At 41.7% G+C, this 288,358-nt stretch overlaps 1 protein-coding gene across 3 annotated transcripts; it reads left to right on the forward strand.

Moving 5' to 3' along the window:
- The first annotated feature begins 8,704 nt into the window (after positions 1-8,704).
- Positions 8,705-219,272, forward strand: PDZRN3 (PDZ domain containing ring finger 3). 3 transcript variants are annotated; one of them, XM_065407827.1, is made up of 10 exons: positions 8,705-9,421; positions 20,334-20,420; positions 21,627-21,734; positions 197,034-197,287; positions 200,941-201,028; positions 209,857-209,955; positions 212,973-213,035; positions 214,343-214,444; positions 216,378-216,494; positions 217,725-219,272. In XM_065407827.1, exons 1-10 carry the CDS (start codon positions 8,705-8,707, stop codon positions 219,270-219,272), a joined length of 3,183 nt encoding a protein of 1,060 aa, XP_065263899.1. The 3 variants fall into 3 exon arrangements, with proteins under 3 accessions (XP_065263899.1, XP_065263900.1, XP_065263901.1); XM_065407828.1 differs by lacking the exon at positions 20,334-20,420; XM_065407829.1 differs by lacking the exons at positions 8,705-9,421; positions 20,334-20,420; positions 21,627-21,734 and adding an exon at positions 173,910-173,978.
- The last annotated feature ends 69,086 nt before the right edge of the window (positions 219,273-288,358 follow it).

Genomic DNA, 288,358 nt, shown 5'->3' on the forward strand with positions numbered 1-288,358 from the left:
ATACTAAATGGTGACGTTTTTGACCTTCTGGAGATGGCTAAATCAACTCGATACAAATACAGATGTCCTCAAAAACATCTTCCAGATTAATTACCTTTGTTCTTCCAGGGAGTTGCTTTACCTCTTAGAACGCATCAACCTCTTCCCCTGGAACTTCCATTTACTTCTCTTTTCATTATGTTGCCCACAGTGTTAACTAAGATATAGGCCTTTATGTCTGTCTCATCTCCACCCCCTCCCTAACAATATTTTCTGTACAAAAAGGTTTTTAATAGAAAAAAATAGTCTTTTCTCAAACAATATTTTTGTGGGAAATTTGATGTTATTGGAATTTTGTTTTTTCATAAAAACATTCATTACATTTTTATCAAACTTTTCCTTAAATTTGAATGCAAACATTACTAACCAAAACTTGTTTCTCAAAAAGTAGGTGTTCAATAAATAAAACAACCATTTCGATAACCTTTTAATGAAAATTTCACACACAAAAATTATCACAACAGTTGCAAAATATTTTTGAAAAAAATTTATTTGTTTCAAACCCTTTGAAATGGAAATTTTTTTGACATTTCAATTTTTTGCAAAATTAGTTTTTTAAATTTTGAACCAGCTCTAGTAATTTTCTTGCTGTGAGCCTTATGTGATGTCATCTCTACAAATAAACCTGACAAGCATTACAGAGACTGTAGAAATTGAATGATCCTTGTTTGCTTTAGTTTTCAGAAAAGAACTTTGAAATACTAGCTACACTTTCAATCTGCTCACTGTCGACAAACATTACTTAGTTTCCAGGACATCCTTAAATATAAATCACAGGGGGAAAAAACCCTTGGAAGCTGCTAAAACTGGGACATTTGGAAAAGAGAAACAAGACTAGAATTGAAACAGTCATGAGAGCGGTGAAGACTGTTTCCAGTTAGAAAGGGATAGTTGTGAATATCAACATTTAACAATCTAATTAAAATGGACCTTGTAGAGCATTTTGTGCAAAAAAGAACACAGTCAAGTTCTGTGGAGTTCACAACAAAGGTATGGTTTTAAAAAAAATGTTTCTAATGTTTTCCATTCCAGCCCAGTGAGAAAGCTAAGTAAAACAGCCATCATGCGGAGGCCTTGAGGGCCTCTTTACCTATTCACCCATGCCTTGAAAGACTTTTAGCGTCCCCAAAGGACCCGGCTCATTCAAAAAGGAAGACTCTTTCTACCTCTAAACTCAATGAACCTTATCCTTCTTTTAACCCCTCACACTTGAAAAATACCTCATGTCTCTCAACAACAAAACTAGGTTTGTTTAATATCTAGGATTTGCAGCTTTTTTTTTAACTGAGTTATTGGTAATCAGAATATACACATAATAGTCTGATTCCTTCCTCACTTACACCAGTGTGAACTGGGTAACTGTTATTACACTGCAGAGAAACCCAATGGATCTGGAAAGATTAAGCTTTTCAGTATATCATTAATTAATCCATAGATTGAATAGGTTAATGGGACTAAATTCTGTATTACTGTAAACTGCAGTAATTTAGCAAATTCTGCATTCTGTATTGACAGCTGTATATTCAGTTATAAACATAATGCCTATAATTACCAATGTTTGGCTTTAATAAGAGAAGCTCCAGCTTTAAATCTCTTCTCTAAATATGGGCTACTTTCAAGTAACCACATTTACTGCTGGAATAGGCAGGGACAACCTCACTAAAATAAAGAGAGTTGAGCCTTTTGTAGCAGTGCTAAATTTGGACCAAGAGACAACAAAAACCACATAACACAGTTGATTTTTTTTCAGGTAAGTTGCATTAGTACTCATTTGGAAAGCAGCAGATTCACAACCCCAGAGAGTGAGGTGCTGTTTGCGCCCACAAAATGCAGACTGACAGAGTAAACTTCCCTACACCACCACTCTGGTTGAGTGTATGACTGGAAGGATCAGTTTGGAGGTTGGAAAGTAGTCCAGTCCTCTTGCCTACTTGTTGGCCTCTCTACTGAAGCTGCCAGTAGAAGGTTGTTTTTGCAACGTTGACACTTTAGGAACTTGATTGAGAACGCATTAGATTCTGATCAGGTTAACCTTAAGTTGCTACCAACTTAGAACAGACTTGTATCAGAGTGGAAGTTTCCATGCCCACTCATGTCCCCGTAGTCATTCAGTCCGCTGGATGAGATATCATTGATGGCAACAGACACCAAGATCTTTAACAGACAAAATTTAGTTTTCAGGATGCGAAACACAGCCATACACACTTTTCAGATTTAATGATGTGGGAAGTTTCCTACAGATCTCTTGAGTTTATGACCAACATAAAATCTGTGATCTTCCAAGCAGCACTCTTTCTCTAAATTGTCATTGTGAAGTTATAGTACAACTCAGGCGAGAGATATAATTGCCACACTGCATGCAAACACACTTATTTCTTTCATATGAAATCTTTTAGCATTGAAAGAAAATCACTTTTCTGAACTCTAGTTCACCTACCAAATAGAACTGAATTAATCTCTGAATAAATGTTCCAAGGAAGTGGTTCTCAGCCTTTTCCATATCAAGGCCCTGTTTCATACTGTCTTCTCCCACCCCATCCCCATCTCCATCTAGCCGGACCACTTTCCCATTTAGCAATATGGAACAGCAGGGTCAACATGATCCCCTGACATCTGTTCACAACCTCTCTGAAAGTTGGTAACTCCAGGATGAGAACCCACATTTTAAGGCAATCACAAACAAACAATTGATAGAAACTACAGAGAGGCCATGAGCTAAAAGGCTAAACTTCTTCTCTTCAACGAGTTCTTTTTTCAAAATTCCTTGAACCATCACAGGCAAAATATTATTCTTACCTATTTCTATCTCTGGGTTCATGTGACCAAGAATTCAAAAATAAATCTGATGTTATAACAGTGGTGTCTTCCCTTATTTTTCTGTACAAAGGGGTACATTTTCAGAGACTCCTTCCAATGCTTGCACAAAATTTGAATGTGCATTTGAGTGAGTGAACTAGGCAATTGCAGAACTAACTATCCAATTTGTACATGCCAATGCCTGACTTTGCATGTTGGTGCACATGTACATTATGCACAAACAGGAAAGTTTGTCCCCAAATGTCTATTAATAAACCAAATGTTGTTGATACCAAATAGCCAAAAGTGAACATTTCACTTTATTCAGTATCACTTTCTTAGTGTGAAAAAGGGCTTACTCTTGTTCCTATTAAAGGCAATAGGAATTCTTTCATTCACTTCAGTGGGGAAAGGATTGGGCCCAAGGACTTCAGAAATAACCTCCACAAACACACACTTCTGAGCTTTGTGGATCTCTTTGTGTTTGCCCAAAGAGAGCATTGTGTGATCCTTGGACATGATTTCTATTCAGACATAACAGCATTATAATAGTAATTCATTCAGATCCCTATTCTCCAAGGTGTAGAATGGCCTCCCCTAGCACTGAATTCACTGTACAGGGAGGGCTAGCAACCTCTCACAGAATAGAGACCTTAATGAGGGTTTATGTTTTATGTTCCATTCATAACCACAGAGTTAATTATAGTCTGGGTTTAAACATTATCATTAGTTATAGCACGTAAGATGTGTGAAAGAGAATTAGGCATAGATAATGTTAACTTGTTTCTCTTTTAATTGGTTAATAGAGCAAAAGGCAAAGAAATGACATGGCACAGTATGTGGGGTTTGCATGATAATTCAATATATACCTTATGTTTTTGTACAGGTCAGAACATTCACAAACAAAATTCTTGTGGCTTGTGGCTTATTAGTCAGAGCAAAGGATTGGGTGCAAGGTGCTTCTTGAGAGACAGCCTCAGCTGAACTTCAGAATCATTGTGTGATTTTGGGCAAGCAAGTCGACTGCTTTGTGCCTCAGTCAGCTTAACTGGGCAATTGACAGCATGTGTAAAAACAAGCAGCTCCCTGAAAACCAGTTCCTGCATTTGAGCAAGTGGCTAGAGCACTGGGCTGGGACTCTGGAGACCCGGCTTTGATTCTTGGCTCTCAGCCACAGACATCCTGGGTGACCTTAGACAAATCATTTATTCCACCTTGTGCCTCAGTTTCTCATGTGCAAATGGGACTAATATTTCCCTACCTCACTGGGGAGTTTTGAGAATAAAATCCAGTAATAATTGTAGGCGCTCAGAGTGGCAATGAGAGTAAGAGTTATATAAGTATCAAGAATTGAACTCTTGAGTAAATACACTGCAATAACTAAAGCAGCCCTGCAAATATAAAGTGTTTGTTCCAAAGCTTTTCATATTTAACTCTGTCCACATTAAAAATAATATAGAAACATGTTATTCAAAACCAAAAGCATTTTGGGCTACAAATATATATATATATGGATTATGGACCATAAAGGAAAGATGTTAATGTTTCTGTTGGGTGGCGTATTTCTCCTCATTTGCACAATCCTTCAAAAAGCACTGCACTTATTCAGATTAGTGATATTACTTCCTTTTGTTATAACACATCATCAATAACATGGTTCGTCTGCCTTTTAGACTGTTTTTCTTTCTTATTCTATTTTACTCTGTTGCAGTATATATAATTCTCTCCTAAACATCTCTCTCCACTCCACCACCAACCCCAAATGCATATGTGTAGGGTGAAGTCCTGACCTCACTGAAGTAAAGCTTTTCATTACTTAAATTATTTTGCAAATATATTATTATGTTAATAATTTGTGTTGTGGTAGTGCCCTGATGGGAGCCCCATTGTGGTTATTCTATAACAACCCTCTGACACTCTATTTGTTCCTCTGTCACTGTAACTATGTTGCATGTCTCTTACTAATGCATGTTTAGATTCTGTTGCTAATAAAAATGAAAGCCTGAGACAAAAGTTTTTATTTTTTGGAGGACGATAAGCACACACATCATATAAGAAAATATGGATTGCTAGATGGATCAGAGGCGCGCGTAATAGGATATGGAAACTTTCAAAGTGGCAAATTTGTATCCCAGTTTGGCAGTCACCAAACTTCTGGCTGAGTTCCTCAAAGCAGTCTAGGGGATTTAGACACACATCTTAAAAGTTAAGCATGTGCTTCAGTACTTGGCTGGATCAGGGCCATAGTGAGTTGCAAATTTCAGTAAGAATCCATCTGATGAAATACAGAGATAAACCCAAGAAAAAGGTTTGGGGAAAATCATGCTCTATTGAACAGATTCTATTACCTTTCAGTGTTTAGTTGGAGCCAAATAAATCAGAACATCATGATAATACAGAGCCAAATCTGCTATAGAGAAAAAGTTGATGCTACATCTGCATAACCAGATTCACTATAAAAAGGAAACTTCCTTTCAGAAATCTCAGAAGTGAACAGAAAATCATGCTTTCGATAATAACGGAACAAACCAACGTAGGCTGAATGAGTTCAGTTCAGTCCCATTCAGTTCTCTCTGAAGTTGATAAGCTTTCTGGCCTCACAGAAACACAGGAAGATTGAATAAACACAGCCTGTTGCAGAACACCAGTAAGCACCAACCCAGCTTGACACAAACCCTCTCGTGTTGGAAGTATGCCTGGGCTTTTCCCCAGTAACACTAAAAGGTGCCCTCACGCTTATGACAGGACATCAATGTTAAATGAAAGCGCCCTAAAGGTTCAAGAAGTGGTCCCACCCCAGTACCGTACCTCTAATGATGAAAGACCCAGCTAAATGAAAAGGACCCTCCCTAGTTGTGGCAGCATAATTCCAGCCTTGCTGGCAATTACAGTAGAAACCAAACCTCCTTTCAGTTTCAAACCTCAGCCTTTGAAAAACAACATTAAAGACTCACGTTGAGGATTATTTTTCGTCACAGAAAACTAAATTGAAGTGTCTGTCTCAAGTGGCAAAAGTTCCATTCACAGTTTTCTGCTGTGTGTAACGACTGCAAGGAGACAGACTGAACTGTCGTCATCTCAAACTAATTTATAAAGGAAAGAGGTGACACGTGGTGGGTGGCCTGCAAAAGCTTTCTTCAGACTTCATTCAATTCATAAATAAAAGCCTATGCACACATAAAAGTAGTATTAAAGTGGATCCCATAATTCCCCATCAGCATCTGCCTGGTGTGACTCCAAATGAAAACATTACACAAGCTCTTGACAACATTTTCCATCCAGATATTTGTACAGTTTCTAATAACTTTTAAAAACCCTTGTCCTAATTTCACTCCCACTGAAGTCAATGGAAGTTTTGCAATTGGTTTCAATAGGAGCAGGGGAAGGTACTGTGGTATTAGGATTTTTAAACCAATTAATCTAATCTGTAATAGATATATTTAAGGGAGATAATGTATCTAGTGTAATATTGTCCAAAAGGGACTAGGGACTATAAAAAACATAAAAAAGAGACAGTATCGGCCTCAAAGAACTTAAATGGTAAAATATTTGAGTTAGACCTTGTCTACACAAGGAAATTGACCAGATAGTTATTGAGGAATAAACTTTGTGAGGGAAGTAATTATTCCAGAATATATTTTGGAAGAGAGTATCCATGAAGGAATAACTATTGCAGACTAGCTTATTCCATAATAGCTATGCTGGTCAATATCCCTGTGTAGACCAGGCCTACACTATTTAGGACCCAATCCAGGATCCACTGAAGTCAATGAAAAGGCTCCCATTGACTGCAGTGGGCTTTGGATCAGGCCCTGATATGGCATGCATTATCAGAACAGGTAATATTACATAGGGAAAAATCCTGAAGGTGCCATTCAGATAAAACTCCCATTGCTGAAGTCAATGGGATACCTGCCCACTGAGTCCTGTGTCCCATGCTAACTGACAGTGTTGGAGAACACTCTCCAGTATTTGAAATGATAACATAAGGATCTGACTACTAAGCTGCAACTTTTTAAAGGTCAGTTCCAGACAAATAATCATCACAGACATTCAGAAAATCATTCTACCATGATATAATAGTTGGATACTAAAGGTCATCTTGAAGCCTTCAGTCCTAGCTGTGCTCCCACTTTACCGTAAAATAGGGCATACTAAAAGAGCAATCAAAATGGAATGGGTAGATGGCAATTCTGGGAGAATTCTACTTTACCATCTGAGCTAGGCAATGCTAATTTATAGCTCTTCCAGTTCTTCAGTGTCAACATGTAATATGGTACCCAATATTCTGCACAGTACTCCAGGTGTGGTCTCACTAGCACTTTATAGCTCTATATGAAATGCTTTTAGATTATCTCTGGATGGAAACAGACTTCAAAAGTACTAAACTTTCCTGAGTCTATACACACATAACTCCCATTGACATTAATAGGACATTAATAGACCACACAAACATGGAAAATATGCTCCTTTTTATGAAGATATGAACTGTACTGTTGGATTGTGCTGTTTGTACTCATCTCTTGGAGAGTGTTAACATCCTAACATCAAAATTAGTTTTTCTAACATGACTGCTCCAGCTTCCCCTCTCAACCCCAAGTCCTGCAAGTATCTTTCACAGTCTCTTCCCCAACGCCCCCCATATCAGTTTGCCTCCTCTAGCCCCCACGCCAGCATCTGTCCTCCAACAAGTCCTGCCTTGATATATTCTACACACCTCAATCTTTTTATCCCACCCTCCAATTCCTGCACTCCCAGTTCCCCCACTCAGGTACCTGCCCTGTGCCCTCCCTAAGCTGTGTCTCCCCCCACCTCCGGTTATGTCTCCCCCACAAACAGCCCTTGCCTAAGTGCCCTGCTGGTGCCTGTCCCTCACACCCAGCTCCCCGCTCCAAGATCTCCCCAGAACTTGGCTACTACACACCCCTCTCTGTGACTTTTCCTGCCCACACAAGCCTGCCTCCAACTCACCTTTCCAATCCCTTCAATTTCCCTCTTGTAACTGTCCCATTCAGTTCCCTTCCCCTTTTCTCTTAGTACCTTGTATCCGCCTCAACCCTCCCCCCAATCCTCCTTGTCACTCCTCCTCAAAGTCCACCCCAGGGCCTCGCTTCTCTCCCCGATACCCCTTCCTCTACCTAGCAGGGCCCCCATCACACTTGTTCCCCTCGCCTTCCCTCCCCAAAGTCCCCTCGCGACCTGGAGTCAGTCCCCCCAGATTGCCAAGTCCCCCTATCACCTGCCCCATCCCCAAGCACCCCACCCTGAGTTCTCCACAGTACCACTCCTCAAGAAGCCCCCCTTGGACCTGCCCCCCCATGTCTCCTGAACACAGAGCAGTTTTCCAGTTCCAGAAAACACAGGGGGGAAACACTGGCACTGTCCTCTGGCCCCCATTCTGCGGCTGCCTCCCTCCCCTCTCCAGGCAGCTGGAAACTGGTGTGTGTGTGTGTGCGGGGGGGTGGGCAACAAAGATACTGTTGTCCCCTCTTCCCTTGCTAAAAGTTGGGGCCACAGGGTCTTTCCCCCCTCCCCCCACGATCGCACCCGCTGCCAGCCCTGAACAAGAGGCGGGGGGGGGCAGAACTGTGCGCCGCGAAGCGGTGCGCATTAACTCGAGTCAATGCGGTAGAGAGGATTCCTCCCAAGCCCTTTGCAAGGAAGTCTCCGGCAATTAGTTGAGCCAGTCGACAGCCTGCAGCCAGCCAGTCTGGGCTGCTCCCGATGCGCCGCACGGAAATCAAAGCGCGGTGGCAATCCTTCCCGATGATCTCTGCAGTCCCTTTTCTGGGGGGAGGGCGGCTGGTGAGCGTGTGAACCCCCCCCCCCCCAGCCCCACATTTCGGGTGGCTTTGGCTGAGCCTGGAGAATGGGGTTCGAGCTGGATCGCTTCAGCGGGGAGGTGGATCCCGACTTCAAGTGCAACCTGTGCAACAAAGTTCTGGAGGACCCGCTGACCACCCCGTGCGGCCATGTGTTCTGCGCGGGCTGCGTGCTGCCCTGGGTGGTGCAGCAGGGCAGCTGCCCGGTGCAGTGCCAGCGCATCTCCACCAAGGAGCTCAACCACGTCCTGCCGCTCAAGAGCCTCATCCTCAAGCTGGACATCAAGTGCGAGCACCACGCCCGGGGCTGCGGGCAGGTGGTGAAGCTGCAGCACCTGGGCGCCCACGCCGAGCGGTGCGACTACTCGCCGGCCCGCTGCCGCCACCCGGGCTGCAGCGAGGTGCTGAACCGCCGCGACGTGGACGCTCACATGCGGGAGAGCTGCGAGGCCAGGCCGGTGGGCATCTGCGAGCAGGGCTGCGGCTTGGTGCTGACCCACCGGGAGCAACGCGCCGGCGGCCACTGCTGCTTGGCAGCCCTGCAGGGCCACAACAGCTGCCTGCAGGCGAAGGTCGGCGGGCTGGAGAAGGAGCTGAAGAAGGAGGCGCTGCGGGCCGGCAAGCGGGAGAAGTCGCTGCTGGCCCAGCTCTCGGCCGTGCAGCTGGAGCTGCAGATGACAGCGCTGCGCTACCAGAAGAAGTTCACCGAGTACAGCGCCCGCCTGGACTCGCTCAGCCGCAGCCTGGCCGCGCCGCCCTGCAAGGTAAAGGGGCGGCGGTGGGGGGGCAGCCGCCCTCGCTGGCTGCCCTCACGGCTCGGCCCAGGAGTCAGCGCCCTCAGGTGCTCCTCTCTCTCTGCCCCCTGTCCCCTTCCCTGCTTCCGTCTTTCCTTCCAACCCTCTTTCCTTCAGTCACCCCAGCGCCTACTTTCACCCCCACGGGGGGCTGATTTGGACTGGAGTCCCCCCACCTGGGCAGCTTGTTTTATCCTTCATCCTGGGGTTGAGCCACAGCTTTGGGGCAGATACACTAGTGGGGAAAAGTCCCTTTGAAAAAAAGCATCCAAGTGCCAGACTTTGGGGCTCCTGGAAGGGGGGGGGGGCGTGTGAGTGTGGCACCCTGTTGAAGGCAGTTTTCTTCTCTTTCCCCATGAGGAAGGTCTGGTAAGTAATCAGGATTTCTTTTTTTCTTTGAGACATATTTCCTCCCCCCTTCCTCACCCACAGCCTTGCCTGTCAGCTGCAGCCTCAGCCAGCTGGCAGGTCTGGGTGAAGGGCAAATATTTACAGCTTAGCTGCTGGCCACCAACTGAAGAAACAGGACCGGCCTTAGAAAAGAAAGAGGGAGTTATCAAAATCCAGGGGGAAATATATATATAGTTCCTGTGTTTATCTCTGTGATTTTTAAAAAATGCTTCAAGCTCTTGTCATGGATTATGTTAAAGTGACACTTATTTCTGGGCTGTTCCCCACACCACATAGTTTGCACGCCGTTTCTTTTTAAGCCCATTTATTGTTTCCTACCATCTCTGTGTTTTCTTATGGTAGGGTTTTGTAAGATAATGCTTTTCACTGAAAACTGGGGAATGACGGAGTTACGGGTGCTCAGAACTCATGGTGCTATTTGATGTGTTTTGGGGAACTGATGTGTAGGGTGCTAGAGAGAGTCAGAAATGTTATGCTTGTCATTAAGAAGTAATTGCTTTGATAAGTGAGCGTAACAACAACAAAAAAAGTCATTTGAAATATGATGATGAGCTCTGATCTTTAACTGCCACAGTCTGTTTCTATGTATGTATTTCTAATGGGACAGCCCAGTAGTATCTGAAGATACTACAGGGATGGTCGTCTATCCAGGTCACAATCCCTTTTCTCACTTCCCTTCCCAAAGAACCCTGTAAACACCACAAATGGGATTTTCAGGACTCACAATATCGAATCACCAGAAGTCAACTTACTGGGCGTAACACTAAACAGAATCATTTGCAAAAGACTTCTGGTGACCCAGCGCTTTCCAGATCCAGCATTCCATAACCTTAAATCATTCAGAGTGGGTTTTCCGTAATATGGCTTTCCACAGTATGATGTCACTAGGATTAGCCCTTACACAACACAGACACACCTCAAATAAACTGCACAATCGGTAGCCATGAGCTTTCCATGATGTGAAACCAAATAATGTGGACTTTCTACTGTATGTCCAAGTATGGGCCATCTACTTTGAGCTTTCTTTTTTCCAAACCATCTATAATAGGGATTTCAAAAGTTGGATTTACCTAATTTAAATTTATCTTGACTTTGAACTACCTGCTGCTTATAAAATCAAGATGACCAGAAGCAGATTCTTCAGGAAGCAGAGTTATACAGCACAGGGTTTCAGTGACCCCAAACTATTAATCAGAACAAGTCTTCCACATGAGGGGAGCACCAAGAAACCAATTAACTTCACGATGAAAGCACTGAGAACACATCTTGGGCTTTTCACAACTTACCACATCCACAGATGCAGCAGCAAACTTATCAAGCTCTGTTCAGAGAGCTGCACTGACATCTTTGATGCTGCTGATGTTCAAACAGCAATGTAAACAAAACAAAACTTCTTTTTATAATCTTCTACCCCATTAGAAATTAATGGGAAGAAAAAAAGATCAGTGTTTGTCAGATAAAAACAACATCATCTCAATAGGGGATATACTTTTTAAAGTCTGTAGATGGTATCTGAAGACAATACAGGCTAATAACGAAATGAAACTAATAAAAGAAATCACAGACCCTACAGTCAGTGGATCCAAGTCAGATCAAAACTGCCTCTTTTTAAAAGCATTCTTTGGATTTACTCAACCATAACCCCTAACTCATAGATCTCTTCTCCCCCCCCCCCATTTCTTTCATTCTGCACCCGGCCCTGCTCCCTCCACTCATCTGGTCCCCCCTCTTGCTCTGTAGTTGATGTGAAATCCTTCTCTACAGCTCCCACCATCTGGAAATGCCTATTTGTATCTCTCTACCTCATCAGCTTCATCTTAAATCTGATCCAAAACCCACACCTTTGCTCCCTTATCTGAACTTCTCTCACTCTGCTAATAACTTTGCTGCTGCATTATTTAGTTCTGTAAAGTGCTGTGGGATGCAATTTTATGAAAGGTACTTGTGACGGGGCCTTTTGGGGTGTCACCTGATGTGCTGGGGTGCCACTGAGTCAGCCTATTCTGCCAGCCTGGGTCCCCTTTACCTGGCCTTGCTGGGCTAGGCTCACAAGCCTCTTCCAGTCAAGCGCACAGGCAGGGCCACACCCAGCTGCACAGAGAGGCAGAGATCCGCTCTGGAAAGATTCAGCCCCAACACTCTGGTGCCCACTCCCTTTAAGGGGTACAAACCCAAAGGTTTTATGAAATTCGCCCCCTCCCTCAATGTGGAGGGAGATATGCACAACTTCTTGCTCCCCCCCCCCAGTTAGACATTACATAAACTAGATTATGTTATAAACAAGAAATAAGTTTATTAACTACCAAATGTGGATTTTAAATGAATATAAGAGATAACAGACAGAACAAAGCAGATTACTAAGCAAATGAAACCAAACACGCAAGCTAAGCTCAATATACTTAAGAAACACGTTACAAAATGTAATTTCTTACCCCTAAATGTTATTTTAGGCAGGTTGCAAAGTTCCTGTGGTTCAGAGTTCCAGTTATATTTCTTTTCAGACCAGACCGCTGTCTCAGTCTGGACTCCCCGCCCCCCCCCCCCCCCGCCTTCCCTTCAGGTGGCTTTAGCAGTCTTTCTTCTTGGGCAGACAGTCCATGGAGAGGAGGAGTCCAGTTTGCCTTCTTCCCCACCCTTAAATAGGCTTTACATAAGGCGGGAATCCTTTGTTTCCCAAACTTGACACCCCTTCCCTTCCAGTGGAAAGTTACAAGAAGTCCCAGGTAATGTTTAGTATCAGGTGACAAGACCTGATAGTTTCACAGCGTCCGTGAGTCAGTGGCAGTATGGAGTGTCCGCAGGAAGGCCAAGCCTTTTCACAGTCCATTGTTTTTGCTGATGGGTCATCAGCCCTGTCTGGCTTCTCCATTGTTGTACCTGAAGTGTTAGTAGTGGGCGTCACCCAAAGTAGCATAGTTGAAATACAGATACATAGTCAATATTCCTAATTTCAGATACAGAAATGATACAGGCATACAAATTGGATTGTCATATTCAGTAAATTATAACCTTTCCAATGATCTCTTACAAGACCCATCTTGCATAAAGTACATCTGTTGTGTCATATTCATATCATAAGCATATTTTCATAAAGAATATGGAGTGAAACGTCACAGTTCTGTTACAAATCGATAATAATGTCCACAGTGTATAATTTCCAGCAATACTTTTATCAAATCTCTGGATGCAACTGACTAACATGACTGGGTTCATTTTCAGCCCTGCTACAAAAAGGCTGTTGTGCAGTTTTCTGAAGCAGTGCGTAATGTGCAGAAAGCCAAAAGGTGTTGTGTCACCACAAACTTGTGGTCTAGCGGTCAGTCAATTACATGTCTTTCATTGCATTTTGGGCAGCTTTCCAATGTTAATAGTTTCAGTCTGCCCAGTGTCAAAACATGTACAATCAGGAAACATGCATCTTTGTGCACTAGAGATTTTTGAAAAAGACCATGTTGACAAGGTGATCACTTACTGCAAAAGATGTTTGCACCAATTTGGGATGTGGCTTGCTTCCAGATTATTTAGTCCTGGATTATTTATTCAGACAATGATGCCAGCATAATATGTGCAGCACAGGATGGAGGCTATAAACACTTCGTAAGGCACATATATTTGACTCAGACACTTTCTGGTCCCAGAACACCTGGTCTAGGAGTAGTAAAATATAGAATAATTGACTTCTCCATTTGATTCCAGGTTCAGAAATAGCTGTACCCAGTCAAAATGTGCATTGTCATTACCAATATTATTATTATTTATACCTCAAATATTTGCTATAAGCTGTAGTTGCTTGGTCAAGGTTGAAGCCCTCATTGTTCAAATAGAATGGTCATTAATGAACTGTGTTAATGTGTTTGTGCACATTATATTTGTTCCATCTATTTACTTTACAATGGCCTGAGTTTTCTGTGCAGGTTAGTTTAAAAATAAACGTTCTGGCTTTCCAGACTGAATTATTGCTCATTGGTAGTGATGTGGAACCACTCTAGATAGAAGAGAGGTCTCCTCACCATTCTCCCCAAAGTATGAATCAATGGGGAAATTAAATGGTGGTTTGAGGATGTCCACAAGGCCTTCTATACCAGTTGACCATCATGATGGGATTGCACTAAGGGATCAAAAACAGGCCAACTGTGTGCTGTGGAAGGGGTTTGAATAGAATGTCATATGGTGGGGGAGGGGAGAGTGCGCTGGGAACAGAGCCACTGAAGCTGCAATTATGTAGATCTAGTGGCTCAAAAACCTGCATAGGAGGAAATATGGCTGTGGACCGTCCATCCACTGAGGAAAGGGGAATTCCATTCCCTTTCCTACATATAATCCCAGCAGAGATCTCTGCACAAAGCCCAGTTAATCAGGTGTTTTAATCTATTTTATTCAGGTTCTTATACCATCTGTGATAAATGAAGGGGGTGGAGGGGAAGCTCCCTTTTATAGACACCCAGTCAGCCAGTTAGCTATAAAGTCCCTCTTGGTGGCTGTTCTCTGCTTGCTTTACCTGTAAGGGGTTAAAAAGTCCCCCAGGTAAAGGAAAGGGAGTAGACCCCTGACCAAAAGAGCCAATGGGAAGGCTAGAACTTTTTTAAATGGGGAAAAAATCTTCCTGTTTGTCTCTGTTGTGGTTCTCCAGGAAAGAGGGGAACAGGGAGCAGTTATGCTTTAAGAAGCTTTAAGCCAGGTATAATCCTAGATCATACCTAGGACTACTTATTTGGAACCCCCAAATGTGTAAGTAGATCACGAATGTTCAGAAAGACGCAATTAGGTTTATTTCTGTTTATTTCTTATGGCTAGTGGACTCCTCTGTGCTAATCCCAGATGCTTCTGTTTGCTTGTAACCTTTAAGCTGAACCCCCAAGAAAGCTATTTGGGGTGCTTAATTTTTGGAATTGCTCTTTTAAAATCTAGCAGAAGCCTAAGTTCCAGATACATTTTCTTTCTTTTTGTTTTTAATAAAATTTACCTTTTTTAAGAACAGGGTTGGAGTTTTGGTGTCCTAAGAGGTTTGTGCATATATTAGCTAGTGGCAACAGCTAATTTCTTTTGTTTTCCTTCTCAGCTCTTCCCTGGAGGGGGGGTGAAAGGGCTTGAGGGTGCCCCACAGGAAGGAATTCCCAAGTGCTCCTTCCTGGGTTCAAAAGGGTTTTTTTGCATTTGGGTGGTGGCAGCGTTTACCAGGCCAAGGTCAGAGAGCAGCTGTAACCCTGGGAGTTTAATACAAGCCTGGAGTGGCCAGCATTAATTTTTAGAATCCTTGTGGGCCCCCACCTTCTGCACTCGAAGTGCCAGAGTGGGGAATCAGCCTTGACACCATCTGATCTACATAGTGTTTGAGCACCTTCCAGATGTGCATTAAGTTACATGACTTGCATGTGTTCTCCCTCCCCCATCTCCTTTTTCATCCTTGAGGAGAAAGTGTGAGGATGGTTTTTTAAAATATGTATTTATTTATTTATTTCATGTCTGCTGTGCTGTGTGTTTTTATTATTGAAAACAAGGTCTAAGACGTGTGCCTTGCATTTGGAGAGGCAAGCATTGAGGTTTGAGGTGGCGAGAGGTGAGGGCTTTTGTGTGTGTGTTTGAAGGGGAGGTGGTGATGTGTTTCACCCAAAATGAATATTTCGTTTGATAAAGAAAGTCAGTCTGAATACATCAAAGTCTGAATACATCTAAAAGAAAAACCTCAGGCTATTTAAACTGTGTTTGATCCTCACTGAAACATACCATTATTCAAACCTATTGATAAATTTGGTCACATTCTGCCCTTGCATGTAGGCACATGGTTTATGCTGAAGTCATTGGGCAGAAAGGAGCAAGGATGAATTAACAAGGTATTTTTGGAGCTGGGTCCTGGGCCACAGAAGCCCCTCCGAACCGGAGGCTGTGCTGCAGTCTGACCTCCTTCAGAGCCCTGTGAAAAAGCCACACACTAACAGAAACACTGAGGATTACATTTTTAAAATGTACAAGTAGCCAATATCCAGAAAGGTGAGAACAGAGATCTCTTGTTTTAACTCCTATGCACTTTTATTTTACTGTATTCAAACCTGCATTGATGCTTCAGTGAGAGGGAGTCCGCGGGTAGGTAAAATGGATATGTGACAGATCCTCAGCATAGATCCAGTCAAATCAATGAAGTTGTCAGTTTGCACTAGTTGAGGACCTGGTCCATAATACTGGGGTCTTTACGAAGGCAGTATCCTCCAGAATTTTAATTTAATAAAAGGCAACCAAACTGCTGAAAACTACAGTTGAACCTCAGAGTTACGAACACCAGAGTTACAAACTGACCAGTCAACCACACGCCTCCTTTGAAACCAGAAGTACGCAATCAGGCAGCAGCAGAGACACACACACAAAAAAGCAAGTACAGTACTGTGTTAAATGTAAACTACTAAAAAATAAAGGGAAAGCAGCATTTTTCTTCTATATAGTAAAGTTTCAAAGCTGTATTAAATCAATGTTCAGTTGTAAACTTTTGAAAGAACCGTAACGTTTTGTTCAGAGTTGCAAACATTTCAGAGTTACGAACAACCTCCATTCCCGAGATGTTCGTAACTCTGAGGTTCTACTGTAAAAGCAGATTGTTTTTCTTAGAATATGTTCCTGACTCTACAATTCGGCATAGTTCGGTTAGCCTGTATTCCTCTTATCAGGAGGCATAGGCGCCAACTTTCCCCGACACCAGTGGGTGCTCGCGCGCCCCTGGCCCCACCCCAACTTTACCCTTTCCCTACCCCCATTCCAACCCCTTCCCCAAAGTCCCTGCCCCAACTCTGCCCCCTCCCTATCCCATTGGACCCCTTCCCCAAATCCCCCCCCCCCAGCCCCGCTTCTTCCACAAGCGTGTTCCCTCTCCCTCCCAGCCACGCAAAACAGCTGTTTTGTGGCGCATGTGCTGGGAGATGGGGGGAAAATCGGGCACGCGGCGCGCTCAGGGGAGGAGGTAGTGGAAGCGGAGGTGAGCTGGGCGGGGAGCTGCCGGTGGGTGCTGAGCACCCACCAATTTTTCCCTGTGGGAAGCCCCAGAGCACCCACGGAGTTGGCGCCTATGTCAGGAGGAGTAGAGTTTCTCTGGTTGGTAAGGAATGTCTTCTTAGCTACAGCATCACTAGAGAAATGAGGAAGCTTCTAGAGTATAGAATAAAATGCAGGAGATAGTTTATTAGCTCCAAAATATTCAGGTGGGAGATACAGTAATTTCCAGAATTATGTTTAAGAGCTTTACTCAGGGCTTGTCTACACCATGCATCTTTTAGTGACAAGGCTGGGTCGACACAGCCTTGTCGCTAAACGTCAGCGTATGTAAACGCTTTGTCGGTACTTTGTCGGCACTTTAGCGAGCGGCTTTAGCTTTGTCAGCAGGAGAGCGCTCCTGTCAACAAAGCCGCATTCACACTGCCGCTTGCATCGGCAAAACTTTTGTCTTTCGCGGGGGGCGGAGAGGGGGGCTTTTTAAGTACCCGTGAAAGACAAAAGTTTTGTCGACAACTTCGCAGTGTAGACAAGCCCTCAGGTGTGGGAATACAGTATGCCAGGAACCATCAGGTTTGCTGCAGAACCTGATGATATGGGCAGGGCTGGGATGCTGGCCATTACATCTCCAGTCATTTCACTGTATAATGATTGGTTCACTGGAACATAAGACGTTGCAGGGAAGAAGAGAAAGTCACCAAGCCCTACAAGAATCATTCTTTTTGTGGCTTCATTAATGTACATAAAAACATTTTTAACCCCCCCCCCCCCCCCCAAGCACTGAGATATGAATCTTCAAAAGTAACAAAATATAAAAGCAACACATTGCAAGGTCCCTTGTGCCTTGATATTTTAGCACATATGGTGGAATAATCACTTTGCATTGCCATATGCAATTCTTTACTGTAATACTACTCTGCTGCAGTAAAAATGGTGGACAAAATGTGCAAAGCCATTAGAGCTGGTCCAGAGTTCAACAACTCCTTACATCCAAAGTTATACACACAAGAAGACAGAAATATTTGGAACAATATTTTAAGAATGAAACCAGAGAATGTGCCATGGCAGGCGTGCTTTTGGGCAGCTGGAGGAAAACACCAACGGGGTACGCTGCAAGAGTCCCTCTGTCAAACACGACTGAGAAAGGGAAAATTTATGGGACACAGCAAGGAGGACATGCAAAGAGCAGCCTTGAGTGACAACAGGGATGGCAGACCTTGTAAGTGACATCCGATGGGGCAGGAAGGATTCAGATTCGAGTTGGTTGGAGTTATTTAAAAATTACCAAGGATATTTTTCATGAAGAAGTTTGAATTTTTTTTTTTTTAACCATTTTTAGCTTGCTCCAAAATCCTCCTGCATGCTTAGCTCAAACTGTAGAAATGGGGGGATTGGGGGGAAAACAACGGGGAACACCTTTCTCCTTGGTATTAAAAGTATAATGTCCACCCCAAAATCAGGAGTTGTAATGGAAGTACTTAACTCAGTTTTAATTGCAGCAACCATTCTGAGAGCAGTATGGTCATTGTTTCTTGATTGACTTAGTCAATTTCCCTCCATAGAGTAGTATAAAAGAAAGGAGGGGGAAACTGCTTTTGTGACAATGGCATACCTGTCTTTCAGATGTTGAACTTACCAGACCTTAAAAGTGGTCTCACAGGACTGGAAAGTTTTCTCCTTGAAATATTATCTGATGTCTGGGTTTGAAGATTTCTAGGAAAACACCTAGTATTTCATTCCTCCCTGCAAGCCTGATTCTGATTAATGCTGAATATGTGCAAATCCACTTGAAATCAATGGGAGCTGTGAATGCTCAATACCTTCTGGGATCAGGTCTCAATCTACTTATGTGATCTTCAGGAAAGAAAATGACCACATACAACTGAGGAATATTATAGGCCAAATTCTCAGCTGGTGTATGTTGATGCAGCTCCACTAAAGGGGTGCTATTGGGCAGCTGGGGGGAAAGGGGGTACGCTGCAAGAGTCCCTCTGTCACACTACTGAGTTAGTGGTGCTCTGTCAATTTACAGCAGCAGAAAATTTGGCCCCATCGCTTTTTTTCCTGCAAGAGTGATTCAGTGATATTGGATTGCTTTGACATTTATAACATTTGATTGACCACTTCAAATTGATATGTGAAAAGAAAAATGCACTAACTAAAAACATCTGCATTGAGTTGCTAAGTAACTGTTGTAATTTATGTCATTAATTGGTTAGGAAAACCAGAGTTGTAATATAGCTTCCTCAAATTCTTGTGTGTTCATAACTTTTTCACCTTTTAGTTAAAACAAAGCAAGAAATCTGCAGGTAGCAATGTTCGAGTTCTGATAAGACCTTATCTATATTTAGACACGCACCATATCACTCTGAATATCTGCACAGTCTCATCTCTGAAACCCTTAAGATATACAAGTGGGGGTTCCTCCCCCCCAGCCGTAATGTGCTATTATTAACTGCTGCTTGACTGAGACCGAAATTAGTGGATTTTGAAGATTCAAATTCGTCATTAACAGTATAGGCATTTAATTTTGCCTTCCACGTATTGTAATTTGACACAACTAAGAGCTATCACAATGCTTCAACTTATCCGTGGAAAGGATGTTATCATATAAGCCAATGACGTTCCTATGTTTGGGAGCAACCTTGGGACACAGGACAGAACAACAGATCATGTTTATATGGAGTATCTCCTTCACCTCTTCTCTATTGCACATTATACATAAAATATATCTATTATTCCTACCAGTCTAATTAGAGACATGCTACTTTAGGGTTTTCTATTTTGGGAGTTGGGGGAATTCTCAGTTAAGGAGGTTTTCTATTATTATCACTGTCAAGCCTTTATAGATAGGATCCGAATTAATTAGAATCTCAGTGGAATTGGTCTCTGTAATACTCACTTTGAACAACAGTTAGGAGTCTGGTGCTTTTTCTCAGTTCTACCTGCTAAATTCACAGAAGAATTGCTGTTTCATAACACTTCATGTCTGCTGCTGCTTCGGATCACTCATAGTTTAGGACAACATAATGTAATCAGCAAGACAAAGAGTGGCAACATAAAAATGCCGTCCCAAGAATCAATCACAAAAGAATCAGAGACAGCAGACTATAGGTGACCCTGAAGCTTTTTAGATAGCTATAATTACTACATAGCATATGGACATTTTTTTTTTTTATTCCATTAGGCTATGGACCTGAGCCACGTGACACAGCAAAGGGTTCTCATTGCTCTAGCTTGCAAAATAAATGATGTATACCTCTTAAATTCTTCATTTTCAAAAGAGCTCAGCACTCAGCAATTCCTATTGAGAACAATGGAATAGATGGAATGTGGGAACAATGGGAGTGCTGGGCCTTGGGCACTCTTGAAAATCTGGCCATAAACAGCTTCCCCTGGAATTCATCAGCAAACTAAATATTTAGATGGAAGCATGACTCATCTTAGCATCTGCCTATATGCACATGTTTTGAATGCTTTTACCTGTTCTTTCTAGGGTGAAGAGACTAAAGCACTGACTCTTGTCCTTCATCGTGACTCTGGCTCTCTTGGATTTAATATTATTGGTGGCCGGCCATGTGTGGTATGTTAAAATGTGTTTGCCTTTTCTTGCTAGGGAGAGCATGCAGATCAATGTTTGGAGAAAGAAATGCTGCTGATTACATATTTGGCTCCGTAGGAGATGGTTTCATGCCTTATATTCAAACCGACATGGAGTGTCTGCTTTTCCCCCCATATCACTGTTTTTCATCCATGATCGCAGGTAGTTACACTTAAGTGATGTGGATGTGCTGTCACATCTGGATTGCGTAGACAATGCTGAAGCACATAAGGCCCATTCCTGCAGACCACGCTCCTGTCAATACGTAGTCCTATGAGTTCAGTGCTGACAGGATTGGGTCCTTTAACAACTTGTTTCAAACTGCATTTGCTGTTGGGGCTTCAGAAATTTACCGTCCTTTCCATCAGACACTAAACAGCCCACTGTACTGTGGAAAGGATATAATTTAAACAACCCACAGTCTGCTCAGTTCTGAACTCCTTGATTTCAGTGGAAGATTTGCCTGTGCAAGTGTCCAGGACTGAACTTCTTACAGGAACACTTATTACTATTTTTCCCCCTTGATGTTGACTAGCTGGATCCAACATCATGTGACCTGAATTAGGTCAGGTGGTGGATTTTAATTTGTCCTGTTAGTTCAGAAAGGAAACAGCTTAGCTTTGATAGAACAGCTTCTTTGCCTCTCAATAATGTGACAGAAATTTGGGCTTGTTCTTGGCAGTTTAACATTGAGGTTTCCCCTCAAACCCTCCCCCTCCTCCCATAATTATCACATTTTAACTACACTTCTTCATCATCACCACTCTATGCTGTTAGCACTTATGGGAACTGATTGTGCAAGCCCACGGGGACATAAAGAATAGCTTGTTAGTTTTATTTCATTTGCCATTGCTGTTTCTGCATTTGTTCTCTTGCATTATATACTTATTACACAAATGAATGATGGAGGGGATCAGCACCTCTCAGGAACTGGCTTTAGGTAACTATCAGTGTAAAGTGAGATAACAAATACAAGCCTGTTTGTGGTTGCATTTTTAAATGGAAGTTGTAGGTACTCAGCACTTAAGGATCTAGCCCATAGTAACTACCGTAATTACTTTAGGTTGGCGCTGAGCGTTTTGGGGCTCATGTGCAGCATCATTGACAAGATTCAGCCTTAGACAAATTAGAGCTGGTATAAGAACTGGTATAAGGTACAATGTTATATTTTTCTTTTCATTCCTAAAGGACAATCAAGATGGCTCATCTAGTGAAGGAATTTTTATATCGAAAATAATTGACAGTGGGCCTGCTGCCAAAGAAGGAGGGCTGCAGATTCACGACAGGATTATTGAGGTATGTGAACACGATGTCCGGTCTCTTTTAATAGGCCAAGTTCCATCTCATGTCTTCTGTAAGGCATAATGTGGGGTATGGGAGAGGTATAGCATGGTAAATATTGTCTGGTAAAGAGATGTCTGTTAAAATATGTTTGACCAGAGTCAATGCTGACCTTCCTGGCTTTACGTAGAGCTCTTATCTAAATATAGAAACCAGATTATGGATGGTATGTACATGTCCTGGCTTTTTGAGGAGTTAGCATCTATTTGGTATGCTGCAGTTATTTCTTTTTAAAGCTATTGGAGACTTGTAAGTTATTTAGTTAAAACCATATGTGAAATATCTGTTGTATAAACCGTAACTTTATTTAGCTTGGTTTCTAAGACATTTCATAGGGGTAGCAAAATGTTTTGAACAGATAGAGGACAAAAGTTCCTGTTCCAGAATTTTGGTACAGACGGTTATAAGCTTGCCTAAGTAATTTCTCTAATGTTATTCTGGACTCCTAATATTATTCAGACTGCAAGTCTGAATTTCTTCTTATTTTCCTAGTCTTGACCTCACTAAAATATCCTTCCTGTTAAAGAGTTGGTAGCTTGAAATGTTTTTCATAAGTTTCAGTGAGTGATTTTTTTGGAGAGGGGAGGAGGGTAACAGGGTTAGATTTCAGAAACAGAAAGCAATTTTTTGGGAGTCAGATTTGAGCATTTTACAGTTAAAAATGTGTCCTTACAGTCTTCTTATTTTCGTAAGAGGAGGAAAGTTTGAGAATCTATTGTTCAAAAAGATAAGTAAAGCTTTAGTTTCCAAGGATATCATGGAACAGTCAGTTTCTCTAAGTAATGGAATTCCATTGCTGTTATGTTTTGCAAATGAGCAATAAACAGCTGTTAAGGATTTTCTGTTGGCAAAGGACAATGTGTATTTGCTATTTTCTACACTGTTATGGTAAACTGCATTCACAATTTAGGGAGTATAAAATATTAATATACTACGTATGGAGGAGAAGAATAGAATCACAGTAGCACGGTCATTAAAAGATAAGAACTTAGTTGTGGAGTGGTTTAGAAGTGCTATCCCTGATTTAAGTTATGCTTATGATGTAATGTAACCACAAAGCGTCTGCAAAACTCTAAGAAGGACTCCATGTAAATCTTCTCTGTATAGAATCTCTCCCGTAAAACAAAATATACCTGTAAAGCTTTAGTCAAGTTAGGATTTTTTAATAATGTGACATTTTTAATAACCCTATCTGTAGGTTCGTCTGTCGTAAATACAGTAGAACACCAGAGTTACAAAAAGTGACCGGTCAACCACACATCTCATTTGGAACCAGAATTATGCAATTAGGTGGGGTGGGGGGGAGAAGCAAAGACTGTACAGTACAGTACTGTGTTAAACATAAACTACTAAAAAAAAAAAGGGAAAGTTTAAAAAAAAAAAAAGATTTGGCAAGGTAAGGAAACTGTTTCTCTGCTTGTTTCATTTAAATTAAGATGGTTAAAAGCAGCATTTTTCTTCTGCATAGTAAAGTTTCAAACCTGTATTTAGTCAGTGTTCAGTTGTAAACTTTTGAAAGAAAAACCATAACATTTTGTTCAGAGTTCCGAACAACCTCCACTCCCGAGGTGTTCGTAACTCTGAGGTTCTACTGTATACAGTTACACACAAACTATGTTAAAGGAGTGTTAAGGTTTCACAATCAAGTACTCAGGAGTCAAGAAATGCCAACATTAATGTGGCTTATGCAACCTTAATTCAGCCTCTTTGTGCATATGAATTTTGATATATTATTTAATTACATGATCACATAGATTTTTTTTTTCCCCATAGAACCCTTGCCTCATTCATTGCACAGTGTTATCTCCTGGAGGGCAGAGGAAATGGCTACTGTGTACCTTTTGATAGAGTGGTTGTTACAGCATCTGCTTTTCCTTGCAAGAGACTAGTTCTGCTCCTCTTTGTCATTGCCTCTTCCCACCCACTTCTGATGGTATGTCTACACTGCACACACACAAAAATGCATTCCTAACTCAGGTTAACTAATCTGGATTAAAATAAAAGTGGAGATACAGCAATTCAGTTCAACCCCAGGCTGCCCTATAGGCTTGGAACTTGAGCTGCTAGTTAGCAGCTCAAGTTCTTCAATGTCTTCACTGCTGTTTTAACTTGGGTTAGCTAAACCAAGCTAAGAACACTTTTGTTTTGTTTTGTTTACAGTATAGATATACTCTGAGGCCAGGCCTATACTAAAAAGTTAGGTCAACCCAGCTAGATTGCTCAGCAGTGTGAAAAATCCACGTCCTTTAGCACATAGTGAAGCCAACCTAACCCCTGGTGTAGGCCGCACTGGGTCACCAAAAGAATTCTTCCTTTGATCTATCTACCACCTCTCAGGGATGAGGATTAATTACAGAGCAGGGAGAACCCCTCCTGTTAGGGTATGTCCAGACTACCTGCCGTATTGACGGGTAGCGATCGATTCATCGGGGATCGATTTATCACGTCTCGTTAAGACGCGATATATCGATCCCTGAACGCGCTCCCCGTTGACTCCGGAACTCCACCGGAGCGAGTGGCGGTAGCGGAGTCGACGGGGGAGTTGCGGCCATCGATCCCGCGCCGTGAGGACGGGAAGTAAGTCGGAATAAGATATGTCGACTTCAGCTACGGTATTCCCGTAGCTGAAGTTGCATATCTTACATTGACACCCCCCCCAGTGTAGACCAGGCCTTAGTGTAGTGAGTGTCTATGCAGTAGTGATTTAAATGTAGACATAGCTTGAGTGTTTAGTGTCTGGCCGTGCTAGCATAGGCTAGAATAAGAGCTCAGATACCGTAGTGAAGGACCTGAAGAGGACAGAAAAGTAGAATAGACTTATGGGGTAAGATTCTGTGCTGTCTCTCTAAGAGGTGCAGCACTGAACTCACAGCCTATGGGGTGGATCTAAGCTACTTTTGTGCCCGCCTGATCCTGGGCTGCTCTCTGGTACCTGGTGTAAGTTAGACAGGTCTGGGGCCCTAAGTTACAGCAGCCTGTCTTGGGGCTGCAATGCTGCCTGGAATCCCCTGCCCTCAACACACCCCTCCTCCCCGAGCTCCACTTGCCTCCAGCCCTGCCCCGTCCCTACACTAAGGCTTGTGATGGGTTGATTGGGAAGCATCCTGAAAGCTATTTGTCTCTAGCTTTCTGAGTTTTTTATGCTGTGCCTCGGGAGTGGCTAACAACCTCTTCTGAGACTACACGTTATTATTGTTGTTGTTACTTATATGGCACTAATAACGTACCAGATGCACCCAAAGAGGTTCTGGTTTTGATCCCCAGAGGAAACATTCTGAGCAGCGCATGTGCTACCCGAGCCCCCTGGCTCCAGGCACCTAGATAGCAATGCAATATAGAATTTAAATATGTGCAACCCGCTGAAAGTGGGGCCAGGGAGTCCCCTTTGTCCTTTCTCTATTCACTTGCTATCTGTCTCCCTCAGTAGCTCATTTCCAGTCTTCCCCCGACTTATTCCAGCTTTTAGGTGGAGTAAGTTACTCGTGTGGACAGTCTAGGGCCACATTCTGATACTCTTATTTGCCTTGAGTAGTACTCTATTCCACAAATAGCATTGCTGACTTCAGTAGGACTACTCCAGGAGTAAGGTACTACTCAAGGTGAGTAAGGATATCTGAATCTGGCCCTTGGTGTCTATGTTGTTTTGCAGGATCCATACAGGCAGTTTGTTGCTGCCCTTACTTGGCCACACAAGGAATAAGGCCCCCCGGGCTTCCCTGCTCAGATTGCGACTCCAGCTGGCGTGGGAAGAGCTACTTTCCTCATACTTGCTGCTATGAATAATTGGGCAGGGAAGGAGCCCTGGTCACCCCACACCCACAGTTGTGTGCTGTAACAGCTGCTTAGATGCATAAGGGGAGTAAGCTGCTCCACAGAAAGGGATGAAGCAACTAATTTCCAACCTAGAGCAAGGGAAGAGCAGGAGACTCTCTCTGAGACTTTTTGGTCTGCTTCAGGGGCACTGCATCTATGTGTCACCCCTTCCATAGGGCGGACTGTAAAAGCACCACTCAGCCCTACGTGAGTAGTGTGGCATTGGGCTCACATGTCCATTTGTTCTATGGTTGTGTTCACATTTTTCAGTTATATCCCCAGAATAGAGGCAGCCTGGCAATTCGTGGTATTTACCACCTACCAAGATTTCATCAGGCACCCATCTGGGTACAGCTTATCAGCTGAATTACTAATTCATGTGCCCTTAAGTGTCTGCACACCTCTAGTCAAAATTGAGCACACGGTTTCCAAAGCATTGACATTGCTTTGTGTTCATACAGCAAAATGGCCCCTGTGCTTTATCATCTTTGCTTCCTGTGAGTGTTCAACCTAAACAAATGTTTGACGCTTCAAAGCTAAGATACATGCTTTCTGTGCAAACTATGGTTCGTGCACCGTGATAGCCCTAATACAGAAGGGGAGAGGGGATACTTATTATCAAAGCATCTGAACCATGTTTATCACCTTCGTATTCACACAATCTAAACACCCTGAGATGGATATTTAAATCATGTTGCAATGCTGAAGTTGTTTAATTTTTAACAACTGTGTATAGCCAGTGAAAACATGGACCTAGCAAAGAAGTAGTCAGTGGCGTAGCCATAAGGTAATTGTTTGAAGTTATCTTCCATTCATGATGCTAAATATTTATTTTGTTTGTTTGAGGCTCAATTTCACCAGCTTTACTCACATTAAATAGTACCTTATCCTGCAGTTATTCTTATAGTTTTCATAGTGCCTGCTTGTGGCGTAAGGTCCTACTCAAAGTAGAGTGGCAAAAAACTATCCCTTCTGCATCATTCTTGGCTGTGCATAGAATGCTGCGATAATGCAGAACATTTATTAAATAAACTTGGTCAATCTGCTAAAATAAAAGGGGGGATAAGAGAATAGATAAGGGAGAGCTAATGAAAACAGGATAACAAATTTGAATTGACCCAAATACAAAGCCCTTGCAGGCAGCTACAGACTAGCATTGGTGGTTGTCTTTAGGGAGGTAGATTTGTAGAAGGATTCTGCAAACGGATAGGGCACAGCAGTAGGATCTAGATAGAACCTAAGGCTAGAGAGCAGACACATCTCATCTGATGACATTTGCTTTGGGAGAACACAGGGGAGAGATGGTAACCCAAGTATCTAGAGCAGGGTTCTCAAACTGGGGGTCGGGACCCCTGAGGGGGTCACAAGGTTATTACATGGGGGGTTGCGAGCTGTCAACCTCCACCCCAAACCCTGCTTTGCCTCCAGCATTTATAATGGTGTTAAATATATAAAAAAGTGTTTTTAATTTATAAGGGGGGGGGGTCGCACTCAGAGGCTTGCTTTGTGAAAGGGGTCACCAGTAAAAAAAACTTTGAGAGCCACTGTTCTAGAGCCTAGAATATTATATATTTGTTCATTTAAAATGGAGGGCTTTATATACATTGCTGGCATGACCTTGAACTGAATCCTTTAAAAAGAACTCTCATTTCAGTGCGATAAACTATCCAAAAGCATAAACTGGGAAGCACAGCAACTCCAGAATTAATTACAGTTCTGATCATAGCGAATTTACAGTTTATATCAAAAGTGAATTGTGCGGCTTCCTTTTGGAACTTTTCCTTTCTGCATGTCTTCTGGTAAATGAATTCTGAAGAGCCTGTTAATAAAGGAGTGCCATTTTTCATTTTCAGAACTGTCAAAAAGCTTCAAATTGCTGAGCAGGGATTATGTGGTTTTTAAGATGTGCAGACAAATATAGTGGTCTTTATTTATAACTGATAGTAAATTATTGTTATGTTGATATTTGCTTTCAAATGCTGTTCCATGACAGTTTCATACCAAGATAAGCTTTTGAAAAACATCTCAGATCATTTTAAGCTTGGTTTCCTTATGTAGGTTGGGTTTGGATTTCCTCTCTCACCAGTTTTAAAAAGTTAAATGCAAAACAAGTAAATCATTTTTAAAAAAAAGTGAATAGCCCCTTCTCCTTATTTGTCAGTAACCTTAGAAAATTATTTCTTAACTGCTTGTATATCACAGACATGAGCAATAGCCCAGTAATAATAAGGAAACAGCATGCCATGAAGTATACATCCCTACTGCTAACCAAGGACCTATCCTCTAGATGAATGCTGCATGTTTCAGGAGTTTAACACTACACATAATAGACACGTAAGGAAAATACAGGTCCCATCCCCTTGCAAAATCCCATTCAGTGTTTTGTTTTACAGTATCTGTTCAAAAATAATAATTGGTAATTACATAGCACTTTACATCTTCAAATTGTATTGCAAACATTAACTAGTTAATAATTCTCACATTGTCCCTGTAGGGTAAATATTATCCCCGTTTTACAGATGGGAGAACTTGAGGCGGAGAGGGAAATGACTTCTGGAAGAAGTCAGTGTCATGGAGGATAGCTCCATCAGTGGCTATTTGCCAAGATGGTCAGGGATGCAACCCCATGCTCTAGGTGTCCCTAGCCTCTGATTGCCAGAAGCTGGGAGTGGACGACAGGGGATGTATCACTCGATGTTTGTCTGTTCTGTTCATTCCTTCTTAAGCACCTGGCATTGACCTCTGTCGGAAGACAGGATACTGGGCTAGATGGACCCTGACCCAGTATGGCCGTTCTTACGTATGTTTTTGAAGTTTGAGTTCTTGGATCCCTGTCCTGTGTTCAATTTACCCATAACTGCCTCTATCTAGAAATCTGCTTCTAAAGTAAATTTGAATGGCTGGCCTAAATCTGCATCCAGGTCTTCCACAATTACTTGCAAAGTTAGGAAGTAACACTATAATGGCAGGACTGCTGTGCTTTCTGTTTGCTCGCACCATACATTTCTGTGGTTTATAAATACAAGGCAAACTGCAATTAGAGCAATTATACTTTAATCTACTTAATACAATAAACCACTAGCGCGCCATTAAACATGTTCTGTAGTAAGATCCAGAAGAGACTGGGTTACGTACGCATTCACAAACACATGCACATAAGAGGCCTGGTTCCTTCCCCGTTTAAGTCAATGGGAGTTTTGCCCTTATTTCAATAGAAGCAGTTTTGGATCCTGTGTAAGAAAGAGATGAAAGTAGGCACTGTAGGGACACCTAGACGTTCTCTATAATCAGATAGTAGGCTTTTGTTGTGGGAGCAAAATGGCAGCTAATTACATCTCTGAATAAGGGTCTGTGCACGTTCCATAGATGAGCATGTGATCTTTCCTCAACTAGGTAGAGGCCAAATTTACTTAAATTTTTTCAACACATCTGCTTTGAAGGATTATAGATTAAATATGACATTCTTTGCTGACTGTAGCTAGTGAGTCAGTTTATTTAGCTTCTGTGCTAGCGTAGGAAGTAGGAGACTTATTAAATTCCCTGCAAATAAATATTTCTCATCAGCATACTTTTAAACCTATTGGGGCCGATCCTTAGCTGGTGTCAATTGTCAGAACCCCACTGGCTTCGCTAGCGCTATGAGAACGTATCCCAGCTGAGGAGATGCCCCATGTAGCATGCTGTCTGTTGGAGCGCTTATTGTTTCAGCAGCCAGGGATGTGCCTTAGTGCAGAAATGATTTGATTGATTCGTACCCCAAAGGACACTCATTTACTATGAATTATGGACGGATTTTGTATGATGTCTTGAGTGGTTTTCATCACCAGTCTTCACATAAGCATATTCACACATTTTAGCGACTCGTCCTGTGTTTTTGTAGATCTGTTTGATCATTTGCTCTTTGGTGAGGCTAGTTGCAGAGTTTGCCCTGCAGGGGTCTGCTCCAATAGCAGTGCCATTTCTCATCTTACATAGAGTACGTCATAAACAGAGTAAACTGATTTTGGCAGCTGTGTTAACTATGTAGCCTGTGGAAGTGCTCCAAAGCCAAATTAACACAGCGGAAGCTGAATCAGACACCCCCGGATGGATCACTCACCAGAAGGAAAGGTCACAAGTGCATGATATTCAGTTCTTTATTAGTAAAATGTGTATGCTGAAGAACATCTACGGCTGGGGTTGGGAGGCAGGGGCTCTTTTAATTTTATAATGAGCTCAGAGGGGTTTCACCTGGTTGTCTAGTCTAGGGTGTGATTTGCTAGTCCAGATATTTGGTTTAGTTGCAGGTTTCCTTGCTAACGTGTGAGATAAGATAGCAGTTTGGGGGCTGACAGTTTCCTCTTTCCTCCCCTTTATCTGGAGTGGTAGGATTCCTTGCTGACTGCTGGTGTTTCTCTGTGAATGGTCCCTGATCCAAGTGCGTGTGTTTGTCCTGGAAGATGACAGCTGGCTAGGAGCAGGGGCCTAAAGCACTTTGGAGCCTCTGTGGCGCTGATCCCACATTTCCTGCCCAAGAACAGCAGCACAGATCCCTTCCCATTGAGAGCTGCAGCAGGGGGGTCCCCTGCACTTACCCCAGCGGCAAGTGTGCATCTGTTGGGGAGAGCAGGCTGGTCCTGTTGCACTCCTCTCCCTTTCTGGGGCAGTGTTGACAAGGGTCCCCGAAGCAGTGGGTCTTGGAGCTGGGGCAGTCCACGCCCCTCAGAGCTATTGTGTCAGTCTGCGTCTCTGTCTCCGTTACACTTTGTTCATGGTTTTAAGATTCCCTGTGCAATTGTGAGGGATTATATTTTAAATGAGAGCTGAGATTCTGAGGTACTCATATCACTCCAAGAGCCAGGGCTCTATGCACAATCCTATTGTACCTATGTCTTACTGCAGCTTTGGCTGGGGGTTGATCAATTGGAATGTCAGTCTTCACCTCAGACTGGTGAACTCCGATGAAAGATATGTCATTAAAGCCTTTTGCCCTGCCACCTTTTTACAAGGTGCAGTATGTGCTTCCCTATGCAAGCTCCGTTCTGCTAGAAGAGCAGGCAGGAAGTGGATATGAGCCCTCTCGCACACCATCTTCTCCATATGGAGCCAAGTCCACACTATAGACTAGCACAGGACAGTCAGTGATGGAATTGTGCAACCCTCCTGCAGAGAGAGAGAGAGAATAACTTCTTGCACCCTCTCCTCCCCTTGCAGAACTGTGTAGGACTAACTAATCAACCAACCGCTAACTAATCTGACCCTTGTACTCTAGGCTGAAGGGGCTGAAAAAATTGCCATTAGAGCAACCCTAGCAAAATGCAAAATGCAATGTTCAAATGCTACCAGCAATGACTAAGAGTTAGCGTCTGTCACCCATACTCCAGGAGTCACATTTTTGTCACCAGTCATGGAGTAAGGTGCTACTTAACATGAGCAAGGGTATCCGAATCCAGCCCTGTTGCTTTGCAAATAATTAGCAGTGAATAAAATAATTAATTAGGGGAATTTAGCCTTCCATTTGCAAATTGCCCATGAGAATTTTCTTGGGAGGTCTCTTTAATTAATTTGAAATTATTCACCCATTACTTTTATAAATACACCTTGCTCCGTAAATTATTCATGAGCAGTTCATTGCAAGTATTCACTAGTTGAAATTTAAAATTCTAGCTGCTGTTGTTTAGTTTTGATTAAGTCACGTTGTATTGTTTCTGTTCCATGAATGGAGGAGCACTGCTCTTAAAACTAGATTCCCTGTGTGGAGATGTGTGCTTACAAGTCTGTTTTTTAGGAATGTTTTCAGACTTTCACTTAAAATTGGCTGTTTCTGTGAATGTTCCTGCCAGGACACTCAAGCACACTAAGCCTATTTGTAGGGAGTGAACACCAAAGGGCTGTTAACACAGCGGAAGCAAATTCAACTTTTTATTTTTGTGCATATTCGCAGGAAAGGTTTAGAGACGTTTGCCCCGGTCTATTAATGATGTCTCAGAAAGGAGCAGCATGTTCATGTCTGTGCTAAAGGCAGGATGGGGCAACTTGGCAACTGATGAAAGAGAACAGTAACAAATTTAAGGAAAAAACTCTGTAGGTCCAAATGAAAACATGAGGCCTTGGTTCTCACTCTGTTTTTCCCCCCTCCATAAATTTATTCTCTAGCTTGAACTTAGTGCTGTAGTCTAAGTTGGGGCAGGGAGGTGGGGAGTCGAAGAGAGAAGCCAAATTGAGTGCTGGTCAACATTAAAAACAAAATAGAGATGTAATATAATATAATATATCTTATATTAAGTATTGTACTACAGTTCTTGCCTCAAACAGGAAAAAAACAACTTGGCAAGAGGAAAATAAAAAAGTACTGCAAAGAAAGAAAATAATGCCCTTCTGTCAGGCTCGCAGTATTATTAAATTCCTCTCTCCAGATATGCGACTGGAGTTCCCCAGCTGAAGTATATTTCGTGCTGTAACTTCTGAAGCAGTACCCTCAATGATTCCCCTTTCATACACCAGCAACATTCCATTCTCTGCCCATTTTAATAAAAATCTACAGCATGTTGACACTTTGCACATTGTGGGCATTTTGGATCCATAGAAGCTTAGAAATATCTCCCTCATGGGTATCTTTAAATTAAAAAGAGGTAATGAAGTCATCCAAAAAGAGCTTCAAACCCAGGAATAAACCAGAGACATGCTGGGACTGTAAGTGGACAACCCTTTTAAGTTAGTGGGAACATGTTTTTTTTTTTTTTAATAATTTGGTTTCCTTAATAATATGCAGTGTTAAAAAGGGCCAGATCTTCTACTGGTGTAAATTGGCGTACAGTTCTAAGGATCCTAAGTTTCTCCTCCTCTGCATAGTGCTGTTAGGTAGCATAGGAGTTAATTACATAACAGCATCTGTGTTTTTGTTTGTGGTGCTATGTAACAGAAAACAAATAAAACTTGAGAGAAAAAGGAAGTGACTAGGAAGAATATATTCTCTAAGGTTGATTCTCCACTGCATCGAACCTTGTCTAGCCATCTACAACCATAAAGTGAGTGCAAAATGCTCTCAGCATGATGTGGCAGCATTTTGCACCTATATGAGACTCACTTCGCTCAGTGGTAAAAGACTATAGAAGGCAATGGAAAATCTGACCCTCTCGGGACGTCTTGCCTCTGGTGTAGCTATTAATCTCTGTAGCAGAAGGAACAACTCTTTTTATACCATTTGGGAAGAAAACAGGAAGTGCTCAGGCTTTGATAATGTCAGTTGTATGCATTTATTATTATTATTATTTCAAAGGAAAAACTGATAAATAGCTATTTCCTATTTCATTCTTCAGGACAAAATAGAAATATGTCAGACTCCACTAGACTGATCCTTTTTCTTTTAATGTGACATATTGAATACATAACAATGAGATGATTTAATCTCCTTTTCACATATGGTGCAGTTCCTTGAGCTTTAAATCATTCTCTGTTCAGTTTTCCGCAGTTGAAGCCAAACCGTTATGATTATCTGTTGGATTATTTTTTTTTCTTAGATTTGAAGTACTCTGAGAGGCTTTGTAGAGAAAACATGCACTGTCCTATCAACTATTTTCACACAGTTTGTGCATTTTTCAATAATTGGGCAATCAGGCACAATCATCCTTAATTTAGTACATGTGCAATGAATTACCATGTCAATTGTATCAAAAGATATGAATAAAATAAGTGCAAATTAACTACAAAAGCGATTGTATGTTCAGATCATTGCTATTCAAAATGCGCTTGAATAGAGCTTGCATGGCTTCTTTTACTTTGGATTAAATGGAATGTGGAGATTTTCTAGAAAATGATAATATACTGGATGTATCCGTGGAACCCTGTCTTTAGATAACATTTCAAAGGGTCCTTGGTCCTGATCCTGTAGTTGAATCTTGGTGGGCCCCCCAGAGAACCTCATTGACTTCAGTGGGCTTTTGCATCAGTACAGCGGTATACCCATGCACATCTGATTGCAGTGCTGGGCTCATGCTTGGGTGTTTTTTACAACATCATATTTCATCTGTATCATGTACACTATGTAGTCACTGAAATAAGATATTGGGGTCTATTCTTGTAACAAAAATAATGCAAAGTTGCTTCTGATTAACATTTGAATCAAATAAAATTCTTTTACTCCACAACACACATATTTCAATATGTAGTTGAGTAGGTGTTTTAAGAATTGCTAATTGTTAGCATATGTTAAGAAATCGTTTGTGTTCTAGACAAAAGGGAAAAGATGGAAATAAAGATGCTTGATTAGCAACTGATCAAATTTGCTATGTTAAACTGAATAGCAGTAAAGTTATTAAATTCATGTTCTCTTTTCTTCCTGAAGTTTTCTTCCTGAGTTAATTAACTCTTTGCACCACAAAACATTAAAGCTGTTCGTAATTAACAGCAGTTCTTTGACTTAAATACTCAAGAGGTGACAGCTTACCAGGTTTATGTAATTACATGTAATATTGTCTGCTTCTGTACTTTATGTATGATGTTTTGATATTTTTAATAATAGAATATATTTTTATTATTTCAGGTTTCACTACTGAGAGCAGCCACAGGGCTTGTAAAGTTGTTAGACCCTCATAAATATAAATGGTACTGGGCCGACAACATTAGCAGTTCAGTTTTTTTGCTTCAGCACTGGGGCTTTTAAACTGAATGTAGTACTTAACGTGTTGCTTTCAAATCATCTGTATGTATTTTAGTATCCAACGTAAATATAATTGTGTTATATTAGCTTTCTAAAGATTGTGTGGCTTTTAATAATGGTTATAAAACAATTCTCTCTGTGAAGAGAAAAGAATAAAAGTCCACCTGTTATAGTGAAAGATGGTCTTTCCAAGACTGGCATAATTCATTTTGCCTACCCTGCAAAAGATATCAGAGAGATATGTGTGCTGCAGAGGAAAGAAATGCAGGATACCATAGGGTGAAATTCACACCCCATTTTCGCTACTCCAGACTATAGGTGGAAGTAGTGTGTCCAATCCTGCCATTTGCGCAGCGTGACAATACCATTAGATCTATATATTATTATTATTTGTAGGCGCTCTAGTTACGAACTGTGTTCGGTGGTGTGTAAACACCCATGGCTGGCCCATGTCAGCTGACTTGGGCTGTAAAATTGTGGTCTAGACATTCGGGCTTGAGCTGGAGCACGACCTCTGTGACCCCACTCTATCAACTAAGCCCTGTTTGGGCTCATCAGTTCAGGAAGCTTTAGTTTATTTCTTAAAAGGCCTTGCTTACAGAGCAGACCTTTGTCCGGCTCTCTGCCATACTAATAAAAATTACCAGTAACTTTAGTAGCTGCCACATCACATGACGACTTGGAGTTGTATCACATTTTCCCCCCCAAAGAACACCATCTGATCTCTACCTCTTACAAGATTATGTGAAATATATTTCAATAACTGATTTTTTTAAAAAGGTTTTTCTTTAATGCTCCTCTCTTTTCATGCTGAAATCTGAGATACAGTGAAAGTATAAGATACTTCGTTATCTGTGTCATGGGTGCCTGCCAAAAAGCGAATACAGTGGACTGTTTTTTGCTACCTAAGCTCTGTTTACTTCATACCCACAGCCTAGTTGCTCCTATCCATGGACGCAGTCTAATTTCAGCCTGATGTCATTCAAAAAGTACTTTCAGAAATGAAGTTTCGTTGCCAGAATTATGACTTCTTGGGGCTGATGCTCTGTGTCTGAGAGTATCACCTTCTGGTGATGACAGGTTGAGGAATGACAAGCAACAGATAAAAGTGCATAAACAGAGACTCATATCAGCATAAATACAGTAAAGGTTGAACAGTAACCATGGACCCAATCTAGCTCCCACTTACGTAATTGGGAAAAAAAGACCCAGGGACTTTCATTGGAATAGGACTAGTCTCTATATTTTGTAATAGCATGGTTATGGAAACCGTGCCTAGAGCCAGATCCACACAGACATTTGTCAAGACAAAGACAGCATTAAAAAGTGTAAATTGTTCTTCCATTATGGCATGCTGAGTTGCACCACTTCTCTATTTCCCCCACTAATCAAGAGAAAAAATAACTTTTTATTCTAAATATTGATCTCATTGGCAGTCTCCCATTTAATATCAGAGACAATATGATATTAATCTTTGTGGAAACCAGGATTTGTCTGACATAAAGATAAATTGTGAACTGATTTACAGACTGTGCATCCAGACTGCCTTGAATTTGGCTGCATATGTTTTAAACCAGAACCCAGTTGTAAGTCAATAGCAGTCTTTCCACTGACTTCACTGGGAGTTGCATCGGGATGCATTTGTGAGCAGCTCTGTAATATTCTTAGTTTTGCCTTCCTGCAGGCATGATTCCAACACAGTTTTTTATGGTGGTGTGTGTTTGTTTTTAACAAATAGGTTGTCTGGTGCACATTACAGCATATATGCAAAAGTTCTGTGGCAAAACTGGAGATTGTTGATGGAAGTTTAAAACCAGTTTGCTGAAATCTGAGAAGAACTCTCTTGTGCAGTGGTTTTATGATGCAGATTTCTTGCAAAAAGACCCCAACCTTTGTTTAGTCAGGAGAGTCTATTGTCTGCCCTTGCGCATTTTGTTGTCTCTCACTTTCCTTCTTACCATGCATTCAAATTTAAGTCTAACATTAATCTATTGTGTGTCTTCAGTAAATCTCATAAAGGAATGGAATACAGATGTGTACCCATGACACTTACCTTCTGTCCTTGACTATATTTTATCAAAATCATCCTATAACACTGTCAGATAGATATTACAACAGTCGTATATTTATAATTTTTTTTAAAAACTTTTGTTTTCCTCCTTTTATTGGTTAGAATGTTTTTAAATTTCCCTATAATGCCATTTGAAATTACAGCTTTAACTGTCAACTAATTCCAGTTGTGTACAAAACAAAAGTAGTAATCACTTTGTAGCAAATAAAGCAACACTAAAACTAGTTGGCAAACTCCCCCAGGTAGGCTGTTCCCACACACAACTCACAGAAGGCCAGACTTTGCTATCTGTACCACATTGATTTAAATGGAAATAAACATGGAGGACAGTACTATTCAGTGTGAGGCATTGGAATCTGGCCCAGAGTTTCCTATTGTTTATTCCCTCAGTGTCTTGGGAAGGGAATTCACAGATCTTTGAAGATCCAGAAGAGCTATGGAAGCGCTCATTTCCACATTGACTAATGATCCCCAGCCTGGCAGCTCAGCTCCTACAGGGCTTTCTAGTTAACTTGATTGCTGCTGTTACCCAAAATAGTCTCCCTGCACAGAGGATCAGCATATAGAAACTACAGTGACTGGGGCTATCACCAATAGATTAGACTAGACTAGATTAACCTCCTGGGCATATCAATTTTTATGATTTTCACAATTGTTTTCTCTTATTATTTTTTTGAAATAGTAATTTTCACTTTCCTGGTACTGTTTTATATACCCAAAGCAACAGTAAAGAAGTGTGTGTGTGGGGGGGGGGGGAGATGCTCTTGGAAAGAACATGGTGAAGTCAGTGGAACTACTCAAGTACTTAGACTTGAGTATATACCTAAAGGTATGTTTACAGTGCCAAAAAAGGGTGGCAGTGAACCTCAGAGCCAAGTCAGTTGAGGGTCTTGAGCTATGGGGCTACAGTGGAGCCTGGGCTCTGAAACCCGGAGAGGGTGATAGGTCTTAGAGCTCTGTCTGAATGTCTATGGTGTTGTTTTTAGCCCTGAGCCTCATTGATCTGGGCTCTGAGACTTGCTGCCTTGGGTCTTTTTTTTTTGCAATTTAGACATACCGTAAGCCTGGGTCTGTGGGACCTGGGCTTGTGAACTTGTGAACCGCTGCTTGAGCACCCCCATTGCATTGTAAACTGTGGTTTACAGCTGATGGACCCAGATCTCATAGCCATACTAACACGTCCATGCTGTACTTCACAGACCTTTGGACTTGGGTCTGTGACTTGACTTACATCCCCCTGAAAACTGACAGGGCTTTGACCAGAGTCACAGCAGGACTTACGCTCTGACCCACCTCCTTAGCAGGATCCTAGCACTTGAGTCCTGAGTGCTTGCTGACCTGAGTCAGACCGATTTGTGTGTGGACAGAAGTGGGGCTGGGGCTCAAACCGGAGTCAGAACTTGGGCTTAGAGTGCAGTGTAGACATAGCCTAAGCGTTTTTAAGCTCAGGGCCTTATTTAGAAGCCTAATTAAGAATTTTGGAGCATAATTTTATGGCACCTATTTTTGTTAACCTTGCCCAAATTTTAGGCACCTATTTTTGTTAACCTTGCCCAAAGAAACCTTTATTTGAATCTGGTCTCTTTCAGTAATTGCAAACTTAGGTCTAACTTGGAACAAAAGTAGGTGGAAAATGTTCCGACAGAGGTATGGTTTCCATATTGCCAATATCCCACTAACAATTCTTGCTTTATTTTTAAGTAATTTTACACAGCTGACTCTTGTCTTGTATTTTAAGGAGTCAGCACATGCGCTTGCCTTTGTAAAAATTTTACACAATCCTTATTCTTTCCCCTTCATTTTGGCCTCCATCCTTCCTTTAAAAGCTTTGAAGGCAAAGCCTGCTCTGCATCAGGGGAATTGTTGGCTGTTTCTATTACGGATTCTTTTCTAGCAACTAAATTGTTTGTTGTTTTTTCAGTTTTTACCAGTTCTTACCCCTAGTGAACAATTAAAATAGGTTTCCCTTTTTGTCAGCTGCTTTAAGATCCCCAAAAGTGAGTTTTCTTGCCTGCTTTGTGGATTGTACAACTGATGAAGGTCATTTCGTTTTCAAACTTTAGAACTAGAAATTAGTAATAAACATAGGAATGGATAGTGGTGTCAAAAACTGCGATAGGTAAAATATTAGCCTCTTGCAGAGTCCTGTAAATCTCCAAGTTTTATAGACTATTAAAGTTACTTTCACTGAGCTGACATTGTGAATTCCTGTTACAGTATTCTCAGTTTGCCTTCCTGCTTGCTCGCTCCCTTGGTTCTTTGTTAGTTCCCTGAACACTTTAGATTAACCAGAAGTATCTTGGTAACTTATCTGTGGCTGGGGATGGGCAGCAGCTTGAAACTGCAGGGAGGGGAAAGCGTATTTCTCTAGAGCTGAAATGAAATTCCATGGATAAGCTAAGGTGCTGGAGAAACCCTGTATCCCTCCATATTTGGAGAAATAAATTGAGTTCTCAGTCACAGTTAGTCTCTGGTGCCTTGGATTGTGTATCTTCTTTTGAGTGTTGGTGTCATAATATGAACATAGATATAAAAAACCAAAACCCCATAGCCATTATCCAGACCAAAGAAACGCACTTATCCTAGATTGTCACACTTACTTACACTGAGCAGTGTCTTACTCTGCATTTCAGTGGGAGTACTTGCAGAGTAAGGTTCTATTCACAGCATGAGTACGGGCAGCAGAATCTGGCCCTTGCTCTTCATTTCTGTCTGGCTGTGAATATTACATTTCCTTCCTTTAAAAAATCCATGAAAAAACCTCTAAGCCTAAAAGCTGGCTCCCCTCCCCACCCCATCCTTAGAAGAAGTTTCCATACAGTTTTCAGGAAGTAATGCCTTTATCACAGTTGCTTAATTAAAGTGAGCTGTCAATGAAGCGATAAACCACGGTAGAATTTACTTAGGCTATCACTGTAGCAGAATGCAAATCAACGCTATAAATGGAGGTCTTGGGAAAGGTCTTGACTGCTTTTTGCCACCAGACCAATAATCACTCAAGGTCATTCCTATTCACAAGAAACTAGATGAGATACATCAGCTTCTAAGTGAGAAAAACTGTGGACCTAAACACATGTTTATACTGTTAAACAAATGCTAACAGAATAAAGGGTCTTGTTTATATTCACCCCTGCTGTTTTAGCCAACAGAGTGTTAATTGTAAATCACATTTTAAATCTGCAGATTCCTCACTCAAAGTAAATCAGAAAACACACTTTTTGTTTTGTTTTGTTAAACAAGTAGCACGCAGTGAGAAAATAAAGGATACTTCTTTTAAATTGGTAATATTCTGGGGCCAGATCCTGACCTGGTGTAAATTAGCATATGTCCCCTGATTTCAGTGGAACTATGCTGTTATGTACATGGGTGAAATCTTGGCCCCACTGAAGTAAATGGCAAATCTCCCATTGACTTCAGTAGGGTGGGTGTTTCACCCCAGGTAAGGATCCGACCCAGCATCTCTTAGCTTCTGTTTAGTAAGGAGCAGATTCTGTCCCCGTTACTCACTCTGAACTAGGCTGTGAAACCTGTTTTCACGAAGACTATAGCCTTACACTATAAGTAGTTCTATTGACATCCTCCTAGAGTAAGGTGCTACTCAATGTAAGTAAAAATATCACAATCTGGCCCATTGGGACAACTCTAGAAGTAAGCCTGATCACTTGTTCTTAATTTAAACATACGATTAGCCTCCTTGAAGCCAAGTGGACTGCTCATAGGCTTAAAATTATGTGCATAAGTGTTTGAAGAATTGGGGCCTGTTAGCATGTGTGGCAGAATCTAGTACTTAATGTGCATATTAAAACAAGCCACATAATTGCATGTATTTTCAAATGTAAGACAGTTCCTTCATTAATTTTAAAGTACCTGTTAAAATGTAAAACCTTAGCTATCATAAGCAAATCCAAGTTAAAATATTTTATTTGTTATAACTAAGGATTGAGGATTATAAAGAAAACCGTGTCAGATTTTACTTTAGTCCATTATTTCACTACATGTATCTGAGACTTCCCATAACGAAGCCATACAACCACATTTATGTTTTTAGCTACCTGAGTTTTAATTATTTTAAGCTTGAGATCTGTAACCTAAAAATTACTGTTTCAGAGTTTTTTCCCTGACATATGCCTCTGGTTTGTGCATGAGCCTTTCCACAAAATAAAGTACAGTGCAGCATAGCTATTTGATGTACTGTTGTTATAGCTATTATTAGACTTATCTATAGGATATTAAGAGCTATTGCCTATTAAAAACATGACAAAGCATATTCTTTTCTTCTTTTATTTCTTCATAATAATCATAATAATCCCACAATTAGGATTCTGTCATTAAAATTATAAATTCTATGATTCTGTCTTTATTCCATATTGAAAAATGTTGCCCATAAGATTTTCTGTTCTTAATTATTTATTAGATTTATGGCCATATAACTACACAGAACTTGGAATAATAATTGATAATTGGCATACATTTACCTTTAGTGCTCTCCTTTTTGTGACTGATATAAGAAGATAAAACTTAGCATTATTATTATGTTGTTTTGATTTCTTCCTACCCGTTATCTTTCTCCAAGTGTAAATTTTGTTTTGGTTACCTGATTAATGTAACTAAGTTTGTCTCTTAATTCCACGAGAGTTAATGGTTCAGATCCATAGTTAAACATTTCCTTTTGGTTGGGTGAACCAAGTAGGCAACATCTAGATCAAGGTCAATTGTAAAGTAAAAAATTGGTGGATAGCTTTGATTTTTAATTTGTCTCTTGGCAAGTATTTTATCTATCATTTCATAGGCCTTACACTGCAATATATTATTGTGTAAAAAGAATGTCAAATTTCAGCCATTAAAAGCACTGAAGTGTATCTATAAAACCACAAATGGGCTTGATTTTTGTTTTGTTTTGTAATTTACTGTGCTAGACAGAAAGGATGTCCTACCCCTGCCAGTGAAAAGAAAACTGTTGCTGGCATTATAAGGGAAAGCATAAAACTAATGGTTGATGGTTTAATGTTACAGACCACCTAGGAAGGCTGAGACTTTGGGTCAAGTTTAAATTCTAAAGGACTTAGAATCTATGTAAAAGATTAATAAACAAATAAATAAAACCTGACAGAAATTTACTAGAAAATAATCTGGTTGAGTTTTGTTAGCATTCTGGTACTCTTCATGACTTTATATTTAACAATCAAAATGTTAAACCAAAACATCGAGTGAAGCAATAAAATTCATTCTATACCCTATCAGCTGTCACCGTAAAGCTAATCATGGAATTCTGTAAATAATGTCTATGTAAAGCTTTTATGTATAGAATTAATATACTGTATTTATTTTATATGTATAATACACTACATTAATTCTGTAAATAAAAGCTTTGTATATTAGTGTATAGTGCTTTACACAATAGATCAGACCTTAAATTCCTCTTACTGTACAGTTAAACGGGGAAAAAATCATATTGTAACATATATGGGAAAAAAGAAAGAAAAAAAAATTATATCCCAAGCTGAGCCTCCTCTAATAAGGAAGGTAGAAGAGCAGAACACTCCAGACGTCCTCTAAGCCTCTAAGGCTAGGTCCACACTACCCGCCTGATTCGGCGGGTAGGGATCGATCTTCTGGGATCAATTTATTGCGTCTCATCTGGACGCGATAAATCGATCCCAGAAGCGCTCCCCCGTCGACTGCGGAACTCCTGCTCGCCAAGAGGAGGAAGCGCTGTCGACGGGGGAGCTTGCCTGTGCCGCGTGGACCCGCAGTAAGTAAACTTAGTTCGATCTAGGAAACGTCGACTTCAGCTACGCTATTCTCGTAGCTGAAGTTGCGTTTCCTAGATCGATCTCCCGCCCCAGTGTGGACCAAGCCTAAGGGACTTCACCATGCAGACCTAATTTACCTGGAAAGTGCTTAGAGACTACAGTGATGGCTAGAAAACTAATAGGAGGTTAGCTAGCTAGATTAGACAGATATATCACCCTCTAAACTTTTGGGGCCAAATTTTAAGCACGTCTCCCTAATTGTCCCTAGAAAACTTGCAAATGCATCCTCCTTCCAATTCTGGCTCTGAATTCAGTCTGGTTATTTGTGCATATAGTTTTCAGAGGAGATGAAGAAGGCAGAAAAGGTCAGAATAAAGTGATACAAAGTGATAACAATTGTGATTTTAAAGTAAAGCCCAACTAAGAGAGCTACTAAAACACAAGTGTTTCAAACAACACATTTGTGCTAAGTAACAACATTTTCACAGTTAATATTGTTGGCTACAAATTAGCTAAAGAAACTTGATGTGCTGTTTAAAGGGATCCCATGAATTTTAAAGTTACTGTTGTCTCAAAAGTGTTTACCTATGTTGTTATAGCGAACATTTAAAATAGCTATAATTGAAAGGGATTGGAGAAAAACACCACAACTCCTTTTCAGTCAGCTTGCTTTGTGCATATAACAGTTTCTTTGCTTCCCTATCTGGTCAGCAGTTCAGTTAGCTTCCTGTGTTGTTTGTGTGGGTCTTTAACACAGTGACTCAGGGAAGAAAAAGACATTGAAAATAGGAAAATGTGATTGCAAAAATGTGATTGTCATTGGGACACAAAAGCACAGTTGTGTTACCAGAAACTAGTTTCAAATTTTGTTTTAAATGGTTAGAGTCAGTTAATAATACACCTCTACCTTGATATAACGCTGTCCTCGGGAGCCAAAACATCTTACCGTGTTATAGGTGAAACTGCGTTATATTGAACTTGCTTTGATCCACCGGAGTGCACAGTCCCGCCCCCCCGGAGCACTGCTTTACTCCGAATTCGTGTTATATCGGGTCGCGTTATATCAGGGTAGAGGTGTATGTCTTACAGGGTACGTCTACACTTACTTCCTGGTTCGGCGGCAGGCAATCGATCTTCTGGGATCGATTTATCGCGTCTTGTCTAGACGCGATAAATCGATCCCGGATCGATCCCGGAAGTGCTCGCCGTCGACGCCGGTACTCCAGCTCGGCGAGAGGAGTACGCGGCATTGACGGGGGAGCCTGCCTGCCGCGTCTGGACCCGCGGTAAGTTCGGACTAAGGTACTTCGAATTCAGCTATGTTATTAACGTAGCTGAATTTGCATACCTTAGTCCGAAGTGGGGGGTTAGTGTGGACCAGGCCTAAATTGACCGCATTTTAATTTCTGTAAGTTCACTCTGCCTCTTTTACCTCTCCTTTACACTGCTGTATGTTTTAGGCATTCAGATACCCTGGTAATGGGCACAAGATAAGAATCTAAATTGAATAGATAAGAATATTTGATCCCCCAAAACAATGTATATACAGCATTTATCTTACCCTAGGTCACTCTAGGAGTCTAACTGCACATCAGTGCACTGGGCCAACTGAATATATCTATATTTATTTAAAAGACAGTATCAATTTTGCACAAAGTGGTGATGAAGAAAACTAATTTGTGTGCAATAATCCTTCTGTAATTATAGTTAGAAGGAAGGACTTTGTTTATTGCAGCTATGGTGTCTTACTTCAGAATATTTGTGGACAGATCCATTGTAACACCTTAAAACAAAACTGTAGAAGACATAACCTTATGTGAATAAAACAAGTCAATAAATGTGCAAGATTCACAGGATGGAAAACAGCGGTGTTCCCTTGGCACTTGACAAACAGATGTCTTTATGGTTGCTATGTTTTCCGCTGACATGCTTAGCTCTTACTCTGTAAATGCTATTGAGTTCAGTGAAGCAAAAGTGATGTGCTGATGGATTTTAACAGGTGTCATAGGAAGCCTTTTCACTTCTAAATTCTTCAACCAAAGCATTTCCTGCTCATGTTAAGATTCTGTTACTACCAGGAATGAACGTGTTTCTATTTCTTATAATTAAGACAGAATTTCACATTAGCTGAGTTTATGAATATTTAAGAGTATAGCACTAGTGAAAAGCTTTCATATCTCCAGGTGGGGAGTGTTATTGTTTGGAATGCCCCTTTTAGGGACCTCTTTACTGGAGCCTTGGGATGTGGAAAGATATAACAGTCTATTTTGATTCCTTACAACAGGTGGTAGGAGTCAAACTGCAGTTCATAAAAGTTGTAATCTTTCCAAGATTTCCATTTCAGCTGCACAAAATATGTCTAATTTAGGTAGGTGAGAGTTACCATAAGTCGAACTCATGATGGCTTTTAACAATAACCAGTTGTGAGTAAATCTCTTATTTCTATCATTCATGCATCATAATATATTTTTTGCGTTCCCTCAGTCTAATTGGATATGAAATAGTGACATACACTATAAGCTTTTATTCAAGCATATAGGTCTGATTCAACTCCCACTGAAGCAATGGAAATACTCCAGTGACTTCAATATGGGGTGGATCAAGCCATAGAGGGGAAGAGCTGGCTACTAAATTAGCTCTGTTGTCAGTGTGTGGATTGTTATATACGTTTGTATTGCACAGAAATCTGTACCAAATGCTTCCATGGCCTTGTGCAGTCTGCTAGAATTATCTAGGGCCAAATGTTGCTCCTACTGACTTCAATGGGGCAAGGATCTGGCCCTTCGGAAAGTAACAAGATACATACCAGACTGGAGACAGAAATTAAGGTACCTTCCTGTCACCCCTCATCAAAAGAGACTCACACACATTTTCAGTCTAGCCTCTTGTTTTAATAAAATCCTAGTTTTCATTGACCGTAATGGATAGACATCAAGAATGCTGAAGTATGAAAGTTTCATAACTGCTACTTAGACTGTTTTCCCTGTAAATTCTGAATTTTGAGGGCCTGATTTTGCAACCCTTACTCACAGTAAGTAATTCCATTGAAGTCAGTCTACTCGGCATGAATAAGGGTGGAAGAAAAAGGCTCTAAGAGTCTGATTCTCTTATTTTTGATTTGCACTTCATTTGGGTATTTGGGGGACATAGTTTAAAAAAAACATGTTTTACCTCCAGGGCTAACCCTTGCCCTCGTTTACACCATTGCAACCCCATTGTCCTCATTAGGGGAGTTGTATGGGGGGGAAGGGAAGGCAGAATTTGGTTTATACTCAAGTCAATGGGAGCCTTTTCATGAGCTTCAGTGGGCACTGGATCAGCTCCCATATCTTGGAATTAAATGTGTTTGACAACCCTCAAACATACATGTTCCCTTGTTCTCTGTGAAGGAGAGAAAACGGTGTTTTGGTCAGGCATAAGGTAGGGCTTGGTGGCCACAAGTAGGGGAAAAGCATCATCAGTTAAATCAGCCTACATGTTTTTGGAGATGTACACATTTAGGGGGTATATAATTCTTTCAGGACTTAATCCCTCTCTTTGGTTACCAAATGAGGCAGAAGCCTGTGCCTGCCACTGGGCAGTCTTTTCTTGTAGCTTTCCCCCTTCTTGATACTCTCTTGTGGAAGGGAATCATAGGCTGGACAGTGATTGTGTAAAGTTCTCTCTTTTCAGTCAAAGGCAAGTGAGGTGGTAGCTGGTTGTATTACTAAAATCGAAAAAGCAGAGAGAAGGACAGTGACAAATACAATGAGACACGTTGGGGGAGGGATAGCTCAGTGGTTTGAGCATTGGCCTGCTAAACCCAGGGTTGTGAGCTCAATCCTTGAGGGGGCCACTTAGGGATCTGGGACAAAATCAGTACTTGGTCCTGCTAGTGAAGGCAGGGGGCTGGACTTGATGATCTATCAGGGTCCCTTCCCATTCTATGAGATAAGTATATCTCCATATATTACTTTATTACAACCAGCCACACGCAGGCCTACATAGCTAATCTAGTCAAAGATTTATTTGAGGATTCAGTTTGAAGGAAGTGAAAGAAATACTTTAATTTGATCTATTTATAATAATTGCATCCTTAAAATAATACTGTTGTTTCAGGCTCCTAAAAACAAAATAAAATGATTATTTCAGAATTTATTGGTGGAATCTTCTCAGCGTCTACAAATTTTCCCCTCTGAATTCACCATGGCAAAATATTGATGTCAAAGTTTTGTACAGTATGCTTAAAGAGAGAGTCAATGTTAGCAATATCAAGAGCCAGCCAATGTTTAATGTATATTAGTATTGGTATAAATCAATAGGAGATCAGCACACTGGCATGGACAGAAGCGAATGAGGCAATGTGCATATAGCACAGACTCTAGACATTATTGTACATAAGTGTCGAATATCTGACAGTTCTACAATTGGCTTGTTATTTCTGACAACTGTTGCATTAGGATAAAGAGCATTTGCTCTTTCCATTTCTGGTCTTCTCACATCCTCAGAACTACTCATGCTTAGAGGATGTGCAAACAAACGGTAGCTTTACGTTGTTCCATTTATGATGGGTAGCAGATACATGTGTCTGTCTCTTCCATGAGGCAAAACACAGAGAGACTGTTTTTGTGTTATATTATGGCATCAGAATAGTTATTTATGTATGTTTTCTTTTCAAGTGTCACAATATATCCTGAGTACTTGTTCGAATGATTTATCAGGAAGACACAGAGACTGTGCATGGAGGTGTAGGTTCACATTGGCTTTTGTGGGTTTATTTCACTATTCATAGCCAGACAAAGATATTTTTTCTATTTCCACCAGAGAGCAAAGGCAGTTTCTACCTCACTTTTTCCTGGTCCTTACATAATTTCTATAGGATGGGTTGGAAGTTATTTATTATTATTTATGTTCTGGTAGTGCCTGTAGGCCCCAACTGAGATCAGGACCCTAGAGTGCTAGGTGTTGAACAACACAGAGTAAACTGCAGTCCTTGTCCCCCGAATCTTACAAGCTAAGTTGTTGAGACAAAGGGTGGGAGAAAGGGGGAAACTGAGGCACGGAGAGGTTAAGTGACTTGCCCAAGGTCACAAGTGAACATTGTGGCTGAACCAGGAATAGAACCCAGATCTCTCAAGTTCAGTCCAGTGCCCTAACCGCAAAAGCAGCCCTCCCTGGAGGCTGAATAACCACACACAAATATAGACCCCAGTTCAAACCTGCACTCTCATTTACACTGATGAAAATCCTAAGTAACTCTACTGAAGTCTATGTCTAGACTGGTATTTAAAGGTGGTTTGCTAGATCATGTTAACTAACACATTCTACAACTTGAATGTAGACAAGGCAGTGCATACTTTAACATGTGCTAAACTACTCAAGTTAAAGCCTCCGGGGAGCCTAGGTTTTAACTTGATTGGTTTAGCATCTATTAAAGTATACACAGCCTTGTCTACACTAGACTTTTAGCTCATGTTAGTTAGAATGTGTTAACAAACACATTCAAACAACATACCTTTAACTATTAGCCTAAACAAAACCACTGGCTTTACCTCAGCATAAAAGCAGAGTAAGGTGAGAAGAATCAAACTCTGTGTAGTAAGGAAAATAATTTTTACTTCTTCACAAGTTCATAGCTCAGACAATTATGTTCTTCAGAATGAAAAAAACCATGCATTTTGTATTAGGAGCAACTGTACAAATGGTTCTATATATATTCACGGTTACATTTAAAAACTGGAATGTTAAGTAATGCATTAAAAAGTACCCGAACAATTTTCTGACAATGTGAAAATTGTGTTAATTTTTAATGCTCAGGTAACTCAAAAACAGCTAATGGGATTTTACTCATGCTTTAATAATATAAAAAGAATTGTTTACCTCTAGGCTAAGAACAAACATGAGAAATTTCAGCCAAAAGAATAATTTTTTCAGAAACATTTTAAGGGCCTGAAAACAAAGACTTAAACTGAAATTGCTTCCTCAAGCATGACCATAGCACCTCTAGTCAGATGCTATAAAAATAATCTATCCTTGTGTTTCCATACTGAAACAAACAGCAGCTTCAACAATGGGCTTTACAATCATTATTCAAACATATTGATCTGTGAATTTTAGCTTACACACAAATGTTTTGTTTGAACATTGGTAATAAATTAGCAACTAATAAATACCTCTTAAAAAGTAAACCAAAATTGAGTCCATTTAGAAGTACAGAGCCTTATTCTTTAGTCCTTCGTACCTAAAACTTGCAATGGGAGATTTGGGTGTGCAAGGAATGTAGGTTGGGTGGCCTGTCAAGAGAAATTTGAGGCACAGGGACATCATGTTCAATAGGGTCCCACCACTCCCATTTCACCCCAGTTATAGACATTTCGGAGGGTCCCCCTGAGCTCAGGGCCCAGGTACAATTGTCCTACCTTTTCCCGCCTCTCATCAGCCCTGGGTGGACCATTTCTTCATTTCCTTCCCTTCAGCACACAATATTTCAATAACCTACCACCACCGTTTATTGCCATTTTTAATGATTTTATAGCTGCAGCTACATACTTTTCTGAAGTACGGCAAGGGCCCGTAATGCATTTAGGAGTTCTCATCCTAAATAGTGGGGAAGCACTATGTAGGTCTGGCAGCGTTTGCTTTGATTGAAAAGGTATGCTGACAGTTCAGAGTAAGCTTCATAACAAATGGCATCAGTTTCTAAAAAATGTACTTCCAGGAGAACCACCCCGAGAACCTGTTTACTTAAGGATTTCAACATTTTGTTATGTCTGACATTTGTGTTGAAACCAGAGTTTTTCCAGTGTGAAAGGAAATAACAGAAATGTCTTTTAGACAAATATGTTTAGGGATTTATCATAAAAGCGTAGTCATTATTCACGAAGGACTCGTTACTCATATAAGCTGCAGCAGCGACACATTATTGCTTGCTTTATCTGAAGGTAGCACAGTTATTGTGGCTGTGTGATTATTTACATTGGAGTGGGTGGCTTGCAGTAACATGAGGGATGATCGCTAAGCACAGATGAGTCTGAGATGCAAAGTTCAGAATTGGCCTTCAAACCTTTAGGCACTCTGCTCTGGGTTTCTGGTGATAAATGCAAGTTGGCAGCTTAGAGATTCTAGACTAGGTTTTCCTGAAAGTCTGTGGGTTAGATTCAAGCTTTTACTTTCAGCTCATGTCAGTACAGTACACATCACAATGTGAGTGACCTGAATACGTTAAACAAGACGAGATCATTTCTGATAAATTTCCCCATGGGGAAACTTTTCATTGACTTGCACCTTTTGTGGTCATTTACATCAGTGCAAAGTGGGAGTAAAATGGTACCCTCTTGATCTGGTCATGTTTTATACCCACTGTGTACTGGTGTAAGTGACTACACATGGTACAGGGCAACGGAGAATGAGGCCCAGATACCTAGGTACTTTTGCGTGGAGGAAAGATGCTCTTGGATTTCCCATTTGCTCCCTTACATATTCTCTCTACAGCACCCTACTTGCTTGCTCACAAAATACACATCATTCACGTCAATGCAATGTTTAAAGGTGGGGGAACATCATAAAAATGGAGTTGTCTTGTGTTACTTCTGGGAAAGTAAATGGAAACATTGGGTTTATAACAACCCAAATGTGTGCACATACTTGTGTAGAATTCAGCTCCAATTAAGGCTGGGACTTCAGTAAGATTGAGGATTTGCGTGAGGTCTGAGGGCTCACATCGGTATTTTGATTGGTGAGACTGAGGGAATGGTTGAAGTGGATTGGCTTAGATGGGAAGGAAACAAACCAGTGTTTTATGCAGAAGGGCTGGATGGGGAAAGTTCCAGAGAATGAGGGCAGGATTAGGCCAGTGCTCTAGCAACTGTGGAGAGGAGGCAATTTGAATAGGGAGAGGGAATTTAAAACAACAATTCCAATTGCAGAACACGGTTGTATATGCTGCCTCACATGTAGTTGGATCCACAATGCTATAATAATGACATGAGAACCAACCAACCAACACTTATTTCACATCAAGCCATTTTTTCCATTTAGCAAGAAATTGCACCAACATTGTTTTCTGAAATGCAAAAGACACAAATTTGTGGAAGACACAGTGCTGTGATTCTAGCAGGCACTGATCTAAACAGGTAGCGAACAAAACTTTGGATGTCCTAGATTTGGAATGGATAGATCTGGTTGTGTGACGCTGGGGGCTTCTTCTGGTTTTGGGGTTCTTTTTATATTTCTTTTTCGTTTTCTGGCCCACAAATGGTCATAGAGCAAACCAGTGATTTGATTTTGTGACCATAAAAAACTCAGGGGCCTAACCCAGTAGCCCCAGACTACCTACTAATAATAGCACCTGTTACAACCAGGCATCCCATTTGAAGAGATTAGTATAAATAGCACAAGCTCAAGTTATATGGACTTTTTACCATTCCTTGATGACAGCTAGAACAGCTGAATAAAATAAGGGAAGATAGCCACAGCCATCATTTTACGTGATTTTAACTACTTTAGAAATTACACATAAGCCATCTGAACACATCTAACCATTTTTACACATAACTTCTATAGGGTAGCTTGTCTATCTCATACAAAAAGGTACTGAGAGAATACACAGGTAAACTGAAGAAAGATGTGTATACAGGGGTGCTGGAACAATTTGTATAGTGGGAGTGCTGAGAGCCATTGACTCAAACTGAAACCCCTTTATATGATGAAAACCACTTCAAGCCAGGCAGTGTGGCAGCACCCCTAGTTCCAGCACTTGTGTGTATATATTTAATGAACAAAGACCACTGGCACGTTCCCATTTTGGCAGTTCCTATGTTCCTATCTATCTGTGTAATTAAGGATCCCAGCTTTGCAGTATATGAGTGCTTCACAGTCAATGCATTTATCCTTATAACACCCTTGAAAGCTAGGGAACAACTATCACCGCCATTTTACAGATGGGAACTGAGACGTGGGCGGTGGGAGGGGGATTAAGTGTCTGGCCCAACGTCACACAGGAAGTCTGAGTAGAGCTGAGAATTGAACTCCGTTCATCTGGCTCCCAGTTCAGTGTTTTTATCACAAGAGCAAACTTCTCCCAGGTTTTGGGATCTCAGAGGTGTCTCTTTCTTGTGACTGTTTTGAAGTTTTCTCTTTTAAATGTTATGCTTCTTGAGCTTCCCTGATAATTTTTAACCAATTTTTTTTACCATCCCCCCCAACCTTTATTACTGTCTTTAGGAAGGCAGGCTCAAATAGATAACACCAGATTTCAGATGAAACACTGGCCTTCCCCCTCCTTCCCCCCCTCGCTTCCTCCAGTGCTCTCGGGGCCATATGCACCCTTTCCTGTTTGCCACACAGGGAAGCAAAAGGTGCCTAAAGGTACACAGAAGGGAAAGAGACATTGTTCAAAGGGGGAAAGATAGCTACTTGGTACCATGGTCCCCATTTGTGTAGACAACTCTTTGCCAGAAATTGGGAGTGGATGACAGGGGAGGGATCACTCGATGGTTGCCTGTTTTATTCATTCCCTCTGAAGCACCTCGGAAGACAGGACACTGGGCTGGATGGACCATTGGTCTGACCCTGTATGGCTGTTCTTATGTTAGTTGAACACTAGCCCTACTGCAGCCACAAAAATGGGAGTTCCATGGGGCTACAGCAAGGAGCTGCCGTACAATGCACGTGTTCCTCTTTTGAGGCAGTGCAACTGGCAACATAGAGTGCATGAGTAGCAATAATTCCTTCACTCCCAGGCCTGTGAAGGAGGTGGGCAGCTAGCCAATAACAGGGCAGGCTGCTTGTGCCATGGAGGGGATTGGTGGGGAAGGGAAAGATCTGTGGCTGGTATACAATTGTTCCTGTGCACTGTTAGTCTCAACAAGAACTGTTTGCACACACTCAAAACTGTTCACTGTGCCACTGGTCCCTCAGCGCAGTGGAGCAGAGACTTAGCAAGGGCTGTGCCTGTCTGGAAGTCTTTGGCTGCTTGTGTATGGAAAAAGGAAGACAGGGGCACTACTCGCAAGCTGTGAAATACATACTGTTGCTTAAAGGGTCTCTATTATCCCAGATAGCTATAATGGAGTGATGAATAAAGGGTATGTATGAATATTGTGGTTATACACAAGAAGGAGAGAGATCTGTATACTTTATGTAGCAACCTATGCATGCCAGGTTACATTAACAAGCAGAAAGTGTTTGTTTTGTGCATATTTTATTTCTGATTTAGGGTGTTAGGTGATTATCATAATACTTACGTAATTAGATTGTAATATCACCTGATAGTAATTAGGACTTTGATAAAGATCAGTATACCAGGATGTCAAAACTGGCTTCATGCATGGAACTACCATTGTTAAACAACATTTAGTTTCAGCTATGAATAGAAGAATATGAATGCAGAATTAATAGTGTGACTCTGTAAATTGTGGTTTTTATATTAAATATGGCTGTTAGTGGTTTCAATATAGCCTTGAAAAACAGTTGTAACTCAAAAATATTCTCAATATTGCAGAATTGCTAGTCTCCAGTGTTCAAAAAGCACAAGTCAGGCCACAAAATATAATGAGATTGCTTTAAAAGTTATAAGATTTAAAAAAAACAATACATTTGTCTTCTAGTTTTTGAGCCTTTAGGATTCACATTTAAAAGTGTTTTTTTTTTTCTCCCCAAGCATGAAGGCAAGAAACTTACATTTTTGAATGAAAGCTGAGATTCCCACTTAATAACAAGCTGAAACTTTAAGAAAGACACCAAATGTCATGAGCATCACGATAAAGTCACAAGAGTGGGAAACACTGATATTGACAGCAGGGCTCTTGCTGTCTCTTGCAGCGAACAGATTCCCCATAGACAAAATGCTCTTTGTCTCCAAGAGGAGGCCAAAGCACTAGATGCAGATTAAATCTTCCTGGTGCAGCCTTGCTGATCAACAATCTGCTGCTCTAAGCAGAGACAAACTGCTGTGGTGTAGGGGAAGTGCCCAAAACAGCTGGGCAGATGTTCAGCAATTTGGGGCCTTTCAACAGGAATATAGTACTCGTTGAAAGAAACAGTAAAATGTAAGATTGCACAAAGACAGTATAACGTACAATGGTAGATCCTAGTAAACCGTGAGCGACAACTGTTTGCTTGTTGGATTTAATCTGTTGATAAGAGGACAGATAGTCTTGTGGCTGTGGCACTTGGTAGCTCTGCCTTCAATCCCCAGCTCCGCCACAGACTTTCTGCGTCGCTTTGAGCAAGTCACTAGGGGTAATGCCCACCCTGCATTTGAAAACCCGCGGCAGTGGGTCTCGGAGCCTGGGTCGACAGACTCAGGCTCGTGGGGCGCATATTATGGTGTTAAAAACAGCTGTGTAGGTGCTGGAGCTCGGACTGCGAAATCCACTCCTCCCCCAGTCTTCAGAGCCTGAACATCTACAACAGCTGTTCTTAGTGCTGTAGCACGAGCCCTGGGAGCCTGAGTCTGGGCTCTGAGAGTCGTTGCCGCGGGTTTTAAAACATTCCGTAGACATCCCTTAATCTCTCAGTGTCACAGATCTCTGTCTAAAAATAGAGGTACCGTATATACTCGTTCATAAGCCGAATATTTATGGTAAAAAAGTGACGCATCAAAGAGCGGGGGTCGGCTTATACACCAAAATGTGATGATTTTAAACTCTATGGAATCATTGAATTGAATATCTAATACATTGTCGTTTTGTTTACCTGGAGCGTCTGCAGGCATGGAGCCCCCCCAGCTCCCTGTGGCTGCGGTTCGCCGTTCCCAGCCAATGGGAGCTGCGGGAAGTGGCGCGCTACTTCCCGCAGCTCCCATTGGCTGGCAATGGCAAACCGCGGACACTGGGAGCTGAGGGGCTCCGTGCCTGTGAACGCTCCAGGTAAACAAAACATCCTGACCTGCCAGTGGCTTACCCTAATGGGCCAGGAGTCAAAGTTTGCCAACCCTTGAAATATAGGGTTGGCTTATGAAAGGGTCATACAGTTTTTGCTATTTTTACCGAACCATCTTGGGGGGTCGGTTTATAAACGAATGGGCTAATGAACGAGTATATACGGTAATCAAACTTACCTCCTCCCACCCCCCCTTTGACTCTCTTGTCTACTTATATCTAAGCTCTTTGGGGCAGATAAAATTTCTTAATATGTGAACAAACACAGTTGACATTTTTACTCACAATGCCTAGCACAGTTGGGCCCTGATCTTGGTTGAGGCCTCTCAGTTCCTAACTCCCACGATGACCCACAGACTGGTTTTGATCCACCAGTGCATTTCTCTTAAACTCAAGAGGGCAGTATTTGGCTTTCGGGACCCACATAATATTCCCCATGCAGCTATAAAATGTTTGGAGATTTAGGAGATAAAAAACAAAACAAAAAAGTTGCATTCCTGAATTTTTTTCAATACAATCCATTTTTATTGCTACTAATAGATATAATGAAAAGCTGCTGTAACAACAATTCTGGGCACACACTCTTGTTAGAAAGTAGAATGTGCCATCTGTAAGGTTTAAATGGCTTTGCAAAAGTGTTGTAATCCATTAGTGACAAGAAAAGGTATTTGTCTATCGGTTGTGGTTAACTGCATTCCTTGTATTAGAAACAATTTAGTCTCTTGCGTGAACCCAGTGCAGGAAATTGTTTAGAGTGAGTCTGGCTGCAGAGTTGGAAAAAGAGTAGTCCGAGCTCCCTTCCCCCAGCAGCAATGCGATGTATAACTGAACAGTGACAGCTAACAACTTAACCTTTAAAGAGTCTTGCATAGAACAGCACTCCATGCTTTTTACTCAAATGAGTTCAGTTGTTTCAACCAATGACTCCTGCTGAGTACATTTAAATGTTCGCAAATGCAGGGTTTGGCACCCTTGCTTTGTGGGCTCTTATAAAATAGCCTCGTTTCTGATTTTCTTTTTCTTAAAATAATGTTCAATGGCTTGGATGTCATCTTTGCTCTTTTGACACACAAATCCTAAATCTCTGGGCAAACAGTTAGAGGAATGAATCCAGATTAGATCCATATGAAGGGGGATTGTAATATCCCTGTGGAAATAAACTCCTGAATATGGACCAGATTCACATTTGAATGCTGAACCAATTGTGTTGCATTCCTCTGGGCTTGGGAGCTGTATTTGGCAAAATATTATCAAAATGCTTTGTTAGCCCAGGACATTTGGCTAAAATGCTTTTATGTGCAACATTAGTATGTTTTGTAGTTGAGCTTTATAAAGAAATTGAGAAAGACAGGTAGCCTATCCAGTGGTTTACAGGCACCTAACCATGTGATCAACACATACTAGAGCATGATGAGTATTACATACATGGAATTATCAAAACTGGAGATGGAAAAGACACATTCTCTGGTCACATCCGTCTCCCTGCCACGGCATCATTGGCACAATAATAATACTGGCACTACCTGATGTCTACTTTCTTACCCATTAATATTTAACAACAAATAGAATATAGAACTAGAAAATAGATGATGGATGTATAATATACAATATTTGTACAATGCAAGATTCTGTTCCAAATAATTTTATGCAGTTTCTAACATCATTAAAGACTTAACTATGTATCAGTAGCTATATTTTACATGGACAATTCCAAATGTTCTTAATAGTTTTATTTTTGGGGAATGGGACAGATTTTGCATTATGATTTGGTCCCTTTGAGCCACTCAAGTATTGCAAAGGGGATGGATATGGCCAGCAAATGGCCAGTGGAGAATTCTCTTGGAAGGGACTTTGAGAGGTCATCTAGTCCAGTCCCCTGTACTCATGGCAGGACTAAGTATTATCTGACCATACCTGACATGTTAAGGATGGGAGCATGGGTGTGTGACAGAGCTATGTTGATCTTTCACCGGTGTAGAGTTGAAGTGTCCCTAGGCCAGAGACATATATTAGAGCAACCTTTAGGCTGCTCTAAGTTATGTTGGGGGCAGGACAAGTGTAGACTGACTCTTGAATGCCCATCTCGAATTCCACAGCACTGAGGGAGTTTAGATGCAAAGGAGAATCTAACTCTTTTTCATCATGGTAATGAAATTTTCTTCTACATGTGTTATTCTATAGAATAGATATAAGTTAGCTTTAGTTCCCACTTCATGAGTGGAGGTACTACCTTCCCAGGACTATCATGAGAAGAGGACCCTTTGTCCATGGGAGGGGGCTTATCTACCGCTCAGATGCTGTCTCCCTCCTATCCTGGGATCCCACACACAGCCTTCCCAAGAGGGTTGGGATTTGCATACACTTAGAGAGTGGCACTGCAATGCCAGCAAGCCAAAGAGGTATCCAGGAGACGCTTGAGCCACGGCAGAAGCTATAGTGATGTGATGGGGCAATGCCCAATGTCATACCTAGAGGCTAAGAATCACACAAATGCATTGGGTGCAGTCCCACTGCCTGAAATGAACCCTGGTTAGTGTTAGGCATGCAGTCTTCAAGAGATTGCCTGTTTGTTCAAAGTCTTTGCCTTGTCCAGCAAAAACACTCAAGGCCCATATCTGGCAAACAAATCGGAAGGTGAATAGTGCAGAAAATCCAAGCCCAGTTGTCCTACCTCGTACACAGCATATCTGGCAGAAAAGCTGCAAGTTACAAGGAATACAAATTATACCCCCCCCAAAAAGAGAACACGTAACCAGCCCAGGGGAGCAAATAGAGGGAGAGAAAGGGGAGCAAAATGCAGTGCATAGGGTTTGCTCGCTTTTCATGAGCTCCCTCTGCAAATGTAGGCATTATATTCCAAAAAGAAGGTGTGGTCAGGGCCCCCACATCTTCCTAAATATAGTGAAGCGTCTGGGTTCTACCGCATTATAAATAGCAAATAATAATAATCCTCTTTTGTGGGAAATACTTGGAGGCAACGTAATACCAGAAACATGAATGTTCTATTGATATTAAACAGCTGATATGCATCTGTGAATATGCATGGTGAAATCTGCATGCATTGGATAGCTGCTGTATTTTTCTTAAAATATCTACTCTAGGAATTATTTTTGGGAAGTTCTGTTGCCTGTGTTATACATAGGGCCCTACCAAATTCATGGCCATGAAAAACATGTCACGGACCGTGAAATCTGGTCTTCTGTGTGCTCTTACCCTATTCTACACAGATTTCACAGGGGAGACCAGCATTTCTCAAATTGGGGGTCCTGACCCAAAAGGGAGTTGCAGGGAGGTCGCAAGGTTATTTCATGGTATTGCCACCCTTTCTTCTGCTCTGCCTTCAGAGCTGGGTGGCCGGAGAGTGGTGGCTGCTGACTGAGGGCCCCACTCTTCAGGCAGCAGCGCAGAAGTAAGGGTGGCAATACCGTACCATGCCATCCTTACTGCTGCGCTGCAGCTGGCGGTGGCTATGCCTTCAGATCTGGGATCCCGGCCAGCAGCCGCCGCTTTCCAGTTGGCCAGCCCTGAAGGCAGCACCGCCGCCAGCAGCAGTGCAGAAGTAAGGGTAGCAGTACCGCACCTCCCCACACACAATAACCTTGTGACACCCAGGGTTCCCAACTGTCTAATCACACAAACCCAAACATCCTTACCCTGCCCCTCCCCCCTCCTTCTCCGAGGCCCCGCCCCACTCACTCCATCCCCCCTCCCTCCGTCATTCGCTCTCCCCCACCCTCACTCACTTTCACGGGGCTGGGACAGGGGGTTGCGTTGCGGGATGGGGTGTGGGCTCTGGGCTGGGGCCGAGGGGTTCGCAGTGTGGGAGGGGGCTCCGGGCTGAGCCTGGGACAGGGGGTTGGGGTACAGGAGAGGGTGCAAGCTCTAGGAGGGAGTTTGGGTGCAGGAGGGGGCTCGGGGTTGGGGTGCAGGAGAGGGTGAGGAGTGCAGACTCTGGGAGTTTGGGTGCAGGAAGGGGCTCCGGGCTGGGGTAGGGGGTTAGGGTGCAAGAGGGGGTGTGGGGTGCAGGCTCCGGCCAGGCGGCACTTATCTTGGGTGGCTCTGGCCCCACGCTGCTGCCAGCCAGCACGTCCCTGCGAGATGGGGTCAGGGGGCTCCACACACTACCACGCACTGCCCCTGCCTGCAAGCACCACCCCCGCAGCTCCCATTGGCCGCAGTTCCCAGCCAATGAGAACTGCGGGGGGGGGTGCTTGCAGGCAGGGGCAGTGTGCAGAGACCCCCTGTATCTCCCAAGGGGCCGCAGGGACGAGACAATTGCTTCTGGGAGCGGCGCAGGGCCAGGGCAGGCAGGGAGCCTGCCTTAGCCCCTCTGTGCTGCCAGACTTTAAGCTGGCTAAAATCTCCCGGTTTGGCTTCAGTAGCCTCTGGGAGATAGAGCCCGATTCCAGGAGACTCCCAGTGAAACTGGGAGGGTTGGCAACCCTAGTGACACCCCCACAATTCCTTTTTGGGTCAGGACTCCTACACTTACAACACCGTGACATTTTAGATTTAAATAGATGAAATCATGAAATGTATGATTTTTAAAATCCTATGACCGTGAAATTAAGCAAAATGGACCGTGAATTTGGTAGGACCCTAGTTATACAGCAGATCAGATGATCACAGTGGTCCCTTCTGGCCTTGGAATCTATGAATCTATGTGATGTTCAGGTGTATGTAACTGCGTGGGCGGATTTTGACAGCACAGTCTCGTTCCGTTGGGGGTCAGAACTCTGTTATGGTTTTTATCCATGTTTGTATGCCTGTGTTGCTCAGTGGTTTTGATTGAATTTAACCACATGCTGTATTGACTCTACAGTAGCAAGAAAAACACCACTCCAGAGCTCACAGGCCTGTGTGGAAGTTGCAGGGATAATACTGCATGTGCAGCACCATTGTTTGTTTGTTTTTATGTATTGTCTTAGATTTATTGCATACGTCAATCATTGCTAACCACTTACACCTTTTTTTCCCCTTCGTAATTCACATGTCTCAAATCAAGTGCTGTCCAACAGACAGCTGAAAGTATCTCCCCCTCAAAGGGCCTCCCCAGCCCTAAGGCAAAACAAACACCTGATAAGCCCTGCAAGCCCTAAAGACATCTACAGTTATCAGATGAAAAAGATCCTTCAGGGAGCCTGGTGCCTGTACAGTCAAATCCACATCAGCTGAGCCTGTCTTCTGTATGCCTCTGATTTTTCCCAGGTGGTATAGGTATCCAGTCGCCTGGGTTGCATTCCCATTATCCAAAGATTTTCCCACAGCCAGACTGCTTATCTATCTGCTTCATCCAACACCATCAGCTGCTTCTACAGTTCTTCCATACTTTGTACAGTGGAGATGTGAGAGCTGGGTGCTGTGGTTAGAGACCTGCACAGATACAAATTTGATATCCGCATCTGATCCACGATCCGCAAGTATGGACTGCGGATATCTGCATCCGAGTGGATGTGGATATATGCAACTATAAAGCGGATATCCACAGATTTGCAGGGCTCTATTTACAGGCAGTCTGGTGCATCTGGGCCTCCAGAAGCCATAACTGAAGCTGCTTTTGCACCACTTGAATAAACATTGCCTCTTCCTTGTCTAGAACATCAATCATTGCTGAAATGATACTCAGTGTTTGCTGAGAATCTTGCAAATTTGTAAGGATTTGATGGGAGTACAGCTTATACTTTCCTGTTTTGGATCATATTTTCCCCTCACACTTTATAATTCCAGAAAGGATGAATGAGTAGATATATTTATTTAGCAGGTGAGTGCCGAGGAATCTACCAGAAGTTACAAGTAGGAAGCCAGTTCTGTTTTAGGCCATACATTAAATTGCATGAAATAGTAGCTATGGGAGGGGTAGACTTCAGGCTCCAAATTGCAAACGCAGTAAGATGCAGAAAATAGTTTCTGGGTTTTATACAATGTATTCGACTATCAAGATGTGATTACAAGCAGGGCCACCAGGAGGGAGGGGGCAAGTGGGGCAATTTGCCCCAGGCCCCGGGCCCCGCAGGGGCCCCCACGAGAATATAGTATTGTATAGTATTGCAACTTTTTTTTATGGAAGGGGCCCCTGAAATTGCTTTGCCCCAGGCCCCCGGAATCCGCTGGGCAGCCCTGATTACAAGGAGTGTATTCTTACTGGAAGTCTACTTATTTGCAGCTGACCGCTGCTTTTGATTCATGAAGCTTTTTCCCCTTTTTTATATACAATAGAGTTTTAGCACACAGTTAACTAACTCCCACCAGAAGTACTGAAAACATGGTTTCCATATATAGCAATATGGATTAAGCGGATTTAGAAATACGGTATGTTGACAGTACTATTTAAAAGCATATGGGAAATTTGCTTCTTTCTTCTTCATAACAAAAATGAGTAATAACCATGAAATGCAGTGTTTCAGAACACCACCCCTTCCTTTTTTTAGACCATTGCAATCTTTTCCAGGTGCAAAATAAAATGCAGCCTGTTTTATTGTCCTTGAAAGGCACTGAGGCATCTATGGCACCCTTTACATGCAAAGTTAGCGTAAAGCTTTAAAATTCAGTTTTAAATTATGAGCCTCTGTAAGTGCAGCGGTTCATACCATCCATTGAGGTTACCATTTGAATTGTGTAGGGCTGATTCTGCACTGTGTTGGAACAGTTTTATACCAGTTTAACTCCATTAGCTTCAAGAGAGCTACACCAACGTAAAACCAGTGCAAGATGGAGAAGAATTGGGTGCATTTGTTTTTAGCACATGCCTTGCTGGACCCTGCCTGGATTCTATCTGTGACTAATAGAGAGTAGGATCTTTTTGGTTATTCTGAAGAATTATGGAAACAGAAATGTTAGTAGGCTGAGTGTTATGTTGTTGTTAAAACATCATTAAAAATGTATTTCAGATTAAAAACATCACTAAATCTCCACTTTGTACTGAAGTTGTGAAGAGGGATTTTACCAAAAAGGAAAAGAAATTGTGTGTATCAAACAAGATACTCCACTGTATCAATACCTTTGTATTCTATAATAGAATCATATAAGAAATGAGACATAATTAGAGAAGTGGGATTTCCCAGGCATTTGTCAGAATAATATTTTGAAGAAAAAGAGTGGCAAAAAGAAGCCATGCATGGGGATGTGAAAAGAGATGCTGTTATGCTTATTGAACCTTATAGAATTTTTCAAGACTAAATTAATCCTTTTGCTCAGATTATTCTCCTAGGACCTAGTCCTGCAAACTGTCACTCAAGCACAACAGTAGTTGCTCAGCTGAGTAGTCACACGGATGACTACTTGCATGAGTAGGTTGTTTTGCATGTAGAACCTTAAAGGTGAGTACAAGGATACTGAATTTGATTCGGAAGGAGAAAGGAAGCCAGTGAAGGGGTTTGAGGATGGGAGTTGGAGTGGCAAGGTGGGGATGTTGCATAGGCAGGGGAGGAAAAGACAGGTTTAAAATGAAATGTGCAGGGGTCACTAGGGAGGCCTCACATTTTATGTTTGTTTGTTTTTCTTATACATATTTATAAAACCCGTATAGTTCTGTATGTCTTTAGCAAATGTTTCAAAGTTCATGAGGACCCCTAAATTACTAACAAATGTGCATGCCTGCTGAAGGAGAACCAGATTTCAATTTCAAGCTTCCAGTGGATATTACTGTAAACCGCAAGTAAGAGAAGATTTTTAAAATCACGATGGGTCCCCATAGAAAGTTTGTCCAATTTGAAAGATTCTGTTGGTGCTAAGGGAATATCCTCCTTTAAAGAGAGGGTTTGTCTCTGGTAGGGTGACCAGATGTCCTGATTTTATAGGGACAGTCCCGATATTTGGGGCTTTTTCTTCTATAGGAGCCTATTACCCCCCTCCCCCGTCCCAATTTTTCACACTTGCTCTCTGGTCACCCTAGTCTCTGGAGACAGTAGACTCTTTCCAACCGATGGAACTTGTTAAGAGCTCCCACTGTAATATGACACGTACCTTATGTACACAGAACAAGGTAAGCAAATCTTTGCTGGCAGGAACACACAGCCAGATTTGGGTGCATGAAGCAAAGTTTTGCCAACGGAATTAAATTTAGATATAAAAGGGCTATTAGGTGTCCCACTCCCATTGCAGATCAGTCAGTTAGGGTGCCCAACGCCCAGCTGTGTCTTTGAAAATCTCCCCCGGCAAGAATAAATAGGCTTGACAACCTTCCCGGATTGTCCGGGAGTCTCCCGGAATCAGAATCGATCTCCCGGTGGCTACTGAAACCAATCTGGGAGATTTAAATAGGACACTAAAAGTCCGGTCGGCAGTGCAGCAGGGCTAAGGCAGGCTCCCTACCTGCCCTGGCTCCGTGTGGCTCCTGGAAGTGACATGTTCCTGGCACCTTCCTCTGGCTCCTAGGTGCAGGGGTGGCCAGGGGGTCTCTGCACGCTGCCCCCGCCCCGAGCGCTGACTCCGCAGCTCCCATTGGCTGGGAACCATGGTCAATGGAAGCTGTGGGGGCGGTGCCTGCAGGCAGGGGCAGCGCGGAGAACTGCCTGGATGCCCCAGAGCCTAGGAGCTGGACATGCCGGCTGCTTCCGGGAGCCTCCCGAGCTAAGTACTGCTTGGTCGGAGCCCGTACTCTGAACCTCCTCCCGCACCCCAGCCCTCTGCCCCAGCCCTGATCCCCCTCCCACACCGCAACTCCCTCCCAGAGCCCGCACCCTGAACCCCCTCCTACACACCAACCCCCTACCCTAGCCCTAAGCCCCCTTCCGCACCCAAACTCCCTCCCAGAGCCCGCACCCTGAACCCCCTCCTACACACCAACCCCCTACCCTAGCCCTAAGCCCCCTTCCGCACCCAAACTCACTCCCAGAGCCCACACCCTGCACTTACTTTATTGTAACATCCCTTATAATGTGAACACCAGCCACAGCTTAGTTCTGCCTGCATTTTCCTTCAGTACTCACCGTAATGTCAGTAATTTTGCATCTCTTTTAGATATAGCATCATTGTTTGTCATTTCCCTACTGCTCCAGGAGTCTCTACTGGGGGCTTTTATGAGGCACCATGTTATTTCCAAAATGAAGGAATGCAAATGGTGGTTTTATCTGAAGTTGAAGTGAGTGTTACTTCCTAAATAGGTTAACATGGGATGTTCTAAAGAGTGAACCTTCGCCCTCTGCTAATAAAAAAGTTCTCCTCTCTAATGGGCTAAAGGAAAGTGTTCGTGGAAGGTTATTTATTCCAGATCATTTATGAATATGTTGAATAGGACTGGTTCCAGAACAGACCCATGGGGGACCCCACTATTTAGCTCTCTCCATTCTGAAAACTGACTATTTATATCTACCCTTTGTTTCCTATCTTTTAACCAGTTACCAATCCATGAGAGCACCTTCCTTCTTAACCCTTGGCAGCTTACTTTGCGTAAGAGCCTTTGGTGAGGGACCTTATCAAAGGCTTTCTGAAAATTTAAGTAGTGAAATATATGAATAGTAGTACACCTCTACCCCGATATAACGATGTCCTCGGAAGCCAAAAAAATCTTACTGCGTTATAGGTGAAACCACGTTATATCGAACTTGCTTTGATCCGTCGGAGTGCGTAGCCCCGCCCCCCGGAGCGCTGCTTTACCGCGTTATATCCGAATTCATATTATATCGGGCCACGTTATATCGGGGTAGAGGTGTATTTAGTATTTACTACAATTACCTTAAACTGGAAAATAAATGAATCCCCTCATACTTGCAGATCCTCAACTGGTGTAATGGAACTATGACAGTTTACACCAGCAGAGGTTCAGCCCCCAGATCTCGAAAGACTCTGTTTATCCATTTGTTGATTATAGTGGGCAAATAACACCATGTGCTAGAATAGTGCCATGACTTCTTTTGTTAATGACACAAAACATTGGCAGTATGTTATAATTACATTTTGCACCTATTAACATCTCACGTATTATTGAAGCAAAAAACAATACATTTAAACTATAGTTATTTAAGTACTGTATAACAGTTTCTCTGATTTGTCACTGCTGTACTTATTATTGCAACAAAACAATTTATGCAATGAGAGGAATACGTTTGATAGTAACCTTTATATTTTATTCTCTTATGAATGTTACATGTATGACACACTTGGGTCCCAATCCTGCAGCTGCTCCATGTATGGAACTTCTATCGGTAGCTAAGTGGGCTTGGCTAGCTTCAAAGTTTTTAAGTACTTCTTACTGGAGATACAAAGAAGTGATTCAGTATTACAAATGCATCTAAAGAGCATGAACAACATACTGCTCTTAGCCACACTTGATGTATATCCAAAGTAATTTGACTTCAATGCAGTAACTTAGAAAATAGACCAGAATTTGACCCATATGCCTGCATCTTAGTCCAGGCAACAAGCAAAGAAGGTGACCAGGTAAAACTAAACTCATGGAGCTGGTCATCGAATAACAATATCCCATATTGTGTACCTGATATTTAAGCTGAACTCCCATTGATTTTAATGGAAAATACTGATTGGGAATTGGTAGTACAACATAACCAAGTGTGATGAAATTCCAGGGTTGAGGTCATGCTTTAGTACCTAAGACCATGATGATAAAAAAATAATTTGTCAATTTTTATAACTAAGCTTTTGTTTGTAAGGCAAGATCTAAAAATAATTAGTAAGTATTTTGGGGAGGTACAAAATATGCATGGTAGTAGCCCTTGTAAAAAAAAAAAAACCCAAGGAATTTCCTGTTAATAAAGTTACATACTATAAATTATGATCATTCGCATTAGTGTCAAAAAACTGGAAACAGACACTGAATCATTAATGCAATGAAGAAAAGAACATGTCAGCAAACAAAATTAATATAGACAGGTATGTGCCAACATTTCCCAGACCCTGTGTCACTAACAAGCCTTGAATGAAGCTAATTTACATTCTTGAATGCAAAGCCATTTGGTTTTTCACTGTTTACTAACGACCAGTTAGAGACAGGCATGCATATCTCATGAAAAGAGCCGTTGTACAAAGAGTACTCCATGGAAATATCACATATACAGTGATAAACATTTCAAAGTTTATGCCCCATGCTCCGCCTCACAGAATGACGCGATGTTAGGCAGGTTGGGCTCTGTGTAATAATAGATTATAACGGTTCCTGTCAAAGCTCTGGAATCCCTGATCCAAATACTTGCTTCATAGTCCCCGCTATTTACCACTAAATACAGTACATGAATGTATGCGTTGCACATAGTTTTTCAGAACAATGATTTTATGATTTAGTGTTTGCCCAAACATAGACGCATAGAACTGCAAACTCAAAACATCTTACCCTTAGGATAGTTGAAAAGAAAAAGAATCTCATCACATTTCTGAGAGAAGTCTTTCCTTTTCTGGGATCTTACTGCACACAAGTTTGTTGTGGAGACATCAGGGTCTCCAGGGCTAAGAGCACTGAAGTTGTTGTAATCCAACTGTGCTGAAATATTTAAGAGAATTTGTTGCTGTAGGAGAGTTCCATTTGCCTGTAGATGTTTCAAGAAATAAAAGATTATGGGCCTTATTCAACTGCCATTAAAGTAAATGGAGGACTGTGATTGTCTTCAATGAAAATTGGATTGGACCATAGGTGCTGAAACTAGGGGTGCTGCCGCGCCCTCTGGTTTGAAGTGGTTTCCCTCATATACAGAGTTTACAGTTTGGTTCAATGGCTCTCGGTACCCCCACTGTACAAATTGTTCCAGCACTCCTGGATTGGACTCTCGATCACTGTGCCTGTATCTAATATCAACTGCCTTCTTAGCAAAAGGAGCTGTTAATTGTTGTAATAGTTATTTATACACAGGTATATGAACTGCATATAATAATATGTTATTTAGCTATGCAAAGCATAAATCACATGTCCAGAAGTAGAAATCCAGCTGTTTGCAATGAGAGTTGTATTTGAGTCTTACCTTTTATTGACTCCCTTACAGCTGTATTTTATATCCAGTACTTTCATTAGGGAAAAAACAACTGACTAAACACTCAAACAGCAATACTCCATGTTTCTGTACATAATCGGGACGAACAAAAAAAATATTTTCTTCTCAAACAGACAGGTAATTTTTTGCCTTTCTTTTTTCAATTAAGTAACGCTGAGCAGCATGGTAACAAGCATGTCATAAGTATGCACTATGTCATCTGTATCTAACAGCTTTCATAACAAGACCCTTTATTTTGTTTCATCGCATGGTTCCAGTTCTTGCATCTGCATTCTTAGAAGGTTCCTCTGTGGCTTATCTACACAACAAGAACAGTCTCTTGATCATTAGCTGTTTTATTTATAACAATAACAGGCCCTTGCATATCAGTAAAATAAATCTTTATTGCAGATGCACATATTGTGTATCCGTCACTGATTTTGAAGTATTGACTTGCCTCTCTCACAGGATGCAACTATGAGAATTATCTAAAGCAGGGGTCAGCAACCTATGGCACGCGTGCCAAAGGCGGCACGCGAGATGATTTTGAGTGGCATTCAAACTGCCCGGGTCCCGGCCACTGGTCCCAGGGGCTCTGCTGCCATCCTGGGGTCCCGGATGCCAGCCCCCTACCACCCTGGGTCCCGTATGCCAGCCCCGCTCAGCCCGCTGCCGGCCCCGGTCCTGGCCACTGTTCCCAGGGGCTCTGCTGCTGGCCTGGGGTCTTACTGCCAGCCTCCTGCCACCCGGGGTCCTGTCCGCCGGCCCCGCTCAGCCCACTGCCGGCCCTGGGTCCGGGCCACCGGTCCCAACCTGAAGCAAATACTCACCAGCAACCACACACCACACAACAAAAACTCTAACCAAGGAACCTATCCTTGCAACAAAGCCCGTTGCCAACTCTGTCCACATATCTATTTAAGGGACACCATCATAGGACCTAATCACATCAGCCACACCATCAGAGGTTCGTTCACCTGCACATCTACCGGTGTGATATATGCCATCATGTGCCAGCAATGCCCCACTGCCATGTACATTAGCCAAACCGGACAGTCTCTACGCAAAAGACGTCAAGAATTATAACATTCAAAAACCAGTCAGAGAACACTTCAGCCTCCCTGGTCACTCAATTTCAGACCTAAAAGTCGCAATACTCCAACAAAAAAACTTCAAAAACAGACTCCAACGAGAAACTGCAGAACTGGAATTAATTTGCAAACTGGACACCTTTAAATTAGACTTGAATAAAGACTGGGAGTGGATGGGTCATTACACAAAGTAAAACTATTTCCCCATGCTAATTTTTTCCCCTACTGTTACTCACACCTTCTTGTCAACTGTTGGAAATGGGCCATCCTGATTATCACTACAAAAGTTTTTTTTCTCCTGCTGATAATAGCCCACCTTAATTGATTAGTCACATTATAGTTGGTATGGCAACACCCATTTTTTCATGTTCTCTCTGTGTGTATATATATATATATCTTCTGACTGTATTTTCCACTGCATGCATCCGATGAAGTGGGTTTTAACCCACGAAAGCTTATGCCCAAATAAATTTGTTAGTCTCGAAGGTGCCACAAGTACTCCTCATTCTTTTTGCTGATACAGACTAACACGGCTACCACTCTGAAACCTGTCACTTCTAAAAGGTTGCAGACCCCTGATCTAAAGAGTGTGTGCTTTATGGGCAAATGTGTTTTATGGGCTCCCTTCATGTGGAAAACCTGCTTGGGAGTTAGGGCCCAGATTTTTAAATCCCATCAACCTTCCATGGAATTTACACTGCTAAATGCCTACATCCCTTTTGCAGAATGACATTTAGGCTCCTAAATCAGTTGGCGTTCTGACGCTGAGGGCCGCAGTGCCTAAATATCTTTAAAAATCTGGGCCTAGGTAACTCCAGTGATTGAATTTCCTCTTAATTGTTAATTCATGGCAAGGTGTGGGGTCAAGGGCTCTCCCTACTTCAGCAGAAATAGCATCCCAAAGCCTAGCTATGCAGTTTTCTGGTATTATTGGAGCATCTTAGAATAACAAGAACAATATTTGGTTAAGCAGCTCTCCTGGAACTTTGAGCATTTAAAACAAACAAACCCAACCATGCTTAGATGCTTTTTATTAGCGCTCAGTTAGTGACTTGTGCCAACAGAAAACAATCTTGGGAGCAGTGGTCTGGCTCTTCTGTTATATATATTTATAGCAGAACAATGACTTTTAAAACTGAGGTTTGCGGAATAGATAGAGTAGGTCTCACTTATAAGATCAGTACTTTAGTGAACATGATATTCTCAGTAAATGCTCTTGGCAGCACTGAAGTTTTTCATTGACACTTGGTAGTCCACACACTTATACCCCTGCCTAACATTAAGCATGTGAGTAGTCCCGTTGAGTTTATTAAACAGGGCCCCAGTGAAGTCACTGTGGATTTTGACATTGACTTACATGCCAGATGTGTACACAGAGCAGTGACTTGTGCAGGACACAGACCTTCATTTCTGCATCTACAGTGTCCCCCGGTAAATGTGTTGAGGTTCAGTGACCCTCTGTTTTCCCCCCTCATGCATTCAAAAGTAGAGCTGGGTACAATTTATAACCAAAACATTTTATTTGGCGACAATGTAGGTTCAGTGACACCAAAACATTTTGTGAGTTTCTGTCAGTTGTGCTGAGTTGTTTGCTCTCTGACGTGCCTACGGTTACAGACAAGTTAGGAAGAGAACTCAGTTCCTTTCTTATACTACAACCCCAACGCTTAGTCCCTTGCTCATACCACTAAACCACACATATTCTGGCACCGGAAGGTTATCTAGATGTGCTTTTTCAGCCTTAAAAGAGTAATCTCTTGGGTTTTGTACATTTTATTTGATAGGAATTTATTTGCCCTTTGACAGATTAGGAAGAGAGAAGGTTTGAACAAAATACTGTTTTACTTGGTTAACAATTATCTGAATTCCTGCCACAATTGTTTAATATTCTTCTTCTCAGAACCCAGCTGCTACTCCCACTAGATTCTCCACTGATCTCATGGGGCTAGATTCTCATCTGGTGTAATTCGACATAGCTCCATTGACTTCAGTGGAGCAGTGTCGATTTACACCAAGTGAGGATCTGGCCCATAACACGGTGTTGATGATATCATAATGTATTTTCATTAGTAATGATTGATACTTCTAATAGGTAAAATACATCAACGGGAGAGTGGACAGAAGATGAACGTTTTGTGTTATGACTTTGAAGCAGGAATTCCTAAATTGGAAAGGAGAAATTATGAGGAAGAAAGCCCTTAAAAATCAATATTAAAATAACTTTGATACCTTTTTAATATTAGGAAAAGGGTAGGGGAAAATCTGTTGAGCAAAACACAGATGATTCAAAATTTTAGTATGATGTATTTGAAAACTTTCCCAAACATAAGTTGTATATTATATAATCCCTTTATACCATTGTAGGGTTATGACTAAAGTGACATTCATAAGTGACAATGTTCAGACATTTTACATTATTTGAACATTTCTATCATATCTAAGGTTTGACAGTCATACCTTGAAGCTTAGTGAGACAAGATAGATGAGGTAATATATTTTATTGGACCAACTTCTTCAAGTCCTAAAAACTGCTCTGTGTAGCTCAAAAGCTGTCTCAACAAGAGAACTTGGTCCAGTAAAAGATATTACCTCACCCACCTTGTCTTTATAATATCCTGGGACTGACATGGCTACAACAACACTGCTACCATACCTTGAAGTTTGTCAGACAAAGTCCTGCTTTCAGTATTTACTTCTGCTAATGGGAATCCAGGGTAAATTATGACCACATGCTGACGGAAATCAGATGAGAAATATTCAGTGAAATATTTCCAGATTTCACAACCTAAGGCTGATGATCAGGTTCCAAGAAAAGATAATGCAAATTTCATCAACTCAAACCAGCTGCTTTTCTTAAAAACAACATACTGTTTTCCTTCAGAAATGGGACAGAAAGCTTAACATGGTGAAGAATAACTGTCTGAGTTGTTATTTTTGAAACAGCTGTCATTTATCTGCAGTGAACTTACGTTATTTTAAAAATTCATTGGGGCTAAAGCCTTAAATTACAATCTTTTGAAATGACATTTTAAAAGCTCCATTAAATAGTGCTGTATGCTGTTACTAAATATTACATTTGTATTCATGCATGCTCTAACAAAAGCCAGCACTTCTTCAACATCTCAGTCAGCCTACTCTCATTACCTAGAGCATAATGGACAAAGCTGTGAAAGGCCCCAGTCATTAAACATTAACTGGCATGCTTCGTCAATGTCCTCTTATGATTTCTAGCGCACAGAATGAGCAAGTCGTAAAAAAGTCACTTCTTTGTGTGGAATTCACTACTGCTGTTTTTCCTCTTCTTTCAGAATTTTTCATGTGAATTTATTGCACTTGAGTCAGGTATCAGTTTGACAGCCCTAGGGAGTAAAGTCCCCTAACTATCCACAGAATTGGCAGTGGCACTGCTCTATGTCCTTAAGTCATATTCTGTAGCGCCCACCTCCTCGTCCTGATGGGTAAGAGAGGATTTCAGTCTCTCTCTCTCTTATCCAGTCAATATTTAGCCTCTTTGCTGAGCCAGTCAACGCAGTGCCAGTTGTGGTGCTGTGTTTTTGTGATGTGAAACTCAGTTCTTGGTTGAAACCCACAATTCATGTCACAAAGGCTCAAGAGCCACGATGGTAATAATTTTGGGTCACTTGCTGATTTGGGTTGGATTTGAGGTAGGGTTACCATACGTCCGGATTTCCCCGGACATGTCCGGATTTTTGGTACTCAAATCCCCGTCCGGGGGGAATTGCCAAAAAGCCGGACATGTCCGGGGAAATAGGGAGGCAGCATAAGCCAGGGTCCGCCTGGCCCCAGCACGACCCGCCGGGTCCGCAGTGCAGCCCAGCCGCCCGGCTACATTGTAGCGAGCTCGGGCGGGGGAAGCGGGGGCGCAGCCGCAGAAGGCGGCGAAGGGGCCGCTGCTGCCCCCGGAGGCCGGGCGGACCGCGCGCCCCAGCCGAGCGCGCAGGACCATGGGGAGGCCGGGCCCAGCCAACGGCTCGGGCTTCCCTCACGGGCGGGGACCCCCCGGCCACTGGGGGACCATCACCCCGTGCGGCAGGAAGGAGGCTGTGGCGCGGGGCAGGGAGTGCGGCGTGTGCCGGGGCTGCAGGGACCCGTGCTGCCCCGGTCGCCGCTGAGCATCCGAAGCCCCCGCCAGGCAGAGGCTGGCAGGGGAGCTGGGCAGGCGGGGGGTGCAGAGGCTGCAGGGCGAGGAGGAGCAGGGCAGCCAGGGGCATAGAGGCTGCAGGGGCAGGGGGGCACAGGGGCAGGGCAGATGGGGGCGCAGAGGCTGCAGGGGCGGGAGGGGTGCAGGGTGAGTGGGGAGCAGGGGGCACAGGGGCTGCAGGGCGAAGAGGAGCAGGGCGGGCAGGGCAGGCGGTGGGGTGTAGAGGCTGCAGGGCGAGGAGGAGCAGGGCAGGCAGGGGCATAGAGGCTGCAGGGGCAGGGGGTGCGGGGGAAGGGCAGGTGGGGGGCGCAGAGGCTGCAGGGGCGGGGAGGGGATGCAGGGCCAGTGAGGAGCAGGGGGCACAGAGGCTGCAAGGGGGGGGGTGCAGGGGCTGCAGGGCGAGTGGGGAGCAGGGAAGCACTTAGCAACCCCCAACCAAGATCAGAGCGGGAGGGAGGAGGGGGAATGTGGGGTGCTCAGAGGAGGGGGCAGAGTTGGGGAAGGGACTTTGGGGAAAGGGTTGGAATGGGGGTGGGGAAGGGGTGGAGTTGGGCGGGGCCGGGGGTGGGGAAGGGGCGGAGTTGGGGCGGGGCTGGGGGCAGGACCGGGCCCCGTGGAGTGTCCTCTTTTTTAAATGTTTGAATATGGTAACCCTATTTGAGGCAGTAAACTGGAGAGGACTCTCCTCTGAACTAGCACCAGAAGTATCCTTATGATCAGTATTATTATTCACTGGCATTGTGGTAGTGCCCAGAGTCCTCAAACGAGGTTGGGGCCCCTTTGTGCTAGGCACTGTACAAATGCATAGTGCTTACATTCTAAATAGACAAGACAGGCAAAGAATGAGAGGAAGGGAGTATTATTATACTTTTTTTTAGCAGATGAGGAACTGATCACAGAGATTAACATGTTTGTGAAAGAGTCAGTCAGTAAGCCCAGATCCCTGAGTCCCTGTCCAGTGCATTAAGCATAAGACCAGTTTCTCCCTCTGTCTCTGTTTTTCCTCATATCTTGTGCTTTCCCAGAAAATATCAGGGCTATGGCAAACTGGTTGGTAGGTCAGTATGAAACATCATGGATTCGGTTTGCAAAGGGCTCATAAGAACTGGTTTTAAGTCATAGGTAAATTTGTATCTTCCAGGTTTCACTTCAGGTTTGAATAAATAATGTGAAGTGAAACCATCCAAGATTTTATGTCAAAAGAATGTGAAATGATCAATTCCACATGGTTTTAATGTGAAACAATGTATTGGACCAAGCCTGCTTAAAACTAGGCCACACTCACTCATAACTGGGCTAAGTTTGGAGATCGTAACAAAGCTCTAAACAAGGAAAGTTTTGTATGGCCTCAACTTTCACTATTGTTTCCTAACTCATAGATCCTCAACAGCATAAGGGAATTGACAAGGGCTAAGTGCAGAATCCAGTTGTTGGTTTTGAACTGGTGAGCAAGAAAATACCCATGTTGGCTTTCAGATCCCAACTTGAATTTGCAGGGCGTCAGTTAAAAAGGAAACAACGCTTTTTTGTCCAGAGTAAATTTGACACAGTGTCATTGTTTGAAGATACTAAGGAACTTACAGTTTCATTGAATCTTCATCATATTAATGATTTCTAGACAGTATAAATCATCAAGCAAATAAAACCAAGTTTTTTTATTGGGGTTATGCAACAATTATAAGAGGGTTGTAAGGGCAGGAGGAATTGACATCACCAAGGGGACTTTATAGCTGAAATGTGGCTCCTTTCTCACGCCATTGGCAGATTTCATACTACACCCTCTTCCTGCCGCGCCACCACACAAAAGAGTCAGTGGATGATGAGGAGCACTTTTGGAGTTTGTTGTAGCAAAAGAAATCCCCCAAACTTCTATTGCTGTCCTGCCTCTTACCACTAGGAGCTTTTGCACTGAATTGTTTATGAGAAAGAAAGTCCTTCTATGAAGAGAAAACATTAAAGACTCTTGTATGAAGTTCCTCAGGACCTCCTGCTGCTTAGACCCTGAATATTAAATTCCAGACTGAGTTGGCCACCCAGAAAGGCTCTGCTGAGGGGGTAAGCTAGAGAGAGAAACCGGATAGAAAATGTGTGGGATTTGGAGGGCTTGTATGATATGGGAGAGGGGGGACTATCCCAAGAGAATTAAGGACGGGTGTGGGGAAGGAAACACTAGTGCATGAATATGACTTACTATAGCTTCATTTACAATATTGGCCCTGAGCCATAGTAAACAAATGCAGTCTGCAAAGAAAAGACACCTGATGACTTGGTATACTGAGAGGCCTGTCATTGTTTGTGCTGTAAGACGCTATTTTGTAGATCTGTAAAAATACTTCCTGGATTAGAATTTTGCATACAATGTTCCATCATGAAACAAGTGTGTTTGTTTGTTTCTGTGTTTAGTATACATTAAAAAAGTAAAAATCAAACCACATTTCCTGGTTTTCTAACATTGTCAGTATCTCCTTGTGTTTCAGTTGAATATAACATTCTTGGTTATGTAGTGGTGTGTAGCTTTTCCAGGCATGCTGTTTTTCAGTGGTGGGAAAAGTATCATCAGAAGAGAAGTGATTTAACCTATACAATTGAGTAATAAATTTTATACGTGCATTGGGAGACAGTTGAATGAAAGGCTGTAGATGTAGGAGCATAAACAAACTCGGTAAATGCAACCTAGATGGAGCTACTATAAGGTGGGTGCATAACTGGTTGGAAAACCATTCCCAGAGAGTGTTATCAGTGGTTCACACTCATGCTGGAAGGGCATAACGAGTGAGGTCCTGCAGGGATCAGTTCTGGGTCCAGTTCTGTTCAATATCTTCATCAGTGATTTAGATAATGGCATAGAGAATACACTTATAAAGTTTGCAGATGATACCAAGCTGGGAGGGGTTGCAAGTGCTTTGGAGGATAGGATTAAAATTCAAAATGATCTGGACAAACTAGAGAAATGGTCTGAAGTAAATAGGATGAAATTCAATAAAGACAAATGCAACGTACTCCACTTAGGAAGGAACAATCAGTTGCACAAATACAAAATGGGAAATGACTGCCTAGGAAGGAGTACTGCGGAAAGGGATCTGGGGGTTATAGTGGACTAGAAGTTAAATATGAGTCAACAGTGTAACACTGTTGCAAAAAAAGCGAACATCATTCTGGGGTGTATTAGCAGGAACACTGTAAGCAAGACACAAGAAGTAATTCTTCCGCTCTACTCCGCACTGATTGGGCCTCAGCTGGAATATTGTGTCCAGTTCTGGGTGCCACATTTCAGGAAGCATGTGGACAAATTGGAGAAAGTCCAGAGAAGAGCAACAAAAATGATTAAAGGTCTAGAAAACATGACCTATGAGAGAAGATTGAAAAAATTGGATTTGTTTAGTCTGGAAAAGAGAAAACTGCGAGGGGACATAACAACAGTTTTCAAGTACGTAAAAGGTTGTTACAAGGAGGAGGGAGAAAAATTGTTCTCCTTAACCTCTGAGGATAGGACAAGAAGCAATGGGCTTAAATTGCAGCAAGGGAGGTTAAGGTTGGACATTAGGAAAAACTTCCTAACTGTTAGGGTGGTTAAGCACTGGAATAAATTGCCTAGGGAGGTTGTGGAACCTCCATCATTGGAGATTTTTAAGAGCTGGTTAGACAAACACCTGTCAGGAATGGTCTACATAATACTTGTCCTGCAATGAGTGCAGGGGACTGGACTAGATGACCTCTCAAGGTCCCTTCCAGGCCTATGATTCTATGATTACTATTATTTTTATACTGATAAACTTTTTTAGGCCATTAACACAGAAAGCTGATTTTCAGTCTCCTTTTCTGCCTGTGCAAATACCTGTATGTATTTTTCAAGCACTGATACCTGCATATACATTTTTTACAGAGTTGCATGGGACTGAATGACACAGTTTCTGTTTGTTTATGGTGGTTGTGTGGCTCAGTTATGTATGAATTTTTGAAAATATAGGTGATGTTGTTCAGACGGGTACTTTTGTCCAGTTAAAACATCAAAAGGATTTCCTCCAGTTAAAAAATATATTACATATGTAATAAATAACACTACTCTTACACATTATTTGGAACACACAGTAATGTAGGAGCAAAATGTTAGCTACATAAACAATGGAGAGGTCAACTGGATTAGGAGCCACATTGAATAATAGTAAATAGAGACAGTTTGCTACCTGTGTTATCATTTGCCCTCCATTTGAGGTAAGGACATAAGGCTTTAGAAGTGTCAGCATTGGCAATAAAACCATAATTCTCCATGGAAACATGGCACATTTTTTTCTGTAGCTGTATTTTCATGGTGCCAGATTTAAGAAACATCCAAAGAGTATTCATAAGAAATATCTCATATGTTGGTAGACGCTACAACTTAAACCCTTGTTGCAGACTGCATAGTGTCCCTTCTACACTTTTATTATTGGTTAAAGAAACCTAATTCATTTAACTTCAGTTTCCATAGCTCAATAAACAGTAGTGGAAAGTATACCGAAGATACAATAGGTCATATTTTGTTCTAATTTAGACCTATGTAAATATCATTGGAATTACTCTGGATTTATACCAGTGTAACTGAGCAGAATCTAGCCTGTTTATATATAGATTAATACAAAAACCTTTTCTCACATTCATGTCCTGTCTCAGACTCATGTCCCAATGGTTTGAAATTGAGGAAAAACTTCTTTAAAAAACAAAACTTACATTTTGGATTGCACATTTCTGTTGGAATATTCCTTTGCACACTTGACCATTAGTCATATTAAGTTATTTAATTCTAAATAATTGACAATAACTCCTTTGACAGAGTTCAGTAACTTTCGTTTTTTGGGTTGTTTTTTTTAAGGACTATAACCAGGTCTGTGTGAAAAGGATTGTACACACGTGAAATGCACTGTGTGAAAAGGATTGTACACCACGAGCCACTGTAGTTTATTGTATTTCAGAGGGAATCAAACTGTAGGGTCTGTTCAGCTGAGAGGATTTTATTTATACTCTATACATAATTTTAATAATATTTTGCATATGTAAGACACCTGTAATCAGAGCATCTCAAGGCATTTACAAAGATGGGTGAGTACCATTATCCTTATTTTTACCGATGGAGAAATTGAGGCACGGGGAGACTATTGTGAGTTGCAAAGAAAGACAGCAAAACCCAGCTCCTTTGCTCAAACCACTAGATTTTACTGCCTCCATGTGGTCTTAAAGGGATTAGTAGTTAATGTTGTAAATTTCACAAAATTCATTCAAATTACACTGGCTACTTCTGCTGTGTTTTGGAATATGTAATAACACAAAACAATTTAATCACATAGAAACCACAATAAAGATTTTTTTCCTTTTCAAAAGAATAAGGTGTGTTAGGTAAGTGCACTTGGCAATACTGTCAATAATCCTAGTATCCACAAAGAGCACATGTGTAAGTCAGTGGTAAGAGCCACATAATCATTCCCCTTGCTCAAATGGAGAAGATGGATAACTCTAGAACTGGCAATGTTAGTACTAGCAGCTTCAAAGAGACAGGATGAGGTCATGGCTCCATGCTCATTTCTGCATCAGTTGGTGGAGTGAAACCCCAAGGAAGCACTGTAGCCAAATCATCACACAGTCTTCTACAGCAACCCCTAGTAGCAAGAATAGCCCCTTGGGACCTTAGGCAGCTGCGCAGAATTCAGGGCTGCCCAGAGGGGGGGGGGAGCAAGTGGGGCAATTTGCCCCAGGCCCCGCAGGGGCCCCCACAAGAATATAATATTCTCTAGTATTGCAACTTTTTTTTTATGGAAGGGGCCGCCGAAATTGCTTTGCCCCAGGCCCCGAGTCCTCTGGGCAGCCCTGGCAGAATTTAGAGAAAACCTGAAGTTGCTCCAGGTTCTGCCAGGGCTGAACAAGTCCCAGAATCAGAAAAATCAAAGGTGGCATAAAGCCATCTTGCCCCCTCACCCTCCAGGACCAGTCCCGAGAGTAGCTTAGTTAGACCCAAGAATCAGAGCCATTGGATATAGTCTTACATGAAGGACTGGGTGTATTTCTCCTGCTAACACAATTATAGATCTCTGAATTGGGTTCAAGAAGTAAGCCCCCTTTCAATGAGTTGGAATGTAAGATTTCCCATTTAAGTTTCGTGCATGTTGCTATTCCTCCCTAATGAAGAGACCCACTAGAACACAATTAACTTATGGGCACAGAGCCATAACATACAAAGATACAATCAGGAAAGGAAAGTGATGCTTGACCTAGTGCAATAAAAAGATGACTTTGATGGGAAAGTAAAGCACTCCATTACAATGGAAAATTCTTGTGGTGCAGCAGTAACATGGGCTTGTGTGTAAGTATGGCTTCACCATTGCTACATGGAGTACACTTTCCAAAACATCACTTGCGTGATCTGTTCTCTATTCCTAGTTTGTCCTCCCTTGTCCTTCTACCCACCTCTCCCCAATTGTTTTCTTCTCCTTGTCATGTCTCATGGCTCTTTGGGCTTTTGGGATAAACACACAGGGCCATAGTCTGCTCTGAGGTACACCAGTGTAGATCTGGAGTTAATTCAATGAAGTCACTATACCTTTAAGGTCTCGTGCGTTCTTATTTACCCACCTTCCAAGACCCAGCACAGCTCTATTTCTGAGTCCTGCCTGTCTCTCTGGTGCTCCCCAGTGTGTGGCAGTCTTTCTGAACGTGATCTGGCTTTCTTAAGGTATTAACAACCTTTCCAGTTTTGAGGTCATCAGGAGACTGGCAGTTCCCACTGAGGGGAAGCCAAAGACTGAAATAGCAGGGTAGCTGTAGCTCATTGGGAAAGCTGTGGAAGGTCGCAGCACTTGCTCAGTCCATCCATGGATGAAGATAATGATTTTGTCCCTCATTTTTTTGTGAACTCAAACACGTAAGGTCCAATGTGGCCACTCATGCTTTTGTGGAGGTATCCTGTTCCCCAGGAGTGCTCCCCATTGATTTCAGCGAGTGTAGGTGGCAAAATCAGGTCCATAAAACTGAGTAGGTTTGGATAAATAATATGAGGAGTTTTGCTTTTTTAAGTTTCTTGTGGACCTGTTGAATCTTTTCTCTGAAGGCTACATTGGGATTTTACCTGGAAGCCTGGGTAGGGGACAGCACATCACTGCATCTTCCCTGGGGCAGCTCTGGCCAAGGAAGGCATCGGAATTTCTTTCCTGGTTTCCCCCTGGCTCCAAGGTGGAAGAAACGTACTGCTGCCCCATACCAGTAACAGATTGCTTCCCCCATCCTGCTTACTCAGCTGCTCTCCACCCATTCCCCTCACCTAGGATCATAGAATATCAGGGTTGGAAGGGACCTCAGGAGGTCATCTAGTCCAACCCCCTGCTCAAATCAGGACCAATCCCCAGACAGATTTTTACCCCAGTTCCCTAAATGGCCTCTTCAAGGATTGAGTTCACAACCCTGGGTTTAGGAGGCCAATGCTCAAACCACCTGCATGAGGATAGCCCTGTATACCTTCCTGTGCACAGACTGGTGATACAAAGAGGTCTCACGGGAGCATAAAATTGTGCTGGATCCTCCTTTATTTCCCTGCACAGCTGTGTAGGACAAGTCTCAAGCTGCTGTTACTAAGTAACTGCTGCTAAAGCTATACCATATGGCTGTAGATACCTGCTTTTTCCATAAAAGACTAATATTGAAAAAAAGTAAATATATAAAAACTTTAATGTTTCTCTCTCTCTCTCTCATATATATTTTAGGCATATTGTTTTTAAGATTTTGAAAAGACAGTGCCAAACACAGTGGCCAAGTGTTGATTCCTGGCAAAAGTAACCAGTTTCAGTAGAAGATTCAGCCTTCCTGAGTTATGAATGTACCTTTGCTCATGAGAGTAGTTTAGAGATCTCACTATCTTCCCACTTCCCCCATTTGCAAAAGCTATTCAACGCTTAGGGTCAGATTCTGCTTACCTTACTCAAGTCAATAACCCCATTGCCTTCATTGGGACTATTTGTACAAGTAAGGGCTGCAGAACTGGGCCCTTGTCCATAATGAATAAAAACAATATAACTGTGCTACAGAACATACTGTTCTAGCCCCACTCTCTCTCCCCCTTTTTCCCCTCCCCCTGCCGGAGGCAGCAATGTCTCTTGACGTGCTCGATGGCTGTAATAAGATCTCCCTACTACTCACTGCTCTGGACTTTTGTTTTTCTTGGCACAGCACTCACTCAGACACTTTAATACAGAAAGCAAGTTTGAGTACTTTTGGCTTATTTTTGTGCCTTGTCTCCCTCTTTCCCCTTCTCGAAACAGTTTATGAATTAAATGGTGATATTATCTCTCAGATACATTTACAGTATTGAAATAGGAATTCTGAAGGCCTCTTCTGAGTGTACAAAAGCGGCAAATGTTTGTGCTAAGCATAGTGGGAAAAGACCATTCGCAATTCTAACATTAGAAAACCATGGTGCAGATTCCATTTTTGGTAGCAGTATGAATCCCTGTAGATCACTTAGTGCATATTTTAATGACATTTAAAAATATCCAGATACAATTGATATTGGAGAGGTGCGGAAGTATTTTAAAATAGGTTGGTTTGAAAATGCTGGTTTTGTATTTGATTTCCAGTGAAAGATTCATTCACTGTTTACTTATGAATGTGCTGAAAACAGTTTTTGGGAAATCAGTTAAAACAGTGTTACGCAAATGGAGGTCACATAATTCATACTGGAATCAAATGCTAAGAAAATGTGGTGACAGAAAATTATTGTAAGCACAAAGCAAGTGAAATTTTTCATGCTTGTTTCTCTGTGTGGGGTGAATATTTCTGGAAAGTTCGAAGGAAGTCCATTCCATCATTGTGCTCTGCAAACACGGTTGTTTTCTACCCACTAAAATTCTAATTGTAGACACTTTTTAGCACTCAGAGCTCAGATAACAAACACTGTTCAGCTTTTGAACATTCAAACCTGATAGATGTGTGAAAGGCACGCGTTGCCAACTTTGGAGAAATAAAGAAGTTATAAATGCACATGTAGATTGTACAGAGAATATGCCACACATTATCATCCTTATTGAGAAAAGGTAATTTTCCCTAAGTGGCTCAGGGACTTAAGTCCCATTTTCAAAAGTGACTTAGGCACTTGGAAGCCAAAGTTTCATTGACTTTCAATGAGACAGACTCTTAAATCACTTCAGGAGCTTTTGAAAATGTTACCCTATGTCTATCCTGAAGATGGCAAGCTCAAATATCTCTGGAAATCCACATAAATCAGTGGTAGCCCCTGAAGACTCCAGATGCCCTTTTCCCCAAGCCCTAACAAGCCACCCATCTCCTACACTTTCCAAATCACTGCAGGGTCTTTCAGAAGCACATGGGAGAAGGCCAGAATGACTGCTAGATTTTGCTGGATCACCACCCCTTAAACTCCTGTTCCCTGAACCAGGCAGAACAGCACCCACCCTCCTTCCTCTGGGAGCTGGCAAAATACCAGGTTTGGTCAGGAACCTGCTGTGGGCATCACGCTAGCCGCTCCTTTCTAGGGGGGCTGGGAAGGAATTTTTCCTTCACCACCATATTGGCCAAGGTGGAGTGTGGGTGAGGGTTTGCCTTCCCCATGGTGGGTTCAGGGAGGACTTTGTTATGGCGAGTAGGGAAGGGAGTTAGGTATGATGTCGCAACTCAGTATGTAAGTGTGGGGTGGATGTCCAGTGCTGGTACTCTGTAGGGAAGGGGTACAGTGACCAGATAAATAGCTTGGTAAAGGACTTTAAAAGGAGGTGTTTGTTAGAGGAACAGAATGGCAGAGGGAGGGTTCGGGGCTCCTATGACTGGTTCAGTAGGGAGGCACCCCTCCTTTCTTATAGCCCACCTTAACCCTTGTTCGAGGGTGGGGGATGATAAGGTCCCTGGGGGACCTGGATGGGGAAAGGAGGGGCTGGCAGAAGCCCCTGGGTAGCTATTGAAATGATCCTGGCGTTACCTGCACTGTACACTTTATCTGATGGGTAGTCTCGGATATCTAATAATAAAGTTGCTGATTAAACCATATCAAGTGTCTCCTGTCCTTCTTCCGGGATAGCTGGACAACAGCCGCACCTCACCTTTCATGTGTTCTGGGAATGCCCTGACCATGCCAGAGCACGCAGGGCCGAACCCTCACACTGCAACTTGCCATAGCCTCATTGACTTCAATTGGACTGTGCTGACTTATGCCAGCTAAGGATCTGGCTCATGAAATATAAAATTCGCAGCACCTGCGACTTTGCAGAAAATCTGTCAACCCCGGGGGGACATGATGCCTTCTTAAACGGAGTCCAAATGCACACAAGTCTACAGCTCTTCAGCATAGCACCACTGATTTCAGTGATTACATGTATTTACACCAGCTGAGACTATATAATATGTGCTTTAAAATATGTGACCTAACGTCTGCATGATGAAGTTAACACACCGACACTTTTTTTGGCCTGTTTATGATAAAAAGGAAATTAAATGCAAAATGTATTGCAGCACATTAATGCAACATTCTGATTGAGGTCTGAAATGCACAGTTCAGGAAATTCAAATTTGTGCTTCCTATGGGAACCATAACTTAGTCACATTATGTATATATATATTGAATCATGTGTATACAATCATGCAGAATACTATATATATATATTTAAGGGGTCAAATTACTGTTGCTATGGGAACCATCACTTTAAGCATATAAATGTCTTTTAGAAAACATAGAGGAAATTCTTAAGAGGTTAACAGCATGTCAGAGGGAAAAAACATTTTTTTAAAGTTCTCACATCTGTGTAATCATCAAATGTTTCATACCCATTGCTGTTATTGCCAGGCCTGCCAGTTCTTTACCAGGCTCTTGAATTTTATCTTACCTATCTCCCTGAGGCAAATTAAAGTCATCTGAGAAATCAAAAGGATTTCAACAAGACGCTACTAAATTTCATAGCAGAAAAAAAGTTGATGTAGTGCTGCAGTTTCATAGGTGCATTCAGATAAATCTTGCACCCCTGGGACTTTTTAAACTGGTGTCTGCTTTAAAGAGGACTCAAGGAAATGCGAATCAGATGCTGTTATCCACAAGAAACAAAAAACAAATGAAAAGAGTACGATATAGTACAGTGTAACCGTATAACTAGTTTGCATCCTCCATGCTAAAATGTCACACTGCTCCCATGTACTCAATCCTTTGGTATCTGTTGTGTTCCAAATAAACTCATCTGTCATGATTCAGAAGCGTAGCGCTGTTTCTCAGCATGATGCCTGATTTCAAAAGGTAATGGGATGCCACTGAGCAGTAATAGCATAACTACAAAAGATCAGACAACCACAATGTAGATGAAGTGTGCCCAGTGCGTGCTTGTACAGTACAAGGGAATTTAAAGCCTGTTTCCCATTCTCAGTCAATTAAGAGCTGTCTTTGTGGTCACTGTGAAACAGCTGTAGAGACTCCAGAAAGTCTATGCTGGAAAACTGAAGTGAGAAACTTAAGTAAAAAAGTATATTCTCCAAAGGTATCATAATAGATTTCCACTCTTGCATGCGTGTGTGTCTGTCTGTCTATTTCTGGGTCAGAACACCCAGCGCTTAAAGTTCTTACCCATTAAACTGTCCCATGATGGAGCACCTAATCTATTATATGGTAAACATGAGAAAGCAATTTTTCAGTAATAGTGTGCTGTGACGCTTTTGTATTTTTATGTCTGATTTTGCAAGCATGTTGTTTTTAAGTGAAGTGAAACTTGGGGTACACAAGATAAATCAGACTCCTGAAAGGGGTACAGTAATCTGGAAAGGTTGAGAACCACTGATCTAGCCAATACTGGTAGGGACCAAATGTAGTTGCCATCTGATAGTTAATCAGTGGCCGCCGTGAAATTAGTTACTATAGATATGTTAGACGTGTTCCCAAAAGACAGGTGTCTATGACACACGCACACGCATGCAAAAACCCCAGTCAAAACAGTGGGCAGTGATTGGCCTCTTTGTTGGAAATCTCAGCAGAGGCAAAGGATTGACTGGGTGTAGAGACTGAATTAACCCTAGAGTATTCCCTCTATGTAGGACTGAGACATGGTGGTGAGCAAAGTAAGGGACATTTGTACTGCAGCATCTGTATTGGTTCTGTAGATTGAAATTCTCTATCACTGAGGCGTTGAACCTGATCCCTTTCATCAGAACATGACCATGCATGAAGGGGGAGAAATGAATGAAAAATGAACAGCTGCTGCTGGATCCCAGTAAGGTTGATGCAGACAGGAACTGTCGAAATGTTTACAAATGTCGCAAGTTGGTTAAGGAATTCCTGTCTTTTAAAAACAAATTCTAAATGCCCATAATTTGGGGGCAGTGGGAGAACTTTGCAAAAAGCCCTCTGGGCCATTTGCACCATTTGGAGTGTCGATACAGGTAGACACATTTGTTTTTTATTAGTAAGAAAATAATTTTAATGTTTTGTGCCTCTGCTTAATTTAATAAAACTGTTTCATATCAATGGTATGCTTGCTTAGTGGATGGTAGTTATTAAGTTAATCAGAGTATGCCAGGCTCTGTCAGAATGGCTTACTGGGGAACGATGTGGCATAACTATTTGTGTTTATTGAACAGAAGGAACTTAAGGCAAAAGTCAAAGTAACATCAAATGTGTTTCTTCTGTAAAATTAGTCATCAGTTGCTGGAAACCACTTTTTAACTGTTTAGTAAACATGCAACTCCATGTATTGACTCTTGAGTTACGCTTATTCTAGAAGCTTCCAAATATGTACTAGAAGGAATAGGTTAAACTGAATCTGTGAGACAAAAAACCACATTGGAGTTCACATCCCACTATTTGTGCTGTGACCATGTTTTGTTATTTTGCATGGAAATGTGCTGCTGCTCTAAAATTCTCAACAGCCCGTCTCACTGAAAGAGTCAGGGATGCCTACAGGATCCTTTGTAGTCAATAAAGAGGGAATCCACTTCAGTCCTCGAAAGATAGAATTGCTGGTGGCCAAATACCATTGTACCACTTCTTTTATGGATCTGACCACTGAAGCCGAGTGTAGCTAAGAAGACACAGCTGTGAAATAGCACTTTACCTGCCTTGGCTACTATAACAGAGACATGGGAAGATTCAAGCAAAAGGAAAAGAGGGCACATGGGGATACACCGTACTGCACAGAAAACTGGAGAACGGTCATACACTGTCCTCCTGCAAATTTAGAGAACAATTGTGGGGAAGATACTCACTCAAGCCACATAAGATGAGAAGAGATGAGTGGAGTTTTTGAGAAGTAAGAAACATAGAATCATAAGACTGGAAGGGACCTCGAGAGGTCATCTAGTCCAGTTCCCTGCACTCATGGCAGGACTAAGTATTATCTAGAGCATCCCTGACAGGTGTTTGTCTAACCTCTTAAAAATCTCCAATGATGGAGGAGGGTTTAAGAGAAGGGAAAGGGGAGACATAAGTCTGATCTCTTGGGCTTTATTTATAAAAGTTTGTAACAAGACACAAAGAGCATTAGCATTTTGAATCCATGACAAAATATATGTCATCTTCAGTAATATTACATGTTTACATTTCTTGCCTTCAAACAACTGCCCAACCTCACCAAGTTCATCATCAGAAGCAAGCTCCTCACAGACCAGGACACACCAACTCAAAATGGCACCAGACCCTGTCAGAACAACAGATCCCAAACCTGCAGACATATCTCCATTGCTATGATGATCAAAAAAACCCACAACACATCTTTCAAAATCCATGTGTCCTAAACATGCCTATCACAACATGTGGTGTATCTCATCCGGTGCACTAAATGCCCTGAGAACAATTATGTGGGTGAAACCAGACAATCATGTGCTGTCAAATGAGCTCACACAGAAAAATGATAAAAGGTTAAAACACCATATCACCCGTGGGTAAAAACTTTTCACAAAACAATCACTCCATATCTGACTGCTCAAACCGCATCCTCAATGGAAACCCGCACAACACGCACAAAGGACGAGACTGGGGTCTTAAATTCATAGCATTGCTAGCCGCTAAAAATCATGGTCTTCATAAAGACAATGGATATATGGCTTAATACAACAATCTGTAATCCACTCTCCCTCCTTTGTTGTCCTATGACTGCCGAGGTGTGAACTGGCCACTTCACCTTGACTAATATCTTGCAATATATGTTAGCTCCTTGTGCAGAACAATCTGTTTCATCTTGTATTTATCTGTGACACTTTGAGTAACTTTCCCAGACCTGAAGAATAGCTCTATGTAGCTCAAGAGCTTGTCTCTCTCTCTCTCTCTCTCCAGCAGAAGTTGGTCCAATAAAAGACATTACCTCACCCACCTTGTTACACCTTTAGCAGGCAGAATTGTTTTTAATTTAGTTTTTAAATTATATATAAATGGATGGCTCAGATTAACTGTTTTAAACACCTGATCTCCAGGCAGGTCTCACAAGAACTCACATTACGACTTTGAATTTTTTATGATAGGATCTTTGGTATCTACCTTCTGGCCTCCTCCTTAATGTTATCTCTGGAAAGTCTTTTATCATGATGGCCTAATCTCCAGCTCAGGAGGGCTGTCTATATGTAGCTTCACGTATCACTTAGAGAGAGTCATTGGAGAGCCACTTGAGGCTATCCCTTCTCTCAAGGCCGTCAAAGAGACAATAGTGGAAGCTAACATGGCACATCATGGGAAAGAGGAGCACTTCAGGGACATACAGAGACAGATTTAGAAGGGTATTTAGATAGGTGCCTAATGGGACTTTCAAAAGCACCTACGTGAATTAGATGCACGGCCGTCCCTTGGGTAAAATAAAATAGAGCGAATCGGGGTGACCACCCCGGGCCCTGCGCTTTGGGGGCCCTGCGCTTCAATAAAATCAGAATGATCCCAATATTTAGCCTTTTGTCCCGCATCCCAACCAATGTACGACCGGGACACCGTTTGTCCCGATATTCAAGTGAGGAGGCAGGCGGGGAGGTGAGGCGGGAGGCAGGTGGGCGAGCAGTGTGAGGAGGCAAGCAGGAGGCGAGTGAGGAGGCAGGGGGGGAGGGATAGCTCAGTGGTTTGAGCATTGGCCTGCTAAACCCAGGGTTGTGAGTTCAATCCTTGAGGGGGCCACTTAGGGATCTGGGGCAAAATCAGTACTTGGTCCTGCTAGTGAAGGCAGGGGGCTGGACTCGATGACCTTTCAAGGTCCCTTCCAGTTCTAGGAGATGGGATATCTCCATTAATTATTATTATAGGTGGGCGGGCAGATGGACAGCGAGGAGGAGAGCAGCGGTCGGGCAGATGGGGGGTGCGTGCCAGATGGACGGCGGGGAGGCGGGCAGGCGGGTGAAAAGGCAAGCGGCGGGCAAACGGGGGGTGAGGAGGCGAGCGGCGGGCGGGTGGGCGGGCGTGCTGGGTGGACGGCGAGGAGACTAGCAGAGAGACTGATTTGTCCCAGGCACCACACCCCTCTAGGGACGGCCCTGGTTAGATGCCTGATTCCCATTGACTTTCATCCTATCTCTGTCTTTAAGTGCCTAAATGCCTTTGTAAATCTGGCACATACAGATTTGTTAGAGCCAGCAAGCATAAATTTATGAAGGGGGAAGGTGTGGAATTAGTAGGAGATACCACTAAGGGTATGAGAAAATCACTCATCTTTGCTTTGCAAACATCCCAAATTTGACTTGCTGAAAAATGTTTTTGCACCTGTGACAGCTCCTTCTCTCCACTGAGATTGAATGTAACCTCAGAGGCTTCTGGGAGTTGTATTCAACTTCCTTCCTTCCTAACAGATTGGCCTCCTCCCGAAATAAGGCATATCTGGAAAAATAGGGAAGAATTCAACAGGTGACCCAAAAAAGCCCATTAAGGAAAGTTTTCTGCTGCTGTCTGTCTTTTCAGATTCAAACCTACAAGGCTTATCAGTCCCAGTATGTCAAATGGTTTCAGTCAAGTACAAACATAAACATCTGTTCTGTTATTAGAACAGGAAAAATCCACCTGTTATATTCTGCAGTGGTTCTGAGTGCATATGTCTAGCATTGTGAACAAGCATCAACTTCAGAGAGCGATAAGCTACTCTTGGGCTGTTTTGTTTCTTTAGTGAGCAGCAAGCAGTTAATGCTCCATGTGGCATGCCAGAACTTACCCACACAACTTTCATAGATGTTAGTGGCAGCCACACAGCTAAATACCAGTAACCACTTACATGCAGGATTACATTTTCACACCATTTTTCGGAGATATATGTAATAACCAGGGAAATGTAAACAACTCAGTATGGGGAGAACTCAAAGTATTATCCTCTAAAGTACTGCTCCCGGTGGGGCTTTAAATGAAGGCTAGGGAACACACACGAAGCAGTTCCATAGAATTGTTGCTCATACATATTTTCATTGATACTATTTATGTCTTCTACTAAAAACATCTGCTCATAAAGCCAGACTGTGTCAATGTAACTGGCAGCGTAGTACTGTGGGCTGCTTGATTCTAATTATTTAAAAGGACAAAACTAATTACCTAAAGAATAGCCTACAGGAGCTAGACTTTATGAAGTATGGCAAAAAGTTAAATACTTTAAAATGGCAGCCTTAAACGCCAGTCAGAGTAGGTAAACTTAAAAAAATGCACTTGGGTTAATATGCACTGCTTTGGCTTAGGCCACTGTGCATTAATTCCTGCCAAAAGTATTTAGAAAAACATAAACTTAATTAAGACAGAAGGATTGATGTGGGTATTGGCCTTATTTTTATAAATCCTTCATTATTGCTTCATTTGACTTTGCCAGTGAATCTTTTTTCTTTGATGTTAAGCTTATAGGATTAAAATCAACTTGTTAAAATTGAAACCTGCGGTTACAGGGAAGATTCATTAAGATCAGAGTTTTATCAAAGTTGCTGCTTTTCTAAAAAAGTAGCACTTTAGAGAGCTTATTACTCTGATAAGCTTTCATTTCTTCTTTTTGCTTTACCTGTTCCCAGTGAGCTGCACTGGATAGCGATTGTAATTCTACAGGGCTGCATAATATTTTTCTCAGACCTGAAGTGATGCATTTTTAAATAAATTATCAATCATGCTGTATGCCATTTTTCTTCCAATAAATTTGATACCAGAGATTTTACATTCTGTGAATCACCTGGATCCCCAACACTTCCCAAAACTCTCAAACTCTGAGGACTTAGAATTATAGAACCATAGAACTGGAAGGGACCTTGAGAGGTCATCTAGTCCAGTCCCCTGCACTCAAGGCAGGACTAAATGTTATCTAGACCATCCCTGACAGGTGTTTGTTCAACCTGCTCTTAAAAATCCCCAATGATGGAGATTCCACAATCTCCCTACGCAAGTTATTCCAGTGCTTAACTACTCTGACAGTTAGGAAGTTTTTCCTAAAGTCCAACCTAAACCGCCCTTGCTATATTTTAAGCCCATTGCTTCTTGTCCTATCCTCAGAGGTTAAGAAGAACAATTTTTCTCCCTCCTTCTTGTAACAACCCTTTATGTACTTGAAAACTGTTATATCCCCTCTGTCTTCTCTTCTCCAGACTAAACAAACCCAATTTTTTCAATCTTCCCTCATAGATCATGTTTTCTAGACTTTTAATCATTTTTGTTGCTCTTCTCTGGACTCTCTCCAATTTGTCCACATCTTTCCTGAAATGTGCCGCCCAGAACTGGACACAATACTCCATTTGATGCTTAATCAGCATGGAGTAGAGCGGAAGATTTACTTCTTGTGTCTTGCTTACAATACTCCTGCTAATACATCCCAGAATGATGTTTGCTTTTTTTGCAACAGTGTTACACTGTTGACTCATATTTAGCTTCTGGTCCACTATGACCCCCAGATCCCTTTCCGCAGTACTCCTTCCTAGGCAGTCATTTCCCGTTTTGTATGTGTGCAACTGATTGTTCCTTCCTAGGTGGAGTTCTTTGCATTTGTTCTCATTGAATTTTATTCTGTTTACTTCAGACCATTTCTCCAGTTTGTCCAGATCATTTTTAATTTTAATCCTATCCTCCAAAACACTTGTAACCCCTCCCAGATTGGTATCATCTGCAAACGTTATAAGTGTACTCTCTATGCCGTTATCTAAAATCATTGATGAAGATATTGAACAGAATCAGACCCAGAACCGATCTGTGCAGGACCCTACTCGTTATGCCCTTCCAGCATGAGTGTGAACCACTGATAACTACTCTCTGGGAATGATTTTCAATGGCAACTTGCTGGAAGCCCCAGGAGTGTACCAAATGGAAATGAATATAACTTTTAAAATAAATACACACAATCATACCAGATCCTTGCATTTGAATCTTCCTTGATATCTAAATAGAAATTGCTTGTTTGAGTTAATCAGGAAAAAATGGCTGTTGACCAGTTTTCTCCTTGTTATGTAATTATGTGGAGGTTTCAGCTGTGTGTACATTTAGCAGCTGGGCTTGCACTTTGTGCAGTAACTACAGTATGTATGTTATCCAGAGTCTAATCACATCATTTGGAATCTTATCTGTGGTTTTGTAATGTGTGTTAAGTTGCAAAGTATGTCATTTGCCTACATGTTACAGAACCTCACATTTGAAGTGTTGGCACTAGTCTTGAGGTTAGTCACATTAATAACAAACTCTATAACAACATGTACTGCTACACAGAATTTCATAGTAAAACTAAACATAGTAGTGGCTTCGTTATTTAGCAGTGGTCTTATGTATCAATTTTATTATCACAGGTGTTATATTGTAAAAATTGCCTATATTATGAACTACAAAACTGCACTATAAACCTGAATAAAGAGGCCAGGCAACCATACAGAACTGCTGCATTCTAGAATCAACGTACTAGCTTAGTCTTATGCCAACACCACTCCGTTGTACAGTATAATATATAAGTGGAGCAAATCATGAAAAGGCATAAAGGGGTTAGCATTACAGAGCGAGTTTAAACCTTATACCTTTACCTTAATAGCAAACAGCCTCAAAATATACATGTATCCAAGTACTGTTCAGTGAACTGAAACATACTGGCCAGAGCTGAAGAAATTGCTGTAACCATTTAACACCGTGTAAATAAAATGCTGAAGAATAATGGACACTGCACTGACTTGTATAATAAGTTTAGCACCATGTCACTGGTGTGTTGGAAAAAACCAAAATGGGTCGGGCCTGTCGGCTGGTGTGAATCAGCATATGATTATTTATTTACACCAATTGAACGTCTGGCCCGTTGGCTTAGTCTCAGCCCTTATTTTGTTTTCTCTTTTTTATTTTGTAGTGGCTTAAATTAGAATAGATCAATGTTCATATTCCTTACACTTAATTCTTGATCCGTTTATCTAGGCGTATTGGCCCGGTAGCTGATTTTCAGTCCACTACATGATTATAATACTAGCTTTTCTTCTAATGCATGATTGTGCATTTACAGTACTTATTTGTAGCCTGTACATAAAAGGAAGACAATGGGTCAAAATTCACACAGCTCGTACATTTCTGGACTGATCAAAGCATTGGGAAAATTTCCCATAGGAAACAACCCTGAACTGGCAAAGGGGTGGACTTGATCTCCATCCCAAATGATTCTGTTAAAAGAACTAATTATAGTTTTAAAGTTGAAATTAGCACTGTTTCTCACATGTCTTGTATTAGTGTGCTTCTGCCCTCCTGCCTAAAAGTCTTCATTACTAGCTATTTACATAATAAGCATATTACAGATGATTGAGTGCACTAACAAAGCACAAGCTGAAAAAAATACTAACATAATTTGTTTAGAATCCAAAAAATGTATTATTTTTATGGCATATAAGTTATATTTACTTTGATCTGTAGATTGCTAAAGGAAAAGGCTGCTAAAAATAAAAAATGAGTTATTTATTTCATCCTCAAATATCTATTATGAACAGGACAGACTTTCTCCATAAGGCAGGGGGGGAAATTGTTAAAGTAAGAAAAGTTTATCCTCTTTTAGGATTTTAAAAAATAATGGCAGGCACATTGGCAAGAGGTCGGCTTATAGCTCTGGAACATTTACAAATAAATGTGAATAAGCACATTGTAAAATTCACAAACTTACATCAAACCAACAGAAAAGAAGTTTTCAGGGCATAGATTCCAAATAAATTTCAAATGCCATCAACCCACTGAGCCAAGCATTCACTCCAATTCAGAGAAGTGCAACAACATTCAAAATTTGTATTATAATGTCTTAGAAAGGTCAATAGGAAAAACTTCAGTGCTTATCTGCAGAATTGAAATCAAAACATGTTACATGCCAGGAAAGTGGAGACTGCAGCAGCCGAGGACAAAGATTTCTGCTGCTTAGAACATTGGTTTGTGCTTAGTTTTGAACTACTTCAGCTAATCAGTAAACTAAAAGCAGAAACTACCATTAGAAAAGCACAGTGGACAGTTCTATAAGGAAAAAATTCACAGCAAGCATCACCTCAAGATATATTTTCTCCTCACACTCCTTGACAGAACCTTATGGAAGATCTTCAGAGTAAGAGAGAATTTGCAGGAACTAATGGACCACGGACAAGAAAATATAGGTGGATGTTTAGAGTTTGTTAAAACAGATAATCGCATGGAGGCAGCTTCTAACCACCCATCCTTCCCCATCACAGTCCCTGAGTTGTGTTGTGTACTTTGTACATAGACACATTGATTCTAATGAAAATACTCACCAAGATAGATATTATTCTGTCTTGTCTTTTAGAATGGAAGAATTGGGCCGATCGGAAGGGCAGAGAATGAAATTCAAGGAATGGAAAGTGCTGGGCCAAGACAATATGTTTATTCTGTGGTTACTTTTACCTTTGAGCTTGATTACATTAAACATTTGGACTGACCAGAGGATTGAAATAGGAGAATAATACATGTTTATTCTAGGTATTTTATGAAGGAATGACACCGATGACATACTTAGCTTTATAGAAAATGTGATTCCCCAAGTTACTTATGGTAAATATAGAAAAATGTCCAATTTATGTGGAAAAGCAGCTATACAATCTCAAGAAGACAATATAGTACAGAAAATCTTATAGCACATTTTAGAAGATTAGAGGTGTTAAATCCAGCATCCTGGCCAAATTCCTCTTTTAGTCATTCTGCTGACCTAGATTCCCTTTGGGGTTTCAACAGGATATGGTATAACTTTTACCTCCTGTCCTTAACTTTTGTGGAGTGGTATTGTATACTGTTAAAACAGTTACTTCACTTCAACATAGAGGTGGCTGTTCTTCAGATGGATCTATGTAGTTTTTAAACTGCTTTGGGATCTGTCTGGATGAAAGATACCATGTAAAGACCAGTTCATTAAGATCATAAATGTCAGATAGTTATCATGGCAGCATCTAACTTAGCAGATAAAGAAAGCATACTAAACGCAGGGAAAAAAAGGTTTCCAGGACAATACAAAGATTAGCAAGTCCACTTTAATGTATCTTAACACAGTTATGAAGAACAGAAAAAAGGAAATGACTAATTAAGGGACAGCACCCGGAGTAGCTTCAGTGTATTTTGCCAGACTCCAAGACCCTGATTGAAGGCTGAAACAATCAGACACTTCTGATACTTTTAGAAAAAAGTGAAAACATAAAAATGGTGAGGGAGAAACAGTAAATGAAGAGAACAATGAAGAGAACTGATATTACCAGTCTTTCTTCATTTGTCAAATATTCATGTACCATCACAGAGACTCCTTATATGTGAACTATGCAAAAATGAGCCCTAAAATTTAAAAGACTGAAGAACTGAAGGACTTTAAAAATATATACTATTTAGATCTCCCTCTCAACCCAGTCCCTCAGGAAAAATGAGTGAGGAAAGGATATTGTAGAGAGTATGAGCACAACAGAAATTATGGGTCAGAAAGAACTGTAGAGGAAGAATGGTGCAGAAGGGAAAAGGTCAGAAGAAGAATGGTGAAGAGGAGAGAATGACAAAGAAAAAGTAGGTGACAGACAGGGAGAGGAAAGGAGAGGCAGGGCTTGTGGCCCATGTGGACCCATTTCACAGAATTTGCAGCAAGCTGCAACTTCATAGTTGAGAAATTAAGCAAAGGTGCCCAGAAACAGTGGACACCACAGCACTCTGGCCCCACCTGACAGCCAGTCACAGGGAGGAGTTAAGTGCCCTGATGGAGGAAGCGCCTCTGTGTAGTGAACTGAGGAGTCTTTATTAAAGAGACTAATGTAACAGAAATGTCAGGATTCTGTTGCTCAGGAGCTGATTACTAGTAAGGCAGCAAAGAAACTAGAAGCAAGTTCCTTTTTGCTAAATATTAGTAAATACAGAAAATAAATACTTTTTTACAGTCAGTCCTATGAACTCACACAACACACTTTTACTTCTTTCTGAAATCCAGAGTGAAAACTAGCTTTTGCAAAGCTTCCTGACCTCATCCACGCTGGGAAGTAAAACACACATAGTGCCCATGTGATTCCAGTCACTTGACCAATCACAAACAACCCAGCATGAAAAAACGACAAATGAAATTCTGGAAAGCACGATTAAACTTGTGTGTCAAGTATCATTAATTGGGGATAATTTCATGTAGAGCTCCCTTAAAATTGGTAAAACTAGCATCTTTTTGCCTTATTCACTGTACTCAAATCCAAAACTTGCCACATTAGCCTAAGATTTAGTTCATCTATTAAATAGCGAATAATAAAAACTGTATCATTTGTATAATCTCTACTATTTTTATTAATGCTCTGTTTATCTTTCAGTGGATTTATCTCACCAGTAGTGCCACTGTTTGGTGGCATAGGTTTGGCATTAATTTAAATGATCAAGTATGAACCTTTCTAGAACATTCTCTAACGTAAAGACTCTTGTTTTTTAAAAACAGGTTTAATTTATAACCGTTTCTCTGACAGTCATCTTACAAATATTTTGTTAATTTTGTGATGTTTTTATAGTCTCTAATACATGTAAACATGAATAATGTTGCTGAGGTCGGAATTACAAATATCACACTTAACATACAATTTAGCAAAGTTTGAAGTAGCAGGCTTTGTTTCATGTTCAATATTAACTTCTTTCCAGAAAAGCAATAATAAAATGTGTTGGCTATTACTTTATAATCTGTTTAGGCATGCCAGCTTTCATTCAGGAACATAAAAGCTTGGCTAAAGAGAAAAAAGGTCTGAAAATCAGAAGGAAAATTTCCCATTTGCTTTGCAGTATTACTCCAACTATAACCCAGATGTAATCTATATTGATGTAACGCTTTATATAATTCTTGTTAAATAATCACTCGAAACTTGTCTGAAAACAATAAAAGTATAATGTCCATATTGTTCATGTATTTGTTTCTATTCATCCCATTCTTGTGTGCAGTTACAGGCTTTAAGCTATGTAGCTGGTTTATTGTAAACTTCAAAAAGAATGCCAGGTAGTTTTAATCTTCACAATGTATTGCATGAAAGGAGTAGTTGCAATGTTTGAAGGATTAACTAGCAGGCGCTTTAAACTGGCAACTCATGTAAGCTAGTGTCCTCAGTCAACTTCCAGCCAACCATGAATTAAAGCAGCCAAATTGGCAGCTGGCATTAAGGAGCACTCCTACATTGCATGGGTCTTTGGTTTTTAGTGGAAGGCCCTTGACATCAGAAAGGGTTGAACTTTGACCTTGACCCTTGCAACCTTGAATATTAGCAAGAGTAATTTGTTAAGGGTTATTGTGTGTGCAGCCCTGAGTCTGTTGAGCATTTAGCAACTTCTAAAGCAAACTGCAAGGAGCAGTTTGTAAACTGTGCTGTAAAAGGAACCTTACATATACATTCATATATATTATGCACAAAATAATATGTTCAAAGATTACTAATGTTGCAGACCCAAGCAGCAGAAAGTTAGGATATGTGCATATGCATTATGATACAGTTATTAATTAAACAAACACATACTTTTTTTTCTACAGGATGGACTGTGCTCACTGAATGAGCAGCTATTTTATATGCAATTTTTCATTGTTCAATGTGTGGCCCCAGGCCTTATTTACTGCACACCATTTAAACTCTACTCTGAATGCAGAATTATTCATTTCCTCTGGGGCTTTTCTATGGTACTCATCACTGTAGCATCTGAGTTTTTCACAAACAATTAATTTATTTTCACAACACCCCTTTACGTTAGGGGGTATTATTATTCCCATCTTACAGATGGGGGACTGAAGCACAGAAAGATTAATGTAAAAAATATCCTCCAATTTTGGATACCCATGTCTGAAATACCTTGGGCCTGATTTTTCAGAGTACTTAGCAATATGTTGCTTTTTTTATGTTCAAAGTTTGTATGACTTCAGTTGCAGTTGTGAGTGGTCAGTATTTCTGAAAATTGTACCAAAGATCTCAAGTTGGGCACCCATAAAATGTGGAATATGTAGTTAGCGGCCACCTGTTAGAAGTTTGGTTTAAGTGACTTGTCTAGCATCACGCAGGAACTCTGTGGCAGGGGCAGAGATTGAACCCAGTTCTCCAGGGCAGCATTCAGCTACCTTAACCATGAGACCATTCCTTTCTCATCCCTTTCCAGCCAGTCTTATATCCACCTCAGCTCCCTGGGGTCCTTGTTCAAGTCTCCTTGCCAGCCAGTCAAAGGCTCTCACCTCTCTGGCTCCTCATCCTGTCTGTCTCTCCAACACTTCCCAATCCCTCCCCAGCCCAGTCTCCTTGCTCAGCCAGTCCCAGTTCTCTCTTTCTCACGTACACACACAGCATCCAGTGCCAATCTTCCCCCCCTAGGCTCCATGTCCCAATCCACTCCTCCCCACCCCCAACTCCTCTATATTTCAGTGGAGCTACGGCTTGGGTGCCACCAGGGGAGCATTGAGAGCACAGGAGAGACAAGTCTCCCTGCTCTCAGTTCCTCTGCCCTGTATCTCTCCCTGCCATTGCTCCAGGGAAAGTCATGTTCAGCCCTGGGATGGAATGTGCTCAGTGCAGACACAGTCTCCAGAGATTTTAGCTGCCAAATTCCAATGAGTCTCTATTGAGTCAATATGGGGTGAGATTTTTTTTAACTAGGCAAAATTTGGGCATTTGAGCAAAAGGCACATCCTTGACACCAGGGCGAAACCCTCTACTAAATTGCTGAAAAGCTAGGTGCTATAACTTCTCAGTGAAATAGCAGTGAGACATTTTTTTTAACAAGGGATAAATAAAACAACATTTTCCCCCTAAACTTCTTGTCAGAAACAGCTGAACCATTTTTTGCAAAAACTTAAAAATAAAATATTCTAGCCTAAGGCAGTCACCCAGCATGGAAAAAGTCAGCCCATCGGTTAAAGTTCAGTAAAGTTGTAAGCAACTGAAAACATGGTCTTATAAGGGAAAGTGTCAGGCAACTTTAACCTCAGGCAGTGCTTATAATATACAAAATATATAAAACATACTTTAAGATTTGTACCCATTGAACTGGTTTTATCCTCTTCCTGGATTATTTACATATTTACATATTCAATTTCACCGCTGGATACTGGAGGTTTTAGGATCAACAACAGTGCAATCAACATGTCATGGTGGTGCCATGGCATCTTTGTCACAAAGGATTGTGAAGTTCCCTAGTTACTTGATGTTGTGTGTAAAAAGGATGGAAGAAATGTTGTTTAACAATGGACATTCTGCAGCTGTGCATTTAACAAAACAGAGCTATTAAGAAAGCTATATAAGGACTATTAAAACTATATTAATAAATGATCACCAGGTTACATTTGAGAATTATTGCAGTGATCAGGAATACTGGATTTCCAGAAGGTAATTTTCCTTCTCTGGTAAAGCTCCTTCTCCCCACATCCTCTTGATAACCTTTATTTTTAATTATTAACAACACTAGGTTATTTAAATAGTTTAATTAATGCAAAAATACATCCTTTGGCATGATACAGTTCTGTTCCCCAGTGTCTCCAAGACAACAAAGACCCAAAGACAACAATTCCTGTTCTATTGACAAAGAATTGTTCATTACAAGGCTGATTTTTCTCTGTTGTTTCCTTGATAATGTCAGCTAAATTTTCAAAGGGAATACTTAAAAACAAACAAATACAAAAAAACCCAGATCAGCTGGTGACTAGAGAGAAATCGAACCAGATTCACTAGATGTCCTCATCTGCTTCTACCAAAGTAGGACTAAATCAAAGGGCTGATCTACACTGGGGGGGGAATCGATCTAAGATACGCAACTTCAGCTACGTGAATAGCGTAGCTGAAGTCGAAGTATCTTTGATCGATTTACCTTGGGTCCTCACGGCGCGGGATCGACAGCCACGGCTCCCCCGTCGACTCCGCTACCTCCGCTTGCTCCGGTGGAGTTCCGGAGTCGATTGGGAGCGCGTTTGGGGATCGATATATCACATCTTAACGAGATGCGATATATCGATCCCCGATAAATCGATCGCTACCCGCCGATAAATCGGACGTACCCAAATTTCGGAATCCATTTCTAATGGCAACTAGGAGTCTGTAGTCCTACTGCTTTGTGTCTCAGATCCTGTCTTAAATAAATTCATTAACATCCTTGGGAGTGTTGGTTGAGTAAAGAGTGTAAGGTCTGTTCCATAGCGTGTAGGTTATTGGAATTAACTTTGGATAAGCTTTGACATGTAAAGGTTGGAGAATTAATCAAATTTTGCTGCTTCATTAGCAATGATATTTACTGAGAAAGTTTCTCTTTAGTTATTGGAAACTGTATTGCAGAAGAGTGCTCCAGGTTTGAAGGCTTCAGTCTGTATTGATACACATTTTAACTGCAATGTAACTGTTCAAGTTACTCACCTGCAAAAGTGTTTGCAAGGTCAGGCCCTTCACTTTCTCATGGAAACAAATCTAAGTTGCGTGTTTGAGCTGGAAGTGCGTATGGTATAGCATCATGACTGAGTGCTATACCATATGATAGCATAGCCTCAGAAGAAGAATGGAGTTTTGAATCCATAATGGATGTGAAATGTAATGAAAAAATCCCTATAACACCTGTACATTGAATATGCTGTATTATTTGTTTTACTGAATAGTCTCTCTGCAAATGAAAAAGGTAATCCTTTCATGAATGCCTTTAAACTATTTTTCAGATGTTTGTTTGTTTTTCTGAAGTTGGGGTTGGTTTGTGTTTTTAGATGATGTGTTGTCAGATTGTGCTGACCCATTAACTTTATGTACATTTTAATGTATTTAGCAGACCCTTGACTTTGAACCAGAAAACACATTGGGCCAGATCCTGAGCTGGTGGAGGTATGCTGGTTTACATCAGCGGAGGACCCATTTCTCTGTTACAGCAGTTGTAGATGTTGAACATGCAGTGTATATATTGAATGGACAGTGAACTCTTTGGCATTTGGAAGGTTGAGCTGAAAGGGAACATGTGTTGAACAAACCAAAGAAGAAGAAAAAACTTCCAGCTATTATTTGAGACAACTGTTATTTAGAAATTGCCTCATCCAATGCCCAGGAAAGTCAATGAAAGAGCTCCAACGGGCATCAGTTCAGGCCCATACTGCAGTATACACACATTTTCAAAAGGGCACTCACTCATTATGGCAACTGAATTATTCAGCATTAACCAGCATCATATCCACCTTTATATTTCTGCTCTTTTTGACCTTATGAAATATTGGCCCCTTTCCAAAAGTTTAAACTCAGTTGAATACGAATGCTTTTCATTTTGCATTCTCAGTTGAGAATGCCACTAACAGAGCACTTTTCTTCATAAATCTGAATTAATTAAATTAGAGTGTGCCAGTGAAAGTGACCACTTATAAATACAGAATCCAACTCGGTGGGTCTCGTCCTTGAAAATCCCTCTTATTCGGAATAACTGATCTTACATCAAAGCAACTAGTGAAGACCAGGGGCTCTTTCATTTTTTAATAAAGAGATTTTCTGCTCTAAAGGCACACCTGACATTGTTTGCATCCAGAGCAAGTGGTGTGTAATAAGTGGCCCAATGGAGGTTTAAGCCTGCTTTCAAGGGTCATTGGCTTTCCTGACTGTTACTTGATCTGTTTAGAACTGGCTAATTTGTTAATCAGAACAAGGCTTAGATCTTACTGTGATTGCCCCTGAATTGCTGTTACACACATACACAACTTTTTAAAAAAAGACTTCAGTACCAAATTTCGATGTTCTTTGCTAAAATGGAAAGTGTAGCTGCATCCAGCACAATATAATGACTCATGCCATTGCAATTGTGGGCTTTTTACTCTATTTAATAAGGGAGAGTATTAAAACTAAAGAAGCAAAATTAATGTTCTTTTAATTTTTGCATCGACAACTTGCCTCTTTATCTCATAATTATACTAGACCCAGTTCTGATCTTACTTCCATAATTGTACATGAAATTAGAATTAGCCCCTCATCTCTTTATAGACTACAGTGGAATGTTAGACCACTTATAGGAAATTGTAAAAGCTCAACACGTTAGAGAATCTGAGGGCTTGTCTACATGAAGAAGTTGCTCTGGTTTAACTTTAATCTGCTTTTAAACCAGTGTAGTTTAAACCAGTGCAAAAGACTGTGTGGACACTTATTTCAGAATAAAAGTGACTTACTTCAATGTAATTAAGCCGCTTCCTAATTGACTTAAGCGAAACTGAAGCTCTTATAGGGTACGTCTACAGTACCCGCCGGATCGGCGGGTAGTGATCGATCTATCAGGGATCAATTTATCGCGTCTAGTGTAGACGCGATAAAATCGATCCACGATCGCTCTGCCGTCGACTCCGGAACTCCACCGTGGCGAGAGGCGGAAGCGGAGTCGACGGGGGAGCGGCAGCGGTCGACTCGCCGTTGTCCTCACGGCCAGGTAAATTGACCTAAGATACGCCGACTTCAGCTACGCTATTTGCGTAGCTGAAGTTGCGTATCTTAGGTCAACCACCCCACAGTGTAGACCTAGCCATACTGAAATAAGTGTGTCCATGCAGCCTTTTTTTGCAAGTTTCACTACATCGGTTTAAATTCACACCTTAAGTTATACTGATATAACTTTCTCATGTAGACAAACTTTCCCTGTAAACACACTCACTCTGAATAAGAAGGAAATATGAAGTAAGGGGCTCAGTCACTGCTAGTGGAAGGAGAAGTAGTAAGTAGGTTGGAAAATCAGAGATCTGCTTCTGACAATATGTCCTGACTTGGCCTCAGGGAGAAAACTTTGACAAAACATCATCTGTAAGCAGGATGTTTCAACCCACTGGCAATCCACATGATGGGTATATGGTTGAGAGGCTTCTGGGAAAATGAAATGCTGTTTTTTAATATTTTTGAAAGCTTCTTGGACAGACACTTGTCCTGACATCCGCCCATTAAGATCTAATTTCCAGTTCAGTTAGCATGCTTTGCCTTTTTGAACTGGTCACTTAGAAGTCATTGTAACTGATGTGTGCCGCCTTGCATAGCCTTGTGTATGACTATTTAGCTAGAAAAAAATAGGAGTTAAATCTTTAATGATACAAATACTGTTGCAGTTACGTGTACAGGAAACCTGATTTCTAAGCCATTCTCAGACCCTTTGTAAGTAGAATATTTGTAAGGAAAGACATGTTAGCAGCATCTCTTGATCCTTGTTTAAAGGGTAATATTGACATCATGCTCCTTACTCCATGCACACCTAAATCACTTGGATAATGCTCTTTTCCATAAAACATTAGATACCAAATCATTGTCCTCCATTTCCTCTGTCTGCCCAGTACATTACTCTAGGTCAGTCCCATCACATGAAATAAAATATATTCCTAGCACATCGCAGTTAGTCTTTAACTGATTGACTGTAGTTAAACAGTAACAGTGAGAGCGTTCACATTAGCAGGACCAGTGGCAAAAGCAGCCACACAAACAGGTCATTCATGAGAACAGGCGAGCTTTTTGATAGCTTGAGCCTTTTCTCAACACTGCAGAGTGAAGCAGGATTATCAAAGGAAAAATCAATCTAGCCCTGCATCTCAGGTAGATTACATTCTAAAATGAAAGGACTCAGGGTATCAAGTAAGGCTTGTTAGTGTTCAACACTGAGAAGTCCACCATAACCAGCTCGGGGGGGGGGGGGGAATGGTGTTCTCTGTTTGGACTTCTGTAGTGCTATGAAGTTATTTCAGTGCTCTTGGTGGCATAGTTACACAGTAGACACAAAATGAAAGCTCCCAACATTAGTTGTAATAATAATTGTCTTGCCAAGACTGGGGGCACGCTCGTTTACATCAGCCTCCACCCCACCCATTAGAGGATGGAGCTGACCAAAAAGACCGTGGGGATGACTAAATCTATCCAGAACAGATGAACTAATCTTCCTCCACCCCCACCCACTTTGCACCTGTGGATGATCATCCAGCAAAAAAAGAAAAAGAAAAAAAAAGGCAGGATACTGAATGCTCAGTTAGCAAATACAATCTTTGTGTCAGATACGCTATTGGTCTATGTGCAGACCACATAACATGCCTATTGCTTCACTTCAGATGGTTTGGGAGAGTGGTCCAGTTAAGCAGCTTTCCCACCTCTCACTTGTCTCCTTTCATCTCCTGTGACATCCCTTTCATGTTTCTGTGTGTTTTGTGAGGGTGTTTTTTGTTATTCTGCTAAGCTGGCTATGGTAGTGCTGATTAGACCATTAGGAAGCAACAGGAATTTATTTCATAAGCACTTCTTCTGGGTAATGAGTATTTCCTTGAGTGTTGTGGGTACCTAATCCATATTTTTTTCCTGTGGTATTTGAATATTGGATTACCTGATTATTCAGGTATATTTTGGTGAGACACCGAATGGGCACACTGATAAACTCATTCTAGTTTTAGAGGTATTACAGGTTGGTAGCAATATTCCCTGAAATGGGATATAACTCAAGAACCAATAATATCTCTGGCACTAGACTGTACTAAGCCTGACAGATATATTCCCAGCCCATCAATACATTTTCATTCCTTAGTGTCACATTTTCAAAAACAGCTGCTAAATATGTCTGCAGAAGTTGTGTGTGCAAAACTGCAAACGTAAACTGGGGAGTTAACCCTCTGACTACCTGATCTGTGCACACAAGTGGGCTTTTGCAGACACAGATCTGGGTGCAAATGTAGGTATTGGATGGAAGCCACTTATAGAATTTGGCTCTTAGTGTATATATATGATTATTTGCATATTGCATAAAAAGCCTGATCCTGCAACAGTGGAGTACATGCTGGTACTGTACAGGTATATACAATACAGTGACAGTGGCAGGTAATCGCTATTATTGGCCCATATCCTGGATCACGTAGGGTTTAAGAAATTGTATGAAGGAGATGAGTGAGGGAACTGACTGGGAGGCTGTTCCAGGCACTGGAGGTGGATGATGACACTTTACAAAGTACCAGGAAAGTGTAATTGGGAAAAAAATCCAACACCACGTACGTTACCATTGTTCTGAAATATGAAGATGATTCAAAGAACATTTTCAAAGCAGGTGTCATATGTATTATAAGTATGGATTCAGTTATTTAGAGTATTATGTTACTGGATATTTTGACTATCAGAGCAATTAATTCTGCAGCTCAGTGTACACAATACCTAGATTTTTATCTCTCCCTTTCCAATTGGATGAGTAATTTTGACTAATACACCACCTCCTCCATTCCCAGTGCTCAGAGAAAGAAACTTAAAATATTTATAACAAAATGTTTGAAATTTCAGGGTACTTATATACCATGGTGGTGATGAGAATGGTGCAAAAGTCTAGAGTAGAATCCACTGTTTTTCAGTTGCTTATAACTTTCTCAAACAATTTCCTCTTGGCCAGGAATTTTTCATGCCTGATCTCTTTTCAAAGTCAGGTGGCTTTTTTCCCTGTTTGATTTCGGGGAAAGTTTCAGCAAAATTAGCTCTGCCATTTTTGAGTTCTGGGTGCATTAAAGCAACTGTAAAAGCAATTTTGTTCAGATGTGTTCAATTTTGTCATTGGGCTTAAGATCTAAGAAACAAGCCAATTCTGAAGGAAACTGATTCAGTAGTTTTAAAGTTATCAGAAATGGAAGGGACTTTGAAAATTGGTGACATATGCATGGCAGACTTTACCTTTTCATTTTTCTGCTCAATCAAAAGCAGCTTTTTTCCTTAGATTTTTTATATCTTATTTTCCCAAGTATTATAATGCTCTGAAAAAATTACATTTTTCTCCACAAAAGATTTTAACAGAAACTCAGTGAATACTTTTATTTACATTAAACCATGGATCCTGCTATGTCCATGTGAATATTAGCAAGTTTGCTTTACAAGGGTGCTAGTTAAGCAAGTGGAATATTAGAAACAGCTCCTTAAACCTGATCAAAATCCTGTGTTAAAGATTAACTTTAGTTGTAAGCATATGTTGCAGGATGCATACAGATGTGTTTATCATTACCTTTAACCACAACATTTTACAATTCACAACATACTCTCAACTACATCTCCCACCATTGTCAAACTTAACTGTCATTAAAACAATCAAGTTAGTGTTGCTATAGGATACTGGCCAACGGCTAGGGTGAGGTCTATACACAGATTTTGTACAGAATAGCTTTTTTCAGTTAGGTTTGTGATTTTTTTTTTTTTACCCATACGCTTGTACCAACCCATAATGTGCACATTATACCAACATAAAGGTGTCTTCCTGTACAGGAATGAGCTGTGCCAATATAAACATTTTTATAACCATCCACACTAGGGGGGTTGTACTGGTTTAATTATACCAGTATATTTAAAGAGAGACAACTTGTGTGTGTAGACAAAACCCCAGGCCTTCATGGGCCTCCTCCCCCGCTCTCTACAGAGGGGCCAGACATAATTTCATTTCACTCAGAAACAGTCTAATTTTCAAAAGAAAAAGACCATGGAATTTTACAGAGTTTTTGCTCATTTGCTTATACAAGCCTCAAATGGTGGGGCTGCTGAAAAGGCACTGCCAATAAAGAATGCAGTTCTGTACACTCACTTTCGCCTTAGTTCTGAGGCCCCCATGTTAACCTGCTTTCACACACACACACACACACACTCTCTCTCTCTCTCTCTCTCTCTCTCGTGGATCATGTCTCCCGCAACCAGAGGCACTCGCAAGGGAATACGCGAACTCTGTACTTTTTTAAAGTCTGTTTATTGGTTTGTTTGTGAACGTCAGTACTTTACAGTTCATGACCTCAGTTCAGGAAAGCATTCAAGCATACTCTAACGTTAAGCACATGCTAATGGAACTTAAGCATGCGCTCAAGTTCTTTTCTGAGTAGGGCAGCTTTCCTGAATCAGGAACAAAGTATCCAGGTAATTTGAGAAAACAAGCATCTTTACCTTCAAATACTATTTTAAATATTGTTTTAAGTGGCAGGTTCATAATAACTCCTTGGCCCTTTAGCCGTTTTTAAGGCAAAACTGTTTAATTACCTCTATTAAAGTATGACTTCTTTCCCAGCTTTACATACAGTCTTTTACTATTCAGCCTCTTTGCCTCATGAGATTATAATACTGTACCCGGGCACAAAAAGTTAAAGTTGGATTTTCACCCTCAATTCAGAAAAGATTTGATTTGATTAATTGAAATCAGATGCTAATTTATGGCCCAATCCGGCAACCCTTATTCACATAGGCAGTCTCACAAAATTCAATAGGAATAGATGTGTATATTAGATCTACTCATATAACAAGGGTTTGGGGATTTGCACTTTCTGTTTAACTTAATTAGTGGCACATCTAGGTTTTCTTTTCAAATCAAGGCCCCAGGCAGTGGAATTCATAAGTACTGGTTTGCCAAAGTAGAATTTCTTTTCAGAAAAACAAACCAAAAACAAGAAAACTTATCTTTATTTTAGTTAGTGTTTCAGTGTACAATGAAACATAAAATCGAAGAGAAGAGCGTGTGCTACTAAGAAATAAACATAACAGCTCCTGAAATATTTAATCGATATATCCTATGGAACCACCATATACCTTCCACAGGTTTTAAATTTCGAGTGTACTTGTGAAAAATTCAGTATGAATTTTAGGGAAAAATCTGACTAGCATTGCACATATTTAGTTCTGCTGCACCAATGTTTATAGAACTGGTCAGAGTGTTTTACTGCAACAAGATGAATATTTATTAACAATTCAAAATGATCTGTTCCAAAATGTACAGTACACTCACAGAGATGTTTTACCACAGAAGTCCAGGTGTTTCCTGTCTGAAGTTTGGAATGGCTATTAGCTTATGATAGGTTTACTAAGCAATGCTTTTATAGCTTTAATATGCAGCAACGAAATATTTTACTTGGTGTCTAATGCCTCAAAATACAAATGGTTACAGTCACTGAATGCAGACATGCCTTATTTAATGCATAAGCTGTACTTGAGAAAAGCATGTATCATATGGGCTATGAACTGTTATATTAATTTCTTCTTCCAGATCTTTGCTGTGGTTTTCTAAAGAAGTGTGCTAACCCTCCCCAAAAACACACAAGTTATGTTTTCAAACATAGTTGCAAGCCAAATGTTTAATTTCTGGTTCAGAAAGCTGCTGTATTGTTAACACCTCTGCTTTCTGTGAAATAGAAGTATTAAGCGTATACCTGGATGGTTATAAGTTGTGATTATAAATAGAGCCAGAATTAATTTAGCCATCTAAAGGACAAGCACAACTTCTTAGAGGTTTGATTTAAAGTGAATACAGTGAAAGGTTGGTTTTAAATGCTAGCCTTACATACATGTATTTGGATCATCACTGAAGAATAGACCACTTTTTGTTACTCTTCGGACTAGCTTGCCACAGCTCTTACACAATCACGCAGGAGAGTAAGGTCTTCACCCTTGTTCAGTTTGCAAATCCAGCCATGGAGGGGAGAGCAGGAGTTGTTCCTCTGATATTTCCCCCTGCAAACAATTGCGTAAAGGTAGCAAGGGGCAGAAAGTGGGAGGAGCCCTGTCTCTGTCTCTCCCTACCCCTCCCATACTAGCCAACCAGACACATATGGGAAAGCAAGCTGCTCGATAATAAGGGATGAAGTGATTTACTCCTCCCCACCAGAGCAGGCAGGGAGCAGGAGAAAAAATGACTGTCAGGGCCTGTCTTGATGAGCAAAAAGGGTGGGGGTTTCCAGTCACGGTAGCTCAACCATGATTCCTTAACATGCCTAAAAAGTCATGTGAAGATGCAAACTAGACTTTTTTAGCTTATGCTACAGAACATGGCCAGTTCACACAGCTTCATATTAGCCTGCATCTTAATAGGGCTTTTCAATAGACGTAAGCTAACCTAATTGAAACACACCCCTTTTCCCTATCTAGACAGAGTCTTAGTTACCATTCGTTCTCTGATCTGCTTCTGGGACAATGCAGCACATGTCATCCCAAACTGAGAGAGAATTGTAAAATCACAACCTAGCTCTTATTCATAACAGAGATGCACCATTATAGTTAACTTCTATCAGATTTTGATTAGCTATTTCTGTATTCAGAATTGTAAACACCCATAAAATTTGATTTACATCTGAAAATTGATATTACAGAGCTTTGACTCTAGAATAAATCACACCGTTTTTTTCAGACTACAAAAATATGCCATGGCCTACATTGTGACTTACACTGCCATGACATGGTCCCCAGCTGGAAAGTTTTACTTTAGGGTTGCAAATACGTGACATGGTGAAAGACTATGTACTTATAACAGTTCACTTAGAGAGGAAGTTAGGTTTTTGTTTATTTCTGGTTATCACAGATGGACTCAATAAAGCTCACAGTCTTCAGAGTGTCTCACTGAGATCCAGATTTTCAAGTGCTCGGCACTCACAGTTGGAGGCAGATTTTCAAGAGTGCTCAGCATCAGTCACCTCCCATTGTGACACTTATGACCCCAACGAGCTCAGCTCTTTTGAATATCTGATGGTTGATTGTGGGGGCTGAGCCTCCCTGAAAATTCTGGTCTAAATCATTAGAAGAGCAATGAAAAGCAAGAATTTCTGTACAGTGTTTACATGTGACATTGACATCACTGGGAATTCTACAGCAGATAATGGATAGTGTAATGAATCTTCGTTTGATGCCCCTTCCCTCTAGCTGGCATATTGCACTGTTTATGGAATATAACCACCCTCTTTTAAGCACTCTGCCCTTAATTCTAGGTGTATTAATAATTAAAATATACCATGCAAAAAGAAAGTCCAGAAAAGATGATAAATACATAATAATATAATAATAATTAATATCAACCATCCCCCCACATTGAACCACCTCTTTCTCAACGCACCCTCTTCCCAAATGCCTGAAAGGAGAGATGAGCTTCACTGGGAAGCAAGTTCCACAACTGACATCAACCTCCTCTGTTTTAAACCAGGGGTCTCCCAGCTCAAGAGTCCCTGGTGATCACAACAGAAGTGGGGATAAATTATGTCTCCATGTCTCAAATCATTTAGGGCTTTGTAGGTTGAAATTCTTAAACGCCACTGAAAGTTTAGAGGAAACCAGTGTAAAGTACATTTGTATGTACTATCTAAATGATGTACCACTTAATAAACCTGCAGCCACATACTGTATTAATTTCAGCACTGAGATGGTCTCAGACAGTAGTTGATTGGAGAGCACTTCACAATAGCCTCGTTTTGAGGCATGTGAAACCAAAGCAAAGTGCACATACTAAGAAAGGACCACAGCTGCTGCCTGACCATCCAGGAGCAGCAAAAGATCTTACAATATCCTTAAATAATGAATCTGTATAGCGGAGTTGACACTTCCTCAAAAAGCGAGACATATCAGTCCAGATTCAAGTGTTTCTCTCTGCAAAACAGCAGGAAAATCCATCACAACAAGGACACTTAACCAAGTGAAGCCAGCCAGGGTTTAATAGGCTTTGTCCCACTTAGGATAATTCTGCTCTGTGAGTTTTTGTGGGTGTGTTAGTGGAAGTTCCCACACAGACGCAACCTAGGACTTCCAAAATTCTGTATGTTGCAGTCAGTGAAATTCACCTGAAGACCTCTGCCATTAGCACAAATGAGCCTTCTCTCTTCTGTCATTCATTACAGGTTATCTGTATACCATTGTGACCTGTGACAGCACGGCCAGCGGAGAGAGTAATTTTAGAGACCGCTGTTTCAACAATAGCGGACAAAAGGTTATAATAAAGTCATGGATGGCCATCAGTAGAGAGTTGTGTCACTGAGAAGCATTCTGCTTCAGAGCCACCTAGAAATGCATTGGTTCCATTAACCTCAGAGGGCAGATTATCAACTCAAGTCCCTTGCTTTGACAGCTTAAGCATGCCCTAGTCACAAACCAAATGAGGAAATAGTTGGTCCAAGACAAAGGTACACCTCTACCCCGATATAACGCTGTCCTCGTGAGCCAAAAAATCTTACCGCGTTATAGGTGAAACTGCGTTATATTGAACTTGCTTTGATCCACCGCAGTGCGCAGCCCCGCCCCCCTGGAGCGCTGCTTTACTGCGTTATATCCGAATTCGTGGTCGCATTATATCGGGGTAGAGGTGTGTATTCTTCATGTGCCTAATTTCTAATCCCTGCCCAATGGCCCAATGATCCCTGCTCTGTGATTGTAGCCAAACCCTAAGGTAGTCCTGAAGGCTATCCATGAAAAATCACCATCTCTGTGGACATCAGAATCAACAAGTGCCATCATTTTCAGCAGCTCTAGCACCATCCCAGGAAGGATCCCAATTAACACCTTGATCAAATGGTCGTAATGATCATTTGTTTCTTTGGTCAAACAAATTGCCAGCTTTGTAAATTACACTTCTGTTCTTTATTTTATTTTAGATTCAGAACAAACCAACACACAAAACAAAATAAAGGGAATGATAATATGGCAAGTAAAATCTTACAAACTGGGGGCACAATCCTTCAAGCCCTTATTGGCACATATGGCACCACTTCCTACTCACTTGTAGCAGTGTTTGCGGGATTGAACTCCTATTATGGATTATATAGCAATTGAGATATAGGATAAAGATGTTAATCAAAAATAAAATAAGCATTGCAGAAGTCAAGGAGTTCCACTCCTCCCTTCTCCCTACCCTCCCATCAGAGGGAGGAAGCAAGTGGTGACATAGAACAGTTAATACCTTCTGCAGTGGGTGGAAGGATGGATAGCTAGATAAATAGCAGGTTTAGTTAGGGGAGATAGGGCATAGCTACTTCTATGCTACCTGCTCCCAGCGCTCTCTTTCACTTCCCCCTGGTGCCAGGGGAAACAGGAGGGCACTCTGAGGATAGGAAGGGACACGGTTGAAGCACTGTGTGCTCCAAAAATATGGGTTTATTCCAGCAGTCGAAAGTTAGAGCAGCATTGGGGCTGCTCTAACTCACAGCAGTTTCTGAAACATTACCCAGGTTGACGGTGTGTTGTGTACAGAAGTACTTCCTTGTGTTTGTTTTGAACCTGCTACCTATTAATTCCATTGGGTGACCCCTGGTTCTTGTGCTATGAGAAGTAAATAACACTTCCTTATTCACTTGTTCCACGTCATTCATGATTTTATAGACGTCTATCATATATATACCCCCTTTTCCCAGATTAACAGTCCCAGTCTTTTTAATCTCTCCTCATACTCCTAATCATTTTTGTTGCCCATCTCTATACTTTTTCCAATTCTAATTTATCTTTTTGGAGATGGGGTGACCAAAACTGCAGGCAGTGTTCAAGATGTGAGCATATGATGGATTGATATGATGGAATTATGATATTTTCTGTCTTATTATCTATCCCTTTAGTAATGGTTCCTAACATTCTGTTAGCTTTTCTGACTGCCACTATACATTGAGCAGATGTTTTCAGAGAATTCTCCACAGTGACTCCAAAATCTCTTTCTTGAGTGGTAACAGCTAATTTAAACCTTATCATTATGCATAGTTGGGATTATGGTTTCTGATGTGAATTACTTTGCATTTATCAACATTGAATTTCATATGCCATTTTGTTGCTGAGTCACCAAGTTTTGTGACTCCTCACAGTCTGCTTTGGATTTAACTAACTTGAGTTGTTTTGTATTCTCTGCAAACTGTTAAACTGAAATTAAAAGTAACTCGTTCTTACTGAAAGAGGAGAAGGAAGAGGCTTTTCTACTTTCCTGGGGGGAAAAACAAAACAAAAAAACAGTTGACAAGAGCCAATGTATCTTCAGGGATTCTTTAAAATCCTTTTATTTATTCAAATACATTGATACAGTTGCACGTATTCATTGGTAACACAAGGATTTATCTTAGAAAAATGGAATGGAAGGTCGTTTTGTTTCATTGTAGTTTCCATAAGTGCAGTCCCTCATTTCTTTGCTGAAATGCCATCTAGCAACCCCTTACTGCTCAAAGAGTCACAGCAGATATCCCCAGGGCTCCTAGAGTAATAGACTACTACAGGGTCTAACTTTCCCCTCTCTCCAGCTCACTGTTGTTGCAAAGAATCCTCTCTGTAGTAACATCATTAGGCTCAGCTCAGAAGATGCAGACCACAGGCCAGATCTGTTCACCTTACTCAAGCAAGAAGTCCCTCTGAAGTCAAACTAGCTCCATAGCAGCTACTGTGTTGAGAAACTCAAGAGCTCAAAATCAGAGCTATAACTGTGGCACTTATCTCTATTTTATTTGTTTGTTGAACCATGTTGGAATTGAAGTGGGTGGGGGGGGAAATCAAGATAACATTAAGAATGATGTGATTTTTAAACTCTGATATCTTTCAAACTACCAAAGCTAGAAATCCCAATAGAAATTCCTTCAGGACTAGTACATCTTCTTAAGCACTAGTTGTGGGTCAATGATATCAAAGAAAAACACATGATTCTTGTCGAAGGTTGTTTTGAGGCCCCTTGAAAGAGGGCCCTTGAAAGAGGCCCCTCCTCTTTCTCCCACCCAGTGAATTTCCAGTATGGGAGCAGAGTTGCAGAAAAAGTGAGAAACGTTCTGATCCATCTGGCTACTTCTGTAGCACCCAGTGACCAGAAAGCTGCCCTCAAAAATGGTTTATCCAGCTTTAACATGTGCTTCGGCTATGGGGTCTATTTTGTAATTGTCCCATTTGTCTTTTGTTTCAGAATTCTTAGCCAAAAAGAAAGGTTGCTGTGCCACTGAGTCTTTGAAGTAAGTGTGCTGGGTGGTAACAAATAAAGGAGTCCCAGGGGATTCCCTCAAAAACAAAAAATGAATGTAAACACTGGGAAACTGGCAATTCGTAAGGTGTTATCCAGCTCTGAATTATTTCAGTCAGCATCAAAACTTGTTGCCTCTAGAGACCAGGGAACAATAGGCCTGATTGAAAGGCCTGTCAAGTCAATGAAAATGCGGTGGACTTTGGATCCGACTCATAGTAAGCCTTCAGGTATCATATGGAGGAGGGAAAGCAGGAGTTGCTGTTCTTTGGCTGAGTACTGTAAGATGTAATTCCATTAAATCTCAGGCAAATGGTTTCAGCTCAAGTTCAGAGCTGCTTTCAGGCAGCTCTCATGAATAAAACCCTCATTATTTCAAAGATTTACCAATTGTTTCCTTGATTTGGAACCCTGGAAATGAGAACACATAGTTTTCTCTTTTCGCTGACTCCCGTCCTTTTTGGATTATGCGCCCTACGGGTGAAGTGGTGATTTGGTCGTCTGATCATGTAACAGCACAGGACTTAATGAATAACACATTTGTACTTTCCATCCTCAGTCTGAGAAAAGGCCCTATAAATAAAGGTTATTGGCCCTCAGATCAAGAAACCAGTTTTCTAAATAATGTCATTAAATATTAAATTATATGTATATATAATTACTGGTCAGAATGTTAAATACTGTATAGCCTAACCATATGACCTAATTTAATATCATTTTATAAATGCTTGAATTCAATTAAATAAAACTTTTATGTAATTTTTAAAATATTTGCTTGGTTTTCCCTAGAGTTCACAGTAGGTTACTATGAGCCAAACTGCATTACAGCATTTGTATAAAATGTCAGGAGTCTTAGGATAGATCTCATGCACTTCTAGTTGAATCCCTAGCCACTCACAGTAAGTACTGGGCAGAAGCCATTGTATTAAATAATTGCTGGCTAATAAATATATTTTAGACACATTATAAACTTGAATGTTAAACCTGTTGTGGTGAATTAAATGTTTGTTGCAGAAAAAAATACATTTTGCTGTTTTGACCTAGGTGTATCGTCATGGAAACGGAAACCTTTCTTGCACAATAAAAAAATCTGCTTGTCATCTGACTTGAGCCAGCTATTTGCACAGGTGGTTTTCCTACCAGACAAGTACTTAGTAAAAACAAATCTATTCTTCCTCAATAGTTCCATTATGTGTTCCTATTACAATGTGTTTCATTTCACTAGTTTTATAATTAATGATCCATTATCAACTAATTAAATCACGATTAGTTTTATACGAGCTCATCTGTCACACAGCACTTGCTCGCCAATCCTATTTCCTAGGTGTGTTTAACCTCATAACATTTTACTTTAATGGCGAAAATGAGGTAGCATGGTACTCCAGACAGGCTAATGTAGTAACAATGTGGACACGTAAATATATCCAATAGTTTAACACCAATTTCCTTAAACTAAATAAAGCAGCCATAGGAATAACTGAAATCAGATTTCCAGTGTGTATATACAACTGGTGTACAATATTATCATGTGTTGTAGTTCATGGAAACTGAAACTTCAACTGCACCACCAATTCCAAAATGTCATCCAAAGGAAAATTCTTACTCCATGGAGAAAGCCTGTGCTTTCAGGCCTGATCCAAAGCCTACTGAGGTCAGTGAAAGGATTCTCATTTATTTTAAGGGGCTCTGGATCAGAACCATGAGATGGAAATAGATATTGATAAAAGCTTATAGACAAGTTTTTCCTTTCTGATCATGAAACCTGTATCCTTAAGAAGTGTGAAGATTCACTGTAGCTATAGTAAAAAGAAAAACAGGATATGGTAGAAGGATCTTAAAACAACTTCCAGTTTTTTTTTAAACTATGCATATTGCTTGTGTTTAAGAGCAGTGTATCATTTAAAGCTGTACCCATTTTGTCTAACAAATTCTGTAATCAAATAGGAACAGGTGGACATATTTTCCATTTCTCACTGAAACAGACTAATGGATAGCAATGTCACTCACAGAGTAAAGAAAGTGTATTCAGGACTAGTAATTAGTTTAAACTGAAAGATGTTTCAACAGCCTTTTAGAATCTAGTAGTAATGCATCATACTTTCTTGAGGTTTAAAAAATGTGAAATTACCAATCTAAAGCCAAGGAATCCTGCTCTGCATTTCCAGCTGTTTTAACCATCTGTTATAAATGAGAACTTGTGTAGGATTTATGACCTTAAGAAACTATTTCAGGTAAATAACAGGCCCTTACACATCTTATTATAAGCATAGCAAATAATGTAAACAGCTTGTTGAGACTGATTATACAAGTTGTAGGTTAGTCTACAAAATGGTTAAAATAACTAAGGCTCCTTTGTTTCTACTTGAAATGGACTTAACAAAGAGTTTAAAAACTAGGCTTTTAATTTGCAGTGGAATGTTAAGTCATGTACAATTAGAACACCGTAGGAAACCAAACATCATTCTAGAGAAAGAGCTGTAGCACATCATAAAACTAATCAATACGTTTATTATGTGTGCTTTTACACGGGACAGTGCCATTTTTTTCTAATCACCAATGAAGTTTACACAGACACACAGAGAGCACCAGCATCACTGAAAGGTGATATATTACACATTCAGTGTTATGGCTTTTGGAAATTAATATTGTTCAATTTAATAACACCAGAATAAATGTCTTCCTTGAACTATTGTAACATGTATCCACTGTGAATAGTGTTTCACTAGATGGCGCTAGAGTACCATAAACCTTTGAGTAAATGATACCATGGAGTAGATCAACTCTAGCATATAAGAGATACAGTGCAGTTTAGTTGTGTAATACAGTGGTTCTCAATCAGGGGTACACATGTCCCTGCAGGTACGCAGATGTCTTCCAGGGGGTACATCAGTTCATCTAGATATTTGCCTAGTTTTACAACAGGCTACATAAAAAGCACTAGCAAAATCAATACAAATTACAATTTAATACAGACAATGACTTGTTTATACTGTTCTATATACTATACACTGATTTATTTTATAATAATATGGTATTTTATAATAATATGATAAAAATGAGAAAGGAAGCAATTTTTCAGTAATATTGTGCTTTGACACTTTTGTATTTTTATGTCTGATTCTGTAAGCAAGTAGTTTTTAAGGGAGGTGAAACTTGGGGTACGCAAGACAAATCAGACTCCTGAAAGGGGTACATTGGTTTGGAAAGGTTGAGAACCACTGGGGTAATAAACTTGAGGTACTATTGCAATTAGTATTATTGTAAAAAATAAATCATGTTGTAGTCTAGATAAACTCACAGGGGGAGAGAGAGAGAACCTCTCTCACGTTTGACAGAGAAGGCCAAAAGCTAAAGCATAGTGGAAAGATCTAAGGGAAGTTTTAAATAGAAGAAGTAATTCAGCTCACAGGGAAAAGAGGGGAGAAGAGAGTTCAACCAAGAATGGATGGGTCAGCAAAAGCATAAGAACAACTATCAGCTGTAAATGAATGCTAGGAAGGAGGAAGAGAGAGGAGGCCAAGACTGGATGATCAGACAAAGTGGATGAAAAAGTAACTAACTATAATCTCAGAGAGATTCTAAATATATCAAGCAAAAACTCTATAGAGCTTTAAAAACCAAGAAGGATTGAATTTGGAGGTGCATAAAAAGCCAGTGACGGTGACATACCCTGGGGTATTATAGATCTTCTTCCTGGAGCAAGAAAGTAGTCTGGCCACAATCTTCTGACTCCCCTGAAGCTTAGAAAATAGAGATCTAGAGCCAGATCTTCATCTGGTGTAATTTGTCATAGCTTCACTGACTTCAGTGCAGTTTCACTGGCATACACCAGATGAGACTGACCCCTCAATCTTAGAAGTGTTTACCAAGCAAGGAGATTTGTCCTACCACTAAATCTTTCTCTGAAGAATTCTATTAAATGGTGTGAAGAGTATTATAAGGCACCCTGTATTTCCTCTAAACAGTATTAACAATGCAATATAAGGTATTTGTAGAAAAGCACTCAGATATTCCTATTGCTAAGATTATCTGCATTTTCTTTAACTGTTCAAGGCTATGCAATTCAGATATGCAATATTATGCAATTCAGAATGAATAATTTGATTGTCCTGTGATGAGACAATTACATGCAAACGAAGCTCAGTGTATAAATACAGTACTAACGCCCTCATCAAGCAAAGAGCTTAAGTGCATGCTTAAGTCTCACCCTATTCAACAAAGCATTTGGGAATGTGCTTAAGACCTAGTGACTTCACAGGCCTTAGTACCTGAGCCAAAGCTCGGGCAAGCCAATGGCAAGACACCCATTGACTTCAGATCAACCTTACATTTAGGATTCTTTTTAAACTCGCTGTTTTTATATCAGTGAAAGTATTTGTAAGTTTACTTCTACACTTCTCCCACTGGACTGCACTACATTGAACAAGGAAATACAATCATGAGTTTGACATATTCATTTATGTTAACACAGTATAAAATCGTGTGCTATCAAGGCTTTCCTGTTGGTGCGGGGTCAACAGAGAATGGTCTGAAGGTACTTTAGAGAATAAATTTGTTCTTTTAGAAAAGTACAACCACCCATAAGCTTCCCATCTTTGTAATCTTGATATTCCTACTGTTTTGGTGAGAAAAAAAGTGTCAACCTTTTCCCTGAAACTAAAGTTTTATCCCATAAAGTACACCCATAGTATACATGGCTCTATCTTCTTGACTGTTCACTTTTAGGATTGTTAAGTTTCTCAGTAATATAACCTATATAAAAACTATAGATATTTTAATACAAATGACATTTAACTTACAGAGCTCACCATGAACATTATAAAGCTGCAGGGGTGAAAGTAACTGTCGACACTTACCGCTACGGGGGAGGGGGTGGCTCTGGCCCCTGGAAGAGGCGGGGCCTTGGGTGGAAGGGGCGGGGCTGGGGTCAGCATCCCCCAGCCAGCCCTTGGCCCATGCTGCCCGGGGCTCCCGTGTTGATTTAAAGGGCCCGGAGCTCCAGATGCCCGCAGCAGCGGGGGGAGGGGGAAGCAAAAGGGGCAGGGATGTTAAAGCGCTGCAGGGTCCTTAAAGCACTGCCGCAGCAAAGGACCACAGCAGCGCTTTAACGTTGCTGCCCCTCCCCCGTCGGCGGCCCTGCCAGTACGGACCCTACCGGCAGGGCCCCCGACGGGAGGCAAAAGGGGCAGGGACGGCAGCGCTTTAGTGTGGGCTGGGTATGGGCCGGTGCAGGTTCTTACGGTACGGAGTACCGGCCCGTACCGGCTCACTTTCACCCCTGTACAGCTGTTAACACAGATCTTCTGATTTTAGTCATGGAGGGGTTAAAAAATAGCAGAAAACTTGCGAAAACTACCAAATTCTTGAGCCTAAGAAGCATCATGGCCTTCTCCCTCTAACCCCAATTTCCCAATGAATCATAAGGACGGCCATACTGGATCAGGCCAGTGGTCCAGCTAGTCCAATATCCTGTCTTCTGACAGTAGTCAGTGCCAGATGCTTCAGAGGGAATGAACGGAACAGGGCAATTTGAGTGAGAAAAGGACAATTTCAATCCAAGGACATCTGCAGAGTTGGAGGGCACACCCTTTCTTTCAGCCACCAAACCCCAGCCACCACAGGGAATGATGCAACATGAGCTTACGACAGCTTCAAGTTCATAGAGTTTCCCACTCACTTTGGGCCCTCCCTTGACTTTTGACATAAGAGGGCACCATCTGGTCCATCGTTTATAAGACAGACGCTGCATGATACGTATGAAAAACAACATTAAGTGCAATTAAGAGATTTCTCCCTTTCCTGTTGGCAGAAAGGACCCATTTCTAGCTCTGCAGGTTCACAAGAGATAACAGAATTTAAGATCTGATATTGTTATGTTTGGAATGGATGTTACTGTTCCAAGTCTGACTGTTGCCCCCATCCTGGGCCATGAGCCTAGGGGAAAGAGGAGGAAACCGATCTTTGCAAGATTGAAAGAAGCAGCTTAGAAGTTTGGAATGTTGATAGTCTCATGGAAGACGGATTAGTGAGGAGTGGGCAGTTGAGGCTCACAAAGGTAAATGAATCACATGGCATCACAATTTATTACAGGTGGGAATTTCAAAAGCACTTAGTGTTAGCCTATTCGGGCGTCGATTGACGTCACCAGGAGTTTGACCATTGACTTCCTTGGAAGCGGAGTCAGACACTGAGCACTTTTGCATTGATATCACCTCCATGTCTGTGGTATCTGTTACATACAAATACATGTATAGACTGAGAGAAAATTGAACTCTTAAACTGACACATTTAGGTATTGTGCCAGTGCACATTACAGAGTTTCACTGAACTATCCAAATTCTTGGGACTATATTACATTGCTAATATTTAGTCAGTTTTACTGCTCATTAATAAATACCTTAACATTTTTAACACGAAGTCCCCACTAATCAGTGCATAAGCACTGTGATTCCAAAAAGTACCAATAGGTAGTCTGCTTTTAATAGTGTTACACTTCTTGAAGTGTTCTTTATATAGTCAACTAATTGGCTAATCATATTTCCAAATGATCAGCATAGAGGTTGTGTCTCCTCTATATAAATATATCTGGCCCACTCATTTTATTGCAGATTTTTCTTTATAATCTCATTTAAAAGTGTGCAGTGAACACAAAACCATAATTTACCTGGTGTTGCAGATTCATTAAACATCAAAAGGATGCTTGATGGAGTAGAATAATCCTATTCTGCACCCTTCATTGAACATCTTTTCAAAATAATTTTATTCATTTAATTAGAAGGCTTCTCTAAGTGAAGATTGCACTGGTTTTATTAGAGTAACAGATTTTGCATTTGTTATCCAAAGCACCCACTATTTCACTGTACTTATGATAAGTATGTTAGAGCACATGCTGGAAAATAGCTGAGCAAATTTATTTTCAGAATGGTGTTATTTAATACTAATTCAAAAGAGAAGGAGCAAAGAAGCTCCATTACACCTTAAAGTGGAATTTCCCCTTCAAATCCATGGATTAGTCATGGCAAACAATGAAATGTTTAACTCAACTTTCAATAGGATTACAAAATACCTTTTTAAACTGGAAAATCACATACATTATTCTATTCCCATTACAAAAGGACAGTGAATTACTTTCTCTCTTCATTCTGCATGAAACAATGAATACTAGCGCGGCTGCATTTTTACCCTCTAAGGACGTTGCTGACTCACATGCCCTAAAAACTGGTTTAGATCATTTTAATATGAAGGTGACATTCTTTCTATGATTAAAACATGCAGTTGTGGTAATGGTAGTGGTGGTGGAGTTGGAATGGGGTAAATCTCTGCGGTCCTGTAACTGCAGCAATTTCTAAACCTCAGCCTTAGGTTTGGAATGAAGCTGTGGTTATTGCTTTGCAGTTCAGCAGCCATGATGAGTAATAGCTAGACAAAAACTCCTTCGTTCCCATTGTTTTCTCTTCTTTTCCTGGTTTCTTTGGGTCTGACCTTACTTCTACTGACATCAATGGCAGTTTTGCTATTAATTTCTATTGGAGCAGGATCTGGCCCTGGCCCTTTATGTAAAACTGCATAAAGAATACAGACCAGATCCCCACATGCTGCCAAACTGAAGTAACACAGGACTGAAGGTCAGCTATGGGAAGAAGCCACCTTTCCAGGCCCATTCTCTCAGCCTAAAGGATGGTCCAGATTACACTGGCTGGAGTACTGTCGCTCTGACCTCTTTCTCCTAACCATGCCATTGCCCACCTCACAACAGCCTTATACCTGGGTTGGCATGCAGGAGGAGTGAGTAACCTAGAGCCAGTTGTACTGGCTTGACATCACCCAAGAGCAGTGGAAAGGGGACAGAGCTGGCAACGGGGATCCAATAACTATTTTCAAGGTTAATATGTTTTGAATGGATACATTCAAGGTTGTCAAGTATCAGAGGGGTAGCCGTGTTAGTCTGAATCTGTAAAAAGCAACAGAGGGTCCTGTGGCACTTCAAGGTTGTGTTGGACATGGCTATATTTAGGGCAAATACTTAGTTCCACAACATTTGTGCTCCCTCCCACTTTGGTGTCAGGTGTCATGGCCAGTACAAAAGAAATTGCCTATTTTTTCTCGAATAAGGTATATTTTTCCTGAGAAATAGTATAACTCACATCATAAGCCAGTGCAACCGTACACAAATTCCAGATTTTTTATTGAGAGATGTAGTTAGAAGTCTCACCATTTGGTAAGTACAAAAAATGAAGGAAGAAAACTGTGATCCAACTGTAGAGAGGGAAATGGTGTCAATCTAACAGGCTGCAGTGCCTTATTGCAAGGGCATGTAGATCTTTGGGAAGTGGGGGTGTTGGTTAATGAGGTCATTGGTAGTATTTTTAATAGACTTTCCAAGTTGCGGACAATCCCGTGGGAATGCAAAAGATGACAATCATTCACCTTCCTGGCCCCATTTCATATCAAGCAATGACAAGGGTGACTGAACTGTATTCTTTGGAGACTGCTGTAGAGAAGACTAAGTAAAATGCAGTTAGTAGCTTTTCTTAGCATGTCTCATTTTCTGGTGGACTCCTAATCAGATAGACCCTTCTGCCCCCCATGTGCTTGTCATTGCAGTCAGTATCACCCGGATTGATCCTTGATTGAATAAAGGATTTCTGTTTTTCCTCATCAACAGTGATAACTCCCCAATCAGTTCCCCATTTTATTATGTAACCCCTGATTTGGATAATAGCCCATAATCTTTATAGTCCACTCTCTCCACGTGAGTGAAAATGTCTGGGGCCTTTGTCCTTGACAGTAGTGGAGCCAGGTACCTTACCATGTCCTCCTGTCCCACCCGGATCAATTCATGCCCCATTTTAAAAGCATTTAGAAACACGTTCCTTTCCCTAAAGCCTGGAAATAATTTGGCGTCTATGCCACCTACTGGGACAGGTACTTGGGGTCTGGCTCCACCTACCACACTAGGATTTTGCTGGCGCAGTCTCTCCATTTCGAGCTGATGATGATGATCCTTTTCCCGCTGTCTTCTCATGCTGGGGCTGCTTCTCCCAGTCTGCTGTCTCTTGCTCCTGGTCTGCAAGCAGCTGGGTTTCCAGACATAGTCTGTCCTCTCCAGCTGCAGATTCTCTTGCGCTAGCTGTTGATCTGTCCACAATACTTGATGCAGTTGTGCAATCGATCTGGATGGAACGCAGTCGCTCTCTCTGTCAGCCTCTTCCCTGCTTCCTTTTAGGAAGGTGTCTCCAAGATTTCCCCCACCTGCTGGACTCTCTGCCAGTGGGTTGGATGTTCCCTGCAATACTAGACTCATAGACTCATAGACTTTAAGGTCAGAAGGGACCAATATGGTCATGTAGTCTGACCTCCCACATGATGCAGGCCACAAAAGCTGACCCACCCACACAGAATCTTCCAGCCTGCGACCCCTGCCCTATGCTGCGGAGGAAGGCGAAAAACCTCCAGGGCCTCTGCCAATCTACCCTGGAGGAAAATTCCTTCCCGACCCCAAATATGGCGATCAGTAGAACCCCGAGCATACAGGCAAGATTCTACAGCCGGACCCTCATTTTAGCAGCGATGGCACGTTAATGCCTAATTGACTAAAATCACGTTATCCCATTAAACCATTCCCTCCATAAACTTATCAAGCCTAATCTTGAAGCCAGAGAGGTTCAAGACCACCCTTCCTTTTCTGGTCCTCAGAATACAGCAGATCAACTATCCATGCCTTTGTCAGTTTCTCGGCCTTGAGCTGCCTTTCTCCGCATATCTCAGCCAGCTGACCTTGTTTCAGCTGATCATAACTCATTTCCCCCTGTCTCTCATCACTGTTCCTTTCCCAGAAAGGCTACGAGACTTTTCTCTGTGCTTTTCCCTTCCACAGTACTTGCTTCACACTGCTATTGGCATTTTCCTGGCAATTCCCCACGGTCATAGATCCCCACACACACTGCCACCGTAGTGTTTATTTGCAGATTTCTCTCACTTGGGTCAGATACAAATCCCTGTATAACATTGTGGCTAATGAAATAAGAGAGGGTGCAAAATTATGCCAAAAATAATATTCAGCCCCCAGGCTCAGAATGGGTTTTGGATTGAGTCAGCATCTCATGGCTCAGCAAGCTGGTGTTTTTCTGGGGTAGCTGCCATCCTGTGCTCCAGAATCTAAGCTTTTGTTTTCAAGATAGTGATAAAACTGCCATTGACTACAGTGAGACCAGAATTTCAACATAAGTCTCTAGGCTCTATGGTATTTCTTCTGTCTCTCATGCCATGTTCTTACATGTCATTTTCCCCTTGTTTCCTGTGGCTGCTTTTGATATGACAAATATGGCTTTATATTGTATGTCCCTTTTTGTTTTTCGTATTTCACTTTAAGGTTGTTTTTTTCCTGTATGAAATAAAAACATTAAACAAAAAAGACAATATTCAGCCTCTTGCCCTTCTGGTTACAAAGAAAACCTTCAATACCTGAATGGAAGGGCAGCTGATGAAGTGTTGTCTAAGAGAAGACAATGTGAAATAGCTCTGAGAGGAATGCGAATTGGCATTGGAATTGGATATTGACTCTGAAGGACAGTGGTAATTTAAATGTCAGCATTGTTAACTATTTCATTGCTCTCAAGGAGCACAAGAAAAAATGCCTATCGTATTATGAAGATCTATACAATCTACTGTGAGTGGCCTATCATTTTGCATCATGCATGAGTAAAGCCTTGTGGTAAATGGAGATTTAGAGAATAATACCTTCCCTACCCACCCAATCACCCTTCTCCCAACCCCCTTTTAAAGAACTAGTAAAAAGAAAATCCATGTTTGACATTTTTATTAAGATTTTCACTAAGAATTTTCCTATTTTTCAGCCAGATCTATTTCCCCTGCCTCCAATCTGATCCCTGCTTGAAAACATTCAGTCTTGTTCACCACCAAGTAGTTGCTTACAAGCTTGGAGGTGAGGTGTTGAAATGCGTACGCTGGCTTCATTCATAATGAGTGTAGATCCCACCTGTACATTCCATCTGTTTAACACTTTTGTCCATTAAAGGGGCCTGTTCATCGGTCATTTTGTAAAAAAAAAAGTAAGTACTCTGCTATTCAGAGCACAAATTCAATCCTAGATGAATGGTGGGCATGGACATTCATGAACATAGCGACAGTTCATGGCATGGGAGATGCCCCTCTAAAAGGTTGACAGTGGATTTATTTGTATGCTTAGACACACCCAGATTGGAACTAGCCTTTTGCTGGATCTTTGTTTCCACTACAATATGACTGATGATTGTCAGATTTACCTTCCATTTGGCATTCGGTGCTGGTGAACTGTAGAGTAGCTGATGATAATATGAGGACCTGATCCTTCCCGCCCTTATATAAATAGTCCTTAGTGGGGGCTCTTTCATAATCATTAGGCACAGGCCATTGTTAGGGCAATGCAGAGTGCAACATTCTGTCTCAGGAAGTAGAATGTCTCCCAGAGTTCCTTGGGGCAAAGGGAGAGAGTATCCATTGCTACACCAGTACATAAGGTACACCTGCTCCCAGGAGCTCTCTCACATGGAGGGAAAGCATACCCATTGCTACACCCCGTCTGAGCAGTCCTGCTCCTGCAGATGAAGGGCTAAACATTGCCCATGTTTCTTGTCCCCCACTCTCCATCCGCAGAAGCAGGACTGCTCCAAAAGAGTGTAGCAATGGATGTTTGGCCAGGCTATCTCGGCGTTCCTGCTAGGCCCTCGCACACAGCAGTGAGGTGTGTGGTATTCCTTGCCTGTTTCTCCTCTTCTGGCACACCCACTTCAGATCATGAGTAAGGGTTTGCAAGATCAGATTCTAAGTGATAATGAAGTCAGTAAAGGGGACAAAGGTAAATGCAATGGCTGCTTCACCATTTACACAGTTGTTTCCAATACACCTTGCCATATTTGTAGATCTAAAAACTCTACTAAGTTTACCCAAACAATGAGCTAACTGTTCTTGAATTATACCATTTAAATTAATCATGAGCCCTTGTTAAGGAAGCAAAATAAACAAGCAAAAAGCAAGCACTCCGTTGGGCTTTTCAGATTATTATGAAGTTCAGAAAATTGGGCCCACTGTGTCTATTACCCACATCATAACATGGCAGCAATTGTATTATTTAGTTTGTTACTCTGTCGTATGTTCTTCTGGACATTAAAGCCTTGCCAATTGTTTTATTTATTGGTAATTTTGCTGGATGCCATGGTAAAATTAAATAGTTTGATTTTGTTTACAGTGCCAAAATAGGCTTTCCTGCATGATTATTTCCAAGAGCCAATTCAGTTTAATAAGCCATTGGCCCTGAGCATGATTGAGAAATTAAAGATTCTTACTGGTTATAATTTACTTCTTGCATCATCTTCAGATTTTATGTAAATAATGCACTTCAATTGGCAGTTTTAAACTGCTGTCTGTTTACCTTCTTTTCCAATATCATCACCTCTCCCCCAAATACATAGATGATTCTCTGCTGTGTGGCTTTTCCCTCTTCTTACATGCATTGTGGCCTTACTCAGAGGGCCATCTTCCTGGGACAGGCTCTCTTACTCAACAGCTAGCAGTTTGAGGGCTTACAGGTCTCAGGAAGCAGCACATATTTAAACCATAGACTCATAGACTTTAAGGTCAGAAGGGACCATGATAGAATCATAACATTGTAGGACTGGAAGGGACCTCAAGAGGTCTTCTAGTCCAGACCCCTGCACTCAAAGCAGGGCTAAGTATTATCTAGACCATCCCTGATAGGCATTTGCCTAACCTGCTCTTAAAAATCTCCAGTGATGGAGATTCCACAACCTCCCTAGGCAATTTATTCCAGTGCTTAACCACTCTGACAGTTAGGAAGTTTTTCCTAATGTCCAACCTTGGCTGCAATTTAAGACCATTGCTTCTTGTCCTGTCCTGAGAGGTTAACGAGAACAATTTTTCTCCTTTCTCCTTGTAACAACCTTTTATGTACTTGAAAACTGTTATGTCCCCCCCCCAATCTTCTCTTCTCCAGAGTAAACAAATCCAACTTTTTCAATCTTCCCTCATAGGTCACGTTTTCTAGACCTTTAATCATTTTTGTTGCTCTTCTCTGGACTCTCTCCAATTTGTCCATATCTTTGCTGAAGTGTGGCGCCCAGAACTGGGCACAATACTCCAGTTGAGGCCAAATCAGCGTGGAGTAAAATGGAAGAATTACTTCCGGCTTGCTTATAACACTCTGGCCAACACATCCCAGAATGATGTTTGCTTTTTTCTTTTTTCTTGCAACAGTGTTACAATGTTGACACTCATTTAGCTTGTGATCCATCACGACCCGCTTTCTGCAGTACTCCTAGGCAGTCATTTCCCATTTTGTATCTGTACAACTGATTGTTCCTTCCAAAGTGGAGTATTTTGCATTTGTCCTTATTGAATTCATCCTATTTACTTCAGATCATTTCCCCAGTTTGTCAAGACCATTTTGAATGTTAATCCTATCCTCCAAAGCACTTGCAACCCCTCCGAGCTTGCTATTATCTGCAAACTTTATAAGTGTACTTTCTATATCATTATCTAAATCATTGATGAAGATATTGAACAGAACTGGACCCAGAACTGATCCCTGCAGGACCCCACTCTATATGCCCTTCCAGCTTGACCATGAATCACTGATAACTATTCTCTGGGAACAGTTTTCCAACCAGTTATGTACCCACCTTGTAGTAGCTCCATCTAGGTTATATTTCCCTAGTTTGTTTATGAGAAGGTCAGGTCATGTGAGACAGAATCAAAAGCCTTAGTAAAGTCAAGATATACCACATCTACCACTCCCCCCCTGTCCACAAGGCTTGTTACGCTGTCAAAGAAAGCTATTAAATTGGCTTGACATGATTTGTTCTTGACAATCCATGCTGACTGTTACTTATCACCTTATTATCTTCTAGGTGTTTGCATAATTGATTGCTTAATTATTTGCTCTATTATCTTTCCGGGTACTGAAGTTAAGCTGACTGATTTGTAATTCCCCAGGTTGTCCTTCTTCCCCTTTTTATAGATTGGCACTACATTTGCCCTTTCCCAGTCCTCTAGAATCTCTCCCATTTTCCATGACTTTTCTAAGATAATGGCTAATGGCTCAAATATGGCTCATCACTATCATCCAGTCTGACCCATGGTAGGATACAGAATGAAAAAGGCTCTTTCAGCATCCATAGATCCTATTGACCGTTTTTCTCACCAAATGGTAACCTCATAATCTGATTCAATTAACTTCATATAATTTCTTCACTTGGGCCTCTTTCTTTGCCCATTGAAGTTAATGGAAATACTCTCCGACTGATCATTGAATTGGGACTTCAGAGAGAATGGACTATTCAGGAGATTTGGATTAAGTCTGCCACAGACCTCTTCTGTGACCTTCAGCACAATCTCTATGCCACAGGTCTCCATCTGTAAAACAGAGAAAATCATCCTTCTTTCTCTCAGCCTTTGTATGCATGATCTGTTTAGACAGCAGTCTTTTCAGGGCAACAACTGTATCTTACTCTGTGTATGTTCAATGGGTAGCACAATGCAGCCCAGATTTCAGTTGTACCCACTAAGCATCACTGTAATATGAATAATAAACTCTGCTTACTTGCATTAATTATCTCCGTTTTAACTTTAATCTTCTATGTAGCGTGTCGTAGTCCTACAATTAGATCAGGTCAGGAATTTTTTGACAAAAACGTTTTTAGTTGGAAAATGCAGATTTGTCAAAAAAAAGTTCCTAAGGTCCAGGTGAGAGAGAGAGAGTCAGAGAGACCAAATAGTCCATTATCCAGGGTTTGGCTTCTCACCGGAGATGGGGGAGACCCAAGTTTGAGTCCCTGCTCTGAATCAGGCAAAACAGGGTACACTTACACAGCCTGCAGCCGCGAGCCTCTGAGCTTGGGTTGACAGACTTATGCTACCATGCTAAAAATAGCTGTGTAGATGTTGCACCTTGGAGTCTGAAGCGTAACAATTTTTAGTATGGTAGTGTGAGCCCGAGTGTGTCGACCCTGGCTCAGAAACTCATTGCTGCTGGCTATGTAGAGGTACCCACAGACACTCCAACCTGGATTTCCCATATCCCACGTGAGTACCCTAACTACCCAGAGATTAGCTCAGTCTCTCTCTCTCTCATTTTGCCTGATGTTTTTGAAAGGTCTCAGTTTTGTCCCAATGTGCAACAGGATTTTTTTTTTAAATCTCAAAAATGTTCCTGGGATGGGAAAAACATTTCTCATCTAGCTCTACCTGCAGCAAAAAAACTAGAAAATTATCCATGTAGAGAAAAATAAACTCTTGCCGTACAGGATTGTTTTTTTTTCTAGAGATTACACAAAACTTTCCAGCTAGTACAGGATGATAGTCACATTTGGAATAGCACAAGGGGACACAGTCTAGTAGGCTTGATCAAATAAATGTACAAATGAACCTTCTGACAAAGGAGAGTTCCGTCCAAAACATCAGCCGCCTTTAAATATTCTGTTTCAATAAACATAATCCATAAGCTGTTGTTCATAAAACTTTTTTTTTCAAAAATACTATTTCATAGCTTATAAACATTACCCCAGATAAATGTTATACGAGGAGCCCTAGCATCTTTATTGGTATTTTGTATGAGAGCTAATGATCTTGCATAAGGCAGACATAAAATATGTTTATATACCTTCCCGGGAGTTGCTTTATATAAATGACTGTGGCAATTGTATACTGAGCTTCTCAATTAAAGAACAGAAAGAACCAGAGCAACAGTGACTTTTGTAGGGTTTTCCACATGATTTTATGGGATGATCCTATTCCCAAAACTATTTATGCTGCACCAAAAAATTAAAAATTCCGCACAAAATATTTTCAAATTCTGCATATTTTATTTGTCAAAATAACACGATGTAATCACACCAGTTTCAATTATTTTAGTCAGTTATATCAAAATACTTGTTAGCAAGTATGTCTGTAACAATACAGACAACAAAAAAGATTTAGGAAATGTTTTTTGACAAATAGATTCCTTACTAGGTATATTAATACACAACTCTGAGTAATAATTCATTTAAACTACAATATAGAACCGTATTTCCTGCACCCCTCAGAAGCAGTGCAAAGGCTAGGGGGAGTCAAGGGTAACGGAGGAGCTGATGAAGAGGGAAGTAATTGCTGGGAAGGAGCCTGTGTGTGAACTTGGATGGTTGTTGGGTATGGGCGGGAAAAGTATGGAACAGTTTTTTTGTGGGGGCGGGAAGGGATTGATAGGGAGCTTCCCCCATGCAGACCCTGGCTGACCCCTAGCCTCTCCCATTCAATCAAGCACATCTGCCCCGTCCCCATGTGTCCCTGCACCCGCATGTGTCCTTGCACCCCCTGTCCACATGTCCCTCCACCCCCACTCAGACACCCACTCTCCCCATCCCCATGTGGCCCTGCACCCCTTCCCCATCCCCATGTGTCTCTGTGTCCCCACTCAGCCGCCCCCTGTCCCTGTGTGGCCCTGCACCCCCTCCCCCTGTCCCCTTGTGTCTCTGTGCCCCCACACAGCCATCCCCCTTCCTCCTGTAGCTCTGCACCCCTCCCCCATCTCCATGTCACCCTGCACCTCCTCCCCCCCCCATGGTCCTGTGCCTCCATTCACATCAGCCCCTGCCCCAGTCTGTCCTCCCTCACTAGCCCTTATGAGCCCTGTCTGACCCCTCAGAAGCCCCACGCTCTCCCCATAGCCCCTGTTTCCTGATCTGGTCCAACGGGGGCTGTGAAGAAGACCCTACAGCCTCTTTCTCTTCCCTAGCTGGCCTGGAGCTGCTGCTCTATTCTATCACCACAGCGCCCTCTGGTGGGCAGAACTGCAGCAACTTTTCAGCCAAAGTTCTTTTCTGCTGAGGCTGCTCTGTTCTAATGCCATAGCTCCCTCTGGTGGGCAAAAGGTGGAACTGCAGCAACTTTTCAGCGAAGCTTTTTTCTGCGCAAAAGATTAAAAATATGTGTGGCTCATTAATTATGCATACACGCAGTGGCGCAGAATTCCCCTAGGAGTAAATCATTCAAGAGAGCTATATTTAAAATGTGTAGCTATTATATTACACCGTGGACAATGAAAATAACCATTTCAATTCTACTCTACTAAACTGCCTTTTAATTTGGAAGATGTTTCTCCTCAATTCTAAGTGTCCAAACTAGCGCTGGTCAAAAAAATTATGTCAGTGGTGGGCAACCCATTTTGGCACATGGTCTACCTGTGAGGTACTGCATGGTTTACTTGAGTGAGCTGTCACCTTGAGATAGCCCAGCTCGAGTGAGAGAGCCATGACGCAAAATAACACTTGAGCTACACAGAATTATTGCATTAGCAGCTGACAAGTCAGTCTAACTCAAGCTGTGGCCCATAGCCCTTGACAGCTCAGCTAACTTGATTTAAAAAGCACTACCCCACTCATGGTAAGGATTTTTGGGTGTGGGCAGGACTCCAGTTAGGGGCAACAGTTAAATTATAACTTGTGTTCACTCAGGGTTTGTATTCCCTGCAGAGTTAAGTGTCACATGTAGGGCTGAAGGAGAGGCGTGAACTCCACCTGAACCAACCAGCCTTGCTGAAGTCTGCCATACTAAACTTGAACACTAATAACCAAATTCTCAGCTGATATAACTAGCCATAGCTCCATTGACTTCAGTGGAGGTCTGGGCACATTTTTGTCAGCTGAGGATCTGGCCCTGTAGCTCTGATATGGCAGATGTGTGTGTTGCATCATAAATATAGCAGAAGAAGGTGGGCACTCCCGCCCCCTCCCCCCATATATATATGACATATGGAATATATATTCAATATAATTACCTAGAAAAATATATATATAATCTCTAGGTAATTATAGGGCATATATCTTACTACCACCTAAGAAAGTGAAAATAACAATAACAATGTCTCCTTTTTTCTTCCTTCACAGCCTATAGGGAAAATAGTTTCATGAACTAGTAGACTTTTGTTTGTGAGTGTAAGAAAGGTGGATGAAGACCTTGTGGAGAGGACACTGAAATGTCTTGTCCTTTCTTTGCTGCTGTGTTTATTGTTTTCTCTTTTAATGGCTTTAATCCTCAGCTAGTTGGCTGAATTTTCCCCCCCTTGAAGTCTGGGGGTTGAGGTAGTGAGATCAGCTGTTTGCTTCCTTACTATGGCAGAAGAATTAGGATTCTGTTGTGGTTTAATACCTTGCTGTGATCAGCTCATATATTAGTAAGATAATACAGATATATGCAAAAATTCACATTTAAAATATATAGTAAAATCCTAGTACTGTAGTGTCAAACACCATTTTAGAGTGATTAGATGAAGAGAGACAGACAGACAGAATGAATAAAAAGGAACTTAGGGTTTCCATTTTTATATGGGATTCTATGTTGCAAGTGAAGCTGGGATACATTTCCTTGTTACATGTTACGAAGATTCTCATTAAGGTGATGCTTCTTTGACCTGTGCCATTATAAAACAGACTCAAAGGCAAGTGAGCTTATTCTAATGAGGCACAAGCACATCCTCACCTCTCACAATTAGAGCAAATTCAGTGGCAAAGCCAGATGGGGGCCTGTTAAAGGTTTCCACAAATATATGCTGGCGATAAATAACGGCAAAGAGTCCACAATGGCAATTGTCAAGCAACATATACATGAACAAATTAGTAGGGGGATTTGGTGTGGGGGGGCAGGTGGAGGTGCGTTATAGCAGTTTTGTTTTCATTAAAATAATATACGTAGCCACATTCTGCTTAGAAAGGTTTTATTTTGTTTTCTAAGAAGATGTTTATGCTGCAGTTGAACAAAACTTTGGTGGCTCTATCCTGCTAAAACAGCAGGTTCCTTGCTTCTGCCCTAACCTACACAAGCCCTCTCTGCTTACACATCTGCTTACAATCCCTCCTGCTTCTCGTCTTGTTCCTTTTGCTTCTCCTGAGCCTCTCTCCCTCTTCTCTCCACCCCAGCTGCTCAAACATGGCTCGTTCTCATCTTTGTACCTTCCTACATGTTGACTGCCCCTTGCATGTGAACTCTCCCCCTCTTCTTGCATGCCAGGAAAACCTCACTCTATTCCAGCAGAACTCTCCTTAAAACACAGGTATTCCCTGAAGCTATTCAGCAAGCCATTTCTCCAGAAGATCCAGGGAGAAGGAGAGAAAGGGAGAGTATGTGTGCACCCACACACGCAAAGATTTTTCAGAAGGGGTTAATAATTTTGCCAGCCTTTTGTTGATGCACCTTAAAGAGGCCTGGGTTTTCAGAGATGGTACTCAGCCTTTTAAACGCTTTACGGTATCTCAAGTTGGGCATCCTAAAAACAGAGGCAACCAAAGTCACTTGTACCTGTCCCCCTCCAGAATTGGTCATATTGTCAGAATTACATTGTAAGTTCTTTTGGGCAGGGATACTATATAGCCATAGGTTAGTACAGTACTAGTCAGTGCTCAGTAAATGCTAATGGTCTCATCACCAGGATAGTTACATAACTATCTTCAATGCTTGTTATAGGCCCTCCATTACCATCTTTAATGTAATTATCCTCACAACACACCTGTGAAATAGAGATTTATTATCCCCCTTTTTATTTTAGCATTATCCCTGTTTTACAGGGATCTGAGGCAGAGAATGAATAAGATCCATATCCTCAAAGGTATTTCAGTGCCTAACTCCCATTGATTTCCTGGGGCCTAAGTGGTTTGTCTGAGCTCAGAGACGTCTGCAAAGCAGGGGCAGGGAACTAAATTTGGGTCTCCAACATCACAGGCTAACGTTCTAACTGCTGGCCCTTCCTTTCTCTTACTATTCAGTGAACTAAAACTTGCAGCTAGATAGTGCTTTGAATCAAAGCCTTATTATTTTTTAATTTTTTAAAAACTATTAAGGACAGTTTGTGACAGTTGCAGATTCCAGCATGAGTGTCATGCTGGAACCACATCACTGGTTAATTTTATGTCTAACAATGTGCATGAGGAACAGTGTGCCCAACACACGCTCCTGTGTGCCTGTGAATTCTAAGTAATAGCAGGTACCAAATACGTATGAATTTTCAGCAGCCATTTTGCTGAAAGATGAGAAATATTTTGAACAGTGCTATTTTGTCATTGTTTCTAATCATAAGAACGGCCATAGTGGGTCAGGCCAAAGGTCCATCTAGCCCAGTATCCTACAGTATCCAACAGTGGCCCATGCCAGTTGCTTCAGAAGAAATTAACAGAACAGGCAATCATCGAGTGATCCATCCCCTGTCATCCATTCCCAGCTTCTGGCAAACAGTCAGAATCTGTCTGTAGAACCTGACCTGTGGTGTATTTTGGCAACCAAAACTTAAAGCATCTGTCCCTCTACCTGGGGAGGTGGTGGGATCTCCTTCCTTAGAGGTTTTTAAGGTCAGGCCTGTCAGAGCCCTGGCTGAGATGATTTAGTTGGGGATTGGTCCAGCTTTGAGCAGGGGGTTGGACTAGATGACCTCCTGAGGTCCCTTCCAACCCTGATATTCTATGATTCTACCTGGGTAGCTCTCAGATACTTCCTGTTCTAGGTGCTATTTGGCATCATGCTGGGTTAGTTTATTGTTACTTTCCCCCAATTGATTTTAAATAAAATGAATGTAAGGGGATATGCTGCACTGGAACTGGAAAGCATGAGAGACTGGCATATTATTTGTCCGTAGAAAAGCTCAGCATAAACATTGTGACCCTCACCTATACCATCCTGCCCATCGTGACCAGTGGGTTAGTAAGAAAGTAGTTCAGCTGTCATACCCATTCAATACTAAACTTCCATGCGGAGAATGCCAACCAGGTCCAATAACATTGTAAAATGTTGATGTTTGTCATGTGCATCCCCTATCTGCTAGGAAATGTACTGAGACCACCTTCCTCATTTCACATAAGCCACAGTGTAGCTTCAGTTGACAGTAACATTCATAGTATAGTCCAAGTAAGATTGAAACACCCTTTGGAAGCATCAGTGGCGTCAACACCACATATCACCTTGGATTAAGATGCGTATCTATCAAGCAGCAGTGATGTCTGTCCTTCTGTATGGCTCTGAAACCTGGGCCGCCACATTGACGCAAATGTGCCAGCTGGACACATTCAACATGAAACAGCAATGATGCATTGAAGGTATATGGTGGTTTCATCACAATATGAATGAGGATGTCAGGCGTCGGACCAACCTGCCTCCAATGTTTTCCCAAGTGACTCAGGTGTCTTGATCATCTGCTCTGTATGCTGGAGTCCATACCAATCCGCTAGCTTTATGCTTTTGATCCAACAAAAGCTGGATGGAGAAGACCTCTCACATGGGCTGGAGGGTTGTCATGGCTTCTGACCTCACCCGGCTCAGACATTATATCCGGCAGGTTCCAACACTGGCAGGAGACCGGGCTCTCTGAAAACAGATGATCTGCAGTGTGCACTCTATGGTCCAGGGGCAGGAAAATTAATGCATAAGAATGAAACTGTTGACTTAGGGTGCAAAGTTCCATATACCATTACCAGTCCTTTTAGACATTCCTTGTAGTGTGCATTTTCTCAGCTGCATGGCAACTGTATCCACCTAACCACTTTTCCTCATTGCTGTCCATATCCACTGATTAAGATAAAATTCTTGTGGACAAAAGCTGCTAAGCAGTATCTCATGTGCTGTTTATTGGTGAGGGAATATTTAATAGCTTTTAAATTCATTTAAAGAAAATGGGAGCGGTGAGTCACATGTAATTATTCCCAGATAGATCATTAATTACTAGATAAAGTTTCTACATAATGCCGCCTTTTGCGTCTTTTGCCATAATGATGGGTTATTTCTCACTTATCTCAGTTTGCCTGTCAGTTTTTCCAATTCCCTTTCATTCCCTTTCTGTGAAATGTATGTAAATATTACAGATTGAGATTGATAAAGGTTAAAAAAAGAGGCTGTTGCTTTATTGGATTATAGACCAGTTTATATGAAACTCATTTGATTATTGTGTTAGAATGGCATCATTTGCACCAATACAATTAAGGCTGTGTTGGTACCTACATTGTAAATTCCATTTTTCATAGGTTTATAACTCAGCTTCAGAAATTTGCTCTTGCCTGAGAACTGCCGTACAAAGACGTTGGCCAGGAAATTGCTTTAAAAAATAAATTAAATGGGTTTGATTTTTGTTAAGTCACTTACAAAAAATCTCGCCTGGTTAATGCTTTTTTGGTTTGTTTCTTTTTGCATTTGTTGCAACTCAGAAGGAAGTAAACAGAACTTTAAATGCACATTGTACAAGGAATATTAAGGTAGCAAGAACATTTGAGACATAATGTCTTGTTTAGGAACAATCAGTACAGAGAAAACTATACAGGGAAAACCCCAGCCAAACAGACATCTAGAGCTCTTTCCCATTCTCTTCTGACTGTGATACACAGCCACACTAACAGTTCAGAAAGAAATGAGAGGAAGAGACATAGAAAAGTGGCATTCAAGGAGCCACATTAGCCTTTGTATTGTTTTTTTTTATAAATGTTACTGATTTAACTACTGGACAGATTGAAAAGGTGCTGGCTACATCCAGGTGGAATGCACCTGTTGTGCAACAGAATCCACCAAATACTGTAATCTTCAAACATTCCTCTGATTATAAGTTACTGTGGGCTGGTCTACACTCGGGGTGGGGAGGGGGGATCGATCTAAGATACTTCGACTTCAGCTAGCTGAATAGCGTAGCTGAAGTCGAAGTATCTTAGATCGAATTACCTGGGGTCCACACGACGTGGGATCGACGGCTGCGGCTCCGCCGTCGACTGCGCTACCGCCGCTCGCTCTGGTGGAGTTCCGGAGTCGACGGTGAGCGCGTTCGGGGATCGATATATCGCGTCTTAACGAGACGTGATATATCGATCCCGGATAAATCGATTGCTACCCGCCGATACGGCGGGTAGTGAAGACGTACCCTGTGTGATCAGGTGTAAAGGAGGGCCAGCACCCAAAGGGTTATATTTATCCCAAATGACAAGCATCTCACTTATGCATCTGACGTTCCAAACATGGCAATCAGAATAGAATATCCTTTGCACTATTTACCTCTATCCACATGATGGGTATAATTAGGTATATAGCCTTTAAACTGACTGAAAACCGCGTTGGGCCAGTCAGATTGCTAACAGCTAATGCTTGTTGCAGCTAGCTCACATTGTCCTAATCCATGCATTCTGATGTGCCCAAATGATTAACTGCCATGCTAGGCACAGCTCACCAGCAATAAATGCCTAGAGAAAATGTTAAACAGAATAGTGATAACTTGCTCAGTAGCATCTTGTGAACTCAGGGAATAAATTTATCCTGCTCCATAAACACTTGGATGTTTATGAGCACAAGCTGCATTTATTCGGTGATGCACCCAATACCATTGTGAGGTTATCGCTAAGTTATCATTACCCCGGCTCACTAAAATACATCTAGCTGAGACATTTCAGCTCAGCTTTACTATTCCATGTTCCACTCTCTGTTTCTCCATAAAATAAATGACTAAAATTACTAAAACACGGAAATTTGGAGAGCTGAACTCAAATGTCTTTACTCTGAGTCCTAGCTGTTACTGTTCTCCCAAAGATTGTATTCTTTACCCTATGATGGTAGATTATCATACCCCTTGCATGAGTAATATGTTGCTGCAATATTAATCATTACAAAGAATCTCTCTGCAAAGAAGATAGAAAGGATTGTCTACTATCTCATGAGCTGATAACAAGACAGTCATGTTTGTTGCATTATTACCCTACATCTGCTTTCAATTATTCTGCAGTTAATTTTAGTGCAAAATAAGTGGGATATATGACAGTAGCAAGTCTTAAAACTGTCTGCAAAATCTAAACAAACCTTAACAGAGTTAAACATGTGAAAAGATGCATTGTTTACTCTCCCTGATAAGTAGGCATAGGCTGTACTCTGAGACTTCAATACCTCTGGTGCTGTGCTAAAATTCAGCATAGGTCGTGATTCATTGTTACACCACATTCACGTTGGACAGATTAGATAGATAAGGAGTAAATACTGCTTTTAATTAGAAAAAAGCCCAAGAGACATGGCGTTTGGATCAAATGTTGATCTGCTAGTGTTTGTTGTGTGCCCCGATTCTCTGCAAAATCAACTAAACAAGAAACGGTTTGCTTCTCCCTGATCTTTTTCTTGTCATTAAGTAGATGCCATGATAACTTGTGATTTATTATAAAGCAAGTCTTGTAAACACTGTAAATGTGTATCGAGAGTCAAGTTAAGGTACCAGTCCTAAAGTAATCTCCCTTTCTATTATGAATTTTCAAAAAGGGAGGAGTAGGTAGCACACTGGGTTAGTTGATTAGAGTTCTTATTCTAGATTTCTTATTCTGAGTTTGGCAGCTAATGCAAATAAATACCCCATCTGTGCATGTGCAGAAGCACCGCAGCATTCAGCACAATGCGGCACGTTTAGCATTTCTTGCTCGAGAGAAGTTCTGGAATGGAACTGCAGGCCAGAACTCGGGAGCACCAACAGTGACCCGTTAAAAAGCCTGCAATCACGTTTGCAATGCTGGGCTCAACTCAGGCTGTGCTAGTGTTATTCAACCTTCACTTTCAGGATTATTTAATTAGCCTGTAAAATTAAAACAAGAATAATTACACAGTGGTTTGCTGAAATACAGTGCCGCCTCCTTAGATCAGATCAGCATGCTTAGAGCAGGACACTGTTGTTCTTCACTGACACACCGCTCCATATATATATAAAAAAAAAATCAGCGGCATTCTGGGTACAGTTGTTAACATGCCATACATATAATCTGATTGTGATATACACTGTGCTTGGTTATAAAACAATCATGGTTTGAGGACTTCAGGAACTCAGCCCGAGGTGATGGGTCTCTTAGAGAAGCTGGTGGGTGCGGTTCCATGGCCTGCAAGTGTAGGTGGTCACCAGATGAGAACTAGGGTTCACCAAATGAAATTAATAGGAAGCAGGTTTAAAACAAACAGAAGGAAGTATTTCGTCACACAACGCACAGTCAACCTGTGGAACTCTTTGCCAGAGGATGTTGTGAAGGCCAAGACTATAACAGGGTTTCAAATAAGAACTAGATAAATTTATGGAAGATAGGTCCATCAATGGCTATTAGCCAGGATGGGCAGGGATGTTGTCCCTAGACTCTGTTTGCCAGAAGCTGGGAATGAGCGACAGGGGATGGATCACTTGATGATTAACTGTTCTGTTCCTTCCCTCTGGGGCACCTGGCATTGGCCACTGTTGGAAGACAGGATACTGGGCTAGATGGACCTTTGGTCTGACGCATTCTGGCTGTTCGTATGTGGTCAGACTACATAATCATGGTGGTCCCTTCTGGCCTTAAAGTCTATGAGTCTAACTAGACAGCTGTTGAAACTTCTAGACTTATTTACTTTTTCAAATTCACATTGGACACTAGGGCCTGATCCCAAGCCACTTGAAATCAGTGGGAGTCTTTCCATTGACTTATTCGACTTTGGGTCAGGCTCCTGAGAATGGGAGTGGAGAAAATGTGTTACATGCCACTGCATAAATGTGGCAGGCTTTCCTGTCTTTACAAACAAGGGTGTTGTGATTTTAGAGATCCATGGTACAGTCTGGAGTAGACCGTGACAGGGCAAATTCTCTCGCCGTCCTTCTAGTACACCTCAAGCCTGTTGCTTTGAAGTAAGAGCAGGCTTTTTGGCCGCCCCAAGCAAAAAAAAAAAAAAAGAAACGGGGCGGCCAGAACAGCAAAGCAAAAAAAAACAAACCAAACCTGCGGCGCGGCCGGAGCGCGGGTGCAGGGGGACCGGCTGGGGGGGAGGGGGAGGGAGCGGGCGGGAAGGGGGCGGCCAGGGCTACAGCAGGGGCGCTGCCACGCGGCCCCTCCCGCTGCGCCGCCTCCTGCCGCCTGCCACGAGGGCTCCGCTCCGGTCGGCGGGGAGGGAAGGAAGAGGACTGCCCTGCAGGGCGCTCTGGTTCTCCGCGCCGCCGCCCCCTACTGGGTGGCCGGAGCGGAACAAGAACAAACAACAACAAAAAGCGCAGCCGTGCCGCCCTAGGATTGGGCAGAATGCCACCTCCAACAATCTGCCGCCCCAAGCATCAGCTTGCTCAGCTGGTGCCTGGAGCCGGCCCTGAGTAAGAGGCAACTTCTTTCACCAGGCAGATTTAATAGTTATAGTTATCTTCTCAGACTCATATCAAGGGTGCCAGTTGTGATGGGATTTTAATTATATTCACTAGCTACTGGTCTGAGCCCACTGAATACCTTCACATAGGCCACTGAACAGCTGTCAGGTGGTAATGACTTTCGGGCACTGGGATAAATTCAAACCAGTGATCTTGAGATAAAAGGCGCTTTTTTGGTCTCACCTGCTTAACATATGGCAATTTGGGGATGATCACCAGAACTCACTTGTGGGAGTAATGCTGGTATATCAGTCATACTGATAAAAGCTCTTCATCATACACAGGGAGTACATGAGGGCGTGTGGTACACAGACTCTATCTGTATGAGTTTGTGACAGCTGCTGTATCGCACAAGTGACTTATGTTGATGGTCCCGACAGAACCTCCAGAACTTTAAACCATGTCTCACCTTCACGTGTTCTGCATATGCCACGTACTTTACAGAAAAACTATTCTGGGAGTGATTTTTATTATGATTATTTTTCATATCCATCAGCTTTAGAACCAGGTGCCCCAGGACTGATTCAATGTTCATTGAAGTAAATGGAAAGACACGCACTGACTTCAATGGGGTCAGGATTTCACCTCCAGTCTGTGCGAAAGAACTGAAGTTTTGACACAACTTACACCTATTTCATTAGGCAGCACCTGTTTATTTGAAATTGCTTTTAAAACTATGAAATATAAAATTCCTACAGCCTAGGGAGCTAGAGGTAACCCTCACATCATACTGGGTGCGTCTCAGTTTCAGTATCTTAATTTGCATCACATTACTCTGGCACCAAAGCCTTTATTGCAGACCTATTTTTTGGTATACATCAAATCGTTGATGGGCCTGATACATCTTGCAGTCAGTTCTATAAGCATATCCGCCGTCAGCAATAGTTGTATTTCATTACAAGCTGGCCGGTGGCAGTACATTGGTATTCAGTCAGAGCTCAGAGTGTTTTCCTGGACTTTCCAGGTTAATCTTTCCCTATTTCCTGCCTTTTTTCAGTTTTCCATTTTACAGTTTAAAGAATATTTTTAATGAACCAACCTGAGAGGTTTTGTCTTCTGAGATGGGATACGGACAATAACAAAAAATAAAATCTTCACAGTGACCAGATACCAACAATTCAAAGTGGATGGATGCCAGCACCTTAAGGAATAATTATTCATTTCATTAGTGGAAAAGAAATGGAAGCTCACATGAAAGGTCCTGTCCTTGTGTGAACACATATGAGCATAATTGTGCTACCCATATACATGGCGATTTTAGGCGGAAAGAAAGATTTAAGTTTTAGCCCCAAAATTTATATTTTAACTTAATGGTTTAAAGGAATAAATTAATTAAGCAGACCATAATTGTGCATTTAACCTTATGACCCATGCTTTAATAATGCTATCCTTTGACATTCAAGCCTTAAACGTGTGTCTTCATTTGTTATCCTGGGACAGTAGGCGTGTGTGCTGTATCTTTATAGGGCCAAGAGCCACACTGTCTATTCTGTGGTTCATTTCACAGCTTGCTCCCTTCATTCTCCCAGAAGATTCATCTTCTTTTTTCCATTCACTTGGCAAAAGTGAGTTTAAAGAAATAAATAAAGAGCCGAGAATGGGTAGACCCCTTGCTGACCTGCTTTTGTTTAATGGGAGCTGTTCCCTCAGCTTTAAAAAAGCAGACTATTGACATAATGACAGCATTTGCTAAATGCTTTTATCATGAGTAAAGTTGTGATTGGAAGAAAATGATAGACCTATGCCATTTTAATGTAGTCATCCTTTCTCCAGACTCAATTTAGAAAATGAAGCAAGAGGATACATTTATGATTGCTAAGGACATTTGGTTTATTATATCTATGCTGCAGTATAAAAACCAGTATTTGGTCCAATAAAAGATATTACCTCACCCACCTTGTCTCTCTAGTATTTGGTAACTAATTCACATTGCCAGTTTTAGTAACCTGGACAGTTTTGAACTTTGTGGTAGCGGGTAATAGTATTTTTCCCACCCAACTGTTAACGATTGTTTGTTTTGGAACTATTTCTGTGTTTGTGTAACCTTTTCTAAATAATAAAAAAAAATCATAGAGAAATACATTTTAAAAAACGTTTTTTATTCCAGTTTTGCTTTCACTTTACTAATCATTCAAGAACAGGAGCGCTGGGGGTCTCCTGAATGTGAGCATTCAGTTTCTTGAGGAGATGGGAGTGGGAGATATAGAAAAGGTATATTTTATTTTTGCTATCTGAGTGTTAAGGTAGAATAGTGACCAGTGCTGGGAAACTTCCAGTTCTGGAAGCTAAAGGTTGCAGAAAACAGACCAGCCATCAGGCTACTGTTAAAATGTAGAGTGGTGTAATTCAACCTGAAGGGGCCAAAGAGCAGAAGCCACTGCACTTACAATTTTCCTTCAATAAATTAACTTATATTTCCAATATAGCACTTCATAAATATAAATCAGTGTATTAATGATCCATAGAAGGCCATTTTTATTTTTTTCTAGACCTGTTTGTTCATCTCTAGTCATCAGGATTCAACTGAATTTAAGGCGAATGGGTGATCCAAATACAACTTTTTAATGTAAATATTTCAGTCTTAGATGCTAGTTTGTTACTTTTTTGGTCTTTCAGATTTGAAACACATTTGAATCTCAGCGTTTGCAACCCAGCACATACATATTTCTGTTAGACTGTGATTGAATGCTATTCTAATATTTTAGCTTTCAGTTATGATGAGACTGTTTCCAGCTATTGTCAATTTATTTTACACAGCCATGATGTAATCATTAAGCAGTTGTAATGAAGATTGAAGGTTTAATAATGCCAAGCGTTACAAATTTCTATTTAATCATTCCTAAATTGATTAGTTACCTTCACTCAAATGCCTAGCCATTGAAATGCAGGGAGCTAAAGATACAAACTGCTGTGGCCAGTGTTTGATAAATGTTACTTTGGTGCAGTGGTAATTGAGTTATTGAATTTACTCATCTTCCAAATGATGTTTGCATTGTCTCAGCCATATGTGTTTAGGGCCAGGGGAAGGTCATTAGGAGCGTCAGACCGGGGGCATGTTTGGGTTAAAGTGATTTTGAACAGCCAGTATTGAGGTTAGTCAATTAAAAGAAATAGCTCAGTGAGATGCTACAGAGGGGCATGTTGTAGGCTGGTCAATTGTAAGGTCCCAAAGGCCTATTTAAAATAGTCTGAAGATTCGGTAAGTAAATGTCTACTCCTTGCCTCAGGCTCTTTACTCACTGACAAATTGCTGCTGCAAGCTGAAGCCTATTTGAAGTGAAGGACACCTATAAACAAATTCCACACTTTTATGGCTGTATATAGGACACGGCTATAACAGGGCCAAGGTGAAACATTAAATAATAGGTTTCAGAGTAGCAGCCGTGTTAGTCTGTATCCGCAAAAAGAACAGGAGTACTTGTGGCACCTTAGAGACTAACAAATTTATTAGAGCATAAGCTTTTGTGGGCTACAGCCCACTTCTTCGGATGCATATAGAGTGGAACATATATTGAGGAGATATATATACACACATACAGAGAGCATGAACAGGTGGGAGTTGTCTTACCAACTCTGAGAGGCCAATTAAGTAAGAGAAAAAAACTTTTGAAGTGATAATCAAGATAGCTCAGTACAGACAGTTTGATAAGAAGTGTGAGAATACTTACAAGGGGAGATAGATTCAATGTTTGTAATGGCTCAGCCATTCCCAGTCCTTATTCAATCCTGAGTTGATAGTATCTAGTTTGCATATTAAGTAATAGGACTTTCCAGATTTAATAACAAAAATGCGGGGAGCTTCACTATAAGATTATCTTAATGATAGAAATATTTCTGTCTCATTGAGTCTGAGTATTATCAACAGATCTTTCTTTAGAAATGAATTGACTAAGGCAAATGGTGTAGAATGTTGGGGAACATGCTTTCTGGGTGGAGCTTCACAGTACCATTCTCGCAAAGCCCTCAATTGAGGAAAGCACTTAGGCATGTGGTCAAGCCATCCCTATGCAGTCAAGCTCTTCAGCATGGTCTTAAATGCATATTTCTGACATGAGGCCGAAGGCTGCAGGTGTGACCCACTGAAAATGTGCCCAATGTAATTGAAATGAGTAAATACTTTAGTAGCTGAAAAGCAGACAACTTCTTGCAGGAGTTAAGTTGCTTAGATTTAGCAGGTATGATTGAACTGCTGAGAATTATCCAAACGTGCACAGTTACCTTTTAGGGAAGCTCTTAGTATGACATGATCAAGCTCTCTTACTGACCCTACCAGGATCAGAAGACCCACATTTCAACCTACAACCTTTCCTTGTTTTATTATATCTATTTGGGGCAGGGGGAAGGACCTTTATATGCTTTGTTCTCCAAAAACGACTCTTCGGTGCTACTTATACTTTTAAATAAATAGCAGTGAACCATGAGTAGTAGTTTCTGAGCCAGCTCCTGCTGAAGTCAGTGGAAAGACCCCAGCAATCAGGCTCTCACAGAGCAACCCAACACCACAATCTGATGCAAGAAAATATATATCAGATAGACAGACAGACAGATCCTGAATATCCACTATTCCAAATGAAGTCAGTTGGAACAGCAGATGCTCAATCTCTGAAAATCAGTCCCATTTTATTTTTAAATAATTAGCTGGTTGGCTTCTCTTGGGAGCAAATTTTACTCGAGAAAATTCAGGAAAGCCTCTTGTTTTCCAACTATTCCACTGGGCCATTCTTAAGAAAACTGTTACTGTATAAATACTGCTTGGTATTTGATTTCTGTCCTCTAAACACTATTTAAATCGGAAGTAATATTTCCTAATCCTGTAAAAGCCCCCAGGCTTAGATCAATAAACATTTGATGAATACGTAGCCTGAAGATATCGCATGAACTGATAAATGATAATTGTGCAGATACCTGGCAGCTTTTGTGGTTAAACTTTTGTTTTTATGCAATTAAATGGCTGACCCTTTCAAGCACCGGACTCACTGTTCATGATAATCGCACCGTGAGTACACAGCTTTAGTCCCGTGCTGTGGGCAAGTAAAACAAAGACCTTTCCTTCAGTGCTAGTAAATGATTGCTTAAAAGGCTAGCATTACTAGGCTTTGTAGCACACCTGACGCTCTCGGGGCAGGATAGAAAAGGGTCATTAGGGTGCTGGGTAAGGCTCCCTGACTCTTGGGGCCTAGCATCAATGAAACTTAGAGCTGTCACCAGACAGCTCTACATTCTGCTGCTGATCTCAGGGTCTTATTGGTCCTATGCTACTAGAGGATTGCCATGGCAAAGTGGAACTTTTCTGCCGTCATCCTCGTACTCTAAATGTTGCCCTACACCAGTGGTGACGATTGTGGAAATGAGGCAGAAACACAGAGCTGGAACAGGCATACTTACACCCAGCAGATAATTCCCTTAGGCCAGGGGAATTCTCTGCTGGGCATTTACAGTCACATTATGGCCCCTTTCTGCCACCTGAGTGGTATAAAGGGGCAACATGATCACTGGAGGATCTGGTTCAGTGGACCTGCTAGAGCCAGGATTTGAATTCTTAGCCCCTAGCCCTTTGCTCAGTCCACAGACCACACTGCCTATCTGAGCACATTGCCTCTCTGCAAAGATCTCTCCCTTCTCCTCCATCTGCACACGTTCACCTCCCGGGCCCTGTGATGACCTTCTAGCAGACATATCCATTACTGGCTAGCTGAGGACATATTTCAATCTTTCACTATTACAACAAAACCTGTACAGGAGACCCTTCCTTACTAGGCAACCTCCAAAGAGAATACCCCAAAGTATCCCCATGTGTATTCAGTGCAATTCTTTTCCACAAGGAAACACTACCTTCATTAAATCAACTTTATTTTGTCAGTCTCGCACAGGTTTCACTATGTTCAGTATTGTATCCTGTCTTCTTATCTTGCAGCAGTTAGGTCGGTTGCACTCATTTTAGTCAGGATACCATATGCCAAATTTGTAAAATCTTGTTAACATTTGTGGGGTTTTTTGGAGGGGGGGGGGGAGAGTTTCCCCTTTCACCAGAGAATTGCTCTTTAGAAGAGAAAAATAGAACTGACAATTACATTGCTTCCTGCTGTGAATAAACTGTTAGTACATTCCCAGCCATCAGACTTTACAGGCAAATGCAAATATCTTTAGCCTTTCTCCCCATAGTAGATGAAGTTACAACATAAGGTACCATCAGGTGGAATGTAAAAGTGGAAAATTAAACATTGAAAAGTGATCATATTTTTATGCAGTATTATTCTTAATATGGAGTCTTGTGTGTGTTTGTACATGCAAGCAAAATGCTGGGCAATAGTTATGGGTAGAAGTGAAGGGAGGGTTATTTTTATTTTTATTCTAAATGACTATTGAACAAATAGAGCATTTTGGGATTCTGGTACATATGAGATTCTGTGTATTTATTTTCTCCATTGCTCTAGCCACAATGTCACCCAGGATCATGTCTCAGATGACAGCTAGGCAATTAAGAAAAAATGTGTCCAGGCTATGCCCCCTGCCAGACTGAATCATGACCCTTCGTTTGGCAGCCCCATGCATGAATCCCTCCCCTTGGGGAACTTCAGACAGAGGCTGACTTGCCAGTTGACATATGTACTTTTTTGTGCATATGTGTCATGTTAGTGATACGATGCGCTCATTGGAAATAGAGCTTATATCTCTGCAATAATGCATTAGTTGAGCTATTAACTGTTTAATGACTGAGGTCCAAGAAGAGATGCAATGGGCTGCATGATTGTTTGCTATATTCCAAACCAGAATCCTTGGCAATTTGATACTTTTTAATTAAAATAAGTTGTAAAATCTACTTAGATATAAAGTACATCAAATTATCTAGTTTAAATATAAACAGCTGAGGACATGGTAGCTGAAAGCACCTGGGGAGCTGAGATCTACAGATAATTTATTAAATTAAAGTGTGAAATGTGCCCAAAATAGTGACTTGAAGGGTTTCTGTTCACCAATGCCATTTCTGCTGTCCACTGCCTATTTTCTTTTGTATCCAACTCCCCTGGGCACACAGCTCAAGAAGGGATTGAAAGTAAAAGAAAAAAAAAAACTCTTCTCTGCTGAAGAAAGGACTTTACAGCTGCACACAAAAACACAGATGAACATTTCCGGTATCACCAGTGTGTAGAGCAGAGCAGATGCAGCTTCATGTTAAATATATAGGACAGCTATTTACTAGAATTAAACTTTTTTCATTTTTCCTTGATAGCAAATATTTTCTGTTGTTTAAATAAGACATGCAAGCTATAGGGGTGATGTATTGATCACAATTAAACAATTCAATGAACAATTTCATATAGAATCTATCTGTGTGTATTTCATTTCTCAAGACTCTGGCTACCGGGTTACTAATCAACTGGGTAATAGCACTTAAAATACACAATAGTGTATTTTATTGTTTAATTTCATACACATTCAAAAAGACAAACATGGGATGTGTGGACATGAAAACCCCTCCAGAGCAGGAATAAGGCAGTTAATTGTGCTCTTACTGTAAAGAATCCACATACAGCATTCAGATAATTATCATTCTACATAAATCACACAGCCCCAACCACTGAAATGCTGAGACTAGAATTTGGGTTCTTTAGCTCCAAAATCACAACTCTGCCCCTCATGCTGAAGTAGATATTTCCTTTGCTGACTAGAAGTCATCCCTTATTTCTGTGGACCAGCATTTGATGGTGACATCAGTTGCCAAGCCACCAAATGAAAGCCACCTCATCTCTGTTACTCTACTCACAAACCGAAGACGGAGCTCCAGAGACCCAGTTTCTATTAGAATGTTCACAGTATTGCCACCTTGGACTTGTGCAACTGTCTGAAAAACTTGATGGCAACAAAAGGCACCATTATGTTATTCCACCTCTCAAAATAACCAGTGTGTTTGCAGACGTTCTACATCACTTTAGAAAGTGACAGGCATCAATCTAGTAACTATAGCTCGGGTCCATGCATACGTTGGAATGCTTAACACTGAGTCAATCTTCATGTTTCTTGGAAACAGAAAGCCAGAGTTTGCCCACACAGGTCGATACTGAATTCACCTTGTTTCCTATTCATATAAAACCGTGTGACAAAAAATATATATATATTTGGCAGGGAGAACTGAACTACACCAGGCAGTAGCCTGTGTAACCAACAAACCTATCACACAAACACTACCCCTGAGAATTTGTCATCCAGCCATGCGGCCACATTCTCAGCTGGTATAAATCAGTGTAGTTCCTTGATACTTGCTTGTGCTATGCCAGTTTATACCAGCTAAGGATCTGGCCCTTTATGTTTGTCTTTTCTAATGATCATCTCAGATCGTTTTGTCAAAACATCTTGTCTTACCTTTACCTACTTTATTACCCTATGTGAAACTCTACCTGAAAGTTACATACTTAGTTGTTGGAGGCATATTTCTTCCCCTGCTAAAGAGTAATTGCAGCAGAACGTGAGAAAAGGTCTGTCATTAACCACATACTCAAGTGTTTGAAAAATGCACTTGTAAACTACTTCACACAAGAAAGGAACCATGACATTATTCCCAGTTTTATAATTGGTGACTACAATTGTTAAAACCCGGATATGATGCTTTTAATCTAATCCACCCCTATTATCACTTCATTTTTTTAATGAACTGTACTTAGTATTAGTCTTTATAGAAGATGCAGTAATTAGACAGGATGAACCTGTGAGAAAATGAAACCTCTTACTAGTGATTAGCATAGTGTTTACACTAGAATTGACAGTTTATTTGAGAATACATTATTACTCAAAGATCCAACAGATGTTCAGGAAATTTCATAGTATTTCAGTAGCACCCTTTTGTCTTAGCAGCATAGAGGCTGTTGCTATGGCTTTGTAGGGGTATGATCATAGTAGCGAGGGACAATATTCAGATAGTGACAAATTTTCCAGACTCCTATTGTTATTACTTCTATTACCATAGTGCATAGGAGCCCTATTCATGGACCACGACCCTATTGTGCTCGTACTGTATACACACAGAACAAAAAGTCAGCCCGTGCCCCAAAAAGGTTACACTCTAAAGCCAGAGGGCTAAACTTACTAGGCAAAGCATAGATACAAAGGACAAACGTGGGTGGCTTCATCAGCAAGGACTAGAGGCAACCCTTTGTGGAGAAGTCCAGCCTGCCTGCAATATCCAGGTACTGGAAAGAAAGGGGAAGGTCCTAGGATTCAGTCTAGGTACTGTCCCTGAATCTTACTCATAGGCTCCATCCTTTGTATCAGCCTCTGCCTAGTTAGTGTCATTTAAATTTTAAGCTGCTGGTTGGTAAAAGGAAATTTGTTCTCCCCGCCTCCGCAGACTCTTAGCTGCTGGAAGAAGGGAGGGTCTCCAGTATTCTACTCCTCACTCAGCAACTTCTGGCTACTATGTGTGGGGTAGAAATGCTCTCCTGTCCCCTTTACCTCTCCCCAGTCTCCATTTTGTGGGTCACCATCACTCATAAATAACTTAGTGCCTATTTCTGTTTGCCAGGCATATTAGCAACCTTTACATTCACCTCTCCCAGTATCAGAATCAGATCATGATCAGGAATCTCATCTACAATGCTAGCCAGCTGTTGATAAAATCCATCCTTCTCTTCTCTTCCCGCTGCTTTCGTTGGTGCGTAACAGCAGATCACAGTTATGCATAGTTGATTGTAGGCAGTAGTAAACCTTGCTATGACAATCTGCTCACACATTGGTTCTTCTTCGAGTGATTGTTCACGTCCATTACACATTAGGTGTGCGCGCGCCGCGTGCACGAACATCGGAAACTTTTTCCCTCAGCGGCTCCCATCGGGCCTGCAGGGTCTCCCCTCCCACCAGAGCGGCGCCCCGCTCTAGCGTATATATATCCCTGCCGGCCCGACCCTCCCTCAGTTCCTTCTTACCGTCCGTGGCGACGTTGGAACAACTCTGTCTCTCATCTGAGAGTGTCCCTTAGCATAGTAATTAGTGTTACAGTTATCAGTTCGTTAGTAGTTAGTAGTTAGTGTTAAGCTAGCAGTTATCAGTTCTTTACAAAGGCTTAAACTCTTTGTGTTAGGTGTTTGGCTAACCCCGGCACTGGCCCTGGGCGGCGGGGCATGCCGCACGCCCAAGGCTTCAAGGCTTGTGCCACGTGCCGCAAGCCTATGCCATTGAGTGATCCACACGAATCGTGTCTCCGTTGCCTGGGGGAAGCACACCAAAAGGAGCGCTGCAAGATCTGTAAGGCTTTCAAGCCCAGGACTAAGAAAGAGAGAGACTTTCGCCTTAAGCAGCTGCTCATGGAGTCGGCGTTACAGCCCTCCACTTCTACGGCACCGTCAACCTCGGTGCGGAGTGCCCCGGCATCGGTTCGGGATCCGACGCCGGCGGGGCAACCTAAGCCTACGGCACCGGCTCGGAGGGAACACCCCCGGCACCGGTCCTCTTCGCCGGCTAAGCCGAAGGGTCAACCCAAGGCCCGAGGACGTTCCCCGCACAAGAGGGTAGCGCCCGCGAAGACCACAAGTGCCACTAAAGCCGTTGCGGTCCCAACACAGATCCCGGTGCCAGTGGCTCCGGCGCCGAAAGGCCCGTTGAGCCCCGGGATAGGCGCGTCGAGTGAGGAGGAAGGGCTGGAGGAACTGTTGGAACAGCCCTCCACCCCGGACACATTTGAGGCAGCAAAGGACCTCATTGAATTGTCCGCTGAAGGCACCCTTCGCGCTAAGGACATTCCGCTGAGACTGCCGTCCAAAGGCAAGCCGGCGATGATGCGCCCATCACGGTCGCCATCTTGGCACCGTTCGCGGCGCCAATCCCGGTCGAGCTCCGCCTCGGTGGACTCCCGGCTTCCCTCCGCGCACAACCGTCGGGCCCCAGCAGACGCGAGGCATCGGCCCAGCAGCCCTGCTCGAGCAGGCACCGGGACGTTTCGGTCGCGCGATCCCTGAGACCGTCCTCCCGCAGCCGCTCCCGGTCCCGGGGCCACCGGTACTGATCCAGGTCCAGGTCGGCACGGCGCTACTCCCGGTCCCGGTCACGAAGGCACCGCTCTCCAACCCCGGACCGGCACCGCCGTGGCCCTCTAGATCACCGTCCATAGTTTCGGAGGTGGACTCGGGCCATTCCAGCAAATATGCCCACAGAGCGCAGGCCAGTAGGGAGCACGAAGCCTCTTGGCAACCACAGTGGGGCCACCCAGGGCAATGGCCATTCTGGACCCCTTGGGCCTACCATCAACAAGGCCCCCTGTCCAGAACCTCGAGATCGGGCCCCTCAGGACACCGGTCCCGCTCCCCACGGTGACGCCCACCCTCCCGCAGGGAGTCCACGGTATCCAGGCCGCCAGAAAGGGAAAGGGCCGACTCGGCACCGAGCCCGGCACTGTCTCAGGCCCACGTCAGAGAACGCACTCCGGAGGAGCGCCCTGCTGATGAGGAGTTACAGGAGGAAGAGGACGGACAAAAGGCCATGACCTCCTCCTTCTCACCAGACGAAGCCGTGGCGGGCACAACAATGTCCGGTCCTCCCCCGATTGACCATCGGGCACACCAGGACCTGCTCCGCCGAGTAGCCCTCAATTTGGGGTTGCAGGCAGAGCAAACCGTAGAGCAGGAAGACCCTATGGTCGACATTCTAAGCTCGGAAGGCCCCTCCAGGATTGCGCTCCCGCTCATAAAAATGGTCCAATCTAATTACAAGACCGTATGGCAAACACCAGCCTCCGCGGCGCCTACGGAAAAGGGCGTAGAGAGGAAATACTTTGCCCCATCCAAGGGGTTTGATTTCCTATTCTCCCATCCAACCCCATGTTCGCTGGTCGTCTCCGCGGTCAACGAACGGGAGCGACATGGCCAACAGGCCCCGGCCCCCAAGGCCAAGGAGGCAAAACGCTTGGACTTATTTGGGAGAAAGGTCTACTCGTCCGGAGGCCTCCAGCTGCGGATCGCGAACCAACAAGCAATCCTGAACAGGCACAATTTCAACTCCTGGGCATCGGTGTCCAAGTTCAAGGAAGCCTTGCCTCAGGGCTCGCAACCCGAGTTTGCTGCCTTAGTAGACGAAGGGAAGGTGGTGGCCAAAACCTCCTTACAGGCCTCACTTGACTCCGCTGACGCAGCCGCTAGGACAATTGCGTCAGGAGTGGTAATGAGACGCTCGGCATGGCTGCAGGCTTCCGGCCTTCCCCCAGAGGTGCAAAACACCCTCCAAGACCTTCCGTTCGAGGGTTCAGGCTTGTTTTCGGACCAAACGGATGCCAGACTACACAGCCTTAAGGACTCTCGAGCTACCCTCAAGTCGTTGGGGATGCACACCCCAGTGACGCAGAGGAAGCCCTTCAAGCCCCAACCTCCGCAGAGGCAGTACCACCCTCGTCCTAGACAGGAGCCGTACCGCAGGAGAGGCAGGGATAACAGGCGTAGACGCAACAACACGCCCAACCAAGGCCAAAATCAGGGCCAAAACAAACCGCAGCCGGGAAACAAACAAGGGTTTTGAAGCTGCGATCGAGGACAGTGTACCAACCTCTATTCCGGATCCCCCCCTGTGTTTCAGGGACCGCCTGTCCCGTTTTTACCGTGCTTGGTCACGTATAACATCGGACCGCTGGGTCCTACGCACGGTGGAGGCAGGATACACCTTTCAGTTTTCCTCGCCCCCTCCCTCCCACCCCCCAACCCCGTCCCTCTTCAGGGACCCCTCTCACGAGCAACTCCTCTTGCAAGAGGTGCAGGCCCTCCTCACAGTAGGAGCGGTGGAAGAGTTTCCTCCGGACCTCAAAGGGAAAGGGTTCTATTCAAGATACTTCCTCATTCCCAAAGCAAAAGGGGGCCTTCGTCCTATTCTTGACCTACGCAAGCTAAACAAATACTTGCTCAAACCACGTTTCCGTATGGTCTCCCTTGGTACCATCATTCCATCCCTGGATCCGGGGGATTGGTACGCTGCCCTCGATATGAAAGATGCCTATTTTCACATCGCTATCCGACCGGCCCACCGGCGGTTCCTGCGCTTCACTGTCAGCCAGCGCCATTTCCAATTTACAGTTTTGCCCTTCGGCCTGGCAACAGCCCCGCGCGTATTCACGAAATGCATGTCCGTGGTAGCAGCTTTTCTTCGAAAAAGAAGGATGCGCGTCTACCCATACCTGGACGACTGGCTCCTAGCGGGCCGGTCGGAGGCCGAGGTTTGCTCCCATGTGGCATTGACGCTACAGGTGTTCCACGAACTCGGTCTACTGGTCAATGTACCCAAGTCATCACTGGTCCCTACGCAGAGACTGGACTTCATAGGGGCAGTCCTGGACTCAGTGGCGGCACGGGCGAGTCTCCCCGTGTCGAGGTTCCTGGCCATTCAGAAGGCCGTGAGCTCCATCCAGCAATTCCCCACGACCACGGCCAGATGTTGCTTACAACTCTTGGGGCACATGGTGGCCTGCACCCACGTAGTCGGACACGCCCGCCTCAGACTCAGGCCGCTGCAGTTGTGGCTGGCCCAAGCATATCGCCCCAACAGAGACCCCTTAGACCTGGTCGTGACTATCCCGGCTCGGGTGTCTAACGCCCTCCGTTGGTGGCTCGATCGGCAGCAGGTTTGCGCGGGAGTCCCTTTCGCCGCCCCACAGCCCGTTCTGACGTTAGTAACAGACGCGTCGGACCTGGGTTGGGGGGCACACCTGGGGGACCTGCGCACTCAGGGCTTGTGGTCCAGGGAAGAAAAGTTGCTTCATATCAACCTGAAGGAGCTAAGGGCGGTTCGCCTCGCCTGCCAGACCTTTCACGCTACCATAAGAGGCCACAGCGTGTCGGTTCTGATGGACAACACTACCGCCATGTTCTACATAAACAAACAGGGCGGGTCCCGGTCCTCTCCCCTCTGTCACGAGGCACTCCGCCTCTGGGACTTTTGCATAGCCCATTCAGTCCACTTACTAGCGACATATCTCCCGGGGGTCCAAAACGCACTAGCGGACCACCTCAGCCGGTCCTATCTCATGCACGAGTGGATGTTGAAACAGGACGTCCTGCGTTCAATCTTCCGGAGGTGGGGGTTTCCCCAGGTGGATCTCTTCGCCACCGAGGACAACAGCCAATGCCCCCAGTTTTGTTCATTCCAGAACCGCAGTCCGGGCTCATTGGCAGATGCCTTCGCAATCCCGTGGGGCGGGAGCCTGGGGTATGCCTTCCCCCCATTCCCGCTCATCCACAGGGTCCTCCTCAAAACCTGCAGGGACAAGGCGACAGTCATCCTTATTGCCCCGGCGTGGCCACGTCAGCACTGGTTCACGTCCCTGTTGGAACTGTCCGTGTCCACTCCGATAACCCTCCCCCTCCATCACAACCTCATCACACAAGACCGAGGTCGCCTGCTTCACCCGAACCTACTGTCGCTACATCTCACGGCGTGGTTTCTCTCTGGCTAAACGATATGGAGCACGGGTGCTCTCATGAGGTCCAGCAAGTCCTCCTTGGTAGTAGAAAGCCCTCCACAAGAGCGACCTACCTTGCCAAATGGAAACGGTTCTCCCACTGGTGTGAGCCTCACCACATCCAGCCTCTGCAGGCCTCAATCCCATCAATTCTAGACTACTTGCTACACCTCAAGCATCAAGGGCTCGTCCCCGCCTCAATTAAGGTGCATCTGGCTGCCATATCGGCATTCCACCCTGGGGAGTTGGGGGTTTCGGTGTTCTCCAACCCCACAGTAGTCCGATTCCTCAAGGGGTTGGAGAGGGTGTTTCCCTACTCGCGCCCACCGGTCCCCGCGTGGAACCTCAACCTGGTCCTCACTAAGCTCATGGGGCCGCCCTTTGAACCCCTAGCCTCTTGCTCCCTCCTGCACCTCTCATGGAAGGTAGCGTTTCTCGTGGCCATCACATCGGCTAGGAGGGTATCGGAATTGAGAGCCCTCACTTCGGAACCTCCTTATACAGTTTTTTATAAGGATAAGGTGCAACTGAGGCCGCACCCCAAATTCCTTCCAAAAGTGGTCACGCACTTTCATATGGGGCAGGACATTTGTTTACCGGTGTTCTTCCCCAAGCCCCATACGGACCCCAGCCACCGCAGCCTGCATACCCTTGATGTCCGTCGGGCCTTGGCGTTTTATCTAGACCGCACCAGGCCATTCCGCAAATCGACTCAGCTGTTTATTGCCGTTGCGGAGCGAATGAGAGGCCAACCTATTTTGACGCAACGCTTGTCGGCATGGATTGTGCTTTGCATACGCACGTGCTACGAGCTCGCCAACGTACCAGCCCCGGAGATCAGGGTTCACTCAACTAGGGCCCAAGCGTCCTCGGCGGCTTTCTTGGCACAGGTTCCGCTCCAGGAAATCTGCAAAGCAGACACCTGGTCATCGGTACATACGTTCACAGCCCACTACGCGATCCATCATCAGACCAGAGAGGATGCGGTTGTCGGCAGGGCTGTGCTTCAATCAGTTATTCCTTGACTCCTACCCTCCTCCAATGGTAAGCTTGTGAGTCACCTAATGTGTAATGGACGTGAACAATCACTCGAAGAAGAAAAAACGGTTACTTACCTTCTGTAACTGTTGTTCTTCGAGATGTGTTGTTCACGTCCATTACACTTCCCACCCTCCTTCCCCTCTGTCGGAGTCACCGGCAAGAAGGAACCGAGGGAGGGTCGGGCCGGCAGGGATATATATACGCTAGAACGGGGCGCCGCTCTGGCGGGAGGGGAGACCCTGCAGGCCCGACGGGAGCCGCTGAGGGAAAAAGTTTCCGACGTTCGTGCACGCGGCGCGCGCACACCTAATGTGTAATGGACGTGAACAACACATCTCGAAGAACAACAGTTACAGAAGGTAAGTAACCATTTTTTTCCAGCTGTTCACTGAAGTAACTCTTCTCTTGCCCACTGCTATAGCATCCCTAGCTCTTTGATTCCCTTGTCCCCTTGAATATCCAGAGTAAATGAAAGTAATTTCCAACTGTCAACTCTCCTGTACCGAACCAATGTGTCTCTTGTATGGCAATAAGGAAAACTTAACTTACCTCCTCCACTACTAGCTCAGTCTGGTCTGGAGCAAACAGGGATCTAACATTCCAGATTGCAATATGTGTAATATGGTTAGCTGTTCATCCAAAATCCATGACCATTTCCACTTGTTACTTTATAGGTCTGAGTCGAAATCCATATAAATTAGTTTGTTTGATGTACTGTTTCTATAACAAGTGAGTTTCGGATATACTTGTTTGTTAGGCCAAGCCACCCTATCCAGGGCGGGACGGGAGCAGGGTTAAAAAAATAGTCCTCCTGCCCACAAACAACATGAACGCCACAGCCAGCAGCCGCCAATCTCCCAGCTATGAAGGCAGCACCACCACCAGCAGCAACGCAGAAGTAAGGGTGGCAATACCATACCATGCCATCCTTACTTCTGTGCTGCTGCTGGCAGTGATGCTGCCTTTGGAGCTGGGTGCCTGGCCAGCAGCCACTGCTCTCCGGCCGCTGAATGACAAGGCTCACAAGTAAAAAACAGGCTCTAGTATCACAATGAGATGTAAATACAATATTTATATTCCAATCAATTATTTTATAATTATATGGTTTAAAAAAATGAGAAAGGAAGCAATTTTTCAGTAATAGTGTGCTATGACACTTCTGTATTTTTATGTCTGATTTTGTAAGCAAGTAGTTTTTAAGTGAGGTGAAACTTAGGGTACTCAAGACTCCTGAAAGGGGTCCAGTAGTTTGGAAAGGTTGAGAATCACTGTCCTACACTGACTTGCCTGAAGAAGTTAGGAGGAGAGTAGGATGCGAAATCAGGATACGGGATTGGCAACAATCAAAAAGATTATGATGGTGGGGACCCTGCAGGAGACAAACTGACGATAGGATGCTAAAGAAAATAACACAAGGACAGCCCAGGTCAGTTCAGCCTAGAGACTGATCATCTACTAAATGGAAGGACATAACATACAGGAACAGACCAGGCCTGGCTTCTGGTAGGAACAAGCCATGGACAAGAATGAATGATGATGCTGAACTGTTCCCCATGTGTGCAAAGATGCTTCAGGATGAAAAAGAGTATGTCTCGTGCAGCTGCTCGTAGCTTTCCCAAAACATAGCACTAGCATGATCTTAATAGTTTAACAAAGCTGTGAGCAACAGCACAGGCACTAGGGGTTGTCTGCAGATTCAGGGAGATGACACTACATCAGTTTACACTTGCCTTGCATTTCGAAGGTTCTCTCTGCAACCATAAGGGCTAAAAACTTTTTTTTAATGAATGTTCAGATTCTTCAGGCATTGGTGATGTGGGTCCTCTCACTTGCCAGGACACATTTCCCCACTCACAAGGAATAACTAGTTTTTCTGAGCCCTGATAGTATTCATAGACTTTTAATGCAAGTGGTTGTTTAATTTATCATATCTTGGAGCTCTGACATCTCTAATAAAATTAATAAATAGGCACCTCGTGGCAAGCAGGGTGAAATTACTTTTTTCTAATTAGTCTTCAGACAATGTTATATTATGCGGTTAAGGGAAAAGGAGCTCTGCCTCAAATTTTAAAGTGGTGAATCTCAGTTTAATTCTGCTAATGGCAGTTAACACAGATGGCTAAAAAAGAGTAATTATCTTTTTTAGTTTTTTGCCACCTGTCACAAGTGAACTGTTTTCTTTAATTGCTCAAAATTACTCTTAATCACACAAAACAGATACTTAAATCCTAGTCACATATCGAAACTCGAGAGCAGGATTTCCACCCTACGTTATGGGACCTAAGAAACTATCGCCATGGTTAAGGGTAATATGCCTGCTATGTGCTGTGAGCGTTGAAAATACATACCTTTTATCTACCAGACCTGAGTGATACTTGTACGCTGAGCTGAGCAAATCCTGTAGCCTAATCCAAGTAATTATTAGAGTAACAAGGAGGTTATCCCCCTAGTGCCCAGAAGAAGATATACACACTGTATCCTTCCACTAATATACTCTGCAACAAGTCTACATTTTGAAAAGGGACACTGTTAAATACCATTGTGTCAAAATGACCTGCCTAACAGCTCCATTATGACATAATGGTATCTATCCCTGGATGAACCCAATGGGAGCTTTCTGCATGTATCCCAGGACAGGTTTTGACATAGCTGTCACCAGTTCCATTTTGGTTGGGACCAAATCAGGTTCCATAAACTTTTGCTGGGTGTTTACAATTCACACCAGTGTCTTACAGAGTCTGGTAGCTGGTGTTTGTATTATTTTTTATAAAAGCAATTCTTGCCTCCCACCACTAAGAGATGTATGATTGCCGGGCAGAAAACCAGCTGGTAATTCTTCCCCTCCCCTCTCCATTACTCCGCCTGATGTCTGAATTTACAGTGGGGAAGTTCAGATTTAGAAAGTGACCAGAGAATCATTAGCTCAGTTCTGCCCTGGTGTCAAGAATAAAAATTGCCCCTAACTCCAGGGTCATTTAAAATGTTTCTGGATCTCCACTGCATGAGTCTAGAGCTCTTGGAAGAGACGCCTGCATTAAGGGAAGGCAGGCAAAAGCACCATGCAAATTATGTCAGCAGTTTTGATGCCAATGATTCTTATCCCAACCCTGTCTCTCCCAAATTCTCTAGACAAAGCTTCCATAGCACTTCAGATCAGAGAGGAACATTAAAGGGATAGTCATAAAAATAACTACATCAGTTAGCATTAGTTCCTAATTCTAGACGGAAACCATATTACCCTAAGGGTGAAAAGTTGTAGTATGTAGTGCAGGAAAGGTGAAAATACACCAGTGGTATAAGACCTCTACGGTGTGCATTACATCAAGAGGTTTATTCATTTCCTTTAGAGAACATAGATTGTTTTCCTGAAAGCCCTGATTATTCTAGTTTAACATATCACTTGCTATTACATCTTCATTTCTTCAAGTGTTTGAGTTTGGGGGATTAAAGGAGAATCTTTTGGAAGTGCACTCTAAGACGATAGCATGAAGAAACTTGCACTTCCTCACCAGGCTACTGAAGAAAGGGACCCAAAATAGGACAGGATCACTGACTTCCAGATAAACTTCACAGACATGCATTTCTGAACCCTGCATCCTTTTGGAAACTCAGTATCTATGTGATTAATCTTGTATACAAAAACTTAGAGCAGGGTTCCAAGTTAGTGGGAATTTCCATTTTGTAAATTCCTATTATTGGTCTCAACACATGTTTTAAGATAGCCTCAGCTCTATAAAATGTCTATAAGTAGGCGTGAGAAAGTAAAGAAGAGGCCCTGATTGCATCTGCATCCACATGTGCTTTTTCCCACAAATAGGAAAGTTAGATTAATAATTGTATTCACCTTCAATATTTAGTAAATAATAAAGTATTTCTGGATAAATAATTGTATTAAAGCTAAATGGCCACTTTCTATAGTTCATTTTTAATAGCTTTTTACGTGCTTGCTCTGTTTTAGAACAGTTGTATTGATAAGACCTTTGGACAGAAAATAGCCTGGTACGCCAAATATTTTGATGCATGAAAACCTATGAAACTGAGTTAATTTCATATTAAAGCTGAGAATTTTTCATTGGAACATGTTAATGTAGTCTTATTACTTGGCTACAGATTTCATATGTACTTACGAGAATAATAATATGAGCATATATAATATAGACATGTTCGTCTAATTGTTTTTCCAGCTAACAATAGGATTTTTTAATTGGTTATGTATATTGGCCAATCACCACACTCTGCTCAGTGTTCTGTTATTGGTGTTATACAGTGATAACAGGAAATGAAAGTGTCGGAAAGGGGGAAAGATTAAACAGAATCAATACGTCATTGTGTGATAAGTAACAAGCTTTCATAGTTTGACTAAATAAGGTAATATATTTTGTTTGAGTGACTCAGTTTTTTTTTTTAAATAGGAAGAATTGTTTCCCCCTCTTCTCCAATGGATATGTATTTTTGTTAATGCCATTAGCAATGCACAAATTGGCTCATGATTAATATAGACCCTGATCTTGTATAGCTTACTCAAGCAAAATTTCAATTGACTTTAATTAGTTTTCCCTGAGCAAGGGCATAAGTTGTTCCAGTACTGTAACTTGAGTACTGTTACTTTTTGATTCTATTATACATTCAAAGTCCTGTGTTAGCATTGTTTCCTTTAAACAATTCTCAGGGTATGTTTTAGCAATATGTTGCTTCCCAAGGGCCAGCTCTGGCATCAACATGCTACCTGATCAAGTAAGTAGCACAGTGGGAATTTACCACCAAGACCTCACTCATTGTGCTTTCCTGAAGGTGGAATGCTATAGGCAAGCACTATAATGGATCATAAGTTTCCTATACATTTTTTTAACCTTTGCTCAAGACGTCAGTGTGTTCAATGCAGGCCCCATCCTGCAAGGTTCTGAGCACCTCTGGCAAAGCTAGCAGCACCCTCTGCTGTGTCTGCTGTGTCTGAAGTCAATGGGAGTGGAGATCACTCAGTATTTGTAGTATTGGGCCCGGTATGTGATTTTATTTGCCACTGTACAAGCATCAGATTTGAGATGGGATAGTATGTAGGCAGGACAGCTGTCTATTAAATTATGCAGAGGAACAAGTGGATGACAAATACAACTGACTTAAAAAAACAACAGATTAGCAGCTTGTTGAAGGAATCCGCCCAGTAGTATCAATTCAGTAATTCCCCTGGAAAAGGAGAAAAAGCATCATAGTTTTATCTTATAGTCAATAAAATACATGTGCTTGTACGTAGATACATACGACATATGGGCATATTATATATTTTCTGACATGTCTAATATATATGTTATACTGTGAATAAAATACACATATCCAATGTATATTAGAGAGAGAGATTTTTTCGAAAGTGCTCAGTGTTGGCCAAACTCTGTCCTCACTGAAATCAGTGGTAAAAAGGCCAATTGAATTCAGTGAGAACAGAATTTGGCTACCACTGAGCACTTTTGAAAATTCTCACTCATAATTTATCAGTTCAAGTCAGCGGCTAAATACGTATGCATTTGCAGAAAGTTATATTATCCACAGAGAAGAAAATATATATAAAATGTACAGTACACAAAGTCAAACATTTTACAGTAAGAGGTAAATCAGAGAGCTGATCCTTTACAGAGCTAAATATACTGGCTCTCAGGGAAGCTGAAAAGGTAAATGATGGAATCACCAAGTCCCTCCCCCGTCTCTAAGAATAATTTAAAAAATCACTGCACTGAATCTTTTTTCTTGATTAGACATCCCAAAATCTACAAACTGTGAGCCATCACTGTGTATTGTGTCAAGTACATTTTCAAGGCATAGAATGTATTTTTAACATTGAAACTTGGCCTGCAACAGCCTTATAATTCAAAACCTTCCATGTTTCTTACTAGTTCAAAATCTATTGTGTAATAAGAAAAATGGAAAACGAAGTACAGAGATTATGTAAAGTAGCAGAAATATCTGAAACTTGTAAGTACTCCTGAAAATTATGCATGCTAAGGGGTTTGGAAGGATGCACTAATTGGAGGCATTATTGTACCAGGCAACATAAGAAAAACAGTTCATGAATATACCTACTACAATACCTTATTAGGAGCCTGACTTTTGGAAAAGATACTTAGCATGAGTTTTTCCAGTGATCTTTTAGAAACCTTTCAAGATGCATATTATGTAACTGCTTCCATAAGAATAACTGGTGGAATATACAGGTGGAAATATCAGAGAAGTAAGATTGAGCTAAGCATTTCATTTCCCAAATACACAGCTACCTCGATATAACGCGACCCGATATAACACGAATTCGGATATAACGCGGTAAAGCAGTGCTCCGGGAGGGCGGGGCTGCGCACTCCGGTGGATCAAAGCAAGTTCGATATAACGCGGTTTCACCTATAATGCGGTAAGATTTTTTGGCTCCCGAGGACAGCATTATATCGAGGTATAGGTGTACAACATAGTGCACAAGGAAATGTCTGTTTCTGCTTATAGATGCACTTCACAGTAGAAACTGACAACATTAGGTTTTCAGAAATACTCAGCCCCCAGCAGATATTTTTTCCCATTCCAATATTTTTTCAGGAGAGTAACTGGGGGTGCACAGCTTGTTAGAAAATCTGAGACACTGGTCTTTATTTAACGAAGCAGTTGTGCACGTGTTACGGTATAAATGAAATGGTGCTACTGAGAATTGACACCTTACATACTCTGGATTCTTAAAATGTTCCTGTTGTAAATTCAAAAATGGTACAATGCAGCATGTCCCAAACCTAGCACCCCACTGGAGAGGGGATGGGCATTGAGTGTCTCTATGTCAGACAGGGAAGGAAGGAATATTCCCCCAAGGCCACACACCTCAACAGTAACCTAATATAGCTCCCGTGCAGCCCCTGCAGCACTGGATAAGCACAGAAGCATCTCTGACCCCACCTTTAGAGAGGTGGGGTCTACAGAACATGGGGAATTGACCCTCCTACCCAACTCCCATGTCCAGCTGAACTGGTTCTGCTGCCAGGGTTTTCTTGCGCATAGAGGGAAATCGATTTCATAGGTGAATACTAGCACATCTCGGATTACATCCTGATGAATATTTAAATGGGTTGGATCTGGAAAATGTGAAGTGTCTTCCACACCTACTGATGTCATTAGGAGTTGAGGGCGTGTCACCTGTCACATTAGTTTATTAAGATTCTGTATAATTACAGGGTTGTAAACAAAACAAATATATAATAAAACATTGCTGCAATCCCAAATCCTTACAGTTCCCTGTGAGTACATTTGATGGTTTATATAATTAAATCTAGCCAGATTTTACAATAACAATTAGAAACACTGAGTTTGATTACATTCAGTATAAACCATAGCAGAGCAAAGCGATATGTAATAATTGTTAACAAAAAATCCAGTATTGCTAAAGATGGCATTTAGAAAATAATAAATCTCAAAATATTTATTGAAGAAAACATATTTGACCTAATAAAAACAGTATTTTTGAATGTAACCTCTCTTTATTGCTAATTTTCCACCAGGATTTGTTTTCCTTTTATATATTTCCTTAGTGAACACTGGTGGTATCATGCCACCATGACCGAAGTGACAGCCTTTTGTCTCTGTTGGATTAATCAGTGTGTTCTTTGATCCATAACATATGCTCCCCGTAGAAATTTAAAGTCAACATATTCAACATTTGTGGTCTGGCGGTTCAGTATCTGATGTTAACCTAGCTGATGGACAGTTTATGTATTTGAATGTTTTTTATTAAACCTCTCATTTACACACAATAGGTCATATTCAAAGTGTACAATGTGTGTGCAGGGTTATATACTGTATTTGGATTAACATCTGAAAATATCTATGTACTTTATCTGGCTAGGAAGACACAGAGAGGCCATCCATTGTTGTTAGAATACCGGGGTTTTGAAATACATCTGTGTGCGTGTTCATCTATGTGTGCGTACATTTTCTTACAAACAGAGTGTCTCAGGCACAGGCTTTCTGCAGCATTCTTGTATTGGCAAGTGAAGCTTTTCCTCACGGAAGAGAATAGAGGCAAACCTAATGATCCTAGGGGTCTGCCAAAGGCAATGAAAGATGTCCCTGGCCTCTATTCCCTAACTGCTCCATCCGACTCACTGCAGCCTCTCGACAGCATGAGTAATGACCCTAGCAACAACACCAATGGGGGTTCCAAACCATTTAAGGGACAGAGCGTAAGTTACTACAGATTCTCTGCTAAAACTTATGCTTTGGTGGCCCGTGGGTTTTGTGGGGAGAAGCCAAGAGAGACCTGCTGTAGAGCCCCTGAAGAGGGGGTCCAAGGGAAGAAGAAATGTCAGATAGAAGAAAGTAGCTCTCCTCCTCCCCGCACCATCAGCAGGGTTGCAGGTGCACCTGCTCCCTACCCCATTTGGGCAGGGAGGCAAACAGGGGTTAAACTTACACTTTTCACTGTGGAAAATATTTAATAGATTGAAAATTTGATTTCCTAACGCAGCATGTTGAAAATGGCAGAAAAGCTATGGCAGCGGAAGCTGGATAGAGAGAACGCTTGGGGAATGAGAGTTGGAAGCCCATTTTTCTTTTTAAGTGTATCATTAAGGTCATTAATGATATTCAAACAATTTAATTATTGTTGCAATGAGCAGTATTATGCATGTGGCCATGATTTATAGCTCAGCTGCCCCTTTGCTGAACATACTGCCGTAAAGCACAATGTAATATACTGTGTATATAGAGATATGAATTGCAAGTGTAAAATGAAATTAACCGTCCTCAGCCACTCAGGGTGAGATCCGACCGCTGTTGAAGTCAGTGTTAAAACTCCCATTGACTTAGTAGTGCAGGATCAAGCCCTAATGCCACCCTTAGTTGCACACATGCAAGTCACAGTGAGTGGAAGATGTGCATAGAAAACTGGACCCAAACAGAATTCAGGCATTGTAGATTGGCACAGTCATTTTTTAAACATGCTGCCTTTTCCTTTTTAAAACTGATGAGCCAAATGTCAGCTGCTCCCCTAGACTTTAGGCAAGTGGTAAGTCTACTGGGTGCAAGAGAAAACCAGCAGATTGAAATGTAAGAAAAGCGATGTATTATCAGTCCTTAAAGATAAGCTTTCTTGTGGAACTTAAATTTTTGCAGAAGTGGTCCTAGATTGCAACCTACAAGGTAAAATGAACTCATCCAGGCCTACTTATGACAGGGTTTTATTAAATTGCATATTCATTTGTGTGTGTGAAATTAAAAGTGGGATTGTTTTACAGAGCGTTACCTGCATCTTTCTTTTATTTAACAACGCAGAGCTCAATGTGATTAACAACGTGGCTGCTCGTAGCAAGAAGAAAAATAATTGTTTTTTCAATATACAAGCTCCCTTAATAATTCAGAAATCAATATGCATCCTCAGAGAATTTTCCCCAGCAATGGATTATAGAATTCAGGGTGGCCTGCCTTCATTTCCCTATGAATGTGAAGTTGTTGAGACCTTGGTTAGCCAGGAATTTAAAAAAAATGTTTAACTATAACCAGTGGGATTGAAATCATTGCTGCCAGTGCCCTAATATGAATATTAATAAGAAGTCAGGCCATGAAGTTCCTTGCTGAGTTTGACAGTTTAAAGGATCAGTTAGTTAATTAGAAGATAACATGGCACATTGCATCCCTTGGCTCTGTCCTGCCTTCTGTCTCCTCTTTTCATTTTCTTTTTTGACATGTTAGATTACATCATTACTTGTAGTTTCACTTGTTAGCCACACCATGAAATGAGAATATTTTAAGCTTTAATTATCCATGATTTCTTCCCTTTTCTGCTAAGACCTGACTTAAAACAGTATTCAAAAGGAAGCACAGAAGAATTTGAGATTCAAAGGCCCATGAATATCAGCTTGATCGTTTGTAACATATCAAACTCTGCATTTGAACAGTAAAAAAAAATGTTTTTAAACAGCACAGAAAACTGGGTTGATCATCATAACAGCAACTGAGTTTAAATATAAAGTTGACTCTTCCTCTCTTTTGTGCAATTATTACAGATTTTTCCATGCATCTTTCTATTGTGCATTTTCCAGTAATCTAAAGAACTCTTCCTCAGTGCCCATTAAATGAGCCTGCCTCTTTACATGTTCAGATACAATATGGTACGTTTAGGGTCTAGTACTATGCTCAGAAAATATCCAGGTTATTCAGTATCATTTTGGTAGAGTTGGACAAAAAGCGTTTGAATACACAATGTTCTATCATACAGTGACAATCTCAGTTCAAGGGTAGTGCAGGGGAAACTGTATGAATTAACGGACAATGCACATTAAAACCTCCTCAAAACACTAACATATTCCTTAACAACTTGTGCTGCAACATCTGATTCCCAAAAGTTAGACAAGCTGCAACTTACAAATGTTTTAACAAACACAAAAAATTAGAAGTATAGAAGTTACAACCAGATCATAACAGCTTTAACTTATTCTGAAAGGCCCAATCAGCCCATCGCAGTTTTCCATTGACTTTAACTGAACTTGGATTTGGACTAATACCATGGATCTAAAACCATATTTTGCAAGTATCAAACCATTCATTCCTATATGTCTCACAAATGGATAGTAGTCATCTATCTTATGTTTTTCATAGTATCTATGATCAGAATAGTACCTATCCATGCGGCGAAGACAACGAATGTTACTAACCTCATACTGGTCTTGAAAACAGCTTGTCTCCAAAAATGGGGATCTTGTAACAAACTACGAGTAAAGCGTTCAGCTGTAAGGTGTCTAGGAAAGCCTCAGGCTGTAGAATAGTACTGCAAATGACAAGATCTAGGATTAGGGGATATATGCGCCGATAGGAAAGATAACAGAACTATTCATTTATAAGCAATCTTTAGTGCTCACCACCATAGTGTCTGATTGCCTATGTATTTTCATATTTCTCCTATCGATAGTTAGGCAATATTTTTGTATTCAGTTCAAATCTTGCTATCAAAATATATTTGGGGAGGGTTGAGAAGTTGCCTAGAAAATGTATCTACATAATAAACCTACATAGTAAGCTAATACAATAGGCTGGTGAGGTAATTTATTCTTTTTCTTTAAGGTAAATATATTAACTGACATATTGATTCTCAGTGCTTCACAAACACACCACACTGCTAATAACAAATGGACAATGAAGAAAGAGTTACTGCAGAAGTACAAGACTGAGCTGGATAATGTCAACAGTAAAGAGAATAATGTTTTATCAGCTCAGAAACCTGGAATTCTGTTTTCAACGTGATCAAGTTAGGCAGGAAGAGTGTACCTCCTGTGTTAACAAGTATTATTGCATTAGATTGTCTTCTATTTCATCGTTATCACATGAATATTGATTTCATAATGAAACATGAAAGGGCGTGGTACAATTGCAATTTCATATACTGATATGATTATACTGTAAACACAATAGAGGGAGACCAAATGCAACATTTGTATTGATGTTGCTATATTTTATACACAAATGATGGAAAATTGTGAATGCAAAAGAAAGATTAATAAAAAATTAGCCGTCCTCTTTCTTAGAGAGGATAGATGGTCTTGTGGTTGAGGTACTGGCATAGACCTTAAAAGTTCAATTCCCAACTCTGCCACAGACTTCGGAACAGTCACTTAATCTCTCTGTGCCTCAGTTCCCCATCTGTAAAACAGGCATAATGTTTCCTTTCTCCCAGCATGTCTGTCGTGTCTACTTAGATTATAAACTTTCTGAAGTAGGGATTGTCTGTTATTGTGTGTTTGTACAGCACTTAGCACAAAATTATGCCATGTTTGTTGGGGGAGTCTGCGCACTACTTTAATACAACAGAGCATGTTAAAGGGAAATACAAATTCCCAAATTGCAAAGACAGTACCTTGCACTTACAGTTTCTGTTGCACTGAGGCCTTGCTCTGCTCTCATTAAGTCCCACTCCATCTTGTGAATCTTCTTCTCAGGGTTTCTGGAAGAGAATTAGAAAGCAGATTAATCACAGCTCAATAAGGTCTAGAATGAATATAAAAATATATGTATAGTAACAATGTTTATTTCCTATTGGCCACTGTTTACCATTAATACTTCAAACTCACACATAGCCTCACCTGATGTTGAAAAGTGCTACTAATAGAAAGCCTAATGAACGCTAGACAATTTATTTTCCCCTGTATTTAGGTAGATTGGGAGGAAGTTGACAGTTAATACCTTTTCATATAGAAATGGCTCAAAAATCTTTACATAAATATAATGGCTAAAACACATAGCCATTTAAAGAGGTTAGTCAGTTGTAGTATAGTATCAACTGGCTGTGGCTTTTTATTATTAAGCACTATTGTGCTGATCCTAAGGGGAGTTCCCTTTAAAAACATTAGGGTCAAAGAGTAGAAGCATTTGGACACAGTTAAATGGATTTTACACCTTTGTGTCTTCCTGACATTACTGTTTTGCTTCACAAACTGGCTAATATCAGATATAACCTATTGGGTTCCATTCTAAATCACTTCAATTTTCTTTATCCCTTGGCTACGGTCATATGATCATGATCTAAAGCTATCATAGGTTGTGATCTACTATTTTACTTGCTCATCTGTATTAGGGTGAACTTTATTAGCTTTTGGGCACACGTCTATCAGTTTTAAAGATTAAGTATTATGTCAATAATTCTTACGCAGCGTGGAAGTACACTGAATCATTTTGTTTGCCCTCAGATTGTTAAAAGAATATTATTGCCTTTCCTGAAAACATTTTTATTTTAAAATGAACCATCATTCATAACAGTCTTTGCTTACCACCAGCAGCTCTCCAAAGTGATATTTCATAGAAAAAGCACAACGGGGTTAGATGGTCTGTAAGTAATTTCAGACTTGATAGCACATGAACCTTATAGGTACAAGTGAATTACTAAAGTTTGACTTTGCAGTGCTGCTCTTTCATAATTTGCTTTCCGTTGCTGAGCAGTTTTTAAATGTCTTTAATTTTCTTTTTAAAATTATTATTACTCTGTGAGAATAAAATGCAGAGCCTCATTTCCATTCACTTCCTCCACCAAACCCCCAGAGTGATATTTTGTGTATGTTCAGACATTGCTTTCATTTTAAAGAGACAAGGAGAGTGAGGTAATATCTTTTATTGGACCATCTTCTGTTGGTGAGAGAGACAAGCACCAACAGAAATTGGTCCAATAAAGGTATTAACTCACCCACCTCACCTCTGTTATATCCTGGGTCCGACACAACTACAACACTCTTTCATTTTAAGGCAGTTATATCACCAGCAGAAATTATGGGCTCAGTTTTGACTCTCTGCTGTTCTAGTGGCAAAAAAGGAAATTAAAGCTGACTTTCGCAGATAGCTGAGGTTTCCCACAGTGTGGGACAGCCAGTGTAGAGCTGGTCTAGATGGAGTTCAATGCTGGGCTTGGCCTGGAAGAAGATTGGGCTGATGCCGCTAGCACTTGAGCCAAAGATGAATCTTTTCAAAGCTTTATCTGTCTTCAGATCCATGATGCCCACAGAACAATAGCTGAGCAGGTGGCAAATTCATACCTCCGTTTATTGTATTATGCAAAGTGTGTTCCTTTTACTGTAAGCTCATCTTCCCCTTCCTTGATAGCCATCCCCCAAATAGACTTCTCCATTTCACCCACTTCTCACATCTTGTCATAAATCTAGATAGTAAAGTCTCTGATGCAGGGATCGTCTTTTTAGGTGTCTGTACTTCACCAAGTACAATAGGTCCCCAATCCTTATTGGCACCTCTATGTGCCACTATAAATATACATTAAAAAAGGTACGTCTTTAGTAGGAGAAGGCCTTTCGTGCTCTATGAGACAGCCATTAGTATTCTAGTTCTCTTCGCTATAAGGCAATGACGACATGTTATCCAGTAATTTACATTACATTACATCGTTTGTGCTCGTGACAGAAATGACTGAGCTATTGCAACACAATTCTCTCTGCTTTTCAGCCTTAGAAACAATCAAGCTGCTTCTCAGGGTTACTTTTTAAGACCATAAACTGTTCATATACTATTGCTGTCCTATTTCAGCAATGGGAGTTAAATGTGAATATCTAAGGCCAGGTCTACACTACCGCGGTAGTTCGACAGCTGGCAATCGAACTTCCAGGTTCGATTTATCGCGTCTGGTCTGGACGCGATAAATCGATCCCGGAAGCGCTCGCCGTCGACTGTGGTACTCCAGCTCGGCGAGAGGAGTACCGCGGAGTCGACGGGGAGCCTGCCTGCCGCGTGTGGACCGCGTCTGAACCGCGGTAAGTTTGAACTAAGGTATGTCGACTTCAGCTACGTTATTCACGTAGCTGAAGTTGCGTACCTTAGTTCGAATTTGGGGGTTAGTGTAGACCAGGCCTAAGGGACTTTAAAAAGAACAGGAGTACTTTTGGCACCTTAGAGACTAACAAATGTATTTGAGCATAAGCTTTCGTGGGCTACAGCCCACTTCATCGGATGCACAGAATGGAACATATAGTAAGGAGATATATATACACATACAGAGAACATGAAAAGGTGTGAGTTGCCCTACCAACTCTAAGAGGCTAATTAATTAAAAGAAAAAACTTTTCTAGTGATAATCAAGATGGCCCATTTCAGACAGTTTGACAAGAAGGTGTGAGGATACTTACCATGGGGAAATAGAATCAATGTGTGTAATGGCTCAGCCACTCCCAGTTCTATTCAAGCCTAAATTGATGGTATCTAGACTTTAGACTCCTTAGCATAGCTCTGAGGTCAGGATTGTTCCTTTGATGGTTTAATAAGAAGAAGACATATCATTGCACTTATTTTAAAAAGAAGCCCTGGGACTTTTTCAGAGGAGCGAGGTGAGGAAAATCAGGACTCAACAGCTCCAACATTAACTTACAGGAGTAAGGCCAGCAGCATTCTATATTTGCTTTCAAAATCCTTATCTTTTGTTATGAAGTTTACATATTTGGCTCCAATCTGCATGGGCAGGTGGCTATACCCACATGCAAGAAATTACAGGATGAAGGTCTTTTTGTGTTTGTATTCAGAATATATATATTTGTTTTAATTGTAACACTTGCACAATGGCATGGGAAAGATACTGGCTTGCTTTCAAATTCTCAAAAGCCAACAAAGGACTTTTAAAAGGGACATTTTTTAAAACAAGATCCACCACAATTAAATGTATTATTAAGAATCAAACACTTAGGGTACTTATCATAGGTTCAGAGTGTTGAAAATTATAAATAGACCTACTGAACATGAATTCTGATTGAATTCACTCTCAACACACAGACACTACCGCGCTGATGGAGCTGACCCATTGACTACACTTTGAAGCATAATGGCTACATTTTTTAAATTTCAGATATTTTTTAAAGTGCTATTGTTTGGGAAAAAACAGTTTTTTTCTCACTCCTTGTGGTCATCCTTACTCCTTTTAAATTGCATATGAATATAGGATTTATTATAAGCAGCTGTTCTCTTCCCTTGTCTTTGTTTCATTTGGGTCTCAAAAATTTGTAAAATTAAGGAAACTAATTAGATTGTTGATATATTAGGCAAAAATGGTTCCACCACATCCTGCTTAAGTGTGAATTACTTATTTTAAGAGAATCTGATCAGTATACATACAGTAACATGGATCTTAAATGGTTCTTACGCACAAAAAAATGCATGAAAAGCACAGTAGTACAGTTGCAAAGTCAAGCACTCAGAAGTTACAAATGCCGGAATTAAGGCTCTGTAGGGGAGCGTGCTCTTTCAGCATCATATTGATACCCACACAGTCATCAGCAGGGTTAAAACCTTTAGATACACTGCATAGACTCTTCCACCTGAGTTAGCAGATTAACTGACAGCAGTAGTAGGTTGTCATCCTCTATGTGGACCTGCACTAGAGAGGATGGGACACTTTGCTAGCGGTTTGCTGACATCAGAGGACTGGTCAGACTCAGGAAGCTAGAGTTCCATTCTGGTCTCTGGAGGAGCGTCTGCTCCAGCGGACACAGTCCCTTCACCTCCAACCCGTCTGTGATCCAGTCCCATATCTTCCCCACATCCCATTCCTTGTCCCAGTCCCATTCTCCTCACCTAGCCAGTCCTAGTCTCCGTTGCTTAGGCTTCTCATCCCCAGCCCAGTCTCTTTGCCCAGCCATTCCCAGTTCCCTCTACACTCATCCACAGCTTCTCATCCAATCTCAGTCTCCTCACTCACACAGCTACTGGCTTTTGGGCTCTGCACCCCCATTTCCCTCCCTGGCTTCCCACTGCAGTCTCTTTGCCAGCCAGCGCCAGTCTCCTCTCCCAGCTCTTAGTTTTCTTCTCCAACCAGTCCCCCACCCACTCCAACTCCCAGTCTTCCCCCCACTTCCAAGCACCTTGTTCCAATCTACTGCTTCCCGCACCACAAATCTTGTTCTTGACCCTCTGCATTCAGTTCAGGCAGTTCCTCCTCCATGCTGCCTCAGCCCAGCAGAGGGGGTCACTGACAGGAGAGACAGTCTCCCTGCTCTCATTTGCAGTGCCTGGACTCAGACTCAGCACTACCTGGAGCAGCTGGGAACTGCGATTGCAGGGAAAATCCTGCTCTGTCACCTAGCCCCAGCTGGAGCATATTTTGCGTTCACAGAATCTCCAGGGAATTAAGCTGCAAAAATCTAGCGAGTCTCTATTGAGCATATGCACACTGCAGGCTTTCAAAGGCTTATAATAAAACTTTGCTGAATTTTCACTTGGACAACAATCCACATTTCAAGTCCCTATTTGAAAGAATGCGGGTGCTAGAGCTTCTCAAAGAACAGGATGCTAAAGGTTTTTTTTATCAAAACAATTTATTTGTCCCTAGCCTCATTCTCAGAAATAACTGAACCATTTTAGCTATAATTTTCCAAAAAGATTCAGCCTGAGGCACACACCATGCATGGAATATTTCAGCTCAAACGGTTAAAGTTTAGCAAAGTTATAAGCAACTGAAAGCAGGGTCTTATAGTCAGAAGGGTCAGGGATGTTTCACAATAGGCTGCGCTACCAGCCCCGCCTATAACAACAACAGAGTAATATGAAGTAGGTTCAGGTAATGGAAGATATCTGCATTTAGATCAGTGTTTTTGCTTGAATATCAGGCTTACTTACCAAGCTCACAGCCCAGCCAACTTTACCTGTTAAACTATACTGTTTGCTACTGAGCAGCATGATTAATCTCTGTTAGCCAAGGACCCGGGAGGCCTGGTTTATCTGAGAGCTCTGGTAGTCAATTGAAAAGCACAATGCTGTGCTGAAGTTACTCTTCCGGACTATTTTTTTTGTCAGTGCTCTTATATTCTAATGTAGACTGGCCGTCAGGGCATTTCTTGCATCTGATTAGATATCAGCATAGTCCATTGTACCAGTATGGAAAAATAGTAGGATGATGCTTTGCTATGGGGATTGCAGCTGGGACATACCATGCAATAAGCTAACTTTTAGTTCCTTCATTTCCCCCCCCCCTTCTTCTTCCATTTCTGATGACACACAATTGCTGAAATTTTTTTCAAGGTGACAATTGAAATGTAACTTTTAAATTGCAACTAGTGTTTAAACAGACACTGTTAACCTTGTCAGGAGCCAACATTTACATTCCATAAAGGAAGATACATCTTATGCAATATCTTTGGAGGATGTAATATTAAATTTATAAATATATGTATTCAAAGCCAAATACTATACTTGTTACAGTACATTTAGTCCTTGTTCTTAAAAATAATTCAGGTTTATTATCTCTGGCATTTTCAGAAGGACACCAAATCCATACCTTTATTCAAGATCACATATTTAAGTACTTTAGGGCCAGATCTGGCCCTAATCTCACTTAATCGTTTCCTTGCCATTGCAGAGGCTTCAAGCACTAGTGCACCTGAGTCCCTCCTATTCTCTGCCTGTGGCACATAACAATCTAGTCTCTTGTGGGCTGTAATGCTTTCATCTAATTGGGTTTAGTGTGTAGGTGCTGGGTGGTTTTGATGGCCTGTGGTGGTCCTTTCTGGACTTAAAGTCTCTGACTAGATCCAAAGCCCATTGAAGTCAACTGAACTCTTTGCATTGGGTTTTGTGTTAGCCCCACATTATTCCAATGTAGATAAACACATTTAAGCTTGGATGTTCTGTATGGTTCCTCAATTTGGTAGGCACACAACAAGACCCAAGGACACAGAGTATCTTGAAATGCTGTGACCCCAGAAGTTCAACCACCACCCTATGCAGAAGTTACTCAAAGTATCTGTTAAAGAAAACAAATCACAGCCTTCCAACCTCATGTCCGAGGGCCTTATTCAGGAAAGCATCCCTATCACAGTCATGGGGCTCACTGCATCTCTGTCTCCTTTCTGATTTCTCTGAGTATGTCCCCTCAGGTGTTCAGCAGCTATGGAAAGGGTGCTCCCCTCTTTCCCTAATTGGGTAGGATGTGCTACTAAGACAGACCCTATGGGTGAAATATATATCCCTATACATAGTACAGAAACACCACATTAGTGACAGTATTAAGAACTATTGAAGAGCACCATGTAGTTATGATAGGGAAAAGGAATAGGGATTTGTCACCATCCCGGTTCAGGAAAGCACTTAAACACATACTTAATTTTAACTTGACCTCAATGAAGGTACTTCTGAGTACTTCAGGCTCTGTGACTCTAGTGCTTGGAAGACTCCGAGTATGTCAATTCAGCAACTAGACACCTGTAGCTGGCCCCTGCCAGCTGACTTGGGCTCATGAGGCTTGGGCTGTTTCACTGCTGTGTAGACGTCTGGGCTTGGGCTGGAGCCTGGGCTCTAGGACCCTGCAAGTTGGGAGGGTCCCAGAGCTCGGGCCCCAGCTTGAGCTTGGAAGTCAACACCGCAGCGAAACAGCCCTGCGGCCTGAGTCCTGCCAACCCGAATCAGCTGGCATGGGCCAGCTGTGGGTTTTTCTTTGCTGTGTACCCTTAGGGAATATCATAAATTCAAAGACAGAAGACCATGTCCCATTTGAAACAAAGCAGAGACTTCATGGTTCCAGAGTCTCTGCTTAGTGATCAGAGAATCGTTTTTAGGTGGATGCTCTAGATAATTTTATTCACTTTCTTCAAACCATTTATGATTTTGTAGACCTCTATCATATCCCCCCCCCTTAGCCATCTCTTTTCTAAGCTGAACAGTCCCAGTCTTTTTAATCTCTCCTCATATGGAAGCTGTTCCATACCCCTAATCATTTTTTGTTGCCCTTCTCTGTACTTTTTTCAATTCCAATATATATTTTTGAGATGGAGCGACCAGAACTGCATTCAGTATTCAAGATGCGCACATACCATGGATTTATATAGTGGTATTATATTTTCTGTCATATCTATCTATCCCTTTTCTAATGGTTCCTAATATTCTGTTAGCTTTTTTGACTGCTACTGCACATTGAGCAGGTGTTTTCAGAGAACTATCCATGATGAATCCAAGATCTCTTTCTTGAGTGGTAACAGCTAATGTAGACCCCATCATTTTGTATGTATAGTTGGGATTATGTTTTCCAATATGCATTAGTTTGCATTTATCAAAATGTAGTATCATCAGCAATTTTGTTGCTCTATCACCCAGGTTTGTGAGATCTCTCTGTAACTCTTTGCAGTCAGCTTTGGACTTAAGAGCTCTGTGTAAGCTCTAAAGCTTGTCTCTGTCATTAACAGAAGTTGGTCCAATAAAAAATATAACCTCACCCACATTTTCTTTCAAAGATCTTGAAATCAAATAAGTTAAATATGAATTATAGGTCTCTAAAAATTGTGGGAAAATCTCACTATCTGCTCTGCAGTGTCACTCTTATCCACAGGGCAGATTTCAGTTGCATAATCTGCACTTGATCCCTGCACAAATTCACATAGTCATTCACAGAAGCCCTGCACATGCTGAGTGAGTGCATGTCCAAGTCAGAGACCCACAATGAGAGATCCAGTACATCCACCTTTAAACACTGGCATCAGAGTGGTTCTATTTTCCTACTTGATTTGATGTTCCATCCCCTTAACTCCATTATAACATAATAAAAGACAATAAATATAACAACTTGCAACTGGTAAATGCTAATCACTTTTTGGGGTAATTATCCATTCAGGGACAGAATATTTGGTCCAGATTCATTGTGCCAGTTAATTCAGTGACGTGGACTCTAGAGTATCTTTCACGAAACTGTGAAATATACATATAGTTGACTGCTTACATGATTTTCCTAGTTAGGCAGATCTTTCATATGCTATCGTTATATAGATATGCAATGTTTAATATACATAGTTAGATGCACACAAAAATGATATAGCTATAGATATACTCCAAACATATTGAGACGATGAAATATAAAATATCAGGTAACATTGCCTAATGAGAGCAAGGAGCCACGTTCCAATTGTTGCAGCTACTAAATCTAAAACATTTAAATTGAACCGTGAAATTGCAAACATGCCCTTTTTTCCAAATACCAACATATTCCCCATACCTTTTTAAGGGAGTGCCTTTTTTGTTGTGTGTTTGTACAGCCCCTAGCACAGTGGGGTCCTGGTCCATGACTGCGGCTAGTAGGTGCAATTGCAGTATAAATAACAACAGAGGACGTGACTTGACCACATTTAATGCTGAACATAAGAGTTTTGCACTGTCAGATTCATTTCATTGTGACTTACATTTAAAATGTATTTGTATTCTGCTTAAATATGCTAAGAATTATCCTGAGGGACCATAGTAAAATGTAGTCATGTTTATTTGTAATTGCTACAAAATGGTTTACAAAATTGTTAGTGTCTTTTATTATGCCCTGCTACTGAAGCACTTGCTTGTTAATTAGAGAAATTTCAGCTGTCATAGCTGGCAATTATAGCTTCTGTATCACTGTCTGTTATGAATAGTCAATGAGAACTGATTAATATGCATGAGTAGCAGTATATAGCATGTGCATTGGACCACAGTACAGCAGCTTGACTAAAGCAGTAGAGGGAGTGTTGTGTACTGTGAGTGAAGGAGGGAAAGCACTCAAGAAACAGGCATAGTTGCTTTCCAACATTCAGTGTAATACCAATGTGAATTGTTTCAGTCCAGCTGACTCACCTAGGATATCTGTGAGCATACTTGTTAACAAATATTTCTGTGGCTGTGCTGGTTCATAAGGAAGACTTTCTCTGACACTTAATTAAATATGGGATGCAGTCTGTGCACTCTACAGAAGCAAGAAGAGCAGTACAAATTACTGTATGAAGTTTGTCAGGTAATATCATTGGATTTCATTTCTAAGACCAAATGTTCTCATCTAGCCTAGTGACAATTGTTGTTGTTATTGTAGGGAAAAAAGAATGGCGAGAGGGCTGGTACTAGTGGAAATTAAAGGGTTTGTCACTTTTTTTTTATGCCTGTGTGATTTTGACTCCGTTTTTATGATGTGCCTTCCCAACGGTGCTTGTGGAAGATCAAATATTTAAAGTCAGATTGGTCCACAATCAAACTTGCTTCAAGTCTTCGTGTCACAAACCAGTGTGCCAGAGTCATTTGCTCCAGCATATGTTAAGTAAAATGTCTCAAGAAGGGTCATAGCTTGGTCATGCACTCTTTGAACAAGTTAAGAAAGACATGTGCGATGATTGATGCTTAGAGAGGTTTTGTCTCTTTTTACAAATAGTTACAAGATACTTATTTTCTGTGGAACACATGTATTTACTTCTGACTTCAGCTTTTAAAGTAACTGCTCATACCAGTCCTTTAAATCAAGTTTATGTTTAACTCTTGCCGTTTCTGCTTCCCTGTGTGTGGAAATGTATCAGCTGGTAGAAACCCAGAAGTACGGCTCGAAATTTCTTTAAAAATTATTTTTCATATAAAATTTCAGATGCGGTTAAGAACATTGATGATGTATTCACCCCTATTTTAAAATAAGTGCATCTTTTCATTTCCCTACTTAGAGTTTTGTCAGTATTGTATATATGTCTGAAACATGCTACTTTGACTGCCCAACTAAAATGTTCTTTGGGTTGGAAGTGCAGGTTTGCATTGTGTAAAATATTGGAAGGGTAGAGTAGTGGATATTTACTTATTTTAGACCTCGGAAACAAAAATATGAAAATACCTTGTAATTTTTTTAACATCTGAAAAATGTGACTTTTTGATACTATGCCAAAATTGCATCAAATACTTAAGTACTTGGAAATTTTAATTATAGGAATTTTCAGTTAACAACGCATTTTAAGAACATGCAACAATCACAAACCACCACATAAACAGTATAGAATCAGTTGACATATAAGGTGTCGTTTTCTACACTCACCAGCAGAGGGTGTTGAGTATCATTACAAAAGCGGTACAGAGCAAAATCATGTGGCCTTTGTTATGGTGCTACCTAGATTTGATCACAAGATATATTGATGTCCTTCACAACATAGTGAATAAACTGTGTCCTGTATGCTCTGCAAGCAGGGAAGTAACTCAGTTTTAAACACCGTTTTTATCTAATTCTGTGTCACCCCCCTAAGGATAGTGTTGCTTTGTGGAAAAAATACTTTGTTAAAACAAATAGAACATGTTTACTGTCATTTTTATTTATCCCAACTCACTCCCCCTTATTAAGCTGCTGCTATGCATGTCACAATGGGAAGAATTTTCAGGCAAGATAACAACATCATTCCCCATTGAGAACTAGCTTCTGACGGTGCCTACAACAGCAGGCTTGATGTTGATATTGTTTGTGTGAACCCTTCTGTTAAGATCAGGCGGTGTCTGTCGTAATAGTTAGCCCACAGTGTCGCCAAGTTTTCACGCAGTCTGGATTTGATGACTATCAATGCATTGCATAGTCAGAAGTGCAACAAGCAGAACAAACTGAGACGGCAGCAAATTATGTATATTTTTAACTGTTTATGCAGCTTGCAACACATTGTATGATATCAGGAAGAGACAGAGTCTTTGCAACATACTGACATCATTTACCAGATACAGGTCCCCTTTCTGCAATCACTTAAGGCACATGCTTAAGTTTAGTCACAGGGAGCCATCCCGGTTGATGTCAGTCAGACTACTTGCATGCCTAATGTTAAGCATGAACATAGGTGTTTGCAGGATCTGGAGCCCAAGTGCTAAATTAGGGAACGAGCCTGCTAGGGTACAGAGGCCCTGTTTCAGCAAGGCATTTAAACATGTCCCACTGCTGCCATGCTTAGCTTTAAGCATATGCTTAAATGCTTTGCTGAACCACGACCCGAATGCCCTCAACTTCTATAGGTTGTTCAGCATTCTGCAGAATTAGGTCCTTCAACGTACTAGGCTTCTATTTTATTTATATAAGGAAGCAGTAATCATGTGTTTATACATGTTATTGTGCATAATTAATTTAGAGACCAAAAGATTGTGCTACTAGGTTTTTATTTTAAGACAAGACCATCAGGTTTTTTTATGCATGTTATTTTGTTATACCCTGACAAAAGCACATTTCCTACATTTTCTAGGACAGTGAGGTTAACTTTATTTAGCAAGATATTGGGTACTTTTACTGATCTCTGATAATCAGTCAGCCAGATTTAGCAGCTAGTGAGCCATGCAGAATCATTTTAATTTAAAATAAAATGTAAACACTTATTAATAATAATGTGGCTCTTGCCGTAGCTTTTTTACTTTATAACATTCATGTAAGTCTAACATAATGAAGCTATGCTTTTGCTACTTACATTGAAACTAAAGGAAACATGCTTTTTTTAAAAGCCTGTCTGATAAAGTTTGCATAATTCAGTTTTATGAAATACTAAGTATTAGTATAAATAAATCCCCTTAACCTTATTTTTGAAGAGTTCAGCACTGTGTCACGCAGGAATTCAGAAAACACTTGCAGAATTAATAATAGTACATAACTGCACTTTCTCTATTAGACCAAGAGCTTTAATATGGCTGGGAAATTAATGCTTCAATAAATTACAATTCCAGAAGGTCCAGTACGTCTGGCTCTGTAAGTCCTCATAACAGGGAAAACAAAGAGGATCAAATATACCAGGGCTCAGGCTTTATCCCTTCCTTATCCACAGATAATTCAAAGAGATCCTCTTCATTAAGGGCTTTGGCACATTGCCTACAATTTCTTTTTGGGCCGCTCTGAGCTTAATGATGCAGAACAATGGTCTTCCCTCTTGTTGAACACATACCTTATTGTACCTTTAATCACATAATAAAAAGAAAATTAAGACACCTAGTCATTAAAGTGCATTGTGGATGTTGTGCATATCAATGCTTTGTGTTATGAATTTAAAGTGGACTGTGGCAATTTAAAATCTCAATGATCTAGAATGGCAGTTGTCGCTGGAGGCAGCTAAGCTTGTAGTAAGCAACCAGTACTTGATTCTTCCTAGTCCTCTAATACCCATAACAGCAACTTGTCCTCAGTCCACCTAAGTCCTGGCACTTCCGAAGTAGTTCTACACCTGCAATGATTTCATTATCATGTGCAGCATCTGAGATAAAGAATTATCTTCTATTTGATTTTGTCTTCCTAGTTGAATGATGTTTTTCAATGCTATCATGGGATGGGGGGAGGGGAGAGCTTTATGCCATGGGGTATAATCAGAAAACTCTTTTTCAGATCGTATTTCTCACTCAACACCTTCAGCTCCCATTGGAGCTAATGGTTAGATAAAACACTAAGCAAAGACTGCTGAAGAAACATTATAGAAGTACATTGTCTGGGGTGGATCTTTTTATATTTCTAACCTGACATTAAAAGACTAAGGCCCCAGTTGAGGAAAGCACTTAAGTACATGCATAACTTTAAGCACATTCTTAAGTCCTATTAACTTAAATGGGATTAAAGCACTTGTTGAAGTGCTTTCGTGAATAGGGGCTAAATGTTTCAGGGCTAGGAATACCCAGCCTTTCAGCTCTAAATCACAGGTTTAAATCCGACCTAGGTGGCAGTGGCTGAAAGCTCTTCCCAGGGGATTAGCTGTTCCCACTTTGATTCTGTGTGATAAGTTGTTTGTTCCATGTGGAATGCGTTGGTGGAGCTCACTCCAAAGCCTGAAAGGGACAGGTGTCCATATCACACAAGCCACTCCCAGCTGAGAGATCCAGGGTTGAATGAGCCTAGAGACTGCACTCTTCGTCTCACCAATCTGGGATGTCCCTCTGGAGCAGGGCTGAGATACAGTACATTGGCAGGGTACAAGCTTGCATTGCCACTGCGTTATTGTATTTGATCTGGGGTCAAAAGATTTCCGCTACCATGGATGTGGAGCCGGCATCTTTCACAAACACTGAAGTTCCCATATATATAAATAATTGACATAATGACCTTTTTGTGTCTGAATAAATCAAACAGAAAGCTCCGTTCTTGGCCTCACACGCCACAGATAGAAATAAAAAACATAGTACTCAAATTGGATTTGTGCTTTAAACTAGAATTAGCTGCTAAATGGGCAGTGCTGTATAAACACTAAGGTCAATGTACAAATTCCTGTGACAATGGAAATATCACAGTGATAAGGAACTAACTATTGCTATATTTTATTGGCAACTTCCAACGACAAATTTACAGCAGCAGTGAAAAGTCACTTCCTTCTCCATGCTTAAAATACAAAACAGTTATGCCACGTAGTTATAAAGAAATAAAATATTCAGACAAATGTCTTTTTTCCATTAGAATCCCACATAGTCTCATATACTTGTAGTTGCTACAATGAGGTAAGTTAAAGTAATGAGCTATGAAGAAAGACCCTGATTCAGGTAAACACTTAAGCCTCTGCTTAAGTCAAATTGACTTCAAGCTTAAAGTCAAAGCCGCGCTTACACTTTCTGGATAGTGATGCTTCCCTAAATTGGGGCCCAAATGCGGATTGATAAAGTAAGTATATAAACATCAAAACTTTAAAAAAAAAAATGTAAAAGGTTGATTAGGGGAACATAGAAAACTGCCTCTAATTGTATTCTGAGTGTACCCTAGCATTTAATTAGGCAGACACAATATGCGATTAGGCTAGATTTCAGTAGTTTTCAAAGTTTAGCTTCAAATTGATGTGCTAACCATATTAAACTGACCTACTTGAAATATGTTCCCTGATCAAAAAATTATCCTGATCAGACACGGTACATACAAATTTCAATTGAGATTCAGAACTAAGAGTAGTGTTGAAGTTAATGGTAGTTAAGTGACAGAATATAAACTTGACCTCAATAACAATGGTGAACCTATCACACTTACTTCAAAGTAGGCGTGTGTTTGCTTAAACAAGATGTTAATTCCCAGGGCTTTGTTCTAGGCAGTTTTCTACTGCTGAATTAGTTCAGCTGTAGGGGAGGGGGAAAAAAGAAAAACTCCGCTTGACAGACTGGAGACCCGTAATCTTCAGAAAACTGCCCTTTAATGATTGTGGCGCCTGTCTGTGGCTCAGAAGTCCCCTTTCTTAATTAGACATTTACCAGAAACTGGCAATTGAAATTTTCCTCTTCACTTGACGATGAATAATGCAATGCCTCTGTTAGAATCTCTGTGGAAAATACTCTTTATTCCATGCTGGAGGAATATTTCGGTTGTTAAAGCAACATAAACAAGAAGCACTATGAAATAAACCAAATGCCTTATGGGCACTTGTGACACAAATGGATAACGTGACCTATTGTGTAGCTGAACTATCTTATTGTAGTGCTTTCCCCCTTTACTTCAAACACCAAAAAATGCTGACCCAGGCACAGCTTTCTTTGGACAGTTGGGTTTGGTGTTTTTTTTAAATGATCAATGACTGAAATGCAGTGCTTTACACTTATACATCTGTTTAATGCTACCAAGCAGGTGGCGAGGAGTTGCAAGGGACGAGGCACTAGGGACAATCACTCAGTGCTTTACTGTCACATGACAGCCATGGGCAGGCAAAAAGGAAACATATGGAACCATGAAAAAGTGCAGGTTTAATAATTGTGTTTCATTGCGTTCATTAATAATGAAATGAAAGGTCATGGTTCGCTTTCAGTAGCACGAGAGAACATTGGTATATACATTGGTATATACTGGGATTGACTCAGTGGAAGGCTAGTTGGGTAAATGCAAATAAGAGGGTCCCCATTCAGACTCTCTGAACTGGTTAGCCAGTCGAGGATTGTGAAAGGGAAAGGGGGACTGGAAAATATACACGTTAAATGGCACTACAGCCTACTGTAAACACTATTATTGGAAAACAAGCCTCCATGCTGATGCAATATTTGTTGAGCTAAACAACAAGAAGTCATCTGTTATTTGGTCAACAAAAAACTATTAGAGCAATGTTTTCTCACCAGTCTCAGAGAAATGCTGATTCTCTAGTGGAATGTTTGAGGGACCAGGGTCCAAATTCTCCATTTGCTTAAAACTCCTTCACTGTTCTCAAACTGGTTTCATTGGAGTTTCTCTGGATTTTCACTGGGGTGAAAACTTACCTGTGTTGAGTAGTCCCTTACTTCTCAAATGGTCTCAAATGGTCTCATTGGGAATACTGGAGAGGTCAGGTGCTGCGTAGCATGAGTGACACAAACAGAATTTGGCCTTTGACTGGTTGACTTTGATGCACTTGTGCCCACTCATACCAGTGGTGAGTTAGATCCTACATGTTATACAATGTTATCTCAGAAGAACTGAATGCTCATACATCAGATGCTTACTGCATGGATTTTGCTGACAGTCAGAAAGCTGTTCAGAGTTTGACAAATTTACTGCCACACAACCCAGTAGTCTTTGCTCTTTGTACTGGGCGTAGCTGTGCCCATATGATTGTCATAAATTGCAAGCCCTAAAAATAGGCGGGGGAGAGAAAGGGGTATTTCCCTTCCCCACACTGCAAGTTACAGTTCACCGAATTGAAGTTACTTTTCCTAATTAACATAGCAGATGTAACCCCCTTTGTCATGAAATGCTGAAAAATAATAAGTGCAGAATAGAGTGAAAGGACAGAATGAGGCAGTAGCAGGTGTCTTATTTGGAATCATAGCCTCAGTAGGGTCTAAGACCATTGGTTTGTTGTTGTTATTAACCGGAAAGCAGCAAACTATACGAGAGTCCGAAGTGGCTACCCTATAGACATAGGGCGACTAGATGTCCAATTTTCGACCCAAAGACCCTTCCTGAACTCTGAACTCCTCAGCCCCAGCACAGAGCCCCCTCCTGCACCCCAAATCCCTCATCCCCGGCCCCACCACAGAGCCCACACCCCCAGCCGGAGGTGACAGAGTGACAGCTGAGGAAGGAGAATGTGGCGCATTAGAATGGGCAGAGAGGAAGCATGGTCGTATGCTCAAAGCACTCCACCGTGTCTCCCGAGTTCAATTGTCAGCTTCAACAGACCCCCTGTGTAACCTTGGGCAAGTTGCTTCATCTCTATGCCTTGATTCCTCATCTCTAGAGGACTCCTTTTGTCTATTGGACTGTAAGCTGTTCAGGGCACGGACTCGCTACCCCTTTGTGTTTGCACTGCAGCTAGCACAATGGCAGGCCAGTCTCAGTTGGGGGTTCCAGGTGCTACTGAAATAGAAATTATTATTGTAATAAGAACTGGTCTACACACAAACTTGCACTGGTGTAGCTAAAGGTTAAACAAATTTATCCAGAGCAGTGCGACTGTGTGTGTGGATGCTCTTACATTGGTTTAGCTTGCCCCTGGATTTATCTAGCTGTTTTGCTAAATCGGTGCCACCTTACACCCTTACTTTAACTGCTAAAACTTCAGCCGTTATTTACTATTATTGCAATAAAGTTGTGCCAGCGAGACAAAAAGAAGAGATGGCTCAGGAGAGACACCATTGACTCAGACACCTCCCTTTGTAATGATCCTTTGTTACAGGACTCCGTGTTTCAAAGCTACTCCTGTTATAAGGCTCCAGTCTTCTAACTATACCTAGTAAAGTCATTTATAAAATCCCCTTCATAAAAAGCACCTTACACACGATTCTTGCCTCTTGCACTGTGTAGTTGGGACGGAGCAGTGCATTACACCATAACATCACTGGAAATGCATGCTGCGAAAGATTACTTTACCGGGCCTATCATCTGCAGCACACATGGCCAGCTCTTCTGGAGAGTTAAAGAAATTGCGTTAATTGCCATTGCTAAATTCTGTTAGTGAGCAATTCATGCTAATTTATGGCTGCCATTTGTATCTCACACATAAATATAATTGATTGGCTTCCTCTAGGTCATGCTCATTAAAATGATAGAAAGATTCATTAAAGAGAAGGGCCTGTAAGCTTATATCTATGTTTTATATAGACCAGTCAGTTATTAACTTATTAAGCAGATACTTAATAAGGTTGATAGAATATGCAGTTGTTTTCTTCTCCCATTTCACATGATAAACATGCTACATAAAAACAAAAGGTCTGAGAATCAGTAGTTTGAAAAGCACTCCTATTTGAGCAGTATGACACCAATCCTGAGCCTGAGAATACCACCAAAAATGTATCATTTCCAATATGCTATGACAGTACTTATGCTGTATTGTTACTAATTAACACGTCTAAATATCAACAGAGTGAAGCTTTCTCCCAAGTTTTTCCTGTTGGAAGCTAAATATTTTAGAGAACAAATGGACTGTGTTTTAAGTAAAGAATTTTCCTTTAGTCTTAACTTTTTTGTTACGAATGGCTCACAGGGAAGAAGGGAAATGCACACACATGGAAACAGTCTATTATGAAACAATATGATTCTTCTTTTTTAAAAAGAGAAAGTCTGTCCATACTAGTGAAATAAAAGGAGGATTAGACTGAGATGCAAGAAGAATTAACCTATATTTTGAACCTTCTTTCTGCAGTGCCTGAGGAAAAGGAGGTTTAGAAATAGGCTTTTTTGCTGTTCCACTTTCTATAAAATCTAAAGTTGTGCTGCTTTTTTCTTAAAATGCAGACTTCTTAAGAACTTGCTAAAGAAGTGTATCAGACCATAAAGAGTGTTTTAAATGAAACACAGACATTGCAAGTCTAAAGGAACTAGCATTTTTGTAGTGCGTTTCCCAAGGGTTTGCATGGTTTTCTACAAAGAAAAGCTTCTTACTCATTCTTAAGCAAAAAAGTTTTCCTCTGTGACATTTGTGAATTATAGAACAACCAACAAGCCATATAATGTAGACAAATGTTTACTATTCATGACATTAAACTAATGTAAAACCAATCTAATCTGACAGACAGCTGGGAAAATAACATTTTTCTTTCAATACATTACAGATTTTATTGTAGCTGAAACAATATAGTATTTTTTCACTTGTCTTTTAAAGTTTTTTTTTAGTTTATAGCCAAAAACTAACTTTGCAACTAAACAATTACAAGGTATAAGAGAAGTATTAAAACAGTAATCAAGAAACATTGAAGCTCAGAAACATGCTCTGCCTCTCAATATTTTTGTCATTCACTAACACTAATGGCCACATCTATGCATAGTGCAAATTCCTCTTTCCAAAATGGGTGACACACTGTAATGTCCCCTCACGCCCCTGATAAAAGTTCCCCACATTACCTAAGTGGCTGCCCTTTATCCCTCTCTCCCTGGCCAGAAAAGCTAAACACACCAACAGTTTTTACACTGTTACATTTATCTAATAATTTATATTCTTACACAATGGCTATTGGTAAATTAATCAATTATAATATTGTATATTATACTAAAAATTCTTCCCTCTCAAAATTGTTTTACAAGAAGTTAAGAGTCATCTTCTACCGGTTTGATACTGCGTGCACCTCTCATTGACAACTCTGTAAGAATTATGGCCTAGATCCTCAGCTGGTGAAAATTAGAGTAGCTATATTGACTTCATTGGAGTTACACCAGTTTTCCCCAGGTGAGGATCTGGCCCTGTATGTGTATCTCAGTGATGAGAGAGACAAGGTGGGTGAGGTAATAGCTTTTGTTGGACCAACTTCTGTTGGTGGAAGACACACATTTTTGAGCTGCACAGAGCTCTTCTTCAGATCTGGAAAAGATAGACAGAGTATCACAGCTTAAATACAAGGTGGAACAGATTATAACTGGTTAACACATGTGTCATAACTATAAAGGGAAGGGTAACAGCTCTCCTGTGTACAGTACTATAAAATCCCTCCTGGCCAGAGACTCCAAAATCCTTTTACCTGTAAAGGGTTAAGAAGCTCGGGTAACCTGGCTGACACCTGACCCAAAGGACCAATAAGGGGACAAGATACTTTCAAATCTTGGGGGGGGGGGAGAAAGGCTTTGGTGTGCTCTTTGTTTAAGGGGTTGTTCGCTCTTGGGACTGAGAGGGACCAGACATCAATCCAGGTTCTCCCCATCTTTCTAAACAAGTCTCTCATATTTCAAACTTGTAAGTAAAAAGCCAGGCAAGGCGTCTTAGTTTTACTTTGTTTTCTCAACTTGTAAATGTACCTTTTACTAGAGTGTTTATCTTTGTTTGCTGTACTTTGAACCTAAGACAGAGGGGGGTCCTCTGAGCTCTTTAAGTTTGATTACCCTGTAAAGTTATTTTCCATACTGATTTTACAGAGATGATTTTTACCTTTTTCTTTAATTAAAAGCCTTCTTTTTAAGAACCTGATTGATTTTTCCTTGTTTTTAGATCCAGGGAGTTTGGATCTGTATTCACCAGGAGTTGGTGAAAGGAAGGAGGGGGGAAGGGTCAATTTCTCCTTGTTTTAAGATCCAAGGAGTTTGGATCTGTATTCACCAGGGAATTGGTGAAAAGTTTCTCAAAGCTTCCCAGGGAAGGGAATGGTGGCAGCGGACCAGAACTAAGCTGGTAATTAAGCTTAGAAGTCCTCATGCAGGCCCCCACACTTGTACCCTAAAGTTCAAAGTGGGGATACAGCCTTGACAACATGTTGCATGATATTTGATGGAGATCACATTCTGACAGAAATCTTTCCAGAACCCCCTTTTCTGGCCTTCAAACAATCCCCCAGCCTTGCCAAGCTCATCATCAGAAGCAAGCTCCTCACAGACCACGACACACCAACTCAGTGCAACACCAGAACCTGTCAGAAAAACAGATGCAAAACCTGCAGACATATCTCCACTGCTACAATGATCAATACTCCCCACAACACACCTTTCAAGATCAATGGGCACTACACAACACATTGTGTACCTCTATCTAGTACATCAGATGGCCCAATAACAACTCTATGGGTAAAACAAGACAATCACTACAGTCTTGAATGAACTCACACAGAAAAATGATAAAAGACAAAAATACCATATCACCTGTGGATGAACACTATTCATGGAATGATCACTCCATATCTGACCTCTCAGTCCTCAACCTCAAAGGAAACCTGAACATCATCTCGAAAGATGAGCCTGGGAACTTAAATTCATAACTCTGCTAGATTTAATACACTGGATTTATGGTTTATAACAATTTGTAATCCGCCAACCCCCATTTTTTTGGCCCATGACTGCAGAAGTGTTAACTGCCCACTTCATTTTAAGTGGTCTCAGTTGTAATTGTTTGATGATAGCCAATATGGGTTCCATTGTTGAGTGGTACGTTACAACAAGGAGTGTACAGTTGGTGGGGGGAATCTGTATTGAAGCAGGTTTTCTTGGGGGTTTGGGTGGCTTGTTCCTTAGTGCAATAAATATACTTTTCTGTTAGAGTGTCCTTGTCGGGTGAAGGTGATTTTAAAGAAGTTAAGGTGTGTATCCCGGACTTTCTCCTCAGAGCATATTCTGTGGTATCTGAATGCCTGGCTGTGAATAACAGATTTCTTGGTGTGTTTATGGTGGTTACTGGATTTGCGAAGATAAGTGTGGTGATCGTGTATATAGTTGTCTGTAGGGGTTTGTTGCTGAAACTGATTGTGGCATCCAGGGAGCGTGGGAGTGTTCTAGAGAGAGTATGATGGATGAGTGGTAGTTGTTTAAGTTGTGCTGGAAACGTATGAGGGAGTTTAGGTCATCTGTCCAGTGACCTATCAGTGATGTAGCTCAAGTATATCATTGGTTTCATGGTACATTTTTTCAAGAAATTCTTCCTCAGGTCAGCCCAAGAAAAGGTTGGCATATTGGGAGCCATCCTAGTACCCCCATGGCTGTTCCCATGGTTTGGACTAAGTGTTTGTTGTTAAATGCAAAGCTATTATGAGTGAGGATGAAATGGATGAGTTTGGCCACGTGTTTGGGGAGGATATCTGAGTGTTGTCTATTGTCTTGTAGATATTTGAGGCAGGCAGTGAGGATGTCAGGGTGAGGGATGTTGGTGTATATGGTATCCATGGTGGCAAGGATGATGTTCTGAGAGAGGCTGTTAATATTATGGAGTTTCTGGGGGAAATCAAATTTGTCCTGGAGGAAACTAGCCTTTTGCGTGGTGAGTGATTTGAGGATGATGATGCAATTTGGCTCCCGAAACTACTGGGGATCTTAAAAACAGAATAAGCTTCAACGCAAAATGTTGAGTGGATACGATATGTGACCATGTAAGTAGAGGGATGTCAGTTATTCTAAGCTATATCTCCCATCTACTGTGAAACACACCCTAAGTTAACAGAGGAAGAAGGAAATTCCAACTTTTTATTCTAACCAGAAGGATGCAACAATTAACACATCCATGAAATGAACAAGCCTTTACGGGCCCAGGGCTTTACTCATCTGAAACTCCACAAGATCATGACGGAAGCTCTGTCCTACATGTTGCAAATTCTTTACAAATTATTAAAGCTATCAACATCTTCCCCAATTTCCCCTCCTTTGTATCAGACTCCTTCCTTTTCTCTTTGTTTTGTCTCTCACCCATCCATTTCCCCCCATCTTCTGTCCATCCACCACTGAAGCAAGCGAAAGCTCCAGTGGATAGTAGATTTGGAACCATTTGGGACTTACCAAGGCCACACTGAGACAGGGTAGACATAGTTATTTCCTTATCTCTCTCGTACTACCCAAGTCCTGTCACCTTTTTAATAGGCATCATAAATATCTTCACAGATCATCATATTATACCAATTCAAGTTCACATTCCCTACCTTGCTTAGTCTATTTTCTAGAAGCTTCATCTGATGCTCAGGGCACTACACTACAGCTCAGATTCTGCTCCACCACATGTGGGTATGTTCCCAGCCTATAATAGCATACTGTCATCTTTTCCTTTTACTAACTTCTATTTCCTTTACTCTTTATTTCTTGGGAAGAAAAATTAATGAAAGCTACATGACTGAGATGTCAGTTTACCACGTCATTTCCACTCACTTGGTTCAAGGGACTTTCCATCTGGATGTGTGTCTTGTCCTCCCCCCCTTTTTTTTTTTAATCATCTTTCTTCCCTTTTCTGGATTAAAAACATATATCATGTCTCACTTAATGGACTATTGTGTCATTTCATATCCCTTCCTTGGTTTCCCATTGTCAGACTCTGCCCGTGTCTATTGCATGCTGATGGCTCACTTTCCTTCATAACATCTTGACTTGTTTTTTCCCTTATTGTATGTACCTATTTGTCTCAGTCAGGGCCTGAACCAAGGCCCATTGAAGTCAATGGAATGAGTCCCTTTGATTTCAATAGGTGTTGGAACAGGCCCAAACTACCACTGTATCTCCAACCCCTTTAAAAAAAAAAAAAAAAAAGCAGACTTCCTATAAAGGATTGTACTGTGAGTACTTACAAATTTCATTTTGCCTTTACAATGTAGCCTTACATCTGTCCCTTTATAGCAGTGGTGGGTAACCTGCGGCCCATCAGGGTAATTTGATTGCGGCCTGTGAGACATTTTGCTGACGTTGACCGTCTGCAGGCACCGCCCCCGGCAGCTCCCAGTGGCCGCGGTTTGCCATTCCCGGCCAATGGGAGCTGTGGGAAGCGGTGCGGGCCGCAAGGACGTGCTGGCCACCACTTCCTGCAGCTCTCATTGGCTGGGAATGCCCCGGGTGGCCACTGGGAGCTGCGGGGATCCGTGCCTGCAGACGGTCAACATCAGCAAAATGTCTCGCGGCCTGCAATCAGATTACCCTGATGGGCCTTCATGCGGCCCGCAGGTTGCCCACCACTGCTTTATAGCATACCATCATAGCTCCAACAGTCCAGTGTAGACTGTAACTTAATTATATTGGACAATATCAGAAAATTCTGTAAAAAAATACGAACTTTTCCTGGTTACTTAGTCACCCTACTACAGTTCTAGTTTAGTGTGTGTTCTAGATTCAAGCTTCACATAACGATGTGTCTCTCTGTCTTATGTTACTATTCATATTGTCTAGCTCCATCAGAGATTTCATTGAGGCCCACTCTTCCCACTAATTTAATTGTAGCTGTCTCCGTACCTAATATATTTCCAGTACATAAAGTACAAAAAAATCCAGAATTTAAGCAATTGCATGTTTTAGTCAAACTAATCTATCCATCTTTTTGCCATGAAAAGGTCCTTTTATCTCTGTTACGTGGCAAGTAAGTTTCTTAAGGAATTATGCATATTTTTAAATGGTGGCCAGCTAATAAAGCATTTGTATATATGGATTTTCTTCCATGTTATTTCAGATGTACCCATTTATAAATAAGAATTTTGCTGCATACAGTTTACAAACACTACAAATAAAATGTATGTTTATACAGCAGAAAGTAAATGTAGTTATATTCGTCTTATTTAAACTGTAGCCTAACAAATCTGTTTACCACCTTTACAATCATTGGAAATAGTGACATTTGTCTATTGTGACTTGTGTTTTCCATTCAGATTAGATCAATACAAATGCTGTATTATTATCTGATGTAGTTTAGGAAGGATGTAAGCTTAGCTGCGAGCATTAATTTCATAGGGAAACCAAAAAAGCAAGCTCTTGATATCAGTGCAAATACGTTCCTCGAACATTTTGTAATCTTTGTTTACAGTGCTAGGAATCATAGGAATAAAATACCAACACCTGCTACCCTCCTACAGAAGAAAGCTTGAGCAAATGGTTGAGCTAGCCATCTGCAGACCTGAGTTTGGCAATTTTCATTATATGAAGAACAAGCAGTTTTTTAAAACAATTTTTAAGAGTATCTTAAAATACCCCTGATGTGCTGACCTTGAACTAGCTATCGATGTACCATACAGTTCAGATTTGGAACTCTACCTGTACTGGTGTCTCTAGCTAACAGTATTATATTCCCGTAGGCTTGACCTGCAGTTCTTTCTAAGCAGATTAATTAAGGACTCTGTTAGAATAATGAAAGCTTGCCCCTGAGACTGCAAGTTCTTTGGGACAGAGACTCTTTTTTTATTCTGTGTTTGTACAGCACTTAGTGTAAAGGGGACTAAGTCCACAACTAGAGCTCCTAGGTGCTGTGGCATTACAAATAATAAATAATAGAATCCTTGCACCTATTGTACTGCAGTAGATCCGTAATGAGGGGGAGAAAATGTGTCTTGAAGCATTTGTTAAAGAAAGTTTTGAAAATTCATGATTAATTCTAGGTGCCTGTATTGCAGCATTGCCCTTTTCATTCCCCTACACTGGAAACTACATCATGTTAGAACACAACTTTAACTAACGAAACGTTAAACACAATAGTCTATCTCTGCTGAGTGCTCAGTTGTGTTTAACATTGTGCCAGTTAATATGAGTCCTCGAGGTCATTGTCTAACACAATGCAATTTTCCTGTGTAGATAAGTGTCTAGAACAGTGATGCCCAAACTTTTCCTGTCACGCCCCCGCCACCAGTAATGGAATCTGTCCATGCCCCCCTCCCCTCCATTACTGCACAGTTGGCTCAGCAGCAGAGCTGGAGGCGGAACTGGGGATGAGGCAGGAGCTAGGGCTAGAGGCGGAGAGGGAATGAGGGCAGAGCTGGGCTGGGGGCAGAGCTGGGCTGGGGGTGGAGCAGAACTGCAGCTGGGAGCAGAGCTAGGTGGCGTTGCCTTCCTGCCCTCCATGGGGGCTGGCCCGGGCCCCGCCTGAACATTGTTCCACGTCTTCCAGTTTGGGGACCACTGGTCTAGAGCGAAGGGGGGGGGGTCAGCATTTTTATTACAATCCCTTGTTTCAGGTTTAAGCTTAGGTTTTAGGCCAAAACTTGGCAAACAAGATTTTCAACCTAGGAGCAAATTTTTCCCCCAGTTGAAAAAGCAAATGGAACAGAAATAATGCGAATGTAAAAGGATACTACTGTGCTCTCTCACAGATAAGTGAATTAATCAGACTGGGCAAGAGATGAGTATCTACAATAGCCTGGTTTAATTGCTTGTCAGATTCTGATAGACACAAAACAGCTCCAATATTGAGGATTAAAAAGCAGCAACTGCAGCTTGCGCAGTTCATCAACTAAAAGGCTGCCAGAGACCACTGTGACCAAATTGTCTGATCTCCTGTATGATACAGGCCATAAGATTTCCCTGAATTAATTCCTGTTCCAGCAATAAGTGTTGTCAGGAAAGATGTATACAAATGTACAGGCTTCAATCTTTGGCTGCAGCTGGGGCAGAGGGGCCAAAGGTCTGGATCACCAGGGTTCAGCCATGCCTCTACCCCTTAACGACTCTGCCCGAGCCAAAATCTACAGTGGAGTGTTGATCCCATGGCTGGCTACACTGGCTTTAGGGGTGCATTCCATCAGTGGAGTAATGCAAAGAAGATTTAGTGTGGATCAAAGAACTGGCCCAGGATGTTCAACTCCTGCACTTAGGTTCTCAAATCAGCACGTAGGCACTGAAATGGTAAGTTCAGTCACTAAGTGCCAACCTGAGTGTTCAAACGTCTGAGTGTTTGGATGTTCTCTTTGAGTGCCCACATTTGCAAATTGGGCCTACACCATCTACTTTTTTCAAATGAATTTTCTAGAAAATAGTCCATATGGTCCCTTCAGTTTTTAAGAGCTCCCTGTTGAAATTAATGAAGAGGTCTGCTTAAAATCAATAACATAATATGGCCCCTTGTTACTATCGTAGAGTTAAACCACATTTTAAATTTATGTTTCCATTGATTTTAGTTTTATTCCACAATAAAAGCAGGAGGAAATATCAACTAGCTCACGAGAATTAGTTACAAAGTATTTACTGAGTCACCACTGTGATCACATTTCACAAGAAAACCGTCTTAAAAGACTTCTACTACACATTTGTTTGTAATTCGCTAGTTAAATACATATAGAGTTTACATCCTAATAGACAAGAGGAAAACAAGAGGTCTTGAATGTATCTATTATGCCTAGATACTGGGATGAGTGTCTCCACAGAGACTAGCTACTATAAATCACTTTATCCATATTGTCCCATCATTCCAAAGACAGGACTCCAATTGATATCAGCAAAGCTGCACACACCCACCCACACCATCGAAAGTTCTCCTATTAACACAGCTCCTCTACTGAACTATCGAGCTGGATACAGTCTTGGCTAACTCTGAGAATCAAACTAGTGACGTTCAGAGCTAAGAGAATGATTCTCTACACTTTAAGCTAAAGAACCAGCTTCTGTAACAGGGAGTTTAACAACTCACATCCTTTGTGGATCAGGCACAGATGGGAACATGTAACACACACTGACCAGTGATTTACATTACCCCATTGATCTTATCCATACTTCCTAACTGAAGTTTATTGGCTTCCTGGGGGAAGTAGCCATTCTGCTCATTTTAGTATTTCATTCTCAAACAACAGTGTTCTGTGGGCCCTCATTTTAAGGATATGGAATCAGATTCTGATCTCAGGGACACTAGTGTAAATCTGAAATAACTCTCTGACATTCAGAGGGGAGGGATAGCTCAGTAGTTTGAGCATTGGTCTGCTAAACCCAGGGTGTTGTGAGCTCAGTCCTTGAGGGGGCCATTTAGGGATCTGGGGCAAAAACCTGTCTGGGGCTTGGTCCTGCTTTGAGCAGGGGGTTGAACTTCATCACCTCCTGAGGTCCCTTCCAACCCTGATATTCTATGGTTCAGTAGAGTTAAACTCATGTCAATCCAGAGCAACTAAGAATAGAGTCTGGTCCATGATCCCAAACAGCATGTTCATCAAAAAAGGTATTTTCAAGTTTTGAAATTTATTTACTCCTACTTAGGAAGAGAAGCATATTTCTAAAAATACAGATGTTGGCACTATGTTTGTGAATAGGACAATATATATACTACTGAGTATCCACAATTAGTCTCTTATCTTTAAAGAGGTTTCACAGTGAAAAGAAGACATCTAACAAGGCTTTCTCCTTGATTGATGAACCAGTTACACATCCATTGGTTACTTAGGAGGACAGACAGATGTGTAGGTTGAGTAGTTACTAGCCGCAGAATTACCTACCTAGTATAAATTACCTATGTTGCCATAAATCACATCTTTCCTGGAACTACCCATTTCCAAAGACTAAAATCCCAACCCTGTTTTTGCATTGAACTAATTGAATTTTTTAAAGTGTCATAAAAATAATACATTTCATTACATCTTTTATTTTGTTGTAGTCATTAGTACCTTATCAAACTACGAACATCAAAAATATATACCTCAGAGACACAGTCCACTTGTAAATCATTCATTAGCCAAAGAATGATCACTAAGCAGTTCTTTTTGTCTGTAACACTTGGCTGAGATTTTCAAATCTGATGAGGTGATTTACATACTCAAGCTTCAACTTAAATGGGAACTGTGTCTGAATTCCCTAGTAAGCTTTGTAAACGTCAACCTTTGGGTTGGATTTTGTTATTGTTGTTTGGGGAGTTTGTTTTGTGTTTTGTCTAATTCTGATTTCTGAGCCAGCTGGGTAAAGAAACTTGGCAGCTGGAAGTTATAGATTCCAGAATCTGGGATGAATCATTCTGACAGCAAAATCTTTCCATCAAAATCTTCCCTGCCTTAACTGGCTTTTCTTACAAATACCCCCTGCATCTGATTGGACATCTTGCTGCTCTGTTATGCAACCCTTCTTCATTTAATTTTTACCCACAGTCACCCTGTAGAACATTTAGCAAGATGCTGCAGTTGGAAGTTGTTCTGCTGCAACTAGAATGAAAATAGATTTTTTTTTCAAAGATCTTTGATCCACTCCTACTGCCTGTTCCCCATCTGATGTCAAACTTTGTGATGTCTTACTTATCTCCCTAGTAATTATTTATGAGAGTACAAAGAGTTAAGATTCAGGTGAGGAAACTGATGTTTGGTTGAAATAAGTTATGCAGCAAACTAGAAACGCAAAGCCTCTAGCTAACATATTTAACAGAAAAGAATTAGCTATATTACTGGCAAGAAAAATGATCACAGAAGGATTGATCCAGCTAGCACTATTTGGACAGTTTTACTAGCTTTTATAACATTCACTTGTGGAAAGTGGATCATGTAAAGTTTGCTTGCCTAACAATGATTTCAGGCCAGAGCTATAAAATGAAATACTTGATATAACTTGGGATTGGTTTTCATTTTGATTGCTTATTTACCTTAACTGTACACAAATTATTTAAAAAATCAATTTTAGGCCTTACACAATAAGCATCTGCAACATTTAATTTATAGTAAATAATAAAACCAGGAATCTAATCAGCATTTCCTCTTTAAACAGAAAACATTACATTGGACTTAATTTTACAGCTGTACAAATTATTTTAAAGTAATCTGCTTAGTTGGGTAAGTTAATGATGTTTAATTTGACCAGGCCAAACTTTACATGCTTTTATTACTTTGAGCAATTGCAGTCAGTGCAACTGTTAATGTAATGCAAATGTAATGCTAGCACATAACAAATGCTCCCATTCTCAACTGGCTGATCAAAAATCTGGAGTCATCACCTTGCCAAGTTTCTCCATGATGAGCCTAAGAGGACAGTGTAATAAGTATGTGCACAAGGTAACTCAAAAGGAACAGGTCTATGCACTGACATTAACCTGGTCTTTATTGCTTTTTGCTATAGGCAATATATTAACTACGGGCCAAACCCAGATATCATTGTCACGTGGAGTTGCACCTTACTCTATAAGTAAGGCTAAGATTTTGTCATTGTCACAGATATTTTTAGTAAAAGTCACGGACAGGTCACGGGCAATAAAGAAAAATTCACGGAAGCCCATGACCTGTCCGTGACTTTTACTAAAAATAGCCATGACAAAATGGGGAGCTCAGCTGTGGGGTCCCCACACTGCCTGCAGTGGCTAGTGTGGGGACCCCCCTCCGCCCTGGAGCTCAGGGGTCCCCCCAATGCCCGTGGAGGCCGAGAGCTCTGGGGCTCTCCCCGCTGCTCCCGGCAATCGGGAGCTCCAGGGATCCCTGCGGTAGCCTGGAGCTCAGGGGTTCCCCCCACCGGCCGTGGCAGCCAGGAGCTCCAAAGGGTCCCCCCACTGCCCCCAGCAGCTGGGAGCTCCGAGGGTCCATGACTTCCATGACCTTTGTGAAAAAGTCGTAGCCTTATCTATAAGTAGTCCATTTGCTTCAATGGGACTATTTGTGGAGACAGAATTCTCACACACACACACACGCACACACACACGTTGACTGGAAGGGTTGTGAAGTAGGTTGGTCATGGTAATTGCTCGTGGAATGTTTGGCTGCTGAATCACAAGAGGTCCCAAATTTTGTAGAAGAGCTCATCAGTCAATATGAGAGAGAAGCCCATGAGAGAGATGCCACTGCAGAAATTCAGAGGGTTCACAGAAAAGCTAATTTTGGTCTGAGCAGAGCTGTTAAATTACAGCGTGATGCTCCTAACGTGTGTGACCACCACATTTCAGACTAGCTCTTTCAAAGGATTTAGGTGTAAAAATGTGAATGGTCACTCTCTAAGGTGAGTATCCACCAATCGAGGGGATGTAAAAAATGAAGTGTATTGGGATGGAAGATTTTTAGAATAGGCTCCATGGTCAGAAATTCTATTTTTAAAATTGGCTCTTATTGGGATAAGGAGTCCGGGAAATCTTTCAGTACTCATCTAATCTCTCTATCCATCATCACAGTGGTATCTTAGGGTATGTATGCTCTGTAACCAGAGGTGTGACTGCAGCCCATGTAGACATACCCAAACTAACTTTGATATAGTTAGCTTGAACAGCAATAAGCAATGAAGCCGCGGCAGCATGGGATAATCATTCAAGAACATACTCATGGTCCTGGATGCACTTGCATAGTCTATGCTGCCATAGCTCCACTAGATCCCAGCTAGCTCAGATATGTCTACAAGTGCTCTGAGTGCAGTGTAGACATACCCTTTGTCTGTATTACAATGTTAGGGCACCATTACAATGTTTTATCTGAAAAGTTATTTACAAGATACTGATGCAAAATTGCTTATTCAGAGGTCTTGTCCCAATAGTTTTGTAGTACAGTAATATGATTAAATGATTTTGAAAGAAACTAGAAAAAATAGCCGGAGAATCAATATCTTGTTCTGCTTGGACAAGTGCTGAGGGATTTCTAATCTGTAAGAAGTAAACAGGGCACCACTTTGTGTCTTGCTCAAACGATTAACCCAGTGAAATTTTACAGCTGAAATAAAAAGCAGAATATGGGACCTGTTGCTACCTGGTGAATGAAAATAACTGTATAAATACAACATTTTGCACAGAGTCTTTAATGCAAACTGTATCCCAAAATAGTAGAGAAAAACAGGAAGATATTTCCAGTCTGCAGTGAAGACCACTCTTGTACCAACAACGTAGAGAGACGGAGAAAATCACCATTAGGGGGCAGGACTAAAAGGAGGGATGGAGAAAATCTATCAAGGACACTTCTGAACAGAGTCCTTAAATTAGGTAGGCAGGCAGTGGAGTTGTCTGATGGTGGGAATGGTGTGGCTGTGCTTCTTGTCCACATGAGTAGCATTCTACGCCACCCCCTCCGGCAAACTGAGAGCGGGGTGCTCAGCTTCTGCATTTGGAAACTGTAATGAACTTGTACTGGTTTTGTATTATAGGCAGAGAGACATGTGAAAGGTAAATGTCAACATTTACAAAATGCTTGTGTATGGTGAAAGGAAAGAGATGGTTATTTATGCAGTGCTGCTCATAGCATTTCGTGTATACACACAACAAACCAAAACAAGGGCCCGGCTCCAAGCGTTCAAAAGTTATCCATGCCCCCAAATATCATGAGATTGGCTTGAAATACAACTTTAATAATGGATAGAACTTTGCAGTTCCTTTTCTTTGTTTCCTGGTTTCTGGGTCTTTAGGCTACATTCACTTCACATCGCCAAGCTTTTCTGTACAGCCACGAGGGGTAGAAATTTACATGGTGTTTTTAAATGGATGCTGAGATGCTCATATAATTTCTTGCTTCCAGCAGCTGGAGCTTTAAGAAAACCACCAAATATTATGAGACCCACAATAAACTCACAAGAGGTGGCAACACTGCAAGTGGCAATGGTTGATGTCTTCATTCATTATGTTATCTGTCTCAGACAGATCACACAGTGAATGAAGACATCAACCACTACCACTCTTCTAGCACTTCAAAGTTAAAGTGAATGTAGAGCTCCTGAAAGGTGCCGGATGGGCAGCAGAGGGCAGTGAAGTCCTCTCCACTAGAGAAATTAAACTAGTAAAACCCGGCCAGTGGCTTTGCAAACTTCCCCATACTGTCTGCCCCTTGACCCCCAAGGTTTGCCTAACATTTGGGCGCCAATTATGATGAGCTGTTGATGCCTATCTACTACAGATAAATAACTGGGAACATTTCATAGATCACTGAATAGTCATCCAATGAGTGCCCCTTTTGACCACTGTCAGCTTGATCCACATTGAAGCTGGTGACCTACCTTACTAGGGTAGTCACATGTTCCCCATAGTAACTGAACACCTCATGCACACTAGTAAATCTATCCGCACTACACTCCTGCAAGTGTAGAGAAGTGTTCCACAGTTAGACACAGAACTGAGGCCAGACACTCAGTGAAGCTGAGACATTAGAGTCAGATTTTTTTTAAGAGTTTATCAGCCAATAGGCTGCACACTTTTTGAAAACCTGGCTCTAAAGTGATATGCCCCAGAGGACACAAATAGTTTGTAGCACAACCAGGAATTGAACCCACATCTACTGAATTTCAGTACAGTGTCTTTACCACAAGACCATTCTTCCTCCCTTGAGGTGAAAGGCTCATAACCCTTTAATCCTCTAGCTCTTGTTTTACCTTTACTAATTATCACTTACATAGCACTCTGAAGGTCCCAGGCAGTTAAGTAAGCCACATTGTTTAGACAAGTCCATGACCTTAAGAGCCTATCACTTCTGTATTTCAAGGTTTTGCACAGCAACTCTCACCATAGTATCTAAGCTGTTGGACAAATATTTTTGTAAAAAAGATGAGGCATCAAGATGGAGAGCAGACTTTTCACTTCTGACTTTTCACGGGCATTTTACATGAATAAGCAAACAAAGAGTGGAAGTTATCATCCCCTGTTCTGTTCTAATTGTTTTCCGTTCACTCTTTCCACAGGTAAATGGAAAAGATTTATCTAAAGCAACACATGACCAGGCAGTGGAAGCATTCAAAACAGCCAAAGAGCCCATCGTTGTGCAGGTCCTGAGGAGAACTCCACGCACTAAGATCTTCAGTCCTTCACATGAGTCTCATCTGGTAGATATGGGCACCCAGACCGATATAACCTTTGAACATATCATGGCTCTAACCAAGATGGGATCCCCTCCTCCGCCAGTCTCAGTACTAGATCCATACCTCTTACCTGAGGAGTAAGTAGCCGTTTTTTGTAAAGCACTAGAAAACCACTGTGTTTCTTAACTTACCACATTAAGGGTAAGATTTTGAACCCTTCACACACACTGGTGAGCAGTTACTCACATGAGTAGTCCCACTGAGTTCACAATCAGGCCCTATAAATCTTTTTTGTTTGTAGTTGTTTTAAAGGAAAAGGCTAATGTTGCTTGTAATTCCCCTCACTACCTCTTTGGGTTGCTTATGTTTTAACTTTATTTTTTATGGCTGCCATAAATTGCATACTGCTAAGAGCAGCTGCATTCTGTTCCGGTGTATTAATTACTTTATTATAACCCTGCAGCAATGTTACTCACATAAATTATATTCTAGGACTGAAATTACTTACCAGTGCTGTCAAGGATGTTTTAGAATCAAAATGTAATTATTGTTAATGGTAGTTTGATGCTTTTGTACTTACAAATAAAAAACTATAATTATCTTCAGACACACATGCACCACACCCCACAGACATTGTTTGAAGGGGAAACAGTTCCCCATAGAATCCATGCTGATTGTCTCCACTCACTTCACATTTGCCTTTGTGAGGCACAGAAGAAGATACAAAAGCTTCTAAAGATGTCAACTGTTGTGCATTATGAACCAAATTCTAGTTAGTTCATAGCATGTGGTGTTAATGTGCACCCTTATTCTGCCTGTGCAGTATAAGAGTCCATGGAGAGAGATGAACAGAAAACATAGGGCTTGTCTACACTTAAAGTGCTGCAGCGGCACAACTGCATTGCTGTAGCAATTAGTGAAGGTGCTACGTATGCCAATGGAAGAGCTTCTCCTGTCAGTATTGGTACTCCACCTCCCCAAGAGGCGGTAGCTCTGCTCTGTCGACAGGAGAACCCCTCCTGTCAACATAGTGCTGTCTGCACCAGGGGGTAGGTCGGAATAACTACGGATTTTTCCACACCCCTGAGCGACGTAGTTTTACCAACGTAAGTTCCTAGTGTAGACCAGGTCTGAGCAAGGCCAGGCGGGCTGTGAGCATAAACATAAGAAAAATCCCATTGTGCCCTCCCAGACTCCTTCAGAAAGTTGCTGTAGAGGAGAAACCTAGAGCGGGAATGGACATCAATGCTGTACTACTCCTTTTGGGTTTTGTGGCATGTGAACCTGCACAGCAAGAGCCAGAAATTGGTTGTGTGTCTCTAAGTGCATGGTGTTCCCAGTGTTTCACTGTTGGGCATTTTTGTCTATTAACTGTTTGAAAGGAGGGTTCAATTAGGAAGTCACTGCATTGCCTCCTGGTTTCCAGCCCACATTTTAGTGCTGCATTGAGGGCTAGTTTTCAGGCTCTCTGACAGTCAACTGACAGTGAAGCTTAGAGCATTCTGGAGGGGATGATCTTCTTCTTCTTAGCTAAGTTACGTTACAGTCCATAGAAATATACCCATGGGGTTGATGTTAATGCCATTGCAGTCTCTGAGGAGACATCTGCCTGAATTCCCAGCTGCTAGGCCAAGCACTGTGATGCAATACTACACCATAAACATGGTAAAGAAGAAGAATTCATGAGAGAAGTCATTTAGGTTACAACATTCATGCATAACAGACCCACCAGTAAGATTGATCCTAAGGGTATGTTGGCGGGTAGCGATCGATCCAGCGGGGATCGATTTCTCGCGTCTAGATGCGATAAATCTATTCCCGAGAGCTCTCCCGTCGACTCCTGTACTCCAGCTTGACGAGAGGCACAGGCAGAGTCAACGGGGGAGTGGTCGCAGTCAACTCACCGCGGTGAAGACACCATGGTAAGTCGATCTAAGTACTTCAGCTACGTTATTCACGTAGCTGAAGTTGCGTAACTTAGATCGATCTCCCCCCACCCCCCAGTGTAGATCAGGGCTAACAGTGCCACTCCCACATGAGATATTGATTAGAACTCTGGACATCATCAGTGGCCTGGTTTTGAGCTGCACCTGAACAACTGGGCATGCTAAACTCATATTCAGATGTAAAAGGGCTTGTGCATGCAAAGAGGTATTTAAGTACCCCACTAACCCAACTGTGCATGCAAATGAAGAGTTTTGCAGATGCAAATGATTTTCGTGCTTTTTTTTCCTGGTACAATAAGTGTAAAAATGATCCTTTATGTTTAACTTCTCTTGCTGCCTGTTTCAATGTCCACTGAAATCAGTGTGACCCTTGAAGAACAACCCAGACATTTCAGCAAAATAGCAGATACTGTTCTTTAAATGGCCTCTCACTTACACAGAACGTGCATCTAGTTAACAAGGAATCAAATGGAGTTCACTTCAATCTTAGAAGTAAATAAAGTTGCTGCATATTCATTGGCGATCACCAAAGCATTATACTGCTGAAAATCCCAAAAGTGCAAGTAGTGCAGCTGTCTGAGGGGAGCTGGAATTTTAAAACAACATGCCAATAATGATTGGCAATTTAAAGAGAGTGGAGTGTGTTTAAATTGCTAATCATTAAACACACCCCATTGTGTTTCAATTGCCAATCACTAATAACCTATTGTTTTAATCCTAAATAGCTGAGGACCAAATAATGATTATAATAATCCTTAGCAATTTGATAGCACTTTACATCTTCAAAGAAAAGTACAAATATTAACTAAGATGGCAAAGGTAGTTTCACCTCTGCATACATGGGCTGCAATCCAACTCAGTTTATAAATAAAAACAAGCCTAGCATTCTCATCATACTCCCTGAAGAACATTTGTCCATATCACAAAACAGCAGTAATCACACAGCTGAGAACAATTGGAAGTGTCTGCTTAGCAGAAACCAGGAGAAGAAACAGCAGGGGTGTTGCAGGCAAGAGCCAAACTACATTTGCAAAAACTGTGAGAGCCTCCCGTATTCTTGGCTGTATCCAGTTGATCTCTCCCTTTGTGCTAACCTTTCACACTCAAGCTATTCTTGTGCAAAATTGTCAAAGTTCTGATCTCCATAATCTCATATATATTACATCTTTTCCTCAAACTGCACGCTTCTAATCCCTTTTCAGCTAGATTCACTCTGACCTCTTTGGGTAAACCTCTTTGTGCCTCCGTATCCCCATCTATAAACTGCACCCCTCAGAGATATTGCATGTCTTAATATATCCAAAGCACTTGGACATTCTTTGATGAAAGGTGCTACTCAGATGTGAAGTATATGTGCACTATAAGATCTTTTCTGAAAAACGTAGCACTTTGCAGCCCCAGGTTTTTATTCAAAAATTCTAAAGAATCATCTATGCAGGCGACATTCTGCCCATCTATCAGCAGAGTTATAGTTTCATTTATCTTACAATTTTGTCCTACTTTTACCAGTTCACCGTGCAGCCCCCTTCTCACCTCACCAACTCCTTTTTGTTTTATGGGATTGGCTTTGAGTTCTGGGGGGGAAAGGTCACAAATTTTAAATTTACAATATAAAACATTAGAGGGGTCTTTTGCTTCTGTCTTTATATTCATCATATTTAAGGTCCAACTATATCTGTCTAGTTTTCACTTGGTGTATTTATTATTATAAACAGTGCACTCTACACCATACTTGTTGGTCTGATTGTCTGTCATGTTAGTGATGACCTGCCATGAGACTAGGATGGATTAATATGCTGATTAGAACAGGGCATCTTATCCTAAAACATACTTTATTTTTTCAGTCATTCATCAGTGCATGAATACTATGACCCGAATGACTACATGGGAGGCATTCATCAAGAAATGGACAGAGACGAGTTAGAATTAGAGGTATTTAATAACTATCAACAAAAATTTAAAATTCAAAATGTTTTATATATTGTCATGTGTCACGGTCTTCTTATTTAGCATTAAACTACAATTTCACATGTAGAATGTCAAAAGACATCTTTTACAATTATGCATAAGCATATTTCTCTCCAGGTACGCTGTAGGCGGCAAAAATTAAAGCTTATACAACTATGTTGTGTAATCATGAGCTACATCCTGCTAGTGAAGGCAGGGGGCTGGACTCGATGACCTTTCAAGGTCCCTTCCAGTTCTAGTAGATAGGATATCTCCATTAAAAATAAAAAATAAAAAAATAAAAATCCTCAGCTGGTGTAAACGGACATTATTCCATACCTGAGGATCTGGCCATATGTAATTACATATTTATTACATGATTTGAAAAACAATATGATTTTGTAGGTGGAACAACATGTACCACAAATTCATAATAGATGATTTTTACACGTCAGTGTTTCAATGGTATTAATTGTTTTCTAAATATCCATGGGATTGGAAGCAAAGATTGCCAGTCTTAATCATATAAAGCTATTTTAAAATTGTAAGCGGAGATCAAAGAAAATATCTCAAATTACTAAGCTGTTTTTCTCTTTCTCATAACTGAAAAGTTACAGCAGTATATGTATAGAATCATAGACATTAAAAGCAGAACAGACATCTGAGCGCATCTAAATCCATCTTCCTGCTAATGCAAAATTTCTATTTTATCCAGTCGATTTTAAAATGTCTTAAAGCAATGGAACTTCCAACACTTCCATTGGGAAAATCTTGTATATCCCAACTGGAAGCTTATTTTTTCAATTTTCCCTTTATGAATTTCATTACATTACTACCAACCCTCCTGCCACTTAGAGTGCAATTTATACACATGGGGCATGATTCAGCAAGGTACCTAAGCATATGTCTAACATTATGCTCATGAGTAGCTTCACTGAAGTTATTATTTTTACTTCTACATTTACACTGGTAATATAGGTCCTAATATTGCTGTAGCCACTGACTAATGCATCTGTCTTTGTCACTGAAGTCTGACCTGGTTAATATATGCTTGGTTGTCCATATGCTGATGTAACACAAAAGGTTGCACTCAGTTTGGGTGCACCACTGATGTCTTACAGCTCAGTCCTAGTTACACTTCACTTTCCAAAGAGATCAGTGCTCACCTAGCTCGGCCACTATTTAAACCAGGGCAAGTTTTACCATTGAATTCAATGGAAGCAGAGTTAGGCAGCACTTTTTGAGAATCTCACCCCATGAGCATGAAGTTGCTCACCTACATTAGTGTTTGCAGGATCAAGGCCTTAATCCACATAAAAAAATTATGAGATGACTAAATTCTACAGGTCTGGCTGTAATTGGTCTCTGTATACAAATTCAAATAGAAATCAGACAAGAATCAAGATATCAGTGATTTCATCCGCCGCTGTCGACGTTTTTGTTGTTACAATGTCTCTGTACAGTATCTTTTATACACTATGGGAAAATGTTAAGCATATTAGCATTTTCTGCAACTGTCTTTTCAAAATACACCTCTACCTCGCTATAACGCTGTCCTCGGGAGCCAAAAAATCTTACCGCGTTATAGGTGAAACCGCGTTATATCGAACTTGCTTTGATCCGCCGGAGTGCGCAGCCCCGCCCCCCCGGAGCACTGCTTTACCGTGCTATAGCCGAATTCGTGTTATATCAGGTCGCGTTATATCGGGGTAGAGTCTTAAGAAATCTAATACTGTGAATAAATTATATTGCTTCCATTAGAAGATCAACCAGTTGAGCTGAAAATTGTTTAAACATGTGCACTTCAGTAGCCAGTTGTTAACGTGGCTTAAACCCCAACATTAATAATTTTGACATTGATACAGTACTTGGTGGCAAAAGGTGATCAGCTCAGTAACACAAGCAGCTGAACATTTGAAACATCTCTGTGGCCTAATAGGATTTCTTAAAAATCACTACAGATTCTTGTTCAAATCTTGGAGACTAAGATCAATGGAAGAGTCAAAGTGCTATAACAAAGACTCGACTAGCTAGTTGCTTTTTTGTTTGCCTATTGATAGATGGGCTTTAACAGACCACAAAGGCACTTGTTTCGTTGACTATAGTGGGAATGTCTAAAGCAAGAAAACCATCTAGTCACCCTTGTGGGCTTTTATGTCTATAAAATGTGCTCTGAATTTCAATCAGAGCTCCTTGTCTAAACTTTTATGACCTATAACTGTCTAGTTATTGACTTGTAACAAGTAAACAAGGTCAAACCAGTGAAACACACAGGTTGGCAACATTCTTCTATAAATGTCTATAGGGTATAGTGTCACGGAGTGTGGGGGGGACACAAGGCCCTGCACCCCCGGCTTCCTGCGATTCACCATGACTCTCAGCCAGCCAGTAAAGCAGAAGGTTTATTTAGATGACAGGAATACAGTCCAAGACAGGTCTTGCAGGCACAGACAACAGGACCCCCCTCAGTTAGGTCCATCTTGGGGTCCCAGGGCGCCCCAGCCCCCTTTCGAGGTCAGAGCCATGTCTGCCTCCCAGCCAGCTCCCCAGCCAGCTCCTGAAACTTTGCCTTCAGCGACCCCTCCCACAGCCTTTGTTCAGTTTCCCGGGCAAAGATGTCACCTGACCTCTAACCCCTTCCTGGGTTCTCATGTTACATGCTCAGGTATTCTCCGTCGGTCAGTCTCCCATCCCCCAATGCAGACTATCCTAGCCACACTCCACTGTCAGCATTCAAAGACCACAGTCAGAACAGTCCCAGTTCGTCACATATAGTTTATGCTGGAATCATTAAAAAAGACACCAAAATTGTGTACCCATTTCGGGCTCCTAAGGTTTCTCTCAAAAATTGATTCATGGTCCAAATTTACTATTATGTGTTCAATTCAGTAAAAGTAAATAAACAAAATGACTTCTTTAACAGTTCTTTCACCAGGATCTGACTGAAAAAATATGGAATTAATATTTCATTTTAAGTTAGTAAATACATTCAAATTTGCAAAGAGACCCAGACAGAATTAATTTCAGGTTGAAAGAGAAGCAATATATCACTGCATGATTTCCCTGGGATGTCATGGATTAAATGTTTATTCAGACCAAGTCAACCCAGCTGCCAGATAGGTACTATAGAAGTTTCCCTTAGTATGTTAATTCCTTTGGACTACAAAGGAGAAAATTCTGAACTGAGGGTATGTGCACTTGTTCTCTCAATGTTTACTATGTTATTTCCCTTTCCAACTTTCCTGTTTGTCCAAGCAGGATGTGCATTTTATTCTCAAGTATAGGGATTGAGAGGAATTCTTCCAAGTTACATTTCTATTTGAGACAAAGCATATCATGTGTGGGTGGGGGGGGAAACACAACAGAAGCCCTTTGACTTTTCCAAGTTCTTCCACTTCTCCTAGTCGAGTCCCTTATGCACAATTCATGCTAGGCAAGAACCACTCTTGCAGGAGGTTTCTCAGCATGAAGAGGCATGTATCTCTGATACCCACCCTCTCACAAGCTCTACCCTGGTGTACATCCTCCCCCAATATCTAATCATTGGTGATAGACACTTTGATGACTGAAATCCACTCTTCGAAGCCTGAAATGGGTCTTTAGTTGCATTAGTGTCCATGTAAGAATCCATATTTGAAAACTGGTTACCAGGTCTGGAGGTTACCCCATCCAGTATGCTTTGATACCCTCCTCTACTTTCAGTTTCTCCTCTTCAAACAAAGACAATCCAGAACTATTTGACAGGAGCTGGCGGCATGCTCAGACGCATACTGCTATATTTTGTAGTCCCTGTGTGTACAGTAGGTTTTACTCTATCCTAAATTTAAGGCACCTTCCCCCAGCCATCTTTTTTCCAGAGGGAGGAGCTTTGCTCTGAGCTCAGAAGATCAACTTAGAGATTGTCTGCTATTGGCATGTGCATACCCAGTTGCCTAGCCATTTCCTCTTGTTTTGTATTGGGGCAGCACTGACAGCTCAGAGACCTGCCTCGAGTGCCTGATTCCTTCCCCCAGGCCATGGCCACTGTGATGTTGACTGATCGGTGGAGGCATCTCTTCATCCACCCATTTCTGGATGACATGGATGAAGACAGCGAGGGAGGGGGTGTTCATGGTACACTTTTCTGTAGTCTAATGTCTGGGTGATCAGCTGAGCCAAGATCTCTTTCCTTTTCCTAGGAACTGGTCTGCTTAAGGGCCAGTTTTGCACATGGCATTAGATTCAAAGATGCACTAAGGCACTCCAACACCCGTAGACATGCTTAGGCTGTGAATGACTCTGAATAGAATAAGTGATCAATTGTTGAAACTGAAAAAACAGAGTCACCTAGATGAATATTTTGACATTCTTCCATTAGAACACATCCAGAGGTAGCAAAACATTTTAGACCAAACAGACTACCTCAGGGAAGGGAAGGGGGAACTAGGTCTGAAACTAATTACCTTTGGGACCCATGTGAGCAATGTTAGAGAGTTTCCATCATCTTTTAAATTGCCTTACTACTGGCCATCTGCTTAGCTAGGAGAGTGACCAATCTTCAGGTTGTTTTCCACAGGGATTCCAATGCTGCCTTTTATCTGGACAAGACCATGCCTGTCTCTGGTCCTGTCGTGCTGAACAATTAATCTAACTTTCTGGCCTCTCTATAGTGCAACTGAGAGGTACCCCCAAAAGGCCCTTTTGGTACCCAGGCTGAAATAAGAAGCATAATACTAAATGTACTTTACCCTTAGAAATACAACACATGAAACATCTTTTTCTTTGACACTCGTAGAGCAAGGAAACAGGGAAAGAAGATCAGCTTCCTTGTTGAGGTACAAATGGGAAATCATCTTCAGCACAAAGCAGGGGAACCATCGTAAGCACCATGCTCTAATATAGGGACCAGTTCCTGTGTTGTTAGCTCAAGAGACAGCCAACAAAAGTTTTTTCCTCCTGCTGAATAAAACAACTACAGCATGGTGGTCAGTAAGCTCCTTATAGTATGTCGGGATACTGACATCACAAAGGCTTTGATGTCTCCCCATCTCCACGTTTTATCCACTGTGGAGACTGTCAGAAAAGGAGAAGGCCTGTTGGTTTGGTATCTCAAGGCTCAGCATACAAAAAGCTTCATTTTTAAAAATGTATTTATTTCACGCTTTGGCTAGACATCCAAATTGAATCTCTGAACCTTTCAGTCATCACTAGCCATTTGTTTCGAATGTTTAATGCTCATTTTTGCCTTTTTAAGCAAAGGTCTGGGTTTTTTATAAATGTGCAAACTGGCCATAATTTCAAATCATCTGTAAAACAATTCAATAATCTGTTGCGAATGAATGTCCTTTTGGGGATAGAGGTTAATTTACTCTTACCACTAATTCTGAATCTATTATTACAAGTGTGTGGAGGCATAATAATATCATAGTGCATGATCATTCTTCTTGCCTTGCTATAAATGTCACACAGGTTTTAGCAACACACTTTTTGAGCTCCCCTGGTCTCTAAGCCAACCATTCTTTTAAGCAGTTTTCAAATTGAGTATGGAGAGTATTCTAACATTTCCGTCAAACGTATGTACAAATTCCACTTTTACCAGATGTACGCAAGCAAAGGATCCAGGTCATTTTTCTTATGTCTATAAAGGTTATATTACAGCAATACATATAGAATGTAATTCTGATTTGTATCTTATGAACACTGCTCCTGACATTACAGCATCTAGTGAAAACCCCCATTGTCCAGTTTCTAACGTCTGTGGATCTGTTCCAGGTGTCATACGCATACATTGGCTCCTCTTTCCCAATGTAGGTGGGCTGATGTGTTTCATAATGTAGCTATGATCTTCTACACGGGTCATCACCACAATGTCTGAGCATCTATCCAGCCGAAAATATTCCTCCATCCCAGTTCTAGTATAAAACACCAAACTAAGCTAAAAGAATGTCCACATGGCAGGGACTTTGGGAGCAATCCAGCAATCACCACACATGAAACTTTTGTCATCTGCAACAGGATTAGGGTTTGCAGGATAAAGCCATTTGCCTGTCTTGCAGTACAGGAACTCCAAAGTGATAGGCAGGAGATGTAGAATGTCAAAGGAGTCAAGTTTTAATTTACCCTTTCAAAAAAATCGACATGCCAATATTAATTCCTAGACTTTTCATTCTCAAATACAAATGGACCAACTATCATTGGGCTTTGCAGATTGTGATTTTTTTCCCCCATGTAACAGAACCTATGCATTAAAAAAAATTGACTCTGAATATGGAAAATAGCCTTTGCTTTAAAGAATTTGGATTTGTGTACTTATACATATAAAACCTTTCAAAGCTTTATGATTACATTAAAACTTTATTGAGGAAAAGGCACATAGAAAACAGCTGTTCCTATTTTTCAGTACACAAAATTATCACATTTAGAGTAACATGAAATCCCAATTATTCTACTTCTTCCCAGGGCTAGAGGGATTACCCAAGGGTATGTCTACCAATTAATTATCTGTAAAAAAAAAAAAAATCAGGTACTAAACACCTGCTCTGAGTCTCTTTTTGCAGGATTTTTTTTTTCAAAAGGCCACCTGTCTAAAGATTGGTTTCCTTATATATATTTTAAAATCCCCTGAGGTGATTTATCCCCTTCTAAATATGTCACATCAGACTATCCCTCATGCTTATGTATTAAAATGCACAATTATATAAAATGCATTGAAACAAATGAGTGTCATTAGTAAATATAAGCTATAAGCAAAAATGGACAAATACCTTGTCCACCTCCCCCAAAAAATAGTGAAGTATTAATCATCAAATAGGATCCATCTAACGAGGCTGAAGTGTTTCACACTTTGCTGTATTCTTTCATTGCAGATATAAGACAATATGATCTTGTACAGCAGCTAAAAATCTTATTCTTTTCTTCAGAGCCACATTCTCAGATGCTTAGAGTGCATAAAGCCCTCTTAAAGACATGAAGCCCCTTTGTTAAGGTACACAGAAAAATGCAGAAGAACTGTGCTAAACCTAATTTAGTGGCATAATGCCTGATTCTCCCCCATAAAATCCAGAATAAACCCACTGACATCAAAAGAGTTACTCTGGATGTACACCAGCATAATTGAGATCAGAATCAGCCCCACTTTATCTAATCATTCCTATTGAACAGTTTCAGTCTCCTGTCTAGAAATGGCAAAGCTTTAGAAATATGGAAAAATTCTGCAATTAGAGCAAGGTGTTCAACCTTTTTGTAACATAAGAGGGGAGAGGGGAAGCTGAAGTTCACCATGGATACTATTGATTGAAACCATTTAAATATCATCTGAAATGTCATTGACATTTACTGCTATGGTGTGGGTTTTTAAAAAAAAAATTACACATGTTGACAAGTAAATAACAAGAGACTGCTGATCTTGGCAGCTGTCATCTAGACAAGCCAATAAATTATTCATATCAGCTTGTTTCATTGTCTTTCCCCATATGAATGGCACCGCAGGTTGAAATTGAGAGATGTTCAGAAATAATTAATTATGTTATCAAGACTTTTACATTAGAATGGACAAGCAGCAGCAAAAGTTGCTAAGATAGGGTTTCTTCACGGCTTGTTGTGAGAAAGTTCAGGGATTCATACATGGGCTCATGCCCTCATTCTGATCCCATGCTTTTGACCAGTTTTTCTGATCTCTCTAATCCCATTTCCAACAGCAGGTCTCCATCACAGCATCTTTATTTTGTAGGCAGCAAAGAACATATGGTCCCTTTCAAGGCTGCACTCCATTAATCAGCTGTCAGGGCCCTCTAAAAACAGTTTGCTACCCATACCATTGCTTACCTATCGGGGGGGGGGGGGGGGAAGAAGGACATAATTCCTCATGTCACTTGTGGAAGCCTTCTCAGGAGTGATGCAGCAGAATCACAGATTGGCCACGACTAGGACATGATTCCAGGCAAGGTCCTACGTCCGAGAACTGTGAATGCTTGAAATTTTCTGTGATTCTCAGCACACCACTCTTGAGATGGTGAGGCAGTGGGAGGAGGCAGACTGTGCCAGCTGGAGATTCCTCTGCACTATGGAAAAAAACTCAGCTGGGCATATTAACTGGCTTTACCAACCTGTGTACTGATGCAAAGGGCACATGAACATGGGGAGAATCTAACAGAGGATGTTTTTTCACAATAAGTCTAGAATCTTAATATTTTTTAAATGAAAACTTACATTCCTCCAAGACTAACTTTGCCACCAGATGGAATGGTATAGTGTGGCCTGTGTGCTCAATCTACATTCTGGCAAAGCTAAAAATATAGTTCTACAGCCACTGTCACACCCATTGCTGAAAATACATTGATCTTGCAGCCACCAGCTTCTTTCTTTTCTTTTCTTAGCAACTTATTAAGTCGTTCCTCTCTGAAAGTTACAAAACTATGAAGATTAATGTAACACAGCGTGGTGTACTCTTCCAAATAAATCAGAAAATATTGTCAAATGTTGCACTGTTCATAGGAAAATATATGCAACCTATGGCAAATATTGAAATAATACTTTCTAAAATATTTTAGCATTGGAAGTCTTGGCACCACATGAAATATAGGTAATTTTTCTTCTTTAAGATCAATAAAAGGTCCATTTTCAAAATGACTTTATATTGATTGAAGGGTCAAAAATGCCCTAGGTATTGATTGTCTGCACATAATCCACTTTTCACTCAGTAAGTTAACATGGTCTTCACAGTAAAATGAAAAGAGATCCAGTATATCATTGAAGCAAAATATTTTCATTGCATTTGAAAAATTGCTTTCATCACTCACTGATGTCTTATTCAGAACATCCTTTTCTTTGCCTAGGAAGTGGACTTGCATAGAGTGAACAGCCAGGACAAGCTCGGCCTTACTGTATGTTATCGAACTGATGATGAAGATGACATTGGTATTTATGTTAGCGAGGTAAGATTGAGCTGCTTTACATATGGTACAATTTGTCTTTGTAAGACAAAGGCTAAGAAAAATATCATCCCTGCTCCTATTCTGTCATGTCTGGTGATGTTCCAAAAACGTTTGGGAGTGGAATAATTGGAAGATAATTGCTTATTTTCCTTTCCACCACGTAATGGGTAAAATTCTGTGTCCATTGAAGTCAATGGCAAAATTCCCATTAACTTTAGTGGGGCCAAGATTTCACCCAATATTTCAGTTTAGTGCATGTCCAAAGACAAGATTGTACCTTAAAATAGAAAACAAATTCCCTCCGGCGTTTCTCATTTATGTTTCTTCTTCTGCGCTCTCTTCTCTAACAATGACATATATTTATATTTCTACAATTTAAGGCCCACACATTTGTTCTAGATCCACCACCCACAGAACTTCCATTAGTCTTGGTAAGCTTTAAAACCAAGTATTGCCATCATTAGACAATCTGGCACCAATTCCCTTTCACCCAACTCCCCGTTATGTGGATGAGGCTCCCACATAATCTGATCCCTCCCCTCGGCCCCCACCCAAGGCAACTACCCCCACCCATCCATGCGGTCAGAGGGCTACAGTAGCTTGTGGCCTTGATATGAGCTGCACCAACCCAACCCTTTTTTATATGCTATACTCCATGTTAATAACCTGGAGTGCTGTACGTGTATGGACAGATTATATAATTCTACTGTAAAATGTTTCACATCAAGCTCCTATGACTGGCCTGTTGTTCTCTCCAATGGAACAGCACTGTTCAGAGAAGCACTAACCATTGCAAAATCCCACAAACACTCATATGGGAAGGCTGAAAAATTGGAAGGCGTCATCAGTATATACATAAAAAGCCTGGTTCTGGTGTCACTAATGTTGTAACTCCCACAAAAATCTGTTCTCAGCTTCCCAAGTGAAGTTTATGTTCTTTTTTGGTCGAAAAATTACTTTTTTGTCAAAATGGACATTTCCATGGAAACGCTTTGATTTTGATGAAATTTTTCATGTTTTCATTGAAAACCCAAAATCTTCTGAAGAAAAAGTGTTGAGCAAAATAAAACCTTTTTCGTTTTCTTATAAATTGTTCTCAGGAACAATTCATGTCCAAGCAAACTCTAGTTGTGCCCCTAAATTTGAGAAACCGTACCTAATCCTGTAACATAATCTGGAGACAATGTCAAAGGGCAAAACATGCTTTGTACCCTCGCCTTTCTATCACCTTGAGAGTTAGGGCTTGTCTACACTTACATTTTATAGCTCTCTAACTTGCTGGCTCAGGGGGGTGAAAAATGACGCTCCTGAGCGCAGCAAGTTTGAGTGCTTTAAAGTGCTAGTGTGGACAGGCCCCGAGCGCTGGGAGCCGCACTTGGAGCTATTCCCCTCGTGGAGGTGGATTACCAGGAGCGCTGGGTGAGCTCTCTCACACTTGGGAGCGCTCCCGCGGCAGCACTTTGAAGTTTCTAGTGTAGACGTAGCTTTACTCCAGAACTATTGCATAAGAACAGCCACACTGGATCAGACCAATGGTCCATGTAGCCCAGTATCCTGTCCTCCAACAGAGGCCAATGACAGGTGCTTCAGAGGGAATGAACAGAACAGGGTAATTATCGAGTGATCCATCCCCTGTCATCCACTCCCAGCTTCTACCAGGGACACCCAGAATGTGGTGTTGCATCCCTGACCAGCTTGGCCAATAGCCATTGCTGGACCTAGCCTCCATGAACTTATCTAGTTCTTTTTAGAACCCCATTATAGTTTTGGCCTTCACAACATCCCCTGGCAATGAGTTCCACAGGTTGACTTTGCATTGTGTGAAGTACTTCCTTTTGTTTGTTTTAAACCTGCTGCCTATTAATTTCATTTGGTGACCCCCAGCTCTTGTGTTATTTGAAGGAGTAAATATCACTTTATCCATACCATTCATGACTTTGTAGACCTCTATCATATTCCCCCTTAGTTGCCTCTTTTCCAAGCTGAAAAGTCCCAGTCGTTTTAATTAAAAACCTGTTTCTTTGAGTGATTGTGCCAACAAACATGAAATGCCACATCCTCTCTACCATGAAATAAAAATGTATATTTTTAGTAGTGTCAGATCATTAGCTCCTTTAAAAAATGTTGTCCATGGACACCACAATCATTACATTGACACCTAACTCTCGTGTTTACTGAAATAGATCCATACAGTGTATTTAACTTCAGATTAAATTTACCAAGAATTCTTAATGTTCTTAATGCATCTGATGTCTATTTTTCATTGCTCTGAAAACCAAGATAAATAGAATAAAATTGCAAGCATTTTTATTAGGTTGCAAGTGAATATTTCATGCCTGCTTGACATTCTGTGCTTCCTTTTATACAACAAACAGTAATTTATACATAGACTTAGCTAACCTTTTATCACTCATGGATCCATTTCAAATTAAATAGTTATTTAGGGAAAAACAAACTTAAATGTAACATATTCCTCCATTACAACATACCAATTAGGGCCTAATCCTTCCATTATTCCATGTAAAAGAATTGCAGGCATAGATCAGATAACTGCATTTGAAAATTAAAATGTTAATTATGAAAGCACAAATGAGCAAACTTTTCTAATATGTAATACAAGCCTGTCTTCTCTGGAGGCTCATGTCAGGAAGAAAACCTTTTACATTTAACCCAGTCGTTTTAAATTTGTGGTTCCCCCCTTCTCATGAAAGCAAGGGAGAACTCTAATAATTATTTATGAAGTAAAAACCCTGGACCCAGCCCTGGATGCTGACATCTCAATTTAACCCATGTTACTTGCATTGCAAATATCATGTTTAAAATGGGAAGTGAAAGATTGAGCTTTTAAACCTCCATAGCATATACGAGCAGTGCTTAATTTGTGCTGGGCTGAGCCCCGGCACCTCTAGGCCTGGCAGTTCAGAGCCCCGGCACCTCTAGGCCTGGCAGTTCAGAGCCCCGGCACCTCCGGGCTTGCTGCATCAGTTTACACTGTTTACATGTCTTTTGTTTTGCAGATTGATCCCAACAGCATTGCTGCGAAAGATGGTCGCCTGCGGGAGGGAGATCGCATTATTCAAGTATGTGTGCAAATAATTCAGAGCTTACTTGCATTCGGCGATGTACTGTAGCCATTTGAATTTACACATCAAATTGCTTCACGCACTTTCTTTTAGGATTGCTGCAGTGAATCATTCCATTATAGCCTTAATACTTCCGCCCTCCCTTGTAACTTTCCTCAAAAATTTTCCTTTAAGCTACCGTTTTTCAGGTTTAGGGCTTGTCTAGACAGTGCGTCGAGATGGGGTTTAACTGGCCAGGCAGACCCCTGGTCCTGTGCACTGAAAGTTCCCTTTAGTGCATGATAGCAGGGTCCACACAGCCAATTAGGGTGCGGCAGGTTAGTGCGTGACTGATTTACAACCCAGCTTACTGCACACTGTCTCTCCATCTAGACACCCTGAGTGTAAACCCTTACGGGCCAAGTTTTGGTAGCCTTGGTCAAGTTGCAGATATAGTGTACTAGCCCAAAGTGTTTTTTATTTTGAAAAGCTGAGTAAAACTGGAGGAGTCATTTTTGAGTTGTGTGGCAATGAAAAGTTAGCCAGTATTCTGCACCTAGCTAACTGCCTCTTTTCCAATAATAGTGGCTCGTTTTCATTCTCTTTAGCCTACCCTCAGGCCTGGTCTACACTAGAATATTTTACCAGCAAAACCCGTTTTTTCCAGCACAGCCTGCCATGCATCCATGCTTAATTTTGTCTCCTACCAAGGAAACCGTCCACTTTTTCCAACGGTTATTCTCCTCTTTGGAACAGCATAAGAACCATTCCAGCATAGTTCTTCTGATGCTGTGACAATGTGGACACACAGATACCTGTACCAGCATAAGCAGTCCTCCCACAACACAGCATCTATTTCAGGAGTGATTTATCTGATAGTACTTTAGAACTTCACGGCTCAGGATCATACTGGCTAGAAGTCCACCTCCTTTTTAATTGCCGGCGTGGTCTTCACTGGGAAATTCTATCCCCTTGGCCATATCCAGAGTTATGAAACTATTCTGGTTCCCTGTTGTGATTCTACTCATATCTCTCCCCTCCTATCTGGCTCCATTTCTATGACAAGACTCCTTCCATATAGCTGCACACACACACAAAATATGAAAAATATGGAATAGATGCCAGTGTCAGGTGTTCTCCATCAAAATATCTGCCACAACACGGACATACATGCTCTACTGTTTCAAATTTGTACAGAGATAATATGCAGCATGTCTCATATGAGAATCTATCTAGCCATGCAGTTGAGTGGAGCCCACCACAATGGAATTTGAGCATCCAAATGGCAACATTATTTCACTTTTTTCCCCTCATATATTTTTTAGATTAATGGCATAGAGGTACAGAACCGAGAAGAAGCTGTGGCACTTCTAACCAGTGAAGAGAGCAAGAATGTCTCCTTACTTGTAGCAAGACCAGAAATCCAGGTACAGAGAGACTACTATATACTTACTGTAAATTGAAAACAGAGAAGCTGCATTCTAGAAAAAAGTAACTGGATTTTGAGGTGGTTTCGTTTTCTATTTTAAAAAAAGTAATACACCTCTACCCCGATATAACGCTGTCCTCGGGAGCCAAAAAATCTTACCGCGTTATAGGTGAAACCGCGTTATATCGAACTTGCTTTGATCCGCCGGAGTGCGCAGCCCCGCCCGCCCGGAGCGCTGCTTTACCGCATTATATCCGAATTCATGTTATATCAGGCTGCGTTATATCGGGGCAGAGATGTATACGGTTAGACTGGAGACACTCACAACATATGAAATAAGTTCCTGAGAGTTCACTATGACATTTTGTCACACTTAATATTAAGGTTCAATTTATAAAGGGTTAATAAATGATTAATCATGTAACAGATATGAGGAGTACCTGTTACAGATGGCCACAGATACATCAGTAGAAGGTGTTGTGGATAGTTACATGCCATGGTTACAAATAATGTACTGATCTCTATAATACTCTATAGCAATTGATTAACCAGCACTTATTAATCATTTATTGGCCCTTTGTGTCCTATCTATAAATGGAGCCTTTGTGTAAAGTGTGATTGACATTTTGGTCTGGTCTAACCTAGATGGCTTCTCTTCTCAGCTGCAAGACCTAGGTTTGAAACTGAATCCTACCCTGCTTACTCCAGGGCTGGGATTTGAGTGTCCCACACATTCAGCAGCATTTACTATAATTATTAGTAGTACTAGAGTTGTCCTGTGAATGTGTCCCCCTTGCTCAAAACTGTTGTGATCATGCATGCAGGCGGTGGGGCATGGGTAAGGGTCAGTCTGGAGAATCCACAGCTACCTGAACACTCCTGCTCTTTCCTTGGAGATGTGGGGGAGGAGGGATAGGGTAGCCACTTTCACATCCCTAGAAAACCGGACATTTCAGTACTTCCAGGTATGGCATCTACCGAGCCTGACCACCCAGGTCGAGCAATAGGTTCAAGATTTGAGTATAGAATATATATATATTCTAGCTACGTGCACCAAAACCACCACCCACCTCAGAAATAAATAACTACCGTATATTTCTAGGAACAGCAGGGAATTTGGTGGGGACAGTAGGGGAGAGGGACTTTTGAGGAAAGACAAGGAGAGATTTTTTTTTTAGAATTGATTTGTATTCTAAACCGAGCAAATAGCACAAATATATTATTGCGGACCAGATCCTGCTACTGGGAATGCAAGCAGCCTCATGCAAAGAAGGGATTGAATCCTAAAAGTTCTCCTTGTGGGAGGTCATTGTTTGCCCTTAGAGTAGCACATAAAAAAGAGCTGCATGTTCATTTCCATGTAGGCATTGTAGTTGTAGCAAGGTTCGTCCCATGACATTAGAGACAAGGTGGGTCAGGTAATATCTTTTATTGGACCAATTTCTGTTGGTGAAGAGAGACAAGCTTTGGAGCCACACAGAGCTCTGCTTCAGGTCTGGGGAAAGTACTCCCTGGGTCACAGCAAAATGCAAGGTGGAACAGATTGTTTAGCATAAATAGTAAGGAACCATTCAAGGTAGAGTGGCCCATTAACATCTCTGCCGTCATAAGACAAAAGGGGGGTTAATGGATTACAGATTGTTGTAATAAGCCATCAATCCAGTGTCTCTGTTCAGTCCACGCTTTTTAGTGTCTCGCAGATTAATCAATTTAAGCTCCCAGGCTTGTCTTTTGAAAGTGTGCAGGGTTCCTTTGAGGATGAGGACTGATAGGCCAGACATAGAGTGATATACAGCAAAGTTGCAGAAAGCAGCTCCCTTGATCTCCTGATAATTTTCCACAAAGAGGGAGCATATATTTATGTCAGTTTTCATCCTTATGACAATGCTTGGTGTGGGTTTTTTTTTATTTATTTATTCCCTTTCATGTAGCTGGATGAAGGATGGATGGATGATGACAGAAATGATTTTCTGGATGACTTACACATGGACATGCTAGAGGAACAGCACCACCAGGCAATGCAGTTTACTGCCAGCATGCTTCAGCAGGTAATGCCACTCCATTGTGCAGCCTTGTCAAAACGTCACACACCTCACTTGAGATTCTGATACTGAATTCAACTGAATGAACCAACCACTATCTTTTATGATGATCTAAGCAGAAAGGAGATCTGCAAAATCTAGTTCCAGGATATTTGCAAACTGCATAGAAGACTTCACCTCAATAAGCATACATTTTCAAATCTGCTACTGTTTTTTTCCATTTAAAACACAAGCACAGTTCAAGCGTTTAATAGCCTTCTTCATAGGAATCCACCATTGTGGCTGTGGTCATTGAGGTGAATAGAATTAGATACATGATAGTTTCCAGTCCATCTTGCTAGCTAATTAATAAACATAAATCAGTTCTGGAAAGAACATTCCATGTGTTTGAAAACTTGAATCAGCTTTAATTGTAAGTCAGGTTTAACACACTTGATAGTGACAAAGACAAAGATTGTCAAGGACAATGATTATCACAGTGGTACCTAGAGTCCCCTGCCAATGTTGGAGCCCTAATGTGCTATTCATTGTACATACTCATAATAAGAAATGATCTCTGCCCTGATGTGCTTACAATCTTAGTGGACAGGAGAGGCAAAAGGTGGGAGAAAGGGAGTATTATTTTATACCTGGGGAACTGAGGCAGCGAACAAGTGACTTACCCAGGATCACACAAAAAGTATGTGGCAGAGCCAAGAATTTAATCCAGATCTTCAACCACAAGACATGTTACTTCCTTGACATACACATGTATAATGCATTTGCAATTATGCTAATTCACATATAATTCCGCAGTTCTCAGCCAGAATTTTCTACAACATTCCATGATCTAAAATTGGGAACAGCTTTTCAAGAGAGTTCTGCTCCCATTTCACCCCCAAAAATAAGAGATCAGATTTTTGAAAAGAGCTCAGCACGTTGGGTCATAAGCGTCACAGTAGGAGCTGCTAAATGCTGAGCAATTTTTAAAATTTGTTCCTAATTTCAGCACCTGAATGGGAGTGGAGATCTTTCAGAAATCGAGCCCCTAGTGTGGATGTTGAGCAATTGAAAATCTGCCACTGAGCTCTGTTGAAAATCCGGTCCATGATATGTTTCCTAAACTCACTGGGGTAATAAGTGAACATGCAATGACTGGTAGATTAAGAAAACTTAGAATGACTCAGGGCTTTTATTATTATTTAAACTCGCAAAGAGTTTGTCTTTAATTTTTACATTTATACTTTTTTATTTTAGAAGAAGCACGAAGAAGATGGAGGCACCACAGACACTGCCACTATCTTATCTAACCAGCACGAGAAGGACAGCGGTGTGGGACGCACAGATGAGAGCACGCGAAATGATGAAAGCTCAGAGCAGGAGAATAACGCCGATGATCACACCACTTCCTCTAACACTTCAGGAAGCCAGAAGAAGCTGGTGTACAGTCATGACACTCTAGGAAGTGGTGACATGCAGTTCAGCAATGAGTCATTTATCTCAGCCGACTGCACAGACACAGACTTCCTCAGCATCCCAGTGGATGAATGTGAGAGATTCCGCGAACTGCTGGAGCTGAAGTGCCAAGTCAAGTCTGCCAACCCATACAGTCTGTATTATCATAACAGTGCCCTGGATATAAGTAAGAGTGACCACGAAAGCGTTGACAGGGAGCTGGAGATGCTGAACGAGGAGCTGCGGAATATTGAGCTGGAGTGTCTGAATATCGTGAGAGCTCATAAAATGCAACAGCTGAAGGATCAATACCGGGAGCCCTGGATGCTCCATAACAGCGGATTCCGTAACTACAACACAAGCATCGATGCACGCAGGCACGAGCTCTCAGACATTACAGAGCTCCCTGAGAAATCTGACAAGGATAGCTCAAGTGCGTATAATACAGGCGAGAGCTGTCGCAGCACACCGCTCACGCTGCAGATTTCCCCTGACAATTCACTGCGCAGAACTGCAGAAGGCAGCAGTTGTCAAGGTAATGAGGGGGCAGTGGCATACAATGTCTCCCAGAAGAATTTGCTACCTAGCTCAGAAAGTCACGAATCCGGCTCCGCTAAATATCTCTCGTCACCTAAAGATCCAGACCTTGGCAAGCAACTGGAAAGCAAAGAACGAAAAGCCAGTGATGGAAGCAAAAGCCCAGCTCAAAAACTGTCTGACTCCTACATCTCTCCATATCATCACTCTCCCTATAAACACGCTCATATCCCAGCCCACGCTCAACACTATCAGAGCTACATGCAGCTGATACAACAGAAATCAGCCGTGGAATATGCACAGAGCCAAATGAGCCTAGTGAGCATGTGCAAAGACTTTAATTCTTCAAGCCAGAGTGAACCCAGGATGGAATGGAAAGTCAAGGTCAGGAGTGATGGAACCCGCTACATCACAAAGAGGCCAGTCAGGGACAGGCTGCTGAGAGAACGTGCCATAAAGATTAAGGAAGAGCGCAGTGGTATGACGACAGATGACGACGCTATAAGCGAGATGAAGATGGGCCGCTATTGGAGCAAGGAGGAACGGAAGCAGCATTTGGTGAAAGCGAAGGAGCAGAGGAGGCGGCGTGAGTTTATGATGCAGAGCAGGTTAGATTGTTTAAAGGAACAGCAAGGTGCAGATGAAAAGAAAGAGATGAACATCATTGAACTGAGCCACAAAAAAATGATGAAGAAAAGGAATAAAAAAATCTTTGATAATTGGATGACAATCCAAGAACTCTTAACTCATGGCACAAAGTCCCCCGATGGCACAAGAGTGTACAATTCCTTCCTGTCAGTGACTACTGTATAATCACCATTGCTGAATTATGTACATAAAACACTACCATTGGGGTAGAAATCCCTGCCTCGTTCAATGTGGCAAGTTTTTTTGTATATAAGATACAGTCATCAACTTTATAATTAAAGTACTGAATTCTACAACTTTGGGTGCCAACATTCTTTATTGGAAAGTGGAGACAGAACCCGCCCATCTCTTTTGAAGGCAATATTAATGCAACTTTTTGGAATACTGATTGTACTTTTTTACTCATTACCTTTTACATCAAGTGTTTAAATATCAGAAAACATATTAACCATACTTAAGCAGATAATTTGTTTAAACTGTATTCATATAAAAGGTTACACGTGCTTTTCTTTGCCTAAAAAACACAAAAGCAACCGCAAATATGTATTTTTATGAAAGCATATTTTGTGATATTACTTTGCTGTTGTGCACTTCTGCACACACTGCTGTTTATCAATATTTAGCTCAAGGTTAATCGCAAAAGTATTGAACTCCTGATAGAGTCATTCTCCTGTAATATTTAACATTTATCAAACCAGCAGGCTTTAGAGTTATGATCAGCATTTAAACATTTTTCTTTTTAAAGGTATCTAAAGGAAATATATAGGTTTCAGCTGAAAGGCCTGAGGCAAAATACACTACACTGCAGCTTTAAAGGATTTTAAAGCATGTTTGCAAGTGTTGCAACCTGTTGAAAGAATGTGCATGTACAGCTAAGTTGTTTACACAAAACAGTTTGTGTAATTTGAAATGCCCATTGTAGTAACTGTTTGCTTTGTAGATTTGAATGTACTGAATTATAAAAGCAGTTTCATGAAATCATTAGTTACAAACATTAACAAGTAAATAAATTATTGTTTTATATTTCATATGTTTTGATTTTTTTCTTTAACCCAAAGTCTTATTCAAGTTATATTGTTTAGAGTAAGCCTTTGCTTAGAGGACAGTAGAAGAGTCCTTTGGTAGAGGACCAATTGGACAAACTACAATACTAGATTCTAAATCATCATGACAAAAATGCACTACGGATGTTTTACCTTCTTTATACAGGTCAACCACTGTTGATTTCTGTGGATAAGTTCAGTCCACATACTAGGACTGCAATCAGAAAACACAAATTTAAATGTTATTTCAGCTGATATAGAGCATTTATTAAAGGGAAAAAAGAAATAGGGCTTGGAATTTTGGTTTTTTGCTTTGTTTTTTATTTTCTTCCTTATGATGTATAAAGATGGCCTGAAAATTGTGTGTGGGTTCCTCCTCCACTCAAAAAAAGATTGGGTGGTTTTTTTTTTCCTAATTTTTTTTCTGATTGTTATTGGAAATTGCGATCTGGTCTAGGCTGGAATACTCTACAAATATTAGCAATCTAGTGAAATGGTGACATCAAATTTGCTAAGAGAGGAAGCAGGGAAAATGAGTAGGAAAGGGAATTGTAGGCTATTCAAATCTGTTTTGTTAACAATTATTTAACTGCAATGACAAATTAACATTTTGGATAAAGGACCCTCAAATGGTAGATTAAGTTTCACTGAACACATCTTTCCTCCAAAGCAACTAGAAAAGTACCAACTTTACATTCCTGATATTTTAAAGGGGGGAAAGAGCGTGGGCAGAGGAGCTAAGAAACCTTTCAAGGCCTATTTTGTCCATTATCGGGAATCAAACGACATGTACAAGTCCATTTTTTTTAACACTTTGAAAGTCACCTTGAAATGCAATAGTAAATATATATCTGCTGTACCCCTCAGCAAGCTACCATAGATATTAGGAAACAGATCCTCACTTATTATAAATTGTCATAGTTCCATTAAAGTCAATAAAGCTATGACAATTTACACTAAGGGTCTGCCCCAAGGCTTCACCCTAGATGTTTCCAACCATTACCACCCTAGTAGCTACACAGTAGAAGAAATAACATATGATTTTTACAACACTGTGCCCTCAGCAGAAGATTCCTACACTCCATCACTGACTTCAGGCTGCACTAATTTGACTTCTCAAAGAGAACCCAGGGAATTATAGACAGTCAGCCTAACTTTGGTACCAGGAAAAATACTGGGACAAATTATTAAACAATCAATTTGTAAGCACCTGGAGGATAATAGGGTTATAAGGAATTGCCAACATGGATTTGTCAAGAACGAATTATACCAAACCAACCTCATTTCCTTCTTTGACGGGTTACTGGCCTAGTGGATAGGGGAAAACAGTAGATGTGATATATCTTGATTTTAGTAAGGCCCTTTACACAGTTCCACATGACAGTCTCATAAGCAAACTAGGGAATTGTTGTCTAGATAAAATTACTATAAGGTAGGTGCAAAACTGGTTGAAAGACTATACTCAAAGAGTAATTATCAATGGTTTGCTATCAAACTGTGAGGGTATATTTAGTGGGGCGCACCACAGGGGTCAGTCCTGGGTTTGGTACTGTTCATTGATGACTTGGATAATGGAGTGGACAGTAGGCTTATAAAATTTGCAGATAATTCCAAACTAGGAAGGATTGCAAGCACTTTGGAGGGCAGGATTAGAATTCAGAATGACCTAGAAAAATAGGAGAATTGGTCTGAAATCAACAAGATGAAATTCAGTAAAGACAAGTACAAATTATTGCACTTAGGAAGGAAAAATCAAATGCATAACTACAAGATGGGGAATAACTGGCTAGGCAGTAGTACTGCTGAAAAGGATGTGGAGGTTATAGTGGATCACAAATTGAATGAGTACCAACAGTATGATGCAGTTGCGAAAAAAGCAAATATCATTCTGAGGTGTATTAATAGGAGTATTGTTAAGTGAACATGGGAAGTAATTGTCCAACTCTATTCAGCACTGATAAGGCCTCAGCTGGAGTATCGTGTCCAATTCTGGGCACCACACTTTAGGAAAGAGGTGGATAAATTGGAAAAAGTCCAGAGGAGAGCAACAAAAATGACAAAAGGTTTAGAAAACTTGACCTATGAGGAAAGGCTAAAAAAACAGGCATATTTAGTCCTGGGAAAATAAGACCAAGGAGGGACCAGACAACAGTCTTCAAATACATTAAGGGCTGTTATAAAGAGGACAGTAATCAATTGTTCTCCATGTCCACTAAAGGTGGGACGAGTAGTAATGGGCTTAATCTGCAACAAGGGAGATTTAGGTTAGATATTAGGAAAAGCTTTCTAACTATAAGGGTAGTTAACCACTGGAATCGTCATTCAAGTGAGGTTGTAGAATCCCCATCATTGGAGGATTTTAAGAACAGGTTAGACCAGGGGTCGGCAACGTTTGGCACGCAGCTCGCCAGGGTAAGCACCCTGGTGGGCCGGGCCAGTTTATTTACCTGCTGACGCGGCAGGTTCGGCCGATTGCAGCCCCCACTGGCAGCGGTTCGCCGTCCCGGGCCAATGGGGGCGGCGAGAAGCGGCGTGGGCGAGGGATGTGCTGGCCGCGGCTTCCCACCACCCCCATTGGCCTGGGACGGCGAACCACGGCCAGTGGGGGCCGCGATCGGCCGAACCTGCCGCGTCAGCAGGTAAATAAACTGGCCCGGCCCGCCAGGGTGCTTACCCTGGCGAGCCGCGTGCCAAACGTTGCCGACCCCTGGGTTAGACAAATACCTGTCAGGGATGGTCTTGGTTTACTTGATCCTGCCTCAGCACAGGGGGTTGGACTTAATGACCTCTTGAGGTCCCTTCTATCCCTCCGTTTCTATGATTCTACATTAACCCACCTATAACAACATCAACTATATTGCCTCTTATAAAATTTAGAGCTCTAGGTAGAAGAGCAAAGCTATAAGCCATGCACGAAAAGATACTAAAACCTGACTTTTTCTTCTATAAACACATTCTCAGTACCAATGTGTGTGTCATCAAAGTGCAATTCTTGAATGGGACCTGAAATGCTGTTATGGGGGAAAAAATGAAATTGAGATACTTCCCATAAATAAAATGATCCTTTAGAACAACGTTCTCACATGGTTCCTTTTGTCCTCAGTTACACAAGTGCCAAGTATTATAATATGTAATATTTTCAGAACAGCAGGAAACATTATTTTGTGTTTGGAAGAAAAGATTTAAATATAGAAATAATAAATGATTCCAAAGCATGAAAAATGCAAGTTACTCACTCTAAGATTCTTAAATCAAATTGTTGGCTACAGATTTCCTCTGTCACCAATGCCTTTCTTGGATCCTTTTATTAGTAAACACAAGTTATGGTTTCTAACATTTTAAAATCACATTTACCTATTAGTACTATAATTTATATACTGATTGCAATCCACAAAAAGAGCAAAAATCAAATTTTCATATTAGAATCTGTAGTCATACAGCACATCTCTGCCAAATTTATCCAAACTATGGATTCTGCAGCTCTTTAGATTTTGATTTCTCAGCTAGTTTACTTATGAAAATGTTTATTAACACCACTTTTTTCTCTGGCCTTATCAAAGTAGTTACTGTAATCGTGAAAGGTGATTTCAGTCTTTTGTATTGCTTGGAACAGGAATATTGGGGATTACCATACTATTATACCAATTTTGACCTCATTTACACAGGAGAAAAATGAGATCAGAATTCAATCCATTTTGCATACAGGAAATAATGTTTTCAGCTAAGATCTTCCCAGGAATCACATGAAATTGCATAAGACATTTGAATATAACCTGACTCACCACTCTGGTTCCTGAAACACATTGATTCCCACAAGAAAATCCATGTGCAGGGATGGAATATCAGAAGATAATGTTTTCTACCCACACGCAGGTTGTCCCTCAAATCGAAGGGAAGGCATCTTGGCAGGCCCTCTATGAACTGTGAAGTGGCATTCCAAGCTAAGTGGACAAGGGAAATGATCCACATGTTCTTGTGCATACAAGAATGATAGCAATGACAAACAGCCCCTTCTTGTCAGCACAGGCTGTTCATACTCCTGGCAGAAGTAATCTCTGCAGCAGAGATGTGCCACTTCAACTAGTGAGGCTGACAAGCTGAGTGAAAAGGTAGAATTTCTTTCTGGATAAAATCTGTAAAATTCTAACATTCTTCATTTTGCCCGTTTCGCTTATGCAAAATCCACCTGTATGAATTCTGAAATTCTGAGTATATCCAAATTATTGCCAAATCCCGTCTCCCCCCCCCCAAAAAATGCTTTTTAAAAAGTATTAAGATTGGAAGTGTGTATTATTATTATATACCCTCAATATATAGCAGTGGCTACCAGCTAACACTCTCTCTTACCCATCAAAAAAAAAAATCACATGTACTTCAGAAATATCCTTCACCTATAAAAAAAAAACCTTCAAACATTCAAGATGTTGAGAAATGGATAAACTTTCTTCACGCACTGATTTACACTGGTCGGCCACCCTTAAATTTTGTTCCTTGTTTTCTTTCTACAGGTGGATATATACTGTTGATTTTTAGTTTTAGTTTGATTAGCTTATTTTCCCAAGGATTTTAGTCCCAAGGTATGTCACAGTTCTACACCTTGTCTCAGCATGGTGGCTTGGAAGAGAAGATGTTTTAAATTTTATATTATTTTTATGAATAAAGATGGAAGGAGTGATCTGTTTAGTAAGGAAAAAGACCCTCTGTGGAACTGAGCACGTGGGGAGCCAGGAGTATGTTTCTTGTTTATCCCAGAAATCTACACAAAAGCGGCTGTATTAATTTTTCTACATCTGCCCTAGTCCCTCCTCCCTTGACACTGGGCAACAGCATGCCCTTGATTATAACCCAGGGTTCAAAGCAAGGCTGGGGCCCAGAGGAAGCATGGAGGTGCAGGACCTCAGTATGGAAGAGGCCTACACCCTTTACATGGAGAAGCAATGCCGCTGTTCTAACAAAACAAATTGGGAGACTCCACCAAGAGGAAATTCAAGGAGATTTCCTCTCCCCCATTGCCCTCAAATGGCTTTTTTAGTAGGAGGGGCTGATTATTCCTGCCACACACACACACCCCTACAGTTTGCCATGGTGGCATTATACCATTGTTGGGACAGACCAATGAAAGCTAACATATTGGACCAAATTCTCTTCCCATTTATACCCCATGCAGCCCCAACGACTTTAAAGGGAACTGCCGTAAGTTTGACACCATGATTACTTTTATTTTAAACATGTCGGACCAAATTCTGCATGAACTCATGCTCTATGAAGCCCCATTTAAGCAGGGAACAGCTCCTGGCCACAATATAAAGGATGATGTATAACAATGCAAGATATTTATTTGAAAACAGGGTTTGAATCAGCATGGAATCACCCAGATCAGATGCACATTGAAATGGAAAAGCCCTGAACCAAACCTAACAGCGTTTTGTTGTTGTTTTTTTAAATTAAAACAAGAGATCTTGCACATTAAAGATCACAAATAAGATGAGGTAGGACTACATATCGCCTAGGGACTACTGGTTGGAGAACTAATTAGGATTATAAACTGAAAGTATGTAAATTAACCAAAATATAATTATCTGCTAGTGGCCTTCGGAAATAGGTTACAGGATACTTGTTAGCAAAATTGCTCCAATGCCTGGAAGCCATATAAAGCAAGCCATAAGCAATTTAAACTCCTCTTCTTTATTTTGTTTTCAATGGTTTTTAACACAGTCCTTGTATTAAGGATTTATTTGGAACATAAACTAATTAGAAAGAAGTCAGGAAACAAAGGTAAGACACCAGAATTGTCACAGCAGATGCTGTAACTCAATGCAGAGGTCCTTGTACTTGATTAAATTCCTCATTGCACCCAAACAAAAAAAAAATTCTGCTTGGGGTTCCATCATGGTTGGATTTTAATTCCCTAGCAGGCATTTTTTCTTAGGCTTCCAATCAGAGTTAATCCTAATGAGGGGTGATGTTTCTAGTTGAAGACAAATTCCCAGGAATACAGAGTTTAGCTTTCATTAGCTAACAATTACAAAGGTGTATTCATCTTTTAAAAGGAAACATGCGGAACTAATGGCACTTTAAAGAAATGTGTCTATCAGGATGCAGAGTAGCACTGGAGTCAGGTGCTTCCATAAGGAAACTTGTCTCTGCCTCGTGATCCTTGCTTCAGCCATTTTCTACGAGATGGGCAGCTCCGTGTACTGATGAAGCTGAACAGTCAATATATCAATGCAGAACTTCTGTGGGTCATGGTGTAGAGGACAGCTGGTGATTGTGATGTTGGGCTAGGGGTCCCTTATGCATGGGCCTACCCCAAAGCCCACTGGTGTCAATGGAAAGACTCCCATTGACTTCAGTGGGTTTAGGAGCAGGCCCCATGAGACAAGGACAGATATTGTTATGGGAAGGTGTTTGATGTGGCATCAGTAGAGCGTTCATATCTCGCAGCTGTAAAGGAGTGAGGCAAGTACAACAATGCAGTCGTTTTTTATGTTGGTTCTGAGGCAAACTCCACGTTCCCTCCAAGCTAGCCTTTGCCAGGGGCTGAATGATCTCATCATCCAATAAGGCATTGCTGGAATGCCAGGTAGCAGAATTTGCTGACCAAGTTGATGGGTGTATTGTCAGTTGTGACAATGGGATCATGGGTGATCTGGTGCTGGCTAGTACCTGACCTCCATCTTTTTCAGCCTGATTGTGAAACCAAACATTTTAAGGCACGGGCAAAGTGGTCCACAATAAGCTGAATATCCTCAAGAGTGTATGTAATGAGGGCACAGTCGTCAGCAAACAGGAGCTCCCTTAATAGCTCTTTGATTACCTTGGGGCGGGCCCTGAATCACTATAGATTGTCTAGACCTCCACCCAATCTAAACCGGATGTGTACATCTCTATCAAGGTCCTAGAATGCAAACAAGAGCATGGCTGAAAAGACAATGGCAAAGAGGACTGAAGCCACTACGCATCCTTGTTTGGCGCCATTGGTGACAAGGAAGACTTCTGATGAGTCACCACACTCCATGACCCTGGCCATCACGCCATCGTGAAATGAGCAAATGACAGCAATCATCTTCTCTGGGCAGTCAAATTTATAAAGGAGTTTCCATAGCCCCTTCACCATGTCGAAGGCCTTGGTCAGATCAACAAACACCACATACAGGTCCTTGTTCTGTTCACGAGCCTTCTCTTGTATTTGCCGGGCTACAAAAATCATGTGCCCATGGTGCAATGGCCAGCACAAAAGCCACACTGTGACTCTGGATACACCGAGTTCACTAGGAGAGACACGAGCCTGTTGAGGACAATTTATGCAAAAATCTTTCCCGCTATAGACAGCAGTAAGATTCTGCAATGGTTGTCACAGCTAGATATGCTTCCTAAGAAAGCATCCTTATACCCCGGGGTATGGTACCCTATTCCCATATAGTCTTAAAAAGCTGGTGAGTTTCTTGATCAGGGGGCACCTCTACATTTGTACATTTGAGGCGGAATGCCACCATGGCCTGGAGACTTGCCCGTGGACAGCTGTTTGATGGCCTTAGTAACCTTGTCTAAAGAAGGATTCACAGACAGCTGCTCCAGCACAGGATGCTGCAGGAGTGAGTCACTGGCTTCATCAGACACAGTGGATTGACAGTTCAGGAGACTGTCAAAGTGCTCTGCCCAGCAAGAGAGAACAACAGAGCCAGTTCCCACAGAAGGCCTTCATGTCATGCTTGTCAACTGCATCCTGCAATTCTGGAGGCTTTTGCTCTAACCAATAATTCTTCCCGCCGCTCCAGGCCAATGGGGGTTGTGGGAAGTGGCATGGGCCGAGGGAAGTGCTGGCCGCTGCTTCCTGCAGCCCCCATTGGCCTGGAGCGGTGAACCACAGCCAGTGGGAGCCGCGATCGGCCGAACCTGCGGACGCGGCAGGTAAACAAACCACCCCGGCCCGCCAGGGGCTTTCCCTGAACAAGCGGCAGCCCTAGTTTGAGAACCACTGCTATACACGGAAACATAAGTACAATATTTCTATTCCAATTGATTTATTTTATAATGACATGGTAAAAATGAGAAAGGAAGCAATTTTTCAGTAATAGTGTGCTGTGGCACTCTTGTATTTTTATGTCTGATTTTGTAAGCAAGTAGTTTTTAAGTGAGGAGAAACTTGGGGTACACAAGACAAATCAGACTCCTGAAAGGGGTACAGTAGTGTGGAAAGGTTGAGAGCCACTGATCTATATATATTAGTGCAAGTTTTCATTCAGTGCCTCAATATTGAATATTATGCAATTCTAACTCAAACATTGTAGTGAAGTCTTACTTGAGTTATATTGTTTAGATTATTAGGTCAGCATATCAAACACAAGAGCATAATCCCAAAACATGTGTATTGACCAAATCCCAAACTGAAAGGCAATTCCACCAGTTTTCTATGAAAACTGTCATTTTAATAATCATTTCTTAGACTGAGGTCTGATCAATGCAAATTAAAAATGAAAATAAACAAAATGTTGGTAATGCCTTGCTTGGGATTTATATTTACAAAGTAGCTGGGTCACATGCTGAGATGGCATAAATTGGTGTAGCTCCATTTGAGTTAATAGCCTGATATTAATCTGGGCCAATATCTCTAAATAACTCTTATTCTATCCCATAGGTCCAATTTAATTTGAAATATAACTACGTTTCTGCAATGACTTCTCCAGACACCTGTATTTACAAAGGAAAGATCAAACTCAAGTCAGCCCAAACAGCTGGGATCCATATCTCCCCTGCAGCAGAAGATGCTGGCCTCAGGCCAAAGATTTCCACAACCCTGCCCCAGCCTCATTTATTATCTGAATGGATAAAGTGAGTCAATTGAATTTGAAAAGGCCCATACAGAATCATCTCCAAAATCCTTTAGTTATAATGGATGCAACGGTGATTAGGAATCACTTAGATTTGCAGAAAATAATTTCACAAGCTCCCACCCACCCACAAGTGCTAAAACTGGCTCTGCTTGTGCATTTTAATTTTGAGGTTTAGTTCTTAGGTACCAAAAGAAGGACTTAGTCTACAGTAGACACAGGACTGTCAGCATGCAAAATTTCATTTTCAAATCTAAACCCGCTTTTTTGGTGACTAGAGAATCCAAACCAAGAAATGTCTCATTCCTGTGCCATAGAAAGGCTAAATGGCTTGCTATGAAAAGCTTTTAGGAAGCACAGCAAAAAAAATGCAATCCTGAAGGCTGACACCCAGCTGGAAACAGAGGTTCGAAATGGAAACGCTGATAAATCCTTAACTGTGGCAGTGAGACAGGGTGACACAACCTCAGTTGTTGGAGTCACACAACGGTCAGTTTGGCTCAGAGAGAACATTCTGTCTGTCCTCTTAGGCACATTTGCTGTGGAAGAATTTTAAAATAATTTGACAATTTGGCATTTTTACTGTAAGCAACTGCAGGACCATCCAACAAGGAGGCCCATTAACAGAGAGTAAGAATTCCTCCGTAAAAGTGAACTCTTGGTGACCTTCACTCAAAGAAAAAGCTCTCTCGTATTGGTATGTGGGCCACCCAGGTGTCACAGCAAAGCCTGGATTGGACAAGATTCTATTGTCCCTTCCAGGAGAGCTAGCTTTGATTTTTGATAATCCATCCTTCACCTGAGCAGGTCTTTGTTAGTTTCAAAGGTCATAAACAAGGACTCCACAAAAGATAAATCCAACTAAAATTGTTTAATAAAAGTAAATCAAAACACAGGGGATCAGAGTTCGTCAATTCTCTGCATAGCTCCTGATAAACGTAAGTATCAAACACATACTGGGTCTTTGGGTTTGAGATAGGCAGCCCAAAGTAAAAGCAGTGAGATGGTAGCCAACTAAATTCCACAAGAAACAAAAGGATCAGCTATGGTGTAAGGTTCCAGCATGCATGGATGCCAAATTAACAACAGATAAAGCCATCTCTACTAAACTATTCAAGAGCAAGCTTCTCTGCTCTATCACATTTAAACTCCCTTTCAAAGAAACTCCATAAGCTTCTTCCCACCTAACTACTCAAAATGGGAACAAAGGCTGCGGTGCTTTCCCAGTAGATTCTACCATTCCCTTCCCAACATTTTCATCCCAAAATCATACATTAGATTGCCCCTGTTTCGGAGACACTGATGCTTTTCATATACAACCTCTAACCTCCCTCCCGCACCAGTGTTTTTCAGTGGATCTACAAAGTTTGCCAGTCTTTCTTACTCTCCCCAAATAGTATGAAAATTCTCTCTGTACATTTGTATTACAGTAATGCTCAGAGGCTGCAAGCACTGGAAAACACAAAGGTAGTCCCTGCCCCAGAAGCTCATAATCCAAAATCAGGACAAGACTCAGTAGGTGGATAAAAGAGACATTAAAACAAGCCCAGTTTGCACTGTGGGCAATAGCTCCAACTTGCTACCTGCCCAACCACTTTCTCTAGGACTATTTCTCTGGCATGGATAGAACAAAAAATGGTTCTTATCTCCGAGGGTTCTTGTCTTGTGCTAGTTTTCAGTGAACACATGCTTGAAGCATTGCCTGCCCCCCACCTAAAATAACTACTACTGCAAGAATATAGGTGATGCAACAAGGTTACAAAAAAGGCTTCGCGCTATTAGGACAAAGAAATCACATAACGAATCTGTGTGTATTTGTGGCTCATGCAGGTGAAGAAACACCTGTATTTTTGTCCTTCCTTGGCTCACTGTATAGCCTCTAGGTCCTTCGCAGAAGTGTTGAGGGCAGCTCTGTGGGTCTGATCCTGTTTTTTCTTTTATTCAACGGAAGCAGAATCAGTCCTCATGACAGGAAGACGCTTTGCTCAGCAACATTAAAAGGCCACACATCAAACTCCCCCACAAATTGCAAACAGAACCAAAACAGAAAAATCCTTTCCCCGTGTTCTACATTAATGTAGAATCTGTCAACTTCAAAATTAAGTCAACAGTCACTACGGCACTTCCAGTTGCCTGCATATGGTGTTGATGAGCAATCAGAAATATTTCCAAATTAAATGGTTGAACATCAATGTGTTGAAATAGTACAAGAAGGACTAGGCACAGCTGGCACTCTGTCTCCCAGCATGGGCATTAGTGCCATCAAGAGGGGCATAGCAGCCTAAAATGCAGCCATTCTATTAACAGATTCATAAATAACTGTGCCTGCCAAAGGGATGTGCGTATTCCCAGCAGAGCGTTAGACCTCAAGTCATCAACATCTCACATAAGTTTATAATATGAATTGTTTCATGCCTCAGAAATTGGACTCTGATTTTCCCTCAGCACACAGACCAAAGCGGCAGCCCTGGATCCGGAAGATTTTCTCGTAAGAGGTGAGTTGGTTGCTGTTGCCCCTCTGTTGTATTAGGAACAGCAGACTTCAGCCTTATCGCCTCACATTGAGGCCACATACATGGACTGGCTACAAACCCTGCCAAATTAGCTTGTTGTGGTCTGCCATTTTGTTCTAGCTACTCGGACAATCCCTCAAACGTGTCTCTTAATTTAGCATCTCTCTCTGGTCAATTGATTTTGGCTAGCAGTCATCTCAAAACAGCTGTGTGTTCACTGGCTTTAAACAAGCAGGGACAAGGATAGAAAACATAAGCAAACTTATACAAGAAGCAGCTTTTTTAGAACAGCAGGTTGGGCCAAGTCTTGGAGTACTTTCTCAGACAAAACTCCGACTGACTTCAATGGATGCTTGCCTGAGAGAGGGAGAGTTAACACTGAATGAAGAGCCCCAGGATTTGGCCCATAAACAGGGAGCAGAGTTCTCGTCCCCAAGACTGACACAGAGAGGACTGAAGGCCTTTTTCATTACACATGAGTATACCAGATAAATCCCCCAACCGCTACTTAAACTGGCCCCTGAAACAGGAATCCGTCAGCTAAAGCATGTGCATTCACCAGCTGGTGACCCTACTGAACTGAAGCACCACCTCCAGGATAGATCTAACACAACTGTAATGAGGGCAGTCTACATGCTCAGGTTAGAAAGTAGATTGACTCCAAACCTAACAACGTCAGAACCAACGTTTAAGCCCTGAACTTCAACCCACTCCCAGATTCCACAATCCAGAACCTGGTAGCCCAATATGACCGCTAGTAAAAATTAACTCCTCTAGAATGCTCTAGAGCAATGCACTTTTAAAACAAACCAGTTGTCGTATTCCTTATACCAGAGTTATGACTATTACCCAGTGCTCATAAATACACATAATTTCCCACATTTACTGGTAAAGCAAATGCATTCCCACATATTGCTTTTGCAGGCAGTCGTGGCATTTCAGAGGACAGCTCTGGGGAATGAGCACAAGGCCTTTGAATTGTCTTTGTATCGTCATGCTATGGTGCAACATCATAATGTTGTAGCACATTTCACCACCTCACAACACATCACACATTATATTTTGTATATTGACAAGGTAGCTTTGATTAAAGTCCTGGGGGTAAAGATAACAGAAAAAATACAGCACTGACATGACAAAAACAGCACACATCAACAACTGGCAGTCTCCAAATGAGGAAAAAGTACTGTGCTTACAACAAGAAGAGGAGAATCACTTGAAGTAACACTGAGAAAATGAGAGAGATTTTGAGATGGGAATTAGAGTCAGAAAAATCAGAGAGGCAGAGTATTTTCAATCAAGACTAGACCAGAAGATGACCATTATTTAGTTATAGAAACAGACAAATGAATAACAATAAGATTACAGGAAGAGGGATGAAGGAAAGTGGAAAGGCGTAAAAGAAGAAATGTAGAAAGGACAAAATATAAGAATTAGACTCTTACAGCAACAGTGCAGATGACCAGAAAACCACTGACGTTATGATAAGAGAAATGGGAGATGTGAAACAAATCCAATCTGAAATTAGACAAATTGGATGATTTTTGTCTGACTGAAGAGAACATTGAAAGACCAGCATAGGCAGCATTGCAGAAATTGAGATACAAGGTCACAAGGACATACTGCTTATGCCGAAGGGAAAGTAGAAAAATTGCTGGCATGAGAGAGGGGTAGATTATTTCACCTGCAGGATTTAACAGCGTGAGTCTACCATTGTCATGACTTTTTCAGTAGTGGTAGGATATGCCCTATTCATCATGAGTTATATCACTAATTTCTGAGTTCACTAGTGGTTCTTTATCAATTCAAAGAGCTTAAAGAGAAAACACTCATTTGCAACATAAACAATCCTTGTTTTGAAGCTGCAGAGTCCTACCACTCCTTAGGAGAGGAATAAATTTGGACTTCTCCCCCTTTCATCTGAGAGTAGCATGAGATAATATGGAGCAAATTAGGGCCTAAACTGCTTTAAAAACTGGATTATTTGCAGAAAGCAGGGAAGACACTAAAAAGTGAATCTCTGTTAACAGCTGCCTAAATATTTCTGAATGGGGAAGATTAAAAAAAAGTCATTCTTTAGTAAATTTATATCTTGGACTTCAATACATGAACAGCAGAAGGAGAGTATGAAATAGCCTGGAGTCCTCAGGGACTGAATCACTGAACCCAATGGATCTGGGATCAGGCACTGTGAAGTAAGTGTTCCTATAATTATGGTGGACCGATTGGGACATATTCTTTGTTACAGCCTAGCAACCCCATTTAAGTCAATGAGATGGGCCAAATTCTTCTTTCACCTAATGCCAAAGGGGAGGCCCATTGGGGGAAATGAGATTTGCACTAGAAGAGGGATGGGATGAAAAAATAGATTTCCCTTATTCTGTATTTTAATATACCATGGCATAGCACTGACCCTGCCAAAAATGAGACATCAGCTTTTAACTACCAAGAACAAAGAACTACCAAGGCCAAGAACTTTTCAACAGCATGTTTTTTCTTCAGAAAATGCCAATTTGTCAAAACTTATCAGTTTTGATTAAAATTTTAATCAGAATTTTTTCTCAGACCCAGGATAGAATGTCTGGTCAAAACCAGAGAGAGACCCCCACCCTAGAATAGCTAATAGCCTGGTGGTTAGGATACTCACTTGGCATTGGGGAGACACCGGTTCCAAATTCCTGCACTACCTGATTTGGGAAACAAAGGATTCCCGCTTTATGTAAATCCTATTTAACAGTGGGGAGGAAGGCAAACAGGACTCCTCCTCTTCATGGCCTGTCTGCCCAAGAAGAAAGACTGCTAAAGCCACCTGAGGAGAAGGCGGGGGAGGGAAGGGGAGTACAGACTGAGACAGGGGTCCAGTCTGAAAAGAAATATAACTGGAACTCAACCACAGAAACTTCGCAACCTGCCTAAAATAACTTTTAGGGTAAGAAATTACATTTTGTAACCTGTTTCTTTAGTATATTGAGCTTAGCTTGCATACTTTGTTTTATTTGCTCAGTAATCTGCTTTGTTCTGTCTGTTATCTCTTATAGTCACTTAAAATTCACCTTTTGTAATTAATAAACTTATCTCTTCTTTATAATATAACCCAGTTTATGTAATTTCTAACTGGGGGAGGGACCAGAAGTTGTGCATATCTCCCGCCACATTGAGGGAGGGGGCGAATTTCATAAAACCTTTGGCCCCTACTGGAGAGCTTCCCCAAACACGTCTGAGTCTAGAGAGATGGAAAGCTTTGCTGGAAACATTTTCTGTATCAAACTGCTACATAAACTGAATCCAGGAAAGAACCTTATTGTCACAGTCTGGCAGCAAAGTGGACAGTGTAGTCCTCCCATTCTAGTATTTATGAAGCAAACACACAGAAATGGCCAGTGGACTTCCCATGCTTAATACCAATCAGAGAGAAAAACAGTTTCCTGCACTTCCAAAAGCAAACATTATTTTAATTTCAGCTGAAGAGGAGGAATTTGATCATGGAGGAAATAAAAAAGAAGGTTAAAGACAGTCACCGAGGTGAGGCTTGACTTTGAGGGAATGGTGAGAAAACGACCGACAGTTGCTAACAATTTTATCTCAATCTCAGAGGTTTTTTGCTTTTATGACTCTGTCTCGGTATGCTTGATGCCAAGGTGAGCGCTAAACCATAACCTTAATAGCTTCCAAAGAGTTATGATAACCTTGGATGTTGTGGATGATGAGCAAATAACAGCGAAAATGTAATGAAAAGTATATATTTATGTCTGTGCTATTAAAGCTAAAGCTATAAACATTGGCGACATTAAGAGTAGTGGTTGCTAGTATCATTGATTAATGCCTTGTTTTGAAGAACAGAAAAAAAGATAACACAAGAAAAAAATAAAGATGTTTTTCTACCCCATCCTTGGTCTTAAAATGACATTGCCTATTCTAGGTGGGACCAACATGTCTGCTACTATTTCACTCACTGTGATGTGTCTATAAGGGGATGCAGTCCCCTTATAGACACATGACTAGAGTTTTTTGGTCATGTTGTCTAGCACATATTGACTGATCACCAAGTAACATATGTTAAGTAAAACAACAAGGAGTCTGGTGGCACCTTAAAGTCTTTAAGGTGCCACCAGACTCCTTGTTGTTTTTGTAGATACAGACTAACACGGCTACCCCCTGATACTTGAGAATATGTTAAGTAAGAAGATTGTGCCTGCTACTGTCGGACACTTCACAAATGTTTTGGCTCACCTGAGGCTGGTTCTCAGCGGACAGTTCAACTGCTCAGGTCATGTCCTCACTGTAAAAATTAGGTGTGTTTTTACATCAAGATAGCTATATTTGATGTAAAATCCTAGGGGAGACAAGGCACAAGTAGATTTTACCTCCATATAAAGAGTTGAGGTCAACCCAACACTCCCTAACTATACTGAGGTAAAAGCTACAGTGCCCAGGATTTTACATCAGGTAGTTATTTCAGATTAGCAATCAATGTCAACCCCTTTTTTGGGGGGGGGGCACTGAGGAAAGTCTCAGATTTGTTCCCACAATGGGATTCTAGGAACAGATTACATCTGCAAAAGTAAGTCAGAAAAGAAAAACCCTCCCATTTTCGTGTCTACCCCTAACCGGAAGCCAGTGGCTCAGAATCTTTTACGTTTGCATAATTCCCATCCATCTCTCATCACAATACCATGTGCATACTGTGGGTTTGTGTATTCCTTTCGCCCTCGCCCACACAACTACCTAACTCACAAGAGCACATTTTTCCAACAGGAGCTCTACACAACTTCTGCTCCAGGGATGAATATGAAATGTCATGCTCCTAATGACACTTTGTGAAATGATGTCCCTCCCCTCACCCCTCTCCCCAATCCTTTAGGAGAGAAGTTTTGTTTTTGTCATTTCCATTCTGATTAAATATTTTGTAAAATTTTGAGAGCTCAAAAAAGCACATGGAACTCCCCTGAAAAAGCAAATGTCACCAAACACATACAAAAGGAATTAGGAAGATTTGCACAATTCCACTCCAAAGCATTGATCCATCTCCCACCAAACCTTCACACCCCCATCTGATAACCACCCAACAAAACCATGATCACCTCTTACGTTTTCCAACAAAGACCCAGCCTGAATGTCATCATGGATTAAAGGACACAAGAAAGAAAAGAACAAAGTCTATATGAGGAAGCATAGGGTATGGGATTTACTCTGAAAAACAGGCAGCATGGACTATCTCACAGGGAGAGCCACTCTGCAGAGTTTGGGGATACTGTGCTCCTCCAGTACATTAAAATTACAGACAGCACAGCGCACCATCCATATTTCCCTGCCAGACCCTTGATCTTTCTCCCACTGCAAAGTAATCAGCTGACCCCTCTATCAATGGGTCCCATTCCTCATTGCCCAGCCTATCACTTTGCTGTCAGATCTTTCCAGCTTCTGTGGCAAACCCAGCACTTCTTCCAAGTTGTCAAACCATCCCAGGCACTAACCCCATCTGCTGGATTTTTACCAATTTCCTCACTGTGACATTATGCCCCATATTCTTCATAGAAATCTTGTGATGATATGAATATGGCATAACTAATGTATGTTTTATGTGAGATGGGTCATGTGAGTTATCATTGGAAAGGTTATGATTTCCTGAATGTGATTATCCTATTTATATGCATGTATCATTTCTGTATCTGAAGTTAGGAATATGGACTATGAATCAGTTACAAAAGGGCTTGCACCTGGGGAATGCCCACCAGATAGTAGGCAATCAGCCTGGATGGGCCATTAGGAAGGACAATAGGACTTTGAAGATGCAAATCTCCCTCCTTCCTGAGAAGTTTCCTGGGATGCTGCTTTAACACTGCAGGGTCAGGTGATCATGTCACCTGGTACTGGACATCATTTTGGACTAGTAGTGTTTTTCCACTGGAAGGGGGTGGGGGTCAAATTAGGAAACATAGAATTCCAACCATATGTAAATCCTATTTAAGGCTGGGGAGTGAGTTAATCTTGGTTCTTCTCCACTGCCTCCCTGCCCAAGAAGGAAGACTGCTGAAAATACCTGAAGGAACAAAGGAACTAAGCTGGGGAAGGGGGGCAGGGGCTGAGCCCAGGCGAGAAAGGTCTAGCCTGTGAAACGAATACCTAGAGATTTAAGCTGCAAAGCAGTGCAGTTTACCTTCAAGAAACTTTGCAACCTGCATAAAACAACACTTAGGGTGAGAATTTGCTAATATTAACCAGTTAATTTAGTGCAATAAGCTTAGTTTGCGTGTTTTGTTTTATTTGCTCAGTGATCTGCTTTGTTCTGTTTGCTATACCTTATAATCACTTAAAATCTGCCTTTTGTAGTTGTTAAACTTATTTTTTGCTTATTCTAAAACCCAGTTTGTGCAATTCATAACCGGGGGGGCAAAAGCTGTGCATATCTTCCTCCACATTGAGGGAGGAAGCAAATTTCCATGAGCTTACGCTGTATAGATCTCTATACAGCACAAGACAATATAATTTTGGGTTTACACTCCAGAAGGTGTGTGCCCTTGAATGCTAGGCAATCCCCAGCTGAGTCTTCCCACACAGAGCTGATTGCAGACTCTGTGTGATTCTTCAGCTGGGTATGTCCCTACCTGTGTGTGTGCGCGCAGCAGGACAGGGTGAGGGAGCCCAGGCTGGTGGAACAGGTGGGCTCAGTGGGACCCCAGTACATCAGGTGGGACCCCGGAAAGGGGGTCCAACCCGTCACTCTCACGTTCTGACAAAAGCAAGTGAAAATAAACCACCTGATCAAGAGCATGAAGATTCCTTTGTCAAAAGCCTACATTTTCCTCACAACATAACAAATGCTATTTTCCTAACCAGCAAAAATTATCATTTTACATGATGTAGAGTAATATGTATATATTGTATTTTGTGTAAGCTGCTCTCAATACCAATATGTGAACATGTCCAGCCACATTAGCTTGGGGATGCAGGCCACAGCTTTCTGTTACTGCTCTAGGGAAGAATGGAGCAGTGGATGCTTCCTCTCTCTCTCTCTCTCTCTCTCTCTTTTTAATAACTTGTATTGTTGTTATTATTGCTGCTGTTGTTACAGAGCTCTAGGGGGAGATGCGGAAATAGTAAGCTCCCCTGTGTAATGCCTGAAATCAAAGCTAGAATACATCAGCTCAACACTGACTGCCTGTTACTGCCTTAAAGCTAGTTATTAAAAAACAAACAAACAAACAAATCATGGCACCACACCAGATTCATTTTGGAGAAGGAACAAAGGGGAATTTAATCTGGTGGCTAAAGGAGTAGGATGGGAATTAGGACTCCAGGATTCCATTCCCAGCTTCCCAATGATTTGGGAAAAGCCAGTTAGAACTGTTTAGATCATAATTATGTTTAGATTCTAAGCTCTTTGGGGAAGTGCATCCATAAGCGCAAAGTATTCTTGCCCCTTCTCCTAACACCAGATTCACCCCTCTGCTGAATGGTAGCAGATGTCCCAGGGGAGGAGAAATCAGTGACAGAGCCTGGACATGCTCTAAGTGTAACATATTTTATTTACACACAGAGAAGTCCTGAAACAGAGGGGGTCAAACAGCATGCAGGCAATCCCCGTGTCCAGGGATCTCAGCCAAACAAAAAGCAGAGAAAGTGAGGGGGAAAGCCTCACATGTTCTTTCCCCCCCACTGGAAAAAGTTAAAAAGTTATGGTCTTTCCTCACTCTGTTCTTCCCTTCCCTCCCCCTCTTTATTTGAGTAGATAAAGGACAGGATTTGTAAAGAGGAAGAAATGGGGGGGGAAAACCCAAAAATTCAAAATGAAAGGGGGCGGGCAGTTATGCTAAGTTATTCCATTTTTAATGTCAATGTAATAACTCCTACCAGGATCCATCGACCCAGGCCCTTCAGCACCAGAGACCAGACATCGACTGCTTTACTTAAAGCACTAAGATCATTAGCGAGCAGCATTAGCAGGCAACTGCTATTATTTATACTGCTGTAGCATCTAGGAGTCCTAGCAATGAACCAGGACCCCATTGTGCTAGGTGCTGTACAAACACAGAACAAAAGGACAATCCCTGTCCCAAAGCACTCGCCATCTACACTCATGGACCAACCACAGAGAGAGGCACATAACACTGTAACACTAAATATATCACTGCTGAAGCATGCAGCATTTCTGAGTTTGTGGGAGGAGCTTGTGTGGCACACCACCATTCCCCTAACCAATGACTATCTGATGTTTTTAATAGGCGGGAAGGTGCATGACAGAAGGAAAAAAGTGAAAGCACCAAGAAAACAAAGAATTAAAGGTGTAAAATGAATTATTCTCTCTCGCACGCGCACATGCTGGCACAAAAATCAATCAAGAATAAAGCCATTTTAAGATGCTTTGAAATTCCTGAGCATGTGATATAGTTAGGCCGGCAATAAATGAAGCGAACAAGGAAAAGGGTACATAAAAACAATCAAGTGAAGTACTAAGGATAAGAAGAAACTGAACACAAATCTCTGCAAATTTTAGAAAGAGATTGCTGCCTTTGAAATATTTATAAAAGACACAGAGCTAATCAGCCATTTAATGGACAATCCTATAAAATGAGGGACGAGAGAAGGCTGGTATCTAGAGAAAAATACAAACTTTCCTTGTAGTTTTGCAAATTTACAAAAGAAGCAGCTGGATTTTTACTTTAATTCATTTATGTAAGAAAAAAACTTCTTGGAGATGTTATTCTGCTACCAACAGTAAAATTCAGAGGAAAAAACCAAGAGAATAAAATGCCTAAAATGGAAGCATCACTGGGGTATATTTAAAATTCTTGGGCTCTTTTGTCCATACATTAAAATGTATTGTATTGTGTGATATTCATTGGAAAAAATATAACAAACATGCAGCTTGCCACAGAGATGGGGCCAAAAGAAAGTCAAGATCATCTCAGATCATTATCTTTTATTGGACCAACTTCTGTTGGTATGAGACACAAGCTTTTGCACGTACACAGAGCTCTTCTTCAGGCCTGGGCAGTATTTTATGCAGTATGGTTATTTGCACGCATCATACATAAGACTGCAAGTTTGTCACGGAGGTCACGGATTCTGTGACTTTCCGTGACCTCCGTGACTTTTGCAGTGGCCCGTCCACTTGGCTCAGGGGCAGCTCAGGCAGCCCCGGTACCAGGTGAATGGGCCGCTGCTGGGGTAGTCTTGGGCCACTGTGCCCCCACCCCCAGCAGCAGAGTTTGGGTGTGGGAGAGGGCAGCGGGTTGGGGCACAGGATGGGGTGAGGCGGGCTCTGGGCAGCGCTTACGTGGGGAGCTCCCCAAAAGCGGCGACATCCCCCTCACTCAACTGCTAGGGAGAGGTGTGGCCAGGCAGCTCTTCAGGCTGCCTCCACCCAGAGCGCTGGCTTCACAGCTCCCATTGGCCGGGAACAGCGGCCAATTGGAGCTGGAGAGATGGTGCCTGCAGGCAGAGGCAGTGCGCAGACAAGGCTGGCTCTGCCATTTTTGCAGCCCGAACTGCCGAAGCAAAAAAAAGCCGCCCAGACTGTGACGCCCAAGAATGGACGGAATGCCGCCCCTTAGCATGTGCCGCCCCAGGCACATGCTTCCTCCGCTGGTGCCTAGAGCCGGCCCTGCGCACAGAGCTGCCTGGCCACGCCTCCACCTAGCAGTTGAGCAAGGGGGTGGCCCAAGACTTCTCCAGCAGCCTTAATCATACAGCTTCATCATAGATTGTATTATGAATGCAAATAACTACACTGCATAAAATACTGCCCAGACCTGACAAAGAGCTCTGTGTACGCACAAAAGCTTGTCTCTTTCACCAACAGAAGCTGGTCAAATACCCACCTTGTCTCTCTAATATCCTTGGACCAACATAGCTACAACAACACTGATTTTGGAACACATGCATTCTCATCACAACTACAAATGAGCAAAGGTCACTCTGTAATGATTTATAAAGTTAGCTACTGCTCCCTTCTGGATTGGCCAATGATGCGATGGTCACACTGGCTGACTTATCTTAAAAGTTGTGGAGGATTTTCGGGGAACCCCATATGCCTTACTCTAAATTATAACCTATTGCTAAAGCTAGCAACAGTAGGCCGTGGCAGGCCTGCTTAATATTAAAGGTATAAGCAAGATTTGTAAGCTTGTGTGGCACAATGCAAAACCTGTATGGCTCAATCAAAAGGCCAACAGGAGAAAAAGGGGAACCAACGCCTACTGGTAGTTGGGTAACCTGACCTAGGATAACAGGAGTTTAGCTATGGAAAATTAGTAAAGCAGAAGAGTCTTGTACAGTAAAAACCGCAAGTAGGGGGGGCCGTGCAGGAGCCTCTAGCAATAACAGGAAAAGCCCTAAATGGTATCAGGTCCGAATCGCGGCCCCAGAGAGGCTTTGATTGGTTTGCTAGCAAATATACCAAATAAGGCTGATAAAATTTGTAATGCTTGATTACGCGTTGTGGTTTTTACCTTTATAAGCTTGAAACTGTGTAATTTATGCAAGGCGGCTGACCCCCTTGCATGGGGACACGCCGACCTTCCCTTTATGCATAATTGTATTGTGTAACCTAATAAAGGTGCAACAGTGTGTCTGACCCAAAATCAACGGTGTGGTCAATTTTTCCACGACAAAGTGCATCCATTCTATTAAAGTAACAATGATTGGAGGTGTTGTTCTCAATTCCCCATTCGTAACCAATCACATGCATCCTGTTTCATTTTTAAACTTCTTCCATTAATATTGACAGTAAGCTACTGCACAAACTGAGCCTCAGTTTTTCCCTACTTAAATCCCAGTGCTCTTCTGTATTCAGCTTTACAGTTGTGATTCAGGGTTTGTTTTCAAGGGGTCAAATTTTATATGAATCAAATCTTCCAGTTTGTGAAGGTTTAATGATGAATCTTGGGAAAGAAATCCACAGGAACCAACACAGAGGATATTCAGAGGTCCAGATTTACAAAGATGACTAAGATTTTCATGTCTAAGAATCCATCTTGAACTTACATTGCTCTCTCAAAGCACTCAGGGGAAATAGTCAGCTGAATAAAAGGAAGAGGGAGTTAGGGCTTCTCCAACAGTTTCTCCCAAACTTACTCTTCATTCAATTGGTGAAGCAGTATCCTGACTCCTGATAGGCTCCTATCCCAGCTACAATATCTCATGTTATCAACCTACTGGCATTTGTAATTCATTTACATTGTAAATTCCTTGAGGGTAAGAGCCTTGTTTTCATACCATTCAGTAAGGCTCTTTGGCTCTATACTGCAAATAACTATACTATTAGTAACAGTAATTGCTGCAATGATAGTATCACTTCTATACTACACTATCATCATCTCTGGCGCATACTGTGTTTTAAAATGTCCTTCCCTTTTCCTTTTTTGTAGGTTATAATGCCACGAAAACGTATTGCTTTATATTTTCATTCTTGTTCTGAATATTTGCCATTGTACTTGGCACTGCAGAATATTCAAAATAAATTTTAATAATAGTAATTTCTAAGTAGGCAGCTACAGAACATTCACTAATATGTGATATCATTTAAGTGATATCTAAGGAATTAGCATGAGACAACTTTGGCATTTTGCATAGCAATTCACTGGCCAGAATAATATGAACATGATCTCTACGCTTTGAAATGTGCTGTTATGCCTGTGAAAGCACTATTGCTTATCTGAAACCCTTCCCTAGAGTAACAATTTTGTACAATGCGTTATAAACATTTGGGGATACATTAAGCCGGAGATGCAAATCCGAAGCCCAACGGTGCAATTATTTGTGCACTATTTAGAAAATGGTATTTTCTCCACCCATTTACCGCATGTGCATTTTTCAGTACAATACCTCTTGCAGTTAGCAAGATGAAGACACTGCTTGTATGTACAGCTTCTTACTCTATTTTGGCTGCCCCCATATGTTTCTCAGCATACATGGAAAAAACTGATTGATCGATGATCAAAATTACTATATCTGGACACGAGTCCAGAATTTGGTTTCCTGGGAGGAATATTTTCTATGAATCATGTATTTTTCCATGGTGCTTGCATATTTGCTGCTGTTTGCAGCAGGGTGCAGGAAGAACAACCAGCATCTCTACTCTTTTATCCACATTTATCTAAGAATTCATTTTTATTTTAACACAGCTTGGGAAGGGAGCTGTGACTGGCTAATGAGACTTCTAAAGAGCTGCATTAATCATTGTGAATCACCGCCTCAGCTGCAACTGCTGTTCAATATTCTTAACTGCCAGTACCAAAAATATAGGTTTGCTCCACAATAAAACACTTTTTATAATACCAATAAGGCCACTCCAGGGAGTGTTGTTATCATGAAATAATCATGCCCCTGTGGGACGTGAGTGCTTGGCTGTGCTTCCTTTTAATGCTGGTGGGGCTATGATCATATCAGAATAACTGCACTCCCCCGTTGTGCCTTTTTGCTTAAAGGTTTTTCTAAAGATTTAGGCACCTCGGCTGAGAACATGTGCAGAAGAATTGTAAGGGAATGAGCAGCTGTGACTTTCTTACTTACAGCCATCTGTAGTCATGTATTTTTAATGGATCACTCTGGCTGTTCGTTCACACACACAAAAAGTTGTGGTGGGTTTGGTGCTTTTAGGTTCTGTCCTTACCAGAGTTGACAACCCCTTTAAAAGAGTTAATCTATTAAATAGTAAGATAGTGGCTAATGCAGCAGGAACTGACCTAGCATTTGCAACTTTAATTTAACATGTTAAGGGACTGCTCCCACTGAATTCAGAGGGAATGTTGGGAAGAGGATCAGGCGCTGAGCAGCGAAAAAATGCTTTCTGACCATTTTGTTTCAGAGATAGACAGACAGCTAAATTAAATCCTCCAGAGATCAGACTTGTATGATTCAAGACAGTTTCAACTGCAAAGGAAGTAGATACAATTTAATGTCCTGATTGCTTTAATGTGTTTTTAGGTTTCTACCCAAAGTAATCATTTATGTGATATAGAGTGATAAATATTGTGCAATACCATTCGTTAGCATTAAAAACCTACAGACGATAGTACCGAAAGACTCTTAGGAAAGGTGTCTTATCTAGAGAACTCTGAAATGTATATATAAGCGATGACTGAATAACAACACTGACTGCTTTAAATAGACATGTGTCGAGAAGGCGGAGTTGAGATCTGCATGAGAGTCATAGTTGGGTTCAAGGCCTGAGGCCAAGTTTAGGCTAGAATTTGTATGCAAACAAAGTCCCAAATGGCAGAAATGAGACCATAGAAGCCAGTGGACAGATCTCCAAATATCAAAATCAAAGGCCCTTCCCTCAGGGCTGTCTTTATTAATGCAAAAGATGCAGAAGATGACAAAGCAACTCAGAACACTTGGCTCCAGCCACCAGGGGACCATCCAGCTTTCGGCAAGCTGGGATGGGAAGGACACTGCTGTTCCCTCCCCCATGGGCAGCTGTCCCTGCAATTGCTTCCTTGTGCTCATATAACCCCACCCTAGATCACTGATGCAATAGGCAAAGAACCTGGCTCCTCCTTGGAATCCCTTATCTGCTGAGGTTAAGAAGCACCTTCATACCTTGTCACAGACTAGTTGATCCCATATGAGATTCCCCACATTCTCAATGGTGGAAAGACCACACAATCCATTGCTCTTTCAAAGACTTTCCTCCATTGCAACCAAAATTGCAGAAGGAGGGCAATAGCTGAGAGATTTTGGCCAGGCTCCCAAGGAAACTGGCCTCTTCTGGTTTTGTATTTGACCCAAATCCAAACCCAAAAAGGCAGATTTAGATATAAAGAGCGTAACCCCGCTCACTTCAGCAGAGTTGGATCATTAATAAATCTGGTCCAAGAATTCACATTTGAACCCATTAGCCTCCAACATTACAGGGGTGATCATTTGTGAGGTACTAGGTTTGGCCCATATTTAATTTTTGGCATGAACAGCCTTGCCAGTTCCTGCAGTCACTTACAATCATGTAACACCATTTCATGAGAAGGCTGCATAGGCATAAATGAGAGTTGAATTGAACTTGAATTCCTTAAAAATAAGCCCTGTGGTCTCCAATTGCTTCCAGGCACTTCCAGGAAGCTTTGGTACATTTATTATTTTATGTTTAGAACTACAGCCAAACTAACAGGATGCTCACGTGTTTTCAAACGACGGGAAATTTCTGTTTGCATTTTCAGATTTCTCCTAATAACTGAAATCTCTGTTGAGCAGTCATCAAAATGGAGATGGGACAGAAGTGTAACAGAAAATCTACTGAAACTAACATGGCAGACATGAGTCGAGGAGTTCAGAGAACTGTACTGCCTTAAAACTAAACACGTGCAAATTCACATTGTCATAAATGGAATGCATGCATTTGAATCCCATAGACCCAGGGCTAATTCCACTAAACTTAACAAAATTGCTGTGGTGTAAAACTACTGTAGTTGAAAGAAGACTCGGGTCCTATATCTCCATATATGCAGCATTTAATAGATGTAAACCAGATGTTAAATCCATTTTTCTTCTATGAAGGTGGGATTTGTCTCTCTCTATCTGGCCAACAGCTGATACAAATATGTTTAAGGAAAGTTCTGAAAGTATCCTGCACATCTGCAAGACAGAGAACAATCAGATCTACTTTAATCGATTCAGCTTTTGTAGTCTACCCAAGTTACAGATTTTAATTTAATTGGGGAGAAATTGCCATGTAATGTCTTCAAACTCCATTTTGATCATGAATTCTAAGGCGGGAACAAAATGGGAAACATCAACAGGACACTTTGCTATCAAAATGTATCTTTGCTAATATAATAATAGCTACAGGTTTATGAACCATTGGATCAAACAGCCAACAGAGAAATTAGATCATTGGGCTCTGGCTGCTGGAATGCAATAGATGTCTCTTCAGTTCAGGTGGCTGAACACAGCCTTCAGTGATTAATGTGAAAAGCCTGCATGTGTAAAGACTGTTTCACAGAAGAGAGCAATATGACATGCAAACCAAACTAAAACAACCATAAATATTTTAGGCACCTTTATAAGGATTCAAGAATATTTAGTTCACATATAAATCCTCTTTGCTGTAATATCAGCACATAGCCTGCATTTCTTTGGCTATTGCCTGGCTTATTTCTGTGGAACGGAATGGAAATACCACTCCAGGAAGGTAAACACTCACTCAGTTTCTCAAAATGTCATAGGACATCTTAGTTGGATATGAAACCTCCTGGAGTTCGCTTCCAAAATAAAGCAGTGTTCTTAGGTGCTGCTATAGTCGTAGAATCAAATCTGGTTACAGGACTCTACACAGCACAGGATTGGAGGGGGGACAACAGCAAGCGGGTATGGCTCCTTGATTCTGGGATGTGAGCTGTGCAGGCCCTCGTGAGAGTTAGAGCAGCTGAGGGGCTACTCTAATTTACGCCCCACAGATAGAGATCTTAACAGACCAAATTCCAGTGGGGGAATAGCAGTGTGGACTAGAGCTCTGCCACAGCCCTCCCTACCCCACTATGTCCTCTCTCTCCTCTGTTAAATCAGGGGTGGGCAAACTATGGCCCGTGGGCCACATCCAGCCCACCAACCAATTTAATCTGGCCCTTGAGCTCCCGCTGGGGAGCCGGGAGCGGGGGCCGCTCTGTGCGTGCAGGCTGCGGCTCCGCATGGCTCCCGGAAGCAGCGGCATATCCCTTCTCCGGCTCCTATGCATAGGGGCAGCCAGGGGGCTCCACACACTGCCCCCGCCCCAAGTGCTGCCCCTGCAGCTCCCATTGGCCGGGAACTGCAGCCAATGGGAGCTGCAGTGGCGGCGCCTGTGGACAGGGCAGCGTGCAGAGCCGCCTGGCTGTGGCTCCACATAGGAGCCAGAGGAGAGACATGCCGCTGCTTCCAGGAGTTGCTTGAGTAAGCGCCGCCTGGAGCCTGCACCCCTGAGTCCCTCCTGTACCCCAAGCCTCTGCCCCAGCCCTGATCCCCCTCCCACCCTCTGAACCCCTCGGTTCCAGCCTGGAATACCCTGCTGCACCCAAAACCCCTCATCCCCAGCCCCACCCCAGAGCCTGCACCCCCAGCCGGAGCCCTTACCTCACCCACTCACCCCCGTGCCCCAATCACTTGTCCCAGCCCAGAGCCCTCTCCCACACTCTGAACCCCTTGGTACCAGCCTGAGCACCCTCCTACACCCCAAACCCCTCATCCCCAGTCCCACCCCAGAGCCCGCACCTCCAGCTGGAGCCCTCACGCCCCCTGCACCCAAACCCCCTGCCCCAGCCTGGAGCCCCCTCCTGCACCCTGAACTCCTCATTTCAGGCCCCACCCCAGAGACCACACCCCCAGCCACAGCCCTCACCCCCTCCTGCACCCCAACCCCAATTTTGTGAGCATTCATGGCCCGCCATACAATTTCCATACCTAGATGTGGCCCTCGGGCCAAAAAGTTTGCCCACCCCTAGGTTAAATGCTCCCTAAACTGGGAACAGCTGGCACAGGAGCTGCATCTGTCAGCTTTATGCCAGTGGGGAATTCTTCTGTGTCAAGGGAATTCCCCTGCTGGCCATGCAAGACCAGAATCCAGCCCCTTTGCATGGCCTGGTAGGTGCACAGGAACCAGATCTTAGATGAGAATCTAGCCATCGTTTATTATTTGTATTGCTTTAGAGCCAAGGGGCAACCACCAAGATCAGCGGTCCCATTACATTAGGTGCTGTACACAGATACAAGAGACAGTCCCTGCCCCAAAAAACTTATAATCAAAGGTTATCCAGTTTTTTCCACTACAGGAAACTTGATTTATTAAAGGATTTCTTTTTGTTAGGCCCCAAAACTTTACCTTCCTGTTGAGTCACCACCACAAGCAGTGCTCCCGTATGATGTTCATGAGTGCCCCTTTTCCTAGATGACAAAAACGTTTCTTTGGTACTATACATGTCTGTTCTAGCTTAGTGGGGCCCAGGGACCTCTTGGCACAGGGAGTTTTACAGGGATCTCCTGAGTCGGATATATGCATAATAATTCACTAAAGGGGGGCATGTGAGGGCTCTGCTGAGAGCCAGTAGCCCACTGGCCATCAAAATCATTGTGAAATTTGTGTATAGATATTTAAGAAGTTATATGTCCATACTGAATATCATGTTCTTAAGGCAAGTAATCAGGGAGTGACACCCTTCACATAACACAAGAATGAATAGGCAGAAGGTTTAAAACAAGCATAAGGAAGTACTTCTTCACACAACACACAGTCAACCTGTGGAACTCATTGCCAGGGTATGTTATGAAGGCCAAAAGAATAACTGGGTTCAAAAAAGAATTAGATAAGTTCATGGAGGATATGTCCATCAATGGCTATTAGCCAAGATGGCCAACAACGCAACTCCAAGCTCTGAATGTTCCTAAACCTCCAACTGTCAGAAGCTGAGAGTGGACGACAGGAAATTTATCACTCAAAATTGCCCTGTTCTGTTCATTCCCTTTGAAGCATCTGGCACTGGCCACTGTCAGAAGACAGGATACTGGGCTAGATGGACCATTGGTCTGACCCAGTAGAGCCGTTCTTGTGTTCTTATGACATGTCTCAGACAGGTTATTTTCAGGCAGAGGGTACCAGATGCTTATCTCTCAGTCTGGCCATTGTGTTTTGTGTGCTTATTTGCATAGTGAGCCAGATGCTGATTAAGAGATTGTGAAATATAGTCTATAAGAAAGGAACTTGCAGGAAAAAAAACAGCAAAAGGGTGTCCTGTTTATGAATTAGGATAATGGACTCTTCTGATATATCTGAGGGTGTACTCAGACTTCTGGGATCTTTCACTAAGGAGGCAAACTGACAGCGTGACTTGCCTCATGGAATGGATTATCACAGCCAAGCCTGGCTGTAAAACGCTGGAAGGACTTTGGGTGAGCATCACTTTATAAGACATGACAGTACCTAGTTAAGTAAGTCTAGGTTCTAGAATGGGTGTTACAATTTTATTTTATATGTAACCATTTGTTTCCAGTGCTTCTACTGGCTTTCACTTGAATCTCTATACTTCGTTAAATAGAACCTGTTTTCACTATGAACATATCTAAGTTCTGTGTGTCAAGCGGAGCCATGATCTGAGGTAAAACTGGTAAGCTTCTTTGGAAGGTGGCACTGTGAAACTAGCAGAAGTACTGAGCTAAATCTTTCGGTCCCTATTCAGAGGAGGAATCCTACTCATTTCAATGAGAATAACGCACGCACTTGAAAAAGTCTGTGCAAAAGTTAAAGTCCGCTTAAAGACAAATTAAAGACCCAAGAGCACTAAATAAATAAAATAAAAAATAAAATAAATTAATGGAGATATCCTATTTCCTAGAACTGGAAGGGACCTTGAAAGGTTATACGAGTCCAGCCCCCTGCCTTCAGTAGCAGGACCAAGTACTGATTTTGCCCCAGATCCCTAAGTGGCCCCCTCAAAAACTGAACTCACAATGCTGGGTTTAGCAGGCCAATGTTCAAGCCACTGAGCTATCCCTCCCCCTGCTTGTCCCTAACTCTGGGCCCTGATCTTCAAGTCAGTGGGAATCTCCCACAGTGCTGGAATCTCCCTGCGCAGAGCACATTGTGGAATCAAGCCTCTGGAGAGCAAACACATAAATAAATTCCGTTAAGGTGATTGAGAGATGCTGCTTTCACCCTCTGACTTATGACCCTTTAAAAGTTTACTTTCCAAAAATGCAGATCCCAAACTCTAGGCTAATCAGCAACAGCACCTTAGACTTAAAAATGAATCTGTGGTACTGAGAGAGTTGTTTTCCATGCACCTATATCTGTACTAGTGGCAGACTATGAAATCAATAGAAGTTTTAGTCCGAAAGAGCAATCAGGGGAGATTTGCCAAAGGAAATAGTGTTCCAGAAATGCTTGTCCCCAAATAATCCCTTAGAGTAGTACAAGAGACACGCATTACAATTTCTGACATAAACAAATCACTCAAATAGCAATGAACTGCACTCTAAACATCCATGACATTAGAGCTATGGAAACTTCCCCACCACGGCCTGCCAGCAGGCAAAGCTCACGCTGAGGCCAGGCAAAGTTGGTGAAGGGCGACTAAATTGTAAGGAGGCCTGGGCTGAATTTCAAAGCAGCTCTGGCACATTTATGATAATGGTGAGTTTCATCAGGGGAAAACCATGAGATTAACAGCTCTTGCATGAGGGCTGAGGGAATCATCTGTGCTCTCCGGCTTTCCTGGGGTGTGCTGTCAGGTAGCAATGCAGGAGTGATGCCAAACTTAAAATGGATCATCAGTGGGGCACAGTGGCAAGTCAGCTGGGCCCTGCTGCCACTTCATCCTTGATTTCTAATATGGGTAGTCAGGGGATACCATGCACTCCCTTGCTCCCCAGCACATGGTCATTAAGGGAACGGTACAATCCTGCCCACACTCTATAACCACCACACAAATGTGCAAGAGGACTTGAGCCTCCTTCAATGCTCCTTACTGTATGTATACATCATACGAGGGGTGTAAGTGAAGAGGGATTGGTGAGGTCAGTGCTCATTCTCACTTAGGGTGGCCAGGTGCCCGGTTTTCAACCAGAAAGTCTGGTGGAAAGGGGACCTGATAGTGTCCAGTCAGATCTCCTGACCGGACACGCAAAGTCTGGTTACTGTGGGCAGGGGCGGCGGGGAGGTACCGGATCATCACCCGCGCCAGCCCCCACTCAACCGGGGCTGCCTCCTACTTGTGTCAGACAGCTGCAGCTCCCAGTCGCGGCTCCACAGGCAAGTCCCGCCCAACCCGGGCAGGAGAGAGAGGGGAATAGCAGTGAGTGAGGGGGGAGGGAGGGAGGGAAAGAGGAGTGAATTGGGGCAGGGCAGGGGGGAAGAGGCAGGGCAGAGGCTTGGGGGAAGAGGCAGGGCAGGGGACATTCCAGCACTCCTGCTGGAGTGTCCAGTTTTTAAATATTACAAAGTTGGCAACCCTATTCTCACCCTTGCACATCATGGTGCCCCAGTGCTTACCTACATTCAGACGAGTTCCCAGCGGTCTCTGAAAGCACGGGGGGGGGGGGGGGGACTGCAGCACCATTGGAAGCTGGAAAGTTTGGTTCAAGAACAGAAGAATAGAGCCCCAGGATTTTTGCCCTTTTTATTGCTGCAAATGCCAGGAAAGTTTTAAATTAATAGCAACCGGTGTAAAAGGGGAAAGGAAATAAAAGAAACATTTATTGCCTCAGAAACAGCCCCATGCCCCTGACATTTCCATATCAGTGCAGCATTCTCTCGGCTTTAGCACCAAGCAAGCATAAAACACGCTCTTATTGCAAACACCATGAATTTTTCTGTCCTTTTAAACTTAGCTGTGTAAGGTTTCATATACTATAAAAATAGAGCAAGAGAATGGAGGATTTTTATTCTACATAAAGCAATTACCGCTGCTGTCAGCAGGAGCAAAATTTACTACCGCAGGAAAGGGTACGGAGAAAGGGAGACGCAAAGCAGTTCAGAGAGAACGAGGACCAACCTGAACTCTCACTGAACCAAACCTGAACTTCAAACATTGCAGAGGTCCACAACGTTTTAGAGCCAGCTACTAATACCCTTATTCCCGCTGTGTAGGGTAGGTGATTCCATAGAAGTCAATATGGCTGCTTGTAGAATAAGGTGCTCTTCAGAATCTGGCCCTATGTTTGGTTTTCATTTGCCTCTCCACTGTCTGATGCTTGAGCCAGACTGGCATTAGCCAGAATAGTCACCACACTGTGTTATCTGCAGGGTTAACGATCTCCTCCAAAAGCGGGCCCCACAGACAAACTGCACGGAACTCCCTCCACAAGGATGAAGGGCTGAGTTCAGGTTGGTCCTTGTTCTCTCTGAACTGCCTTGTGTCTCCCTTTCTCCTTACCCTTTCCTGTCGTAGTATATTTTGCTCCTGCTGGCAGCAGTGGTAATTGCTTCATGTGGACACCTTAGAAATTTGAACCTGTTGTTGTAGGGTGTCTCGATAGCCCAGAGCAGAGGCTTAGACCCCTACAGCATAGCTTGCAAATAGTGATAGTTCAGTGGGACCATCCTTGTTCTTAAAAGTTCCTCATGTGCACACATGCTTGCAGGACTAAAGATAAGACTTAGCTTTCCTATATGTGTATAGTGCCTATGTGCAATCATCTAGCCAAAATCTCAAAATATACAAGAAAAAAAAACAATGGTGATACAGCTGGTCAAGCTTAAGATTCACCTATTATGAATAACTCTACTGATTGGAGACAGATTCCTTGAGGTAGATCCTCAGGTGGTATAAATGGTGGTAGCTGGTGCGCCACAGGATCTATGACAATTCATAGCAGCTGAGACTGTGCCCCAATGAATCTTTCCCCAATCAGTGGAGTTTCTCACCGTGGAAGAATCTTTAAGCTTGACCTCAGTATCAACTTCATTTTCTTCAAAGTACCAACAAGGCATTAGCTCAAAGCTTACCCAGTTTCTGTAAAAATGCCCAATACCTAGAGTTTTGACATAAAAGGCATCAAAACTTTGAGAGTTTGAGGCAAGCTAAGAACTTTAAGTGCACAGATCCTCCGAGAAACTTTCAAAGAAATTTGGCATTAGAAGCATCGAGCAAGCAACTCATCTTCTCAGTGGAGAGTCAAAAGCATGGCGAGCGATTTAGTCCATTGACCTATTTTGAATAGCAGCCCCTTACTTTTCATTCACAAGCTATCCTCCAACAAAACAGTCAGATATTACAGTGATGAGCGCAGTATGGGAACCCATGCAGAACAGATAGGATTTCCTTGGCAGGTATAAACAGTCTTCCTGTCTCAGCTCATTCAAAGGAGACCGTTCCCTAGAGACTCAAAGAGGCTTCCAACACTAAACACCCCCCCGTGCCAAGATCACTGTGTGAAAAGCAACCTGGTTCCAGTAAACTGGGGAGAGAGGTAGGGGAGTTAAGTTGGAATAATTTTTAAATTGCCAACCCATTGTTATGAGAAATTGTACATAAATATTAATTCCAGGGCTAAGCACTTGTATTTCATATTCCAGCTTGGAGCAAGTTTTTATTGCTGAGTTGTAAATGCCTGAAATTAACACCTTTTCCTGAAAATGCTGACAGATCATTCATTGTAACGGTGCTAGCAGGCACAAAACACAGCTATAACTCTAATACTCGTCTATTTAAACAAAGAGGCAAAGCAAAAATAGAGCTCAGGGAGCTAATATCAACCAGCCAACCTCACAGCAGCCTGGCCACTTTAGAGCCCTACAAACATCTCAAGAGAGATCAGCTCAGCTGCCAGAAGAGAAGGGCAAAGAGATCTCCAGCTGCCACTGCTTGAAAAATATCTGCCACAGCTTGGCATTGCCACCTTTGTGTCTGGTCATAGATGCTGACCCTGCTGCTGGGAGAACGTTAAGGCCAGAATTCAGCTGGATGCCCCCAAGGAACAGAAAATCTTTCAAGAACAATCTCACCTTGATTGTTTTTATTCTTCACGGACACTGATTATGATACTTTAAAAGTGATCATTTCCTTTCCTTACTGCTTTTTTGCACCAGGAAGGCAGCAGAATTTGGACACTATTCAAGATGAACAGAAGCACCCAGGGGCTTAAACTCAGTGTGTTGGAAGTTGGAAGGTTTCCATTCTTTTTAGAACTCTTCCATTTCCACACACACACACACCCATACAGTCCCACACGTCAGAACTGGTTATTGTTTTTCCCCCATTTCAATCCTTTTGTGAATTTTTTTTTTAAATAAAAAAATCAAATCTTGATGGGAATAAAACAAAAAATTTGGACAAAAGTTTTCACAGAATTTTTTTTTAAGTCAGTAAAAATTAGAAAATGTTAGTCAATTTATTTGCACAGTTTTCTGACCAGCTGTATCTCAGGCACACACGTTATACATCTCCAGCTGTAGCATTTTTCAGCTGCCATTGGGAGCTGCTCCCCAGCACAATTTGAATTTTTCACACTGAAACAAACCTGGTAACGGGTTTCGTTGTCAACCACAAACCGTGCAGACATTTGCTCATTATCCCTCCATCCCACGTCCAACAGGATCGGGCTGCCTCCTGACCTTCACTCTCGCTGAGATAGGGCTCTGATGACCTGCATCCCAACCCAACCAGGGAGATGGGGAATGAGCCCACCTTCCCTCTCCTGCAGCCACAAAGAATTTCTTGAGGAGAGCTGGTTGCTTGACTCCTCCTCCTGAGTGAAATCCTGACATGCCCCTCCCCTCTATTGACATCAATGGCAAAGCTCCCATCAACATTAACAGGGCCAGGATTTTCCTCTTTGTTTCCAAGTTAGCAATGACAACATCATTCACATCCTGGGTCTGATGCTACACGAGATTCTTTGTCCATCTACCGGGACACTATGATGACATATTTCCATTCTGCTGGTACTTTACCTGATGCCCACACTTTTAAGAACTGTCGATACAGCATGTCCATTCCATAACTTTTGGATAGCCTTTTATACTTCCTCAACTGACAGAGGATCTGTGTTTGCCCCGGGTCTGCAGCTGTGCAGTTTGCCAGGTCATGTAGCTCTGGACAGTTGTCAGCAGGTATGTGGTTCAGCTCACTTTCATATTGAGTTTTCCATCTGTCTAGGACCTCAGTCCATTGATGAGCAGGGAGAGCTGTCTGGTTGTGTGATGGGGAGGTTAGAAAGCTGTTTATAGCTGCCAGGCCAGGCACGCGGTGGCTTTGTAGGAAGGATGCCGATTGTTGTAATTTAGGCCAGGGAATTGATGCATCACAATCACATTTTGCTGTGTCCTGGAAAACCCCTTTCAGCAGTTTATGCTCTTGGACATATGCCTGCCTGTGTGCTTCTGCCTTTTTTGCTGACGTATTAAGGGTCTCTTCAGAAAGAGACGGTTTCTTGCGCAACCATCTGAAGCTGAAAGTTCCAGTGGCACCATGTAATACAACGTTACGTAGACCACCCTAGGTGATCTCCACGTCATCAGAGAAGGTTCTGAGGTTATGTCAATGATCCTCAATGGCCTGTGTGCATTTCACAGCTTCAGCAGAATCCTTTGAAAGATGCTAGATATTATACTGCTGGTGGACGTCTGGCTTGTGAGGAGCTGGAAGCTGATATGAGAGCTGAGCAATGACACGTTTATGGTTTTAGTTTGCTGGTGCTTCTGTATCACCGAAGACCCAGTGAGATTTCACTATGGAACAATTTCTGATGAGGATGTGGTCAATTTCTTTTGCACCACATCCACTGTTTGAAATCCAGGTTCAGCAATGATTATTATAGTTCCTAAGCCAGGAGACCATAACAGACAATCCCTCAGTGGCACAGAATGTCAAAAGCCGAGTGGTGTTGTCATTTGGGAAACTCAAACCAAAGGGATCTCTTAGAGTTTCATACCCAGTTTGATTGCATCCATTCATAGCATTGAAAGCTCCAAGTGCCAGCAGTGTGTCATGTGATGGAGTTGACTGGATTTTTGCTGCTATCTGGTGGTAGAATGTGTCCTTTTCTGCAGGTGCTAGATCTTCTGTCAGAGCATAGGCCACAACAACAACTTTTAAGTGTCCACCACAATGTTGGAGGCAAGCATAGAGTAAGCGTGGAGAGATGGGGTTAAGGTCTATGCTAGAGGTTGTTTAACAACAAGTGCCACACCTGGAGTTTGGTGTAGACTACCGGAGTAGAGGGAGGTTGCTCCTTCCATGGTAACTTGATTGCTTTGTGGCAGATGAGCCTCTGTGATGTCAGCAATTATGATCTTCTTAGCGATGAGTTCTCTGACAAGAGCTGTCTCATGCCCAGTGCCATTCAGCATTATGATGCTCCATGTTCCATGCCTCTAAGGTCTGGTTTGGACTTGCAGGAAGTTGGGCTCATTGGGGCTATGCCTTCCCTAAGCAGGGTTTGGGTCACACCCCTCCTATGCATGCAGAATACGTCTCTCCTCCTGGAGTCAGTAACAGCAGGGGCTTTAACCCTGCTGCAGTTGTCACAGTCTGTCCTGGCCGATTGCCCCTTCATTTCACTCTGCCTTGTTGTGACTGGGGAGACAGAGGAGATTTATTTCGGTGGACACCATCCCCCTTCCCAAAGGCTCTTCTGACAGATGTCATTGGTTCCTGAGGGCGCAGATGAGCATCATGAAGATTTAACTCTTCTTCTGCCCTATGCCATCCAAGCCTCTACAGTTGTAGCTCATACACCTTCACCATCATTGGGAAACTTGGCTCTCATCCACTGGGTCTGTCATAGGCCTTTGTTCATTGTCCTGAGCAGGGGGCCTTCTCAGGTACTATTGACCAGTGCCAGTTAGGCCCAAGGCTCATGTGGGCCGGGACAACCACATCATGAAGTAGAGCAGCTTACACCACTATGCCCTGCTACCTTGAGCTGAGACAGGAAGACTGTTTATACCTGCCAAGGAAACTGTATATAGGTTTCTATACTGCTCTCATTGCTGTAGCATCTGACTATTGTGAGAGGATAGTTTGTTAATAGAAAGTAAAGGAACGCTACTCAAAATAAGTCAATGGACTAAATCCCTAGCCATGCTCTTTACTCTCCAGTGAGAAGTTCAGTTGCTGGGCTAATGCTTCTAATGCAATTGCTTTCTTTGAAAGTTTCTCAAAGGCTCTGTGTACTTAAGGTGCTTAGTTTGCATCAAGCTCACAAAGTTAATGCTGTTTTGATGCCTTTTATGTCAAAGCTCTAGGTAGACAGAGGAGCTCCTTATATTCTGTATGGGCCATGCCAGAAGTTTAAAGTCCTGCTCAATCCTCCTTGATTTCTATAGATTAATCACATCTCCAAACAGTTGGCCATATTGCACAGTGTGTACTGCAATACCTAGTATATACAGCATAGTTCATTAGGGATAGCATTCCAGCCTTAAAGTCTCAATTTCCCGGTTTTCTGAGAGTTTCCGTTTGTCCTTTTTTGCGGTTTAACTAGCAAAGTCCTGTGTAAAATATCTAAACCAAGTATATTAATTAACCAGAGTAAATAGATTTTTAACCATATACTTCCAGATTTTATTTTTAGGGCTCTTTTGATTCTTTCCACTTCTGAAAGTAAGAAAAAACTCTCTCAAACTGCAATGAAATATATAATCCATCCTTTGCGTAAATCTGCCCAATTCACAGCAGGTACACCACCTGCTTTGCTTTCACACATGCAGCCTGGGCTCAGCAGGAAATAGTCTATTGCAGTCAGGATTTCAATACCATCACAAGAGAAAAAGCTACAACTCAATTTTACCATAAAGAGAAGAATTATAAACAAAATATATTGGCAGTTACATTTGTGGACATTAAGATCATATTTTGTGTGCATGCACCTGGACACCTGAATACACAGACTGGGGTACAGGGGCTTTGCCTTGCAGAATTGGGTATTGTACATTGAAACTAGGGGAAACAGAATTAGATACTCTTTGGAACCTTTCTGCATGACATTAAAGAACCCCAGTCAACCAACCAGACTAAGCCCAGCATTGAACTTTAATTAGCCTATTCCACCTTCAGAGTAAAATCATACAGCTTAGATGCTTGGATGAATTAGTCATCTGTGCAATTCAGTGACTCTCTCAGCCCGGCCTGGAAATCTAGTCAGCGTCTCATAAAGCAGAATACCACCTCTGTTCCATTAAACCCTTCTCTGCCCTCCTGCAGCACTCACTAGCTTGCAGTTAACTGTACACAACACTGCCTCAGTGCCCGATGCTTTGATAACATCCTGATGAAAAACAATGTAATCACAAAAATGACAAAAGTAATCCACAAGGATCTGGAAAGCCATTACTTATACAGGAGAGGCTTGGCAAATATTGACCTTCCCTTGTACTCTTTACTAACCCAATAGCTGATAATCAGGCACTGTAGTTATTAACAAAGACAGTCCTATGAGCCTGATATGGTCAAATGATTTAGCACCTGCAGGTAAAACTTTTATACTGAGACTTAATTTACTACTCACTAGTGGCCCTTTTTTTTAATCAGTCAGAACGGGCTAGATTAGATCTTGCATGTAAATTTTATGTTTTGTCATCTAGTAGATTTATGATTTTAGTTGTACCTAGTGCATTCAATGAGGTAAAGCCATGTAATAGTCAGACAAGTCATTTTACATTGCATGAAACTGTAAATCATTACATAGTATTATACCCAGAAAAGCAGTAGAAATATGAGGGTATTTCAACCAAAATATAGTTCTGGCTTGTTAAACTTTAAAATGGAAGAAAGAGAGGACTATAACAGGATAGCTAATCCATTTGGAGCCTTACTAACAGTGAGTTCCTCTGTCATAAAAACAAGATCTTCTATTGTTAACCCAAAACAGTTATGTCTGACAAATTCAATTCCGGGATGGGAGGGAAAGTATTTTACACAGTCCACAGGTTACAGTCCTTTTTAGAATCACTTTCCATCACTTGACATTTTACATTTGTCCTGGGGTTGAGATTTTCAAAGTAGCCCAGGGGATTTAGACACAAAGATCCAGGGAGCAGAAAGTGGTTGAGTGCATCCCCAGTCTACTTTCTTCTCACCATGAAGGCCCACGCACACCTGGAGATCTAACCTCTGTAACCTAACTAAGGGCCTGATCCAAAGCCCACTAAAGTCAATGGGAGCTAGGTCAGACTCTAAAGCCTGAACCTAAGAGGCACTGAGAACCTGCAATCCCCATGGGTTTCAACAGGCACTGATGATGCTCAGAGGAGCAGGCAACAACTAAATACTAAAAAATAGCTGTGCAAGACATTACTTTAAACACAGCACCCCCAATCACTGTATCCACTGTTCTATTAATCATTCTTAATCCTTTTACAATTATGCAAGTGTCCATGTATCCAACAGCACCGGGTTTCGTTTGCAACAAGTGCTCAACGGTTGCTTCAGTACAGCGACCGTTGGGAGGGAGAAGAGAATGAGCCCATTTATAAAGTGCCTTTAAGAGGTCAGAGCAGTGCTAGATTCGGGGGTTGGTATCTGATCAGAAAAACTAATTTTAAGGCATCTCTGGACTCCTAGACATGCTCTAACCTAATTTTCAAAGGACTTTTCAATCGGCAGTGCAGGTTCTCAAACCAAATGAGATTACCTGTTAAAGCACACGTGGGGAGAGATCAATTAGATTAGAGAGAATGATTTAACTCGATGCCTCCTTTAAGGTTCAGCTATAATAAGGCAGAATTTTGTTTTCACATGTAGTTGCCACAGTGCATCTGCCACCTTCCCATCTGCCTCTCCCCAGATATAACCTTCAGATGGAGATTAAAAATATCGATGCGAGGAAAGTATAGACCACCTAGGCTGATATTTATTTATTTATTTATTTTTATTTCCTTTCTTTTTGGTTTCTTTTTTCCCTCTACACCCAAATCAGAAAAGATTAAAAATAGGCTTAGAAATATTTTTTTTCCATTTTGTGCTGAGATCTTAAAACATTTAACTTGTTTAAGTTGCTGGGAAATGAGGAGTAATTTAAAGAAAATATCATATATCATATATCCTGCAAAGTTTGGCTTCTGGGCCAATTCTCATAGAATCATAGGACTGGAAGGGACCTCGAGAGGTCTTCTAGTCCAGTCCTCTGCACTCAAGGCAGGAGTAAGTATTATAGACCATCCCTGACAGGTGTTTGTCTAACTTGCTCTTAAAAATCTACAATGATGGAGATTCTACAATCTCTCTAGGCAATTTATTCCAGAGCTTAACCACCCTGACAGTTAGGAAGTTTTTCCTAATGTCCAACCTAAATCTCCCTTGCTGCAATTTAAGCCCATTGCTTCTTGTCCTATCCTCAGAGGTTAAGGAGAACAATTTTTCTCTCTCCTCCTTGTAACAACCTTTTATGTACTTGAAAACTGTTATTATGTCCTCCCTCAGTCTTCTCTTCTCCAGACTAAACAAACCCAGTTGTTTCAATCTTCCCTCATAGTCCCTAGGTCATGTTTTCTAGACCTTTAATCATTTTTGTTGCTCTTCTCTGGATTTTCTCCAATTTGTCCACATCTTTCCTGAAATGTGGCACCCAGAACCGGATATAATACTCCAGTTGAGGCCTAATCAGCACGGAGTAGAGCAGAAGAATGACTTCTTGTGTCTTGCTTACAACACTCCTGTTAAATACATTCCCCTTTTTATAGATTGGCACTATATTTGCCCTTTTCCAGTCCTCTGGAATCTCTCCCGTCTTCCACAATTTTTCAAAGATAATTGTTAATGGCTCAGATACCTCTTCAGTCAGTTCCTTGAGTATTCTAGGATGTATTTCACCAGGCCCTGGTGACTTAAATATCTTCAACTTGTTTAAGTAATTATTAACTTGTTCCTTCCCTATTTAAGCCTCTGATCCTACCTCATTTTCACTGGCATTCATTGATGTCCAACTGCTACTAAACTTTTTGGTGCAAACTGAAACAAAAGTCATTTAGCACTTCTGCCATTTCCACATTTTCTGTTATTGTTTTCCCCCTTCATTGAGTAATGGGACTATCCTGTTCTTGGTTTTCCTTTTACTTCTAATGCATTTGTAGAATGTTTTCTTGTTATCCTTTATGCCTCTAGCTAGTTTAATCTCGTTTTGTGCCTTGGTCTTTCTAATTTTGTCCATACATACTTGTGTTATTTGTTTATATTCATCCTTTGTAATTTGATCTAATTTTCACTTTTTGTAGGACTCTTTTATGAGTTTCAGATCATTGAAGATCTCCTGGTTAAGCCAGGGTGGTCTCTTGCCATACTTCCTATCTTTCCTATGCAGTGGGATAGTTTGCTCTTTTGCCCTTAATAATATTTCTTTGAAAAACTGCCAATTCTCTTGAACAGTTTTTCCCTTTAGATTTGCTTCCCATTGGATCGTACCTACCAACTCCCTGAGTTCGTTGAAGTCTGCTTTCTTGAAATCCATTATCTTTATTGTGCTGTTTTCCCTCCTACCATTCCTTAGAATCATTTCATGATCACTTTCACCCAAGCTGCCTTCCACTTTCAAGTTCTCAACCAGTTCTTCCCTATTTGTCAAAATCAAATCTAGAACAGCCTCTCCCCTATTGGCTTTCTCCACCTTCTGAAATAAAAAATTTTCTCCAATACATTCTGTATTGACCTAGTTACTGGTGTGAACTTATGGAAATCAATGGGGTTGCATGGGGTGTGAGCTGGTGCAGAATTTGGCCCAGTGTAGACATGCAGTATACTGTCTCATCGGGGCCAGTTTCATATCACCAAACATGCAGCTGTTGGGAGGCCCTGGGGAAGCAATCCTCCTAGTTCCATTATCACTCCCCCCCACCCCCTGCCCGGGATGGACTGAAGAGCTAGCATGACATTTACTGTTATTATTTGTAGCACTATCCCCATAGCACCTAGGAACCCCAGTCATTGACCAGGACCCCATTGTGCGAGGTGCTGTACAAACAGAACAAAAAGACAGTCCCTGTCCCAAAGCCTTTACAGTCTAAGTTTAAGATAAGTGACAACAGATGGACATGGACAGATGTGGAGGAAAACAATGAGACAATACTGGTCAGCATAATAGGCAGTGGTATCAGCACACCAGCAGCCCAGCCATTGTCAAGATTTTTGTAGGCCTCATAGCAAAGAAGAATTTGTAGGGTGGATAATGAGGTGGTTTTGTGGATGTTTACAGGGAGCTCCTCCCAAGCATGAAGAGCAGCATGGGAGACAGCCCAAAGGGGCTTGTTGGAAAATTTATCAAAAGGGCGACGGAGGCTGGCATCGCAGGCCAATCAGAGTCAATGTTTCAATAGCAAATGAGAGATGATTGGTGGGGTGGGGGTAGGTCATGAAGGGTATTGAAAGTGAGAGCTCTAGTGTGGAGGACAAGCTATTTGATGCTGACTGAGAGTACGTGGGGATAATTTGAATCCCCCCGGTGAATACAATGCTCTCCCTAATATTAGAGCTACACAGACATAAGCTCACTCCAAATTCCCCCATCCTCTCAGTTGACAGGAAACCGCCATCTACTATTCATGGCGTGTATCCCTGGGGCAGGCACTTAAAAGGAACTGACTACTGCAAATGATGATCCATGCACAGATATGGTGGATATAACACTAAAGCACCAGGCTATATTAACCTTCATTTCCATTCCAGCTATAATCGCTATTTGAATTCATAATAAACTGTTTGGAAAGCTTCATACCGCTGAATCACATCTCCCCTCAGATTATATCTCCTTTTTAATGAGGAAATATAATTAAGTCTTTATTGTTTGGGGGTTTTTAGTTTTGTAAGAACCCGAGTAATATCCTGACTGTGGGATCAAAGCATACAATGTACCAGTTTTAAAATAAAGAGATGGACTAGCCGCATTCTAAAGGTGATTAGTCACTAATGCCCCAATCCTGTAACTGAAAGCATGGACAGGCTGCTGTGTCCAGGCAGAACCCCCTGGACTACCACTCCATCAGCTGCAGGATTGGAAGCTAAAGTTTCAGCATACTTATTTTAAAGCATGATTGTGAAGCTCTAAAAAAATGTAACATTTACTGGCATGTGAAATTACCTTAAGATGTTACGGAGGTATTTGTATCTAACCATGCTGCCCTGTGTTTGCTGTGATCTCTGAAGCCCAGAATTTAGACAAACTAGCTAGCAGCTTTTCTACAGAAGGGTCAATGAAAAGATTAAAGCATGACATTTCTTTTTTTTCCCCTTTTTTGTGTTACAGTGCCAACATTTTTCCTTATAAGGGATGACACATGTGACAACTGACAGTTTTAATGGGATGGACAGGTGTCTGATTACATATAATATCATCATTATTTACTAAGCCACATCTGAGCTTCCTACAGATTAGGAGGTAAAGAAAACAAATCAGATATAAAGCAGATTGCAATTCAGCAAGACAGAGCTTTGTTTAAAGATAAAGCTTGATTCTACATTTCATCAAAATAACCTAGATTGCGATCAGTAAGGCAATCTAGCATGCAATACATCCTATTAATCATGCATCAAATAAGCTTTGGAAATCTTCTGTTCAAATCATTATTTGGGGGTGAAATTTTAAAAGAAAGAGATTTGATCAAAATAAAAAATGTGTATCTTAAAATGAGTTATTTAACACATTTTGGGGTAAGTATATGGTCTCTGTGACCTAGATTTTTCATGCATAAGAAGCTCAAGATATAACTTCTTTAAAAAAAGAAAAAACAAGCAGATGTAACACAGAGAGATTTTGCATCTAATGGCTGAATGTAAGAGAGCGCTGGAGGTAACGAATACATGATGAAGGAAACAACCTCCTTTCCAATGGAACCATGGGAAATTTAAGTTAAAAAATTCTAAGAAAATCCCCCTTATCTTTGAGATTTTATAGAAATTATGGCATTGGAAACCTTGTTCTTAGTACGGACCAATCACACATTTTTTAAATTGTTCCTGGAGCGTGGAGGTCGTGGCTTACTACAGTGCTCTCTGTTTAACTTGATTTTCAAAGAGTGATGCTCTCCTTATGGGAAGATGCATTTTTTAGTACCATAAATGCCCCCAAACCCTGCAGAGAGAACTGCATAGGCAGACCCCTGTGCTCATGTGCAGCTTCTGTGACTTTCATTAGGCTCCAGACAGGCGCTGGATCCATACACATGGCTTCTTTTGCAGGATTGGGAGCTAAATGTCATCCAGTAACCCATCCCCCACACACCTGGGAAAGCCTATGCCATGTGTTCAGTTCTTGACCAAATTCAAGACTAGTTTTGTGAAGCAGCTGTCCCCTGTAAGAATGGTGTATCTATTTGAGATTTTGGTATACAAAGTACCCCAGAAAGTAAAATTTATCCACAATAATCTATCGTTCTTTCTTCTCACACACACTGCCATCAGCAGCCCACTTTGCTTTTACTGTGACTCGTTGTTAATTTTGTTTCAATAGGTTAATGAGTCATTAATAGCTCTCATTCACTTATTTAAAAAAAAAATATTTGGAGCCTTCAAACTGTGCACAGAACCAATGTTGGTAACCTTGTATTTCTCTTGGGTGGGTTTTTCAAAAGTGCCTGCGTTAGGTGCATGAAACTAATTAAAAAGCAGTGGGACTTGGGCTCCCAACTCACTTAAATGCTTTTGAAAATCCCACCCATTGCTGCCACTCCGGTTTCTCCTCTAGCTCCTCTGTTGTGCTCTACACTCACCTTTCACATCTCATCTTTATCTAGACCAGGGGTAGGCAGCCTATGGCACGGGTGCCGAAGGCGGCATACAAGCTGATTTTCAGTGGCACTCACACTGCCCGGGTCCTGGCCACCGGTCCTGGGGGCTCTGCATTTTAATTTAATTTTAAATGAAGCTTCTTAAACATTTTAAAAACCTTATTTACTTTACATACAACAATAGTGTATTTATATATTATAGACCTATAGAAAGAGACCTTCTAAAAACATTAAAATGTTTTAATGGCACGTGAAACCTTAAATTAGAGTGAATAAATGAAGACTCGGCACACCACTTCTGAAAGGTTGCCGACCCCTGATCTAGACCCCAACCCTGCAGAGAGAACTGGGGGGTTCCTTTTGCAGAATTGGGGCCTTAAATTATAAACTCGTTGAGGAAAGCAAGGTCTGTCTTCTATTTTTTGTCCATACAGCACCCAGCAAATGTGGGTCCCAACCCTGACTGGGACTTCTGTAAGTCAATAATAATAAATACCATATTAGACATAGTCCAAACTATATTTTACCATCAGCAATTTGTAGCAAAATACCCAGGGTACAAGTAACCTTCAGCTTGGAGAGAATCCAGTGTTCTAGGCTAGATTTTATTCTAACTAGCTTTTTAAACCACTTCATTATTTTTAAAGTGAATGTAGTGATTGAAGTTAGCCCTGAAAGGTGGCGTCCCCTATGTGTCCACATAAGGGTTACAATATAGGAAGTGCCCATGGAAGCTTCATCATTCTACCCCACCCACGTGCTTCAGCGCTGACCTGGAGGGGCCACATCTAAAGCATGAGAAGGTAGCTTAGTTTATTTTCATTGAGCCTTGGTCTATCGGCTGAGATTTCCAGCCAGGGAGCCAGTTGCTATATTGCGGTCTATAACGCAGGCTTTGTCTATTAGGAACTGAACTGAAGTCACCAACTCATTTCATAAGAAGCATGGAACAGCCTTATGGAATTCTGGGCATGACCCAGCAGGACCAGATTTAAAGTGAAGTGAAAAGTTCTGAGTTCCTTTGCCAATGGCCAGAGACACCCAGTCTCCCTTTCATAAATAGCTTTTGCATTATTAACTTTACAATGGTGGGACTACCCCTCCACATGTTCCAGATATTAGGAAACCAAAGAGGTAATCTATACGAATGAACGGTAAGATATTGAACTAGATTCCCTGAAGCAGAAGTCTCCAGCAGGGAGGTAATATTTTAGAAGGATGGAATTGATTTCCAACCCATACGTCTCAGCATCCTACATTCATGAGAGCTGATATTTGATGAAAAAAGCCAACACAAAAGGTAATATGAAATAGCAAAGGCTATAAATTACACAGTAGGTTAACAATGGATAATTTATACACAATGGTTAATGAAAAACTGTATGAAAGTTGGTCTTATTTCAGTCTCTTTCCACTATACAACATATAATTTTTTTCTTTATGGTTATCAGGTACAATTTTATGGTTTGATCCTGCAGACCTTAGCCAGGTGAATAGCTCTTATTCACTCAAGTAGTCCCAAGCTTGCTGAGACCTCAGGCTATCTAACAGGACAGTACATTTCTTGCAAGTGAGTTTTAACTGCTCATAGCAGCAGTCCTGAGGTGCATGGCAGAGAGTTAGAAAAAACTGGAATGGTTTGTTTTTGCCGTTTCAAGCAATTGCCCATTTCTGAAAGCTTTTCCTTCTGCTCATTTTCTGTGCTTCTTCTGGGGTTTGTACCTTTCTCCCCTAAACATACGTAGCCAAAAGTACCTGATGAATAGCCCAAAAGCACAATTTGAAAAATTCAAAGGAAATTGAGCCCTAATCTGAAAGTTTTCATGATCTGAGCAGGACGGATCTTTTTATGCTATACAGAGCCAGCCAGAGAAGAACATCTCCACAAGATTATTCTACATTCTCTCTTCACATTTTAACAACCTAATTCTGTTCACAATTTTTCCAGTGTTAATCTGGATAAATTCCAGTCATTTCAATTTAATCTCCCTTATTCAGAATTTACACCAGCATAACTGAGGGCAGAATTTGGCCTGTTTTCATAGGTTTGGTTTGTCAAAGCAGTCAAAATGTTTTTTCTTTTAAAAAAGTCTAAATATGGCTACATTCATAATAGAATATTTCTGTCTCATTTCAGTTAATATCAAGAACTAATAAACCCACTTGAAAACAAGTACCAAGACATTGACTCTATCTTGCCCAGAAAGACTTCCAGCTTACCTCAAAAAGCGACATAATAACAATGCCAAGTTCTGTCAGATTAAAATATGAGACAAATTAACCCTCATTAAGGAAACGCACCTGCAACACAGCCTACCAACTGTGAAAAAGCAACTGTCCACAAGTCTGTCTCCATATTGTCTTCACCCCTCATTAAACAAGCCCACTAGATTTTGCTAAGCAGTCACTGGCTGTTACATGTTCAGCAAGAGACATTTCTTTGTAATCATGATGACTTTTAAAAGTTGTTTGGAGAGAAAAATACAGGTTTCCCCAATTAAAAACTTCTTAATATTATTTTTCTCCCTGAAGAAAAATGTAACCGTCAATGTAAGAGAATATGTTTTGCTACAACAAATACATCTTTGGGGAAATATTCTGTTTTTTTTTTTAAGTTGTAAAAAATGGATTTTGGGATTTCTCATGCCTCTTGAGGAACCGCGCTATTAAAGCAACATTACAAAACATTGACTGATACTGTAGCTGTTGCCTGCCATTTAGGAGTTTGTTAATTTTTTAAAGGTTTTTACAAAATCTAATCCTAATAAAAGCATGTTTATGTTTCTTTTTAAAATTACATTGGAAACTGTTTTTGATTGGATTTAAACATCCCCCTGCAGGGTTTACAACCCATATATTGCAGACACTGCTAGTTCTTGAGAGCTAAAAAGTGCAGCTGAATAGATAGAAACAGAAGTGAAATTGACCAGTCTATTGTCATTACCCAAACTGAGTAAAAGACAAAAAGGAAACATTAATGTTGAAAAGTGAATTAGCTCATTTAAATGTTTACAGCTTTAATAATCCAGTGGTATTAAATCACCTATGACACTAATAAAAGGAAATTTGTTTTTAAAAATGTAATTCGATTTTTAATCTGTCCTTTTACACTCTCAGAGACACATATTTTGCATTCATTGTCCATAAAATTGGGGATCAGGCCCAAAATATGTACAGTAGAACCTCCGATTTACGAACGCCAGAGTTATGAACTGACCAGTCAACCACACACCTCATTAGGAACTAGAAGTATGCAATCAGGCAGTAGCAGAGACCCAACAAAAGCAAACAGTACAGTGCTGTGTTAAACGTAAACTACTACAAAAATAAAGGAAAATTTAAAAAAAGATTTGACAAGATAAGGAAACTTTCTGTGCTTGTTTCATTTAAATTACAATGGTTAAAACAGCATTTTTCTTCTGCATAGTAAAGTTTCAAAGCTGTATTAAGTCAATGTTCAGTTGTAAACGTGAAAGAACTGTAACGTTTTGTTCAGAGTTACGAACATTTCAGAGTTATGAACAACCTCCATTCCTGAGGTGTTCATAACTCTGAGGTTCTACTATAGATGTTTCTCACCCCTGAAGAAAATAAGTGGAGTTTCCCCAACTTAAAAAGAAATAAGTTCACAAGAAACAGCTGACTTAGAAGTGAGCTGATTATTTAAATACCCATCTAGTAGCTGAAAACACATGAGGTGGGTATTTGGTACAATCGGAAACTAACACAAAGAACAGTCTATTGTTTTCGGCAGCATTGCCATAGAATAAAGGGCTTCTTCATGGCTACTTTACAAAGGAGCCTTTAACCCGAGATCTAAGCCTCCAATCCTAGGGTCATATGCTTGACTTTAAGCATGTAAGTAGTTCCATTGACTCCGGAGGGAGCATGGTTAGGCTGATGCTTTTCAGCCAACCTACACGTTCTTTGCTTCTGCATTACATAAAACCAAGGCAAAGTGTACAAAGGTAATCAGCTGCTCCTCAGGGCCAGCCCAGCCACTGATTTGCTTTGCTCCTGAATCTTTCAACCCAATTATTTTTGTGCACTTCACACCAAAATCATTGAAGATCAAATTACAGTGAAAATGTTGAGTTCATCTGCAATAGGATTTGCAGATCAAGTCACTGGGCTAGCAGGCCTGTGCATGTAAACTGCATTTTTACACAAAAATGTAATTATTTGTGTGCTCAAATGGTTATGTGCACTAAAATTACACGCAGAAAATTAGAGGCTGGTTCTGAAATTCAGGGCTAAATACAGAAGTCCCATGGAATATAAGAGTAGATGAAAAGAGCAGCAAGTAGAAGTAAAAGGGTCCTTATCTGCGGTGTAACCATTTCTCTCCACCTCAATCTCTCCTCCTTCAACAACTCCTCAAGTCAAGCAACTGGCAGGTGTCAATGTTCTACAGATGGACAGCTATACATATCTGGCTCCCAGGTGTTCTATGCGGTCTCTGCCAGCTACCCAGCCAGAAGACAGATTTCTTTTTTTGAAAGAGAGAGAGAGAAAGAAAAAAAAGAACGAGTGGTGGGTGGCTGATGTTCTACAGTCACTTTCATATGAAGAGAGTTGTCCAATGACACAAATTCTTTACAACAGGCCCATTGCTAGAGCTAGACCCAGAGCCATAACACTTACTGTGTCCCCAGATTTGAGCCATGCACCTTATGTTTCCATTGTCTTTTCCCCATCTAGGCTTTAGGTTACTGGGCTGAAACGGAGGTGGAAGTAGTTATGTAACCTTTACATTCTTGTTTTCTCTATATCACAGAACTTGGCTGTAATCGTCAAATAAAAATGACCCTGGGTCATAAAGTTCAGAACATCTCCAGAATTTGGGGCATGATCAGATCCACGGTTTGAGACTGGGTTGGTTTCTATCCTCTACATATAGGAAAGAAAAATACATACCTTTTGCAGGTAAAACTTACATCTAGGAACATTTTGAACATTTCACTGCACCAAGCCCAACCCACCTCACCATCCCCGAGACTTCAATTTCACACAAATTATCTCCCCCCCCCCCCCATGAAATGGCACTGCCAAGCTTACTGCCAATGCAACTCCGCAATTGCAGAATTTATCCTCAACAATGTCACCTGTAACGCAGAAGGGAAACTCACCGGAAAGACTGGCCACTGCAACTCCCCTAAGATCCGCTCTGAACTGACTCAGTAAGCAGTTTGCTGTGTTGAATAAGAGGAACAAATGTGTGCCATGCCTAGTTAGGGGTCCTGTGCTGTGCTGCAGTGGCCCAATCCTGTGAAGTGCAGAGCACCCACAGATCCCCTGGGCTTTAGCAGGCATTGCAGGTTATCACCATCTTACAGGATGAGGCTTTACAAGAGTAGTCCAGTGCTATCCATCAGCTTGAACGGAACCACCAGGACAACTGAACAGCACACCGGCTGTCTCTCTCTCTACCACCTACAGCAGTTAAAAGCAGAGATGGACTAAACTGTTTGGCATAAGACCCCTTTGAACCAGTTCTCATTTTTGACCCAAATATTTTTTGCCTTTTTGAAATGCCCCCAATGATGCTGGATTTTGTAACCTTTGCACATTAAGGTTTCCAAAAAGATTCCACAGTAAAGTGCCAAAATACTACTGCAAAAACTGCTCTTGTATGTCTACCCAGGTCTGACAAGTTCATAAGAAAACCTGTTCTCAGGAGATTTCCATCCAATTTTGCCAACTTTAGAGTCGAAAAGGGCCCAAAACAACAAAGCTGAAATATGAACACAGGTAAGTCCTGGGTGTTTTGTATCCAGGGCTGCAGTTTGACCTAGAAAAACAATAGAGTCCATCCATTAAACCTGTATCTGGATTCAAAGCCAAATATCAAATTATTGGTGCATATTAACGCAGGGGTTTTGGTCTGACCCATTATTTTTTCAGAGCCAGATCATATCGAATTTGGAGATATTCAGATCAAGCATTTTGGTTCAGGCCCATCTGTAGAGTTGTCCAATGATATCAATATTTCACAACAGGGTCATTGCTAGAGCAACAGCCATAACCTTTAGTGTCCTTCCCCAGTCTGAGCACATCTGGGTCAAACAATTCAAACAGATATCCAAAAAACGGATGCTCATCTGAAATCAACTTTGAACCATTTGCAATTCACCAACCCTCAAGTCTAAAGATCAGCACAACTCCTGGAAGAAAACCTTCCTCCTCCTTTCCCCCCCCCTTCCTACAAAAAGTATCCAGCTGCTACACTTTCACTATCTATTGCAATGCATTTACTCAAAGCAAAGTTAATTTGGGGAGGGAGTGGAGTGGGGAGGGGAGACAGGAGGTGGGTATAACAGCCGTCCTGTAGTTCAGTAAAAGATTCCAAACACTCTCGATCCCTTTACCTATGAATCAAATTAGCTGCTGCTAAGAAGGGAGGTTTACCATATATGCAACATGAAAGCACCAGTCTGACTCCAGGCACACGTGCACACCCCATTTCTGACAAACATAAAGATCCCCGCACACTTCGCTATTAACAGGGAGCTAATGCCTTGCAAACCTCATTTGGTTTCCTGGTGTATGTGTTCTTTTTAAACTCAGTGTAATTAAACTCAAGGATTTAATATTCATGGCTCATTGTGGTGTGATCATTTCTCGTTGATTTTCAACTTATTCAACAAACCCTGCTCCCTCAAAGTTCATCAGTCATTTGAATGGTTATATTATATATTATTCAGAACAGATAAAGGAAAATCCTCATGCAATTGCCCGTCAAGAAGTGATATATATTCTGCACTCTAAATATATTGACCACATGTATCTTATATAGTACAATCAGAAAGAAAATGTATCAGAACTGTAAAATATATATGACTATATATGATATATCTCCATTGGAGCCAAATGTTTATTGCTTTCCATTCAGATACATATATCCTTTTTTAAAGTGTTATATATTTAAAACTATACAAAAATATCATTAATAGATTCAAAGGCCAGACAGGGCCATTCTGATTATGTAGCCTGGCTTCCAGCATAACACAGACCAGAGAATTTCATCTAGTAATTCCTGCTTCAAGCCTGTAACTTCTGGCGTTGTTCAAGTACATATATATTTTTAGGAAGACATCCAGTCTTGATTTAAAGACTTTAAGGGGTATGTCTACACTGCAACGTAAGCCAAGAGTTAGTAGAATTCAAGTTAGCAGATCTTGGGTTTGTTAATATAGGGCTTTAGCATCTACACTCATTCCAGGTTAGGAATTGTTAAACCCTGAGGCCAGTGTCTACACTGTATTATGCGAGCATGAGTCCAGCCACCCATATCCCAGACTTCTTAGCGCCCTCCCAAAATGTGGCCGTTGTTCATGGTGTGGAAAAACTTGACTGTCCATCAAATTTGACTGTCCAGAGAACAATGAAAGTTGGCCAGTGGGATTGTAGGATACTTTTGGTGGACTTCCAGAGCATGAATCAAGTGGGGCTGTGTCTACTCTGCAAAGCAATAGGGCTCAGACTCAGACTCAGACCCTCCACCCCTGTGAGGTCCTGGGATGCTGGATCTGAGTCCTGGGTTAGTGCGGTGTGTGTAGATGGAAGGGGGAGTTCAGACTTAAGTCTGAGGTCAAACCGTGGGCTTACATTGCAGTGTAGACATCCTCCAAGTGATGACCACATCACCTGGTAAGTTGTTCCAAAGTGTGATTACCCTTACTGTAAAAAAAGAAAAAAGTTTGGTCCATGTGTTCAGTGCATTTCAGAAATATACCAGTATAGACGGAGAAGACACCATATGCTTCCCAATGGAAATATATCCTTTTATTATGAGGCAAACATGGATTTTAATAGTTATTAAAAAACAGCATTTTTCCATGCTTGTTTGCAATTTAATATTCTTCACTGTCCTGGACAGCCTATTCAAGGCCTGTAAACATAATCTAATGTGCTTTGCAAAATCACTGTGGAACAAACTCCCACAGGCAGTAAGGACCATAATAAACCTCACCACCTTCTGCTCCAACTGCAAGGTGCACTTCTCAATCTACCTTTTCTGATATATAAACAAAGAGCAGAGTGTAAATTAAAAAAAAACCTACCATAACAAAACACTATTCTGCACACACAATTCTCCCCCAAGGAAAGGATGAGAGAAAGAATGAATTACACAGGACAGATGCTAATTAGGTGGCTTAATGCCAGAAGCAGCTCAGATACTAGGCCGATGAGAATGGTATAAGAACATATAGAGCAGTGGTTCCCAAACTTGTTCGCCGCTTGTGCAGGGAAAGCCCCTGGCAGGCCAGGCCGGTTTGTGTCCCTGCCGCGTCCGCAGGTTCGGCCCATCGCAGCTCCCAGTGGCCGCGGTTCGCTGCTCCAGGCCAATGGGAGCTGCTGGAAGCGGTGCAGGCCCGAACCGCGGCCACTGGGAGCTGCGATCGTCCGAACCTGTGGACGCGGCAGGTACACAAACCGGTCCGGCCCGCCAGGGGTTTTCCCTGCACAAGCGGCGGAACAAGTTTGGGAACCACTGATATAGAGAATAGAAAGATCATTGCTGAACTTTGGGAAGTGTGGATTTGGATACCTGTTGGTAGTTGCATCATGCATGAAAGTCTCTCCAATGGCCTGTATTCACATTAAGCACATATACTGCTGCAGGAACAAAGCAGGGCATATCTGTCATTACTCTTTATGGTGAATGGGTATCCTCCTAAGTGGGAAGTGCATTAACTGATGTGGTTCAACAAAACAAGCCACCTGAAAAAAAAATCTCCCATGTCACATGAGCTACCTTCAGCCTTTCAGGAAGACAAATAAATAATTCAGCCCAGGCAAACTAAACCATGGCTTGTTGGTTGAAGTGTAGGAACCTGGGTCCTTCTGAGCTTCCTGCAGCTTATCCCTCTCTGCCCGTTTAAAAGTCCGCTTAAAGTCAAAACAGAGACTCAGGCCTTGTTAGGAGGTCAGCTGCCCCATTTTAGCTTGACACAAAGGAAGATGCTCCTAACGTCCTTCAGTCTTGACACCCAATTTGCAGCACCAATCACCTGTTAGTCCACCCTGGACAGGGAGTATCTCCTATCACAATATAGTATACCTGCTTCTAGAATTACATTACCACTACACCACTGATGTTGCAGGTGATTTTCAATGTTCATATCTGTCTCTTCAACGGAGCCTCTGCACTCAGGGGCAGCTCCAGGCACCAGCACAGCAAGCGCGTGCCTGGGGCAGCAAGCCACGGGGGGTGGCCTGCCGGTCGCTGTGGAGGCAGCAGTCAGGGAGCCTTCGGCGGCGTGCCTGCGGGAGGTCCACCAGTCCCGCGGCTTTGGCAGCAATTTGGCGGTGGGTACGCCGAAGGCGCGGGACCAGCAGACCTCCCGCAGGCATGCTGCCGAATCCGCGTTACCAGCGGACCTCCCGCAGGCGCGCCGCCGAAAGCCGCCTGACTGCCGTGCTTGGGGCGGCAAAATACATAGAGCTGCCCCTGTCTGCACTGTTATCAGGATAGTAAATACATTGTCGAATTTTTAACAGGGAGGGTAATTAACCACTAGAAAACTTACCTAGGGATGTAGGGGATGTTCCATCACTTGCAAGCTTCAAACCAAGACTGGATGTTTTTCTAAAAGATAGGCTGTCACTCAAACAGAAATTATGGGTTTGATACAGAAATTATTACGTGAGGGTTTTTGGCTTGTGTTACCGAGGAGGTCAAAATAGATCATCACAGTGCTCCCTTCTGGTCTTATAATCTATGGATGTTGTATGCTATCAAGACTTCCCCAATATATCCCAGGAATCAGAGAAGCTGAAGATTATCCAAGTGATCTGGGGTCAGATTACTGCAGTTAAATCTTGATTTCTTTTTTTAACTTTCCCATGCCAATCAGTGCGACATTAATAGTGGAGACCACACACACAAGACCAGCTGTCTTGGCCAAAACTAACGTGCCGTAGAGGCTGCCAAAGAGCAAAGGGATGTGGGAGAGAGAGTCAAGACAGAACAAAGCAGATGATGCTGAAAATGTAAGCAGGGTAAAACTCACAGATCCCCAAACCCATTATCCACAAAGAGTGATATAAAAGTTTTAGAGCAGTTCTGCAATAATCAGTTCAATGGCCAACAAATAACGTTATAAGTCAGCACAAAAGCAAACCACAGCTAATGGAGGATGAGTACTGGGGAATCATGTCTGAATGAGCATTGATTGTTCAAAGAAGTTTGATTTCCATCCAAGATCCTGAGCAGAGCTGTATAGGCAGTAAAACATCCACTGCAGCTAAGTACCTGCTGATGGGCATAATTAGACACATTTCACTGAGATTCACTCTCCTCATGTTGCCTTTACAAATGCCGTGCTGGCTATCTCATCTTAATAACTCTACTCTCTCTGTTTGGTGGCACCTTTGGCAGGGCTCCCAGCAAAAAGTGGGAAATAACTTGGAAAATTATTAACAAAACATAAAAACACAGAGTTTGCCTCACTCTCACGACTGCCATGGCGACCTCTCTGCATGTGTGCAGAATCTGATTGTTTCCATTCTGCTACTAGAAAATCCTGACAGATTTACAAATGTCTTTTTTGCCTTTGTGGGAACCTGGGTGTCTGATTTACCCTTTAGCCTTGTTTATTTTGGGAATATGTCAGTTTCTTTCTAACCATTTTCATCTTCCCAGAGTCCTGTGCAACTCTTTGGACCACTCTGTGAAATACTGCATTTCTGAAAAGTATTTGGGCACCACTGGATTGATACTAGCAGTGTGACAGTTGTAAGGAAATTCATGCTTCACTGTATGCCCAGCCAGAATCAATATAATGGGAAAACTCATTCATATGCCATTTGAATCGCTCCCTCCCCTGTTGAGGTTACAAAGCCATGGTTGACTGCATGTCAGGAATGGAAGGGGCTGCTGCTGCTAGTCCTGGAAAGATGCTACCAGGCGGATCATTGCCCCCATCTCCCGCCAGACGTTTTAGGCGGTTGGGACAACGGCTCAGCCCTGACCACTCATGAGCCAAGACCATTGATCCATGCACCTTCAAACCTCTTGGGATTAAAAAAAAAAAAAACTGGATCCGACGTCGCAGTGCAAAGTTATCTCAAGTGCTAGGAGGGTGCAGCCACTTTTGGGTTATAAACACTGCAGGGAATATTGCATCCAAACAAAACCTGTTAGCGGTGGCATCTTAAGAAGTCACAAAAAAATCTTAACATTGGATTTATGTTTTTAAGCACGTTCTTTGGAACTTAAATGACTTGACAAAGTTCCTCTTAAAAGGATGCAATGCTTGTCTTTATTTCTTTATTGCCCCATTCAACTGTGCACGGTATTAACGATCTGCTAAATGATTTATACAACATAATGGTTAAGCACTTGGAGAGCCTGATATAACTGTTCTGTGTTCTGACCTTTTAGGACAAATTCAGAGATCGGGTAGCAAGTACCTTCTTCACCCTCTCACTCGTGTATTACCATGTTGATTCCCTCTAAACTCACACTCTTACCTCCATCATGAACATCACTTTGGAATTTGGCCCACTAAGTCCAATGTCCAAATCTAAGGGAGTGTATGTTGGTTTAACTCATGTGGAGCCTGATCCAACACCCACTGAAGTCAATGGGAATTTACCAGAATAGAATGTCAAAGAAAAGCAGAATAACCATGTTAGATGTAAACTGATGCAAATAAGGTCCCACTTAAATCATTGTCCATGTCCTCAAATTTCCTTCTGCTTACTGACACTCCATACGGAGATTGAGGGGAGTTTAACCGAACGGATGGAATTCTTAATTACACCTCACCTCTGTATTTGGCCCACTGGCTCCACAAGGAGAAAAATCTATATTTATTCTCTTTTTCAGAGATCTTGGTCTGTCTCTCCTCTCCTTGGCCATTTTAATCTGTTTTAGGACCAGAAAACTGAAAACTTTGCAGCATTTCATTTCCTTGCCGTGGGAAAGAACAAAGTGCCCAAGACTAAGTATATATTCTTGGAGGATTTCTTGTTTATATTGGCCAACACTGGCAAGCATTCCTGTGAATTATGAAGTGGGGAATGTGGGTCATTTAACTCAGGAGAAGAACTAAACCATCTTGAGATTGCTTTGATGGGCGGTGAAACAAAGGACCTAGTGCAATTTCACACCTGAACTGCTGCTAGATGTCACATTGCAACAGTGTTAGCACACACTCACACACAGGAGATTAGCACCTACATGAATTCTTTGCTGCCTCATGCAAAATATTCCATGCATGGATCCATGAAAGCTCAGTAGGTTGATGTAGTTTCCATAGCAGACCCTATTCCATCAAGCCAACAGCCAGTCAGCCTGTCCCAGGAAACCACCCTGGCCTCTCTACCCCAGCCATCTGCTAAGTCTGGACAGCACCCTCTTAGAGAGACTAGCCACCCATGTTCTACTGAAGACTCCTATCTTAATTTTTGGGCATGGACTATCAAATATGAACACTGTTCCTCAAACCTGTGTCTTAGAGCGGGAGATGTATTTCCCCCTCCCTGCTGCCACAGTGTTACATGACCCCTGCTTTTGGGTGGGTTCAAGGTTCTAATTAAAGCTTCCACACCGCCCTCCTTGCTGTGTCATTGTTCAAGAGGGCAGCCAGATCGTGAATCACTCTTGTCTTTATCTACACAAAAGCTACACCCTGAGTAAGCTTCACTTCGCCGCCACCCTGCAAAATGCCAGGATGAGGATGACCCTTCCTAATGACAAGCTTGTAGCTCATTCAAATCCCTGGAACCTTGGCATTTGTAGTGGCAGTCACAGCAAAGATGCCTTACATCTGGCGTGGTCTTTTTCAAGACGTGGGCACTTCATCCACAGGGAACTGGAACAAGACCACCTCATGCCCAACATGCCAACGCTGTCCCTTTTTTGTTCCTGTTAATCCGTTTTCCCTTCCCTGACTTTGTAAAATGCCCCGAGCCCTCCCACCTTTACCTCATTCTCAATAAAGGAATCTAGGCATCCCAAGAACGTACCTAAATTCCTTGCTTTAATCACCTGCCCTAATACCACATTTCATGTTTACTGCTATTTCCATAAAGTTATTCTGACCTCAGTTTTGCTAACACTCTTTCCACACTCCCCCATCTGTCCCAAACTCTCAGCACAAATGTTTTGTAGATTTTACAACTGTCCCTAAAAAAAAAAAAAATCAATATTAGCCTGTAAACTTTCCATATGCTATGCATAATTATTGATCTCTGTCACTTCCTATACTCCTGAACTCTTTGGGGAATGGTGTTGCAAACACTTCACATCACTTAATCAATTGCCGCATTTCACTCCTTCCAAGTGAAACACATCGGGTAATCTTTCCTCAATCACTGATTGAAACCTCACACATACCCCACATGCATTCAGACACAGCTGAGCAACTTAGCACTGTCTAAGCCATGAATTAACCAAAACAGGATACCGACCGTGGTCAGCGTGAATGTCATACCCACAAGCTGCACTGCAGTTGCTTGAATTTGAACCCCTTTCAAGTGCTCCATGTGTTTTGAAATCTGACTTGCCACACCCAGACCCACCCCAATTTTTTTTTTAATCTTGTCAAAATTCTTGGTAGATGAGGTATTTTTTAAGCAAACAATTCACTTCCCTTTCCTTTTCCCATCAATCCTGACTTCTTTTTCACTCCTAACCATTCTGTCAAACATTTCATGCACAATCTCCTCCAGGCACACACACCTAATGGTGATTTCCAGGGCTCTTTTAGTGACGTGATTTCAGCACCCTCTTCCACTCAGCATTTGCTAGAGATGAGCGCAGACCAGAACTATGGGGGATGTTTGGACCTGCACCCAAATTCTGACAGTCATGAATAGAAGCTCTCTAGATAATGGGCCGGAACAGAAACCTTTAGATTTACAGACATCACTACTGATACTCGTTTTATTCCGTCTCCTCCCACACAGCGGATACCTGATTCGCTAAAGCCTCCTTTGAATTCTTCACTCTCAACTTTCAAACTTTTTGCTAGTTTGAAGTTATTCATTCTCTCTCCTTATTGCCCAAAGAATCTAGTCAAATTGTCTACACAACAGGCACTCAACATCTAACTAGAAAAGGAAGTTTGCCATCTTTGAGCGATCCATTTGCATTAATTTTTGGCATCCCTAGAAAGATTAGTGACTTGCAGTCCAACTTATATAAATCCCCACAGACAGAATCTGGGGAACAGAAAAATAATCACTAATTTTCTGGGGTTTCTACTGATTTTCACATTTTCTTATGAACTATGAATATAGTTTATTCACAAAAATTTGCAGTTTCAGCCTTTTTGTGTTTGTTTTCACAGAATTTGTGAACTGTTTCAGCCAGGAAAAAAAAATGGGAAGAAAAATCGAAAATAGTCAAAAAGTTTTGTTTTGACTTTTTAAAAATAGAATGTTACAACTTTTCATTTTGAAATTGCCTTTTTTTTAAAAGAAATGTACTTAGATTTAACTTAAAAATCAAAAAAAGAAAATGGGTAAAAATACCCCAAAATTAAATGTTTAATTTCAGATTAAACAAAACTTTTCAACCCAAAATTAATTTTTTTTCAGTCACTGAAATGAAAACTTAATTATTCACCCAGCTCTACATAGGAGTCTAAGCCTCAGTGAAATTCAATGGAACTTACGTGCTTTTGAAAATTTTGTCCAAAGGACATTTGGAAACTTGGATCTGGATCTTGTTTCCAATTTTTAACATGCTCCCAAAACACAGATGAATTCCTAGAATAAACTTGTTCTGGCCATCTCTAAAATTAAGCTAAAATGTATCCAAAATTCATGGATTTAGACAAAATAAGAAAGGAAAAGGTGAAAGGTTCAATCCAACAGACCCTATATTGCAATTAAATTTCCTATCTTTCCAGGGAATTCCTTTGGCTTTGGGGCTGTTATTCTTTGCTAATCACAGCAGCATTCACCGTAAAGATGAGCATAGTGCTAAATGCTTTTAGCAAATTCCATGCTACAATTTGCAGGAATAATTGCACAAGAGCAAATTGGTAACAAAAAGCAAATTAAATAAAATGTGCTAATAAGAAATCTTTTAGAGAGTTATGATCTCCCTGGCATTAAATAATATCAGAAAGAGCTACCATTAAGTTGGATGCACATAGGAGGAACACCCTACAGCTGACTCGTCATATGTAATTATGCTTTCATCAGCCCACTGCTGGTAACAGAATGCATACCTTGCTGAGCCTATATATGAATGCAATACAAAGCAACACAAAGACGAAATGCTGCTGAACCTCATATTCCCCCAGAGTGTAATGAGAACATTATTTCTTACCATAGACTCAGTACACATCTCCTTTTCCCACTTTTCCAGTTTTGATATATCCCCATTATCAGATGTCTAATGGAGCCTTAGTAAAATGTAGGCTTCTAAGGAGTCACATTTCAGCACCTTATTCTTAACACTAAGACTCAATTCTTCCAGCTGGATCTCTCTAATTAAAGATGGTTTTCCTTTACCCCTTGCCATAGTCAAAGGTATTTTAGCATTATTGCAGAATAATGCACTCCTTGTCCTTTATTTAACCACATGAATGGATTAATCATACTGATTGAAAGAGTGGAAGTGGATGTAAAAAAACCAATGACTAACGAAGGACACGGTCTGGAAAATGGAAGATTACCACCCACTGGATCACATCTTGGCAGATGCTTGGCAGAGCACAGCTGCATGGTGAGGGATTCATGTCTGGGTTTAGCGATGGTAGCTTTCTTTGTTCCTTCTTGCGACACCCAGGCCCCCAAGTCTTTCCATGGTTTTTGAGGACTGCATGTGTACAAACTTTCAAACCCATCTTCTCCATGTCATTATTTATTTTTATTACCATAGTACCAAGGAGCCGCAGTCAAGGACAAGGACCCCACCCTGCAAGGCTCTGTATTAACACAGAACAAAATCACGGCTCCTGCCCAAAGAGCTTACAATCTAAGTACACCTCTACCCTGATATAACGTGACCCAATATAACATGAATTCGGATATAATGTGGTAAAGCAGTGCTCCGGGGGGGCGGGACTGCACACTCTGGCGGATCAAAGCAAGTTAGATATAACGCGGTTTCACCTATAACGCGGTAAGATTTTTTGGCTCCCAAGGACAGCGTTATATCAGGGTAGAGGTGTATCTCTTCCAGTTCCTCCCATGTGGTGCAGTGTTATTACTTGGGGCTGAAAGCCTGCAATAACCAGCTAATCCTCAATGCTCTTATTTATTAAGCTACATGGGTGTGGGGCTTTGCTTTAGCATGTAGACAAATCACTTCTGAAGAGGCAAAACAGAGTTCCTTCTTTGAGCCTGGGAATTTGCTAGTCTACAAAGAAGCTTGGTGGTTGAAAACTGTGGGGGGGATATCAGTGAAATTCAGCAGAAATATTTCCTTCCTGGTTTTCATCAATATATTTTCAAAATTTTCACATTTGGTCTTCTATTGCTGAAACACCATTGTAGCAAAAAGTCAATAGCATAGGAGGATGTGACTAGAATTCTGATCCCATAATACTTTTTTTTTTTAGTTGCTTTTTGCATTTTCTTAGGTACTACACCTAAGGTTTGAGCCATGTGGACTTTGAGGGATTCAAGAATACGAGTCTTCTTTCCCTTCAAGAATTCAAACTGGAACAGGTTCAGAGAAGAGCTACTAGGATGATCAGGGGAATGAGAGGAGACTGTAAGAGCTTGGCTTGTTTAACCCTAGCAAACAGAAATCTGACCGGGGATTCGATTGCTCTCTAAATACATCGGGGGAGGGATAATCACCAAAGAGGATGACAAGCTATTAAAGCTAATGGACGGTGTTGGTACAAGAACAAATAGGTATAAACTAGCAATGAACAAAGTCAGGCTGGAAATTAGAAGAGGAGTAAGGTTCTAGAACCATCAGAGAAGTAAGGTTCTGGAACAGCCTCTAAATAGGAGTTATGGAGACAAACAATTTTGAAAGAGAGTCGGACACATTTATGAGCAGTGATTCTATGATGAGGTTGCTTCTTGTGGTGGGGGACAGGACTCAGCTGCCCTTGAGGTCCCTTCTGATTCATGTCTGATGCTCCTAAATCTCATGCTTGAGTCAGTCATCTGCAGAGGTCAGGAAGGACTATTTCTCTCCCTCCTCAAATGTATTCTGGGTGTTTTGTTTATTTTGAGGGGGGGGTTGTGTCTCTCTTTCCTCTGAAGCCTCAGAAATGGGCACAGTTAGAGAAGGGACACTAGACAGGTTGACCGATGTTCTGGGGTGGCACCGAGCATTGTTTTTCTCAAGTGCTTGGCTGGGTGGTTCTTGCTCACATGTTTGGAGTCTGACTGACTGCAGAGCCTCACTCCCTGCCCCCGGATCTCCCACTGAGCCGCCTGCATCCAGATTGCCCCACACAGAACCCTCTCAACTCCACACTTGGATCCTGCCTTGCTGAGCCTGCCCGCCCACACCTGGTGCACCTGGCATGGAGGGGCAGGGCCTTACGGTGTTTCTGGGGCAGGCCTGGTCCTTGCACTGTGTCAGGATTGGGTGCAGCCTCACTGCTGAGTCCATGTCCCAGAGGAGAGCTGCACAGTCATCTCCCACCTCTCTGCAGAACAGTGGCCTGTGCCCCCCAATGCCATGCTGGCGCCTCCACATTTATTTGACAAATAAAATTTGCAGAATTTTAAAATATTGTGCATAGATTTTATTTTATTTTTGGGTGCAGAATTTTTAATTTTTTGGCACAGAATGCCCTCAGGAGTGGGAAAAGGAAATTTTATCAAGATGTTAGATGACTGTGGTGGCAAAAACTGTTTAATCTAAGTTAAAGTGAGGTACAATGTTTTGGGCCTCTCTCAATGGACAAAGTTAATCCTGGTTAGACGCATTCCTTCTTAGTACATGAATGTTCTCTCTTCATAGGAGTTAAGGTACTGGGTTCCCTGTGCTTCCTGGAAAGTAGTTACATGGATTAGATGTTTCAAGCCCAGCTAAACTCTATATTTATCTGAAACTCTACAGACTTATAAAAGAAACAATACAGATGTCACTGACAGACAGCAGGCTGAACATTGCAAACTCTTTGAGCAGTGGCATGATCAGAACTGTCAGCCTAATGAATACCCAGAAGGGCATGTACATTATTCCACAGCTTCCAAATGGTTAAAATAATTTAAATGGCTATTTTGTGGCACACTTTGCATTATTATGGCTCCCATTGGAGGCAGTGTATTATTTGCTCTGGTAATTCACAATGCAAGTGGTGGTGATTATGTGATTAAATAAGTGAGACCATCAAGCATACAATTCAGTTCACTCATGCTTACAGAAGCCATATTAATTTTTTTCATATAATTTAATGTTCCTACAAATCAGCATCCTCTTCAGCCAATTTTTAAAACAACCTGTTTTTATTGGTTTATTTTTCAACTCCACATACACATGTTAGTGGCATAAGGGGTGGAGAGGAGATTTCCAGGATAGCGATTGTGTCATACTTTATGATTGTAAAGTCCATACAGATTTACAGCACTATATAAGCAATTTTAACAACAGAATACCTCTAGAATACATGAACTAGGAATATGTATCAACAAATACTTAAAGGCAAAGATCACTGTATATGTCTTAGTTTTGGTACATCATGGAAATGCTGGTTGAATTACCCTGGTAATTAACTAGCTCTTAGTGGAAATCATTGAGCTTCCATTTGAACTTTGACTCTGTTCCCCAAAGTTGGCACTTAAAGCACCAAACATGTTCTTAAGTTTATCTCTATTTGGTAAAGCACTTAAGTATTAAGCAAACTTTGAGCATCTCTTATTCCCACTGAAGTGCTCAGCATGTGTTGACGTGCTTTGCTGAGTCAGGGCCTTAATGAATAGTTAAAATCTGGTACCAATTTAATTTCAAATGATGATTTCCCATCCCTGTCCTCGCTCCTAAACTTTTCAAAACAACTTTAATTTTCTGTACCTTTTCCACATTGTCACCAACGAACAGCACTTTCTCCTTAGCATTTGTAAGGAGAATATCTAGGCCTCAATGCAATGTCCTTCAAAGCCAATGGAAAGACCCTCAGGGACTTGAATGCGCATTGCAATATGCCTAACAATTAGCCTGAGTTGCAGGATTCTTGAACACTGCAAATTTTTCCAGGTTTAGCTTGGTCAATTACTGAAAAAAAGGGGCCATTAAAAATTTGGATCTAGTGCCAGTTTCTTATTTTGAAACACTCCCCTCTAAATCGGGGGACTGTGGATTGGAGTCAATTATTAGGTAAGGATGATCCAATTAGGGAATAAAGTGACTAAAACTGTAACTGAGGCATTAAAATACATGTGCAAAATGAACTGTATTACACAGGGGATTAGATGAGTTGAAGTCCTCTCACTCCTTACCGCCCCGGCTCTATTACATTAAGCAACACAGTAAATTATGTAAACGAACATGATCTCTTGCAAAACAGAGGAGCTCTTTTGGAAATTTTTACCAGCACTGAATCATCCAAAGCAACCAGTTTTTGTAGCATAGTCTTGGAAAGTGTTACAGCACCAGCTACGAGGGAATCTGTTCTGATCTATTGGGCCAAAATTCTACTTTTGAAATCGCATCTATACACATATACCACATTACCTCATGGAACTGACATCTGGGGAGATGATGCAGATCATCCTGCTATATAAGAGCTTTTAGCTTCTGCCAGCAGATCATTAGGGAACTGATTGGAGGCTGTCTGCCCATCTGCCTAGCTGAAGATTGGGTATAGCCAACACCGTTGCTATGAGGGAGAGGCAGAGTCAGTGGTTTAAATCAGGGAGGGGGGATTGGAAATGGTCCAAAAGATGAATGAAAAGTATCCTGTCAGAATAGCTGCATTTATAGTCTATTTATTGTCGGCATCAAGAGTTTGGAGAATGGTCCCTTGAGCTACTCTTTTTTGGTGGCAGTGAAGAAACTGCCCATGGCTTGGATGTCTGGAGATCCTCCACTTAAAAGAAAAAAAAGTCAGTCAATTTGTTATAACTCCAAGTCAGAAATCCACAGAGAAAGACCCACTTTGCTGAAGACTCTCATAGGGAGGACTGAAAGTGGAAATATAAAATACTCTGGCATATATGGCTGAAACAAAAGTCAATACTTGTGAGCAGCAAAAAACCTCTGCAGCATGGGTTTTTATAAACTATTGACAGAAAAATTGCTATTGAGGCAAACATTATTGAGCTTTTACAACACCAAAGTAATATTTTCTGTCTTCTGGGTAACGTTAAAAAAAATGAAACAAAATATACTACTTTTTTTTTTGTACTCTAGCTTTACAGGTTCATTAGGAGCCCAGAATCGTGCCACGATGCACATACACACAGCACAATCAAATTAATGGAAATGTTCCCACCCAGATTTTATTTGAAAAAATATATGGGAGTTACAGGAAATACCTTACAAAAAACAGCTGACAACTTTAAGAAGGCAAGAAAAATAAATAAAACTGAGCAGGAATATGCATGTAGGCCCAGTGAAGTCAATAGGAGTTTTGCCATTGGCTTCAATAAAACCAAGATTTTGCCTGTCATTTGTTTTTACACAGTGTTTTTAAGTACCTCTCCAAACAAACCAGAGATAATCTAGCTGCTGCCTATATAAAGACTCAATCTTTGAGCAGGAAGAAGCTCCACAGCAGCTACCAATAACATGGGGTGGTGGTAGAGATTATTGATCTGGGTACAATGCGCTGAATTTAGAAAACATGGTTCGTTTGATCATAGGTACATTTCATTCCTGAAACAAAAAACCAAAAGAAAGCCAGAGTGAAGGTATCCTTTTGGATGTAACAAGCCAGTCAATTTCAATTGCAGTCAGCCACCAACACAGACAACATCAATCTCAGCACAACTGTTTATGTTGATAACCAAGCAGGCCTTGCTATGCACCAAGCTCATTCTCAGAAAAAATCCCTCTTTGGAAATTCAAGGGATGATGGTACTGATTGAACAGATAGGTAACCAGAGAACAAGGAATCAGATCAAATATGAAGGTCCCATGTTGAAGCAGCAGCTGAAGAAGGGTTATGGTTCTGGAAGGAAGTCTGTACGTATTATTGCTAACCTCTTGAATTACTACACTATTACTTATTTGTATTTTAGACATCCTCAGAGGCCCCAACTTACATTTTAGCCCCATGGTGCCACACATTGTACACACACATGGTGAGAGACAGTCTCTGTCCCAAAAAACTTACAATCTAAACAGACAAATCGTGAGAGGGGAAAAGTGAGGTAGACAGCTGAAGTGACTTGCACAAGGGAGGTCAATGACAAAACTGGGAACAGAACACAGGTCTTTTGACTGTAACCTCTACATTCATTAATATTCAATGGTTGGCGCTTTCACCAAAGCTCACAAGATTGCAAGATGTCAATTGATAACACCTCCAACATTTGTTCACAGAACTCCATCACCCCATCTTGATGCAACAAGATGTATTGCCAAAGCTTCAGACATATTTAGTAAGGACCAAAGAGGTGCTGAATGAGCACAGGGGAAGAATTTTATCTTGGATAAATATGTTTCACCTGATATTTTTCTTATCCAAAAGTCAGCTCTTTCAGAACTATAACTGTGCAGCTAGGTAAGAAACAACAACAACAAAAACACTTGATTTTTCCAATGCTCATTTTCATCTGAAATTGCCAAATTTCATCCATATCTGAATTTGATATTCAGATTCATGCCAACATTTTGTATCCTTTCACTTATCCCCAGCTTCTAGTAAAACTTTGCTAGGAAATATCCTAAGATGGTCAACTCCTTTTCCATTTACACACATTACATTTACCATATGGGATGTGTTATATAGGGTTACCATATCTATTAAATAAAAAAGAGGACCCTCCACGGGCCCTGGCCCCGCCCATTTCCCCACCCCCCAGCCCCGCCCCAACTCCGCCCCTTCCCCACCCTAACTCCGCCCCCTCCTCCCTCCCACTCCCAGCCACGGGGAAAGGGCTGCCCGAGCGCTACCAGCTTCGCGGTTTGCCGGGCAGCCCCCAGACCCTGCGCCCCCGTCCGGCGCTTGCCCAGCGCAGCTGGAGCCCGGGAGGGGAAGCGCCCAGCCGGGGGCGCAGGGTCTGGAGGCTGCCCGGCAAACCGTGAAGCTGGTAGCGCTTGGGCTTCGGGAAGCCCCCTTGCCTCCGGACCCTGCGCCCCCAGCCGGGCACTTCCCCTCCCGGGCTCCGGCGGCGCAGGGTCCGGAGGCATGGGGGCTGCCCGAAGCCGGTAGCACTCGGGCAGCCCGGCTCTGTTTAAGAGCCGGGCTGCCCGAGCGCTACCGGCTTCGGGCAGCCCCCATGCCCGGCTCTTAAACAGAGCCGAAGAGTCAGGGGAGGAGCAGAGCCTCCAGCCGCGGCGGCTCTGCTCCTCCCCGACTCTTCGGCTCTGTTTAAGAGCCGAGCTGCCCGAGCACTACCGGCTTCGGGCAGCCCCCGTGCCTCCGGACCCTGCGCCGCCGGAGCCCGGGCGGGGAAGTGCCCGCCTGGAGGCTGGGGTCCGGAGGCAAGGGGGCTGCCTGAAGCCCATAGCGCTCGGGCAGCTCGGCTCTTAAACAGAGCCGAAGAGTCAGGGGAGGAGCAGAGCCGCCATTTTCCCGGACATGTTCGGCTTTTTGGCAATTCCCCCCGGACGGGGGTTTGAGTGCCGAAAAGCCGGACATGTCCGGGAAAAAGAGGACATATGGTAACCCTAGTGTTATATTCCAACAGGCAGATGATATGCCCATTGACTCTGTTTCTGTCTCCTGGCACATAAGGAAAGTGTGAGTAATGTCATATGTCCCAAAGGAAAAGACTCAATGACAGTATAAACACACCCCGTGGTCTACAACGGAGAAGGATGTTCTTTGGCTTGTCAGCCTCTCTCCCCCCAGTGGCTGAACAATGACAGTATGTATAACCACATCCACTTTGACAGTCTCTATAAACCTGCTTCCGTTCTCTGTTACCACTCGCATCTGCTTTCATGATGAAATGGAATTCATCCTGATGGAATTCATCCTAGGATAGTTAAGGAACTAGATGATGCTATCTCAAATCATTAGCAATTATCTATGAGAACTCATGGAGGATTGGTGAGGTTCCAGAGGATTAGAGAAGGGCAAAAATAATATCTTTCTTTAAAAAGGTGAACAAAGAGGACCCAGGAAATTACAGACCAGTCACCCTAACTTCAATACCTGGAAAGGCACTGGAACAAATTATTAAACAATTAATTTGTAAGCATCTAGAGCAGGGATCGGCAACCTTTGGCACGCGGTCTGCTAGGGTAAGCACCCTGGTGGGCCGGGCCGGTTTGTTTACCTGCCGCGTCCGCAGGTTCGGCCGATCACGCTCCCACTGACCACGGTTCGCCGCTCCAGACCAATGGGGGCGGAGGGAAGCGGCGGCCAGCACATCCCTCGGCCCGCGCCGTTTCCCGCAGCCCCCATTGGCCTGGAGCGGCGAACCGCGGCCAGTGGGAGCGTGATCGGCTGAACTTGCGGACGCGGCTGGTAAACAAACCGGCCCGGCCCACCAGGGTGCTTACCCTAGCGGACCGCGTGCCAAAGGTTGCCGATCCCTGATCTAGAGGATAACAGGATTATAAGGAATATAAAAACAAATCATGCCAAGCCATCACCTACTTCTTTGATAGATTACTAGCCTAGTGGATGGGGGAGTAGACGGATATATCTTAATTTTAGTAAGGCTTTTGACACAGTCCCACATGACATTCTCA

This window comes from Emys orbicularis, chromosome 7 (genome assembly GCF_028017835.1).
Source record: "Emys orbicularis isolate rEmyOrb1 chromosome 7, rEmyOrb1.hap1, whole genome shotgun sequence".
Classification (NCBI taxonomy): Eukaryota; Metazoa; Chordata; order Testudines; family Emydidae; genus Emys; species Emys orbicularis.

What these genes read in the sequence shown, in the direction of transcription:
- PDZRN3 (XM_065407827.1), top strand. Translation starts at nt 8,705, where the DNA reads ATGGGGTTCGAGCTGGATCGCTTCAGCGGGGAGGTGGATCCCGACTTC. An exon ending in TGGCCGCGCCGCCCTGCAAG is followed by an intron (nt 9,422 to 20,333) that starts GTAAAGGGGCGG and finishes TGTTCTTTCTAG; the next exon opens with GGTGAAGAGACTAAAGCACT. An exon ending in CCATACCTCTTACCTGAGGA is followed by an intron (nt 197,288 to 200,940) that starts GTAAGTAGCCGT and finishes TTATTTTTTCAG; the next exon opens with TCATTCATCAGTGCATGAAT.